At 36.5% G+C, this 283,789-nt stretch overlaps 1 protein-coding gene across 1 annotated transcript; it reads left to right on the top strand.

Annotated features, from left to right (window-relative positions):
- The first annotated feature begins 139,206 nt into the window (after positions 1 to 139,206).
- Positions 139,207 to 268,661, top strand: LOC126807891 (innexin unc-9). Its single transcript, XM_050532762.2, has 2 exons — positions 139,207 to 139,356; positions 265,267 to 268,661. The coding sequence occupies exons 1-2, from the start codon at positions 139,286 to 139,288 to the stop codon at positions 266,468 to 266,470; spliced, it is 1,275 nt and encodes a 424-aa protein (XP_050388719.1). The 5' UTR covers positions 139,207 to 139,285; the 3' UTR covers positions 266,471 to 268,661.
- Positions 268,662 to 283,789: the final 15,128 nt, after the last annotated feature.

Below are 283,789 nucleotides of genomic sequence, written 5' to 3'. Positions count from 1 at the left end.
AGGTTGGACAGGCGACTCTACTCCTTGCATTACTGTAGGACGACCCGCGGCTCCCAGTACATGTTAGCGTGTACGTAAAGGAACCCTTGATCGTTGAAATTAGAAGAAGAGTCAGTGCATCATTCTCATAGCACACTACCACACCAAACTTAGGTTGTCTGTCTACAGTTAGTTCCACTTGAGAACAGACACTAAGCTAATTGACCGACATTTTAAGTCCTAAATCGACGATTTTAGTTGAAAACACGAAGTATGCCTCAAGAATTTTGTTAAGTACTAATTATTATGCTTCGATTTAATAAAATTGAAAAAGTTTATTTAGTTTTTGTGTGTAAGACTGATGTGAAACGGCGTAGAACCTTATTAAAAAAATAGTATACTAATTTTTGGATATGGCGTCCATTTAGGGCAGAGATCTATTCTCGAAGTATCAAGTAGGTGAAGTCTCTGTGCCGAATGGGCACACCTCATAGCAAATACCCGCCTTAAAAAGCCCGATGGGTACATGAAAGTAGAGGAGGGTGGGATGGCCTAGTGGTCTAGAGTGTCGCGCTTCGACCTCTAGCTGGCCGGTCACCTCTGGCTTGCGGTCGTGGTTACGATTCCTGGGTTGGAGATAAGGGCACCTTCTCAATCTGTTGGGTTTACTCCGGGTACTCCGATTTCCTCCCACAAGAAAGACCCCTGCGCGTGCGCTAAGATAATACAAATGAAAATAAGACAACTTGTCTGCGATATCACCCTCGGTGGAACGGACGTTAAACACTAATAGCAACAACATGAACGAGAGAGAGAAATGGGGTTTAACGTCCACTCGACACAAACTAGGTCATTTCGGGACTAACATATGGTTTAATTTTATTTACATAATTCGCTTGCGCGTAGGGGTTTTTAGCAGTGGGAGGAAACCAGAGGACCTGGAGAAAACCCACGAGGTTGGACAGGCAACCCTACTCCTTGTCACGTACAACCGGGGATTCAACAAGACCATGAAAGTAAAACCTTAAACTCCATTTCATTTCATCACTTTTAACTTTATTTCAAAAGTTCAAATAGTTAAGAAATTAAGTTGTCCATTTGGATTTTATTCTGTAATTTAGTTTTAATCAAACTCTGCCTTTGTTTTATTTATTGCAGATATTTATTGGACACCCGGATTGGCTGCGGCTTTAACAACCACCTAAAATAACATCCACATATTGGATTGAGAAGAAAAGACTGTCTCAGATGTAGCAATACGTGGCGTTTATTAACAATGGCTCTGGTCACATCTTATTGGAATGTCTTGTAATGTTTTATCAAATTATGTCTGATACCTGGACTCCTTCAATCTGACCGGGCACTGTGTCACGGGAAGATTATTCTTTAGATTTTCTTTTTGTTGTTTTATTTTATATAATCGCGCTCCTAACCGACAGAATCTGGAATTAACTATTTCTAGTCAACGTATAGAATCGTCGTCCAAAAACGTCGGCAGGTTTCTACTTGTTGTTTGTCCTTGTCACCAAGTCTTGGAATTCCTTCTTTCACTTGATAGCCATCTCTAGATACATTTCTGAATTTATTAAACAGTTCTCATCGGCAAATATTTTTTCCGATTCTCAAAGTTTCGTGTAACTGGATCTTTGTGGCATCAAAATTTAGCTACTTTTGCCCACAAATTGACTGTGTTGCTGATTTCAATAATTTGGTTGTTCTCGGAATCAAATATTGTATTTCTGTAAAAATATCACCGAGATTCGACAGCTTGGATGCCAGGACATTTTCCATTTTCTACACATGTTTTTGTTGAATCATCTTTGCAATGATGTTTATAGTTGTATTAACAACGAAGCATTGGGCATTTCGAAATCGCATTTTCTAACATATCATATCATAACATCGATAAACAATAGATCAGTCTAGACGGGGTGAAGTTATATGTTTGATGTTGTTTACTTGCAGTGCATGTTAATTGGTTATAATTGTTTATGAATAAATATTGCGTGTCAATATTGTGAGATCAGTGCATAATAATACATTTAATTTCCGAATATAGCAAGTGAATTAAAACTAAAGTGTACTTAAATGTGAAATATTCCGGTTGAACAATTCCCAGAGTATCAAGTGAAACGTTTTTACCCTAAATTGTTGATTTCGGTACAGGAATGTTTAAATTGGAAAATCTAAAGTAATTACTTAAATCATACAATTGTGAGATCCAGGAATGTATAGCGTGAACAACTCGTGTTAAAAGTTAAAGTGATTTTGTTCACTGGCCAATATCGAGTGTGAATTACTAAAAGTGTGTAATTCCGTGAGCGACATTTCGTGTGAACTATTGGAGTTACAGGCTATATTGTGCTGTTAGCAGTTTGAAGTGTTAATTAGTTCTGTACCCAAGTAATACATATCGAATAGAAACAAAGATCAGAGAATACACCATACCTCAATACGTTAAAGTTAAGTAAACGAATTCCAAGTGAACTGTAAACGAATTCCAAGTGAAGTGTAAACGAATTACAAGTGAAGTGTAAACGAATTACAAGTGTAAAGAAAAGCCAAGTTAATTCTACACAAAATTCAAGCAACGTGTACACACAATCAACTGAAGTGTAAACAAACCCCAAGTGAGGTGTACACAAAGTTCATGTGAATTGTAAACGAAATCCAAGCGAAGTGTGCCTAAGGTTCAAGTGAATTATACACAAGATTGAAGTGAATTGTAAACAAAATCCAAGTGAAATCTACACAAAGTTCATCAAGTGCAGTTTACACAGAGTATAGTTTAAACAAAATACAAGTGAATTGTAAAAAAAAATCCAAGAGAAAAGTCAACAAAATACAGCTGAGGTGGGGTGTAATTGACATTTATAAAAATATCATAGCTTATGCTTCGAGCAAAATTAAACCGTTAAATTATATGTTACTGGCAAAAGCAAATAACATATTTCGGTGAAAAGAGAAAACGAGATATTTGTTTTTTGATTAAAGGGTCACGGTTGAGATTAAATTCTGTTCACATATCTGATCATTACTTAATATATCAACTAGTTTAGTGGTGGAATTTGCATTGAATTGACTAGCTAATGGTGTGTACCTGCATATTACTTAAGGGCAATTGAATGAACCCAATGTGTTATATGGTCGCACGTTGCATTGACCGTAAAACCCCCGCTTGATCGATAAAGACCTCTAAAAATAGAAAGATCAATTCCAAGTAGCCTATAAAAAGCTAATCGGCAAATATTTGGAAGACAATACGAAAACATTATCAATACTGACATAATATTATTTGGCATAATAGAAATGCAAATACGTCAATTTTTACAAGGAATTCACGTAAATTAATGTTTCTCTCAGAAGATTTTGCTCTAGCATCTAGAAATCGTTTCGTCTACAAATAAACAGATTGGTCGACCACTTGAGACTTCATGTCAAGGTGTTCCATCTCCTCCTACAGTGAAAAGATCGTTCGTTTCAGACAATAGTACTTGAAAACTTTGATTTGTCAATAATACAATTTGAGGATTGTCGATGTTAAGTCTTGTTGGCCAAGTGTAAAATAATACTCCTAAAAGTTAAATTCAAGTGTCGTCCCTTGGATATCTTTCGTAGATTTATTTTATTTAAAACAATCTTCTTGGATGGGTAACTTATGAGTGTCTTCGAACCATTCTTGCAGTATTTTGAGAAAAACAACTTAACGAATTATAACCTTAAAACCCTTTTCGTAAGGAGCCCCTCCTTACACTCTTACTCGTCGATACATATACTGCGCATTAATTGTAAACAAATTTGAGGAAATAATCGATCATCTGTGCTTCTACATTGTGAAACGCAATTCGATAATTAAGGACCAAAAACAAATGGTTGTATTTTTTGTCCTTGACAAAACGAAAGTTTTATAAGCAATTTCATTACCGCACCTACGGTGTATTATTGTATTTGGAACAAACACTGCGTGGCCTATTTGTTCCACCGTGTGACGTGTTTGTTCCACATTTTTGTTTCGCAGTGTGACCTGTTTGTTCCATAGTGTGACCTGTTTTTTTGGCAACAGCGTGACCGGTTGACCACTTCTTTGTTCCACAGTGAAAGTACGCCTTTGTTTTGTGTACAATTTATGACTAGCGTATAATAGTGATTCACTTAGAGCCCAAACTATTTCAACGTCAGGGTAATGAATTTTGAGAATTGAAACAATACTACAGACATTTGAAACAACTATATTCTTTTGGGAGACTACCATTTTGTTTAACCTGGATGAAATAAAGTCAACAGCATCTGTTACTTGTATCCTGTACATTGATTCATTTGGAAGTGTCGTTTTACGCACGTTTGATTGATGTTTAACTATTCAAACTGTTGTTGAAATATTGAAGTTGGTATCATTTGAAATATTACAGCCCCAAAAATATTTTGAAAAAAAACCCCAACGGTTATTACATAACTGTGGTTTGTGCTATAGTGAAAATACATTAATATCTAGGACAGCCATTTTGTTTTCTATTGAGTAAACTACTATGAACTTTTTCTTATGGTCACTATGACAAGTGAGATGGGAGAACGCCGGGTGAATATCAATCGGAGACCCCCGGAGAAATGCGCATCCAGTGGTATGGGCGGGGAAGAGGACATCACCATCTTAGACGAGAACCCGATCCTGGTAGTTCCGGTTCCAGATCAAGTGACCAAGAAAAAGGTCCAGGTCCAAATCCCTTCCACGAGTAAATCAAGAGGAACTTCTCAAAGGTAGGCACCGTGGATTATTCACAATACAGCTCATGTAATAGTCTGCAATGTCTGGTGCTTTCCCATTTAAATGTCTGAGGATTACATGGTGGTGATATTCGGCCGCATGTACACCCAAAGAGACAGACATTTTGGACTCAAAAAACACTATCCCGAAGCGTTTCACTGTATCCCTGTACCCCTTGGTGGCTAGCGGTGTTGGATGACCGAATGGTTAGCGCATGCGCGTTGTATCATAAGGTCTGTCATTGAGTCAACTGGCGTGATTTCGATTACCCGGTTGTACGTGAGTAGGGTCGTCTATCAAACCACGTGGGTTTTCTTCTGGTCAAGCGAATTATTGAAATGAAATTGAACCATATGTTAGTCCTGAAATGACATATGTAGTTTGTGTCGAGTGGACGTTAAACCCCATCCCCCCCACACCTGGCTATGGTGATAACTGACAGAGGGTTAGAGCGATTGGTCCAACCTTTTGTCAGTTCTGACCTGACATACCTTATATTATGAACTAATCGAACGTTTGTATTCATTTACATTTTAAAAAATGTATCGGGGACTATTGAACGAGTTACACAAAGGCAGTGGAATGGTGAGACGTTTCGGACTAACATATTGCATGCATTCAAACAATGAAAACACGATTGATGAAGTTAAGGCCTTAAACCATAGAGAAGAACACCCAACAACTATATAATGTAACATTGTTCTCCCAAGAGGACTATGTTAGATGTATGTTTGTTGGTTATCTGTGGTGTGTGTTCATTGATGATGTAATGTTATACACTATGTAATAACACCACACAGCAAAACCACATTGTATATGGAACACTCTATTTTCAAGTCGGTTGTTGAGATTTGAAAATCCTACAGGCCGAGTTACACAACACAAGAGTTAGGATAGGGTTAGATAACTCTAACTTAGATAACCCTTACCCTAACTTAGAATGAATTTAGATGAATTTGACTTATATGAATGACCTATATGTATTACACATTCTGTACATACTATATGTATTACATATCCAGGACTTACTATATGTATTACATATTCTGTACATACAGTATGTATTACATATCCAATATCGAGGATGTACTTTATGTACATACTGTATGTATTACATATCCAGTACTATGTATTACATATTCCGTACATACTATATGTATTACATATCCAGTACTATATGTATTGCATATCCAGTACTATATGTATTACATATCCAGTACTGTATGTATTCATATCCAGTACTGAATGTATTACATATCCAGTACTATATGTATTCATATCCAGTACTGTATGTATTCATATCCAGTACTGTATGTATTGCATATCCAGTACTGTATGTATTCATATCCAGTACTATATATATTCATATCCAGACTGTATGTATTCATATCCAGTACTATATGTATTAATATCCAGTACATAATTTATGTATTACATATCCAGTACATAATTTATGTATTAATGTCCAGTACATAATTTATGTATTGATCATAATATTATGGTCATCCCAAAACTATATTTTTTTTAACACAAACAAACATATAATTGTACAATAAATCAGTATTCGGGATCAAATGCCATCACATTTGGGGATACACCTTTGTTAAAGTATATACATATCACTATGGTTGACAATGGGTACATACGTCCAACATCACATTCTGGTGTAAGCAATCACATATAAACATCAACGGTTGTAATCGGCATGTTGTATACAGGTTATACCCTTTCTCACACCAACTCTTAAATATCAGCCTTACAAATTGTTGTTAGTTTTATCAGTTTGCCAGATGATAGTTTCCACTGATGTATATTAAATTGGGCTTTTTGTGTTAAAAAGTTGTATTTAACGTACGCTTCCAACGGGGTCATATCGCAGACTAATACAGCCAGCCAGTTTATTGTTTTGTTTTCTAATTCGCTGCCAGAACAAAACGCTTCCTAAGACAACTACACATTTCTGTCCAAATTCGCAGTGAAATTGTCGATCAGCAAAACCTCCCGGTTGAAACAATTTGTCCGTGAGACAAAGAGGAGGACCCAGTTAGTGTTTATTACAACTTGGAATCCATTCATTAGATCATTGTCGTTTTAGAGAAGAAATATTTGATTTTCATTAACTGTTATTATTTAACAGACTATGAAATATATTCCCTAACGCTGTGCGTCGTAGCGTAAAACATGGTTTAGTGATGCGAAACCTCCCTATTAAAACAATTTCTCCGTGGGACAAAGAAGAGGACCTAGTTAGAGTTTATTACAAATTGGAATCCGTTCAGTAGATCATTGTCGTTTCAGAGAAGCAGTATTTAATTTTCATTAACTGGAATTATTCAACAGACGATGAAAAATATTCCCTAACGCTGTGCATCGTGGCGTAAAATATGTGTTAGTGATGCCAATACCAACTGTTGTTTAATGGAGAAAATGAAAAAAGTAATATTATGTTTACACAGATTATAAAACATGTCACCTTTGAACATGATTATGTTATGGGAATTAGGTCATGTTTACTCGGTCTATTATTCTCATTAACACTGCAATCACTTATTGCTTATAAAATCCTATCACACTCAACAAGATATGTAAACAAAACAGCGTTAGGCGTTTTTGTCAGTTATAATTTTTGTTAAAATCCTATCCTACTCAGCTCGAGCGATGTGTCATTGTTAATTTAGTTATTGGTTATTAAATTGTATACCACACAAAAGGATGTATTTAACAACACTGTTTGTAAATTATTTGTTTAATTTCATTTTCTATCCAGACATGGCCACCAATTTTATGTAAGTGATATGATATATGTGTATAGATTCAAATACTTGAAATTATCTTTAATACATACGATATAATTAAATAGACGACATCTTTTATTTATCCAGATGAAAGCTGTCATGCCATTTTAAGAAGAAATTCCCTTTGGTCATTATTCTACCGTATAAGACGGTGAAATATTTTATTTCCATTTCTGACATCAATACCGATTCGGCATGGTATTCTGTGCCTACTTGTGAGTACGACACCTTTACCCCTAGTTATAGTGTACGGTATAAAGACGTTTCGTCATATTCGATCCCCACTTGTGATATGGTCTTCTGGTCCTACTTCTAACATTTCGTCTCATTCTTTTCTGATATTAAGTCGTTTCGTCGCAGTATTCCGTTTCCAATTCTGACATCATTGTCTCTCGTTATGGTATAATATTCAGACGTCTGACACCAATTATATTTCTACTATCAATAAAGTACCACCTAGAATAAAGTTAACAAGAACTATATACGGCTGGTCAATAAGAGTCTTCACCAACATCTTGTCCCCCTTCAACAACTCATTAACTGCCAGATTAGCCTCGTTTCTCCGATTTCAAATTGCCATATTTGTACAGTTTGCCTTCAAATGACCAGACACGATATGAGTAACGCGGTGTCTGATAGTCATCGTATCTTTACGTCGCATAACGATAAGCATAATGTTATCTTGCAGTGGTAGGGGATGATTTACGGTGGAGAATTTATAATTTTGGAACGAGAAGAATTTGTTGATTTGGTATTTATTCCGCCGGCACACATGTCACCCTCCCAAAAGGGCTTCCAGTCTCAGATCATCCAGAAACAATGGTCAAGACACTATGTAGTTGTGATTAACCAGCCTTGACTAGATGTATAAGAGATATTAATATAAAATACATAACAATATTATTGATATGGTCCTTGCCATACCTTATTTACATTACTATTGGTGATTTTCGGGAAATTTAAAAAATATTTTTTGCCATTATTTTTACTGCGTCCATCGGCTGTGAGATAGGATAATATCTTGTAGTAAAGTCACACTGTTTACTCTTTCATGAACATTTTATACGTTGTTATGTTCTAAACACCCACGACAGCAGAAGGCCACGAAACCATTAACTACTTTAAATTTAAAGTACGTTTGATGCCATTTTGGCTTCAATGTTCGTGGTGAGAAATGACTTATCGTTTAGACTCTGAGAGACGGTTATGAGAATGAATGAATACAATAGGGTTTAATATCCTACTTTTCTGCTCCAACCGAGATAAAAAAAAAGACAGACAGCAATTGAAATACATACAACTGTCATGTGTTCTCTTACGTGTATCATAAGGCCTGTCATTGAGTCAACTGACATGGTTTCGAATCCTCGGTTGTACGTGACAAGGAGTAGGGTCACCTGTCCAACCTCGTGGGTTTTATCCGGGTCCTCCGGTTTCCTCTCACTGCTAAACTGCTAAAGACCCTACGCGCAAGCGAATTATTGAAGTAAAATTAATGCATGTGTTAGTCCCGAAATGACATAGTTAAACCCCATCTCTCTCTCTCTCTCTCTCTCTCTCTCTATCTATCTCTTTCTCTCTCTCTCTCTCTCTCTTTCTCTCTCGTTCCAGCCAACACTTAATACACCGTGACAGCAGATGGTCACGAAACAAATTTTCAATTCATCATATCTTTGTAAAATACTGAACCATGGTTGAACTGATGATACTCTTTTAGAGATGCAAACTTTCACAATATTGTAGTTTTCAAGAGATTAAAAAACTCTCAAATGACGTTTAAAAACGTTAATTTACCATCGTTGAACATATATAGTTAACGCATTGAACAATCGTTTATTTGCTGATATTGGCAGATAACATCACTTAGCTTTTAAAGTCATCCCTGGGGAAACTTTATCCTAATTCTTTCTCTTCCAGTTTTCTTTTACTGTTTTATCAATCAAGGGTAATGTCCTTTCAACCATTGCAGGTCACGTCCCGAAATGCATTTGAAACAACCTGTGGCTAAAAATAATATGGTTTTGTATGGGTTTATTTGACATACTCAGGCGAATCGTTGTCGATAACCTTTAAAAGGGCATTAAGGGGTTTTGGGTGGCTAAATGTTCTAGGGCGCGCGCTTTAGATCATAAGGTCTGTCATGTAACCAAGTGGCGTTTTTTCGATTCCCAGCATGTATGTAACCAGGGATAGTGTCACCTGTCGAACCTCGTTGTTTGTTTCCGGTTTATTCCCGCTGCTATAAATCCCTACGCGTAGGTGAATTATTGAAATAGAAATGAACCATTTGTTAGTCCCCAAAATGTGGGCGTATAAAAATTGAATGATATTAGTCCCGAAATTTGCCCAAGTGCCAGGATAGAATTAACTTACATCGGTTGTTGAATCCACGGCAGGGAGTCGGGGTGATCCAGTGAAGAAGCCACTGGCTCGCTAAGCCAGAGGTCTCGGGAGTGGTTTCCCCTCTTCTGTGGCGCCGGATGAAACGGCTAACAAAGGACAGTGTCTAGTCATTTGGATGACGATTTCCTGTGAAATTCGAAATAAGAGGAGGAGAAGGCCACAGCGCCACTGCCTGGGCCAAATTTCCCTTAAAGCACACTGCTTTTTTTTACCAATTTGTTACGTGGTACATGGTAGGTTATTAAGGCGCACGTTAACAAATATTAATTTGACCAGCCCTACAAGGCTTGTGGCAACGATTCAATGAAAAGGGAATCCACTCAAAACTCACCAAAGAAGATGATAAGTATATAACATCGAGAGCCCCAGTGTCAAATTAAATGAATCCAGTCCGGGATTATCTTTAGTTCCCCCTCCCCCCGCCCACCATAATTTTAGTCAACCAGTGTCTTTCATGTCAAAGATGTAGAATGGTTCCTGGAAGTTCTAAAACATTTTGAGCTAATTTAACGCTTGTCGTGTTGTAAAGGATTATGTACTTTCAGATGTAATTAAGATTTCATGTAGTCTGAATAACGATCTCTAATTTCACTAATAAATGGCCTAATATGATTGCCTTTATATTTTCTACCCTTCACGTATTTCTATTCAACGTTATCGCAATAAACACACGACTATGTGACTATCTAATTGTTTTAACGCATGGCGACGATCTTTGACGCGAAAAAACCCCACACCAGTATTTGCATTAGGAATACAAACAGATATTTCATTCTGCCTTCATATTCCCTAGGGTATTGACAAAACTGTCGTCTGCCATTCATTATTCATCGATTAACGCGCGTGTTGGAATTAGTGACGTCATTGCCATATCATGGACAAAAGCATGTCTTAATACTGGTCCATCCACACCGACGAAATGCTTTTGATAATATTCTAACCGCTTCTTCCTTTTTATCTGATAGAATCGTTTAATCTTTTCTTGGCAGCGTCCACTATGGCGTTTGTCTGGTTCGTCTGATGTTTGTTGTATTCTAGAATGATCCCTAAAGACCCCTTGATATATCTCTCGTCTATATCATACCTAAACGTGTTAATTACAAAAGATATGAATATTTTAAAGGTAATTTGTTGATATGAATTATTGGCGTGGGTGGGTATTCTGCTTCAAAGATTCTACTAACAGGGCTATCACTATTTTAAATAGTTGAAAGGGCATTATGGAAGATTAGATAAAGAGCTGGCAGTTCGCACTATAATAGTTAAAAACTAGAAAATGTAAAGGGAATATGCTTAAAATTTCAGTCAAATTGCTCCACTCTGAACCGAGATATTAGCGTTTGAATTTTAGGCCCAGCCTCGTTCCCAATATAGGTGTTCCGGTGGTATTAATTTTATTTAAACAGAAGTTGCCCAACTGGGTATCCTATATGATTGTTCTGATGGTAATAAAAGTTGTGTTCTGAAACTTTTTCTTATACACGTTGTCGGGCATTTATCATATGTGCGTGTTCTGGTGATATTAAGGGTTGTTTAGATGTCACCTATATGGGTGTTCTGATGGTATGAATATGTTCTTTACAAGTTGCCATATATGGGTGTTTTGATGGTAAGAAAATGTCTAGAAGTTGCCATGTATGGGTGTTCTGATGGTAGGAAAATGTCTAGAAGTTGCCATATATGGGTGTTCTGATGGTATGAAAATATCTAGAAGTTGCCATATATGGGTGTTCTGATGGTATGAAAACGTTGTTTAGAAATTGCCATATATGGGTGTTCTGATGGTAGTAAAGTCATGTTGAGCTGTTGTCATACGGTCGTATATAATGCTTCGGTTGCAGAACAGAAGTTACTAAGAACTTCCACAAAATGAGTGATCTAATGCTAATAAATGGAATTTTCTGAGATGGCAATAAATGGTTTTGAGGTTTTAAGACCTGCTATATTTACCAAAGAAAATATTTCATTGTGCCTTCATATTGCCTAGGGTATTGATAAAACTGTCATCTGCCAAACTTGGTAGATAAAAGATATATGAATTGATTATAGATTAATCGCTGACTTCAAGTGAAAAACTTGACTTCTAGTTTTTAGTTTAAATCGATTTCGTAGAAGAGGATATTAATTTTCACGCATTTCATATTGTACACCTATTAAAATTCCCCTTGCCACAGAGAGTGTCAGAAAGAGATATTAAATATTCAAGTACAATAACAAGTGTGTGAACTTCTCGATATCCTGCTCTCAATCAATAACGTTAATTTTAGATCCATTACATATCCACGCCAGAACAGAACAATTATTTAAATAATTTTTTTTGTTGAATGGATGTTACCCCTCTCTCACTCTCTCTCTCCCTCTCTCTCTGTCTCTCTCTCTCCACTCCAGAACAGAATATCCGATAAATATAGCACCGCCTTCCAAATTTTAAGATTGAGTTGACTGAATGGTCTGATGTCTGTCATAGAGACAAGTGACGTGGTTTCGATCCCACGAGGTGTAAGATCGAATGTCTTACCTCTGTGGGTAAAGACCTTGTGCACAATTATTTAAATAAAATTGTACTATAAGTTAGTCCCAAAATGATAGTTTGGATTGAGTGGATATTTGGATATTAAACTCATTCCCGCCCCCCCTCTCTCTCTCTTTAAAAGTTCAGAAAATGAATGTTAACAACATTTGCAAAGGGCCTTGTTTTCTTTACAATTTTTTATGAATTTACAAATGTCGAATGCAAACAGTTATGGTTCGTTGGTTATTATTTTAAAAAAATCTGAAAAGGTCGAATTAACCGTCCAATACTCAAATATTTACACTTCAGAATCGCGAAAGCCATTCTAGTCCAATGCATTTTTGTGTCCATTTAAGCATCAGTAATGATTGGAAGTAATTTAGTGCTTGAACGAACCATGTAGACTTAACACTATTATTTTATTGTACTCTATAAATGTCGATACACAGACATTTTATGTTTCCATTTATAGAAACTCGCTAATGCTTAGACAGATTATGTACTTTGGCTATTTCGTCGACCTCTTTGAACGATTCTGCAAAACTAATTCGTCAATTTGACATGCCCGGAGCTAAAATCTATTCTTTATGGCTGGTTAATACTATCTAGTGTAGACCAGTTCAACTGGTACTTAATTAAATAATAAATAAATGGACGCAACTAGATCTGATATGTTTGAATTGAATTTAGAATACTTAGAGGTATTTTCTCTCGGAAATCTTAGATACTCTTTATTTTTCTGCACTCGGCGTCATAGCGACTATGCGAAATGTTTTCACTCTCTGTTTAGATTTATTTAACGCCCGCTTTCAAGGGTGTGATATCGCCAATATGTCCCGATTGGGCTGGTAACGGGACCTTTTTACAGACTAAATCCGTAAATGACCCTGATCTATCATTTAATGTAGTCGGTGGATCGTGCACGAGACAGGGCAATTTATGTTGTATTATTGTATAAAATGATAATCTGATGTTATTCAATTCGTTTTTCGTTGACTATTATTTCTATATTCCGTATTGTTTTTACACTGGCCTGCGTGTAAAATGTTCTTCTTGCTATACTGTAAAGCGCATGCCCGTCTTCATTATCCGGTCGGTGCGTTAAACCACATTTCATTTCACTGCATTTCTCTGATATTATGTTAATGTTACTATGCAAGTTCAATTAACACAGCCCCCCCCCCCTTAAAAAAAGACCAAACCAATAAAACAACCCCTTTGAATACCCACGCTTTCAATAAAACTAATTAAGGGAGTTTCCAGTCTAGATGAGGTCTCCGTATAAAATTTGGCCTACAGCTCTACACATAAAAAACCCATGACAACACCGCTATCCATGCAGAATTCCCTCAATGGCGTATACCATTAGCCCGGTTGGTACAGAGAAGTTGGACTTTGAACCCCATTTCATTTCTGTAGCTGGATTGAGACGGATTTAACAAATGCTACAGGTATAAACAATGGAGTCAACAGTCTTTCTTCTCAATTTATTTCAGCAGTAAAATATACGATGTGTTAGTCTATAAATGACCTTCTAAACCCCCATTCCTCCATTGCCAATAACTTACTTATTTTTTTACTGGAGTTATTTCCCTTAGTACGTTGTATAGAAAATAAATTATTTTGCAAATCAAATGAAATGTAGTCGGTCTAACGGAACACTCTTCTGCACAAGGCGACCATACCAAAACAGTGTACTACATGGGAAATATTGCCGGGACATTGAATATTGCAAATAAATTGTTTTATAAGTGCTAAACAAAAAAGTCAACGAGTCGGCGGGAGAATTGATTAATAGTACTCGGATATTAATGGTTGCTATTTTAAAATTGTTTTACAGGTTTTCTTGGTGTATTCTATTATTTTTTATTCTTAATGATGGTGATAATTTTATGAATAACTGTTCTAGTTGTCAGATGGACCAGGAGTGTAATAATTGTTCATTCGTTCCTGGGGTTTCACGTCCTCTTCCACCTAGGGTGATATCGCAGACAAGTCTTGCCAGAGAAGTCACATAGTAGGCTTGGACCAGCTTGGATTGAAGACGTCAGATTGATTTGTAGGCCTATTCGATCCCGTTTCCTAAATAAAGATACATTGCCTTTTGTAGGAAAGCGTCCAAGGTAAGCAATCATCTAAAGGGTACTAAAAATGAAATGGCGTGTGTGCGCAGTCTGGTCCGCGTTGCCATCGATGGTGTAATAATTGTTATCATAGTTTACTTAAACAAATCTTAGGAGAGAAACAGATGTAATAGATAGTTGCCTAGCTTGTACGACAATTGAGTTATTATCAGGTATAAACACACAATTAAACACGATACAGTAGAAACCCTGTATTTGCCATACTGAATTTGGATAAGTTTTGTACGAATGGATAGTATTACATTTTAAAATGTATCAGAACTGTCCGTCGATTTAATATGATCAAATACTACGTCTTTTATTATGTTACTATATCCTCTTTCTTGAAGGGTCAACATTTCCGACTATACAATCATCCAATATAGAGCAATAAACCGTACACAATAGACCACATCGAGGCCAGGATGGTGGTTGTTTTGATTTTATGCTCATCTAAACGATTATCTAAAGTGTGTGTGAAATAGCTTTATTTATCGCCCGCTTCCACCGAGGTGATATCGCAGACAATTACATGTTATATTTACATAGTGAGATTATTTACAAGGTATCTAAAGTCAGAACATCTACTATTTGTTATATTTTGCGAATCCCTTGTGGCGCTTTCAATGACAAATTAGATAAGAGAACTAGGCTATTGACTATATTTCTTGTGTACGTAGCCTTAATAACCGTCTGAATTTTTCAAGAGCTGTTAGCGATTGCCAGGAATAGCAACTTTGGAGCAACAAAATGCAACCTAAAATACATACAGGCGGGCAACCTCTCCATTATATATGTGACAGTCAATGTCTACAATCAGGCAATGTGTACAATGCCTGAAATATACCAGTCAATGTGTACATTGCCGGGTTAGGTTTAGGTTTAGGGTTATGTTTAGAGGTAGCGTTACAAAGGCATTGTACACATTGCCTGATTGTAGACATTGACTGTAACATATAAAGGTCACAATTCTATGGAATACAATTACTGCTTATTACTGAGCGACGTTTCGACGAGGCTTCTATTGTCTTTATCATGATGACTAGAGAAGCCTAGTCGAAACGTCGCTCAGTAATAAGCAGTAATTGTATCCATAGAATTGTGACCTGTATATTCCAGTGCAATTACTAAATGCCACTGAAACAATTTCTCCTATGTAGCGTTGCAGATTGACCACAGTTTCAGCAGTGCGATACTGGATTATTATGCCGAGGCGGTAAGCTCCATAGGTTTCCTTTCTTTTCTTAAGTACTCTTACGTACAGTATTTAGAGTCACATTTATCACCATCGTTATGATTTCCAACGAGGGATTTTCTTAGCTTCGTATGATACTCCTAAAGCTACTAATGCAAGCAAATAAATACCTTAGTGAATAACATATGGACAGTCGACCGAATAGTCTCGCTCAACCATAAACAAATCAAATAACATCGACTTCAGTACTGGAAGAACGCTACCAATTTGATGGAGTGGAATATTGTGCAATATGGAACAGTAAAGGGCGCCATGATGGATGTGATGAGGCTAAGATATCCTTCCACGATTTGTTTCTAGCGACGCCTTCTGTCATATTAGTAGACATGCATCCTGTTAAGACAATCACTCTAAGACAATTCAATTCCTGTTAATGCCAATAACGAGGACTATTGTCTAATCCAAGCAGGCAGACTTCAAATCCAGATTTGAAGGTCGACATTCAAGATATATTTCAGAATTAATTTCCTGCACCCAAATGTTAATAAAGTTAGCTGTAAACATCGAGACCATCTCCACCCAACCAACCACAAACGACGACTGGCTAGACTAAATATTTTTGAAGCGTCCTACCATTGTTGATTTTATTTAGACATGACTATTGAGTTCAATTCCAGTTCTTTGCAAAACCTCAAAATCTGTGAAACTTCCAAAGATTGTAGATTTTATTTAGACATACTGAGTTCACTTCCTATGTAACACGTGCCATACGTCTCAATCGCGGCTAAATCTTTACTTTAGACTATTGACGTACAATTTTCTTCGTAGCCACCACCCCCCACCCCGCAACCCACACACTCAAATAAACATATACAGCCCAGTATTGACCCAAATATATAATGGTTCTGGATCGTTTTAATAATGTTTTCTATCAGATTGAAAAATGTTGTTTTAAAATTATACAATATTGTTTTTCAGATTAATGTCTGTTTAAAAGAGCTTTTACAATGATGTTTTTACAATATCATTTTACATGTTAATAAGATTTTATCCTTGCCAGAGTTTGTAGAGACCTATTCTCTCATTCAACTTATAGAATTGCTTTCTTTTAACCTTAAAGTATGATTCGTATGTAGAAAGAAAAACAAAATCACAAAAATTATTTTCTAGGTTTTATCTTGTTTGCTTAAATAAAAGTAATTACTCTTTGGCATTTTATAATTTAAAACAGTTTTCTCCAGAAAAACACAAAATTTTCGAAATTATCACGAGTTTTTAGTTTTATGTTCGATAGTTCGTCGGGTTATTAAATTTGGGGTTGAATCAACATTTCTAAAATCAATAATTTTGTAATTTTTTTTTTAAAAAAGTGTTTCAATTTGGTAATTCCTGTGTTTGTCTAGGTGGTGAATCTATAAAAAATCTATTAATTTTGATAAAAAACAACTGCTTTGACAGCAAGATTTACAACTTCCTCGCGATATTCAACTATCTACATATCTACAGTTTATTTCATTTCAGCGTCAAAAAACTTTAATAAAATAAAAATCAGAAAAAAAATGAGAAAGTTCTATACAAGCCCGGAGGGAAGGAATACAAATAAAATAATTTTTAAGTCGATTTCTCGCTTTTGAGTGGGAGTTGCGTTCAAATCAATCATAGTGCAAAACTGTTGAAGACATTTTGATTTTCAATAATCTCTCCGTCTGAATTCTGAAGATTCCCATCACTTAATCTTAATGTAGATGTGTTGAAAGAAAAAAACAATAATAAATAAATCGATATTTCTTACAATTAGCCGTATTTTTGAATATCGATTCTCTGTTAACTAGCTTCTTGTTGAATTTGGTTTATTATGGGTTTTCAAACCAACTGTGAAATGATAGCTCCCTTACATGACGCCTCTTTGAAAAAACAAAATTCTGTTCTTGCAAAATTTGAAGCATTGATTGCTATTTGCATTGAATTGCCAGCATGTTGAGAAACTAAAGTTTGAATACCTGACAATCACTGTGGAAATATATGTTCTATAAACCCCACATAGATCAATTATAACTCTTATTGGGGCCATTTTCTGTGCATAATTCATACCTTTGATATTTGTATAAAACATTAATCACAATTGCTAACCGCATAAACTTCACAACAATTGTAGCGAACAAGTCTAGACCGTCAGGGTCTGTATACTTCATGTAGATTACAGTTTCCCCGGAATAATTAAAGCCCCATTATGTCAGATTTAAGATAAAAACGGAGTTTAAATCCATACACTATCGGAAGTGCTGTTATTAAAGGAGCTAAGCCTCTAACTCAATGTTTTCCATAATATTCGAAATTAAAAATACGAATTAGAATTCAGTATAGGTAGATTTCGATCAATATTGATGTTGTAATTTTGCCGTTAAAATATGCGATCTTAATATTCAATATTTAAGATACCATGAACATTTTATAATCAGTACACGAGTCGTGTATTCTATGATTTCGGGCGCCATTTGTAATGAACAAAGATAAACATATCCTACATGACAATGCGAAAGTAATTAGTAATGGCTGATTAACAAATGACATAATCATAATTTAAAAAACCCCCAAGAAAACCTTGCCTTATGGACTGTTCACGTATTTCACTAACATAATTGATAAGAAAGTAAAATAGTTGTTTTAAAAGTTTAATATAAATCACTTTATATACATTCATATTATATTAATATGTAATTTTAAGGTTCAGAAGATTAGAGCCATATGCCCTTTAAAGTACACTGTGGTCCACAAGTTATTCATGTCACCCAATTCTGACTTAACATGCACCAATATTTACATTTTAAAACTATGGAACATAATTTTTGCTCTTATGGATATACGCGAACAATCAGGCGTGTTGTGCCTTTACGACGTGGTTGATACTGGAAAATACAAATGATAATGATAATGAATAAAGTAAATGATTGATAACTGATAGTTAATAATGATAATAATAGATAACTGATGATTAATAATTGATAAGGTCACCATCGAAATCCCATGTCTACGTATTTAAATACGTGTACAAATAATAAAAAAACATTGGATTATGCCCATTGTCGAAGTAATTTTATATTTCCCCGATGTTGTCCCTTTAAGATGAATAAGGCGACATTTGTCTGTCTATTTCACTATAAATGTTTGAGACAAAGATTCACAAGGTGGATTAAATTGAACACCTTCTGTAACATCTGATACCACTTCCCATTATACCGGAAGTTCATATAACTGCTGTATTTAATTGATAATCGCGGGACCACCTTTATTCACAGAAAGTAGGTCTTTGTTTTTGTTTTTTTAGATCATTGAACGCGGAAATCTTAACCAATAATGTAATTCGATACACGTACCGTTATGTTCTGATTACGATGACGTGGATCACATGATACATTAAAATCTATAATCCAGCATGTTGATCATTCTGAACCGGAAATTAGTTGAGGGATCTTCTTTCCTGTATCCGCTCCACAGCAACTAAAAAAAAGCCCCAACCCATTTCTGATGAAATATTAAAACGTTTCAACCGGTCATGTATGCTGAGAAAACATTTGTCGATACAAAATTAAAATCAATAGTTCACATGGCGTAGAGAGATTGGGTGTTAAACGCCCATTCATCACAAGGACAACCCAGAACAAAATATGATGTATTCTATATTTCATTACTTCGCCTGTTGGCAGGACAAAACACTTGAGGTTCAGGAGGCAACACCACTCCGTGAGAACTTACGAGTGTAACCAGGCCACCCTACTCCTTTAGAACACGAGCTATCAACGGGGTGAAGCAAAGGACTCTTCTCTGTGTCCGTGATAACACGAGGAACATCCCGGGACAAGCATGCAACCCTATTACTTAAGAACGCATGAAAGAAGGTAAACAGACAACCGTACTTTGTATAAACCCGAGGGACTTACTAGGAACACAAGAAACATGCGGAGCTTAAACCAGCCACCCTGTACCCTGAGAACACGAGCAAACACCCCCTACATCATGAAAACACGAGCTACTTAAGACGGTGAACAAACACCCCCTACGTCCTGAGAACACGAGCTACTTACGACGGTAAGCCAGCAACCCTACGCCCTGAGAACACGAGTTACTTACGACGGTAAGCCAGCAACCCTACATCCTGAGAACACGAGCTACTTACGAAGGTGACCCAGCAACCCTACACCCTGAGAACACGAGCTACTCAAGACGGTAAGCCAGCAACCCTACATCCTCGGTGGAAGCGGACGTAAAATACAACTAACCCATCACCCTACATCCTGAGAACACGAGCTACTTAAGACGGTAAGCCAGTAACCCTACACCATGAGAACACATCGAAAGCAAGCAACGATACACAATATCATTATCATTATCAATTACTGTAGACTTGGCACTGCACTACGCAGTGGATACTTACGACAGACACTAATGTTTTTATTGTTCATGTGTGTGATGTGTCTTGTCCGCGGGTTTGTCCTCTGGGTATCGCTTTATGCGTGCTGTGGTCAATTTCCTGCACTAACTATTGACGGTCTTCTGCTTTCCATTGCAATGCAACACCCCATACACTTCTAATATAAAAGTCAACAATTTCGGAAGGGGTCATGTACAATACAGGGTATATATGCCCCATTCATTTTTTGTGGAATTACAAGTAGTAGTACGTTTTGTATGAACAAATAAAGACATTTTACATTCTTTTGAGTATAGAGGATATCAGTTCTAGAGTATTGTAAGACGTTTCTTAATGGAGACATCCCGGGGCGATAATCCACTGAATGAAATTGGTTGATTGAACGGTAAACATTAAATTCATCTTGTATCATTGGTCTGACTATAAAGCGAAGTACGGAGGCAATTGTCGATACAGAATTTTATTAGATGAAAGAAAAACGCCACAAGTTTCACTTCAAAGACCTAGTGGGCTAATTATTGTTGACGACCCAATAGCAATTGACCAATATTCGTCGACATTGATACTCTTGTTCCATTTCATAGCGGGTCACGTTTCCCTCCTTATATCCTAGGGGGCGTTGTAGATAGACAAACAATGGCGTGGTAAGTGACGTCATGAGTGGTTCTTATCACCGGTGGAATATTTACCAGTAATACAAATTCCATCTCATCAAATTTCGGTTAAACATTGACTCGTAGTCTAGATCATATTATACACCATGCTTCATAGGATAGCCATCTGTATGACCTGGTTGATCCAGTCTTTAAGATGCCACCGATATAGACCCGATCATCGGATGTCAATATTAATAGCAATTTTAAGCTTCATTAATTAAAGGTTGCTGGAGAGTGGAAATTGAAATGAAGAGGCGACCTGCTTATGTATATTTTGTTTCCCTGTGAGTGGAACTGGTTATTTATATATTAGTTACCGATTATGGTACAATAATAAATATAATGTTTATATTGAAATATTGCAATAGTCATTGAGTAATACCACAAGACACTACCCTTGACAATCTAACCAATTCATCAAAAAACGCCGCATATTCAAGACTAGAAAGGACCCCCAAACAAAAAAGGGCCACATACTACGCGAGAACATTAAATTCTTTTTGGACCATACTGACAGACCCCATCTTACTCTGCCCTGATGTGCCAAACGGCCAATAGTATCGACAGAGCATCTTAATTAATATCTGTTCGAAATGAACACAGATGTAACGGAACCAGGATGTTTTCAGAAACAACGTTTGCTTGTATCATCTGGGTTAGCCTAGTTTCTCCCCTTCACACCGAGTTAATTAAAATAATATCGCTTATCGTAAATAATTGATTGGTTATTGGGTGAAAGCAAATTTCTAGAATATGTCAGTTGAACTTACTAGAAGATTAAAGTTCGTTTAGCTAAGAATTACGACAGGTTTGAAGCGTCGATCCTAAATTACAATTGAAAAAACTCGCCATAAAATCATCAAGACCCTAACCGAGGTGATAAAAAATAGCGAAATTTGGATGATTAGTTTCCCTCATTATCGATTCGACGAGTGCGTATAGTGTTTAGGATTTTTTTCAACAAATGCCTAGGACGTAAGAAATCTTTTTCGTAAACAGTTAAAAAAAATCCTGGCAGTTGAAAAAGAGCATTCGATATTTAAAAAAATTCCCAGTGTTTGTTAGTTTAGAAGTAAACATCTAGATAAACGCTACCACGGGTATAATCAGCTAAAGAAACGCACGCTTTCAAACAATCTAATACTACATACGTGTATGAGTGACAGAAACACATTCAAACAATCTAATACTACACGTCTATGAGTTAAAGAAGCGCATTGCAAATAATAAACAATAAAAGTACTATCAAATCATGTTAAATTATCTGGGCCGTGAATTGAAAGGTCGTGCTGCTCGATTGGCAAGCCCCCCCCCCCCCCCCACCACCACCAAGAAAGAAGAGAATTTATAAATTTCGAACTTGGCGCATATTTAAAATCCATCTATCCATTGAAAAAACTCTGATGACAGGACAATAGTGGCATACGCTTAGATGTTTTGTTGGTTGTTGTTGATTCACTCGTACCAATTCAACCAAACTCGATTCAATTGATCTAGTTTCTTACAATATCGGGTGATTTCAATAGAAATACGGTCATAATTAAAAATCGCCTTAAGGGCTTTATTTCGTTTATCGTACGATATTTTAATATTATATTTTAAAGAGGTACGGCCAGATTTAGATATTTTAAAGGGGTGTTGCCAGATTTTGGCGACCTGGGGGTATTTCAGTTGTGGATTTATGCAGCACAGTGATAATACCAATGATGTCCATAGGCCCCGAATCTGTAAATGGTTGTCAAAACTTTAATTCTTTTTAAAGGCTAAAGTTTACATACGAGTTTAGAGATTATCCAGATGATTGGACCATATTCATTGTAAAAAATGTTTAATGTCTGGATAATCGAGACTATAAAATACACGTTACAAGGAAACAATGTTAAAATAAACATCTAGATGGATAGTAAATTTCGGATAGTAAAGTCAGATGTTCGGATCATATGCGTTGTAAAAGGACTTATAAATAAACTAAAAAAAATGTTGAGGACCCCCCCCACCCCCCACCCTCCAAAAAAAAACGAAAAAAGAAACAACAAAACAAACCCCAAAAAACGTAGATGCAGTGTTTCGACATGTGACCTGATTGCCTTTTAGACTGGAAAGTAACGTCTTCTATTCAACGAGGTTATTATTTTGGCAGTAGCATCTCACAACGTCAGCTATTGTATACATGGTAAATCCAGCTGTACTATCTGGCGATGCTCCCCTTTAATCAAACAGATTTAATTCCGAGTAGAATTGTGGCGTCATAACTTGTTAAAACCAGAGCCTTTAAAACTGGGTTGATAGTTCTTTTAAGTTCAAAGAAATTATCAAACCTGTTTCATTGGTAATATAGTATTAAGAATCATCGATTCTCTATTGAACGCAGTGGAATTAAAATACGAAACTATGTATATTTGAATGGTAATTAAAATACGAAACTATGTATATTTGAATACTATGTAGTCAGTAGGGGATCTATTGTCGTTGTCTCAATAGAATATAACAGTTGACAGTGTACGTTAAAGATACATAAACGATGTTATAAGAAAATGAACAAAATATATCCCATAGAAAAGTTTTAAATAATTGCTATAATGCATTATTTTCCTTGCGCTTCAGGGAGGTTCTTTACCCGTTCGTTCGTTCTTGGTGTTTAACGTCTGCTTCCACATAAGTGATATCGCAGACAAGACATAGGAGAGCCGAAGCTGATTCCTGTTTTTTAGAATATGATTTTGCAATCTTTCCATTTGGCCTTAGGCCATGGATTTGGTTTAGTGGGAAGTTCTTCCCTTTATTTAATATAAAACATATCGTTTGGTAGATGATCTCGTCTGCTTCTGGATTGGTAGATGTCATCGTTTTAGTGTTTAGGTGCCAGGCCCGTCTTATCGTGGCCTCCCCTTACTCCACTATCCCACTCTCTGGGTTTGGTATCAGTAGGGGTCGAATTATTTCTAGGTACGCCATTGATTAAAGTGTTGTTTTGTGGCTTGTCATATTTCGGATGGGTTCGTTGGCGCCTTTTGGGGTCAACAATGAGATGGTTTCCAACACAAGGCACCCACTTCTGTGTACATCATTGATTAAAATGTTTTTTCTATGACTTGCTATGTTTCAGACCGGTTCGTTGGCCATTTTGGGGTAAAATATACGAGGGTTTCCAGTGCCTAGCGCCTATTTCTGCGTACACCACTGAATAAAGTGTTTTTGTATGGGTTGTTAGTTTTTGATTGATTAGCTTATCGGTTTGATAATTAATTTACACATTGCAATTGAAGGACGTTTATAATGTGTATTGTTATTTTCGATTCGCTGAACTACAATTCTCACTGGGGGTCTCAATCGAATCAGGACAATGTTATCCTTACATGATTTCTAATAAACATAATCACACTAGGTGGGGTTGTTTATTATCTCTGATTGAAGGGCGGGTAACTCTGTACGGCTTCAGAAATTGGTTTATGAGATACAAATTATGAAGAGCAGTTGACGCCAGTTGATGATAAAAAGCTTCACGTGGGGTAGTTTCTAACAGATAATGCGACCATTTGTCAATGATCAACGTAAACCATAATTCAAGATTATCAGCAATTATGTCGGCAACAACCTAACATGCCATTCTATGGCTGCACAATGTTTGTAGGAGACCGATGTACAAATCTGTCTAGATATATTTCTTCGACAGCCGAGGGCGTAAAATACATAAACCCTAGGTACGAAACTAACGCTGCCTGTCAACAGTTAGCTTTACTTGAGAACATACACGAAGCTGATTGACCGACAGTTTAATTCCTTCTATGTATACTTAGAGTATTTTGAGAAGTAGTTATTTTGCCTCTATTTAGTCAAATTGAACATTATTTTTAGTATGTGTGTGTATGAAAAGTATAACATGGATTGAAACCACAATGCAAATTAGTATACTAATATTACGGTTACGATTCAAACGGAAAACGATCAAAGCAAGCCATGTTATCTATGCTGTACTTGCGTACTGTTTGTGATGTCTGTCCTTTGCTTTGCAGTTTTCCGGCGTTGTCTAGCAGATGTTAAACCAGTTAAGATCATGTAAAAGATGAGGCTAACATGACCACGTGCAATATTAGCGGTCTTAATTAAAATAAGATTGGTAATTTCAAGTCTGAATCAGGCAAATCTTTCTTACCACGATCAACAACAATAGAATTGCGTGACGCGCCATTCAACCAAGTGTAGACGATATTGTTTCTTTGGAAGACCAACTTCTTTTTCAAATTCCCCGAGAGAATTAAAGTTCCGAAGAATAAATGAGCTCAATCGAATAACAACATAATGCCAATCAATCATGGCGGCTGATATGACGTATGTACTTCCTATCTGATTCTGTCTCTTCTTACAGAAAACCTGCAATTTAAGTTCAACTTTCGATTTTCTTTACAATCCAAGTTTTTGGGCAATTAGATAAAACGTGTATTAAGTCACGCCATAAATTCTGTAGTTTTTCATAAATTGTATTGAAATGAATTCAGACAGAACTTTTATCATACATCTTTAAGATATGTTGATTGTCATTTTGATTTGAAGTGCTGCTTTAGAGTTATTTCCCCTATTACACTATTTTGTACGTCGAGATTAGAAATGGCATAAAAGGAACTCGTGTGTTTCCAGATATTTAGTAAATTTAAATTGAAGTTTAATAGTTGTAGAGTTAGTCCCTATAATGATTGGGCATTCGAGGGTAAATGTTCTATTTTGGTTTTCTACAAGAATTCGAGACATAGGACATAATTCTGTACACAAAGATCCATTTACTTCATTCCTCGAGAATAGACCTCTGCCCTAAATGCTGCCATATCCAAAAATTAGTATATTGTTTATGTAATGCGTTTCTACTCTGTTGCACTTCTGTCAAACACACAAAGACTAAATAAACATTTTCAAGTTTATTAAACGGAAGCAGAATAAATACTCCACAAAATTCTCGAAGTATACTTAGTGTTTTCGACCAAAATCGTCGATTTAGGACTTAAAATGTCGGTCAACTAGCTTAGTGTCTGTTCTCAAGCGGAACTAACTGTTTACATACAGCCTAAGTTTAGTATGGACTTTGGAGACTCTTAAGTTTATTTTTATCTTGGCATTAAGTTAGGAACTCTTCCTACGCGTGAATCAGTCTGTTGGGAAATATTAGGTTTTAGTTTTATTTGGCAGTGAACCACCCTGGTGAGTGAATAACGGTTTGAATTTTAGTTAGTTATCAATAGTGACTATTTTTTGTTAATTTATAATCATCTAGTAACATTATGGTACTAAGATTTTTAATTAACGTTTAATGTTATTCCACTAGGAAATCACATGGGATTCAGTTTTACGATGATCAAATTAGTGATTTTATGATACTAGCTTGGCTCCTAAACAAGGTAGCCTACTCTCCGCAGTTAAGTTACGGGGAGCTGGGTTGTCGAGTAGTCTAACGCTTGTGTTTTAGATCATAAGGTCTTCCATTGAGTCAAGTAGCCCGGTTTCAATTTCCTAGCTTGTACGTGACAAGGAGTAAGATTACCTGTCCAACTTTGTGGATTTTCTCTGGGTGCTCCGGTTTCCCCCCACTGCTAAAGACCCTTAAGCACCAGCGAATTATTGAAATACAACTGAACCATGTTAGTCCCGAAATGACCTAGATTGTGCCGAGTAGACATTAAACCCCATTTCTCTCTCACACTGGTAAAAAATATGAATTACGTTTTTCAAATGTGTTTGCATGACTGAGAGATGTGCGTTATACAACAACAGTTCTAAGTAAGAAAGCATAATTAAACACCGTACAATACATTACCCAGAAACGAACAGAACTATCCCCACGTGAACATAATCGAAGGGTGTCGTTGGCGGATTGGAATGCCACGGAGATGAATTAGGTCTGGACAGTGGCGTTTCCGACATCTATCCATCAAATTCCAACTTTCAAGTTTTCTATTCGATACTCTTTCTAGAACACTGAATACCACATCTGCTGAGGAATTTGTGTGAAGTCGGTAATACTAACAATTGCTGTGCTTTCATATTGAAACAGTCGATGCAGCTGCAAATTAAGAAGAACAGACTAATAAAAATCCACATATTTTGAACATGGTTTATGTTGAATTTACCCATTGTCTTTTATTTTATAATGAGTTTATTCACTCACTTTGGCCATGTGCTCGTGCAATATATGTTGGTTCACCACCAGAGTAACTCATGTTTCTGCCTGAATTGGCAACATCATGCAAAAAACACATTTTGAGGGGAAACAGGGTTGATGAAAGCATGCCTGGGAGGTATCTAAGTAGTGTTTAAATTATCTTACAAATGTTCGACAGATACAGACTGTACATTATCCTTCTCAGACATGCATTTATGTTGTTAATATATGAATAATGTTTGGGTTATGTTATTGTTAACTAGGTTCTGCTGACCACAGACTGGTTTCCTTGTTATCAATTCACCACGTTCAAGACGTATTATCAATTCGAGTTTCATGAAGTAATGTGAATAACGAAATAAAATATAACGACAACGAAGAACATTAACATACTAGTAACGAAATGAAATATAACGAAACCTTGTTGTCAAGGATACTTAAACTAAAAGCACATTAACATACTCGTTCTGTTAATACAAATTAAGAAATGGGCGAGATCCGAGCAAGTAAAAGGTTTGATACCTATGGTAGTAGTGTCTGGTTTTCTAGAAACTGTAACTATACTCTTCATGTCTTCATTTTCCCGGTTGGTGCTAAAAGGTAGAACGTTAAACCTCATTTCAGGTTGGTTGGATGGCCGAATGGTTAGCACGTGCGCGCTGTATCGTTAGGCCTGTCATTGAGTCAACTGGCATGATTTCGAATCCCCGGTTGTACGTGACAAGGAGTAGGGTTGCCTGTCCAACCTCGTATGTTTTCTTCAGGTCCTCCGGTTTCCTCCCACTGCTAAAGACCCTTACGCGCAAGCGAATTATTGAAATAAAATTAAACCATGTTAGTCCCGAAATGACTTAGTTTGTGTCGAGTGGACGTTAGACCCCATTTCTCTCCCTTTTTGTACACGACATCTATCGCTTATAGCTAATGATAGTGTGGATAGAAGGTAATCGCGGACCAATGAAATTGGGTTTGACGTCCTACTGTTCTGCACCGACTGGGATAATGAAGACGGGTATAGGCCATGCAGTGTGCGACGAGCGAAATTTTACGTGCACTCCAATGTATACATGGGATCTCGGTTTTTTCGTTGCACCACTGATAAAGGGAAACCACACCAAATCTCGAACCAAAGACCACGAGTATATTTACCAAATAAAATGAAATGAAATGGAGTTTAACGTCCTACTGTTCTACTCCTAAACTGGGCTAATGAAGACGGGCATACGCCATACAGTGTGCTATGAGGGAAATGTTGCCCGGGCAGCGCTACGGCCTACTCTTATATCGAATTCCAAATGCCAAGGGATCTTTTTCGTGCACGCCAATATGTACACGGGACCTCGGTTTATCGTCCCATCCGAACGACTAGACAACTGTCCTTGTCAGGCCCTCCGTCCTGCATCACTGACAAGGGGAAACCACGCCGGAAAATCTGATGAACTTTCTCGGCCAATGCAGGGATCGAACACCCGACCTCCAGGCTAGCGAGCCAGCGTCTTACCCACTTAGCCACGTGATCCCCCGTATATTTACCAGACTTGTTGTATAAATACAAAAAGTACAATGGAACCCAAATTGAAAGTGTTACCAGGTGTTCTAGACAGAGTACGACCCCCCTGCCTCGTGCACGATACTCGTCACTACTTATCACTAACCTCTCTTGGTGACTTTAACCTAATTTGGAATACTACACAACAAGTTATTTCGATACGCGTCAGATAATCCACTAACTAGTTCAAGGAGATCAAATCACGTGGTTTATTTCATGTGATTCTTTTATAATAATATTCTCCATTAGAGAGTCTTCCGTTTGTTTGCCACGGTCTCATGCGTTGGCAATTTCCGAACAATTAGGTGATATTTCCTCGCGTGGAACCCACTGTTCGAATGAAAAGTCTGCAAACATTCCTTTTTCTCGTCCCATTAGATGTTCAAATATGTTTATCAGTAGAATAAAAAGGCACCCGCCGAAGGTGCGCTGCCATCTTGTTAATGATGATGGGAATTACTGTGTCACTATAGATACCTGCTGGTATGTAGTGTCATTGACCATATTTTGTAAGAAACTAAAGGAACGGCGGATTATGGTGAGGGAGGGTTGGGGGACGCAAGTGCTCTTTTCTCCAGGTTATTACACGCAAGTAATTATGCCGTTAGATACAACGAGGTCTAGATACAACGACTTCTAGAACGTATACTGATCCTTGCGTAAAGAGACTCCCAAATTTGAGGGTCAGGATTAATTAACTAAACAGTCGAGCTAGTGATAATCGGATAAAAAATATGACCTCTAGAATGTCCACAACCTTGGCATTACATGCTTTGATACTATTTGCGTAAAGGGGAGTGGCCATTTGACTGAAAGTTTCGGTCCGATTTTCAGGAAGTTCGTGAATATTGTTTGTGAATATTGAAACAGTTCAGAATTTGTATAAGTAACGCCATTTGTAATTTCAGTCGGACAGAGAATTCTCACTCTTGGATTTGAAACTCTTGAGTTAGAAAAGTAAACAAACTAGTAGACTTATCGATTTGATCTAATGATTTTCCAGCATTTGAAAACATTACAAAAGCTTAATTAATACAAGTCTGTTAAAATGTCAATTAAGATTTATTACCATGGCTTGTGAGATACATGTATATACCACGGTAAATAAATACACTGTGAAGATAATAGAGTTAAATTCAACAGTTGCACGGTAGAGAGAGAAATAAAGTTGGCCATTTCCACACCAATGTATGGTTTAATTTTTATTATCTTGCGCGTTATCTTTGATCCAGAAGCACAAAACTTTGCACATAGTTTCTTATTAATGTATTTGATACATTAAAACAACAATAGTGTTATAAAGGACTATATTTTAGTTAAAATAAAGCGAACAATTTTGAGTAAATTCTTAAATTAATCTGAGAATGTTTTGTGAACACGGGGTCAGGTGTCAAGGCCTTGATATATCCCGTTTCAAATGTATATGTTGAAGCTATTGTATTGGATTACTTCCGCTGATTAGGGTTTGGCTTTTGTGGATTGCCCTATTTATATACGTTTCATTGTCTGTGGTTGAATTCTAATTATTGGCAGTGTCCATAGATGAGACATTAGCTCAGGGCTAGTGGAACCGTGTCAATAACAGGCAACAAATTATTGTTTTTGTTTGTTTGTTTTGTTTTTAAAAAAGGGTCCCTGTTCCCTTGAAATCTAACTCAAACACGACAGATTTTCGTTGGATTAAGACAAACCGAACCGAATTTGATCTTTGTACGACAAAACCCAGAACCATATTACGATACAGTCCAAACACAGTGGTGGAATCGGGTAGTCCCTTGTAGACGTTGGCGTACACGTAAAAGAACCCTTGACAGTTGTAATTCAAAGAAGGGTAGGCGGAAACTCCACTGTCCCGGCAAAATGTCTCTCACAATGCATGACACATGTACTTCTTCATTACACCGGTTAATATAGAAAAAAGTAGGCCTAGAGCCTAGCCCGAACGCCAACAACTATCATTTTAAGTTTTTAGCAGTGTTGTGACATACATGTCCACAAAGTGCAAAATCAATATGTAATGTAAACAAAGGGCAAATTTTTATTAGCAAAATAAATCTCCATGTTTGAGGTTATTGCTTTTGTGCAAGAGAAACAATAGAATTGTGTTTAATAGAGTTTGAATGAATCAATACCGAGGTGTTTATTTTATTGATGAACTATTAGATAATAAATATCAATAATGAGGACAAATCAATTTTGTGACATCAAAACCTCCTTTGAAACTTTAAAGGAAGAGTTCCGAATTTAGTTTAAAAAGTAAAAAGAGAGAGAGAAAAATTGGGTTTAACGTCCATTCGACATAAACTAGGTTATTTCGGGTCTATTATATAATTTTATTTCAATAATTCGCTTGCTCGTAGGGGTCTTTAGCAGCGGGAGGAAACCCTACCTCTTGTCACATACAAGCGGGGAATCAAAACCATGCCACTTGACTCAATAACAGACCTTATGATTTCACGCGCACGCGTTAAGCCACTACACATATCTCTCCCACCGCACCCCCCCCCTCCAGAAACTAGGCCATATCAGGACTAACATACGGTGTATTATATTTTAATATGTCCGCTTGCGCTCAGTGTTCTTTAGAGGTGGGCGAAAATCATTTGTCTACGATGTCACCTTAACTGTTCCATTCCGAGATTGGTCTAAAGCGTGCGCTTTGGGTCATAAAGCCTGTCATTGAGTCAAGTAACCTGGTTTCGGTGCCAGCCTTGTATTTGACAAGGTGTGGGATCGCCTGCCCATCCTCGTGGGTTTTCTCTGGGTCCTCCGGTTCCATCACCACTGCTAAAGACTCTTACACGCAAGTGAATTATTACAATAAAATTTATTATATATTACTCCCGAAATGACCTAGTTTGAGTCAAGTTACTGTTACATCCAATTTCACTCTCTTTTGTCTCCATTCCGTTTATCTTTGTTCGGTCTTATGACTTTAATTATAAAGTAGAATATTTAGTCGGGTATCTGACGGTCGTCATGGACTACTGGGCTCCAGTAAATGTCTATTATATAAATCTGGGATTCTGCCATTAGGAGGTGTATTGTAACAAGGAACTCAATGAAGCGGTGATTGACATTTCCTTATAAAAAGTACAACATAATTCTTTATCAAGGAGAAGGTGGCGTATCCAAGATTATTCTATTCTAAACAGGGTGCTCAAATTCACGTTTCTGGCTTTGTAGGTTTCTGGAAGTTGTAGATCCTTTTTAGGTGTTAAAGGGTTGCTCAAGTCCTCTAACAGTACGACCACATCTCAGAGTGGAGAATCGGTTCATATCTACTTGATGTAGTTGGTTTTGATACACCAGTTTCAATGAGAGATATATGTGTAATTTAATGGTCGAGTCCGAGACATCAAGTAATATATTGATACTGCACGAGTACGATAGTACAAGGACAATATCTGTATATTACACAATGTCTTGCACAAGATCATTAAAGTAGCGAAGTCTCTAACTCAATATCATCCAAAATCATCAACATTGAAAACACAAATTATTTGTCAATTTAAATCAACATTGATGCTGTGATCTTACCGGAAAAAGATGGGCTTCTGATATCCAATATTTAAGACAAAATAAACATTTTGCCATTGGTACACGAATCGTGTACCATAATGCGTTTCAGCCCCAGTTCTAGCAAGAGACTCGAGGAACGAGGCTAGACATATTGCACCAAACCAAACGGCGTATGTAGACTGGAATAACCAGGCGCTAGAAATTTGCATTCGATTGAGACTGCGCGCTTATTTCGCGGAACATAACTGATTTGAAATTAGAGTAAAAACGGAAACCATTGAATGTATATCAGTATATATACATTCATATTACAGTATTATATGAGTTGCGACCCACTTGTGTCAATTTCTAGGTCCCAAATGTTAGCGATTTAGCTCCTTTAAACAACTTAAAATACAGACACTATCCTGCACGTGCATTTCAATGAAATACGTCACTAGTATAAATAATGTACGTTTGGCACATTGCCTGTACATCTGAATTTTAAAGGAGCAAAGGTACTGTAGCTTTAATGGAGCTAAGCCCCGTTTGCAATTCGTGTTCCCACACAAGCACATTGTTGCCACCCGTTCTCTTCTGCCATAGTTATAACATTTTAAACAGAATATATCCAGCTATACTTCGTTTTGTTTTACTATTCCCATCTTTTAATTATATTTGTTAATGGTTGTACCTTATCCGTCGTGTTCAAATTCGTGTTCGAAATAAGAATATTATCAAATTAATTCCAATTTCACGACCCGATATTTTCTTCAAAGTGAGGTTACCTTACAGATAAAAATAACTATCATTTTAGATTATCTAAAATGCAATCTGATTAAAATACAGATCTATATTTCGTTTCGTTTTTTATACGTTCAATGGTCTCTACCACCCGTAGATCTGAGTAATTGTAGAGAAAGTCGCGTCAAGGGTCATACAAGCGACTTTTGATCCTATGACGCCAGACATTTGATTAAACGATCAGCGTTGATGTTTCTAGTAGGATACTCAGAGTTCCGTGCATCGCACGCCAAAAACTCGCTGCAACAGACCGTTTCATTGACTAATCCCTCACATCAACTAGAACGCGGGTTATATAACAACTCTTCTAGATCCTACTGTAGTAAAGACAAGTAAAACGAAATTTTGAACTATAAAAAACGAAACGAAATAGGATCTGTGTTTTAACCAGATTGTCTAAAATGTGAATTGATTAGCTTTTTTTTTAAAAAAGAATTAGCCCTGTTATCCATATTCACGTGCGGAGTTAAGGCATGCCCAGATAAAAGTTATAGATTTATCATTTAAAACTATTTAAAATTTGAATTTGTCCTCTTTGTCATGTTCGATCGTATATTTTTTCTTGTTTTGTACTTGCCATGTTTTAAAGAGATGCAAATATTTTTTTCATTTAAAATGATCTTAACTTTGATCTTATTCCATGTTCAAATATTCGACCCAATATTTTGTAGTACAAGTTGATTAACGACAGGCACAGTTCTACAATAAATCCCTGTTTTATCTATCGAACTTGTCACTAGTACAGGAAAAAAACCCGACTTTTAAATTAGAACCCAGAAAAAAAAATACCACTTCGATTTTCTAGTCTATAACGCTATCTTCAACCATTTACAAATTCTTGCAGTATTCCTGGACACGCATTACAACTGTCTAATTTCTGATGAAGAGAAAATGCCAAAGAAAACCCGAGAGAAGTTTTATGTTTCTCTTTGAGAAGAAAAACTTGACCCATTTGTTTCCGGAAGAGAAATTGTTGGTCCCTCGTGGCTGAGATTAGCTAATTTGAGAAGAAGTTTGTATGAAAAGACAAAACATAAATTTAGGTTTACATTCTGTAAAATTGATCCTGCGTTCCAGTTTCTTCTCGGGATGAATGGCCTTTTTTATATAATCGTATTGATTGATGGCTCCAGGGTTTCGTATATAATCGTCTATTTCATAAAATATGGAGCAGAATTTTTTTATATGCAATATATAAAACAAATTCGTAAGTCGATTTATTTTTGTGCACAGTTTTCTGACTGTTATTTATGGATTTAATAAACTGGTTCGTTGTCTGCATCCATGCGGTCAACTTTTGACTAACAATTATTTGTTTCCTCTCAAATTTTAGAGTAAACCTTTCGCTTAAAGAAGCCATGTTGTTATTAATTTATTAAAAACCAACGACCCCAACCTTTGCACGCAGTTAAATCATGATATATTATGGTCATCTATAAACTTATTGAATTGTACAAACCTCCACATGTCTCAAGTATAGGGTTTGAAAACTCTAATTTTCAAATTGGTAGGATTCCAAAATCAGCTTTGTTTACTGTGGTACTATGGAAGCCTGTTGAAACCATTTTATAATTCCGAAAGCCAGAAGGCGAGGATTTCAAATACGAGAAAGAGTGAGAGAGAAATGGGGTTTAACGTCCACTCGACACAAACCAGGTCATTTCGGGACTAACACATGGTTTAATTTTATTTCAATAATTCGCTTGCGCGTAGGGGTATTTAGCAGTGGGAGGAAACCGGAGGACCCGGAGAAAACCCACGAGGTTGGACAGGCGACCCTACTCCTTGTCACGTACAACCGGGGATTCGAAACCACGCCAGTTGACTCAATGACAGGCTTTATGATACAGCGCACACGTGCTAACCATTCAGCCATCCAACCCCGCCAATACGAGAAAGCAAGAAGAAGTCGAGGATGTAGGAGCGAGAAGTTGAGATTACAAACAGGCCGCAATAGGTTTACATAATTTACAGTGAGCGACATTATATAGATAATAAAGAATGGACTTTATTCAAGAAGAACGCAGGTTGAAGTTTATAAATTTATATGCATATTCAATAAATGGTATGATTAAAAGTTGATTTATGACGAAAAAATTTCCTGGCTTGACATCTTGTCCCGCTTGGTAGGGAGGCATTTTGCACACAGATAACTATCTACTCTGTTCTCAAGGTGAGCTATTTGTTGACAGACAGAATAAGTTTGGTATGGATCGGAAGGTTGTACGGTAGCGGATTCAGATGGGACCGCCTCCCGGAATAACAATATTAAAATATTCTTTTATTATTAGGTTTAACAGGCAGCCGTACTCCTCGTCACGTACAAGCGGGGAATCGAAACCAAGCCACTTGACTCAATGACGGACCTTATGATCTAACGCGCTCGCATTAAAGCAATCCCCCACACCCCCTTTAATACAAATATGGAAATCCGTGGATGTAGTGCTCAAAAACAAGGGAAGTAACCGATGGTATTAAAGACACAATACGTACGTGAACAATATATAACACTGTACGTAGAGATGAATATATGCACTAAGACGTAACATTATTGATTTAAAAAACGTGGTACATGTGAACTCACTTGTTGGGATTGAGGGCCTTTACCTTTTCCTTCGAGGCATCTTTCACGAATGTACAGACTATTGAAAAAAATGGATTCATAAATGGGCATTTTGCTGGGGTGGATCCAGACAGGGATTACTGCAAGACTCGAAGTTGGCCAGCTACCAATAACGTTAACATACATATAGTCCTCCCTTCTTCATTCACAAGAACACGTCAATCCTTAATACCAAATTTCCGTCATCCCAATAACGATTGGTATTAATATGCCATGTTTCTGACAACAACACTGCGATTTGCCGTCAACTTTTCTGATTAACTCTGTCAATTGTGCCGGAGACGAATTTAGAATTTACACTCGATGAAATTATACTGCCTAATGACTTAAGGACATTGTGGCATCACTCACAATTAACGCTGTGTAGTTCACTAATATCAGTAGGCGACAACTTCATATTTTGACGATAATTAACGGCGATTAGTTCCTTGATTTTTGTCCGCAGGGCGATCTTGACCATTATGTGGACATCTAGTGAGTCTGGTTTATTTTGGGGTACTAATTAGCGCCCGTCCCACATCTCTCGATATACAGATTTAACTATATATTGTCGAGGAGGTTCCGACATACAATCAGTTTCATTGATTTAATTGCTATATTTATCTCGGGGCATTTGTATTTATGAGTTGATTACCAGGTAGACTCACAAATTCCGCTTTATCTTATCAAAATTAATTCTATTAATAATTAATGAATGATTTATAAGCTGTTGAGGACTTTCAAATTATTATCTAAATGACAGTATCCATTGACATATCATTTCCGGCAATGGATTATTGTGAGTTTATATGGATTTTGAGTGCGTGTGAAATTAAACTGACGCTTTGGCATTAAAGGTGGTAACCCCCTTTAATTTAATTTGTCGTCAAAATCAAGTATTCCGTAAGGTTTTCCTGTTATGTTATTTGGATTATTTATGAGACAACCCTTTTTGCAATTATCAATGATATTATGATATTAATAAAATATTTTCCGTCGACAAATGACTGCTTGATCACAGCCTTGATACAAGCCCCTTATTTCCGCGACCCCCGAAACCGGAAATAATATTGGGTCGTTAATCATGCCGTGGTATCAAATATTTGGTCGAACACGTGAACGTGAAAAAAGTTCAAGTTTTAGAGAATTCTAAATGAGACAAATGTTCTCAATTCTTCTCTGACAGAATCTTTGTGAAAATTAAAAATCTGACCAGTACACAATTATAGAAAACGTTATTAATCTATAATGTCATGTTATCAAGAAAGGGGTTTAATATTTTCTTGTCTGGGTTATCCAGACAACAAATGAACACAGACCCAGAGCCTCAACACAGCGCCCTTATTTGCAACCTCAAGAATACAAGTTTCTTTCAGACAGTTATGATTTTAAAAGTTTTTTATTTTGTCCTGTCTGAGTTATCCAGTCGACTAACGGTCACATAAATACAGAATTAAACGACGAAAAATTTAATACCCGAGTAATAACGTCGTAATTGTGTAATATTATGTAATTTGTATAGGGAATATTTTGTCACTTAATTAAAAAGCATGATACATGTGCGTCATATAAGACTTCGCACTTTATTAATAAATCCCCCGATATTATTAAATATATCATAAGACATCCGGAGTCCGTAGTCAATCCGTCATAATATATCATCCCAACTCTTCTCCTTATCCTTTGTAGAAAGTCACAATTTCGCCATTTCCAATATCTCTAGTAGCGGGTCTGGTGTATAATATGATTAGAAGCTTGAAGAAATTGTCTCAGAAATTTACACCACACGCAAGTTTATTATCGCCATTTGTTAATTACGAATATACTGGTTTGTCTGACGATCTAGACGTGGGGATATATAGATTGATTGATTTGGTTCACAAATATCTCATCTCTTCATCAACATCAACATTCACCTACTTTCACATACAATACAACAACCAATGATCATCAAATGTTTCGTGTAATCCATAGACTTTCCTTTGTCTTAACGCTGCTTAACCTGATCTGATGGTTCCAGGGTGGTTTCCCCTTATTACTGTTTCATAACGGTGGACCTGGTAAGGCTATGCAAGCGTCCAGCCGTTCGTATTAGACAGAAGAAACCCGAAGTTCCGTGTACACGTTGGCATGCAAGCAAAAGAACCCTTGACAGTTGGAATTCGATGTCGAACAGGCGGAAACGCAATTATCCCACCTGTTGCTTAACAGTAGGAGGTTAAACCCATTTCATTTCATTTATCTGATATATTTGTTAAAGACACCAATATCAATTAAGATAGAAGAAAACAAACCCCTTGATTAAATACCCACACTTTCGAAAATGTCTGATACTCTTTATGAATATGTTTATATGGTTAGGGAACCAGACAGGAAAATCCACGGTACCCATCCTCAAACCCAGGAACCCGGGTTAGAACACGCCGAGTCACCGTGACTCTAAAGTTTCAATGAGATTGACCTTGGGTATCCGTATACATAGTCGACGACCTTTGTTGTCCTTTAGTTTAGCTGTCAGGTTTTGTCAATAAGGATATTTTGCCCCTACTGTGTCTGAAACGTGCTTTGCCTACCCTGTCCAGACTTCAGAGACGTTGTTGATAGATCGTGGAATAAGCCCCAGTGTGTGTCGCAATTTACATAAAGAATGGACAAAAAATACCGGCTAGACCCAGACAATCAGTTTTAACTTTATAAAAACATTTTGATGAGATGATCCTTTCTTTGCCGACTAAAACCAAACCCAACCCTAGCCAACTCTCCCTTTCAGATAATTCGTGATGGTTTGGTAATAAGACTGAAATAGAATATCAGTATATCTAAGAGGATAAATAGAACGTTTTCATCACCTTCAAACAGTTTTTGTTATGGAGATAAATTAGATGATATTTTAGCTTTAGAGTATGATAAGTTAATGTTGCCACGTCTTCCCATCCTGGCTTCAGTAACACGTTTACTCTGAGAGATAAGGCGATGATCAATACGTCATATCTATGGACAATGGCGGGGTTGGTTGGAGATCAGACAAACAGCAAACATGTCCATCTGTTAGTAGCATCATGCGTTGTTGACACACAACCATTCAATATTATATTTGTTGGTAGAAAAGAGTAAAGACCTTTTGTCCCTATTCATACTACTTCGGAGCTAAGCACATACACGTGTGTATTGTATGGAGAGTCATACTCGCCATAATGAATGCAGCAATATTTGTCTTCATATTAGTTTTGATTTGATCGTTCGTTCGTGGGAGTTAATGGCCGCTTTCATCTAATGTGATATCACAGGGAACTGTTTCCTAAGAAACCTGTCAGGGTGAGGAAGGGTGAGAGAAAAAAAAAAACCATCACCCCACCCCTATTCCTATAGTATAACTTGCCGTGTACGTTAACAATTCCCGGTTGTTGCAGTTTAAGGAAAAGTAGACGGTACCCCCATTCGCAAGGCAAAATTCAAACCGTTATTATATACACAGTCAATCTATTTTATTGGTAAATCCCACCCCGTTTTTTCACGAATCTCTGCGTAAAACAATGAACGAAGTAATGAAATATACGATATTTTAGCTCGATTCCCGATAACAATATAAGGAACAAACATACGACATTTTGAGTTGAACTTTGTCAGATATCTTGAATATCCCATAATTTTTCAGAAACCGTTTGTTTAATTCATTGTATGTGTTTACTGGCTTGATATTACGTTACGACATATTTTCAAATAATTTTCAATTATTACTGCAGAGAAATCTCAGACATACTCGGAATCTATAGCTTTTAAACTGATGGTGTTCATCATAACGATATAATTTAGTTTGTGGACAAAAACGTCAGTAGAAGCCACTACAGAAATATGAATACCGGATTGATTGGCTGAAGAATGTATGAATGTATGCTTGTTGTTCATCACTGGAAATAAGAGTGTTTACTTCATGAATTGGTCCCCATTATCCAGCATGCTACAGTATCATCTTATGTGACCCCCTCTTATCTCTTTTCTATGAGATTGTCAAAGACTGGGTCAATAATGTATCAACAACGTCTTGTATTCGTCAATTATCCTTATTTCATCTCCTCTGATTTTAATAGACAACCATCGTCCTAAATACGGGGATCAATCCGGCTTTATCCCACACTTTCTAAAGATTCTAAACACACGATATCATTTGGCTCATCACCAGACAGACACACTAACCCTCGATTTTAAGAATTTGGATGGAAACATTTCCGATTGCTATTACAAACGGCTGACCAGGTTCTTTCTCTGACTAAACGTACAGTGCTGTTTGCTTCGGGTTGGGGGGGGGGGGGGAGAGGGTGGGGCTATTTACTCTTGTTGAAATGTAGATTGAAATAAAAACAAAAACCCGCGCCAAAACAATGAAATGGGGTTTAGCGATCCAGTCGACAGAGGTCGCTTTACTGGCGGGATTTGAGCCTTTACCCACCCTTTACCCCTCTGTCCTGTACCATTTGAGCCTTTACCCACCCTTTACCCCTCTATCCCTGTACCATTTTAGCCTTTACCGACCCTTTACCCCTCTATCTTGTACCATTTGAGCCTTTACCCACCCTTTACCCTCTATCCTGTACCATTTTAGCCTTTACTCTTTTATTTGTGAGCTTCTTTCTCGAATCTGTTAAACATTGAGCGAGACGAAAATGGACTCACGACAACTTGGGATGGGCGTCTTCGTGGGGGCTGAATTAAATCATGCAAATGTTTTCGACGTTTGCAACACGTTCACATGAATTGATCGTGGAATGAAAGGGGGGGGGGGGATAACTCAGTGACGTATTGTTGCTTGTTGCCATTACCCCTTTGTTCACAGTGTCTTCAGGATATTTTTATACACTTCATATTTGTGGAGAGTAAAAGGGTGGGGCGGTGTGTGATGGGGGGAGAGATGGAAACTTCATGGTGTTCATTTGCATCAACTTATGCCTGTATCAAACATGGAAAGGGGGGGGGGGATAATCTGCTGATGTGACGAAAGTCAGCCATTTGTTCTCTTCTTTTAAATATATTAGATTGAATATGACTTCCCTAAACCTATTGCAGCATGCCGGGTTATCGAAGAAACCTAGTGGGATTTAAACTCGTTTATAAAACACAATTACTCCATTTGATCGAGGATTGATTTTTCTTATTTCTCGTCTGGCATAATACATAAAATCCCTTTCTTAATCTAATTAAGGGAAACGGTTATGTTGTCTCGGCATCCAATTTCCATTCTCTTAAGTGTTGAATTTTGCTCGATGTTACACGCTGTAAGAGCACTTAAGATGATGGTCAAGCGGGCTTTGATTCGTGTATTACGGTAATGGATATTAAGTTGGACTAATAAATCGTAATACGCCATGTTTTCATGTGCTTTTACGGTTTTTTGATTTCATTACTTTGTCGATTAGCAGCGAAGCCAAAGAGCTGATTACACGAGATTTAATTTGTTAAGTTGCTGAAGCGAGAACTTGTCAATCTTAGATTTAGTCGGAGTGCCGGGTATTATTGAAATCTTTTGAAACACTTTGGGTGGAATTCCGGAAATTCTTGGGAAGTAATCTAAAATAAATAGCCTTATGTTTACATATATATCCTTGGCCAAGAACGTTCAGTATTGGTAATAAGTTTTGCATTATTTTTCGGGGAGGGCTGGGAGGGGACGGGCGTATTGTCTGTTTGTGTGTAAATCGAGGGGTGGGGGAGTCACATAGCTATCTCTTCATTTTGTACTTTTGTATTCAGACTGCCAGATTTTGCCGAGGGTGTGTGTGTGGGGGGGGGGGCATATCTATCTCTTCAATTTGTACTTTTGTATTCAGACTTGACGAGACGAGGTTTTATAATAATCTTGGTGTCAAGTCAAGCCCAAACGATATCTCCACGTAGTGATAGGTGCCTGAACAGGTCAATGCTTACTTTTCCCTACAACTACCTGACACCACTTGCTGTTCATTTGGAGCCACGGTGGCTAAGTGAATAAGACGCTGGCTTGCTAGCCGGAAGATCGCTGGTTCGATCCCGTTGTTGGCCGACAAGTTCATCGGGATTTCCGGCGTGGTTTCCTCTGACAAGAACAGCTGTCTAGTCGTTAGGATGGTGCGAAAAACCGAGGTCCCGTGGACACATTGGCATGCACGTGAAAGATCCCTTGGCAGTTGGAATTCGATGTAAGAGTAGGCCCTAGCGCCGCTGTTCAGGAAAAATTTCCCTCATAGCACACTGTATGACGTACCTGTCTTCATTAGGCCAATCGGAGCAAAACAGCAGGACGTTAAACCCCATATCATTTCATTTCATTTTATTGTTTATTTGGGAAGTTCACACGGCTTAAAATCAGTTTTGTACATCCATGTATCCATATATATTTTGGTTCTATATGTCCAATAAGATTAAGTAGTTTATTTATTACATAAATCTAATTAGGTCTCTATATCTTTATAAATCTAATAAAATTATCATTTGTTTTCAGCTTAATTATGTATTACAAATCCCCCGGGCTCTCCACACCAGTGATTATAGCCTATTTTCTTGTCTGGTGAGCCGGATGGTCTCGGGCCATTACTCCTTGTGGGTCTAAAATACAGACGAGGTCGAACTTATGTCAATAAACAAGTTAGAAAATAAGTTGAGTTATGTTATTCGCGACATTGGAAGTGGGTTGTCAGATAAGTTACACACGACGATGAATTATCTGACTCGCACAACACAAAGTTAAATGGCAAAGAAATATAACCTGCCCGTCACTTTAAACTCCAATACTCCAGACATAGAGAGTGGCATGGGTACTATTTTTTGACTGGTGACACAGACAGTCTAGTTATCTGACTCATAACACTGTAAGTCGAATTATCTGACTCGTGACACAATAATTCGACCGATTATATGATTTGCGATATGAGATATCGAGTCGTCTTATACAGGAATGGAATGAAATAGGTTTTAACGTCCTACTGTTCGGCTCCGACTGGGTTAATGAAGACGGGAATACGCCATACAGTGTGTTATGAGGGGAATTTTGCTCGGACAGCGGTGCTACGGCCTACTCTTATATCAAATTCCAACTAACAAGGGATATTTTACGTGCACTCCAATGTGTACACGGGACCTCGGTTTTTCGTCCCCTCCGAACGACTAGACAGCTATCCTTGCCAGGTCCCTCGTCCGGCACCACTAACAAGGGGAAACCACGCCGGAAAGACCGGATTGAAATATAGGTTTAACGTCATACTTTTTTTCAGCAACAGTATCAACATGTGTTGACCAGACTTTAAAACACATTCAAGTTCAATTATAGATAGAACAAACAAACACCATTGTAGATAACACACACACAAACACCATTGTAGATAACACACACACAAACACCATTGTAGATAACACACACACAAACACCATTGTAGATAACACACACAAACACAAACACCATTGTAGATAACACACACACAAACACCAATTGTAGATAACACACACACAAACACCATTGTAGATAACACACACACAAACACCAATTGTAGATAGCACATTTGTTGATAACATACACAGACATCAATATTAGATAGCACACACAAACACCAATTGTAGATAGCACACACAAACACCCATATTAAAGCCTTGATTATGACAAAATGTAACTTTAATGACATTTTAACCAAACAGTAATAAATAAAGACATACAATCTCTCGTACATTATTATTATAATAAATTCTTCCCTGTAACCAATCTAGTACTAGCCGTCTCAATCAGGAAAGTCTGGGTTAACCTGTGATATAATATAAAGAATAACTCGTTAACATGATGTATCGATAGGAAAACCAGTCTGGATAGAAATCAATCGTTAATTGTGAACCCAAAAATTATCAAATGAAAATATAACAATGGACATATCATAGCATTAAAAAAATAATCAATAAACCCATGTCCTATTTTCTTAACTACTCGCTAAACATTAGCTTGGAATATTTTAATTTTTTATTTGAAATAAAGCATGAACAATGATATAACTATGATAAAGCTTAATAAAATCGATCTATCAAAACATTGTAATAAAAGAATTGAGCGCTTTTAGCTTTTGTAAGGGTACAATGACATCGTTTAGTGAATGTTCAGTTTTGTGTAAACTACAATTAGGGAAGTGTGGTTGGATGGTATTGTGGCGTTAGATCGCGCACCAATTCGGTTGTTATTTCCACATCGCGGTGGTATTCCAGCGTGTAATTTCTACGGTTCGACTGCAACGAATTCAGTCCCCTGTTTAACCCAGGGTTCTTTAAGATAGTTTCCTCACTATACTATGCGTTGTTGATAAGAAAGTCATCGTTTAAAGGCACAACCATCTAGGTTCTTAACATATATTTAAAAACGGGGAGTTGGATGGCCGAATGGTTAGCGCGTGCGCGTTGCATCATAAGGTCTGTCATTGAGTCATCTGGCGTGGTTTCGATTCCCCGATTTTACGGTTTCCTTTCACTGCTAGAGAACCCTGTGCGCAAGCGAATTATTGAAATAAAATAGAACCATATGTTAGTCCCGAAATGAATTAGTTTGTGTCGAGTGGACGTTAAACCCCATTTCTACCTCTCTCTCCATATCTATATGATGACTGTTATTAGGGTGCCCCATGTGCCGAAAATTTTCCCTATTGAAAGTGGTACTCGACACGGTGAATATGCACGCTTGACTGACTTGTCTCGAAGTGATTTCTGTCTAGTCACGCACCCTCTTTGAGTCTACAGATAGCCATCGCACGTGAAATTCTCAACACATCTATCAACTATTACAACCGTAAAAAATCTATTGTTAACGATTCTGAATATCAGTAATATTTAGCTTTTTGGTTATTACAGCAGCTGTAGAAATTTCGTTCGTTTTATTTTTTAAATTGTTTTATCGTTAACTATACCGTTAGGAGCGGCATCTTTTGGTTTAGTACAAATAATATCTCTGAAAAACTCGGGTTAGACAAGAACATGATACTAGCAGTAGTTTTATTTACCTTTTATAATGTCCTTAAAACCTTTGTTGGGTTTCCTACCGTGCGTGTTTCTAAATTCAATTTCTTGTTCCAGCTTTCTGTAATGTTTCGTAAAAAAGTAGTCTTGACTACCCCGGCCTGTCAATCAGACAGAGAATCGTCGGTGGACTGGTTAAGCCAGACTGATTTCAAAACAAGGGCACGTAACCTATTTTTTGCTCAAAAGTGACTGGATATTATGGACGACAGTCGGAACCATTTTTCAGTCTATTATTTATCGATGGTTAAATGGTCATAGCTTATTAAGTACAACTTGGCCGTTTATTTAGTGACTATAAAATGTGCCAAACAGATTTAAGGATTGGTTTATTTATAAATATTGTGGTGTAATTGTCGAGCTATTTGGAGATATTCGTGGAGGGGCACCCTACTGTTATTACAAAATAATTGCCGCATCGGAGTATACAAAAACTACCTCGTCAAGAGACAGAATACGTGTCCAAGTCAAATAAAGATGGCGTTGTTGAATCAGTAGAAACCAATTTAAGATTTGATTGTGTTAAACATGCTATTTAACTTTTATTCTGGAACGTCCGGTATTTTAATAATAAGAATATAATTATGTTAAATTAAGGGAGACAGTATCAATTAATATTAAAAATTGATTAAATTTCGATAAGTTCAATATCAAATGCCATTAAAAATTAATTAAAATTCGATACCTATGTATCTGTTGCACAAGGTTCTTGGAAGCAGCAGTTCAGTGGAATGTGAAGCGGTTCTGAAAATTAATTTGATTTACGAAACTGATAATGCTGTAGAGTCGCACGTGATTACCGAAAGAGTGGTAAACTAACATACATGGGTTCATAGGTATGGCCTGAAAAAAATGGGATATAACAGACTGAACGAACGCATGTTTCTAATTTTTCATATACAAATTCAAAGTAATCTTCTGTTCTTCTTCTGTTGAAAAATCTGAAAAGAAAATATAGAAATTATATCAGAGAAAAAATTTAATGATTGAGCTTTACCTACAAAAAATACAACAAAATGTTTTTAACTGTGAAATTCTGAAATATACCGGAAATGGTACCTGGTGTTCAGAACAGAAACACTGAGACCCGGTGTACACATTAGCGCAGACGTAAAAGAAGCCCTGGCAGTTGGAATTCGATACATAACAGCCCACATAGCGCCGCTGTCCGGGCAAGACTGTCCGCCGTAACACACTTCATGGCGTCTCCATTAGCCCAGTCGGTGAAGAACAGTAGGACGTTAAACGCAAAACATTTCGCATTTCATTTCGTTTAATAAGGGTTGGGAAGACAGGTGTGTGGGGGCAGGGTGAGAGGTGACATTTTATTCTTTTAAAGTTATCCATGAGTTGAGTTAAAGTAGGCGTCAATCATATTCTCTACGTGACCCCCAATAACCAAGTTGTTTGTTCGCAGACTGACCATTGACTAAAGAAAGTCTTGATGATATGTCTAGACGGCTATAGATTTATAGTCTCGATTTCCCCGCAGAGCATTTTTCAAATTACATGTGTTAAACCATAACGTTATGATTTATTGATACGGTTATCGGTGCTGTGAGTTTACCATAAATAAAACTGGACAATGTCTTCGTCTTATTGGCTCTGTGCTATTCCCTACCGCACACTATAAAAATAGAGGTGTTAAATTGTAGCTCAAATCGAGCATTCGCTTATCAGGGGTGACACCTGTGAGACGTTTGCCAAACCGCGAACCAATCATTAGCCTGTGCGCAAAAACCTTGACTGCCCTGATAAAATTCTCTCACCCGGCATTACACCACTAAGCATAGAAATAACAATTACCACCCTAGCTAACCAAATTGTATTATAGTTTTGTATTATTGATGTGGTACGAGCACCATCTTGTTTTAATGTAAAACCTGTATTCCGAGTAATGGAGCTTTATGTGCTCTTGTTCATCCATCTGACACTTGGAGTAATCCCTAGTGAATATCATGTTAAATTTAAACAAAGTATATTGTGCGAATTAGTTGTTGAAAACGAGTTTAGTCTTCTAGTAGAAATTGCCTTATATTAAGAGTTTCTGGTAATTTTTACGAGGATTTCAATTTCGTTAATTTACAGAATCAAACGAGGTCCCATGTTTCTCCACCAACCGGGCTATAATGAAGACAGATGGGCGTATACAATACAGGGTGGTTTGAGGGAATGTTTGTTTGAGGGAACCTCATTTTTTCGTACCTTTCGAAGGACTAGACGCTTTACCTTACCATACCTACATCCCGCACCACTGAAACCAGGCGGGTAAATATCGGTGAACTATCTGGGCCAACACCGGTTGGAAAAACCTGGGATCTTCTGGTGCCATACTTATCTAGTCACTGTGGCGCCGAGATGGACCAAGAACTGGACTTCAAATTAACCAATTAACCCCTCCACCCTCACCCACTTTACATCATCAGATTATAATGCCCCCCCCCCTTCCTCCCAATCTTCAAATAGTATAATCGATTATTACCAGATAGAGAAATTATTTGTGGAGTAGGAAAGGTATGACATCACCAAAATGTTAATTTCGAACATATCGTATTTAATGAAACATTGAACTTTCTTAGGTCGTTATTTTTAATCCCTACACTATTATGAAACAGTAGCGGGTGGCCCGGCGCTGTACTGGTTGTGCCAAAAACTCAGAAACCGGAAGTAGTAGTAGGCCAACGCCACCTAACCCCTATATACACCAAATATCAGCCTCGGGACAGTCCTAGTCACCAACGCTGAACGGACAGACAAACAACCAGACAGTCACAAATAGATGTACCAGTAAAAGTAATATTAGTCCACAAATTGTTCAATTCCGCTAAATATTTTCAAACATAGGAGGAATCGAATATTAGTTAACAGACGACATAAACGAGATATGGCCAGCGCTGCGTATAATCTTCGATCTTTCCATGGGTCTCTTAAAATAGATTAAGCCGTGAGAAATATTGTCCAGAAAATATAAATAACGAACAGCGAGGTTTTAAAGTTTTGATACCTAATTTAAGGTCAAATTGCACACTTTATTTTTGTATTATGTTTTGTAGTATGTAATAATGAACAACAACCAACTGTCAATTTACAACTGTTAATTTTATCAGTGTCCGTTTATTTATTCGCGTGTAGACCTTTGACAGATGTAGTAATCCCCAATGACATAGTCCACGGCTGTCATTGGCGCGTTATTTATGCCATTCAGCAGGTTTCAATTACATTTTAGCTTCCTAGAGAGACATCAAGAAATGTTGAAACGACACATAGACAATGGTCCTAAGTCAGTTCTAACTATATTTATTATTTCATTCGATCACACAATGAACAGTAAATGGTCACCAAACATGTGATTCCGTAATATAAGCCGGGGTGCTTACTTCGGTGTGGCGACAGGAAAGGAAGCAGAAATAATACTTGTATTATATTGATTGTTCTGGTCTTATACACCCAGAGAGAGAGAGAGAGAGAGGGAGAAAGCGAGGGGGTGGAGGGGACGGGGTGGAGGGGTAACGTCCTATCAACACAAACTGTGCCGTTTTAGGAATAACATGATATATCTTTATTTGCACCTACAGGTCACATGCCCGACCATTCGGTTGATCAAATGATACCGAAATGAAATGGGGAGTCGCGGTCAGATAGTCTTTCCGTCCTACAGACAGTTTCATTTATTCAAGACTCTGGATTGAAGGCACTGCACGACTTCATTCCATAACATAAAACATTAGTTCAAGGATAAATCATAAATAATAAAGGCTATTGTTCTCTGCGCACACTCCATAAAACCCATTATTACTCATTGAATAATTTATCTCTGTAGTGAAAACATAGCGGCAAATTCATTTCTCGCTTATTAAGCGCAAAATGACGATGTAAATGGCTTTTATAGAACATACCGTTATTAAATTTTAAAGAGACGTAAAGAAGTTGACAAAGGAGTACCGTTATACTCCAGTTCCGGAAACAGAAAAATTCAAACGCTACTTTGTCGCCTTCGGCTTTAATGTAGTTACATTTAATGATGATACGAATGTTTACGGCACATCTTACACCGCTTGCGTTCATGATTTTAAGGATGACAAGTATTACCTATATCTTTCCTTTAAATTCAGATGCACATAAAAATTCAATTTTATTTTAATCGCAAACTTAATTTCAATACAAACATTATTAAAGGGCACTGACGACAATACTATATCTCTTTATCATATTTCAAGACGTTTATAGATATTTCGACATCGCCGGAAGGTTAAAATTACATTAAAACTATGAATATGACAAATCTGTAATTGTGTTCCATATTATGTTTCATATTAAGTGTAATTGTGTTACATATTATGGTTTTGTGTTCATATATTATGCTTTGTAACATAGATTTTCCTCAATATATTTCAGTAAATATTATACTGTTAATATCTCAATATATAAAAACAAACAGTATTCGACGGTTCCAATCAAATTTTGCCATCTTAATATAATTTCTATGGAGTTCTAATCTCGCGAATTAATCTTCTGTGCATATACTGTTTATTTTAAAGCATACCACGAATTCAATTAATATTTTAAAAAATAAGCTAACATCTCATAAATGACCCTTTTGAATTCGCAATTTTTTAAATTAGATCTAAAAAATGAGTTACATTAAAAATAATAAACCCTTTGTATTAACTGTTCAGGAGTCAATTAAGAAGTCCATTAGACCGCCTAGTTCCGCGAGCTTCGATAAATATATAAATGAAATGTATATTAACTCGCGATCTATTATCAAGAACAGAAACAAGAAAAAAATCGTTAACACATTCTTTCTACCATCCCGATATAAAAACAAACATGGCGAACTCTTAGTATTATGTTTTAATAACAATTCTACTTACTGCGAAATCGCGGACCTAAAAATAACAATCGGAAGTCGTTAGTGGCGGGGTTAAGTGCGCGCCAATCGTTCCGTTCTTCACGTGAGTTTCTTCCATGCTCGATCCATACACTCTCTCCGATTCCATCAATGGCTGCCGTTTAAACGATCTCATCATCCCAATCTTCCATCTATACATATATATGTATTAATAGTTTCTAATATTGACTGTCATTACTTCGTTAAGAGGTAATTTTCTGTGTCCACGCCCTATTGTGACTGTTTATTACATAGTAACTTCTAGGGCTTTCCCCGGATCGATCAGTATTGATCAACGTTCAGAACCATTGAAAAATTCATATTTCACAAGACTAGTTTATAGATTCTATGCTATCGGGTATAGGGTCGCCGTGGTTACTGCTTTAAGCGTCTGAACAAAACCTGGGATTTTCCTGAGTTATGTTTTTAAAAACCAAACTAGAAATGTTTACTACTCAACTGGCTTAACCACGTTTATTTCTCTGTAATGGCGGTTAATGCGAGCCTGGTGTATCTGTGTTCTACAATCGTTATGTGCCTGTCCGTCCAGAGTTAAAGCCTGGTAGAAATCGAGTCAGAAGTTTGGTTAATAGTGTCTGATTTTCGGTTGTCAATTGTTTAAAATACCATGTTATGTGGTTTGTGGGTTGAACACGCTGTGTGTGTATCGTCAGGTGCTTATTGAAGACATTCCGTGCCATTGTAAGAACTAAGCGTAACGGTGATATGTGTCCAATGCTAGAATTATCGATATTCACATAATTCCCATTGACAACGACTAAGGTACTGCTGGTCACAAGCAGCGAATTTTATTGATGGCCTCAGCGACCTTCAACCGGGAATTCTAGATGTTTTGTTTAACCTCTCGGTTTCAACTCGTCTGAAACCCAGGAAGAAGACGGGGGAGGTTATTGGAAGGGTTGTTGTGTCGTGTTTTGTGTGTTTACATAAAATAACATGGATGCCACTACTAGTGCCGTGGTGAGTCGCTAGTTTTGTTTTCGTAAAAACATCAGATATTGGATTTTAATGTTCTATATATAAGTATGGAATCTAGCGTGTTACTGTTGTAAAAGACGACGTTTTATCGCCTGGTGATAATCAGGTGCAATATAAAGATATCTGTGGTCAGTGTCCGGCGACAAGAGTAACATGAGCAGAGAGCGACATCGCATGCGACATGCAGCAAGTGCCAGTCATGCCCATGCACACCACTCCCATAGTCATGGTGGACACGGGGGCCATTTTGGCAGTTTATGGTAGGTCTTTCTTTCATGTTGACATTGTCGTAAATAGTTATGTATGTCGTAAATTTATTTTGAAACGTGATTACGGTAATGGTCATTAATCCGCCATTAGAAATCTGTATAATTAATAATGAATTAGCTCCTCTATTTGTGTGTAAACCCTTTTCAATTTACTTTATAAATAGTTCTATAGGGGTATTATTCCATTAATTGGATATTGAACACGATGCCGTGTATTTTTATGCAATACAGTTAAAGCATTCACAGTAGAACACAATATTTCAATTATTACAATAATATTGTCAGACGGCTCTCAAATAATTAACCAATTCATTTACCATCATCCAATACTTGATTAATTTTAATACAGTTACACACTACCGCCATTTTATCGATCCAATAACAACTTTACCTTAAACCATCAGCTACTAAGGGTTATTTAAGGCCACGGGGGCTCAGAAAATAGCCTGTGTTACCATTGGTTACGGATTTGAGTTTGTCTACTTTTAGTTTAGCATGCCATGATGTAGAATGTGACGCACGTGGTATAATGGCTGGTTATTTTTTAAAAATAAGTTATATGCGTGGGTTTTAGGATTAAAACCAACAGATAAGAAATTTATGCCCAAGCTTTCTCTGATTTAATACAGATATGGATGACGCAGGCCTTTTGGGACTTATTCTGTTTTCAAGATAAATCTCTGCTAGTGTCTAGATTTTGAAACGGGAACACGACGCATGTTCGTCTTCTTGTTCTCGGGGCGACCCTCTAGATGGCATTGAAACATGACATTTTTGATTTTTGGACGGTCGACGAACGTCGACTTTTGATGACATCATAATTCCAAGATGGCTGCGATGACTTCATACTCTATCCCTGGTTCATATAGTACGGTACGGTCATACAAGTTATTAAATGGTAGGTCGGGATGGCCTAGCTGGTCGGTCACCTCTGGCATGTGGTGGTGGTTTTGATCCCTGGTGTGAGTGTATGTGGCTTAGAGTTAGGTGCATTCTCAACCTCGTGGGTTTGCTCCGGGTACCCCGGTTTCCTCATGTGTAAGATAAAAAATGAAAATAAGACAACTTGTCTGCAATATCACCCTCGGTGGAAGCGGACGTTAAACACTAAGAAAAAGAACAACAACACCATTGTTATTAAACATAAACACATTGTTTTAGACTGAAGTCCAGGACCCACAATCTAATGTGGACAAGTGTGCGTGTTTGTGATGGTGTGCAGGGGTGGGAGAGGGGCGGTTTTAACCCATTAAATCTGATAAATGTCAAACATATGCCGGTATTTTGTAACCATTCGGAATGTTTTGCGTCTCACTCCGCCATGCCAAAGACCGACCGGACGTTATCTACTAATTCAAGACACGCAGTGTCAGATAAGCACATGTCACAGCCAAATCTTAATCTTATCTTGAATCGGATTCATATATTTGGTGTGATTCTAAAATGAATGAAATGGGGTTTAGCGTCCTACTTTTCTGCCCCAATCGTTACTGAAGACATTGGGTGCGATTTTGAGAAATGTCACTATCTCAAACCCACAACACAATACCAACCACTACTTCATGGATCGGTTATTTGCAATGAAGTGCTCAACCATCTCATACATTCACCACTTTTTTATTCCCAATATTTAATATTTAAATCTACTTATTCTGATTTGTTTGTTTGGCGATATAATTTGATCATATATCAGATTAATTTGTGATAAAATATCATTTCTAACCAACAGACGATGCAATTAGTAAACCATTGAATTGAGGCCACTGAGGCCAGTTAATCTATCGACAGTGAGACGCCCCCCACTACCGTTAAATGTATTTACATACCCGGGCGTCTTCTTTGATTTTGATGTTTTTTTGTTCGAAAATAAAAAGAATAATGTGTACTTTTGACCAGTGCCGGATTTAATGAAGAGGGGCCTAGGGTTTTCCACTTATGCCGCCCCTCCCATCCCCCCCCCACCACGACTAGAGAAAGATACAAATGTGTTTGAAACACGATTATTGAGTACGGCGAAGATGATGAAGGATAACCAAGACTACAGTGACAGTGCGTGAAATGGGGTTTAACGTCCTTCTAATCTGCTCCGACTGGGCTAATAAAGATTACAGTGCGTGTATGAAAGACTTATTACCTTGTCAGCCATATAATACACCTTGGCGTGATGTCTCTATGATGATAAGGCCCAAGTCTTAAGATAAACCAGGCAGTGGTTTTGACTTCGGTTTTCGTGATGGGGTTAAAAGAGTTGGATCGTTCACATATATTTGAAACGTATAATATGCAGTATTGTAATGTGAATACTGTGGTTATTATGTAACACCTGAGTACAATAAGGTGAGATGAAAACATATCTTATTATATGATTAAACACATTCAGGCATTATTTTAATTAAACTTCAGTTGAGACCATGATTTAAACTTGCCTTACTGTAAGTCATCATTTTAAAGCCACACCGGGTGACAATCTAAATTTCGTTTCGTTTTTTATAGTTTCGATGACCTCTTCATTCAAGTTGTAATGGACCGACTTATGAACTATAGAAAGGGAAATATCATCACCTTTATTTTCTAGAAAGATTAGGGATATTCACCAAACTGGACCGTTTTAGTACATGTATATTTTAAACTTATAATATAAGTAATATTTCATATTATAAGATCTCATTTAGTTTACATTGATGGGTGACGTGTATGACACAGACTATTTCTAGAAAAAAGGTGTTGTCATTTCTATAGTTGATATATAGGTCCATTACAAATGATTGAGTTACAAAATAAGCAGCGAGACGTTCCAAAACAAAACCCTGGCTTAAAACCAAATCCTATTAAAAACTTTGACTAATGGGGTGTCGCGTCTACTCAACACTTTTAGACATGTCAGCTAAAACACTCTTTTATTTGAAGTTGGCTGGCTATCCATGAGGTTCCGTCTGGGCCATGAAAGTTCGTCGGGATTTTCTAGAGGGGTAACCCTTGTCAGTTGGTGGAGAACATAGGGACTTGCAAGAAAACCGAGGTTTACCCATGTACTCATTGGCGTGCACGTAAAAGACCCCTTAATAGGGATTCGATGTCACCCCATGGTACACTGCATGACGTTGTCCCGTGTATACATTGGAATGCACGTAAAAGATCTCTTGGCAGTTGGAATTCGATATAAGAGTAGGCGATAGTGCCGCTGCCCAGGCAACATTTCCCTCATAACTGTATGGCGTATGCCCGTCTTCATTAGCCCAGTATAGGAGCAGAACAGTAGGACGTTAAACCCCATTTAATTTTATTCCATTTCATGTCCGTCTTCATTAACCCGGTTGGTGCAGAAAAGTAGGACGTTCAACCCCATTTCATTTGGGGACATACGGCATGAAGCTTCGAGAGTTACTTCACGAGATTAAACAGGCGAATCTTCTCCTTGCCACGACTGCAGTGATGACACCACGAAGCAAGGTATCAGACCACTCTATCATGTAACCAACACCGCAGGAATTTGTTCATAATAAACTACGCAGTCTAATAGTCGTTAAACTTCTATGTTTAGAAACCCTTCAGTCATTATCGAATTTCAATTCCGATAATTTAGTGTCACTGATTTTAGATTTCTACTTGTAAAATTTAAATATCTTCTCACTAACTAGACGCGAACGAGTACAGCGTAGACATAAGATATATTATTTACTCATTGCATCCATCACGGCACTTATTTTTTACATTTAACTTCAACTCGTTCTTCGCTGATAGCGGGATTACACTCACAGAGTTAATAATTCGTGGACCTATCGCTTTCTGAATCGGTTTTTGCTGTCGGCCATTAAACCGTTTATTTTAAAAAAAACTTCAGTTTTATTAGAAATTCGTCTCTCCAATTAACCCTTGCATATATTTTAAACAGAAAGTAGATACTGAAAAGAATCGATTTCCTCCCCGAGCACGAAACTGAACCAGGGGATATGAAAATTTCTATTACCTGAAGTTGACCTATTTAAAGAACAGTTCAGGGCATGGTGAAAGCGCACGTTAACCCCGTACTAACGAACAGAATCACACATAATAATATCTTACATAAGGTAAAATCAGCTTACATTGATTTTCTTCGCAGAAAGGACCTCTTTTCGTACGCGGACTGGTAAGCCGAAAATATATTAGATTTTCTTCCTGTTATAAGAGTAACACACCAAATAAACATTAATACATGATTGGAGATTCGATAACGAGTTGGCAGTTCTCACTATAATAGTTAAAAACTACATAATGTAAAGGCAATTTGCTGAAATTTTCATTCAAATTGATCCACTATGAACCGAGAACTAAGCAGTTGAAATTACTAAAGTCAGTACGATATACAGCATAGTCTCGATTATCAATTTAATCGTTAAATCGTGAAGGAAAGTTATGCAGTAAATCGGCTCATAATCCTCTAAAGATCGCAGGCTAGCATAACCATCTAGAGTTGATTATGGTCTGGGTAGGTTAATTAATGTCTAATTAATAATTTAGATAACATTTCAGGCCTAAAGAAAGACCTGCAAATAGACAGATTTAGCTCTTGCATAATGTATGTTTAAGATACAAAATATACATAAATTTAACACACTAAAAGAAACCAATCTCTGATACCGGAAGTAATCATGCTTAAAAATCATTAATATTTACAATAATGTCGAACATGTTGGGGTTGATTTTGCTTGTTTTAGGGTAATGATGAAAATACGGTAAATTCCTGATTGTAGTTTACTTTTGGTTTGCTGTTTCAACAAATAATGGATTGTACCTCGAACTTAGCGTTATCTGTGGAGGTAAAATTTTGAACGAAGATATATTGTTATCCAACAAAACAAATAAACATAGAATCCAATGAGGTTATTGTTGATCCCTATCCAGTCGGTTACGTTAATTTTGATCTCTTCGACGCGGTTAAGTGACAGAAAATCTGACATTAGGTAAAACAAATGTGACCCTCTCCTTCCACCTGTATCGGGATACAATCTTTGTTGTTCATCTGGCAGCTTATATAACAAAAAACAAAAATAAGTCCTGTACCATATGATTTATAAAGATGTGATTAATTCCGAGTAGATAAGACTTGTTATGACCTTTATATCTGCGATAATTATAGATTATATAAAACCTAATAAACTATATATATTTAAAATAATGATATTGATATTCTCATAAATGATACTGATTTTCTCATAAATAGCTTTCAAATAGATAAGTCCCGTTATGACCTTTCAGTCGAAAATAATTAAATATATATACATTTCATATATGATATTCTCATACCGATATTCTTGTTATAATTATATTTTGTAATAAGTTATTAATTTTGTATTAGCAATTAAATGAAATCATGGAACAATCTTAATTTAGTGTTGATCAAACTGTTTGTCCGTCGACATTTCTTCCTTATCTGTTTGACATTCTGTTTATGCGATTTTGATTGGTCGAAACTAAGAAGAAACACCCCTTGTGCGGCTAGATGAGAGGTTATAGGTCAGTTGAACACATTGACAAACTTATTAAAAATATTGTTAAATAGCATAATAAAATATTTCTGGGGTGGTCTGAGAAATATCTCGGAATGCTTAAACGTGTCAGGGGTAGCGCCTATTGCTTAATCGTTCGGAAGGTCTGACAAACCGAGGTCAACTCATCTACACGTTAGGGCGCACGTAAAGACCCTTGATAGTTGGGATTCGATGAGAGAGAGAGAGAGAGAGAGAGAGAGAGAGAGAGAGAGAGAGAGAGAGAGAAATGGGGTTTAACGTCCACTTGACAAAACTAGGTCATTTCGGGACCAACACATGGTTCAATTTTATTTCAATAATTCGCATGCGCGCAGGGGTCTTTAGCAGTGGGAGAACCGGAGGACCCGGAGAAAACCCACGAGATTGGACAGGCGACCCTACCCCCTGTCACGTACAACCGGGGAATCGAAACCCCGCCAGTTGACTCAATGACAGACCGTATGATACAGCGCGCGCGTGCTAACCATTCGGCCATCCAACCCCCCGGAATTCGATGAAAGTAGGCTGAAATGCAACTGCCTGGGCAAAACTCTCCTCTCTAGTATTGTGCACGTGAACATAGAAAACATAACCGTATGCTAGTCTTAAATCGATATTTGACGAGAGGTTAAATTCCCTCGCCCCGGTTTAAATTTAAAATGTGCTTATTTTACTGTCCGTACTAACAGGAAACAAATTAAGTTCAAATTCACGAACATTGAAAGTTCAAAGTGTTAATTAAAATCTTTAAATTGACAGAATTTATGCCTGAAGTGTTAACATTGTAATAATTAAAAGTAGATTACAATTTCCTGTCGTTTATAATTTCTGCACTAAAATTTGAAACTGATCAGCTGTCTGTCACAACCATGTTCTGCCAGGAAGATTAACATGTACTCATGTACAACATTAATATATGAACGATTTTACCAAGTTTATACAAATGAATGTTACAGAGTCGATACAGAATTTCCAATTTGAACAGAGTCAGTGTTTATTAATCTAAAACACTTTTAGTTTGAGATTAAATAACTTTTAAGAAATTAATATGTTTTATCCAATGACTTATGTTTTCAAAACACTTCAGTGGGAGATGTAATTGCGCATCGTCAGCATAACATGTCTTGTGCTAAATAGAGTTGTATACACCGTAAACAAAAAAGGACCCAACACGGATCCTTGAGGTACCTCGAAGTTGAGAGAGAGAATTTCATGCACAATTGCTTTCAGCGAACGATTTGTCAAACATGATCCAAACCAATTTAAAGCACTTTCGGATATATGAAATCAGTGTTATAAATAGTTTACTGAAACTTAGATATCTTTGGTATCAAATGTCATGCTGGGGAGCAGATGAAAATACCGTGTAATATAATGTTATGGACAGGTGTATCTGCTAGTTCTTTAGTCTATAATTAGTGTTATAATTCTTCAGATGTCACACTTGCTCTAATTAAGTTAGTTAATTTGTCACAATCTCCCCATATTGTTATAATAGACTGCTATAGGATTGGGTGTCTGCATATCAAATCTTGTTAAATATGCTCGTTAAATATTAATAAGGCTGCTGCTAACACCTTGACCTTAATCTTAGAAATGACCTGTAACTGAGTTCAGAACCCACAAAGCCCGGGGAAAATGGAAGCGGACGTTAATTAACACGCTAGTCATTATGATTAATGTAGAATAGATGTTATGTTTCTTTGTGTATATATAGTTCTTAGAGTAATAGATGTATTAGTTATAATATTTGTGCCGGTGCTGGTGTATTAGCATACATAAAGACCATGCAACTAACACTAGGGCCACCTAATGAGAATGTTTGGTACTATATCACCACGATGTTTGTCGCCAATGTTCGTATCAGTATAAGCATGATGATGTAGTGCAGTCACTGTACTTTATCTCCTCTTCTTTGTCGATTGAATAAGGTAACTTTGGCCTGATCAGTGTGTTTGTAATGAGAAGGATCAGCTACTACGTAATGCTGAAGGACACCTTACGTTCACTCAGGATGAAATTTGATAGGGACACTGTTTGGAGCATTCCAAAGCATGAACGGAGGCGAATGTATATTTAGACTCTCAAGCGCCATTTCTCGGCCGTTCATGACCGGAATTGTTTTAGACGGAAGCAAAGTATTCCAATCAGTTTGGAGATAAAAGATAAATTTGAAACTGAAAGTTATGTGGGTATATATTTACCGTTTTCATCATAGGCTTTACCAAGCTTTTCTCCAAAGATTCACAAACATGACCATCATTTAAAGAGATTTTAACAATGTGGGTCACAGAAACACAGCCTTAAATTACCGGAATTATTATAATTTAATTTTTTCATCGCTTGCTGGTTGAATATTTGAAAGATATTCGTTATCAAAGGCATCCACAGTTTTGATCATTCAGAAGCCATCTCTAAGTTTGACAACGTTAGAAATCGTATAAACATGTTTCTCGGTTCTATTTTCCTACATTGATAGGTATCTCCCCGCTTATTGTGTCAGTGGTTTATCCAGCTGCTGCATTTACTTAAATTGATAGGTATCTTGCCGTTTACTGTGTTTTGTCATTCGGTCAATTTACTTAAATTGATGAGTATCTAATGACGACTTACTGTGTCCATGTTTTGGCTATTTGGTGAATCTGTATTTTGAATCAAGTGCAACAAAACTCGGTATTACATTGGGTCACCAAAAGTTGTTCTTAAACACGGAAGTCTAATTGGACATTGCGCAACCTACGTACTTCCTCGTGTCGACATGCGTCATGTACGTCAGTAAAAACATACAGGCCTGCCAGAAAGTCAATGGTAATCAAGGGTAATTATAGTTATTTAGTGCACAGTGTTGCGTCAAATGAAAACAACTGACAGACAAACACAAGGCTTTTAAAGACAAGAGTTCCTTTGCAGATTTTAAACAAATAGGTCTTTGAATACTTCCTTCTTGAACACTGCGAAACGCTGATTTAGTTGTAATATGTATGGTGATGCTAGAACGCCATTAACACAACATAACGGTTATATCTCCCCTTCTCCCGAAACGTAAACTTTAAATAAAACCACTTTTATTAGCGATTCCATGAAACATAATTTTTAAATTTACTTGATTTTGCTTATTTCTGTGCAGTTATATTGTGCAGTTATTATTGTGCAGTTATATACGGGTAAACCTGCTGTTAAGGGACAGGGTACAACATTTAGTCGGACGGAGGGGCAGCTTGTAAACGCTTCCCACAGCTCACTGTATGGCGTATGCACGTTTAAGAGGTTAAATCCGATATCATTTTATTTATACGTTTAAGAGTTTTTTCCGTGACCGCTAATGTGACACTCGATTAGATTTTATTACATACTTCGAGAAGGTATTTGTTGAGTAATAAAACCTTCTAGTAGTTTATCGAGAGCTGGCCGTCCTAGGTCAGTGCTTATGTGGAGACTTAACCTCTCCCCCAAATTCTTAAACCTAACCCTTTTTAAAAGACTGAACTTGGGTCTAATTTAGTTTTTACTTCTCTTAAAAGGGTATGGGTTAGGGTTCGGGTTAGTATTCCCCTAAATACTCATTTGTATAAAGCGGCCATTTTTGTATGAGTTCTGGCTTGTTCTGGAATTTGTTGCTTCTAGTGGTGATACTATTTGTACCGTGCGGTAAGGACGGCCAGCCCTCGATAAACTACTAGAAGGTTTTATTACTCAACAAATACCTTCTCGAAGTATGTAATAAAATCTAATCGGGTGAATGTGAACATGAGTGGACGACCCCCCCCCCCACACACACACACACCACACATTTCTCAGACCCATCTGACCAATAGAAGAACCAACAAGCAGTTGACTTATTATCATCCATTTTCGAATCGCAATTTTCTACCGAGTGTGAAATCTATACGGCCATTATTTCCAACAAGACGATCAGCCTATTGTTTGACAGAAGAATAATTAGGACCATTACTAGCTTTTCTGCTATTCATGCCCTGTCTATCGGTCCAATTTACTTCAATCTATTCAGTATTACCAAGATAAATAAAGACGGATCCTCTTTGGGATATCTTCAGGCAACTGTGCTTTCGTCCATCTTGGCGGCCATCTTCCTGAATTCCCTTGATAAATATGTCTGGACAGTAGCGACTTTAAATTCCGACAATCGATGCCTTTAATGCGCCATTCCTCAAATTGGGCGGAAAGCGTTTCTGTCCGTTCGTTGGTTTGCATTTGTACTAAGCCGACGTTTTAGCAGTATACACTGATTGAATTTACGAATGTGAATACAAGTCGTGGTGAATGGACTAACTCGATAAATTGAATTATCCCATGGCTTTCATCTTTTTCCAACGTTTTGCGAAAGAATGGACCTATGTATGGACATGGATTGTTCTGTATATAAAGAAATACATTATCGTCTTTATCATCGATCATGGAGTAACATGAAATAGGGTGTGTGTTGCTGTCCAGACAGTATTGCCTTCGTCTCGCGTCCTGAACCCCCCAAAAAACCAATAGTACCATATGATGTTGGTTTTCAAATTAAATGTATTCAAACCCGAATCATACGTGGACATTAATCTCCATTTCAAAACTTAAATCAGAGATATCTGGGCGTTAAACACCATTTCAAAATACGGTGATACCTGTGCGTTAAACTCCATTTCAAAACTTAATTCAGAGATACGTGGACGTTAAACACCATTTCAAAACTCAAACCGGAGATACGTGGACGTTAAACACCATTTCAAAACTCAAATCAGAGATACCGGGACGTTAAGCTCCATTTCAAAACTCAAATTAGAGATACATGGAAGTTAAACACCATTTCAAAACTGAAATCAGAGATACCTGGACGTTATGCCCAATTTCAAAACTCAAATCAGTGATACCCAGACGTTAAACACCATTTCAAAACTCAAACCGGAGATATCTGGAGGTTAAACCCCATTTCAAAACTCAAATCAGAGATACCGGGACGGTAAGCTCCATTTCAAAACTCAAATTAGAGATACATGGAAGTTAAACACCATTTCAAAACTCAAATCAGTGATACCCAGACGTTAAACACCATTTCAAAACTCAAACCGGAGATACCTCGAGGTTAAACCCCATTTCAAAAGAGAGAGAGAGAGAAATGGGGTTTAACGTCCACTCGACACAAACTAGGTCATTTCGGGACTAACATATGGTTTTTAATTTTATTTCAATAATTCGCTTGCGCATAGGGGTCTTTTTAGCAGTGGGAGGAAACCAGAGGACCCGGAGAAAACCCACGAGGTTGGACAGGCGACCCTACTCCTTGTCAGGTACAACCGGGGATTCGAAACCACGCCAGTCGACTCAATGACAGACTTTATGATACAGCGCGAGCACGCTAACCATTCAGCCATCCACCCCCCCCCCCCATTTCAAAACTGAAATCATTGGTACGTGGACTTTTCTATTAAGAGTCTGTATAAAGTATGTCAAGTTAGAATGGTTAACTTTATAATAGGCATATGCTTGGAGGTTCTCTTGTAGTCCAAAAGTAAATAGATCTAAGTTTGATTTGATACAGGCTAGGCTAAGTAATTCATTCTGAATCCTTGAGTAACTATAGCGGAATATCCTATCCGTGACTATACACAAATTATCTGGTTTGAGGTTTGGTGACATCACACATAAACAAAGCCCAGATTGAGAAACGAGGGCAGCTAAAAGAATCCTCTTAGTGGACGATACTCGTCACTGTGCAATGAAAGAATGGTTTAGAGGTAACCTAAATGCAATTGTTTCTGGATTAAATAATTCATATTGAAAATTCTAGGAAAATTATGAAGGATTGGCCAGGTTAAAACCAATTGTTATTGGACAATACCCGTCACTGCTGTAAGGAAGGGCGGTTTAGACTGTGTGTTTCAAATGCGCAAGGGTTTTAGTCCAAGGTTAATTTAACGAACTGGTTACTGGGAAATATAGACTAAATGATTCATATTGAATGCCCTACTAACGTCATAGTAGCTATGACTAATTCAGACTTAGTAAAATAATGTTTTGGGGGAATATAGCAGAGTTTTTGAAAAAAAAACTTCAAAAACTCATATGAAATACAAATTGTACATCTAAAAGGTTTAGCAAAAAGAAAATTATTCTAATCAAATTTTATCTGAAAAGAAATATTGTAGAGAGCAAAATTATTCCTTGCAAAAAGGAAATTATCCCAAGTCTTTTGTAGATTGAAGGGAAGATGGAAATATCGCTTGGGTCAAAGGTCGAAGTTCAAAGTGATATCGATCAATAAGGATGGGGAGTTCTGTGCGATCATGCTGGAACTATATTGACTCTTGGGATGTTGACACAACTTTCCAATGTTTACATTAGAAACGGAAATGTATTAGTCTAAATTGTGTTTACTTATGGAAATATAGGTCTTTATTACTTACTACTTCCACAAGATACTTTATTCGCTGACTGGTTAGTTGTCATGATTGAATTGAGTCAAGAAACGTCTTGGTAATTTATGTGTAGTCCCTATCAAAATGCCAGATTCGTTTATATATTCACTGTTTAAAGAATGTACTCTTCTTGACTCTGATATGATTGAACTGTCTACCGATTCTTAGACTGAAATGAACTAAATATTGGTCTAGATGTTTAATAAAAAGAAACGATCCATCTGAATGTATATTCCAGATCAAATGGAATAAGTGTATGTTTATTGGTAACTAGTTTCTTAGCTTTCGTAGTTTTCATGATTAAATTGTGTCTGGAACCATGTTATATTTACTGTCAAGCCTCGAACTTTGACAAAAGACTAGTGTATTCAATTGGTATTGATGAACATACAGAATTCCCATTCCCATGGGTCATGGAAATCGAAGAAGTTCTGGTAAAGTGTCTTCTTGGATGAAAAAGCAAACTAAACCAGTAGAACAAAGGCGTATGTTAGTCACAAAATGACGCAATTGCTTGAACTTCCATTCCAAAGTATCACATTATGAAATTAGGTATAAGCTTATTTCATAAGGTAATTAATGTTACGGATCTGTTGTGACAAAAGGCTGCGATTTGGACAAATATACAATGTTTATTGTCTTTGTAACCAAGGCTGCATCGAAACCTCATAAAAACCTTGACTTAGGCAACTGACCTTTAACCTCATATGCTCCTTTATACATTTTCTTCCAGAAATTAAAACCTGCGTTTTATATTCTTATCATGCCGTAAATTCAGGAAGTTATAGTATCTAAGAACTCATTGTTGACACTTTGTTTCTAAGTGACCAGAAAGGTTCCGTATCTCACGTGATAGGTGATCGATATCTACCGGAAGTAGCAGTGAGACGAAACGGGGTCGACTGTCAACCATGTTTGGCACATGGCGTGGCTGTGGTGACAGTTTACATGTAAAAACCGTTTGGCTTTCTCTTGTTGATCAATAAACCGTCATGTTCCATAGAATTACACACATTTCTCATTCTAAATAAGATTAACTTTAATACAGTTTACGAGACGTCCATATCTGATTCATCTTCAATGCCTTAAGCGTTGTTGATCATCATTATCATCATCATCATCATCATTTGGCAAATGTCGCTTGATTAGCTGCGATAATCCAATCCACATGTTGAGAATGATCGAGGGGTGGGGGGCGACCGGGAGGCTTTCGGAACACCTGATACCACCTGTTACTGGACTAATGTTTTCTACTGCATTTCCATAGCTACCAACTTGATTCACTATATTTTGGGATGTATCGTCAACACTTATGGGGTTTAGCGTAAGCACTTTTGGGGGTGTAGCGTCAACAATTTGTGTGTTTAAAGTTTATTGTTGCATGGATTACATTGCGCACAGGCTAGACCACTCAGTAATACAATCAAGCATGACAAGTGTAATATTATTACATTGGATACAGGCTATCCACACGGTAATACAACCAAGCATGACACGTGTAATATTATTACATTGGATACAGGCTAGACCACACGGTAATACAACCAAGCATGAAACATGTTATAGTATTATATTAAACACAGGCTAGACCACACGGTTATACAACAAACCATGACACGTGTAATATTATTACATTAAACACAGGCTAGACCACACTGTAATACAACCAAGCATGACACATGTTATAGTATTACATTAAACACAGGCTAGACCACACGGTAATACAACCAAACAATACAACTGGGGAATATTATAGGGTACAAAATGTAATTAAATACAGCATGTAGAGAAAATGCGTTTATATGGTGCAAAATGGTTGTGATCAAAAGAGGCAGTCGCTTGATTGGTGTAATTAGACTAGCATCCCAAGGGAGATAATATTTATAATTGATGTAATATGTGTACTCGCTCTTTACGCCAACCGATATAATATATTATTCTAGAGGCGTTACGCCTTAACAGAGGACTACACCCAGAGGGTGACAAATTGTTAATTTTGCAAAGACGATCGCGTTGCGGGATATGTCAGCAATATACGGTCTGTCTTTCCGTTTGTGGCAAGAAAAGGAGCCCTATGTCTAGTCTCAGAGGTGCCCCGCCCTTCTCTGTTTACGAGCCCATCACGCAAAAGCATGAAATGGAAATGGGGTTATCGTCTTGTTGATTCAAGACTGCTCGGACAGTGGTATCCCCGTCTGCTCTACTGCGATTTCCAACTACCTGTTAGTTTCGCAGGCGCCAGCCGATGACAAGTTTGAGAAGTCCCCGATGGTTCTCAGCCCACGTCGGGGTTCGACCACGGTACATTCTATTCGAGAGTCTAGTGACCGGTCGACTGTCCTGGGCCTACTCATTTACGTGAAAGAATGAAATTAAAAATTTGCTATATAAAAAAACTGAGGAAAAACAGTGCAGGTGTCCCTGCTAGCTCGTACCAGGTATCCCTGCTAGCTCGTAGGACTTTAAGCATTCTCTATTGAAAGAATACCGGTGAGATTGGACAACTGTGTATTATGCATCTACATTGCTAATGACAGGTTAAAAAGATAAGGAATAAACAAGTGGACAGAACAAGACATGACAGGACATGGCGCGACACGACACGACACGAAAGAAAACAATTCATTAATTTGAATTACCCACGCGGAAATGCATCATAAAAACGAAACAAACCTGTTTCGGAATAGTGTGGAATCCATTGTATCGAACGAACAGTAATCGGCTATTTTGGTACGTGTTATAGCGTCACTGGAATTTATGCATGTTTCGAACGTCTAACAGGACCGTATAAGATCCGGTTGCCAGCAAGAGCACCTGGTAACACTTTTACTGGGTTCATCTTTTAGAGGAATGATGTGATGTGAGGGGTTCTGATTATCTTTGCTGCATCCATGTACTGTTGGTTCTATATTATGTTGAGATTGTCTGACCCGTGTTCATGTTTATTCTATGTGTGCTATATTCATGTACTGTATGTTCTATCTGGTGTTGGGATTGTGTGCTGTAGCCATGTACTGTCTGTTCTATCTGGTGTTGGGATTGTGTGCTGTAGCCATGTACTGTCTGTTCTATATTATGTTGAGATTGTATGGACTGTATTCATCATACTGTTTGTTCTATGGAGGATTGGATGGCCGAATGGTTAGCGCGTGCGCGTTGTATCATAAGGTCTGTCATTGAGTCAGCTGGCGTGGTTTCGATTCCCCGGTTGTACGTGACCAGGAGTAGGGTCGCCTGCCCATCCTCGTATGTTTTCATCGGGCCCTCCGGTTTCCCTCCACTGCTAAAACAAGGAGTAGGGTCGCCTGTCCATCCTCGTGTGTTTTCATCGGGTCCTCCGCCCCCCCCCCCACACACTGCTAAAGACACCTACGCGCAATTGAATTATTGAAATAAAATTGAATCATGTATTAGTCTCGAAATGGGCTGGTTTGTGTCTAGTGGACGTTAAACCCCATTTCTCTCCCTCTCTCTGTTCTATATAGAGTTTATGTGATGTATTCATGTACTGTTTCTTCTACTCTTTGATCAATGATTGGGCTCAACTCACAAAACCAGGAAACTTACCCATTCCATGAGCCATATCATGAAATTATTCTATAAGCGATGGATATTTATACAAATCGACTATTTGATGTTGTTTTATGATTGTCTATAAATTGCTCATGTATGAAGTAAACGAACAGCAGTATCATCCATTATTCATGAATTATCACTTCAATATTCTTCTGTGGTTAAAATCATATACAATGATAAATAATGATAATACCCAGTAGAGAGAGAAAGAAATAAAATGAAATGGGGTTTTACGTCCTATTGTTCTCCTCCGAACTGGGCTAATGAAGACGGGCATACGGCATACAGTGTGCTATGAGGGAAATTCTGCCAGGACTGTCAAATTCCAACTGTCAATGGATCTTCTACGTTCACGCCAATGTGTACACGGGGCATTAGCTTTTCGTCCCATCCGAACGACTTGCATCACTGACAAGGGTGAACCACGCCGGAAAATCTGGATGAACTTTCTGGGCCAATGCAGGGATTGAACACCCAACCGCCAGGCTAGCGAGCCAGCGTCTTACCCACCGTGACCGCCAGAGAAAGGGGCGGGTGGGAGAGAGAGAGAGGGAGAGAGGGGGAGAGAGAGAGAGTATATTTTCTATTGGCCACTATATTTACCTATGTCACTTATATTTTATTTAACTACCTCCAATTTACATTCTGAAACGGAAGTCCGATCTATTGCTCCCGTTTCTGAAATTCAAGTCAAATCTAACGGCCCATTTAGTCATACAAGTATTTGCTAATGTCGTACACGAGGCAGAATAAACTGACTAGTCCAACAACTGGGCCCTGTTTTAGATAGATGTCTCCACAATCATATAGATGTAACCTTATTTGACAACATTTGATGATCACAATTGTATTAATTATTTGGTATTTCCCCATTGCAATATGTGACCGTTTCTCATCCAACAGAAGAACCATCACATCACTTGCAAAACAACGGGTGTGTGTGTATATGTGTTTTATTATTACATAAACGGATCAATTTAGACACCTTGCTTTCTTCAAAGTTGTCTACATCGTAAATATACAAACACATGTTCTGATTTTGTCTTTAATTTGTCTTTAAACACGTCAGTTATTCTCGAGATGCTATCAATAAAACATGGCGTGTTGTCTTTATTCTGTCTGTCAGTAAAACAATTAGTTTAATTTGACAAGCTACTTACGCATATCAACATTTGACAACTTAACAATATTCTGTTTTACATCAGATCAGTGAGAAGGTTTAATACTGCTGTAGAAATATCTCGTATGTACGATGATTACAAACTTGAAAAAAGTGAAAGCCATGCAATACCGGATTTACCTATAGGCTTAGTAGGTTGAAGCCTAGGGCCTCGAGATCTAGGGTACTTCCGGTCAAGGTGTATAAGCCTTTCTTACACGCACTTTTGCCTTAAACTTCCGTCATAAACATTGGCATTGCTCAACTGCGTTTAAACCATACTTTCATCCTTCTCAAGACGCAAGGATGTGGGAATACGGGGCTGGGGGGGGGGGGTCTCCTAAGTGAAATAGGCACTGTATCCGGCATTGTAACCACAGTGACTCAGTAAGTGGGACAATGGTTCACAGACCATGCGGTCAAGGGTTTGATCAATTTTCCCCATGATTTTCCAGCGTGGTTTGCCCTTGTCAATGGTGTGGGAAATAAAGTCGTTCTTATAGTGTAGGACCAAAAACCGAGATCCCGCGTTTCCTTGCACGTAAACGAAGAACCCTTGGAAGTTTTAATTTGAAGAAGAGTAGGCGGAAATGCCGCTGTCCGGGCAAAATTTCACATACGAATCCTGTTTGTCAATAAAAGTATGACGTTTTAAAAACCACATTCCTCGTAAATAATCATCGCAAATCATACCGTATGTTTTAAAACTGCAGCGATTACGAGTCACCTTCTGTAAAATAGTATTTCGATTTATTCAAGTGATCACGGGGCTTCCTTTTTCTAAACCGTAGCTATGATTGTCGTGTACGAAGTAAACTATGCTTATTCTTTCTAGAATAGGGTGTGACTTTATAATCTTTGGACGACCTTTAGCGATTGGGCATATTAAAAACACGAAGGCCGTTTATATTGAATACAATTTCATCTGTACCACAAATATAGTGCGATGTTTCGATAAATTGTCTTCTATTGTTTTAAGGGCAAGTTATAGTAAACTATCAGTTAATATAGTTATGCCATATAATAATATGACTTCTTTTTCTGATAGATTCATTTTGAATTGATATGAACAACATCGTGTTTGTGGTTCGTTACAGTTTTTATTACTCTAAAATAAAGTGTTATTTTCTGTTTCAAGTCCTTTCTCATATTTTGAAAGACAGAAAACAAGACAAATGGAGTTTTTATTTAAAGCAAATGGCCATGTTGATAGATGGCTGTCCCACAAACAAATCTAGATAAAATCCATTCAGTGTCTTTAACACTTATAAAATTAATGTTTATTTTCTTTAAAAACTCTTCTGATTAAATTATATATCGATATACAAAAACTCTACTTTTTATTATGCAGTTATTTTGAATTCTAGATATTTATAGACTGGTAATTTACCGATCAGACTTCATTCTCTGTTTATCTGTATAACATCCTGTAATGGTGGGTTGGATGGCCGAATGGTTAACGCGTGCGCGTTTGGTCATTGAGTCAAGTGACGTGGTTTCGTTTTCCCGCTTGTACGTGGCAAGGAATAGGGTCGGCTGCCCAACCTCGTGGGTTTTCTCCGGGTCCCCCGATTTCCTCCCACTGCTAAAGACCCCTACGTGTAAGCGAATTATTGAAATAATTAGACACAAAATGAACTAGTTTGTGTCGAGTGCACGTTCCCCCCCCCCCTCTCTCTCTCTCTCTTACACATACACATCCTGTAATAGTCCTTAATCGTTATAAATTTAGAGTTGTTTGTTACTTGCTTTTTTTAGTTCCAATAACCAAATCGATATATAAACCCAATTAAAATGTTTATTGATAATTTATCATCTCGTCAGACTTTATTCTACATCCGCATGTATTCCATAATACTTACAAATTTCGAGTTTATAAAAAAAAAACAGAAAAAAATTAATCTAATACTTACATCGATGTATAAACTGAAATTGTCTATTGATAATTTAATTTTCGAACGTTGACAGATTTTAAGAGAAAAATGAAGATCTCGCCAACAACAATCAATGTCAAACAATAATTTTTAGACGAATACCATTTGACTACTTCAAAACTTACAAAATGAATATTTGTTTAGAGTAAAGTTGATTGAGTTATAGATTGATAAACAAAAATCAATCATGTAATAAACGTGTAATAACTATCTCATTTAACACTAATTTTTGTAGAGTTCTGGATAACATCCAATCGTTTACAAAATTGCAGGGAGCCAGGGTGGTCCCCCTTGTCCTGTGATAATGATGCCGACTCTTAAACCAGGGGGTCACGTGTTCGATCCAGATCTTGGCCGAGAAAGTTTACCTGGATTTACCTGTCTGCTTCCCTCGTGGCAATGGGTGCAAGGCGTGGGTGGGGGGGGGGGGGTATATTTATTATTTCCTAGTAATATTCACCATTTGGTATTAGATTTTCATTTTGAAATGTGATAATAGTACGTATTGTTTTCTGTCGGTGGGTTGTAATTATACCCCACATTTATTTGCACCGTTCATATACACTTAGCTATTATTTTAACTTAACGTTGTAAGCCACACTGCTGGTGGTCATTGCACGGAATATCAATCAGTCAGGAACCTTATGCACTAAAACATATTTTATGGAATCAAGCTTTTCATTCGTCAAGTGTTAAAATGCGAATTTAAAATCTCGGCTAATGAAAAAGCAGAATATTTTAGTTTAAGTTTTTTTTTGTGAACAAGTCCCCTGAATAAAATCAGATGTCAATTTCGTTTCGTTTTATTGAAAATCAAAAAATATAAACGACACGAAATTGTAGTCTAATTTTAAGTAGGGTTCCCTAAATATATGTATAGGCTCCGATACCGACGCCCTGTTCTAAATTATGTAATTATAAACGTAGGCCTATTAGTAATAATGACTGATATGCACTAGGCAGACTATTATTAACCTTACAGGATAACTGCTACAACCTTTCGTTTGTATCTGTGCATGTTACTTAATGGTGATACTACAGTGGAGGATGACCGATTGTTAAAGAATCACGAATTCTACCTCATTTCCTGAAGATGGACTTGATCTGCTCTCAAATTTCCTTCTCAAGATTTCCAAGATGGTAATTGATTGGTTGAAACAGAGAAACACACTAATTACTATTTTTATTCCTTGGTTTTCTCGTTGTCATGGTATTATTCTCAATTACCTTCATTGCTATTGCTTATATTGACAATTTGTTCGAGTCACGACGGCGGTCAAATTCGGACATCGATAATCAGCCTACGTCTCTTAGAATCTGATGATTCAGCTTATGAGAAAGGGGAAAACAAATCGTTATTTACACACACAAAAAAATATTGACTGTTTATAAAGATTTGGTTAATGGAGGCTCGGTTCAATAAAACACGATCACAAAACATATTTTTTTTTTGTTTTTAAATTTAAAATTGTAAATAAAAAGAAAGTGAAATTGGCTTTTACGTCCTACTTTTCTGCACCAACCGTCGAATTCCAATTGTCAGTGTTCTTTTTCATGCACGGCAAAGTCTACACCGGACCTCGGGTTTAAGCACCTTCTGAACGACTAGACGCTTTTCCTTGCCAAGCCCCCACACCACACCGCTGAAAAGGGAAATCACACTGAAAAATCCCAAGAAAGTTTCTCGGACAGAACCGGAATTTAGCCCTTGCCCACAAGGTTAATGGACCAGCGCTCTACTAACTGACCCTCTTAATTAATTGAAGCCTATCAAACGAAAAGTGACACCAGGTGCTCTAATCATACACACTGCTTGTTTAGTTAAAACCTGGAGAGCTGAAGAAACGCTTGGTGTTAGAGGGCACCACACAGAGTCCCTAGAGTATTCTAATTACTGGAAACCCAATCACTGACATACTTTGAATATGGTACTTGGTGCCAGCCTTCGGTAAACTCCATGAAAACCACTAAAAAAAAACCCGTATATCTTAGTGCTGGCTTGCTAGATTCGCCTCAAATTTTGCCTTCAATTTTATTATAAAGTCAAAGCACTGCCTATTTGTTTTTAAGACGTCCGGAAGGCTAACTTTTGTATCAAACAAAATGCATCAATAAAAAGATGGAATTAATGAATCTTTACAAATACATTTATAGATAGTACTGTTTCATCTTTATTTGGTTGCATACGTCAAATATAAATATATATAATATATATATAGATATTATAGGAGATATATATAAGTTTGATATACGTACATATTAATCTATAATGATTATTTAGTATCTTTATTTGGTCGTATACGTCAAATATAAATATATAATAAATATATAAAATCGGTTAGATATTATGGTAGATATATATAACGTTTGATATACGTACATATTAATCTTTAATCTTTAATTAATATATTGAATATTGCTCTGGGTATGGTTGTTGAAACTAAAGCCTAGTTCAGCGCACATATAGGATTAACGATTATGTTCCCTCGAGGCCAATCGGGCCATTTGTTGATGTGAACGTATGATAATTGTAATAAATAATCAGAATAAATCGTATTATAAACGCTTAAGAAGAGAGAGAAAAAGAGAGACAGAGAGAAAAAGAGAGACAGAGAGAGGGGAAATGGGGTTTAACGTCCACCCGACACAAACTAGGCCATTTTGGGACTAACACATGTTTCAATTTTATTTCAATATTTCTTTGCGCGTAGGGGTCTTTAGCAGTGGGAGGAAACCGGTGGACCCAGAGGACACGGAGAAAAACCCACGAGGTTGAACAGGCGACGACCCTACTCCTTGGCAATCGAAACCACGCCAGTTGACTCAAAGACAGACCTTATGGTAAGGCTCGCACGTGCTAACCATTCGGCCACTTAAGAAGTTCACAAGGTTTAAACCAAGTTTAAAGAAAGTGTCAACCAGTGAGCTTGACATTATGTAAGATTTAGATAAAGAGCTGGCCGTTCTCGCTATAGTATTTCAAAAATTGATAATGCGAAATTAATATATTGAAAATTTATTTTGATTGAAGTTATCAATGGTTTTAGTTTTGACAAGGTGTGTGCATTGATCGTAACCACCTTACTGGGCATTCGAGTCTTAGCCTCGCTTCTCCACTTTTAAAGTAAATCAGTAAATGGCCGAACCGTTCTAATCTACTTAAAATCGGGGCCATTCAATGGGATTAAGGGTTGATTATGGTTTTGTCTTGTTAATAAATGTCTAATTAATAATTTAGATAATATTTCAGGCCCAAAGAAAGAAAGACCAGCAATAGGCAGATTTAGCTCTTGCATAATGCTTGTTTAACGTGCGCGTTACTCACAACTTACAAGGTAAAGCCAGTGCCCTTTTATTGCAAAATGTCAAAAAGAAAGATCTGAATGAAGAATTGCCCCCCTCCCCCATTCCAAATGAAGAATTTGGCCCTCTTCCCTCCACGTGCTGATGAAAGTATGAAATACTATTAATGCGGTAGTTTGAAACATGTTCTCGTATTGCTAGATGGTTGGAGTTTAGCGTCTACTTCCACAGTGCTGACAATTACTTGTGTGTTCCGCGTGACTTTTATTCCAACAAATAAGTCAGTTAACCAATGCAATATAGTTTTACATAAGGAAAGGACGATTTGTTATCCAACTCGAATTTATCTTTATATGTATAATATAATTATCAATTTGAAAAACAAACGTTAACTGATAAACTTTGTAATTCTAGACTCTCCCAGTGGCCCGGATGCAATTTAGAGCATATTAGGACAAGCTTATTACTTAATAAGATAACGAAACACAATAGATGTGACACGTGAAATGCCGTGCCAGACATTGTTGGGACATGTCCTCATTACAACAAAGGTTAAATATTCATCCAGTAATTAGGTCAATAGGTCTCTATTAGGGAGGCTCGGTGGCCGAATGGTTAACGCCTGCGCGTTGCATCATGAGGTCTGTGGCGTAGTTTCGATGATTCCCAGCTTGTATGTGACAAGGAGTAGGGTTGCCTGTCCAACTTGGTGGGTTTTCTCCGGGTCCTCCGAGGTTTCCTCCCACTGCTACAGAACTCTATTTGCAAGCGAATTATTGAAATATAAATTGAACCATATGATAGTCCCAAAAACGACCTAGTCTGTGTCGAGTGGACGTTAAATCCCCCCTCTCTCTCTCTCTTTCCTGAGTATGATGTCCTGTCCGTGTATTTGTTTTTGTGTAAATATTGTGAGGTGCAGTCCCCCTGCACTTACTATTAGTATTGTGACACCAAACCATATAAAGATATTGTTTGCCCATAATTGTCTTTTTGTCCAACCATAGTGCTTTGCATCTACAGATTCTTACACCGTTCCCGCTTCTGAGCCACCAAATCATTTCACTCGTAATGTTGATCTTACAGATTGGGTGACAAAATAGCGAACATATCACTACTGACCAGCCTCTCTCTATATATCGCCCTGCTGTGACACCATAATGTACTGTTATAAATGTGTCCCTGCAACCTTGACACTGTCCTCTGTAATTCTCCGGTTTTATTGTGTTTTTTTAAACTTGCAGACGTTATAAGGAGATTTTTTTTATGGTGAAATTTGTGAAAGTACGCATTTAGATTAAAAAAAAAACTAGATTAAAAAAAACCCCAACTACTACATAGGATTTGTTTTAGAATGCGATAAAAAAGCTTGTCTTTATTTACGTTTGACATTTTAACTCAATGTACAGCGGAAGGTTTTTAAATGCATTTGTTCTGAAAGTGCTTTGTTGCACGCCTACATCCTACATGAAGCATGCTGTTAAAACAGGTCACAAATGAACGTTGACTGGGGTTTGTTCACATTGTTAAAACAATGAGCAAGATGGACGATTGTGAGAAAGACAGCCCAATCATTGATCAAAGAGTAGAAGAAACAGTACATGAATACATCACATAAACTCTATATAGAACAGAGAGAGAGGGGGTTTAACATCCACTCAACACAAACTAGGTCATTTCGGGACTAACATGGTTTAATTTTATTTCAATAATTCACTTGCGCGTAGGGGGTCTTTAATAGTGGGAGGAAACCAGAGGACTCGAAGAAAACCCACGAGGTTGGACTGGCGATCCTATTCCTTGTCACGTACAACCGGGAAATCGAAACCACGCCAATTGACTCAGCGACAGACCTTATGATACAACGCGCACGCCCTAACCATTAGGCTATCAACCTCCCTTGACGAAACAAGCTTTTCGCGATTGAGGGTTTCACGTGGGTTTTCATTTGGGCTTGTTTGTTTCAGTTGGGTCAGTTTTTGCTTAAATACCCTATTTCTTAAAAAATATTCATTTAAAACGGAACAATGGCGTAATCTACGGGGAATGTTTTTGTTTAGATGCAATAATGGTTAAAATCAACACATGATATTCGTAAGTTTTCTTGAATAAGCACCTAAAAATAATTCAGATTTCATATTTGATAAATTTATTTATTAATACAATTTGTAGTTCTGCACGTTGATTTTGTTTCATCTTTATCGTATTTTTGGGGTCTCTGGGGATCAGTTCAAGTACTAAAGAGATGAAGCATAATCTTAACGTTCAACCATTCCCAAGCTTCTTATATAAACATATATATTAGTTAAATCGAATATGTTTTATTTAGCTATAAAATTCTAAAAATGCTCTCTAGAAGTGGCTGACATAAAAAATCAACACCCGGCATTCCTTAATCATCTGCAAGCAACGTCTGACGGAAGCTTAGTTTAATTCTAAACCTGGAAATCGAATTGTGTTTAATTTTGCTATAAAATTATTGAGTAGCGTAACATGTGAACAAAACGAGCTGGATTTAATTTCAAAATTTTATTATGCTATAAATTGCGAATTTCTTTCAGAATATGGTAAACAAGGTAATCCATAGCGGCAATACTTTTGTTAGGATTGGGATATCTGTTATAGAACGTGTATTGTGGGGTTTTGTTTATAAGTAATAACGGTAAATCGACTCCTCAAACACGACTGGTCAAACAGGTAATCTAAACACACCTGAGCATTACACACACCGAACGATATATCAGTTAAACACAGTATTTATACAAGACACCCCTCCAGTATTTCCTGTTTCAAGTGATCACCGGTGTTTTAATTGTTCTTAAAGCATGAGTTGCCCTTCGCTCAATTCAGATTATGATATTATTAGCTTCGTTTTAGAGCAAAACCCTCACATCATTTGTTTGTATTTCAGAATGTAGTATATTGTTTTTAGTACGTTGAAATAATATGATTTTCTGTCTAAAATTGGAATTTTGTAAACGAGAAGTTAACCTTTGAATTGGAATGTATAAATTCTGGTAAGAACTTGAACATTAATAGGATCTGAAACGCGATAAAACACATAAGATTATGTTAGCTTTTATTTCGTACATTGAATAGTTAGAAAGAAAGCAAAACAGTGGTACATTGCACTTCTAAATCTATGTATGTTTTATTTATCTTAACCAATAATCAATTTCTGTATTAAAATGTATCTAGAATTAAGGTATCACACCTTTCCTTTGATAGTAATTTAGACAAGATACCATCTTGACCTCTATATTTATAGGTATACGTTATCCTTAAGTTGTCAACTATAACAATTTGAAATACAGATGTGACGTCATCCTTTGATGTTGGCGTACCATTATTTCCAATAATGTACTGGCAGCTTGCCAATTGTACATTATCTATATTAGATGAAATATTGGACTCACTTCACGTATTGAAAAGCACGTGCGGGATAGTGTCTGTATTTTAAGTTGTTTAATGGTCTCAAGCTAAAGGCATTGCGTAATATTTTGAAACAACACTCGGCTAACGCCTCGTACAGTACCAATATATTACTTAATGTCTCGCTCTCGGCCATTAAACAATACTTAATGGTGGCAATAAAAAATGAAATGAGGTTTAACCTACTACTGTTCTCTGACTGGGCTAATGAAGACGGGCAGTGTATTATGGGGGATATTTTGACCGGACAGCGGCCCTACCGCCTACTCTTATATCGAATTCCAACCTCCAAGTGTTTTTTACGAACACGAACCATGTGTACACGAGGCCGCTGCTTTCCGTCCAATCCGAACGACTATACTTTGTTCCTTGCCGCTGTCCTGTACCGCTGACAAGGAGGAACGATGTCGAAAATCGCAATGCAATTTCTCGGCCAACACCCGGGATCGAACACAGCGGCTCCCGACTGCAATAAGATGGCGACGTGAAATCGGTAGAAAGTAATGTAAACTTCAGGTGTCGATGACTAACGTTTCTACTGTGAGAGTTTAACAATTATAAATAAATTGAAAATTTGGCTACAATTGTTTTAGTTCTTTAACAAAATCCCAGCAATATATGGTTCTTTCGCAAAATATGGGGCTAATTAATAAAAAATACTAATCTTTTAGATATTCTTCAAAGGAAACTTACAAAGAGTATGAGTTGATTTTAAAATTGAAAATTCTGTTTTGTTTCTTTTAAGAATATGACCAACTCAAAATATAACAAAATATATCATTCCAATGTACAAAATACTGAAAATACAATACCGGTTTACTGTTGTAGCAGATGTATGCATTCCCTGCGTCATGTACGATGCATGTCCCTACTAATAGCTAGTTTAGGCATATATTTTAGTAGCCGAAGCTATTGTGTAGAAAATTCGCTCGGGGAAACTGCATTCGGCACACAGAGAATTATCTACGATACTTCGAGAATAGACCTCTGTCCAAAATGACCACCATATCCATCAATAAGTATACTGTTTTGTAATGCGGTCTTACCCCGGGTCACTTCTGCCATACACAAAAATACTAATTATAGATAAACCCTTTAAATTTTATAGATAAACCCTTTAAATTTTATAGATAAACCCTTTAAATTTTATAGATAAACCCTTTAAATTTTATTAAATGAAAGCAGAATATATAATTCTCAAAATTCTCGAAATATACTCAGTGTTTTCGACAAAATTCGTCGATTTGAGACTTAATATGTCGGTCAACTAGCTTAGTGTCCGTTCCCAAACGGGACTAATACTAGACAAACAGTGTAAGTTTAGTATTGGGTTGGGACTAACAAAACCTGGACACTAAATAGCTTAAATGCGATAGTACAATTGAAGTAACCAATTGGTATGCGATATCAGATTTTCTAGAAAGAGTAAGTATACCTTTATCTTGTGCAGGACATCCGTCATTACTTAGTTTAAATTTGGATATCAGAAGACAATCATGGTTACTTCGGGGCAATGGCCGGATTCATTAAAATTTGTTCTGATATACTACAAAGGCGACCGCGTCAACTGTTTGAATATTAATGCAGTTGACACGAATTTCTGTATGTATTTCTGATAAATATTTAGTGAAATAATTAAAATGGTAAACACGTTTCCATTAGGTGTATGTTGTGCTCCTGCTACTTTTTATGCAATAATGGAAGAGAGAAATACCCTTCATGTTAAACTGTTTAATGATGGTAATGAAGATATGTTAGTGCTAAGGTAGCAATAATCTTCATTTTCTTTATAAAATCTCCCACCATATTGACTGGTATTTAGAGCACGTTGAAAGGTTTTATAAACACCGTGTATTAAACACGATTTCTGGGTTAACAATATCCGTTAGTAAGACAAAAGCATGATGATGCATTCAGAACTACTTAAGTAATTTTGATTTTACACTTCTGGGGACGGAGGTCGGTCTATTCAGGAAAGTGAATTTACTAGTCGTTCACTGATAAAGCCTCGGTAACAATATAGATACGCTTTATTTAGTCTTTAAATAAATGAATTCCCATGGGGAAAACATAAACCAAATTAAATATAAGACCAAATTAAATATAAAAACCCTTTCTAAAATGGTACAATACTGGACAATTATCCAAAATCTTTATGATTAAATACGTATTTATTGGGATTGGTCCAGACTGCATTGATCATCATCTTTATGATGCTAGTATGTATTGTGGTTGGTGATCAGGACTGTGTTGGCCATGATTATTATGATGCTAGGCTGTATTGCAAGATGTGATTGATCAAGACTGTGTTAGCCATGACCATTATGATGCTAGCTTGTATCATGTGGGGTGATTGATCAAGACTGTACAATCATTATGATTATATACTATTCAAAAAAAGTAGGGGATATTTGATTTTGGGGGCATAATACTAAAATATGCAAATGACTACGAAAAAAGTCACTATAGAACCTAACAGAAGAAACATTTCCAGTTACATGTGACGCCCAAACGCACCAATAGCTACCGCATGGAATGCAGGTGATGCTTGGGACCATCATAGGGGTCCAACCCAAGATTTGCACGACTCTGACTTTGAATGTTACAGTCATTGTGGCATTGAATTCCAGGGTGGAAACATCAGTTTAATTGTTTTAGTGACCAGAAAACAAATTTTGATATGCGTCGGCTTACCCAAAATGAAAGGTTACGTGCCCTTGGCATGCTACAGATCGGCACAACACAGGCGGTTGTGGCGCGGACGATGAATGTTTCTCAGTCTGTCATAAGCAGGCTATGGTCCAGATACCGTGATACACGCTCAGGTCGACCAAGGGCGACAACTCAAGCCCAGGATCGATTTATCCGTACCTTGGCCTTGAGAAATCGTGTCATCACAGCAAATCAGATCAGCGCTCGTCTTCAAACAGACACTGGTGTGAGAGTGAGTGGCCAGACGATTCGGAATCGACTGCATAGGGGTCACCTTCGCGCCCGACGTCCTCGCGTGATCCCTTGTTTGAGAGATCATCACATTCAGGCAAGACGTCGTTGGTGTAGGGATCGTCAACACTGGGATAATCGACGCTGGAGCAATGTGATGTTTTCAGATGAGTCAAGGTTCACTGTTGATTTTTTGGACAGACGTAGGAGGGTGTGGCGTCGTCGAAACGAGCGCTTCCAAGACGTTAACGTCATCAGACATGATCGATTTGGGGGTGGTTCTGTTATGGTGTGGGGAGGCATCACTGTTGCTGGAAGAACGGCTTTACATGTTGTTGCAGGGCGTGTTACAGGCCAGTACTACCGGGACAACATCTTGGCAGTCCATGTTGTGCCGTTCGCACGACATCATGGCCGCCGTTTCATCTTCCAGGATGACAACGCAAGATGTCACAGGGCCAGGATCGTTACAGGTTACCTCCAACAACAGAACATCACCACATTACCTTGGCCAGCACTGAGTCTCGACCTCTCCCCCATCGAGAATGTCTGGGACATGCTTGGACAGAGGTTACGTCAACGTCAACAACGTCCTGCCAATGTCCAAGAACTTGCTGCTGCGTTGCAACAGGAATGGGACAATCTGGACCAAAATGACCTTAGACGTCTCATTAGGAGTATGCCACGTCGGATCAATGCTTGTTTGGCAAACAGAGGAGGATTTACCCGTTACTGACTTGGTTGTGATGCTGTGGTAACTTTGCTGTTTGACCCCGGGTATCATTTTACCCTTATAATGGTCAGTCTGTGCCTTACTTAGTCTAACGATCATTTGGAATAAATCGATGAATGTGAACTTCATTTCATTTTGTCATTTGTTTCTTCGTCAGTTTCATTAGGTGACTTTAATAACACTTAAAAATCAAATATCCCCTACTTTTTTTGAATAGTATAGTATGAATTGTGGGTGGTGATTGATTATGACCATTATGATGCTAGAATTTTAATTGTCTAGCCAGGACATGAATAACCAGAAAAGTGTCTTAGAAGTTTTGGTATTCAATGCAACCATTACGCAGTCGGGTCATTGAGTCTTTTAAGTGACCATACGTTTGGTTGTTTGATAGCCTGGACTATAATTTTATTTTTATCAGCATTTATAGCTTAGGGGAATAATGTGAGACTTACTTATTGTCATAATCATGTATTTTTGTATATATGTAATTTATTACTACCCAACCTTATGGCTTCTGAACTCCTTCGATGGTTTCTAATTCATTATCTCTTGTGGTATAAGGGGTCACGGTTTCTAAGTGGGTAAGACGCTGGCTCGCTAGCCTGGAGGTCGGGTGTTCGATCCCTGCATTGACCGAGAAAGTTCATTCAGATTTTCCGGCGTGGTTCCCCCTTGTCAGTGATGCAGGACGGGGGGGCCTGACAAGGACAGTTGTCTAGGCATTCGGATGAGACGAAAAACCGAGGTCCCGTGTACACATTGGCGTGCACGTAAAATATCCCTTGACAGTTGGAATTCGATATAAGAGTAGGCATAGTGCCGCTGTCCGAGTAAAAAATCCCTCATAGCAAACTGTATGGCGTATGCCTGTCTTCATTAGCCCAGTTCGGAGCAAAACAGTAGGACGTTATAATGCTTCAATTGACCTATACTGTATATCTTCACTGAACTATGGTTGTCACCCTTTGCTTGATAAAGAAGACAGAATCCTCGTCGAAACGTCGCCAGAAATAAATCTTATTCCAAAATTGTATTCCATATAATTATGGCACGTGTTAGTGTTTATGTCGTTGCGTGTATTGCGCAGTAGAAAGGAAATGACGTAAGGACGAGTCTGACGTATGAGAGCTGGTTATCCAGGCTAAACAGTTACTATCCCGACCAATGCTCACTCCAGGTGTAGCCCTGTAATTAAATCGAAAATTATTATTTTATCGACTGGCAAAAATCGCCTAAAGCTGACAAGGGTGTAGATGTTGATGTGACAATATAATAAAACAGTTACCAAGAAACTTGTTTAATTAATTAATGAATCGAACTGAAGTCAAAGGGTTTACGTAAGTAATTGACAATTCAACACTCTCGATTGTGTGATGGTTTAAAAGGTTAAGTAATTTTACAAAATGGGTAATTTATTATTCAAATATAGGCCAAATCGTAAATCTACCATTTCAATGAAATACTTCAGTGTTAAAAAAAACATGGGTAGGGTAGTAACATGTTCCTGCAACACGTTTCCTGCTCGTCGAAACGTCGCTAATTAATAAGCAATAATTGCATTCCATAGAATTAACTTATCCTTCCTCGACATGACAAGAACCCCCCCCCCCCCTTTAAAATGGTTATTTAATCAATGATTTTTAATCTAACCAATCAACGTGTAACACACATTCTTATCGGAATATAACACCTTTAATGATTGGTCAAAAATAACTTTCCACCATTCATATTATTACCACGCTTAATGTAGATCCAATTATCTGAAACGTGTATTTGAAGGGATTCATCATATAAGGCAGAGTTTTCTATTTTGGTCAATTTACTGACCGATTTGGAAACTAGTGATTTTCTTGTTTGGGAACATTGTCTGCGTACGAGAGTTCAAAGTCCATTCGGTGCTATCGCATGATACAATATAATACAATTTGATTTCAGTTCCTCGAATGCACACAGGCGTAGAAATGGTCTACGCGTAGAACACACATGTTAAGGCACTCGATTCGTCTCATCGTAACATACCTACCCGGAATCTAATCCATGACTTGCATAGACCGTTCATTAAAATATGCAGTCTTTCTATAAAAAATATTTCTGGATAACGAAAACCTAAAAATATTATTATCAGCACTGTCACCCTTGTGCACGAAATAGTTGCTTCTACAATAAAAATTGATATCGATTTCAATTGGAGAAAATGAATCAGCGAGATAAATTAAGAAAGGTAACGTATGAAAACATAACGACTCGAGTCCCCATGCGCAAGGAGCTGAGCCAACCTGGTAATCGTGCCACCACCCCAGGCCAACTCTACTTTTTACATCGTAATTCAGGTATAATTTATGTATCATCTAAACCCAGTTGATCCTCTTTACTTTATGAATAATGGCATGATTAGATAAAAAAAACATGAAGCTTGTTCTTATCATGGTCCCGCGAGGACCGATCTCTGAAACTAACAATGCACTGATCAAATAAATCCTATAACTGCATATCATTAAAAATAGATGACCCCTGAGACTGGATAATAAGATCGACTGGTACTCTAGAGACTTGATATACTAGTCTAATCGAGATTAATACAATAAAAAATATGATATTTTTGCTGAATTTGGTTAGCAAATTTGAATAAGAAGTAAATAAAATATCCGAAACCAGATTCAATTTGAAACCTGAAGACGAGTTAACTCCCTTTGATATTGAAAATTAATAGAAGTAATAGATCCATAAAGACCTTTAGTTCATTTCTAGCTTGTAAACGTCTTTGATCAGGCGTTCTTTGTGAACAAGAATTGTTAGTGTAGGACATAAGGGGAGATAATTTACGTCTTAAAGATTATATTCATTCGATAAAAGTTTAATTATTGAAGTTCATAAGTAGTTGTATATTTTGGTGCACGTGTCGTGTATTTAATACCCCCTCCCCCTTTCTTTGCCCCTGTTCAATATAACATTTATACATTAAAATGTGAGAATACTGTTGTGCACCAACCGGGATATTAAAGACGAATTCCAACTGCCAAAGTTGTTTTTTTAGTGCATGTCAATTTGTACACGAGCCTAGACCTTTCTTCCTGCACCTCGATCAGTTTGAAACTGGCTGGAAAATTTCGAGGAGCTTTCTCGGCCAACAGGGTTAAACATCCATCACTACTGAGAAGTCCTCCATTTGATTCTTAATAAATCTGGTTCCGGAAAGAGTTAACATACGTTGACTCGGACCGACACTCGACACTACTGTGATATCTTTCTTTTGGCCTTTCATAAATAGACTATTTAAAACTATCGCCTCTGATTCATTTATTGAATAAACTTAACGCCACATTCAACATGGTACAAAATAAACACGCCGATCCTTAAAGATATTTTATTTATTCATTAAATGAAACCTAATTTGATTTTTCAATATTGAACTAAGATCGCGGAGGAATAAACGTCGACTCGCTTTGAAGTAAAAAGATAACGGGCTTATAGCAAATAACCAAATATTGTTTTTAATATCCGTCTTTGATATTATTTTTTATAATGGAGACGGAAAAGCTAGACGATAGACTCGTTCAACAGGTCTCTACGTGGTGTCTCATCGTATGGAACGAACTTAGCAATGGGCGCACTTCAGTACCTTAATCAGAAACTTGTGCTGCAGTCTTCGTTGGGTTTGAATTCAATTATTCACGTCGAGTTTAATTAATCAGACACCTTAGTTAAAAAGGGTTGGAGGAGAAAATGGTGTATTTATACTCGAACCCAGGCTTTGATTACGTTAAACACCATAAGTTCGTGCACCCAGCACCCTTGTCTATTTCTGAATTTATGATCAGCGCAATCGTAACCAGATTTCAGGAATATCATTTGTACACAGCTCAACAATTTTACGCTATCACCCACGAAACAAGGGTTAAAGCTATTTTAGTCTTTCTCCCCCTTTCTCTTTCTCCCTCTTTTGCATGGCGATCTTTGTTGCCTTTTTGGTGTAGAATTGAAGGAAAGGGTTTGGATATACATTTTCTGCCAGGTTTTGGTAAATATTCATTATTTTGAGCCGCAAGGATGCAAGAGTTAAGAGGTTGGATAGGTTGAAATGTAGGGCGAAAATCGCACGTTTACTTGTCTCTACTTCCAAGTTTTTCATGATGAACCTCATACGTGCTTTTGGGCAAGAGGTTACCACATGTTGCTCCATCTTTGGTAAAAAGCGTTCTACCCAACGAAAATATGGGGAAAAGTTAGAGCCGGTCTAAGAGACGAGAATTAACATTAAAGTCAATGGGGAAATCATTGGTGATCTGTGGCCATTTATGGTCGCTCGAATGATACACATCCGATTCTTAATTCAGACGAATGCCCATATTTTAGGTTTCCTTTTTTGAATTGGTCGGCCACCACAGAAAAGTAATATGGCGTCTGACATATTCAATCGCTAGTACTAATACTATAAAGACGTTTAGGCCAAGAATTATTCAAATACCCCCTTTTAAAATCAACTGGAGGACATTTTGAATTGGTATTCTCCACTTTTGTTTTGAATAAAATAATAATATAAAAGAAGACATATCAAAGAACTAGATTGTAATTGGGCAAGACAGACTTAACATACATTTCGTCCAGAACCAGTAACGAGGAAAGTGTCATGCTCCATTGGATGATTAAGCGTCTGGATAATGAAGAGTATATAGACGAGTGATTGAGAAGGGTTTATGTTTTGATGAAGTAGAAGAAATCGATGTGTTTTATCTCTCTGAATTGCCTCCAGGCTAATCTACTGCACAGATATAAACTACATTAAAAAAAAAAACAATCTCTGAAAGCACGTTAAGATGATTGGGATTCTAATGATTGACATTACTGCTATTTATTCATCTCATTGACCTATATGCTGCTAGTTTAATAATTAGTTCATCGGTTCAGATATATCGAATCGGATCAACCAAGCTCTCCCGTACCCGTTGGCGCGCACGTTAAAGAACCATTGGCAATTTCCCACATAGTATGACGTAAGCACATCTACATTAACCCGGTTGGTTTAGAAAGGCAGGGCGTGAGACTCCATTTATTAATTCATTCATTCTTACGACACGGATTTGATTGAAAAAGATAATCGATTAGATAGTTTCTATTTTAAAGTTTTTTTTCTCTTGTAAACAATAGTAGCTATATATACTTCTTGGTTTTGATTGTTAAATGTCACGTGAATCTCTTCCGTGCCGGTCTGTGACGATGAATATCTAGTCTTGGAGAGATCCATGTCCTTTAATTAGATCTTTTCGGGCACTGGAATAAAACAAAATGGTTCATTGTAGTCATGCATTCCATTCTCTACCAAATACTCCAACACTGTAAATCTATATTGTGGATTTTCTTTACCTCTTAAACACCATTATTGAGATTGATTACTGTTATTTAAAAAAAGGGACCTAACGCCCCCCACCCCCACCCCATACTACGTCACCACCTACATCATGTATGAAACCCGGAGCCACAGTGGCTAAGTGAGTAAGACGCTGGCTCTCTAGCCTGGAGGTCGCGTTTTCGATCCCAGCATTGGCTAAGAAAGTTCATCGGAATTTTCCGGCGTGAATTCCCCTTGTCAGTGGTGCTGGACAGGGGGGGGGGGCTGTCAGATCCCTTGGCAGTTTGAATTGGACATAAGAGTAGGTCATAGTGCCGCTGCCCGGGCAAAAATTCCCTCATAGCACCCCACTGTATGGCGTATGCATGTCTTCACTAGCCCAGTCGGAGCAGAACAGTAGGACGTTAAACTCTTATTTCATTCCATTTCGTTTCACGTATGAAACCATCCAGGTTTTATATTGCTTTTAGCTTAATGGCGTTTTAAGGAGTTATATAAATAAAATGCTATTTAAAGTTAAAACTGTGACGTATTGTCTTACTGATTGGACATTTAAATTGATCGATTTGTATAATGGAGTTAAACAAACACGGTTAAAACCTGATATGTAAATAGAAATATGATATATTTTAATTACTAATAACTCATCCATTTGGTAAGTGAATTCTCAGACCATAGTACTGGATGATCGTATTACATTTTAACGGACATTAATGGTTACGCAAGAGCTAAATCTGCCTATTGCAGGTCTTTCGTTAGGCCTGAAATGTTATCTAAATTATTAGACTTTACTTAACTTATCCAGACCATAATCAACTCTCGATGTCAACGTTAGCCTTCGATATTTTGTGGATTATGGTCCGATTTGCTGATCAACTTTCATTCATGATTTAATCATGAATTGGATAATCGAAACTATGTTTTTTATCGTACCGACTTTAGTAATGATAATCGAGGCCAGGCCGAAATTTCAATCGCTTAATTCTCGGTTCATAATGGATTAATTTGACTGAAATTTTCAGCAAATTGCCATTACATTATCTAGTTTTTAACTATTATAGTGAGAACTGCCAGCTCTTTATCTAATCTCCCATAATGTATCCGAATATTCCCTATGTATTTTTTTTATTATAATGTGTCTTAATGTACGTAACGATTATAAAGTGGAACATATTATTTTAATTGTGTCTATAATTATGGGTAGCCACGGAGGCTAAGTAGGTAAGACGCTGGCTCGCTAGCCTGATGGTCCTGGGTTCGATCCGGGTGTTGGCCGAGAAAGGTCATCGGGATTTTCCTACGTGGTTTCCCCTTGTCAGTGGTGCAGGGCGAAGGGCCTGGCAAGGACAGTTGTCAAATCGATCGGGTGGGGCGTGCACGTAAATGATCCCTTGGCAGTTGGAATTCGATATAAGAGTCGTCCATAGCGCCGTTGCCGGGCACAATTTTTCTCATAGCACACTGTATGGCGTAAGCCCGTCTTCATTAGTCCTGTTGGAGTAGAACAGTAGGGCATTAAGCCCCATTTCATTTCGATACTTATTGGTATTCTCGTTATATGGAGAGAAAAAGAACTTAGATTTAGCCTCCATTCGACAGTAACCAGGTCATCTCGGGACTAACGTATTATATATTTTATATTTCAATAACAGTCATGCACACGTGTGCCTGTAGAAGATGAAGGACAGGAGAAAACCTTGATTTTGAACCCATGACCATAATAATAATAATAATAATAATATCGTCATTTATAAAGGGCGTTAATAAAAACAGTTCGTTGCCTGAAAACCATATTGGTCTATCTCCCGTTTTGAGAAAAATGAAATCAAATGTTTGACAGTGTATATTTGTTAATGATATCGACTATCAACTGTTTGTTTGTTTATATCATATGCATATGAACTATATCTGAGTTTGGAGTATCATTCATAGATGACATACTGATAAATAAAGCCTAAAAAACGACTTTTTGGTCTTTAGATAGAACAATTATCTAAATCTGAAATCATTCAAACTGAAATCCAAAATGTTCCATGTAGATTATATGCATACAGTTTCTAAGACGTTGTTGGTTGTCTACAGATTAGTAGTCCCGAAATGACCTAGTCTGTGTCGAGTAGACGTTAAATCCCATTTCTCTCTCTCTGTTTACAGATTAGAAATTTGATTTGAAATTTAAAACTTCCCACTGACGTTAATTGTTTCATTGTTTATGGTAGTTTATTGGTTACATGACATCGTGTTCTACAGCCATTCGGTCACTCAACCTCACCTTCTCGGTAATATTATAGATTTGAGGATGCATTAACATTGGTTTAAAGAAAACCAAGACAATCTAAATTATTGAAATATGTTTAAATGAACGTAAATTGCAATGGAAACCATAATTCTTTCTTGGGTGAAAACGTAATAAATTTTTTTTTTTTTTAAAAAAAACCTAGATGTTGATAAAAATAGGCGTGGTCAAAATATATTGTTTAAGAGAATAATAAATCTATATTCAACATCTATTTGAATGTTTCTTAATGGATGCGGCTATTGTAAAGGGGAACAACTCCGTTATCGATTTGTATCCAATACCGTTAGTGAAGTATGACGAGTGTGTTTATTGTCTTGGTTTTAAAACATGTAGTTATCTAACCTCCCAGGGTTATTTTTATAGCTAATAAATTACCAAGAGTGATAGATTCTACTACATGTTTAATACCTTATAACCATTAGCTCTGATAATATTTCACCATAAACGTCAAATTCAAGAAAGCATCAGATTTAAATCAAAATTTTCATTTTTTTTCTATAATTGGAATTTAGGACATCTATTTAACACCCCAAAATTGTTTTTATTTATATGACACTAAGCCAAAGGGTATTTATTTAGCTTGTTAATTAAGGAGGCACAACAAGCGACAACGTTCACATTATATCTCAAACGTCAAAAATACTCACCATTTGAATTTAAAGACTGTTTATTTTATGTAATTGAACACACCGGAAATTGATTTTATGAGGAATGGCGTGGCTTGCATGGGAAATGTAGAAGAATTATTACTTAGTTATTTTCATCTAGAACACAAAATAATGGTGGATGAAATCTATAGAAACTAATGCAAACTGTAAATGGCCATGGCATGAATATGAGATCACAGCAGGAATTCGATATACGGGTAGGCTATAGTGCCGCTGCCCGGGCACAATTTCCTTCATAGCACAATGTATGGCGTATGCCCGTCTTCATTAGCCCAGTGGGAGCAGCACAGTGTGGTGTTAAATCCCATTTCATTTCATTTCATTTACTACTACACAGACAAAACCATATGGTCAAATAAGTACACTAACAGTAAAATTATATGATGGCAGTGAAGCGGGTTTCTATTGATTTACGTCTCTTACTTACTTCATGAACTAATTTATAACATTACGTATTAACATGGTGTGGGTTGTTGTTGTTTATTATAAATTTAACGTCCAGTACATAACATATAGGTTCTTCTTAACTCTATTATATAGGAGCCACATTGGTGGGGGGGGGGGGGTAGTCACAAACTCACAGAACAGTATTCAGAAACTCTCATGTTATAGGTGGTTGTTGTTGTTTATTATAAATTTAACGTCCAATACGTGCTATAGGTTGTTGTTGTTTATTATAAATTTAACGTCCAATACGTGCTACAGGTTGTTGCTGTTTATTATAAATTAAACGTCCAATACGTGCTATAGGTTGTTGTTGTTTATTATAAATTTAACGTCCAATACATAACATATATATAGGGGCCAAGGTAGCTGAGTAATTTATAACAACACTATCTATAAAACATAATCTATTGCTGTAGGTTATTGTTATTGTTTATGCTAGAGGTTCTTCTTAACTCTATTTATGTAAGGGGCCACGGTAGCTCAGTGGTGGGGGGGGGGCTTGGGGCTTTGGTCCCAAACCTACAGAACACTATTCAGAAACTCTCATTTATAATCGAAGAGCAAATCTTATTTTAAAGTGGTCATCATGGTATTGGTTTGGTGTTTAGAAATCTGTCGAAACCAAACATTTGTCTTGCACTATGTAAAGTTGAATTATAGTACAGTATCAGGTGTTTGAGGTCACTACAAAGTGATTTAAGTATGTTTTTTTTACTGGTCAGGATGTATGTCGTTTGGGGTTTATTTTCTAAAACCTCTCATTGAAAATTACACGGATTGTTCTTTTTTAAAGATTATTTTTAATAAGACGTATTGGACATTTTAAAGATTATTTTTAATTCATATAGTTTAACAAATATTGATTAGCTCCTTCCGGTTTGTACAATATTTCATTTTTCGTGTTCTTTTAACCTTTTTCCTGTCGTTTTAGTAATTGTTATTTTGAAAAATCGTGTTTTGAAATTCAAGTACCCGTGCTAATGACCTTGATTAGAATATATGACTTGAAACAAGTACCCGATCTGTTCCTGTTTTACATCATTCATTACACTATGAACAACTCGATTCTCTTCCCTGATCCTAATAACAGGGTTAATATTGAACGCAGATGTCAATTACCCAAAATCAACCCAAGTAATCCAAATTTAGAAATGCACTTTGAGGCGAAACGAAACATTAAGGTGTCTATTTATAGTCGGTTTATTAGGTTGTATGTTTAAATCGGATTGGACCAGAACAGCCAGACACCATAACCTATGTAAGAACAAGGTCAACATACGTACCCGCGGACAGCGTTAGTACGTTCTGGCTCAGAGTCTGGTTGTTAGGCCATACAACCCCCACAGTTTCAACTGGCCCCAGTTTTACAAAGCATTCCCAGACTTAAGAATTTACTCAACTTTCAATCACTGTTTTTGAGAAATTTCTCTGATCCAGAAACACACAAATTTTCACATAGTTTCATATCGATGTATCTGATCAAATAAAACACGCGATTTATGAAAGCTTTATATTAATTAAAATAAGGCGAACAATTAAGTCTGAGAATGTTTTGTGAAACCGGGGCTTGGTTTGCTTCCAGGTCCCTTTGACTAGGAGGTGTTCATCTTTCTGTAACACCAGGGATGACATTCCTTTGATTCCATTGTATGACCACTGTCTAATTGGAAAGGATTCATTAAGTCTATGTAGACAATAATCTGCATGCAAGTATTTACTGGCATGTTGGATTTAGTAAAACGGACTGGAATGTAAATGAAATGAAATGTTTTTTAATGACCATGTCAGCACCAATCGGGATATATTGAACCAAACATATGGTGAATTTAAACATCATCACATAAATATATTTAAATACACAAATAAAATCAGGTATCACAGGTAATATATATAACTAGAAGAATGCCCGGCTTCGCTCGGGGGTCATAACCCCGAAACCGGAAGTGGTAGACTAACGCCACCTGGCCTATGTTACTCCCCGGTCCGAGCTACCCCTATACCCCAAATTTCAGACTCGGGGCAGACCTAGTGTAGCCGCTAACCCCGAACAGACAGACAAATAAACAGACAAACGACAGTCACAAATATTAGTATAGATAGATTTAATGACTGGAATGTACAATCTGATTAGCCTAATACGATACACATTACAATTATAACATTTTAAAATTGAGCATGTTCAGATTCACTGGTCCTGGTACAATGTGTGTAGTAAAATCCGAACCCTTCTAATAACATATGCAACAAACAACATGACAAACGAAGACAGTTTTCTTGATCACCGGGTTCAAATGCGCTGCTTGTAAAGTTAAAATAATTAGTTTAAACACACCATGGTCCGGATCATCTGTCAATCACTTACATTAAAATTATACAAAAAACAATAGTTATCATTACCTTACCTCTAGACCAGATTACTGTAACACCAGCCGGAACACAAGACAAAATGTCGTCTACGGCTTTTGAACCAGAAGAGAACGGGGTCCATAATATCTCGTCTACACAATACTTCCGTCATTTGATACGTGCTCAGATTTTCACAGTGTGACATTTTTAAAAGACTTAATATATCTACGTCTTGTGGTGACTCTTTAGGTATTGAATCTAAATGGAATCAGAATGACGTCTCTAACAATTTTCACAATTTATTCACAAGAGTGCTTCTATAGAAAACAAGAGATTACGGTTAGAATAAATGTGTTCGAACTTTCCGTTTGGTGGCTCTTTAAATAACTGTGTTTATTATTGTGTAGTGGGAAATGTGGAGCACGCGGTTAATCAACCAGGCATTTGAAACCTAATAATCAAAATCACATCAATTCCAATAACTACCTCACGACAGTTGTTTAATCTGTGTATTTAAATTATCACTTGCTCTAAATGCATCAATTTGTATTTTAAACTGTAAATGACATTTGCGAGTTATCTTTCCCTTTCGTCGTTCGTCCCTTTCGTCGTAGCCAATGCTTCCAGTGAGCAATAAAAGTACAGAGTGCAATACTAAGGACTTAAAGATTTATGAAAAGCCATTATGCTCAATTTATGAGGGGTATTGGATACATCAGAGACTAAATATGAAATCAAAGCCATAATGTCGCTTCGATTATTCCATCCATCAAGTACTTTAGGAACTTTTGTGATCACAAGAGATTTCGTAGATTAAAGACAATTTATCAAAGACAGTAATTTACAATAGCATTTTTGTGGGCTTCAAATTTAAAGTTAGTTAATGGGAGCTCCCATATTTTGCTTTTAATAAATTGAAGATCTCTGAAAATGTAATTATATACTAGTTAACTAATGTTGTATTTACTGTGGAAATCCCTACCAATTGCAATTAAATGGGAAATCCCTGCAAATTATATTTACTTATTAAATAATTACTTATTAGTTAATTCTAATTAAAATACACTGAGAATTGTAGTCAGTTAATGGAAGTATATTGTATTTGCCTACGAGTTTATTAATCAATAGTAAACATCCATCAATTGTAGTTAACTAATGGTAAATTCTCAGCAAATTGTATTTACTTGTTAATTCATAAATTAGTGGAAAATGACGAAATAATGACTTATTTAGTTAAGTAACTGTGAATCCTCACCAATGGAAATAGGTTGTATTTACTGATTAGGAATTAATTAATAGGAAATCTCTACCAATTATATTTAACTCATGGTAAATCTCAGTCAATTGTATTTACTAGTTAATAATTAATGACAAATCAATAAATAAAGCACATTAAATATAACTGTCAAAAATCTGTTTAGTACGTTTAACGTAGCTATCAAAAGTGTTGTGTATTTAACTCATGGTAACCGAGAAAGTTCATCCGTGTACATATTGGAATGCACGAAAAAGATCCCCTGGCAGTTGGAATTCGATATAAGAGTATGCGATAGTGCCGCTGCCCGGGCAAAATTTCCCTCATAGCACACTGTATGGCGTATGCCCGTCTTCATTAGCCCAGTATAGGAGCAAAACAGTAGGACGTTAAACCCCATTTCATTTCATTTCAACTCATGGTAAATCTCAGTCAATTGTGTTTACAGTTAATTAATGACAAATCAATACATAATGTTTTTAATTAAATCATAAATCATCTATAAAATTGTTTTTATTAATTGATTATTAAATGCATATCATTAAATTTAAACTTCGACGAGATCTCAAAATGTAAGGTTATGTCAGGCCGGTGTCTGCATTGGAAGCAAAAGCACCAAGGATGGAAATTCCTTAATTACTCAAAAATCTCGATTAAAAGAAACTCGATACCAGTCTTTAATTGTTTTGATTTGTGTGTTATTAACAAGGTGTCTAATATAGAAGGACCCCCCCCCCTCCCCAACTTGATTATTAATAAAAATTATGAACATAATAATATAACACAACACAGCTCTATGGATAACAATCGCTATATTATATACACACGATGTTTCAACAAGATTTCACTGGTCGTTATTCGTATGTTTGATAACAACCAGTGAAATCACTATAATTTAGTGATTGTTATCCCCAGAACTGTTTGATTGAACACTTTCTTACGATATTAGGGAAATATCCAGAACAGAAAGTTTTAACTACATGTATTTACATTGCTCTAAACATGCTTGTTTTATTTTCTTCCTTCGTGGAATGTAATAGGTTTTTTTATTACTGTTAGTGATACATGCTGGAATTATCTAATTTTATATTTTTGTGCATTGATGAGAAGTTCGTGTTAGGAATAATGATAAGAATCGCCACCATGCAACGGTCACGTTCCCAGTTTATCTGTTCCACAAATAGTTGATGGTAGGATGAAAGTGGGCGTAGTTCTACTGAACGAAGATTACTACAAGCTAACGAATAAAAATACCAAGATTAAAGTTAGAGGCTCTTTAGTGGACATGAAAATACTTCAGAGACGCTTGGGGCTCCCTCTTTGCCTAATGAAGTGGGGAGTTTCGCACCATGTATGGTTAGCAAGTTTGAAATGTCAACGTATTCTAAGAGATTTTAAGTTGATATCCCAGGAATCCTGCTCTCGCTTAGAATTAAGATCTAACCGACTTCCTGGCACTTCTGACAGTTATGTTTGATATACTAATCATATGTTTAACAGTTATGTTTGATATACTAATCATATGTTTAACAGTTATGGATGATATACTAAACAGACTTAGAACAGTTATGTTTGAATATACTAAACAGACTTAGAACAGTTATGTTTGAATATACTAAACAGACTTAGAACAGTTATGGTTGATATACTAAACAGACTTAGAACAGTTATGTTTGATATGCGAGCAAACAAAGCAGACTTGACAGCTATGTGTCATACACAAAACTCTTGATAGTTACGTTAAAAGTACTAAACAGATTTTTGACAGTTATATTTAATGTGCTAAACATTTTATAGTTATGTTTAATATGATAAACATTTCACAGTTATGTTTAATATGCTAAACGTTGGATAGTTATGTTTAAAATGCTAAACGTTTGGTAGTTATGTTTAAAATGCTAAACGTTTTGACATTTATGTTTAATATGCTAATCATTTGACAGTTATGTTTAATATGTTAAACATTTCACAGTTATGTTTAATAATTATGCTAAACATTTAATAGTTATGTTTAATGTGCTAAACGTTTGATAGTTATGTTTAAAATGCTAAACATTTGATAGTTACGCTTAATATACTAAACGTTTGATAATTATGTTTAAAATGCTAAACGTTTGACAGTTATGTTTAATATGCTAATCATTTGATAGTTATGTTTAAATGCTAAACGTTTGATAGTTATGTTTAAATGCTAAACGTTTGATAGTTATGTTTAATATACTAAACGTTTGATAGTTATGTTTAAAATGCTAAACGTTTGATAGTTATGATGAATATACTAAACGTTTGATAGCTATATTAATAACTTTTGGGTGCCTTTGTAAACGCGATAATGCCACTTTAAAACGACACGTGGGTAGACCTACTTAATGGACATCAATAGCTTGTTCTTCACGGCTTTTCATCTTAAATTATGTATTACGGTCGAAGATAAGATTAACGTCAACAAGAGACCAAAATGGCCGCCAACCAACTCTAAATCTGTTTGCACACTGGCGGATAAAATCGCAAGTAAATATGATTTATTCTGACTCAAACGAAGACCAAAGAAATCTTGCATCTGTCGTATTAACGGAACTCAGTGCTGGACTCCTAAATATTTGATAAAGACCCGGAAACCGATCTCCTTCTACGAAACAAGACGGCGGAAATGTAAATAATGACCCGAGAATAGTGGAGGTAACGGTTTGTTTAAAACAAGAAACACTTGTTCGATTCGAGTAGAACTGTCTTCTTATTTAAACCCGTTACCTTTTTTTTTAATTTAATTGTGGTGATGCAACCTTTTTGTTGGGGGGTTGGATGGCCGAATTGTTAGCACGCGTGCGCTGTGTCATACGGTCTGTCATTGAGTCAACTGGCGGGGTTTCGATTCCCCGGTTGTACGTGACAAGGAGTAGGGTCGCCTGTCCAACCTTGTGGGTTTTCTCCAGGTCCTCCGGTTTCCTCCCACTGCTAAAGACTCCTACGCGCAAGCGAATTATTGAAATAAAATTAAACCATATGTTAGTCCCGAAATGACCTAGTTTGTGTCGAGTGGACGTTAAACCCCATTTCTCTCTCTCACACCTTTTTGTTATTTAACCGATTTTGTATTTATTCTTGGTGGGTGTGGGTAAATTTAGTATCACAAATAAACAAATCTAAAAAAAAAAAAACACCACATGCAGCCATTTGAATCAATGGGTTAACAACATAGAATACCTTCACTATCATATATTTTATTATGATTAATTACTTTCTGTCTATAATTTCATTTTCCCGTTCATAAGAAAATCATTTCAAAAGATGAATGTTACTGTAATATTATCTGCATTTCTCGCGAAGAGATTTAAAAAAAGTTAATTTGATTGCGTTTTATTCTTGTAATTAAACGTAACGAAGAAGCCAGACAAGAGAGTCATATTCCTGTCTGTGGTTGGCTATACATCGCTATAATGGCGTGTAATTGCGATCTTTTCAAAATTGATAACCAAATCGCTTTTAATCATTGACCTCAAACAGCTTTATAAAGTTCAAAATACCGATATCATATTGGACGAGTTGAATAAAAGTTGGTTAAAGGAGTAAAAAGATAAAAGTTTTTATTTGTTGAAACTAATCAATACGTCCATATTTTAATATCAGTAACCCACTGTCAATGGCGCCTGACAATATATTGATGTAAGTTTGATTGGACGCACAGCTCTTTATATCCCATGATTCCCGCACTAAAAAAGAACATTAGCTTAAGATCTCGTGATTAAAATCAGGAACGATTTTAGATTCACTTGGCTGGGTCTATGTAAACAACAAAAGTCATTGCTAGCAGAGTATCTAAATATTGAAATACTAAATAACCGCACCGGACATTGTGTTACACGATTTGCTTTTAAACACCAAAACATTACGCAATATCATCTACCGAACTTTTATTTTAAAATTTCGTTTCGTGTCTTTAACCGCGAATTGATTTTTATTAATTCAGCAAGTCAACAAGCAAACTCTCTCATCGATCAGCGCCATTTTCTAAATCATTCAAGAACTAGCATGCTTCTCGATGTATATTGTTGTGCGATCATTGTAAAGTTAGAAGAGACGACGATCGATTTTTATTTTTAAAATACAGAATCCCAGAAGCTAAAAAGACATTCAATGGCAGCAGTAGCTGATACTCATTGAACTTTGATTACGTCTTGTGTGTAGACTGGAGCTTTTTTTTATGTCTGTGCAGACATAAAATATATACGTAAGGAACATCTAGTTTACTCAATTATAGCTGATTTTCGGCTGTTAATTAGCGACTGGTATATGACGTGGCCACAAGATCCCATACTACATGGGCTGCCGTCGGTTTGTTATAAATTCGATCCTGAATTTGATTGTGGGATTTTTGACATTGGACATCTTAAAAATTACAAGAACATAAATATATCCTACCCAACTTGGGTGGCCGAGTTTTCAAACACATACTCTTCGGTCACTTATAAATTCGTTCCTGGATTCGATTTTGGGATAACGGCGGTAAGATCTTTTGCCTAAACTGTTGGAAACCTTTCCCTGGATTATCCAGTTTCCATCTCCTGCTTAAAGCTAGAACACGCAAGCAAAATGTTGCAATAAAATATTTAAAGTATGTTAGTTAGACGTTGGCCAGCTTAAAGATATCAACAACATAACTATATGTGAATTTAGATGAAGAGTATGGCTTAGGAGGTCCAGGATTTTCCAGCGTAGTTTTCCACCATCAGTGATGCCGTAACAATAACATGGCATAAAACAGTGCCTGGTCTTGCGGATGAGACGAAAAACCGAGGACCCCTGAACATACCTGTGCGTACGTAAAAGAAACATTGACATTTAGAGTAGGTCGTAGCGTCGATGTCCGGGCAACAGTTTCTTAATATCCCGGTTGGTGGAAAAAAGTAGGACGTTAAACCTCATATAATATTGTTAGAATACAGAAATCAGTGGACCACTCCCTTTAAACCTCATGTCATGTTGTTAGAATACAGAAATTAGTGGACCGCCCCTTTAAAACTACCTGGTTTTTTATGGCATTAAAAATATGACGTAGATTTACATAGAATAAGATCCCGGGTCAAAGAAAAATTACTTTATATCAGTTACAGGTATTATAAAAATATTTATTTTAGGAAATTGTAATTTATTATTAATTAGTGTTATTAGGGATATTATTTTAATTCCATGAGCCGGTCTGGAACGTATAGATAATCAGGTTGTAAAATAAAATAATATGATACGTTATTATTACAAGCTTCATACATATTGACGGATCCTGATACATGATTCAAGCGAGAGAGAGAGAGAGAGAGAGAGAGAGAGAGAGAGAGTATAATTTCATGCGCTGTGGTGGTCGTGGGGGTAACCACGAGGTACGGATAGGCGAAACAAATCTTGTCCCTAATACGTTTGTTTTATAAGATAGTCAACTCATACTTTGGATCACTCGATTATTCAATAAACCTCGCTTTCTAGAATCCTTATTACTACTCCCCTCTCATTTGGGAGTTTCACTGAAATAAAAGCCTCCCCTTTTGTACCAAAAGGCAGTTTGATTTGTAATTAACGATCCCATCTTTATCTACGCCAATTTGAGATTGATATACGGTTATTTGTAGGTTACAATTACGTGTTTAATGTCTACCCATCTCCGAATAAGAACCGCAGTGGCATCTTTAAAATGCGCTTTCAGTGTATACATCGGACCTCGGTTTCCCATATTATCCGAAGGACGAGACACGCTTGCCTTATCAGATACGTAGACACCACCCGTTATAAGTGAGAACTGTGATCCAGGTTTGATAATTTCAAAAGTTCATGTTGGCCTATGCCTGGAATCAAACAGAGATAAATGGTTTAATTCGTCCATTGTATACAAGAGTTGCGATATGTCGTATCAGCTTCAAGAATAATAGTTTATGTGATAAAGTATCAACGGATATAATAAAAAAAACTGGTTGTGGTTTCAGCTTGTTTATTATAAAAATGTAATTCTGGCAGACACACCTGTCCATAGCATTGTTTTACATCCATCCCCTCTCTCCTATATCTGAGGAACAAAAAAAAATAATCATAAATTTATCATCATTTTTCCGTTGTTTTCTAATTCACAGTTCATTAGAGTTTTTCATCTGTATTCGGGTACTGACAAATATGTATCAGGTAATCACATAATATTATATGCACGTGTGACATATTATGAACAATTATTGAAATAACTGTACTGACTGACACACTTGTCCATTGTTTTAAATTTATCGATGCTAATGTATATTTCATAAGGAATTCAAAATAGGGTTATGCTTTTATTCTAGTCCATATTTAGACAGAATTAACAATGTATATCCATGAATATTTCTCAAATACCATTAATATTGAAACAGCGTGGTACCATTTATTCCTGACAATAATAAATAGGTCTGGTTACCTCCGAGATTGTCTCCAGGTGGCGCTATCATCGATTTGTCTAAGTGGTGCCGATTCCTATATTAGTCGAGTGTAATGTACAAACCTGCTACGTCATTAGTGTGAAATATAAGATTTATTAATTGAATGTATCGCATTGGCGCAAATATGTCTCTGTGTTCTAAGTGAACACAGTCAGACAATAACCTAGTCATGTACGCAATGATATATCTCACATAATGTGTACACATAGGGGTGCCGCCTTCCGGATACCTGTCTTCGATATACCCGGATTAGTCCAGAAAAGTAAGGTGTTAATCCTCCATTTTATTTCTACTATCTGTTGAATATAATATATACATGAGGGTGTAGTATCTCCATACTGCCTTGTGTACCACACCCATTCCAATTAATAAATTGATTAACCCGTGAAACAACTCATCGGTAATAAATCTTCTCCTATATATATCCCATGTCGTCTAAAACATTATCTTGCGTAATTACTGTGTTATAGCTGTGACGAAGTAATTTACAGGTTTCTTGCGATTAATCAGAGTTCCAATCAAATTAAATAATTGGAAACTAGTCGTGTTAGCGCACTTATGCCACACTTACAGCGAATGATTTTTTCAATAACATGCATACGATCTGCGGCTGAATTAACATGGCTTTACCCCATTTAATTTGGATAAACAGTTAAATTATCTTGTGTCCCATGAAATCTGCATTTTCTTATTTTAAATGCAAAATAAAGATGGCGGTGTTTTATAAACATGACCGAAAACAGTATTATTTGAAATTGGGTATGAGAAAAAAAGAAGATTTTATTGTTTATTATTATGTTGATGTTAAAAGACCTTTTGTATACGGTGAGTTCAGTAATGCGCATATTGTGATTGATAGATTCCAGATTAATCTAACAATCAAATCCCATGATGCAGAAAATACCTCCAATACTAGGTTATCTGCATCTTTGATTGGCTATCTAATCACTTATTATTATGCTTTCTGCAATATTGCCCTCTATGGAAGCGGATGCCAAGCCCAACGAATGACCGAACGAGTCCAGGGTAAGCTTTTACTAAACATTTTTTTTAAGTTAATTCGGGTGACGGCGCCAAAGTAACTTTATTTGGTTTTCAGTATATTCATTGTTTCGTTCTGTATGGAATTCTCGAAAAGAAAAACTTAAACTCAGATAATATATTTAGTTCAAACTAGTTCTAGGTCATAAGGACAAAAACATTTTTTCAACTCATAAAGTAGACCAACCTTTAGACATCGAAGATATGAAAACACCTCCAATTGTCAGAAAATAGATAAAAAGGGACCGAAATAGAGTTTACATATTTGATACATGTACTCGCGATACTGTGTCTGGATCAGACAATTCTGGGGAAAATTGTCAAAGGCCTGAAATCAATTCGCGGATTGGCCATCTCCCTTTGATCATCGTCGGAATTAATGACGGGAGCGTTTATTTATTTTGTTGAACTCTGTAAAAAAAAATGTCCGTTGAGGTATCTTGATTGAAATCTACCATTTTATCTGCGATTTATTTGTCGTGTGAAAATAAAAAAAGTGAAATTTAATGCGGTTGTTTTATTTGTTTCTCACCCATTTTGAAGGTCCACGTACTAAAAACTGGATAACCTGGGCTTGTATACGTCATACGTGCTCATACGTTACTCCTGTTCTGGCGTTCGTTAGAGCTAGCTGGCCAGTCTACACATAATTTTGTCTGTGGATGTTATTGAATGTCAGATAGAACCTGGAGAAGAATCCACGAGGTTTGACAGGCGAATCTACTCCTTGTCACGTACAATCAAGGAATCGAAAGCATGCAACCTGATTCAATGACAGACCATATCATCCACCGCGCACGCGTTAAACCATTCGACCACGCTCTCAGATAGGACAGACCGTGTTTATTATATCGAAAAAAATCGAGAGTTATGATAAGATTTGCAATTCAGTCCAGCTGCTCAGCACAGCACATACCAAACACTACAGCACAGATAGACTCCACATAACATATCAACACCAACGATTCATAGCACAACGCTTAGACCTACGAGCACCGAGACACCTTTTATCTTACTCAAAGCAAAACATTTATCGTAATAATACCTCGCCACATTAATCGATATTTGAAAGTTTTTTGTATAGAGGTAGATTAAGAAATAACAAATCTAGATATACATTAATTTTAACTAGCGAGCATTTTATATCAAATTATCGTTGTGATCTGGTTCATGATTGTGTTAGATGGTTGTTTTATTAAAGAGAGAGAAGGGGGAGGGGAGAGAAATGGGGTTAAACGTCCACTCGACACAAACTATGTCATTTCCGGACTAAAATATATGCTTTAATTTTATTTCAATAGTTCGCTTGCGCGTAGGGATCTTTAGCAGTGGGAGGAAACCGGAGGACCCGGAGAAAACCCAGGAGGTTGGGCAGGCGACCCTACCACTCCTTGTCACGTACAACCGGGGAATCGAAACCACGTCAGTTGACTCAGTGACATACTTTATGATACAGCGCGCACGCGCTAACCATTCGGCCATTTACCCCACCCCACCCCTGTTTTATTAAAACATCAGATTAATTCCTGGTTATTAGTATAATTTAAAGAAATGTTAGATATTGTAACATTATACTTACAAATTGTTTGTTATTTTGTTCTTATACTTTAAAGCAGGATTTTAATTTATGGGCCAGAATACAGTGTTGGATGGATTGGGTCGATTAGGTACATTTTCATTTCGATAGCGGAAGCGGAAGTTGACTTGGTTACTTTGTTTCGTTTTTCATCAGTCGTAGATCCCACATCCCAGTTGGCCTTGGCTTCTGTTAATTTGTTATAAAAAAATACCACGATTTTCTACTATTTTCATTTCACACCGAGGACATTTTTGGATGTCCGTCGTAGACAAGTTTTACTGTATTTTATCTATTACATCAGAAGGGGTGGTGTTAATTTAACCTAGCACGTTATCCTGTTACCAAGTCTATCGTGTTACCTTATTGGATCGTGTCACGTTATTTTGTTCTGATTGTCTCGTGAGACAGTCTATTCAACGTACAGCTTATAGTCAAGAGATTTGCTTTAAAGGGATAAATTGCCAATCCTAAGATTGAGTTAAAAGGAATGTTAACAAACTGGATAACTTAAAAAAAAAAGAAACGAATCGAAATGAAATGGGTTCAACGCGCATGTGGGCATGCGCTTTGCAGTGGGCTATGGGGAAACTTTTGCCAGGATTCTTTTATCAGTGAGTTAGCGGCCTAACCATGCCAAAGGGGTCGTTGCTGGTTTTAATACTACAGACAAGAAACGGGTACCCGTCTATATGCAGATGAGTATCCGATCGACTGAAAACCACGTAGCAATAATTATTATTATATCAGCTCGGGAACCTTTGCCTGAAATCGGGCGGCACTGTATACTCTTCTGTGTGGTATTACAGCTGTCTACACACAGAGATACTTCATACTTCGAGAATAAATCTCTGCCCTGAAATGGCCGCCATATCCGAAAATTAATTTATTATTTTGTAATGCGATTCTACTCCGTTTCACATTCAATTCTATTAACCAGAAGCAGAATAAATACTTCTCAAAATTCTCGAAGTATACTTAGAGTTTCCGACTAAAATCGGCGATTTAGGAGTTAAAATTTCGGTGAACTAGCTTAGTGTCTGCTCTCAAGCTGGCGTGCAGCCTTAGTTTAGTATGATATTACAGCTGATAACTACCCTTTCAATCTTTCTCCAAAAAGAAAAGTGAGTGATAAAGAAATATGTGTTATGGTAAAAGTCCTAGTTCACAGATGATCTACTGTAAACTTATCGGAAGTGATGCTCTTGAAAGGGCCGTGTAGCCCCATTGCTTTGAATAAAACCCGAATAAAAATATTAAAAAAAAAATGTTGGATTTGAACAGAAGTATTTAGCAAACTAGCATCTTGGTGAGTAGGCCAATGAACGTTATTTGTTGATTTTTACAAGTAGTAAAGAATCGAACAGTTGGATTAAGAGTTGGTTTCTTTAAGTCATATGGCTTTTTAGTAGTGAAAAAAACATAAAAACAGTGTTAGAAACATCACCCAGTTAAGCTTTATTTTATGGTTTAGAGAACAGTAAATACTGGGGAACATGTTTTAATATCGATTTACATGGGCAAAGGAAATAATTACCACAGTGTTTAAACCTTTCTTTACAATTCTCAGCTCATCACATCCAAATACAACAACTAGACGTATTGCGAAACATCAACGTTAAATACCATAAAATAAACCTATTTCTCTTGCTCGCCAAATAAGTCATGTTATGTCTTCTGTCCATGTTATTGGGTTGTCTGAGGAAAGGAGACACTGCTTGGAAACTGGTCGATTTTATTTTTTGGTAGCATCAACTGTCCAGGCATAGCTTCTGTCAGAGCAGACTGTATGGCGTCTGGCTATCTTCATTAGCCTGGTTGGTGCACAAAAGTATGACGTTACACCCCAGAGAGAGAGAGAGAGAGAGAGAGAGAGGGGGGGTGTAGTTGTAGACGTAGTAATCATTCTGAAACGAGCATCTTCAAATTTCCACCATCAAGGAACTTTCATTGGGATATCTACCCAGATTAGACGGGACTCGGACCACCCTGGCGACTTCCCCTCCCTCAGATAGGCCACCCAACACCCTATTGAAACAAAAATATTGTTATTATTGTTATAGTGTATCATAGTAAGACATCAGGAATTTATTGGAGCAATTACATTAATATTTTTGTAGTAGTATTTTAGTATCTTACCTCATCAGACATGTTATCACACTGTATGTATTGCTATTTTTATAATTGCTGTGGAGTGGGGTTGGGTGGATGTCCGAATGGTTAGCACGTGCGCGCTGTATCATAAAATAAAGTCTGTCATTGAGTCAACTGGCGTGGTTTCGATTACCCGAGTGTACTTGATAAGGAGTAGGGTCGGCTGTCCAACCTTGTGGATTTTCTCCGGGTCCTCCGGTTTCCTCCCACTGCTAAAAACACCTACGCGCAAGCGAGTCATTAAATTGAAATTGAACCATCTGTTAGTCCTAAGCGAACTTTAAACCCCATCTCTCTCTCTCTCTCGCTCTCTCTCTCTCTCTCATTGTTGTTCTAATACATCCCTGGTAGGGTCGTATTTGGGTGGAAAATACTAACAAAAAGTATTTTTATTGCTAAAATATTGATTTTTGTTTACACGCAATTTACTCTAGATGATAACAAACACGTCCTTTTAAAGCCAAACTCAAAAGGCCACACCTTGTAATTAATGATACATAATAAAGACTTATAATTCTCATTGTAAAGTTATTAAATATCCTCATATTCCATTATTACTATCACATATTTCATAAATTATTTCATGATATATTGAATTTTACCGATCCAAAATGTCCGGCTTCAATTTAAAAGTTTTGCTTTGTTGCCATAGCCACGCGAATGAGAGCTTTGTTCAATGTTAGGAATGGGTTAGTTTGGTTCAAGGAGTACAGTGTGGGATTAGATGTGTGTGTTAAGAACTTTGTTTTTGTGAAATTTTAATTGAATCACTAATGAATGTGCGCTGGTCATAGAGTACAATAAATCAGATATATATATATTTATTATAAATCTATCCTAGCGGATCGAGCGTATATTTTCACGGGGATGGGATCGGGGACGATCTATGGACAGCGCGGATCCAGGCTATTATGATGTATTACTGGGGGTTTGAAAAAAAAAAAAACAAAAAAAAAAAAATAAAACAACACTCTTTCACTTGTCCATGAAATTTTCCTAAAAACAATAACAGGTTTAAGATTTACCTGTCGAACGAGACCAATATCGTATCCATGCCATCATCATTAGCTCGAGGATCTTAGGAGAACGCTAAATCGGAGACTTTCCTGCACATATGACGTCAAATTAGGATTGTGCGTTAGGGTTAGGGTCAGTGTTAGGCTTGGTCAAGGATTAGGGAGAGATATTAGAGCTAGCCCAGTTTACATCTCGAGACTTTGACCCTAACCCTAACCCACAATCCACGTATGACATCATATGTGCTAAAATGTGCAGGACCGTCTCCTGATACGATCTAGCAATCACCTGCTTGTCATTCATCCATTAATAATCATTCGTGACTTTCTTTAGTTGGTCATTTAGTTCTACTCAAGTTGACAGAATGAAAAAATTGTCCCTTTTGATCTTCCGAGAGTCTCGACAATTAATGAAATTGTTTCTTCTCGATTGCTTGGAAGTACTGATGAACAGACATGCGCTGAAGTGAAAAATTTCAATTTTTATTGAAGACGGGACTTGTTAGCATTGTCACCTTGATCAAGCAGCTTGGCACGGAAGCCTGTCTCGAAGTAATCAATCTGTGAACTCAACTAGATGAATGTCTTCAGTTAAAAAAACAAATGTCCTCGGTACAAAAGTAATTACGAATATTTATCATAAATGGGAATCATTAAATTGGAAGTGATATAAGGTTTTCCAGACAGTAAAGGCTTAATGTCATCACTGTGACAACTTCAGTTCAGATTGACAGTTTATTACGTGATTTTCCGGCGTGAGGATAGGGGTCTGGTAGGGAAAAGTGACTAGTTGTTCGGGTTGGACGAAAAACAGATGACATACATGTGAAAGACCCCTTGACAGTTGGAATTGGAAATAAAAGCAGACTGTAGCGACGCTGTCCGGGTAAAAATTTCCTCCTCACTGCTATTCGTTAGCAATAAACTATGGGACTGCTCATTTGAAAGGCAATTATAAGTTGTCTATAGTATCAACTTGAGGAATTTGTTTGACCTACATTGTTAGTTATTGATGGTGCATAACAGGGCAACCAATCACAAACAATTCCTAGGAGGAAATACATTCAGACGAATGAGATAAAAATGCAGTGTGGTAATGAGTGTATTGCTGGTGTAATCAAATTATAAAATTGATAGCTGCATTCGAGAACACTCGTTTTTTTTTACCAAATGAATAATTATCTATACGGTATTTGTTTCCAGACTCTTTCTAAACTCGCTACTAAAATTTGAATTTTAATATTTTCACCTTCGGCTGACATAAGAGTTGTTGTTAAGGGCATAAACCATTCTATTTTAGGGATGTCAGTTAGTTTAAATTGTTGCCGCCTCGCCACCATCGCTTTACTAAAAAAAAATTATTCAAATCTCAAATTAAAGGTTAAAAAATATCCTCTAAATATTTTATGTTTAAATTTTAAATTAACTATTTTTTTATGCATATAAGGCAATTAATAATAATAATAAGAAAAAATACACGACGGAGGATTAGTGCGAAATAATCTAGAACATCCGCCCTTAATCGCTGTTCCGTAGAATTATCCACGGCCCTTATTAGCTCGATTGGATTTTATTAGAAATATTTCGATGTTTTCCCCGTTGCCATTTCGGAAGTTTTCCCCGTTGCCATTTGTTCCTTTTTTTATATCCCATAGACGCACATAAATTTTTATGAGCATTTTGAAATATTCAATTAAAGAAGCACACAAGAGATATTAATTCTGTCTTATATTGAAATTAAGGAAGTAACTTCCCCTTGGATGATAACTAATGTGTCTAGGGGGCGTTGTGATATATGTACATGCTGGCCAGTAATTACACAAATGAATAAATGGCTAATTGAGCGTCCACGCTTCATGGATCTAACCGGGAATAAATCGGCTAATATTACCACAAACGGAATATAAACATTAATAAAAAGGACATGTTTTATCACTTTAGCCAATACCCCATAATTGATGTAAGATAAACTTGACATATTCGGTACGAAATGTCTCGTAACATTCGCACTTCACTGAGTAACGTATCGGTCTGTGAATCACCATCTCTCGGGTTCGCTTTGTCAATCGGCGATATTCGTCTTGTTATATAGAGATAATCGACCTTAGTCAAGTGTCCATATCAATGAAATGAAATGGGGTTTAACGTCCCACCCTTCTGCACCAACCGGGATAATGAAGACGGATATACGCCATGCAGTGTGCTATGAAAGACATTTTAACCTGATATCCTCTTTCTTTTACGTGCACACCAACGTGTACATGGGAACTCGACTTTCGTCCCACCCGAAGGACTAGGCACTGTATTTTGTGAGAATCTCCTTCCTGCACCACCGACAAGGGAAAATCATGCTGGGAAATCCCAAGGAACTTTCTCGGTCAACACCTGGACCGAACCTTGGACCCCCTGATTAGTAAGCCAACGTATTAACCATTAAAGTAGCTAAGTCTTTAACTCAATATCATCAAAAATATTCGACATTGAAAACACGAATTATTTGTCAGTTGAAATCAACATTGGTCCAGTTATCTTACAGGGAAAAGATGGGCTTCTGATATCCAAATTTCAAGACAAAATAAACATTTTACCATTGGTACACGAATCGTGTACCACAATGCGTTTCAACGCCATTTGGAACAAGGGACTCAAAGAACGCGACTAGACATATTCCACAAGTCATGTAAAATGGTGACGCTATATTCTTATCTAGAAAAGCATGTGCAATAACTACCATCGGTGTAGACTGGAATAACTAGACGCTAATGATTGTCATTCAGTTGAGACTTCTGGCGTATTTCGCCGAACATAACTGATTAGAAATTACAGTAAAAACAGAAACGATTGAATGTAAATCAGTTTATATACATTCATATTACATTATTATATGTGTTGCGACCCATTTGTGTCAATTTCTAGGTCCCAAATATTAGCGATTTAGCTCCTTTAAAGTCAACGTACGCACAACTGTAATTTGTTAGCCATGTGAACTGCTCATATGAGTTTAATAGCTCGTCAACACAACACTACGACAATTGACTAACACACGGTTATACCCCCACCTCTTTGGTCACACGGGCAATGCTACAGATATGACTTTTGCCTAGACAACTGCGTTACCACTTACTCTTCAACGACTTCTTGTACATACTAGTCAATGCATCGACCCAAATACCATAGAAATATTTATACTTTCAACACAATATACGAGAGATGAAATAATATGGGATACAATGTCCAACTGCCCGTCTTCATTAGCCCCGTTGGTGCAGAAAATAGATGTGTATGAAATACCTCTATTTAACGTCCGCTTCCACCGAAGTGATATCGTAGACATAAAAAAGTAGGACGTTCAATCCAATTTTATTTTATGTATACATAAAGCGATGGCGTTGCTTTAATCGTGACCACCGTGGCCTAGTTTCATAACGAAAGATCTGTTAGCGAGCTTCTCCAAGTTGTTTTGAATGGTTATCAGTTTAATATGAGTTAATCACCAAGGCAGATATTAAATTTTATTGAAATTATTGTAATTTATCGTCTGGGGGTATAATACCACCAACAGTGGCTTCCTATCTCGACATTAATAAAGTTATACGAGCACACGTGATCAATTTTAGCCTCACTTGGGAGACTTTGTTCCACAGTCTTGTCACTACCAGACATCAGACGCCATATTTCTTTTTTCAAGGATCGATTCCTCTTTCTTTATGTCATTCCGCTGAATAATATCTATTCAAATATACATTTTTCTGTTAAGAGATGAATTTTTAAATTTTATTTTTATCAATTTTGAAATATTAGTTTGATAAATGGCGGTCATTTATATTGAATCAGCCAATCGCGAAATGATTTCAGTTACCATGGAAACGACATAGAATTTGTTTTGGTGCAGAAAGGGGTGCATTCCCATAAAGCCAAGAGTGAGATGGTTATTAAGATTGTAATGTTGGGGGTTAAATGAACTAGTCTGTGTGTCAATATAATGTTACGTACTCACATGCGGGGGGGGGGGGGCTGAATGGTTAGCATGTGCGCGCTTATCACAAGGCCTGTCATTGAGTCAACTGGCGTGGTTTCGAATCCCCGGTTGTACGTGACAAGGAGTAGGATCGCCTGTCCAACCTCGTGGTTTTTCTCTGGGTCCTCCGGTTTCCTCCTACTGCCAAAGACCCCTACACGCAAGCTAATTATTGAAATAAAATTAAAACTTATGTTAGTCCCGAAATGACCTAGTTTGTGTCGAGTGGACGTTAAACCCCATTTCTCTCTCTCTCTCTCTTCTCCCATGCGGTCGATGTAAACGAAAATGAAATGAGGTTTAACGTCCTACTGTTCTGCTCCGACCGGGATAATGAAGATGGGCACACGCCATACAGTGTGCTATGAGGAACAATTTGCACAGGCAGTGGCACTATGGCCTATCGAATTCCAACTGCCAAGGAATCATTTACGTGCACGCCAATGTATACACGGGACCTCCGTTTTTCGTACCTTCCGAATGACTAGACAGCTGTCCTTGCCAGGCCCTTCTGTCGATGTAAACAGAGTGAATTCAGATAATATGAGATATAAACCAATTTCATTTTCAGAGAGTGTGAGAGAAATGGGGTTTTACGTCCACCCATTTCGGGACTTACATAGACGGGGCCTTTGGCAGTGGGAGGAAAGTTATGTCTTTATGTTAGAAAACATTTTGAAATAATACTCCACTCTTTTATTTTGTATCGCTTTAATTTATTCAAATACAAAATTTAGGTGCACGGAGCAAAATCTCTATCTGGTTACATTAGTTAATAACAGGCTTACCGCTGAAACCATGTTATTTAAGAGTTTGTTTTAATTATGTTCTCCAAAGTAATTTAACCGCACTTGTGATTATTGAATGTTTATATTTAATATGTTAGAGATAGAAAATTCTCAAACCATTCGTGTCTTTTAAATATCATTCACGGGTTATACAAATATTTACAATAATTTAGTAATTCTAACATTTATTTACCGGCTTATAATTTGATTATATTTACGGGAAATAAAAATACAAATTTTAGAATGTAGAATATTTATAAACGTGAACATGCAAATATTTTAAGTTGCATCGAGTCTTTTCAAACCAGGATAATATTTTGTCAATAAATCCGTCTTTAATCATAGTAAATCTTAAATAGGTATATTAAAGATACATTATGTAAGATTTAGATAAAGAGCTGACCGTTCTTGCTATAATAGTTAAAAATAGATAATGTAAAATGAAAATATTGAAATTTTCAATTAAATTACTTCATTCTGAGCCAAGTTATCGCTGTTTGTAGTTTTGACAAGATGTATGCATTGTGGTAACCCGGGCACTGGTATATTCGAGACTTAGGCTCGCTTTCCCATTTTTAAATTAAATTTGTAAATGGCTAACCGTTCTAATCTAGTTAAAATCTCGCGTATCCGATGCCATCGAGAGTTGATTTTGTTCTTTTTTTTTTTAAATAAATGCCTAATTAATTATTTATATAACATTTAAGGCCCAAAGAAAGACCTGCAATAGACAGATTTAGCTCTTACATAATGTATGTTTAATTTAGAAACTAATATTTGTTTGGTTATCAACTAATTTATAAATTAAACTAACACAGTTATATGGGACAACAAATCACTGTTTCGAAAAGTAGAGTTTCTAAACGTTTTATTTGAAAAACTGAGGAGGATTTTAAGTTTTGTAGATTGAATGTTATAAAGTTGGTGGGATGTGGTTGAATTTTATAAATTAATATTGTTACATTAATACACGTACGGTGGCTGGATGGGGTTGAATGTTATAAATTAATATTAAATGGAGTATGTACATTAATGAAATGTTAAAGTGAACGTTAGATATATGGTTTAAAAATAATTTGAAGATAAATGCCCGGTAGATACATGTTGAATGTCAAATAATGTATATTAACAAGCAAATATACAGTCTTAAAAGTGAGAAATTCTAAAATCTTTAGAGTGCGACTTTACAAACATCCATGTAGTCTTGTCAGTTATAAAACAAAAACCTTTCTGATAATGTACACACTTGTATTTATATTCGTAATGGATACTGAAATTTCGAATATTTAAAAAAAAAAATTTGATCTGTACTCAAAATATATCGAACGCACACCCGTCGTTCATCGGATTACGGAAAAAGTCGGAGAATCCCGATCGATGATTTTATTGACAAAGGTCTTCTTTCATCAAAGAACTGCTCTCGTAATGCTCTAGTACATAGTTACGTTGACCCGAGTGACTTAGGATCGTGATTCAGTCATCTGAAACTCACTAGAACATATGATCTCTTCATGATCGGACGGGGGATAAGATATTCCGCACCCTAATCCGCTCTCCCAACAGACTTCCAGATTTACATCATAAACCAAACCTTATTCATCAGCACGTTCTTCATTTATCGTCCGGATAACTCGTGCTACAAAAACACGATATTCCAATTTTCATCGTTGATATTGAAAGCACTAAGATGGAATCTTGGCAAGCTATTGTCCATCCCAAGTTTCTCCTTTCATAACGTATGTCCATTGATTACTGCAGTTCGTTCCCGTTTCTAAGGTTCTTAAGAAGGCGTTGACCCGCAATCTTCGATTTACCGGAAGTTCGAGTTCTAGTAAGGGTATATGGAAGTTATCGGCCTTGTTGATAAATTAACCATCAATTCTAGATTCCTCTCACATATGTTTAGGCTGTTGAGGAGATGAAGGCTCGTATTTAAGTAATTGACCGGATGTCCAGTAGTGGTATGAGTTGGTTAAGAGTGGTCACCCTTGTTGTCAAGATAATTCAACCCGTCTGGAGTTGTACATTGCGTAAGTGTGGTAGTTAGTACTCTGTATTTGACGGTGTAGCGTTTACATTACTCATAATGCTACAAGATCATGGAGCATGCCTCTGTGCATGGAGTACTAGCGCTATATAAATGTACATAATATTATTATTATTATCAAAATCTTAACCAAATATTTCGCCCACAAACAACCCTTTCATCCGATTACAAAAAATTGGTCCAAGTTTGAATTTCCATATATATAGGGTTTAACGTCTACTCGACACAAACTAGGTCCTTTCGGGGGGGTTAACTCGCTACGTTCTTCGTCAACTGGGCTAATGAAAACGGGCATACTCCATGCAATGCACTATGAGTGAAATTCTGCCCGAACAGCTGCGTCCTCGCCCACTTTTCATAGAATTCCATGTCAAGAATTGATTTACGTGGGACCCGGCTGTATAAACATTATCTTATATGAACATTGATCGTTTGAATGTAGGAAATGAAAATATCGGACGTTACGGTTAGAGAGGTTTTTTAACCCTAATTTCCCCTAACCGGTTAGCACCCCTCTGTCTACCGGTAGTCCTCAGTCGCCATCTATTTTATCGTAAATATTTTTATAAGATTAATTAACCAAGTTCAGTCAAGAAAGGAAATTGATGTGTCAATGCCATGTGGTAGAATTGTCATCAGCCTAGTATTTAAACTAGCAGAACGGTGCAATGTGATATGATCCGTAATAGAAAAAAGTCTCGCGAATACAATATTTTGGTCCTTTCAAGACTAGCATGTGGGAGAGAGGATTTTGCTCGGACAACAGCATGTGTGCCTACTCTTCTGTAACAAATTCTTGTACGAGCATCCCAATGTGTACAAGGTTGGAAATCACACTTTTAGTCCCATCCGAGCGACTAGGCACACTTCATATATTTAAAATCACCATTAAAATTAAATTATATTCTAATGTGTAGATTGGTTTTGCAAATGTAGTAAACTCCCTTCAAATAAAGATTGATTGGTCTGGAGTAATAACTTGACAAGATGACTGACACCCACTTGTACACAATTATAACAAAAAAAGGTCTTATACGCATGGCTGTGTTGAAACTTATCGATAGCTGGCTTTCAGAGGGTATTATCTATAATCATAAATATCGCCTGTCCAGCCTCGTGGGTTTTCACCCACAGTTTCTTGCCTCTGTTAATGACATAAGCGCGCAAGCGAATTCTTGAAATGGAATTGTACAATACATTAGTCCCGAACTGACCCAGTGTGTGGTGTCCAACGGACATTTATCATATTCCGCATGATTATAAATAAACTATGCACAATCTTACTTCCCACCGCCCTTCTACCTCTTTTATCAGATAGGGACCGCTTTACGGCTGGCTGGTTCCCTAAAAGTCTAAAGGTAATACACTTTAGACGTTATATAGTCACCACAAGTCAGAGCCACCCATGATTGTTTCCGAAATATTCTCGTGGGCCTACAGATAATATTTTGAGTTTGGTTTCTTTATATGTTAATCATTTTAAATACATTTAGCTTGGATTACGCCATCACATATTACATATAATTAGAGAAATACAAAGGATGAGTGAGAGAGAGAAATGGGGTTTAACGTCCACTCGACACATACAAGGTCATTTCGGGACTAACATATGGTTTAATTTTATTTCAATAATTCGCTTGCGCGTAGGGGTCTTTAGCAGTGGGAGGAGACCGGAGGACCCGGAGGAATCACGAGGTTGGACAGGCGACCCTACTCCTTGTCACGTACAACAGGGGATTCGAAACCACGCCAATTGGCTCAATGACAGGCCTTATGATACAGCGCGGACATGCTAACCATTCGGCCATCCAACCCCCTTGAAAAGGATGAACAACGACTTTAAAATACAAAGGATGAAGGATGAACAACCACTTTCACATAAAAGTTAGGATGTTTTAGTTAGATATTAGTTAGATTTAGAATAGTGTAATATTTCCTTTGTTAGGTATTAGCAACAGGCGTATTTAATGTTATTGGATTCAGGCAGGTCGAATTGTAATGGGCGTATCCCTTTTCAAGGTTTTATAAAGATTGAATAAACCCAGTCATCACACATAGTATTTTAATATCTCTCGGATTGCGCCTAATTATCCGAATATATTACGACCTAGTTTATTGCCTTTCGCAATAAATATCCATGAGTAACTAAGGATTTTCAATTCAAAATTAATATCGAAATGTCAGAAGTCAGGCTAACAGCATTAATTCTACACTGCATATTTTTAAATCTAATATTACACATATCACGTTCATGACGCACAAATAAACAAGGCTGAATCAGCCAATACACGGAGCCTTTACAGAGGACGTTGGGTTTGTGTGTCGCAACTGTAATCCACACGCAGTTATTGGTTTCTGTTTTTAATATTCTTTAATATGCTTTGACTTTCCGTCATAACAAGCAAAATACATAAGATTTCACAAAATTAACAATTTCAGCGGCTGTAAACTACACGGTCATGGCCTATAGTTTTATAACTTTCTTTGACTTTAAGTCATAAAATGTCGGACACTTCATCAAACTTCCTAAAATTAACTATTTCAGTAATTGGATAGACGTACAAATAACGGACGACATTGGGGCTTTTATAATCTTCACGCTCATTGGCTAAAATCTTTAATTTTCTTTGACTTAACGTTATAACAAGCCACACACTTAATATAGTTTCTAAAATTAACCATGCCAACAAATAAAGAAGTTTACAAATAATAAAGCCTTTCGACAAAATGTCTGCTGTTAGCAATAAATATTTTTATACGAAAACATATGAAGTACACAAATGTCCAGATTTTTTTTTACAGTTATTGCAAATATAACCTCACAAATAACATAGAGTCATAATAAAAATAAAATCAAGATAAAACAAGACCATTAACCTCAACCAAAGAGATCATGCTCTTTTTCAAATCCAGTTATTGTAAATATAATCCGTAAAAGAAAATACAATTCTTAATGTTAAAATCTGCATCAACGTATTTTGCAAATAGAAATTTAACGAGTGCTCTAGAATTACTAATGTGCCTGACTTTATGGCTCAAGGAAAAACTCACATTAGCTACGTGTTATAGAAATAAAGTAAAGGTAATGTTCCCCGAGCAACGAACTTGACAAGACTGTAGAGAAGAAGTGGATTAGTTTTAATTTTCCACCCATCGACAGTACTTCCAGTAAGGAGTTAATTCGTCACAGTTCCCTTGGATTGTATTATGGAAATAGTTACCATACCCTGCCTCATAGAAAAAAAATCTTATATTTTACTTGATATAAGCATTAACAAAGACTAAGAAGTCACTCTTATTAAAGGGCCAATCATGACAATTCTCTTGAATGGCTGCTGAATACAGATCAGATTCTACTGTATATTCACACCAAAATATACATCTTTAAAGACGCTATTATGACAAGAGATATATAATTCAAACCGCCGTTGTATTTAAACGATCAGTTAATACTAGGTGTAAGATATTAGCATAACTATAATACAATTTTCTAAGTCGTATAGATACGCAATTTCAATGTTATAAGTGGTAAACACAAATCCGCCTAGGACTTGTAAATCTAGATAAAACAACAAATTCAACTTAAAAGTCAGTGTTTATTTTAGTCCAATTTCAATATATATTCTAGATACATAATCCCAGGTGAATTTCATAATTACCGATTCTAAAATGAGCTATTAAAACTTAAATGTACTACCAATGTTTCACCAACGGAGTCGCGGCCCATGGGAATACATGGATTTCACATGGTAAATACATTACTTATGTTGCAACACCAGAGACGCTCTTGAAAGGAATACTTACAGTTCAAAATCGTCAAAGAAACAAAGCATAGGCATGATACGAATCTTGTTATTTCAAATCGGATTTCGGCAAATCGGCCAGCAATCCAAGTAACACCAACTAAATACAATCCACGCTCACGGATTCTAAACGATTATGGCCGGTTCCTTATTTAACGTTCACAGATTGCAAACGAACACCATCGCTTCCTTATTTAACGTTCACAGATTGAAAATGATTATCTAACATCGTCATTTCCTCAATTCACGCTCGCAGATTGTACACTTTTATCTAACATCGTCGTTTTCTCAATTCACGCTCACAGATTGCAAACGATTATCTAACATCGTCGTTTCCTCAATTCACGCTCACAGATTGCAAACGATCGTTTTTTTCTGAATTGTTTTAGTTGGTATTACTTTGAATGCTGATCTATTGAGAATAATCGACGCTAGATTAATCCTAAATTAACGACCACGTGCCCGATGTTTTCTCGGCAACTGCTTTATCTGCTATGATGCTAATGTCAAGACCGATTCTCGAACTTGGATTACATGTTAACGTGACTTAAGGTAGAATGATAATAACTGTCTATCTTTTAACATAATTCATCACCAAACCTCTTGTCATAGGAAGAGTTTAACTAGTTGCTAGAATGTGATTAATGTCCCCGATCTTAATGGCAATAATTGGGCCACTGCCCGAAACAAATCTAGAAGCAATCTTCGTTCCTTTGGTTGTTTAGTATATCAATAATAAAAAAACCCAGAAGAAAACAATTTAAGTTATTTATAGATGTTTCGAATGTTGTTAATAAACAATTTCAGTAATACTTTCTTGTATTTCTAGATTCCAAACTAGAAATGTTATTTACACGCTTAAATATACCATACACAATTCTATAAGAGCTTTCCCGGGTTTTAAATCTCCATAATAGCTTTAAAAATATACAATCACAATTTCTAAATCGTGAACTTAACTCTTCGAACCCCCCCGACTGACGTTGTTACATAAACGAGGATGATGTTGTCAGATCCCACGGGTGATATTCAGGCAAGGTCGCGGCACTAAAATAAAGCCTGTATTGGTTTATATTGGATGCGTTCTGGTGTTTCTTACTCGCACCTCTATTAATTTGATATGCAAGTAAGTCTCTGGTGACCGCTGGCACTAGTGTTGTGGAAGACCGTCTGGATAACCCAACTAACGAGGGGTCTAATATCATTTATCATCCAGTGAATATAATTAGGCGTATTGTATACTTCCTTTCTTTTCATATTATCTCAAATATTGTCGCAATTCCTTTCTAAATCGTGGGCAGACTGACATGACGTGAGACGGGAGATCTGCTTCACCGAAAACGTGTCCCAAGAAACGATGAAGTTTGCGAAGGCGAGTCGGTCTTGTGGAGTGGTTCAAATGATTGAATGAATTTATGTTGATCTAAAGATGTTTATCAAGGATATAGTTTCACTGATAATTCCTGATAATATTTGATAAAGTTCTGAAAAACAAGCCAAGGAAATAGATGATTAAATTCTTTCAAGATCTGGATGTTTCGTCATATTGTATGTTCATGATGGGTGTTTTGAAGACATCTGTATCAGGGGTATTTTGTCCTAATAATTGATCCGACAAGTTTCTGAAATAAACCAAAGAAGAAAACATTTGTATGTGTATTATGAACGGAATTTTGTTCTGTGGTGTGCGATAAACCAGTTTCCATTTAACAGTCTTGGATATATTACAGAAAAGGTTTAATTTTGCTTTTGTTGAAGACGTCCTTGTCCCAGAGACAATCTTCAATATATCAGTAATCTGTAAAGTGTTATTTATTCGAATTCTATATCTTTCCAATGAAAAGACGATCTGGATTGCCTTCTTCGATGCATGATTTTCCTTTTATTAGTATTAAAAGACAGTTATCAGAATTACCCCTATGACACTGTGGGTATGTTTGTTTTGTGGTGAATTTATTAATCTTTCTAAAAAAGACTAAATTAAAAATTTTGAGCTTATGTTATTCGAAGAAAGGGCGTGCAATAGTAGAGCATGTTTCTTTAAATGTATTAAACGGAAATAATGCCAAAATACCAGGAATGAAATATTGGGATCTTCATTGAGTTCAGCTTTTGGTAATTGTTCTTAGCGTGATTATAATTTTTCGCTTTGGTTTTTTAAAGGGCTGGATGAATACGAGCCTAGTCTAGAAACATTTCGAACAACTAACGTCATGATATAAGAGCTTCCGAAATCTAGAGTCCTATCACTAATCTTTCGGATTATCATTATTAATACTTTGTCTTACTCATGTTTAGCTTTTTCGATTGGATAACATCGCATCTGACATGTATGATTTCATTGGGATACTTCAGTTACAGTGGCTGCGATAAGATATAATTATTATCTGTGCTTGTTATTAAATGGCAACTGGTTGTTTGTTCGGGCTCAACTCAATAGTTGAAATACACGTAAACTTAAGGAATAAAAACGAAAGTAGTGTGACCAGAGTAACATTTAGTGACCGAAACGAGTTTTACGACCAGCTTAAAGGTTGTGTTTGACATCAATAGATAGTAAACAACAGTGGTTTTAAAACAAATTTAAATAATGCCGAAAGGAAAAAAATCGAAAGTAGCGGAACAGATATGAATGTATTACCTGTTGGATACCATGGTCGGCCATTTTAAAGAATTGCACTCTGTTGTTGGTCACCACCATGAAGGGTTAGTAGTAATACAAATTATTTCTTAAATAACAACGATTCCCAACTTTACAATGCCCATATTAAATAATTTCTCTGATTTAAAGGTATACAATTGTTGATTTACGGTCTAATTGTACCCAATATGTGACGTTATGTGGTTTGAGACCCATGTCGACGTTAACTACGAACGTTCCCAATCTGTGACGTACCTCGACGTTATATGATATGAACATACACAATTTGTGACGTATCTCGACGTTATATACGAGATCCCCAATATGTGAAGTACCTCGACGTTATATGATATGGACAATTTGTGGCATACCTCGACGTTATACTTACCGTATTTGTGACATACGCCAACGTTATATGATTTGAATGTACCCAATTTGTGACGTGCCTCGACGTTGTTTAATAGAAATGTACCCAATTTGTGACGTACCTCGACATATCATCTAAACGCAGCCAATTGTTGGCGTACATGTACCACGACGTTATGATCTGTAGGCGCCAAAATTATGACCTACCACGACGTTATGTGATATAAACGTACCCAATGTATGACGTTACTGCAACCGTTAGTCATTATATAACCAAAATATCCGAGAAGCAATTTTTAAATTTGGTCAGAGGAACTCGTAAATCATCGTTTCAGTACTCTTGGATTGTCGTAACGATCTTAGATTAGGTTGTTATAAATTGAATGCTTTGTATAATCGATATTATTATAATCAACAAATGTAAAAACAACAATATATCAGTTGTCAGAGGTGAAGGAACAACGTATAGTTGTCCGGATGGGACAAAAAACGAGGCCCCTTGTACACGTTGCCATGCACGTAAAAGATATAAGAGTAGGCTGTAGCGCCTCTGTCCGAGCAAAATGATCCTTATAGCGCACTGCGTGGCCTATACCCGTCTTCTTTAGCCCAGTTGGAGCAGTAGGACGTTAAACCCCATTTCATTTGTTATCTTGGTAAGAGTGATAATGCATCTTTAACATACACCATTGATAAGGTGTCCACAAGATATCATTTCTAGGCGCTTGAAAATATAAATGCTTTTAATTAGTTTTTGTTTCGGGTAGCGGTGCCCTTTATATACATTGTTTCGTGCCGCATAGTTAAAAGTTTGTCTGGGATTGCGTTATTAGTTCTTTTCGAAACCCTGTGCCATGTTGCAGAGAAGTATTTGTGTTCCAGACAGCCGTCTTAGGTCTTTCTGTAGCCCCGTTCGATATTGTAGAAATGTTATTTCTGTCTCCAGAAGTTAGGTTGTGGTCTTGTGACATCTACTTGATATTAGTTCATGTCTTATCTACCCGGTGCTCGTCCTTTATCACCAGTACTCCATCATCTATAATAGCGATAGGGCGTGGTCGGATGCTTTAATCACAACACTTGTAGGGTTATGATAAAACGCTTTCATCAAAAGGCCAATAAAGTTGATAGTAATTTTCTAACAAGTAAAAAAAATATGTTGAAAAATTAAGACAAACAGTTTGTAGAATACGTTACAGTTGCATATGCGCGGATTGTATAGACGGCTTTAATAAAGAACAATTTGTCAGCGGCAAATCAATTTTGAATACTTTATACGTGTATAACAATTGATTAGTATTAAACCACAGTAAATCGAATACTTAAAGATACATTATGGGAGATTAAATAAAGAGCTGGCAGCTTTCACTATAATAATTAAAAACTAGTTAACGTAAAGCGAATTAGCGGAAAATTTCAGTCACATTGATCCACCCTGAACCGAGATTTTAGCGATTGAATTTTCGGCCTAGCCTCGATCATCATAATAATGATGGCACGATAAAAAAAAACCATAGTCTCGATTATCCATTCCATGATAAATCGGAACCTAATCCAACCAACATCGCAGGCTAGCGATGACATCGAGGGTTGATTATGGTCTGGATAAGTTAATTAATGTCTAATTAATAATTTAGATAACATTTCAGGCCTAGAGAAAGAACTGCAATAGGCAGATTTAGCTCTTGCATAATGTATGTTTAAATAAACAGTAACGGGCTTACCAATTACTATAATCCGATAAGTATCCATCTTATCAAGATTTAGGCAGATTTCAAGGAAGGCGTTCTGTTGAAAGAAACTGTAAAGACTTTCATAAAACACACGTCTAAGATCCAGAAGGTGCATTCGTTAAGCCAAATGGGAAAAAATAAGTTACTCGGCGAATAGAACTAATATGTATTAAAATAGCATGCGATGTTTATTAAATATGTATAAATATCAATAACAGTAGAATTGTTTGCCATTGCAGACTAATTGACAGACTCGTGAATAATTGGTGACTTCAATTAATGACAATTAAAATCCGATAATCGTTTCCATGGTGGACCAAAGAGTCGTGTTTACATTGGATGACTCAAAAACATTTTACTGAAATGGACAGTCATCTGAAACGTTTGTGCTGACTAATCTCAGCGATGACAAACGGTTTTATACTACGTACTATTCTCTGTAGATTACAATGAACATTGTTATAATTTTACTGTGTGGGAATCTACAGCAAAATCTTGTCATCTTGTCGAGTTGGGTTACCCTCACATTTCTATGTAATCGTGGCTATTAGTGTAGAAGAGTTTGGCCGGATTACTTTTTGCTTTTGTCCAAATACGAAATTATCACTTATACATTAGGAATGTCAGGTATATTTAGGTTCTATTAGGCTAGCAATCGATTCCATTCCTTTTGTACTGAAAGTTAAGCGTAAGCCGTCGTGCTTAATTATTTTGTATATACCGATGACCCAATTGCATTCTACTTATCATGTGGCAGAAGGATAAACCACATTTATCCTTAAACCCGATTAGTAACAAGTAATTGATAAAAATGCCATTCAATGCTCTTATATCTAGATAATCTTCCCATTTCACCGACATATATTTCTGTTCTGAAGTAGACGTGGTCTAATACACAACGATATGTTTAAACATTAGATACTAAGTTTTGGGAATACAGATTTAAAAGAAGAGGTTAGGTTTTTCTGAGTTTCCCAGCCTCGTTTGCTCTTGTCATTCATTCAGAAACCGCCATCTAGTCGTTCGGATGGGACGAAAATCCGAGGTCCTGTGCACTTAAAAGGTCTGTGATAAATGTAACGTTCAATATCATTTAAATCAGATAAGAGTTCCAAGAAAACAATATTTTATTCAAAGGAAACAGATACCAAGAGAACCTGGCATTTGTTATGAGAGAGAGAGAGAGAGAGAGAGAGAGAGAAATGGAGTTTAACGTCCACTCGACACAAACTATGGTTTTTAATTTTATTTCAATAATTCGCTTGCGCGTAGGGGGTCTTTAGCAGTGGGAGGAAACCGGAGGACCCGGAGAAAACCCCCGAGGTTGGACAGGCGACCCTACTCCTTGTCACTTACAACCGGGGATTCGAAACCACGCCAGTTGACTCAATGACAGGTCGTATGATACAGCACGCACGTGCTAACCATTCGGCCATCCACTCCCCCCGCATTTGTTATGACTCTTCTAATAGACTCTAATAAATCATATTTAGAGTATAAATTGTATCTTAACATTTAATGTATACCGCCATTTGATTATTGGAATTAATCATTCTGGTCTTGTTGGTGATAAATTACAGACTTATCTCAATAAAACGACGATAAATACACGACTAGTACTATTTAACGATGCCGACAATAATAGGAGATAGTTTGTTGATGCCAAAAACCCAATTCCACTTGTCTACAGTTATCTTCATACGCCGCATCTTTACTTTAGATGAACAAACCAATTAATTATGAAGTCGTTTGTTTCATATATAGCACAACATTTGTCAAATTTGGGATTTCAATTTTTCTGACTTTAAAGCAGACATTTTGTTATTGAACTGATCAGACAAGGGTTTTTTTAGGATACATTGGTCTGTGATATCACTGTAGGTGAAAACGGACGCACATATCTAAAAGGGAAAGAAGATTATAAATGTATAAAGTATAATAACTTGAAACAGATATGGTATTGTTGCAATCCACCGCTTGAAGTATTCTTATAGATACAGTGATTGAAAACACAAGTTCGTAAATTAGTGGGCAACCCTTATTGCGTTTGTGTATATGACATCATCAAACAAAGAAACGGAAAAATTGTTCGGGAAGTATTTTTTTTTTTTTTTTTTTTTTTAGACGGCAAATTAAACATTTTACTAATTTGAACCCAATTCGTTTTTCAAAAGCTATGTATCAATATATATATATATAATCTATAGAAGCTACACGAAAATATTTCCCCGTCTTGAGATAAATGTTCTTTATATTAACTGTTGTAATATACGGTGAGAGCGGTCATTTCGACGATATTTTTGAATAGTTGATTTCACTTAAGAGCGCGAGACAGCAATGATCAATCAAATATTGGAATATATGAAAAATAGTTCCCTTGTGTACGATTCCGATCTGGTCTTTTTTCATATTATATTGGCGAATATCTCACAAAGACATACGTTATCATTTCAGATCATAACATAACCAAATTTGAATTAAATTGTACAAGGCAAACTGAAGTTATTGGCGAGGAAACGTTTAGGTGAAGTCCACATACTAGTATTAGTTGGCAGTTCTTTAAGATCGTTGATGTCATATTTAATTTTTGTTTATTTTTTCAAAATCGGCGAATTAGTAATATGGATTCGATTGACAAACGCATAACTCTCCGGTCTCCATTAGCTACAAAACGGCTAACATTTGATTTGGTGCGGTCCTTCCATGAAACGAGCGTTAATTACGTCATTTGGAATGGGTGTGTGTTGATATTTAACAGTCTGACGAATAGATAACCGAATGATACGTTTCATTCCCCACTGGTGACCTCGCCTTATGTTCAATGTAATTGTACTCTCTTTTTTTCTCCCGTGCTTAAATCTTTGAACGATTCGTGTTGAATCAACGGAAATTAATTACAAAAACAAGCACGATATTGGGAACGCTTTACAAACGCCTCTAGATATGACGTACTCGTGGTTTTCTCATTGTTCAAAAAACGTTCCCCTTAGATTCGATTACGACATCGAATAACCGGTCCCTTTCATCAACAGTCTTCTGAGATTTTGCTCAATTTGCTATCCCTGTGACCTAGTGGGCGACATAAAGAGGTCTTAATAAAATCAATGCCACCGAGTCAGTGATAGATATTTTTACAAATTCAGTTGGGTTTCAAGTGATCCTAAATAAGATAGCCAACTTCTGAAGAGATCTTCTCGTGTATTTATACTCATAGTGTTGATTTTATTGTCATTGACTTTTATACCGAGGCACTGAATTGACATAGATTTCTTCTGTTACAAAGTCACTAATGTCTGTAAAAGTTCAATAGATGTCTAGCTCAAATATTAAGCCACAAACGGGTTTTCTTGTAGAAGGTCTAGTTATATTGTTTCGTTTAAAATAGAAACTTTGGTCATTTTGAGTTAATTGTAAGTTCCATGTTTATGTGTGCATCGTAATGCCAGATGGCGATTTTGTATACGGGACATCCTCAGTTTGCCTTCCTAACCTAACGACTACAAACACGTTGCTTATAATTGAAAAATCCCAAATTTTCGTCACGTTCCACACGGGATTCGCATCCAACAGCTAGGACCGGATTAAAACCTAGAAGATTTTGGTGCCCGTATATAGTATACAGTTCAAAATGTAAACAATAATGAACTACAAACAATCCGTGATATCACGTGGTTAGAGTTTTTCTGGGGTTTTATACACGTTATTATATATTGAGACAAAGAAGGTAACAGTAAGAAAAAACAAAAACAATTAGACAATAATTATTTTTAAATTAAATATTTTGAATTCTTCATCTAGCAAAACAGAAATGATGTGGTGCCCCCCCCCCCACCAATGACGCACTAAGCACGTGTTCATTTTATTTAGTGGTTAATCCAGTCCTACCAACAATGTCTTACTAATGTATATATTATTTTTATCGCGCGAGTAAGAATATTTAAACCAGTTTCTGTTTGGTATACAGTACTTATCCTTACCACTGAATAGGTAGTTTCTAACTTTGGTTAACTCTCGGATTGGTGATCCTCTTTCGGGAACGCGATAGTGTCGAATTCTTTAATTCAATTTGGCTGCTGGATAGGATCGATCATTTTTCTTAGCATTTTGTCACGTACAATCGTGAGATCTATACTACGTCACTAAATGGCCAAGCGTTAGACCACGATCGGTTCTCCTAGCTTTGTGTTATGATTAAGTTACGTATTTTTCGAATTCTAAGAAAACAAACCAAAAATTAAGTACATGTATGTTCCAGGATGCATTGCCAGCTAGCCAATTAGTTAAAATATATTTAAGAATACGACTTATAGCAATTAATCTTACATGTTCGTTATATAAATATTATTACCAAATATACATCCGTCTTTGAAAAATATATATTTTTTAAATATAAATTAAGGACATGTTTGTCTTAAGCCAAACAATTGATTAGACTTAATTTAAGCATTGACCTATTTTGATACCGCTGAGATCTCTATTGAGATTGAAGTCAAAACCCCGGGCTCTTGGGCTTTGCTGGGCATTCTAAGGTCCCCGGAACGAACGCTTTAAAATATTGTAATCATATTTAAACTTAAAGAAGATGGTTATTTATCTATATTATCATTGGCATGGAAATCTTTTCCAGGAAACACGGTAGTAATGATCCAAATAAAACCAAAACGAAAGTAGAAGGATCGCATATGGGGTATGTTAGTTTAAATTGAGATTGGCATTTGCTTTCAATATTAGTCCACGAATGTTTTACCCTTGTTGAAGTTTCTTATCTGTGCTTTATTTGTTTGTATGGTAACTAGGAGCGAAACGCATCCAGTTAGGGTGGGGTAGGCCAAAAATTTGGGCCGAATACTGGTTTATATATTCTTGACATCACGAATTCTAAATATTTAATATTATCGAACCGTGTTTCTAGAACACAGATCGAATCCCAATCCTTGTATACTGTCCACGGATTTTTAGAACTAATACAGCATTATTCCTCGCATTACACATTCAATTACTGTATTAAAATTACATTATTATATTACTTTCATTTTTCTGATACGGTCATATACCATATATGTTATACGATCGTATTGTAACTTAAAGATGCATTAGTTAAGAGTTTAATAACGAGTTGGCCATTGTTGCTATGATAATTCAAAAATAGATGATAAAAAAAGAAAATATTGAAAATTACTTTATTCTAAACGGAGTTGTCACTGTTTGAACTTTGGACTAGAAATATGCATCAACTGTGTCCGCACCGTAAACGAGAATTGCCGATCGTTTGATTGACAGATGATAACCCCACCCACATATTCTCGATTACCAAGTAACTTTCTCAATGGCTATGGTACCCTCGCTTTGCAGGCCTTTCATCACCAGTCTCCGGTTGTGACGTCAGTGACTAACGGTAAACGTTAGCTTGGTCCTCTGGGGCTAAGTGGGTAAGACGCTGGCTCGCTAGCCTGGAGGTCGAGTGTTCGATCCCTGCATTGGCCGAGAAAGTTCATCCAGATTTTCCGGCGTGGTTTCCCCTTGAGAAGGACAGCTGTCAAGTCGTTCGGATGGGACAAAAAACCAAGGTCCCGTGTACATATTGGCGTGCACGGAAAAGATCCATTGGCAGTTGCAATTCAATATAAGAGTAGGCCGTAGCGCCGTTGCCCGGGCAAAATTTTCCTCACGGCACACTGTATGGCGTATGCCCGTCTTCAAAAGCCCAGTTTAGGAGCAGAACAGTAGGACGTTAAACCCCATTTTATTTCATTTCAGCTTGGTCCGCCATTTATTGATTTAATTTTAAATGGACGACTGTTTAAATCCAAGCTGTACCCAAACCATCCGAAGGTATACGGAGTTGATTTTGAGCTTGCCATGTAAATTAAGGTCTAATTAATAATTTCTATAACTTCTGAAGCTTAAATAAAGACTTCCAATAGACAGATTTAGCTCTTGCATAATGTATGTTTAACTAAGATACCTTTGGCGTGTAGAAATTTATGCCATGAAAGCGACCTTTGACTTAAACCGTGTTCAGCAAAGTGACAAGTACCTTTATAGTTTCTACTTACAAACTGTAAATGTATATAATTTCAAGTAAAAAAAACCCAAAAAAAACCAAAAACAAAAATTTGTTTTTTTAAAGTGATTGGGCGCTAATCGCAAGCCGTAAATTCTTCATTAACATAAGTACAAGGCAAGTCAAACGCAACAATAGTGTCTTACACATATCATGCTATCATGTGACTATTTTGCCGGTTCCTTGCTCTTTAATTAGCAGTTAGAACTGCCCTTATCTATATTCATAAGGTAAATAAAATAATATAATTAGTTGAAACCTTGGGGATATTATAAACGTGTATCAGAAGTCGAAGATGGCAATTTATATATTTGAACTGTCGAAATATGTAGAAATCAGACTTTCAGATAGACAATAAAATCACTTTCTAAAGGTTCCATAGATACCAATTAAATGGTGTCATTTTCAGAAGATTTGGGTTGTCTTGGGAAAAGGTTTCATTATCGTTGTTTGATTAAGGCATATTGTAGACTATTCGGATATGACAAGGAAAGCAGTTGGGCAGCAGAGATGAATCCATGTTGGCATTTCATACAACCTTTTTATACTCGCTGGCCCCTTGAGACACTTGACAAAAATACGAGGATCCCCGGATTTGTATTTACTCTTAATCAACAGCATGGTACATCAACCCATAGGAAGGTGGTCGTCATGCTAATCAATGTGACTCGTCTACTCAAATTCATTGCCCGAATACCAATGATTTCATACTGAATATTGGTTGGCTGTTTTATAGTCAAAGCTCCCCCACCCCAACACTTTCCTCCGTGGAAACATTTGATTAAGGAGTGGGTATGAAAGGAGCCCGAATCCAGATCATGGACTGACAGGACTCTCGGGATGATGCATGCCCAGTTCACTCTTGTCATCGACTGACAAATAAAATGTTGCATTCATTGTGGTTTTGTTGTAGGAAATACCCAGGCCCACGCGTATACACATTAGTGTGCACTTAAAAAAAACACAATACAAGGGGGCGAAAACGCCGCTGATCGGGCCAAAAATCCTCCTCCCTAGCATTGTACACCATCCCAATAATTATATTCAACCTTCTTACCCTACAAATAATTGTACTTGATAATCGAAATAAAAACCCAACCATATCCAAATCCTGAAATAACCTACTAGAAGTTTACCACACGGTTAACCACGTCACACACTCACCTTCCATTATATTCATCAATAAACATTATTTAATACGACTGGCATGATATGTCTTCATTTGTTCATTCCGGTCCTCGCAGTCTGTTTTCTAAATCAAATATATCAATAGCAATTCTCTCTATTTGGGCAATGGCAAGTGTTTTTGTTTACGCTCACCCTCTGGGAGACCGAGTCAGTGGTCAATATAAGGTTTATGAATGTCGCTAATTTACTGGATAAATCCTTTAGGATGACTAGAAAAATAGATTTCTACCCTGGACTCGTATCGTCATGAATGGAACCACGTCTGAACGTATCGATGTTCCCAACAGACTATTAATAACTTCTGATGAACACTTCATGCCCAATTCTTCAAATCGACATTTTGGTTATAAGCGATAAAACCTGTAAGCCCCAGTTTTCATTCCACTCCTCTTGTGGAACGTATACAAGTTTGAAGTCACTTGAGATAGATGGTCGTTTCGTCTGGTTAGAACTTGATTAGCTGTACTCAAAGACTGAATTATCGTTACAGACGGCCATATTATTCTAAGTAAACGACGAATGACGTAAGGTTAACATGCAGTTGACACGTTAGGTCATTCAACATGAACTACTAATATCGTAACATGTTAAAATGAGAAATTTATAAATTCATGTCGAATTTTAGCTTAGAATCAGAATTGATTTAAATTATTTGTAACGTTCTACATCTTTAAATTAGATTATAGCCTTGTTCGCATATTTCAGAAAAAAATAACTATTTTTAGATAAAATTCAGAAATTAATATATTTTTTTTTTAAATGTCAAATCGTTTGTGAGCATCTCAACATGATGTAGCCAATACCGTAATCGAATAAACACGAACAAAGGTATATATAGATTTGCAAAAATTATTTTTTACATTCCTTCAAAAAAAAAAAAAGAAAAGTAGTAGTAGTAGTTCTTGGTGTTTAACGTCTGCTTCCACATAAGTGATATCGCAGACAAGACATAGGAGAGCCGAAGCTGATTCCTGTTTTTAGAATATGATTTTGCAATCTTTCCATTTGGCATTAGGCCATGGATTTGGTAAAAAGAAAAGAGAAAAGAAAAACTTTTCCTTTATGCTTTGACTTTCTGTTTAGAAATTCCAACTTTTGTGTTCGTTATGGTTTGATATTGGGGTAAAATAAGAGATGCGTTATGTCAGATTTAGATAAAGAGCTAGTATAGTTCAAATATAGATTATGAAAATTAAATTTATTGAAAGTCTGAGTCGAATTAATTTATTCTACTCTATGTGTATATAATTATTGTTTGGTGGCGCTTTGAACATACGTTTGGATGGTTTGAACGTTCTACAAATTTACATGAATATAATTATAATGGTAAAGAACCAAAATGAATTTAATTAAAAAAGGATATCAAACGCATACATAAACTAAACATCGTTTACGTTTTACTTTACCCAAAGCCGTTTTCAGTGTACTTTAATTGCGACGATTACATTTTTGAGATAAATACATAATTAACTTACTCTTAATCATTCTTGGACGAAAAACTCTTTGCTTTGTACCTTTAATACTTTTACTTTGTAATTATCTTTAAATCCCCGTCGAAATCATCTATTAAAAGCATCGCTATTTATATATATTCTAGATCTAAGATGCATTCATCAAAATAAACATATGAATGATTGTGAGTCGTTTCATTTGGCTGGCGTTCTTCTCAAATAAAACTGGGAGTAGTTTCGTGAACCTCAAAAGACAACATCAGAAATTGTATTGGCTTCTGCAGTGAGCAGAACTTAAATTTTTTGAATATAAACAAAATTTTAATGTACGAGTATCATAAAACTAAATTACTATGTCCGTTTAATTTATCGTGTATTTTAAGGCCATTAGAACCGATTTATGCAAATATTTGTCGTTTAAATGATATTTTCCTTCTAGCATAAATAAACCTTCTGTTCGACCCAATTCTATCTGAACTTATACAGGCGCACACTAAATTAAACAATTTAATTACTACAGAACGTCAACCATTGAGTTTACCGCCGTTCGTTTAGTGCGTTAGCTATAATGACATGAAATGGGATTGAACATCCCACTTTTCTGCACAGACTGGGCTAATGGAGACTGAAAGGTAATTTGAATAGATTTTTGAATATTTGGGATCGTGGCTATCGAGGCAATTTATCTTTAAATTATATTTGAAAAATAGAAATGCCATGTGGACTTTGTGTCTATTCCCATTAAAACCACGATGCATCATATTTGGGCAAGATTTATTTAAAAAGTCTTTAGGGTAAGATAGATTATGGCATAATATTTCTTGACGATAAAATCGATATAACGATATTTTATCAATATACGATATCGTAGAATGATTGACAGATTGCCCAGTTAATACCTATGTAAACGATATTTAAACCTAGACCCGTCATATCTGATGACAAATGAGGTAGACGAGTAAATTGGTCTGTCTCGTGCTTCCGGTAAGGGAATACGACGAGTTAGTGAACATGTAATTATTGGGTTAAAGTTTTGTCAGTGGATATAATTTGTGTGTTTTTTTTCCTGTTGTAATCAACGAACTATTGACATCGCAACTTCTCTGGCAGGGAATCCTATGATATGATACGAATGGAATGGGGTTTCGTGTCTCATCAAAATAATACTTCGGTCATTTTGAAACTAACATATGATAACTATTATTTATATGGTTACGTGTGCAATGTGAGATAGGATAATTTTGCCCAGACAGCGCCTACTATTCTTTGATTTCCGGGAAAAAATAATAATAAAAACGCGTATGCGTTGCATGATAAGGTTTGTCATTGAGTCAAGTGACGTGGTTTCGATTCCCCGCCTGTACGTGACAAGGAGTAGGGTAACCTGTCCGACCTCCGGTTTCCTCCCACATCTAAAGACCTCTACGCGAAAGAGAATTAAATAAAATTGAACAATATGTTAGTCCCGAAATAACCTAGTTTGTGTCGAGTTGATGTTACACCCTCCCTCCCTCTGTCTCTCTCTCTCTCTCTCTTGGCATGGATACCAATGAGTACACGGATGAAGCTTAGTTTTTCGATCCATGTGAACCACTAGACCATGCTTGAAGAATCCCAATGTTTCCCCTAAGTATGAAATGGAACCTCCTTGCTGCGATTACTTTTCTGGTTATAACTATAAATTACAACGTTCCGCGAACATTTCTTATTTTGTATATGATATTGTGAAAAGTTATGGCTGGCTAGTGACATATTGTAACATGCTCTCCGAAAGGCCTACTTGGTTAAAATGGCGCAGTAGAACTATTTAAATTTTAAGATGGTTGTCGATGTTCTGTATAAATATAATGTAAATAAATAAATGTATCTAAGTGTAACATCCTGTCGGAACAATGGGTATCGCTAGTTATTAAGAGATCTGTTTATTGCAATTGTTATGGGCGGATGCCGATCTCTCCACTATATTTGGATATTGAGGTTTTTTATTCTGCAAGTTATTTTGGAGTGGAGGTTAATGTAGTAAGAGTGGAGAGTATTTTAAGCTGTATCTATATTCGTCTTTGTGATATTAGGTAAAACAATGAGAAACACGACAATGAATATATAAGACAGAATTGAATTTGTCGACATAAGTAAAATAATTGGTTAAAGGAATTAAATCATTCATATTTGGGACCTAGAAATTGACACAAATTGGTCGCAACGCATATAATAATGTAATATGAATGTATATAAACTGATTTACATTCAATCGTTTCCGTTTCAAATCAGTTATGTTCGGCGAAAACGCGAGATGTCTCAATCGAATGACAATCTCTAGCGGCTGGTTATTCCAGTCTACAGTGGTAATATTTATTGCGCATGCTCTTCAGATAAGAATATTTAAAGCTTCGTTCTTCAAGACTCTTGTTACAAATGTCAATAAACGCTTTCTGGTACACGATTCGTGTACCAATGGTAAAATGATTATTTTGTCTTAAATATTGGATATCAAAAGTCCATCTTTTCCCGTTAAGACCACAACATCCATGTTGATTTAAATTGACAAATAATTCATGTTTTCAATGTCAAAGACTGTGGATGGTACTGAGTTCAAGACTAAAGCAGTGGACACATTAGCCGAATCGTTCGGCCGAATCAATCGGCGCCAAATTTTATTCGGCCGAATGGGTGGACACACTAGCCGAATGCTTCGCCCGATTCAACCTGCCGATTGCATCACCTTTCACGTCACATGATTAAACATGGCCGAGTCTATGTCTTCAATCTATCACGTGACTTCTCGATATGAGAGGTGATTGGCTAATGAATTCTATATTCGGCCGAATGCTTCGGCGAAGCGGACACACCAGGCGAATATAATTCGGCCGAATATATCAAACCTGTTTGATTCGGGCGAATCATTCGGCCGAATAGAAATTCGGCCGAATGACAGTGGACACACTAGGCGAATTTCGACGCCGATTGATTCGGCTAGTGTGTCCACCGCTTTAGCTAATTTAAATTTAACTGCACCACGAAATAGTTAAAGTTTCAGTTGACACCCCATCTTCATTAGCCCAGTCGGAGCAGATCAGTAGGACGTTAAACCCCACTTAATTTCATTTCATTTCAGCTAACAACTGAAAGCAATCGGTAATTCTAGTCGGTCGCCAAATTAAGATACCAGAAGGTGTGAACTGGTAGTTACCTAAGTCAAAATACAGAAGTCAAATATATACAAGGAAATGGGGTTAAATGCCAAGGGTTCTATGACGTGCGTATCGAGGAGAACGCGAATGTCTCTTGTTTTAGGTACCCTCCGAACGACTATACTCTTTATCATTGCTTCCGTCCTGCATTACTGACAAGGAGAACCAGACTTAAAAATCTCGAGGAACTTTTCTGGTAAAACACCGAGCCACTGATAACCCTCTAGTGTAATTACTAGCACCTACGTATACCCTTTAATCACGTGGTAAGGCATAAACTTACTTTTAAATATACACAGATATATGTCTCACTTACCTGTAAATATATACATATAACTTACCTGTATATATATATATGCACACATGTATAGCTTACCTACAAATATATACACATACATGTACAGCTTACCTGTAAATATACACAACTTACCTGTGAATCAGGTTTCTTTTTCATATAAATATCGCGATTCTGTCACCTTCCCATACAATTCTAAAATGTCAAAGTTAGCGTATAACAATGGCTTTGTAAGTAACATTCACAGTTCGGGAATATTTTGTAGGCGAACGAAAATTAAAAAAAAACAGTTCTAACAATAGTTCTCCGGTTTTACTATAAATACATGAAAATATCGCTGTCGATTTATCGATTGGCGTTTCGATTTATTTCTAACACGGAGAAATTATAAGAATTGAGTGACGTTAATTACTGCTTGGAACTAATTAAAGTTATCGTGTTGACTAAAGATAATCAGATAGAAATTGACTCTCTTAGAGCTTTGGTATTATCACAAAACACGTTTTGTTCCTTTCTGTAATACTTGGTGTTGGTTGTGTGAAATTGTGTAACTAATAAGCTAGAATTAAGTTAGAATGGACAGACCGAGGTGTGATTCATAATTACCCGCAATTCAATAAAAAGATAATATTGTCAATATGCAAGCCTCCTACTCATTCCACAGTCTAAATCAAACATACTACGCTACTGACATTAAGGGATCGTTGTGGTGGCTGTTGTTGTTAATGCTAGGTTCCCACTATCACGATTCGTGCTACGATTGAAATCGTGGTTTTAATCGTCCAGTAATCGTGGTGATCCTATCATAATACATTGAGGTCAGTCGTAGCAGTCGTGTTTGCCTATCGCAACGTGTCCGAAATCTGAACGTAGCAGATCGTGGACTCAATAGGGACAGTCCCATCATAAGGCATAGCACGACAGTGGGGACCTGGCATAGATGGGGATTTAACGTCCGCTACCAGTGTACGTTATATCGCAGACAAATCTTTATATTAGTAAATCTAGCGCATGCTCGGGGCTCTTTTAGCCAGGATGTTCAGGAGGGCACCCCTATCTCCAAGTCTCATACCAGGGATCGTACCCACGATTGTAAGTCAGGTAGAGCTCGAATCGCGACATTTGGCCATCTAAACCCGCTTATAAGTACTCGGCTGGCATAGACGGCCTCGCGATCACGACCCTACAATAACATACAACATCGTATTAGACTTTAAGAACATCCAAGGTTCTCTACTGGTCAATGACAATAAAAGAATAGCGATTGATTGTGTGTATTTTTCACGACGAGAAATAATTGTTATCGACAGATAAAAGAATGGACATGGAACTTTATTGAGATCCTATATAAGGCTAATTAATCTCTGACAAGGTTTCTTAGAAAATGAAAGTAGCATTGCTGGGCAACCGCATGGCACTGTTATCTTAACTGTATCTTAACTTAACTGTTATCGGTCTGGTTATATGGTCAATGTAAATGTGTACAGACACTAAAAGTGAAGTATGGGTGAATAAAAGGATTACTGGATGTTTGGCGCAATATAGCCCAATTGGAGCTGACGCGCCATTAAGTCACATTTTATTCATTGTTGGTGTGTGTATTTATTTTTCAACCTGCAGACAAGTAGAACGTTAAACCCCATTTCATTTCATTCCTTGCTGTTATTCAGCCCAGTTGAGAGCAGAACAGTAGGGCGTTAAACCCCATTTCATTTCATTCCATTGTTATTCTTGGTTGGTCGCGCTTCAAAATACACTATGGCCAGTTCCAGTACGATCAGCATGAAATTCCACGTGCTTGTTCTTTGGACAATTGCGCATGGATTTGTGATATGATGTCATAATTTAAAGATGAGATCAGAGGTTCCAGATCCATAGTCGATCAACCCATATCCTCTTTAAGGGACACGAGTATGTGCTAGAATAAACCGTCTTCTAATTGATAGTCAACTGGCGGAGTTTCGATTCCCCGGTTGTACGTGACAAGGAGTAGGGTCCTCCGGTTTCCTCCCGCTGCTAAAGACCCCTACGCGCAAGCGAATTATTGAAATAAAATTGAACCATGTGTTAGTCCCGAAATGACCTAGTTTGTGTCGAGTGGACGTTAAACCCCATTCTCTCTCTCTCTCTCTCTCTCTCTCTCTCTCTCTCTCTTCTAATTGATATTTAATGGAGAGAACTTACCCCACCTGCTAAAATACTAAGATGGCTGCATTCCGTTTTCGTTTTAATTATTTTGGGCGTAAATTACTTTATTATTGAATAACATACAGGAAAGGTGAATATTGTAGAGTTATGTTACTTTTTAATGTGTTATCTCCTCATGAATATTAAGTAATAATTGATGATCATTCTAAAACCGCCCTGATACAAATGAATACATGTGTTGAGTAGGGGTTATATCGGGTTATTTTCAAACACCTATAAATGATCCAACATTTACAGGTTATCATTTGAAAGGTGTGATTTGAAATAAAAATAGCCGACTATAGCAGAATCGAGTTCTTCTCTCCACTCAAACCCCTTTTAGTTTTGGCCTATTATAGGGTGTTTATCTTGTTTGGGATGTTTATATATGTGGGAATTTGATGGTATTATATTTTATGTAAACACAGTGTGTTAAAATCACGATTCCTACGCATTTTCAAAATGTGCCAGAAAAGGTTACCCAATAACCTTTTAAAAGTGCGGATTAAAAATGGGTATGCAAATCCAGTTATCGATATTTTAGCGCTGACGAATACTAAATAACTAATCTTCGTTTAACTAATGATACACAATCGATAGCTTGCTGAAGTTGGCGCTTAATCATCTAAATGTACCTCATTTATTATATAACGTTTATATTGGACGAATAAACTGACTTAAACAAGACAGAAGGCTAGAGGCATTAGCCGTATTCATTAAATAATGAAATATTTTTTTCTGGCATTATGTAACGAAGTGTTTATAATGCAAACAATCTCTGATAGTTATCTTCCCCTGTCAATAACGACCGATTAAATAGTGACATAATTATACTAATGATCCCATTAAGCAGTACCATCATGTAGTTTAAAGCAGTGATTCTATACCTTGAAGCAAAAGTGCCGAGTGCTTATCAATGTCATTTTAATTCATAAGACAGAAATCGTGAAAAAGCCCAGTTTTGATGGCTGTAGTGGGCTAACACTCAAGACAGTATTTAATATCAGAATGTAGGACTAAGACATTGTGATACACAGTCTGTCCTGTTTGAAATAGACATTTGACAATTCAGTGGCTACTAGAGTTCATTTTTGCATTGAATTATTACAAAATATATCACCCCTTACTGCATTAGTTAATTTTTATAGATACCTTGCAAACACTTTGAATTATACCAACCGGAACCGGAACTCCGTCTCGGATTACACTAATTGCTCATTGTTTGGTTTATATATTATAACCCTTTGTCAGCCATATTACAGAGGGTACCAAATATAGATATACGATCTGATGGGAGCTAGCCAGGATATCAATTCCAAGTAGGTGATATTTAAATAATAATTTAAGCTTTCACACAATTTTATATCAATGTATATTTATATTTTACTGTGACAATTCAATCTATTTACGGTCCAGGCGTGACACAATGGCCATCTGGCACATGGTTTGAATGTGATTAACAATAAAACCACGTGTACCGCAAAAGATAATTCTCTGTAGTAAAGGAGAGACTAAGACATGTAGTTTTATTTTTTAAAAAAGGTGTCGAGCAGGTCATGGTCAAGTCTGATGATCTTATTCGAAATTAGGTACTGAGTATAACGGTTTATAATATACCCCATATTTATTAATTAGATGGGAACAACTTCAACCACATCCAGGTACTTTTATATGTTTTTAAATGTAGTGAGTATTAGAGTTTGAAGTTTCTTGAACACTCTTACTCCACTTGTTATTTATTTAAGAAGTTCAATTGGTTAACAGAATATGCTATACTTATAACTATGAAACTGCTGACCAAGGCCAAGCGGTTAAAGCATATATTGTAAGTCTGATAGGTGAAGAAAGGGCGTATATTTTTGCAATATCTCTTTAAAAGATGGGAGAAGTTACAATTCTGGACTCCCCATTTATCACGTTATAAAAATATATGTTGCATTGTTATATATCATATATGTTGAAGAACCCAAGGACGCCTTATCTGAAAGCAAGGTACTTAAAAGTACTTTTGAAACGCCTATTGATTATTTTGGCGTTTGGAGTATCCATTCAGGCCCCTTCTGTTATCTTCGTAACATCAATGGATGCATTCAATAGTTATTTGTGGCATCTGTAGTTCCATTGAATGGCTATTTGGGGATCCTTTCGTTTGTAATTTTTCTTAAACGAGAAAACATTCTCATAAATGGTATGAAGACGTTTATTTTAGAATTCATATTTTGTTTATTTTAAGAATTATGCTATATATGTATATTTTTCAAATTTGCAATTTCACTTTTAAAGTCCTTTGATAAATTTGAGATTTTAGGCTTTAGGACTTTGGCCAATTATAGATATTGTTTCCCCAAGTGTATACTCATTTTAAATGAACATGGTTTATTAATTGTTACTATTGGTTATTATAGGATCAAAGGATTTGCTTACCCAATAATACTCGGCTGTAATTATTAAGTATCGTTATTGCACTTAAAAGACATGAGTTAGAGGTCGAATCAGGACGTTTAGGGGACCCATTGACTGAAATTAAAAATGGAATTCTAAATAGAAAAGATCGCAAACTCTGGATAACGTCATTTATTTTGTATTCTGGTCCAGGTGCACCATCTGCAAATTGTAAATCATCAGTGGATAAAAGACAAATCCTATTTGGACCCCACCCCCATCCTTTAACTATTCTGCTCCGTGGGAATAACTTTGATCAGTTGGTATGAGTGAACGTTAAATCCTATCCCAATATCGCTTTCTCATTCCGTGTAATTTGTCCTCCAATTTGGTTCAATGGCTTGAAGATAACTGTATAAAAATAAATACAATCTCTTCAATGATAGTTAGCCAGCACCATTGTTTCTATCGTATGGTATTGATTAGAATATAGGTAGACGAACCATCACCCCTTTCATCAAAGCCTAATTACTATTTATCGCTACTAGAGGTGATTATTTCACACAATCAGATCAAGATGAACATCTTAGTTCCAGAGTTATCTTTAGAACGGATTAAATCTCCCAGACGTATTCCATACCTCCGGTCAATGTGGACACATCCAGTCATTCATTTTCATCGCGACGTATCTGAGTAAAATGACACAGAAATGTTGACTATGTAATGTCAGACTGTAGGATATCCTGTGTAAAGTTTTCCGAGAGTTTTTGATTAGGAAATCGACTTGGGAGATCACTTACCAAGTGTTCTCAAAGAACGATTTTTTTCTCCTCGCGTTTAAATCAATTTTGGCTAATATAACTTAGTAGGTTGTCTTTTTGTCAGGTTAAACCATATGGACGAACCGTCACAAACATTCTATAGCTAGTTAACTGAACTGTAATGGGAAGTGACATCGTGTGGTCTAGAAAAGTAAGCATACAACTACCCGTGCATGATGCTGGTCAATAATTCAATAATTTTTGACGATGTGCCGGTCAAACTTCATCTTTTTCAACCATTTGAGTTGTGGTTAGAGACGTGTCCGAACTACTGTTGGTCAACATGAAAGAAAAAAGAATTAGAGTGATTCAGATTCTGTTATAATTTTTTTTTGTAATGTTAGTCGTTGTAGTATGAAATAAAAAGAACAATTTATTAAGAAATGGAGTATAGCATAGCGTACTACTGCACCAACTTGGCTAATGAAGACGGCATTAAGTTAAGAATTGATCAATTGTTAATTGAAAACGCCGAGGGGTTTCCGACAACCAAAATGGGAAATTGTAGCAGGTATTTAGAGCAGTAAATAAACCATGCTCCGTGGATCTCACTTTGCCAAACAAAACTGACTTTATAATACACGAGAAACGAAAAACAAATACCCCACCAAACAATAACCAACAAAACAAAAATACCCAAAACAACAAAACAAAACCAAATAGAAACTAAACAACAAACAAACAAAACAAAAATACCAAAAACAAAACAAAACCAAATAGAAACTACACAACAAACAAACATAAAACTAAAAAACCCAACCCACCAAACAACCAACTAAAAAAGTCACAAAAATCATCAAAAACAAACAGCAACTGAAGAACAAATAAAGAGTTATACTGCCTGTCCGTTGCCCGTCTTCTACACGTATTTTATTTTAGTTATGATTTCATTTCTATCAACTTTATAACTAATAATTCTGATTAATAAACAATACTCTTAAATAAAATCCTTTGGGTTCGTTTCACAGTTCATTTAATTGAACTTAAATAAAAAAAACCTTATGAAATCAGTCAAACGTACTAGTGAATGAATGGGAAGCAAGATTGGAAGTTGTAATTTTACTATACACAGAGACTTGTTAGTCCAGTATTCTAAACTAAATAATTAATAACGCGAATGAAGAAATAAGTCCCAACACGATCTCGGCTAATCTATAGTCACTGTTTGCCTTTGTTTAATGTTTAGAATACCGACTATGATATTGGCACACAATCATGCAAAGCGCTCTTTTCACACCGGGCTAGAAATTGTATGAAAATCAATGCGGACTTGGGATTAAACAAACGAAAAGAATTATGCAAAATTATTTAGCTTTGGTATGTCTCTGATTCGCGCTGAACTTGCGCAATCAATAGATCCATTCAATAACCTGTAATACTTCGCAGGACAGTTTACAGTAATAGCGCATTCATCCATTTTACAGAAAATTAAGGCAATCAAGTTGAAATAACGGATCGGGGACACATCAGAGGTGTGCGTGTCGCCCTGTTCCGAGTTACGTAAAGCACTCGAGTACATTTCCATATCGGTTTGGAAAACACGGATCAAACGTCGGCACACATCCAAATGAAACACCTCTACATCAGCTTCTAATTTGAGTGTACGGTCGATTTGAGCAGTTAGGCAAAGAACCTGCAGTTGTTATGTGATATGGAACCGTGTGCATGTCCCTGGAGTGTGTCGCGATTATAATACAAATATTTCATGAGCAGGCAGTAGTAGTGACGTAATCACTCTAGGAGTGAATCGGTCTTGTTTTTATTGGTTAAATGCTATCAAAGATAACACATGTAAACGAGAAGAAATAGTACAGTATTCTATTAAAACTCACTCTCTAATGACCAGCATTGGATTGGAATATACCACATGATAGAACTTCTTGCACGCGTCTCGTGCTGCCCTACACGCAGAAGCGGAAACAGCTAGCAGACGACATCTTTTGGAAACACAACGGGACATATACTCTGAGAGTTACTTGGCGCGGTATTTATTGTGCCTCCGTATTAAGTGTTTTGGGTGTTAAATTCGTTAAAACTATATGTGTGCTGGGATTATCTTCAATGGCTTTGGATGAAAATTGCTCCAAAATTAAGCAGAATCAAAAAGGGCGAGTGCGGGACAGAAATGCACCACTTATCCGAGTAAGTAAATACAAATATCAAACAAAACTCTCAAATTTATCTGTACATTTTTATAAACAACTTTTAGAATTCTTATTAGTAATGTTTGTTTATATTCCCCGCACGTGCTTGGACGTCTGCTCGAGTTGTATGTTTATCATTGAGTAATGAACGAAGTAGAGTTTGTTGTGTTTATAGTTTTGGAGAAGTTTGTTTCTAAATGACTAAATGTCAAACTCCTTGTAGTATTTGGACTTTTAGAAGCTTCGCGGATATGCAGGATCACATATCATAATAGGGGCGAAATTTCCGCGAACGTGCAAGTTATATTGAACCATGGGATTGGATATGGCGGGCAAAAAGTAGGAATGTAACCACTTATTGATTGGGCATATAGAATTTCTACTCCCGTAATTTACTATTATTAATCAGAGTTGGGCAGACATGGCGGCCATATTGTGTTCTCCAAGCTTGGAGACTCTGCGCTGTTGCTAGGCAGCCAATGGCATAAAGCATATATAGGTGTTAATTGTAAAGGAAGACCATAATAACGAGGTTAAGGTGTTAATATATACATATATCTTATGTACATATATGGTATTATTGACATTCATTGGGACTATTTTTATGTATTTAAATATATTAGGGAATATCCGATGTTATTTATGGCCGACTCTTGGCATATCCATATAGATATATTTTCATTAGCTTTATTACCGTGTCTGACTTGAAGATGTTTCGATTGAATTTGGTTTGCAATCTGGCGCGACATAACCACAGAAAGCAAAGATGTCAATGTTTTATGATATTATAAGGCACAAGTTCAACTAAGTTACCATTAAAGGAATTTAGCTAAATTTAAATTGAACTTGCAAGTTTTGATTTACTTGTCTTATGGATTCAGAAACTTATAGTTGAAGGCGGTGGGCCGAATTTATATTTTAAAATTTCGGATTTCTTAGTTCAGTTGCTCTTATGTCACATACGTTACATGAAACAGAAACTTAGTTATAGTTGAAGGCGGTGGGCCGAATATATACATTTTAAAATATCGGATTTTTTTAGTTCAGTTGCCGTTATATGACTTACGTTACATGTTGACTATTGAGAAATGTTTGAATAAATATGTTCTCAGGGACATGAGTTAGATTTTGAGTTTTAACGTTACAAGTTGCTTTATATAGCTTTTACAACAAAGTGAACATTTGAGGTTTGAAATACTTAGTTTGACTTACGTTACGTTATTTACCTTACATATTAACATATTTGGTCATCGAATTAGTTGTATAGCGTTTATAAAATACTGAACGTTTGAGCTGCATATTAACATATTTGGTCATCGAATTATTTGTATAACGTTTATGAAAAATGGAACATTTGAGTTATATATTTGATAAAAAAGTTCGTACATTGTTCTGTTATATATCATAATATATTTGTTCATCGAATTATCTGAGTTATACTAGTATTACGTTACATAAGCTACAGATTGATACGGCAGTATATTTATCGAAATGGAACATTTGAGTTACAAATTGTAGGTTTGAGTTTTGTTAGACTTACGTTATATATAAAGAGAAATGGGGTTTAACGTCCACTCGACACAAACTAGGTCATTTCGAGACTAACATATGGGTCTTTAGTAGTGGGAGGAAACCGGAGGACCCGGAGAAAACCCACGAGGTTGGACGGAGGACCCGGAGAAAACCCACGAGGTTGGACGGGCGACCCTACTCCTTGTCACGTAAAACCGGGCAATCAAAACCACGCCAGTTGACTCAATGACAGACCTTATGATACAACGCGCACGCGCTAACCATTCGGCCAACCAACGCCCCTGATTTACGTTATATATTAGCAGTACGGTAAATACCGGCACATATTAACTGTGTAGTATTTGTTATCGAAAGGGAGACGATTGTTATGTATTTTGATTGAGCGATTCAGGGAGAAACAGTTTCTTAATTACATTGATTAGCAAATACGTGTACATGCAAATGGAAGTTTGGAAGTAAACATTGTATTGATTTGGCTGAATTTCTGTGACAAATACCAGCCTAATGTTGGGAATAGTATCCCTATCTTAAACTGTTAACTATATTTATAAATGTATGTGTAGCTAGCTATATGTTAGGGTGGCTTTAGTTTGTGACACATGAAGTGCACAGATGACCCATGTAACCGCCATTATTGTAACGGTGTCCTCAAATCTTATGGAGTTATGCACAAACAGAGCATGCTTAAAGTGAAATTTTTATATCAAAGAACTTTTAGTTTATGTTATAACCCTATTTTATGCCTACTTTATAATTTATGTAAGCAATTTTAATTAAATCCAGGTGCCCATATAATATGATAATTATACACTGTATTGGAATAAAAATTATAACAAACAACAACTCTTAACAGATTTGATAACAGTTCTCATTCAGAGGGTTTCGTATTTTTTATGGTTCGGACAATTTTAATTTTATATTGGTGTGTGTGACTTGTATGTCATAATGTTTCTTTCTAAAGAATAGAGCGTCCCAATACTTGTCATGGAGGTTTTCGATCTATTACAAATGTCAATTGTGGCGGGTGGGGTCTCGACCTTGAAAATTTATGTTTTGGTTTGAATATGGAAGTGGAAGTGACATCGGGTTGACCTATAGATAGTAAGATGAATCCGTCTCGTGCATAATACGTGTCACAATTTACAGCCCAATACAGCAATATTATAGAGAGGATAAACGCGAGTTACCAAATCTAATAATGACGTCAACTATCCTGTAACGTCACAAATTCCCATAAACGAGATTTAAACATTTAAACGTGTTAATATTAATCGCCATCTTACTCTTACTGACGTAAATTTGGGACTGTAGAGATGATCGTATTGCACTGGGTCGTTTCAAGAAACATTCAAAATATATATATTTTTTGTAATGTTGATTATTTGGATGCTTTAGGAATATGAAATGGGTATTCTAAATGGGCATGTGCCTTGTAATCTATAACATTCTGTTTAATCTAAGTTAAACGGGCATTATGGAAGATTAGACAGTTCTCACTATAATAGTTAAAAACTGGATAATGTAAAAGGAATATGCAGAAACTTTCAGTCAAATTGCTCTACTCTAAACCGAGATATTAGCCTTTGAATTTTAGACCTAGTCTCGAACATCATTACAAAAGTCAGTACGATAAAAACATAGTCTTGATAATCCATTTTTGGATTAAATCATCAATGAATGTTGAGCAGCAAATCCAGTGAAAATCCGACACATAAGATCACATCGAGAGTTGATTAAGTTCTTTTCATGTTAATAAATGTCTATTTAATAGTTTATATAACCTTTCAGACCCAAAGAAAGACCTGCAATAGGCAGATTTAGCTCTTGCATAATGTATGTTTAAACATCCACATTTTATTCAACATCCAAATCTGGGTCATGAACAATACAAATATAGCTTGATTGACGTCCGGGATAAATAATGCATAATCAGACGAAACGAGATTACACCCCTACGACGTTCTTTATGTTTTAACATTAAAGAAATGAGTTTGAAATGCCTGAGGGCCGTGGTAGTCGAGTGATTGGGTAGCTGAGCACTAGACGAGAATGGTCTGGTTCAGATACTTAGTGGGATGAAACAACGTACACATTAACATGCACTTGAAGCAACAATAGGACCTGGAATTCGTAAGACTGCGGCACCTATGCTGTTTATAAAATTTATTTCCTTTGGCACTGCGCACTTGACTTCAGTAATTAGTATGATTCTTGGTGCCCCGCCCCCCACTCCCCTCCCCCGTTATGATAACATTTTCGAAAAACTGACTGTAAATGGTGCTTTCTATATTATATCTTGAGTACCAGACCCCCAGAGACTACAAACCATTGAATGTAATTTACTATTTCAAAGTACGACCTTACTAATTCACCAAGAAAACTGCGTAAATTCAGGACTAAATAGGGTCCCCAAACTACGTGAGAATATTAACTTCTTTAGGGATCCAACCCTGCCTAATCATGTTGACAATAGCCCCCGCTCCCCCTCCTCCCCATTCCCTTCCAACCGTCTGTAAACCCTTATTTCTAGCAGTTGGTATGTTACACTCTTCTGGACACAACTTCAAAGCTTTGTACAAATTCGATTACCTATAACTTGGCCCACTTATTATACTGAACTATCATGATTGAAAACATTGTTACAGTCTCTAGTAAAATTAGCCAATTTTTCCAACGATTTATTGGAGATAGAATAGTAATAGTATTGGCATATGGTCAACAGTCAACACTAGAATGAGAACTGATGTGTATTTTGAAATCTCTGAATATGGTCATTGTGTCGGAGCTCTACATTATCCAGACAATGTCCTGCGAAGCAAAGTGTCAATGTTTGATTATAAATCTCTGAAAAGAGACGGTACTTCAACTTAGCCAGATCACACAGCTGGAGACCTTATACCACTTGGTAGTTACTGTCGTGGATAGTTATATTATTATAACACCCAGAGTTATCGGACATTGGGGGTATATGTTGGACATGACTAGATATATTACGTTATTAGGGGTATATGTTGGACATGACTAGATATATATTTACGTTATTGGGGGTATATGTTGCACATCACTAGATATATACGTTATTGGGGATATATGTTGGAAATCACTAGATATATTACGTCATTGGGGGTATATGTTGGACATCACTAAATATATTACGTCGTTGTGTATATATGTTGGACATCACTACTCACTAGAGGTATTACTTATATATTTTGGTCATCACTAGAGATATTACGTCATTGGGTATATATGTGGAACATCACTATAGATATTACGTCATTGTGTATATGTGTGGGACATTACGTTACGATAGATAATGATAGAGACATTACAACAATAATCCCATCAATTAGAGATAACGCATATTTACTGTCAAGAAAGGTTGCTAGACACATTACATCATAGGGAAGTTGGATGGTTTAGTGGTTTAACACGTGCGCGTGAAATCATAAGGTCTGTCATTGAGTCAAGTGGTGCGGTTTCGATTCCCCATTAGCACGTGACAAGGAGAAGGGTCGCCTGTCCTACTTCGTGGGTTCCCTGCGGGTCCTGCGGTTTCCGCCCACTGCTAAAGACCCCTACGCGCAAGCGAATTGTTGGAATGAATCTCTCTCTCCCTCTCTCCCTCTCTCTCTCTCTCTCTCTCTCTCTCTCTCATTATATCATACTATTGCACTGGGAAATTGGGCTCTAAAGAAATTATATATTAAAGTTTTCATTACTTTTGTGACCTTTGATACGACAGTAGGTATGTTTAAATTGATTTGCTGAAACTTGCATTGATATGTACAAGACATAAATGCGCTATTTGTGTAGACTTGGGCCTTGATCGTAGAGGGGAATTAATTGAAGAACTTGTTTTACTTCTGTTTGCGATACTCTGGGGAAATCACCCGACATCTCAAAAACCCATTTGTATTTTATTTATCTGCATGTTGCGTTACATAATGCGTCATTAAAATTTGTCGAGCCGCCATTATGAAGTTGGCAACGCTCCGAAAGCATGTGGTAAGTGCACAAGGGAGGCAATCGGCCTTAATGAATTCGATAATAAAGACAATTGACTAGGATATTTCTTTCTTGGTCATTGTTAGTGAAATGGACAGGTTGATATCGAGTATCTGTTAAATTCATGATCATCCATCAAAGTCGGGGTTCAGTTAGAACAATCGGATGTGTGTACAACTGAAGTTATCGTCTCTTTATCGTTAAATGAGATTCAATTAAATCCACAGAAACTTTTGAACAAAATAGTAATTTTAATGCAAATTCTTTACTAGTCAGTCAAGGCAGTGGCATTGCGATTGCATTCAATTTATTTGAATGGCCAATTTAATCTTATTAACGACATATGACTTTTCGACAGATTGCTTTTGTTATGTCAACAAACGTTGGAAAATATTTGAAAATCGCCAGACATTTTTATTACCGGCATGTGACTTTTCGAGATTGTGCTGTAATTCTGTCACTGACTAGTGAATAATATCTGAAAATCCTAGAAAGTACATTTTAAACTTCTATAACAATAACGTTGTTTCTATTAAAAAGTTCTATAGCAGTGACTTTATTTCCATTTGAAATGTCTATAGCAATGTCGTTATTTCTATTAGAAAGTTCTATAACAATGACGTTATTTCCATGATAAAATTCTATAACAATGCCGTTATTTCCCTAAGAAAGTTCTATAACAATGCCGTTATTTCCATTTGAAATGTCTATAGCAGTGGTTCTCAACTTTTTTTGCACACGGCACACATTGGAACACGCATGAAAAAATAGCGGCACAGATGGCAAAATATATATGAAAAATATTTGAATTTTGCGAAATAAAATCATGATAAATCAGACGGCATACAACCGTAGACAGAGACACGTCATAGACACATAGAATTACTCAAACTAAATAAAGAAAAACACAGCTATGAACTTATCAGTAGACACCAGTGAATACTCAATTAGGATCACGTGGTTTTTACATTTTCTTATTGTGCTGTTCAAAATTTCGCGGCACACTTAGCAAGATTAAATCACTGGGGTATAGCAATTTCGTTATTTTCATTTGAAAGTTCTATAGCAATGTCGTTATTTTCATTTGAAAGTTCTATAGCAATGTCGTTATTTTCATTTGAAAGTTCTATTGCTATGACGTTTTGGGGAAAAAAGAAATGGAACTAAAAACTACTTTGGTACTTTCTATATTTGTATTCTTGATTTCCCTAATTATATTACATGCTTTTACACAACAGAGAATATATATTGATATTGTTTTTTTTAGACATGAGCTCAGTCGATTCATTTAAATTCCCAATCAAATCTATTTTATACATAAACAAATTGTGAACTGATTATTTTTTTTTTATTATTATAATATACATCAATTTAATTGTCTGTGAGAGATAAGAAACCATATTCTTTGCTCGTTATTTTTAATTGTCTGTGTATTTTTGTTGTTTTCTATAAATAACCATTGCATTCATGAATAACTAACGCCCCCAGAGAACTACAGTATACATTTATTTACATACATATCTTCTATTGTAGCTTGTAATCACAAAGTGGCCGTATACCGGCATCTCTATTTATATCCACGGTCGCCCTTTCATGATACATAACCTTATTAACTTTAAATATACAATACAGGACAACTGCTGAACACAACATAGACCGAACAAAGATGGAATGAAATGTGGCTTCGATTTTTGCCTACTCTTCGTCAAATTTGAACTGACCTTTATTGGTCGCACGGCCGGCATTACTTGCAAGGGGACACTACTCGTGCTCGCAAGGGGACACTACTCGTACTCGCAAGGGGACACTACTCTCAAGCGGTCACCCGACTGATAAATACCGAGGATCTTTCTCGGTCAACGCCAGGGCCTTACAACCCCCCTCCCCCCCCCCCCAAAAAAAAACAAACCAAATTGAAATGTATTACAGTTTCCTAAATTACTTTAATACATATGCCCTTATGGCAAATAATTTTTCCTTAACTGTAAATTTTGGAGTTAAACCGAAGACTGTGATTGTTCCCGTAATCATAGTTATTTGATTTAACAAAATATCACTATTATTACTCTAGAATAAACCAGCTTGTTAGTACCATTTTGATGAACCGGCTCCTGTTTGTATTACAGCCAGGTGCTCAATGATACCTTATAATCTGTTTTGGAAAAAAAGTTGAAATTTCGGGCCTTCGCACAAATATCTGTCACAAAGGATTGATTTTGCAGTCTTTATCAAAAGAATTCTTTCAACGTTTTTTTTTTATTATTTCAAGGTAGTGTAAAGTTAGTATAACCGTTATTTAAAGGAATTCTTTCACTAGGTTTATTTTTTCTAAATTTAAATATAGGTTTGTTTTGTTTAAAATGAAAATGTAATGCAGCACAACATTTATTAAGATAATTATTTTACTGTTTGTTTTAAAGTCATCTTATGTAGTATATCGCGGATTAAAAGAATTCGGTCACAGGGTTTTTGTATACATTAATGTAATGTGGTGTAACCTTTATTAAAAAAATTCTTCTTTTATTAATTCCTTTTATTGTGATATAGCACAGTTCTCTCGTGTAAAAAAAACTAAACTACAAATGTACTTCATTTGAAAATGGCCATATGATGGTGTTTAACCTCATTCATTTAATTTCTTGAATAAAGACCATAAATCAATTCCATCAATTAGGAATAAATCTATGTCAGATCTAAATTTAATTGTATCGATCGATATTCTCTGCTTAATCCTCTCGAACCATGAATATTTCAAGGTAGGGTTTCCCCAGAAGGAAACTTTACAGAGTTGAATGATTTTGTTTTTTAGTCCACAAGGAGAAAATCGTCAAGATGTGTTTTTTCTCATCTAATATCTGAAGTAAAGAATGGGAATTATGATTGATTGAATATCTGTTTAAGTCGAATCAGAGAAAAAAAAACAAGGACAAACAAGCTCAACACTTGAATGTGAAAACAGTATCTTTTGTTGGTCGGCTTATAATGTGTGTGTATGTTGTAAACGGCGTTGTTTTAACGAGTAAATTATTTATAAGCCTGCCCGTGTTATAATGATAATTAAATATTATGAAATCAATGTTGTTTATAAGCTGGGGTGACACGTGGTGCAAGTCGCGTGGCTTCTATGACAACCAGGAACAATGGAACAGGTCGTCGAATCGATTTCAACCGCATCAAAATAGAAATAAAAATGTATAAAAATGTAATAATGATTTACAAATGCTTTTGGCGGTAAATATATAGTAAAGCACGTCTTTGATTTTACAAGGCCGTATAATTCAAAATACACTTAGAATTGTACAACTGGAGACATTGGTGCAAGTCGCGGGATGTTGTTTTTACAGCTTCAACAAAATATCAACATGGTCAAAACGTATATACAGATATGTAAATACACTGCGATTCCGTTCAAATAATTCTTGATTACATGGAATAATATCAGAATTAAATCGTCTATAATGACATTTTCAGACTTTGTCTGGCTTAAAAGGTTTTCAATGCAAGGGGTGCTACTTTTGCCAGGACAGCGGTGCTTCTGACTGCATTTTGTCTAAGTAAATCCGTAGATGATCGTTTCAAGTCCATACCCCACTTGTCATGTAAAGGGTGACATGGAATGGGGTAAAAAAAAAAATCTAAACAGGTCTTCATTTTCTCTTGAAATAGCTATAGTTTGGCTATTAATAGTTCTAGCTAATCTATTATCGAATAAAATATTTATGAACATTGTGAAGTTGAAACCAATGAATAAAATGGGATTCAAAGTCCTGCTTAATGGGCATGTCACATGCAGGGCGTTCCCACCTTCTCGTCATCGACTTTTGTCAATGGATCCTTTACGTCAACGAGTACAGGAACACGCCTGCATCTTCTGACAAGGGAAACCTCTGCTAAACAATCTGATTGGTCCGTATAGTTTGTGACCCAGCGCTTCATACTCACTGGGACATTGAGGGCGCGGTTCAGCGTCGGAAGCGAAGCAACTCGTTGATTCTGTATAGCTGTCGTTTTATTGAAACGGTTGGAATATTAAAAATAGCCAGGGGATAGGTCACCAAAGAGGAAGGAAACCCACTAACACATTCGATTACGTCTTGAACAAACTCGTGATTTGCAACGACATTCATCAAGCTGTTGATTCGGAACACAAACGGTCGATTCAGGTCTTAACCGAACTATTCACGAGAAAGAGATAGGGTTTAACGTCCACTCAATGATATTTCAATGATTCGCTTTCGCGTAGGAGTCTTTGGCTTCTGGGGTGGGGGCGGAGAAAACCCACGAGGTTGGACATGCGACCCTACTCCTTGTCACGTACAAACGAGGAATCGAAACGTGCACATGTTACCCCCCCCCCCCTTCCCAACAAACAAAACAAAACAATAAGAAAAAAAAAACGATTAGACCAAGCAAGGTTATAGCACCACGGGGTCAAAAATAGGTTTAACTGCAATAGATTACAGGAAATTGAAAACTTTTAGAACTTCAGTCAGATAACTATAAATAGCAACAGGTGTCGTGCACGAATCAAATATACACGCCAATAAGATTTTATTGGCTTTAACCGTTTTGACATAGTTTTGTTTTTTTTTAAATTGTTTTATATGTCTGTAGAAGTTTTACAAAAGTTTTACTTATCCTCACAAATTTTACCACTTTTCATTGAAAGGTTTACTTGTTTATAAACGTTGTACAAAAGTTTACAGCATTTTACAAAGTTTTACAGAGTTTTATAAAAGTTTTACAAAATTTTTGCTTATTTTCCAAACGTTTGACCAAAGTTTTTACCAATCTGAAGAGTTTCACTTTGGTTTTTCTTATCTGTGAAAGATTGATCAATATTTCAGCTATCTTTAAAAGATAAACCTTATTGTAACTATGGATTACTGAATATTCCAGAACTATTAATATTCTCTATTGATTGTATTTTAAAGTGATTCAATTGTAAATGATACAATAGTTTGTAACCGATTAGTAAACTTATAAATTTTTGATTCTTGTTGGGGTACCACGGTCTTAATGTTTCATCAAATGTTATAACACTGTCTCTTAGCTCATTCTAATGTGCAACTATATATTAATAAATGGCACGGAGGGAGATTATGAACATGTACAGTTTGACATATGCACGTAAAAGATCTCTTGGCAGTGTATTCGATATAAGAGTAGGCCATAGTGTCGCTGCCCGTGTATGCCCGTCTTTATTAGCCAAGTCTGAGCAGAACAGTAGGACGTTAAACCCCATTTCATTTCATTACATGTTGACGTTTTGACGAGGATAGTTAAATCATCAGCTACTCATACGTCATAACCCACAAATACTTACAAACATATAATTGATATATTTGATGAAATTAAAGTAGCTAACTCTCGATGGAGTGTCACTTTAAAGTAGCTAAGTCTCGAACTCAATATCATCAAAAATCTTCTACATTGAAAACACGAATTATTTGTCAGTTCAAATCAACATTGGTCTTGTGATCTTACAGGGATAAGATGGGCTTCTGATATCCAATATTCAAGACAAAATAAACATTTTACTATTGGTACACGAATCGTGTACCATAATGCGTTTCAGCGCCATTTGGAACAAGGGACTCAAAGAACGCGGCTAGACATATTCCATAAGTCATGTCAAATGGTGACACTATATATTCTTATCTGGAGAGCATGTACAATAAATATCATCGGTGTAGACTGGAATAACCAGACGCTAAGTATTGCTATTAATTGAAACTTCTGGCGTATTTCGCCGAACATAACTGATTAGATATTACAGTAAAAACAGAAACGGTTGAATATAAATCAGTTTATATACATTCACATTATATTATTATATGCGTTGCGACCCATTTGTGTCAATTTCTTGGTCCCAAATATTAGCGATTTAGCTCCTTTAAACATATTTTAAAACGTAGTAATGATAAAGAAGAGCAGTAGTATATTAACGGAGCTAAACCTCTGACTTAAAATTTTCCATAAAATTCGCAATTAAAAACACGGATTAATGATCAATATCGATCCATTTCAATCAATATTGAAATTGTTATCTTGTCGTGAAAATAAGGGAACTCTAATATCCAATATTTAAGGCATAATAAACATTTTAACATCAGTACACGAGTCGTGATTTTAGGTGTCATTTGTAATTTATACCAGGTTCCCACTACGTTGCGATATTGTTACCACTGCGTTGCTATATCGTTACCACTGCGTTGCGATATTGGTACCACTGCGTTGCGATATTGTTACCACTGCGTTGCGATATTGTTACCACTGCGTTGCGATATTGTTACCACTGCGTTACGATTTTAATTACATAAACGCAACAGTCTCTGTATCAAAATAATATATTATTGTTTTTGGATATGTTTTTCTTTGTTGTTTATTCACCTATTTCTTTTATATAGCCATATTAATTTGTGTATTTCTGAGAAAGCTCATGTACGCTTTGCCTGTTTCTGGATCACTTTCAATTTCTAAATAAAATATTGTTTTTAAAAAAAGAAATTAAAGAAATTTTGTTTCGTAACGCATCTGTTTACTTTTCATTGTTATTTTCAAATTATATGGTCTATAAACAAATAGTATATTGTTTTTAGAAATATATATATGTATACGATCTGTTATGTCGTGTTTGTAATTAATGGAGGTTTTTATCTCATTTGTCAAAACCAAGGATAAAACATTTGTTTACATAAAGTAATCGATTTTTATTATGCGTTTTATGAATTATTGTGTTTTGTTTTTTAACAAAAGAAAAAATCGCCCAAAAGAAGTCCTAATGCGTACGTCATTTGAGAAAGTTGCCTGTTTTGCTTGATGAGACAATGAACGATGTATGTGGTTATTATTGTGTGGTTTCTAGTCAAGCATACAGTTATCTTTATGAATATTTAATAGGTATGCAGCAATATATAGCTATTTTACTGATATTCTCTATATACACAACGTTAGATATTATAGTTTTTAATGTAATTGGGTATTTATAGAAACAACAAAAACAGCAATGATTAGCTACATGAAATACAAAATGAAGTTTTAACTATTCCTTTGTTTGGTGCAATGAAATGGAATGAAATGAAATGGGGTTTAGCGTCCTACTGTTCTGCTCCTATACGGGCCAATAAAGACGTGCGTACAATATACAGAGTGCTATGAGGGAAATTTTGCCCAGGCAGCGGCACTATGGCCTACTCTTATATTGAATTCCAACTTCCAAGAGATTGTTTACGTGCATGTCAATGTATACACGCGGTCACAGTTTTTCGTCCCATCCGAACGACTAGACAGCTGTCCTTGTCAGGCCCTGCGTCCTGCACCACTGACATGAGGCCAATGCAGAGATCGATCACGCGACCTCAGGATAACGGGCCAGTTTATACACGAGACAGAGTGTGTATAGGACAAGGTATGGGCGAGACAGGAAGTGTACTTTACTGGATATGCACGAGTCAGGCTATGTACGTGAACATCCCATACCACTTATGAATTTATTTTCTGCCATCTGGCAAATCCGTCAGTAAAGCAGGGCGTTAAACCCCATTTCCTTCCCTTTGTCTGGCCGATATTTAGTTTTATTTGAAAGCATTACAAAAAATAGAGGTTATTATAACAGTTTCACCAGATTTTTGTTATAAAAAAAGGACCAATGAAGGCATACATTTAAATATATTTTTCTGTTTTTGTGTAACCTAATTTAAATTTGACCTATATTATGTTGGTCTACTCTACATAAGATTTAACTATTTCTTTATGGACTGTCTGTTCTCTTTACAATCTGTTTTGAACCATTGTCATTGGTTAAAACCGTGATTGCCAGTGTTTCATTGGCTGAATGAAGGGTGTAAGTAGGTCTTACAGATTCAGTTCGAATTCGACGAGCAACTCCTTGAATGAAATTTAAGGTCGGACGTTTCCCTGCAAAAGGCAATGGGCCTTTATTTAGGAAACGAGATCGAATAGACCTACCAATCAATCTCACGTCTTCAATCCAAGCTGGAATAATAAGCCTACTATGTGACTTCTCTGGCAAATTTCTTCGGAAACACTTGTCTGCGATACCACCCGAGGTGAAAACGGACGTAAAACCTCCGAAGGAACGAAAGATTCGACGAAGAATGGATGGATCTTCGTTAGCCTGAGGGGTACAGATAAGAAGGGCGTTAAACCCAATTTCATTCTCATAAGGTAACCGCTTACGGAGTGTTAACCCATTTCCGTTATGTAAAAAGACAGCGTGCAATAGGTCGTTAATCTTAGCTTATCGGCCAATGATATATTTCCGTGTGTAATATAGTCTTTTCCCATGACAAATCTGTACGTCTACTATATTTTACTAGATGTCACTTCTAGTGTTTGTCATTTTCTTGTGAAATTGGATTATGAAAAATGAAAAGTGTTTGTGGCAACACGTTCACAAAATTAGCAGACACAAATTCGTTAAATAAAAAGATTTAGAATTAGACATTTTAAAAAAGGCTGCGTGACATGAACGTTCTTGGTTTAAATTTACCCAAATTGGTAAATCGTTTTGACAGTTGAAATTCAACGATGGTATGGGGGGGGGGGGCGAACTCTTAACTTTAGTTAACACTGCTAGGGGGAAAACTATTCTTAATCATGAACGTACCCTAACTTTAGCTAACATGGCTAATTTTGAATCTATGCTAACTTTATCTAACACGACTAGGGGAAATGCTATTCTTGAACGTAACCTGACTTTAGCTAACACGGCTAGGGGAAATGTTATTCTTGAACGACCTGACTTTATCTAACACGACTAGGGGAAATGCTATTCTTGAACGTAACCTGACTTTAGCTAACACGGCTAGGGGAAATGTTATTCTTGAACGACCTGACTTTATCTAACACGACTAGGGTAAATGCTATTCTTGAACGTAACCTGACTTTAGCTAACACTGCTAAGGGAAATGCTATTATTAACCTTGAACGTATTCTACTACTAGAAAGGTCATGGTTAATGGTCTTTTACCGTTAGTGTATGCTCTATCTGTTGGCCTGTCTGGAAGTATTTCGAAATATAAGTTTTTATTACGAATGATGTAAAAATAATTGAAATTACAAATATATAAATAGGGAGATGTGACGAAGGTTTCAATGCATCCCTCGGCGTGTGAGCTCTTAGAAAACTGGGTAGTTTTATCGTCACTAGAGGAACCACAGAAGGAGCTTGCTCAGTAAGTAGAACATCCCGAGATAGGTCTTAGTGGTGGCCGGTACAGCTCGTGCAGATTTTCCAGCCTGATTTCCCAAAGTCAGTGATGTAAGATGGAGAGTCTGGACGAAAATCTAAGGTCCTATGTACGCATTAGCGTGTACGTAAATGACCCTTAGGTAGTTGCAAATCAACGAAGAGTGGACTTAAACTCAAAATGTCTCTCATAGGTTATACTCGTCTTCATGAGCTCAGATGGTTGAGAAAAGTAGGACTTTAAACCCCATTCCATTTCTTGTCGGAATTGCACAACACCCTCGTGCATGTTACCAAACAACACAATGGCTATGGTACAGAAGTGACCATATAAAAGTCGATAGGGACATCACAGTGTATTTCTGAGACCTGAGTAATGAAATGTGGTTAAGCCTCTCGAATAAAAATAACATTTATTTCGTCGACGTTGACAAACGGCTAAATGGTGGTCAAGCAATATCGAAATGGCCGATTTCAAATTATAACGGACCGTGACTTAATACGATTAGCCCCCACAATAGTTCAATTTGAGTGTAAAATGGACAAGAAGGGTATTGGAAAATGTCATATATATTTGGCGGTTTTATTGAGCTCGGCTTGGTCAATGTTGACGTTATTGACCAACGTACTTGAAGCTTGTATTGGACACGGCAATGGTTAAGTAAATGAAGAGGGTATTTGGTCCTACACAGAAATCACTATGTAAAACAAATGAAGAATGTAACATAGGCAAATTCTAGGTAGACCAAGTAATTGAAACCGTCTGGGTTAACTTGTACATTTATGTTGTTAGTCATTCAAATGAAAAGGTTAAAGGTTAGAGGTAAAAGGGGAAGTAGCGTGTGACGTACCCGGATCTTGTTCGTTTAGGATGGTCACATCAATACTTTACTTCGGTCATTTTGAGACTAACATACTTGTACAATTATATTATTGGTCTTTCGCGTGGAAAGGTTAAAGGTGAGAGGTTAAAAGTTGTAGGTTAAAGTGAATGTGACACCAACGGTTGCTCTGTTGGACCCGTGTCTTCGTCGCTTTAGTTTAACCATTCTGAAACTAGTGTAAATTAATTTTATTTCTATAGTTCGATCATAGGAGTCTGACATTCTATCCGTATATATATGCATACACCATGTCTAACCAGACAATATATAATAAAAAAAAAACCAGGAATGCAATGCCTGTTGAAGACTCGATTTTACCTGCCGCCATGCGCTGACGTCACACAAAATCAATCCGCAGTGACTAAACCATTGAAACAAATGTCAAAGATATTTTTAGCCTTTCTCTCCCTTTCCATTTTCCCCCTTTTGCATGGCTGTTTTTGTTGACTTTTGGGTATAGAATCGAAGAAGAGGGTTTGCATATACATTTTCTGCCAGGTTTTGGTGAATATTCATCATTTTGAGGCGGAAGTATACAAGACTTCAGAGGTTGGTTAGGTTTTTGTGTGACGTCAGCGCATGGCGGCAGTGACAAAATGGAAATGGACGAAAGTAATGTAAATATTGGAAACAAGTGGCTATGATATCGTTTTGTGTGAGTATTTATGCAAATCAAAACGACTAGATTGAAGAAAAAACATATCTGAGTGAATCGACAGAGGTTTGATTGCCTGACATTACGAATTGTTGAAAAAAAAACGGGGGGCGAGGTGTCTGGTCAATGTGTCGTTTATGTTCCCTACTATTTATTACACGTGACCTCGTTTTTAGTCCATTATCGCCGCAATCGTGTTCAAGAAGTGTAGCGAAGCATGCACAAAATACCATGGTAATATATTCGATACTTAAGTCCACTCTACCGACATAATTTACCCACGGCATTTATAAAGCATACATTTGTAGTGTCACTAAGTTCAAGGGTGGGGAACACCGAAAAGAAAAACATCAATGAAATAATAAATATATGAAATGAGGTTTAACGTCCTACATTACCGTACCGAACGCACTAATAAAGACGAGCATGCACCATACATTGTGCTATGAGGGAACGCCCACTCTTTATCAAAATTCAAAGGTTAACCATGTTTTACGTGTACCTGTACGCTAATAAGTACACGGATGGGCACCGCTTTTGTCGTCCCATCCGAACGACTGGATGCTTGGCTGGGAAAACCCTAATACCATTCTCGTTCAACACCTGGATCTACCACGAGACTATCTGGCTAGTGAGAGAGCGCCACCGTTTCAACCCGAGTTACAGATCCCCCTTGGTCCTCTCTAAAATCTATAAAACTGCAGATGCAACAAAGGGCAATTCCTGTAACGGTAAAAAAATAAATTACTCTTACTTTTCTGCACGCAAAGTAATTTTACGTTAGACAATATCGGCCATCTTTAATTTGCTCTAGGCTGGAGGTTTTTATTCAAGCAAATAGCGTCCCGCTAATTGCTATTAATTAAAAATGTGTCTTTATTGAGGAAAGAGTTAATTTCCCCCTTTATTGTATCAATTATCATACTTAAGGCCAATATGACAGACATCCTTGTACTGGAGAGTACACGATGGATGAATAAAAACTACAAAACAACATTATCTTCTTGTATTAGAGATAAATGAATGAGTGGAATGGGGGTTTACTCTGCCCCCCCCCCACACACACACTGCCAAAGACCCGTAAGAGCAAGCGAATTTTTTTAAATATAATTGAACCATGTGTTAGTCCCGAAATGACCTAGTTTGTGTGGAGTGGACGTTAAACACCCTTTCTTTCTCTCTTATTAGTGAGCAGAAATTCGCTCGTGTGTCACTCGCCACTTCAGTCAGTTATATAGAAGTATAACTCATGTTTTCCTTTTGCTTTCGTCACTTCCGTTTATTGAAATCTTCTTTACGCAACTATCGTAGCAATGATCTCTGTTAAAATTATATTTAGAACGTGTTTAACCAGTTCTATTACGTGATAATGACTGACATCAATTTTGTCCTTTAAGGAACATGAAATGAAATGATATATATAGAGAGAGAAATGGGGTTTAACGTCCACTCGACACAAACTAGGTCATTTCGGGACTAACATATGGTTTAATTTTATTTACATAATTCGCTTGCGCGTAGGGGTCTTTAGCAGTGGGAGGAAACCGGGGGAAACCCACAAGGTTGGACGGGCGACCCTACTCCTTGCCACGTACAACCGGGGATTCGAAACCACGCCAGTCGACTCAATGACAGACTTTATGATACAGCGCGCGCACGCTAACCATTCAGCCATCCAACCCCCCGAAATGATATAGAGTTTAACGTCCGGACTATTGAAGACGGGTATAATCCATGCAGTGTGCAATGAGGGACTCTTTACACTGACAACAGCGCACTCTTGTATCGAATTATAACATCAAGTGTTATTTTATGTACATGCCAACCTCGGTCTTTCGTCTCACCCGAACGACTAGTCGCTGTCATCTGTCCTGCATCACTAACAATACGAACTCCAGGTTAGCGAACCAGCATTTGACTCATTGATGCATTGCGGCTCCCGTTTAGAGGCCCTCCGTCCTGCATCACTGACAAGGGGAAACCACGCCGGAAAATCCGGATGAACTTTCTTGGCCAATGATGGGATGGAACACCGACCTCCAGGGTAGCGAGCCAGCGTCTTACCCACTTAGCCACGTGACCCCCTCAAAATGGCCTCTATAGCACATTGCATGGCGTGTTGGGTTCTTCATTATCCCAGTTGGTGCAGAAAGTTGGGAAGTCAAACCATGTATCGTGTCTGCAGATTTCGAACGTGTTCCTAAAAATTAAACAACGTCGACTGATAGAACACATGAATACTAACATTAGAATACTGTGGAATAAATTCTTCTCGTGTTCTGTATATTTATGTTGTACCAGACGAAGTGTTGGAACTTAAATATATACACTGGCGAATAATTATAAATAAATTCTCAAGAGACGATAAAACATCAGAATGGCAAAAGAAAAACAACAACAATTCTGTCGAATTTGTTTTTAGGTTTTGAGGTAGAATGGTTTTGGTCGCCTGAAATGAGCACAGAAAACAAACAACTCGCTCTTCATTCTATTCGAAGGGTACCACGGTGGGTCAGTGAGTATGGTTAGGGCTCATTAACTAGGAGGTCTCGAGTTCGATCCCGGTGTTGGCCGATAATGTTCTTCAGGATTATAGTCTGGTTTCTCATTAACAGTAGTGTAAGATGTAGAAAAGCGTCGAGTCATTCGAATAGAACGAAAAACAGAGACACACCCGTGTAGTCGTTGGCGTGCACGTAAAGGAAACCCTAAAAGTTGAAATTTGAAGAAGAGTTGGCGGAATATCAAATAGTACACTGAATGGCGTTTGTCAGTCTTAAATAGATCAGCCTTTCTTCCCTTTGCCCCTGCAATTGAAGAAAGGGGTTTGAATTTAGTTACACTATTAGAGTAGAGCAAAGTCAGTGGGGCAGATAGTGGCGGTCTGTGTCCAGTAAAGTGAAACATAGACGACTGTTTTTGTAGTTATCTCCCTTCCACTGTGTATGGGGAATTTCAACCAAGCGATTGATTTCAGTTCTCTGCTATTTTCCTGGAGAGAGAAACTCGAGGGAAGTAAATTGGCGAACAGAATTCGCTTGGCCTCGTGCATTCTAAACTTTACAATCAAGTTGTAATTAACGGGTACCAGAAAGTCCTCGCCTAACGTTATGCTGACCTCGCGCATTTTTTCCTTCGGGTGTCCTTCTTCAATACGGCAGCTGGCGTTGTCGGGCGAATAAGACGCTGGCTCGCTAGCCTGGATGTTCATTGTTCGAGCCCGGTGTGGACCGGAAACGTTCATTCGTATTTTCCGGCTTGGTTCGTCCTTGTCAATGGAGCAGGGCGGGGGGTCAGACCAGGAACAGCGTATAGTCGAGGCCCCGTGTACACATTGGCGTGCAAAACCCTTGACATTTGGAATTCAAAATAACAGTAGTTGTAGTTCGTGGAGCCGCTGTCCATACAAAATTTCCACTGTATGCTGTATGCCCGTCTTCATTAGCCCATTTCATTTCATTTCATTTCTCCCCGGAGTTCATCTTTCCCCAGTATATACCTTGACTTATACCGGTCATTATTTGAATAAGATAATTGTTCATTTGCTCAGAGTCTATTCCAATACTAATATCCACACCCAGTCCTAAAATTACCTGGGGACGATAGATTGAAAATCAATATAATTGTAGACCTTGTCTCAAGTTTATCACAGTAACAATTTCAATGTTTATTAACAACGAACGCTCATTCATTGTTCATGTTGACTGTCTCTCACTTGGTTTTCATGTTTAAGTAGTATGTATTTGGAAAGGCAAGCTTTTAAAATCTCTTATTTGTTATAAGTTCAGAATGCCAGAAAGGTTATTCACCATGTTAACATCTCATGTATATAGGACGCGATATCTGGTGTTCTGTTATAAGCAAGCATACATTGACCACTACCTAAAGTTACGTGGAGCAGTAGTGTGGACTCGGGAGTTCAGAATCTGTAAAATATACCAATATTTTCGTGTTTTCAACACAGTTCATGATGGTTGATGGCTATTATTAGCTGTTTGTCATATTAAACACAGATAGAGAGAGAGAAAGAGAGAGAGAGATAGAGAGAGAGAGAAAGAGAGAGAGAGGGGGTGGTAACGCCCACTCGACACAAACTAGGACAATTCGGGACTAACATATGGTTCAATTTTATTTTATTTATTTGCTTGCGCGCAGGGGTCTTTAGCAGTGGGAGGAAACTGTAGGTCCCGGAGAAAACCCACGAGGTTAGACAGGCGACCCTACTCCTTGTCACGCCTTGTCACGTACAAGCGGAGAATCGAAACCACACCAGTTGACTCAATGACAGACCTTATGATCCAATGCGCACCTTATGATGCAATGCGCAGGCGTTAACCATTCGGACTCCTCTGCCTATTACACACAGAATGCCAGTTTAATAGAAAATAGTATAACACCGACTTCCCGGGTTCTCAAATCCAAGACAAATCTAAATCTAATTCTCAAGAAGTGACAGGATTTATTTACGATGGTGACACTGAATTTTGAAGCTAATAGGTTTCGTGTAGGCAGCTGCACGCCCACCATCTATGATGCTAAATCAAATATTTGATAATCTTAGAGACTAATTAAAGCCTTCATAGGTCTTCTTAACTCTTTCCTTAAGGGCCTTCTTAACTTTTCCTACAATCGATGTCGTTATCATTGTAGTCTAATGTAACGATGTCTTAAATCACCGTGAGCATATTAATTGAAAACAGATTATCTACAAATAAAAGATATCGTGTTCACTCCATCTTACGCCCACCTATCACCAAATATCTTCTACTGATACCTTAGCCCCACTGACATATAAATGCTAGGGCAAATCAAGAGGCGGGGAACTAGGGGGTCCGGTACCCCCGCCCCCATTACTTTCACCCGTTTTAAAACTAAACGAATCTCCCAAAAAATAATTTAAAAACTGTTCTATAATTTGACAATAAGAAGAGCATAATATGGTCTATTCAGGTGAGTCCACAACAACAACCAACTGCGCTATTTTTGACTTGCCCCTTTCTCCCACCCACCTGGAAAATCCCTAATTTTTGATGTAGGGACATTTGGTCCATACGGCCTACAAACATATGCTGGTGTGACCCGTTGCAGTGACTGTAGTATTCAACGGGAGCGACAAGACCAACTATTGCAGTGGTTGTCTTTAGCCACAGGAACAACCCCTGCAGTGGTCGACTGCAGCAAAAAGGAAAACTACTGCAGTAATCGATAACGGCAACAAGACCAACTACTACATCGGTCAACTGCCGCAAGAAAAACAACTACTGCTGCCATCCCTGTCGAATGTGTTCAGAAAAAAAATGGAAATGTTCTAAAATGGATTCATTTTTCAACAAATCAATATTGTCTGGAATTATTTAGTAATTATCATTTATTCTAGTTCAGGTAAACATGTAGTCAACAGTCATCTTATTTTTATACCTGACTGACATTCCAACTCTTTTGATGTCCACTAGCTCCAGGTCTGATACGAAACTACAGTACTTGTTCATTGATTTAGCTCTGCATTACTGCTAAGTTACCTTGGTAACTCAACTAACTTCACAGGAAAAAATTCATCAAGTATGCTTTTGTTTTGATTGCGAATTATGATTGTAAATATTCTAAACGACAAAAGAAATGCCACAGACATCAATTGCCACAAACTGTTGATTAAATTATAATTATACCTCATGGGCAGAAAATCTTTAAAGTTACCAACTTTTGTAAATGAAATGGGATTTAACGTCCTACTTTTCTACACCGATTAGGCTAATGCAGTGTGACATATGCAGTGTGACCTCAGGTTTGCGTACCACCCGAACGACTAGATACTCACCACGCCAGGCTCTCCGTCCTGCACCACTGACAAGGGGCAACCGTACTAGAAATTCGCGGAGAATATTGTCGACCAGCATCGGGACCGAACCACGAATCTCTTGGTTGAATAGCCAGCGCCTCACACACTGCGCCACCGCGATCCCTTCGAAGAATTGCTTAAATCTAAATGCCACCCGTGGGTTACATGCATGAAACAGTATATGCTTTTCGGAACAGCTAGTATGCCTTTCGGTAGAGCTAGTACTCTTTCTATAATTAATGTTCCATTCTTTTAAAATTCAGAATCATCACTTTAGTGTGTTATTTTACATCCAGAAGCATGGACTTCGATTAACTTAAAGCTCATACCACTTGGCGTTACCCTTGTATCTTGTTGCTATATTATATCGAAACACAGATCTTACTTGAGTTTAACCAAGTGTCATGCGGCCTTTCTTTTGTCGCTCAATATGTATACTCCAACACCAAGGGATTAATGTGACTGTAATAATTCACCTTCTTGTTGTTTGTAAATGATATATTGATAAAATAATAGCTTTATAAATATATCAACCATCTCCAGTCTGTATATATAGGCCTAGATGCTAACACTATATTTAATTGGACAACAGAACTCATGATAGTTTTCCAACATTTAACTCTACGTGCCTCATAGAGACATTTTCAGGACAACTCTGCGGAAACGAACACACTAGAAAATTTAATTTAGAATTGAAACATTTGCCGAGTTTGAATAGGTCATTATGGTGAACGCAGTGATGCTTTGATTTACAATTGGTTTTCTTTTCCTTGGTTTTTCAACGGGGAAAAGTCGTGGCATACGGAAACATTTTAAGGACATAATTATAATTATAAATCCTTTCTTATGTTTAGAAGAAAGAACACGTGGAGGTGAAAATACCAGACATTGAAAGAATAAATCATCTTCGTTAATTATGGTTGTCATTTTGTTAAAAAAAAGCAGCAAACAGATGATGTGATTTCTTACATGAGAAAATCACATAGCTAACAGACTTGTTGTGTAATATTAGAATGCTGTATATTTGATAGACTTGGACTCGTGTAATTGCGTGTTACATACTGCATCTCTATACAGGCCATTTCTTTAATCATATCACCATTCAGAAACAAAATATCACTTTATCAATGTGTGTAGATTTCAATGGTGACATTTTGGAGCAACGTTAATGTTGGTTTCCAATTACTGATTACCACATCTTTGTGTGTTTCTTTTTACTGTTATATAATGAGATAAAGAAAGATTAAAACACTTTGATGTTTTTTAAATAATGAGATTTTCCAGGTAAGAGGCCAAGAGCTGTTTCTTTCGATAAATTTATTAAAAAAAAATGGTTGTTTATAGCTGCTTTAAACTTTTTTTTTATTGCAAATAATTTATAAAGGGATTAGGACAATGTATATAAATTATGAACCTTCTCGCAGTCAGGGCTAAGTGAGAGGGGTGCAATAACAAGCCTTGCGTCATGGTTTTGGGTTTTGCGCCCCCTTGCGTTTTTGTTCCCTTCTCGCAAATGGCTAAAAATAACGCGGTTTCAATGCGGTTTTAAACATTATAATCATATTCAGAATGCTCAACCAGTGTCAAACATATACCATGGGTCAGATATGCTATATGCTACACAGCCCATTATTACCAGGGGACCCCCCCCCCCCACACACACACACACGCAAACGCATATAAATATTATTTTTTAGAGGCCCGGACGAGATCTTGTTCCTCATGCTAAATCATTGGTCACCACACCCTTGCTCCTAGTGAATAAAATAATATAATATGTTGATGGAAAAACAAACACTATATACACTAGATACAGCTATATACAATACGCATATACACAAATATATAATTATCTATCATCTATTTATTGCTTTAGTTTGATATACAATATGGAAGATTAGATAAAAAGCTGACAGTTCTCGCTATAATAATTAAAAAATAGATAATGTAAAGGGGATATGCTGAAACTTTCAGTCAAATTACTTCCCTTTAAGCCGAGAAATCCCCATTTTAATAACACTGTAGCCTCGATTGTCATTGTTAAAGTTACGATAATAAACATGGTCTCGATTAACGACAGCTCGGATTCAAATCTGTGGAAAGTCGGACCCATCAGATTATGGTCTGGATAAGTCAATCAATGTATGTTTAATAGTTTATATAACATTTCAGGTCAAAACAAAGACTTGCAATAGGCAGATTTAGCTCTTGAATAAGGCAGGTTGCGTACATTATCGAAACGGCAGTGCAAGCACGGTATAATTAAGGTAGCAGAAAAATTATATGGTACAAAATGGTATCGGAAGTTCTAAGAGGGAAAGTTTTTCTGGACAGCGGCGTTTCCGTCCAATCTTTATCGAATTCCATCTGTCAAGGATTCTTTCGCGTGCACAAAAATGTGTCCACCGAACCTTGGTTTTTCGTCCCATCCGGACATCTAGATAATACTGTATCTTCACAGACAATCTGTCTTGCACCATTGACAAATGGAATGTGTTGAATAAAGTGCTGATTATGAAAATAAACCTTTATTCTAACGCATTTGAAGTTGCAAACCATTAACTGCACTCATTGGCAGCCATTAATATTTAATCTTTTAATATGCTACATCGCGTGCAAACCACATGAAGAAACCATTGAACACAAGAAATAAAAAATTGTGCCTGATTTTTTGGAATGATTTTTCTGCATAGAAATTAGTTTTTAACGTACCCAGGTGATTAGTGTCAATCGGAAACGACATCAAAATGATCACGATATTCTGAATACTAGTTCTGTGACATAAAAATAACCAAATTAATTGTTTTTGGGTTCAGCAAGTACACGGTTTCTTAGCTATTCCGTTCAATTCTATAACAGAGTGGTTGTCAGAGCCAATATTCATGGCGTATACCTGCCTTCTTTAGTCCCATTTAATTTCATAGCAAAAAATTGTTTCAGTGACATTTATTAATTAACTGGAAATGGACCATTCTGTATAATACAGTTACTGTTATATACTGAACTACGTTTCCACTAGGATTCAAGCGATGATAAAATACAAGAAAGGAGAGCGGGTTTAACGTCCACTCGACACATACTAGATCATTTCGGGACTAACATAGGGTTAAATTTTATTTCAATAGTTCACTTGCACGCTAGGGTCTTTAGCTGTGCGAGGAAATCGGATGACCCAGAGAAAACCAACGAGGTTCGACCGTAAAACCCTACTCCCGGTCACGTACAGGTGTAAAACCACACCACTTGACTCGATGACCTATCTTATGGTCTAATCGGGATGCGTTCAACTATTTGCCCCTCACCCCTCCCCCTCCCCTCTCTACAAACAGGAAGGGTGGGTTTGCGTTTTCTTACTGTTCAATTGTGGAGTTTTGTGTACTTAAATCACTAAGCTACTGGATCCAAACCCTCTTGTTAATTACAAGTAGATGTGGTACGAGGCAGTGTATGCTTACCTTTTCCCGAACATGTGATACACTTCTCTCGTTTATTTCACACAGTGACCCATGATTTTACATGAGGAACAAGATCCAGTCCGGGCTCCCCAAAAACAATATTTATGTGTGTATGCGGGGAAGGGGGAGGGTCCCTTCCAGTGTCGCCGAGTTATATTGGGCTGTGTGGAACATGCTAGAGTCAATTTGTAGTATATCTGACGAACGGTATATGTTTGATACTGGTTATAAGCATTATTATTATGATTATTTTGTTGAAAACGCGTGATTTTTGCCATTTGCGACGGGGTGCAAAAACTCAAGGCGGCGCAAAAACTAAAAACCATGACGCAAAGGCTATGTTTTTGTGAACCGGGCCACTGATACTATCCAACATTCGTTTGTTCTTGAATTAGATTTGTTCTTTCCGTTTGAATCGTTCATGTCGTATTTTTAAGTAATGGAGAGGCTGATTAATCGAGAGTGGCCGTAGTCTTTGTCCCTTGGCTAAAATTTATCTTAATACGTCACCCAGTGGAATTCAATTGATGATATCGGGTTAATTCGCCACAATGTTCGGTTTGGCCGCCTAATTGGAGTTAATTCGTGACCAAGAGCTGGAGTACTTTATTATGTATTAGAACGCATCTGGTTCAGTCCTTGGGGTAAATAAATTTAGTCTGGATTTCTAAATAACAAAGACTGTTTTATTTATCCTAATGCTTTCGATTTCTATATGGCTCGTTTTAAATTGAGATGTGAACAGTAATGGCGGGTTCCATACACGAGGCAGGGTATATTGGGTGGCCTGGTTTGGGTGTCTGTAAATAGAATTTTGATCCGATGAATAGATAAAATCATGGACGCAAACAAATATACCTGTATTTATATGATTGGAGCCACATTCAAGGTTCTGGAATGAATTGCCCCCCCCCCCCAAATCACCCCCCTCTCCCTTCACACCACCCCAATAAAAGAAATCCATAAGAAACAAATAATTAAACCTTGAAACAAATTACAATTTTAAGCTTAGTCTTTAAGATACCTCCATATTGTGGGTACTAATTCTCAATAATTATATTTTATTATAGCAATATTTGCTGAATATAGAATAACAGCTGCCCGATTGGTATATATTATAACTATACCAGATCAGAGAAATATAATTCTTATTTCGTTTCGGAAATATCGGTTTTATTGATTTTATATAAAAGCATGCTATTTGTAAAGCCTATATATGTACATCTGAATTAATTGTTTCATACGCTTGTACGCAGATGAAATCTATAAATTAGTTTACTTATGTTGTTTCGTTTTATGGTCTTTCGCTAAATTCGTGAAAAGTTCAATTTTTACCGATTTTCACACCGTCTGCCATGATGTCACTTACGGTTTAGCGTTACCATAGTAACAAGACAATTAACTCTACAAGATATAGTAATGAAATATAACATATCTTATTATGGAATATCAATATGGTTGAAACATCTCACACTGTACTTTATTTCTTTGGGGGGGGGGGGGGAATTGCCGAATGGTTAGCGCGTGCGCGTTGCATCCTAAGGTCTTTCATTGAGTCAATTGGCGTTGTTTCGATTCCCCGGTTGTAGGGTCGCCTGTCCAACCTCGTGGGGTTTCTCCGGGTGCGCAATAGCGAATTGTTGAAATTAAATTGAACCATATGTTAGTGCCGAAATGACCTAGTTTGTGTCGAGTGGACGCGCGCTCACTCGCCCCCCCCCCCCTCTCTCTCTCTCTCTCTCTCTTATTTCTTATTAAGAAAAACAAATAACGATTTTGTTTTTATGGTTTGGCCTACACGTGAAGTGCCGGTGAGGACAATTTAGCCGGATGACGGCGTCTTCGAATTTCAACAAAAGGCCCGATAGATGTATTCTTGATTTTGAATCCTACCAAACTCTTCCTAATCAAATCCAATCAATATTTGGAAATTCGACATTTATTATAAGCAACTAATGGAACGAAATGAAACTGAAATCTGATAAGAGGCGTAAAGAATCACGAATCCAGAATGCAATTTGTGATCTCGATTTTGGCGGAAATAGATCCTCGCTTAACGCCAACCGTTTGCGCTGTGATCATGATCCAGCCACTGCGTGTTATACGATATGTTCATTGGTTAGTATGCTATCAATATCTGAACTTATAATTCACTTATAATAACTAGTTTACTCCATGACAGATCACCGTTCCCAGTTAATTATATTTCCAATGTGTTATTGAAAAACTTGTCAATATTCCTTATATCGATATCGAAACGGTGGCTCGTACAAGATGGAAAATACATTCTTACTGGCCACTAATATTAACTGAGATATCCAATTACAAAATATTACTCCGCGAATCGCAGTATAAATTTCTGTTTCTGAAATCAAAGTTCTAACCACTGCTAAAATGCGTTATTGGTACCACTAGATGTCCTTGTATGTATGATGTCTCGTTCTAGAACACGTGATACCACACTGCATACAATTACAAAATATCACTCCGCGAATGGCAGATTAGTTATTGGTTTCTGAAATCTAGGCTCAAACAATTGGTACTACTGGATGTCTCTTTCTAAAACTCGTTACATCCTTTTGTTTTAAATTACAATCTATCACTCCGCGAATCCCGGATTAGTTTTCAATTTTTTAAAACAATTGCTGCGTTTCGCTTGTGATATTACGGGATGTCGCTCTTACCGTCTCTTTCTAGAACACATGATACGTGTACCCAATTATAAACCGTTATTCCGCGAATCGCAGATTAGTTTTCTGTTTCTGAAAGCTAATTTCAAACTATTGCTAAACGTCGCTGTTGTTACTACTGGAAGTTGCTGTTCGAAGCGGCGGCGTATGATGTTTCGTTCTAGAAACCATGGCTCCTCTGCATTTATTTTTTTATTTAAATGCAAGAAAATAAATGATTGGTCTGTTTTAAAACGCTATCGGCGCCATCTCTGTTTTAGTTTTTTGTTCGAAGTGGCGGCGTATGATGTTTCGTTCTAGAAACCATGGCTCCTCTGCATTTATTATTTTATTTAAATGCAAGAAAATAAATGATTGGTCTGTTTTAAAACGCTATCGGCGCCATCTCTGTTTTAGTTTTTTGTTTTTTGTTTAATCTAAGAGGACGCCACGGTGACACAGTGATCAAGACGCTATCTCGCTAGTCTGGGGATCGCGGGTTCAATCTCGGTGTTGGCCAAGGAATTTCATCGGGTGTTTCGGCGTGGTTTCCCCTTGTCAGTGGTGCAGGACCGATGGGACCAAAAACCAAGGTCCCGAGTACACATTGGCGTGCACGTTAAAGATCCATTGGCAATTGAAATTCGATATAAGAGTAGGTCGTAGCGCCGCTCTCCGAGCAAAACTTCCCCTCAGTCATAGCACACTGTATGGCGTATACCCGTCTTCATTATCCCGGTCGGAGCAGAACAATTTTCTAAGGTCAAATTAGCCATGTTATATTTGCAGTCCAATTAAAAGAGACATGGATTGCATGTCATGAAGATTTAATTTCATAAAATTTCCATTCTGGATGCAAACACAAAATTAACCACTTCCAAGTTTACAAGTCCTACATTTGAAAAATCGATGTCAAAACACATTTCCATCAACCTTTCCTGACATTACCAATTAGCATAGAATAACTAGCACAGGAATGAAAGTGTGGGGGTTGTGGATGACTGGGAATTGGAGGTTGTTTGAAGGAAGATGTAGAGGCTTTGAGTAATATGCCCTGTGTTTATTCCCCTAATGATTGAGCCGGTCTAATTCCGTATTGATTTTGTTATCTTGGACTGACGGGAAAGCTTGATCCTGACAGAATACTGGATCTAGATGTATCCTCATGTTCTAGCCGACAAACAACATATAAATAGCATTTAAACTGAATAATTATTTTATGTTTCATTAAAGGACCCCTTTGGTCTGTTTCGTTGTTGTTATACTTTGTCTGGCTACTGGATTACCTAATAGCCTGCCCAGCTTTACACACAGCTTCTCAAAACACATCAACTATAATGTCGTGCTGAAAACAGAGAGAGAGAGAGAAAGAGAGAGAGAGAGAGAGAGAGAGAGATGGGGTTTAACGTCCACTCGACACAAAATAGGTCATTTCGGGACCAACATGTGGTTCAAGTTTTGTTTCAGAATCGAAGCCACGCCATTTGACTCAATGACAGACCTCATGATATAGCACGCACGCGCTAACCATTCAGCCATCCAACCCGCCGTGCAGAAAATCAGAAACATGAAGACGAAACCCAATTAAATATGAATTTTTTTTGTGTAATTTAAATGCCATCTATTGCATCCAGTCAAATTGTGAACATTTGAGCTTTTGAAATTGCATAATTTTCGAAAATAAAATCAATCAATCAATTGCATAATTTTCGAAAATAAAATCAATCAATAAAACAAGAAGAAACCATTCCTTTGTCATAAGAAAACTAATTCATGTATAGGGTTAGAAAATATTCCGTGGGCGAGAGACAAAGAAAAAATTGTTTAGCATTGACTTAGAAAATTAATTAGAGAATAATTAAACCACGGGGGGCGCCTTTGACTCGAATTTCAAAAACAGGGGACCGCTAACGGACTAATCTGATCAAAATTATTATTTACTAAAATATGATGTAAAGTCTCGCTCAGTGATATCTTTATGTCTGTAATTACTAATTAGTTATATAATCGGGTTCGTGTCCACACATATTACTTCACACCCGCTAATATACATTGTAGTTATTATATGAATTAAATTCAGAAAGAATATGTAATTATATCTAATTATACGAGAATCTATCATCCTTTTATACTGAATCATTAAATAATAAAGTTTACATAACAAATATGGTGTGGTTGATTCTCTAGCTTGATATAGATATTGGTAGTGACGGACACGAGGGAGGACGAACACCTGCTACCACCTCTCCTTTATAGTGAAAGCTTGCCCAGCTTACAGTTGTCGTTATTTGTTGTATTTCAGCACTAATGAGCTATAACCTTAGCGGGACAAATTTTCACGCCCACACATTCCCTTAGCAATGTTGTTGACCTCTTTCCGGGCACAATTATCCGCCCACTCATTCCCTTAACATGCTTGTTGGGTGTGATTGGCCACTTTCTAGGCAAAATTTATCCACCCACCCACAGCTGGTGGCCGTGGATCGCTTTCCGGTTGAAATTCCCCGTCCACGGTTTCCTATAACAAGGTTGTTTGCTGTTGATCGCTTTGCGGCCAAAATACTCCCAACCACTTAAACCTTTTACATGCTAGTTGGTTGTGGTCCATATCTTTCCGGGCGAAATTCCCCACCAATGCATTTCCTTGGCATGGTTGTTTGTTGTGGTTGAGCACTTTCCGGGCAACATTCCCCGCCCACGCTTTCCCTGGGTATTTAACACGAGACCGTTGTAACTACTTAAAAGTTAGCATCTCCTAGACAAAAACTGACCGCAGTATTTTGTTGACTAGACGTGATATTCTATTCTGTTCTATAAAGTGGTCGATAAACTGGACTTGACCATGTTGTTTTTATAAGTGTGACAAGATTTGAAAAAGTTTTCAGTAAACTTGTAGAATCCAATAAATGGTCTGGTGAATTAAAGAATTCAATTATTGGGGTGACCAGAACAAACAGTGAAGTGTTTGACCTTCTACAAGTCAAGGGGGAATTTCGTCCCGGAATTACAAGACCACTATATTTGTTGAAGTCTAAGTTTGGTTCCATGATCGATGTAAGAAGCTGATGGTTTCCAATTGTCCAATAGTCTTTACAAAACAGTTTTAGCCGTTCCCTGTAAGCCGATCAGCGTGGTAAACCTACCAAACGGTTTCTGTATTTGCGACCTCTTAAATGTCGTTGTCTGCTAATAGCCTTATCTCCCCACCGTCTTAGTGTTAATCCGCCTGCTGCCAGATATACATTTGACGTCATCAGCGTATCGGTTTCCACTTACTCACGGGATTTCTAATGTTATTTCCGTTATATGAACACAGGAGTGATATTGTAAGCATTATTTAATATCCTACTCAGCCGAAAATAAAAAAGTTGGTACATTTTTTTCAAAGAAAACTTAGTTCATTATTTAGGACAAAAGATTATAAACGCTAAGAAAAATGTAAAACGTGAAAACAACAGAGTGAGATCTGTGTCCGCTAACATTTGACAATTCCTATGACAATATCTGTGCGTAACTTGTATCATTACTTGTATCTGAAATGTCAAATTTCGACGGGAATTTGTTAGCTATGTGAACTCCCGAAACGGGAAGTGGTATCAGATGTTCTAGAAAAATAGAAACACCCTGCCTCATGCACGATACCACCACTACTAATACCCAGGTGAACGAGTGATGGTATCGGGTGTTCTATAAAGCGGTTTCTGTTAAATCGTTGCATGAGAACAAATAATATCAGTTTTGCATCATTGATGCTATCCATAAACTATCAGGCTGCGAATGATTTTGGGAATATTCCTCGGATGATCTGAGAAAACAGGAGCTTCATCTGATCAAAGGTTCAAAAGGTTGATTGTCCAAGGCAGAAGCTGAAGTAAAGCCGCGACGACAAACTGTAAACACTGTAATTATTTGAAATACTCGACCAAACCCCTAGACGTCTGGTGACACAAACCGAGTATATTGACCGGTATAGGATTTAATGCCCATGTCTCTTAATGGTTCAATTTTTAACTATGGAAACTCGACTGAGTGGGGTAGGATTTAACAGGTTTTATTGTAAGACCTGACCAATGGTTTCAGACGTCTGGTTGCTAAGAGTTTTAAGAGAGAAAGACAGATAGAATCCAAAACAGATTAAACTGTTTATATTCGCTAAATATATTATTCTATAGACTGGATTCTACCTTCTCCTGATAACAGCCTAACACAAAGAGTTTTTTTAAAAATTGTCAACTGGACTATTAAAACCACGAGGTCGTCCGGCAAGTGCACCTTCGTGAAGACACCACGCTACTAAACCACGGGGTCGTCGGGCTAGTGAGCCTACATGGAGAAACCACGCTACAAAACCACTAGGTCGTCGGGCCAGTAAGCCTTCGTGGAGAAACCACACTACAAAACCACGAGGTCGCCGGGCAAGTGAGCCTCCGTGCAGAAACAACGCTACAGAATCACGAGGTCGCCGGGCTAGTGAGCCTCCGTGAAGACACCACGCTACAAAACCACGGGGTTGTCGGGCAAGTGAGCTTCCGCGGAGACACCACGCTACTAAACCACGAGGTCGTTTTTCAAGTGAACCTTCGTGAAAAACCACGCTACAACACAACTAGATCGTTTTACGAGTTAGCCTTCGTGCAGAAACCACGCTACAAAACCACGAGGTCGTAAGGCAAATGAGCTTCCGTGGAGACACCACGTTACAAAATCACGAGGTCGTCGGGCTAGCGAGCCACCGTGGCTCCAAAATGCAGAATAGATGATGGATAATTATGGACTATTTAGAAAACGGCATTGAAGTACTAAAGTCTATGAATTTAATGCGGCCCAAGTGCAAATTACAATGGTACCACCTCTTTAATCAGAGTCAAAATTAAAATTGACGATTTCATTGGATTTTACATGCTGATTATTTTTTGTGCTAGGATAATCTGTCTTCATTCCAAATTTTATGTCGAATGTTGAGATATAAATTAATTGTATGTTGCTTTGTTGATATGTCGAGGCGAACATGAAACTAAAATTAGCAAACAAACCTATTTCTATTTAATCTGTTCATACACAGATACCTTAATCACCAATCAAAAAACACAGGAACAGCACTATTCAGTACAGTTGTAGAACTAAATCTAAGCTTCAACTGTCATTGAGTCAACTCTTGTGGTTTCGATTCCCCCGGTTGTACGTGGCAAGGAGTAGGCTCGCCTGTCCAACCTCGTGGGTTTTCTTGGGGTCCTCTGTTTCCTCCCACTGATAAAGACCCCACGCGCAAGCGAATTATTTAAATAAAATTGAGCCATGTGTTGGTCCCAGAATGACCTAGTTTGTGCCGAGTGGACGTCACCCCCCTCTCTCTCTATCTCTCTCTCTCTCTCTCTCTCTCTCAGGTTCAGCTCCTTTAAATTGAAACGATGCATATTCGACCCTAAACATACGAAAGACACCAAAGATTCATTTGCTGTATACCCGGATTTTATCAACATCAATATTTCTGGCCATTATATAGAAATATAATCGATTTTAATGAATGCCAAACTAGAATAATTTTGATTTGATAACTAAAAATCTACAGACTCCGTCGACCAATCAGGGCTGAATATCCTTGAATGCTTCATGACCGATTTTCAGGCCAATAATTTTCTGGACTCATCATTATAATGATTTGAAGAGAAATATTTCGGGTGCCCGAGGCTAGTTCCATCCTTTCATGGGTTCGTTAATCGTCTTTCACTAACTAGACGTGACTCTTAGACAAATTGAACCGAGACAGCGACAGCATTCTGCAGAAAAATCGACCCCGATCTCCCAATATGAATACCCTTGTCCCCTAATATGAATATCAATGTAAAAATAATTAATATTTATGAGAATTAAATTTGTTATTGTGTTAGTATTTCCGCTTTGTAAAATAACGGTAATTCTTTGACAAAATAAAATATATTCCCCTCTTTTATAGTGATGTTTATCAAAGCGATATATGCATAAACATGAGATAGATATAAATATGCATGACATATAGTTTGCTAGGAGATCCAAGAAAATTTAGCTTCTACGGATTGAAGTAGAAAATAAAACCCAACTCAAAAATAATTCACAAGAGTTTGTTAGAAGAATCTGTCACATATCGTCAATCTGTCACCAGCATGGTCGAGGGGTTATTCTCATTTCTCTGTCGAGGCTATTGTATTGCATATTCCCAGTCGGTACAGAACAGTAAGACGTTATACCACGTTTTATTCAATTCTATTTCTCATTTTAGAAATTACCATCTGATATTATTGTACCATTCAGTAAGCTGGTAACATGTTATTATGCAAGTTCGAATCCGCTGTGGTGATTCTCGTTTATGATGACAAATGAACCTTGCTAGGGTGTTCACAAGAATCTATAAATCCTTGATAATATTTTTTAAATTATTGTACCGTTCTGTAAACAATTCATCTCCGCTGGGATTACAAATCATTAGTTTTGAAACTGAACCATCTGAATTTATCGTACCCTCAAAAAGCTGATAACTAGTCGAATTCGAATCCGCTGTGGTGATTCTCGTTTATCATGACAAATTAACCTTGTTACTCTCGTATTGGCCCAAGTACAATGTTGACAAGAAATTATAAATTTGCTTCATTCCATAAACACTTTTGTCCGTGATGTATATATGTGCGATTCGTATAGATAATTCCACTCTATCAAACGTCGCAATATGTCACTTTCCCTCCTACAGAATGTCATTCCACCGTTTTATAGCTATCTGTCGAGTCAAACAAATTTGGTTTTAGACGACTCGAGATGGACATCAACCATGGATATTGTAATGTGATGGTTTTCTTCATTTGATTGTTGATTGAACATCAGCGAATTGTATTGACATTGTTTACGTTTTGTGTTGCTACGAATTGAACGACTGGTTTTCTGTATGCATGCATCGCTACCTCTTCTCTTCTCATTTACTTTCGTCTCATCATGATTGAGTTTCTGCTCACGTTCTTGGAGACGGCCATTATTTTTACCTAATATGGTCGAATGTTATATACATGTATGTCTCGTCGCCACGTCTCCGCCTCTTTCAATCTCTTTAAAAGAAATCGCTATAGGCCTAGGATTATAAAATCATAAGAGATTGTGGATGCATTTCGCTATTTCTGCCGACTAAGTTTAAATTTATATCCAACTTAAAAAAGGATCCTTTTTTCAAGGATGGATTTTAGAGATTATTGTTATTTTAATTTTTAAGCGAGGTGTTGTTTTGCTGTTCACCGAGATAACCGGGCGATATAAAACGAGTGTCTAAACAGACGAGGACAGTATATAAATATAAGATGGACTAGAACAACTAGCAATACTGTTAATATTTGTCATCAAATTTGTGTTATTGGTTGATGAAAAGACGATGTTATATTCATGGGATGTTATGGTGGCCTCTAACACCGAGATTTATTATTGACAGCCAACAGTAATAGGACTGTCGCTCATCACATCTTAACATGAATGGAGTTGACGTAAAAAGGACCTTCATTAGACCACAAGTTACTTGGTTTTCTCGCGGGTTATTCCATACTACTCTCATCCACTCAAGACACGCTTTTTTATTTACAATTTTTTTTATTCTCCTCGTAAAGGCTGTATCTGTATAATGGCGGCGATACCACATGGCCGATAATGTCAGAACGGACCAATTACAATGTAAATTTTTATTTGATTGGTCAATTTTGGATTAAGGAAAATGTTTAGATTTGACGAAATCTGAGCCATCCACTTTTCTTATCATCATAGTATTTGTGCTTTTGACCCTGGCGACCTAAGCGCGTGCTCCTCGCGCGCCTGAAGATCTCGGCTATTTCCCGAGAGAGTGGTCAATACTGTATTATTGTGTGTCCCAGGCAAGCAATGGTTTGAAATGATTCACCGATATCACCATTCTTTGTGAGTATATGAAAAATATATAAATATATAAGTAGTATAATAGTAGTGTTGTTGCGAAAGGTCAGTGTCTAGTAGGTTATACAGTGTCATTGTCTAGTGTGTATTTTTTTAAAAATATCTATGGCTTATGACAATTGTTTTATTTTTATGACGTAAATTTCTCTACTTCTGCTTTCTTCTCGTGGTGTCCTTCTCAATATCCCAAACACCCATTCACCGGAAATGGCAATTTAATCTAATGCAACTTTGATTTGTTTTTATTGTTATGGCATTTCTTATACCCAGAGCGAATTATACAAATTATTAGAGAAAAAAAAGGTCGCTTATTTAATTTGATTTTTAATTTACCCGTCTGTTTATTTTTAGAACTTGATTTAATGTTTACACAAGTTTGAACAATTCCACAAGAAAAAACTATTTTGGAGAACCGGGGACAAAATTTTTTTGGTGAATTTTTGAGTTGTTGGTTTTATATCTAAAGTTGAAGATTTTACACATGGTTTTAATCTCTGTCTTCTTCCGGTTTACACCCTATACTCAATCGTGTTTTACAGATTTAAAGATATCTGTTCATCAGGATAAATATTCATATTGTTATTGATGTTTAAACAACATCCCATGGAAATAACAGATTTAAAATCTTGTTTTAGAATGGATGTTTAGATCATTTTTATGAACAACTTATCTTGTCTTAGAATTGATGTTTTAATCTTTTTATGAACAACATCACATAGAAATAGCAGATTTAAATTCTAGTCTTGGAACGTAGAGCTATTTTGTTGATCATAAAGAAACACAGCAAGACAAGTTACTACACAAACGGGAGATTAACTCTACTTTCACTTTAATTCCAATTCAGTCGTAAAATAATAGATTAAAATAATATATACTTTTTAAAAAAAACAAAGATTGTGTTTTTGTAAAAACGACTTCCCCTTTAAAGTTTGAACTGTAGAAAGGTGTATAAAAGTTAATTGAAACAAGCCCCCGTGGATTATAAAGGTGGAGAAGATCTATGTTTTAATATGTTTTAAATTACTGACACTTTGTACTCAATTTTATAATTAAATCAGTATTACTCATTATACAAAAACTGGATATAGAATAACTATTTCTGATTATAAAAACATAATATGACCGAATTATGATGTGGGTTTAAATGAGAAACAATATTTGTATTATATATTTAAAGTCTAATGGCGATAAGTCATTGGGTGCTTTTATTCAGTTTATTCATAATAAACCCCAGAATTTAATATTTTACATGGTTTAATATAGATAATACACAATTCAGGATAACTATACAATATAAGGACAACAAACTAGAGCGAGAATCGATCGCGTATTGTAGGGGATATAATTTGAAGGAGGGTAAAATCAAAATATATTTAACGTAGAAAGTTGAAAAAAACTGTACAAGATAAGGACAACAAACTAGATAATCGACCACGTAATGTAGAGGGTATAATTTGAAGGAGGGTCAAAACAAAATATATTTAACGTAGGAAGTTGGAAAAATATATATCTTTTATATGCCACCATTTAGAACACCTTTTCTACAATATCCAAAATATAATGGTGTATGGTGTTTATAAATCGTTATCTGTTGAGGTCGTTTTCTCAACCATTGATTTGCTATATAATTTTGATGTTTCGACTCTTAAAAAGCATAAAAAAATTGCTATAATATAAGACATTTGGAAACAGAACCATTTTTCAATGTTGGATGGTCTAATATGTATTCACGCAGCTAACAATGTTTTAAAATTTTAATTTGATGAAGAAACTTGTACATAAATAAAAACAGTATATATGCGTAAACATTTAAGCTATTATTATTATTATATACAGTTTGAAACATCTAGTCAACAAATAGTTTATACTTAATAAAGATACCGGTGTGCACACGTGGGTTTTTGAACGTAACAGATAATATATATCCCCCCCGTGTACACGATTTTGTGCACGTAAGAGAACCCTTAACAGTTGAAAAGTATGCTAAAACGCCGCCGTTTGGGCAAAATTTCGCATATAGTACATAGTATGGCACATGTCCATCGTCACTAAACTAGTCTGCGTAGAATAACAGGATGTTAAACTCCATTTCAGTGTAGGCAATATAGACAAGACAGTGTATCGATATAGATTGTATTGATTTAATATTCTTATCTATGAAATACTAACTAGGTATCAATAAAAATAGAAAAATAATCTAAGTTCTCATCCAGACTAAATGTCATAAAACATAAACGTTGAAGAACCAAAATGAATTTGTCGTTTACATTAGTGTTTCCATTTATAGGCTTTTATTACAGATTTACAAATAAAGTGAACTAATCGGGAAACGCCGTGGGCTTTAGACTTTAAGTGACATCATTGCATTTGATGTTATTTTATTCACGCCATCGTGATCTAAGCTGATAACAACAAGAACTAAAATATGATTAGCATCAGGATCATAGTTTAAACCGTATAACGCAGTGGTTTTCTACGTTTTGTAGCATCAGGATCATAGTTTAAGCCGTATAACGCGGTGGTTCTCAACCTTTTTTTTGCCAACGGCACGCCTTGGAACACGTGAAAGAATAGCGACACACTTTGGTGTGCACGTAAAAGAACACTTTTCTGTAGACGTTATCGACTCTGTACGGCAAAGCTTTTCTCGTAGCCCACATGTCCCTCTTCGTTCAGAATAGTAAGACGTTAAAGCCCATTTAATTTCTTGCACCACATTTGTCAATGACGTCAATGAGTAGTTGTTATCATTGACTACAGATTCCATAACCTATTTCCCAATACTGTACAACTCACAAACATTTCAAAAAATAAACCTTTTGAATAATTAACATTTTAGATAATTAACATTGTAAATAAGTAAAGCCTATGGCGGTTCTGTTGTCAGCCAGAATTGATTTTTTTCTTGTCATCGACTCTTTGTTTGCTGTAATGACCCCCGTGTTTACATGCGTCTTATGGTCTCTATTTATGTTGACATTAAACAATATTCGCTTTCCCAATTTCCGGAATAATTATATTCAACACAAACCCACGTTTCGTGCTACAAAATTAGAAACAAAAATAACCTCGACGGAAGCGGACGTTAAATAAATCTATTTACAACCATAGCACGTTAATAGCAATAATTATATAACCTATATCCAAGATTTTAAAACAATGTCAATTCTAGTACTAACCGCGATTTTAAAACAATGACAATAAAATTCTACTATTTACCAAGATTTTAAAACAATGTCAATTCTAGTGTTAACCAAGATTTTAAAACAATGACAATTATAAAGGCTATCCAAGATATTAAAACAGTGTCAATATCAATTCTATAGCCTACCCAAGATATTAAACTAATGTCAATATGAATTATATACTCTATCCAATAATTGTGGTCTATGTATATGATAGGGGGTTGGATAGCCGAATGCTTAGCACGTGCGCGCGCTGTATATGATTATGGTTAGTCTCAGATTCGATCCCTACGTTGGTCGAAAAGGTTCCTTGGGATCTTCTAGCCACAGAAAAGGGACAACTAGCTTCTAGATCTTGCCGATTTCATATTACAGAATTTAAAAATCTGTATGAAGAGTGATATATTTTGTAAATAGAAAATGGCGTTGCTTCTGGGCATTTTTAGATCATATCCGACGAAAAATCTATTTCTAAACATGTAGTTCAGTTTGTTAAATTGGTAACTTTATTTACGAAAGGCCATAAGTGGTTCCTCCATGGTATTCCATTTATCACAAAAAACTGGTCAATGTCAGTATTTATATATAAAATCACACTATGTTCTGACATCTATTACATCATGAAGGCACGTGCATGTTGGAAAAGGTCAAAGTATATTAGGTGCTAGACTTAGAACAAGAGAAAATCAGTGTTTGTTTTATGTTGTTTAATTTTTTATCTGTAGATAGTATATTTTTTGATGTACATTAAGTGGTACACTGCAATCAGAAGAGTGCAAAATCAACATTATTTGGTTCAGTAGCGGATTTGGACCTAATACCGGTCTGTATCCGTCACCAACTTATTCAGTAATTGGTTGGTTGGTAGGTATATAGAGTTTAATATCAGCTTAGATCAAGGGTGATATCGCAGACAAATTTATTCATTCTTTTCAGTAATATTTAAATCCATCCCAGCGGCCAATCTTTTACATAGAGGTCGCAGCTCATCGGGCATTATTCAAAAGTTTTCAGGCGCGCCTCTGATTCGGTGTTTATTGGGTTGTAGTAAATATTTAAATACCATATCTTATGTGATTTAGTATTTATTAATATGTGTTTTTTTTTCATGGCAGTTTATGCCCGCGATGATTATAAATATCAATAGGTAATGTTTATTAGCCTTTGACCTTGTGATGATCAGCTGACTAAGTTAAAGGAAGGCATTTCGCCATCTCACCAACTCCAAGGCGTGGACGAATTGATGAAAATGGTAGTCCGATGGTGACCTGTGGTTATTAGTGTTAAATGAACTCTCTCTCTCTCTCTCTCTCTCTCTCTCTCTCTCGTCTTTACAGTGTACGACTACCTATCTAGTTGGCGGTATCAAGATCTCTCTTGTTTTATGTGTCTGTTATCGGAATCTTACAATATAAACACTTAATGTAAAAACATCAGATCTGTTTCATGTCTTACATCAATAAAAACTCTATGGGTGATCTCAAACAAAATACCTTTAATACCAAAATAGGCCTACGCCCGGCAGTATATTCATTCACAAGATTCCCGTGCAACTCAACGCCCCCTTCTGTGTGGGACCATTAAAGCCATTAGAATCCATGATCTAATTAATAATTAAAATTATTACCACGTATTTCCAGAAAAGAAGTTTCTTCTCTTCCCATATATCAAACTGATTTGATTACATTTAATAATAAAACAAATAGTGTTTTTTTTTCTATCCGAGAACTCCGTGGACTCAAAACCTCTTAGTCGAAACAAATTTCGTCCACACACTAACCTTGTTAAGGAAAACGGCACGCAATATTTTCTCTTTTCTCATCAATCTTTTAAAGAAAACCTATTGGTTTTATGTATTTTATGTTATATGTCACTGGGTTAATGTGAATACAGAAGATATCAAGAATAAAGCGATTGACTGATTGTGTGTTAAACCCTAATTGTAAAGCGTACAATTCGTACAAGTAGACATATTTTACGACTCAGATATGTAAATTGGTTTGTTCTTGTCACTTTGTATGATTAGTCAACACTGTAAAATTTTAAGTGTTAAAAGAATGTTTGTAACTGTTGTTCAAATATATCAACTCAAAACATTTCAGCTTTAACATCTACTTGCACTCCCAAACGTAAAGAAATGGGGCGGTGGATGAGTGATAGGCATTGACTTTTCAATCAGAATCAAGGCTTTCTTAATGGTAATCGATTATACTCATTACCTGTTTTGAAATACTGTTCTGGTAATAAGTAAGGTAATAAGTAAGGTAATGGAAGATTTTAAAAGTTATGAGTAATAGATATACCTGATCTTAAGCGTTAATTTTTTATTGAATCAGAAGAACTTTAACATTAAAAATAAGTTAGCTTGCTGAATTCTCAAAATTGGAAACGAAAGCCATGAATAGTGTACAATATTGAAATCGATTTATGTGTGTGAAAATAGGTAGATATATTCTTTCCCCGATTGCAATAAAACAGAAATATTGGGTTATTGCCATGGTTTAATCTATAAGTTGGTTAATATATACGGCTACTAGAGATACTTTATTTGTAAACGTTTTCCTAAATGTGTCGTATAATTTCCTGGTCAGTTTTATTATTTCAATGTTTAAAAACCGAATAACAGAAATGTAGCCTATGATCACCATTCTCCATGTATTAGTTGTTCAATAAAAGAATGGTATATTTTCCTTTCTCCGTGGTGTATTTATAAGTTGGTTAATAAATACAGTGGTCTGTGTCCCTGATGGATGAATCTTGTGCCAGAATGTAATAGAATGATAAACACGTTGTTAACGACATGTTAATGATGAGTAATAGAGAGCGGTTTATCAGACAGATGGGGTATTTGTTTATACCTAACATTAAAACACAACCCGTTCTTCTATCTGATATTAACTCTCTTCTGTCCAGTGCTCTAATAAAACACTAAGTAGCTTTAAAAATACAGCACTGTACCTCTTAGAATTCTCTATTCCAATGTTTATAGATGGGTGTGTCTGGAACGAAATATTTTAATCACGCCCCTGATGTTAGCTTTGTTCTGTTCGATTGTCGCGTTTCGACTCGGTACCCACTTTGACACGGATACATATTTTCATTAATGGTAAGAATACTTGTAGGAATAGATAATATAAAATACAATACACTATAATGAGGAGGTTCAAAACGAAAATTATATAAATAGTTGCAGAGTGTTTCAAATATATAAGAAGAATGGCACTAAACCCACATGACAAAAGAACCTATTTGACTCGCAGCCGTTTCCTGCGCACCGGGAGCGGAGACACCCTCACTGTTCTGAGACATTTGAACAGCAGAATTATCATGTATCCGAGGAACCAACGGCAAAAGTACCCAAGTATTCCTTGAAAATTATGAAACACGACAAACGCATTATTTAATTGAATTATGGAATAAGGGAAACGTATTATTTAATTGAGTTATGTAATAAGGGAAACGCATTATTGAATTGAATTATATAAAACGGGAAACGCATTATTTAATTGAATTATATGAAACGGGAAACGCATTATTTAATTGAGCTATATAAAACGCATTATTTATTTGAATTATATAATACAGGAAACGCATTATCCATTATCGATTGTATTATTTGTGATGGGACGAACACTTGGCGTTTGGCGAGAATAAAACGCATACTTCACTTAATGTTTTCTAGAATAATATTTCAACACAAAACGGGGGGTTGGATGGCTGAATGGTTAACGTGCGCGCGCTGTATCATAAAGTCTGTCATTGAGTCGACTAGCGTGGTTTCGAATCCCCGGTTGTACGTGACAAGGAGTAGGGTCGCCTGTCCAACCTCGTGCGTTTTCTCCGGGTCCTCCGGTTTCCTCCCACTGCTAAAGACCCCTACGCGCAAGCGAAATATTGAAATAAAATTAAACCATATGTTAGTCCCGAAATGACCTAGTTTGTGTCGAGTGGACGTTAAACCCCATCTCTCTCTCTCTCTCTCAACACAAAACTTCGACCAATTGAAGGTTAACATATTATAATTTGTATTTCTGTGCTTATGTTCACAATGCCTTGAGGTGGGGTGAGGGGTGGGGGAAAGATGGCCGGAAAGATGCGTTTCAGTCTTCTTTTCTTTGTTTTCGAACTTTCAAAAAAAAAAGTATCCCAAACAAAATCATCATCGCCAAAAATAAATCACCACTAGGGAAATGGAGATCGACCGCATCAGCGCTGCATCCGAAAGACTGGTAACATTGCTTGATCAAGACTAGAGAAACCTAGTAGAAACATCACCAAGTAATATTAGTAATTGCATTCCATAGAATTGTGACCTCTCGTTAAAGTGACACGATCTTACAACCATAAGTCTTCTTCGCAAGGCAAAGTATTGAACTCCACAAATATCAACAAATGTTCGCCATAAAATTATCACCCGAGGTTGCGAACTTCTTATTAACATTGTGTGACTTGAAATGCTTTTTCTTTCTTAAAATTTGATTAACATTAAATTATCCAAAACACGACAAACTGTGATAAAATTTTAACGGCTGGTTAAACGATATTCATTAATCTGTGAATTTAATATTCCGGGAGAAGGGTGCTTGATATTAATATTGCATTTAAACACGACGCCAGACACGGTACCTTGTGTTTGGAAACTAATCAGATAAGTTTTACTTCTAATGAGGCGCAGGACGGCTTCTACTCAGCCGCCATATTGATCTGTGTTATTATCTGATAGGATTTTAATACGGTTCTTGCAACCTTTTACAGACTAAACTTTCCACTAATCTCTGTACTTCGACTCAAATGGCTGAAAGTAACCCGAGATGAATCCTTGGTCAAGCTAGTGAGTGTCCAGATTTTAATCTTGGACTATCATTTGCCCGACTGACATGTCTTCGATCGTGACAAACTAATGGTGTACAATATTAGGACGATTTCTCTATTAGCTTTCTGTCTTAATTCAATAGCGTTCGTCCATCAATCTCGGCGTTATTATTGTGGGTGCCTTGGTCGGTGTTCAATACCCCCTATCATAGGCTCATACATCATCCATTCATACGGTCGTACTCCTATAGAAATACGTATTAATATAGCTGGACCCTGATGCCAGTTTAAACTAATAATATAAAGATATGGACGGTGCTTAGTCATCGACAAAGACATACTTTATTAGTTTGTCCTTCAACCAGGCGTTTCTTTGAAATTAATGGAGCTTCCTGGAGTTTGAACTTCTAATCGGTTGGGGCCTGAGGTTCAAGCTCGGCTCTCTCCGCTAAAGTCCTACTATTACAGATTTTAGTAATGTATTAAATATACATTTATATTGCGCAAATGTAACGTAACGTACACAAATAATCAGAAACAAAGACGTAGAATTAAACGCGACCCAATATAACTCGGACAATATGACGTAAAATTAAACGACGACACAATTTAAGACGGACAATATGACGTGAAATTAACGCGACAACACGTAAAATTAAATGCAACACTTTGTAAGACGGGTATCATTACGTTAATTTAAACGCGACAAAATATTTCTTGGATAGTATTACGTAAAAATAAGTTTGATAACATATGACATAGATAATAATAATATTTTAAAATACTGTGATGTAAAAACAACCGTACTACAATATGACGTAACACAATATGCTGTTAATATTAATTATGTGCAATATATCCGTCACGACTATACTGTTTCCACGCCAGTATTAAAGAACGTAAGACTACTACAAGCACGAAAATACTGCAATACATTAGAGATTACTACATAGCAACGGAACTGTGTTTCGTGTCAAATTATGACCAATATTCTTAATCAATGATAACATTTCCTAAAGCTCTTAAAATAGATTGATTTTGATTGAAAAAAAAAATTGGGCCTGAGAACAGCGTAGGTTCTTGCAAATGTAAAAGGAATTCCTGTGAGATTTTCTGCCACTTACAAAAGCGACAAATTGATAAGTGATCTACCAAGCGAAAACCTTTTAGAGCTAATTAAATCTCAGTATTACTATTTATGCACGCGATAGTATTGGACCAACGCGAGGAAGAAAGTTATGTCATAGCACCATATCTTTAATGGAAGATGTAAAAGTGACGCCATCTGAAATAAATCGGAACTTTGGTTATTAATAGGTCCATGTAACAGTGAATGGATGATTTTTTTATGGATATACCAACGAATATAGTTCTTTCTATTTATAGCCCTTTTTTCCCATTTCCCTTATTTTCCACGGAGATTATTTTTAGTTTTTGGTCTAAGAAAAGGCTTTGAATTTACATTTTCTGTCGGGTTTTGGTGATTATTCGTGATTTGTAGGCTGATGGATAACCGAGGTTTACTTGTGTGCTGCTTTCGGTTTTGTGTATCTCAAGATTTCCATGCCTTTGAGCAAGACGTCGCCAAATGTTGCTCCATCTGTGGTAGAACATTATGGAAAAAGTTACATAGTCGATCAAAGAGACAAGGAATTAACATTAAAGTCAATGTGGAAAAATATGGGGCTACTTGATAATGAATATTTTGGTTGGAGAGTACAAGGATAGATACCCATTTTGATTTTGAGAGTAGGTCGGTCGACCCATATGCACAAGAATTAGTTGGGTAGAGAGAGAGAGAAATGGGGTTTAACATCCACTCGACACAAACTAGGTCATTTCGGGACTAACATATGGTTTAATTTTATTTCAATAATTCGCTTGCGCGTAGAGGTCTTTAGCAGTGGAAGGAAACCGGAGGACCCAGAGAAAATCCACGAGGTTGGACAGGCGATCCCTACTCCTTGTCACGTACAACCGGGGATTCGAAACCTTGTTGGGTAGAAGATTGTGCAAATGTGTGACGATAACAAATTTGTAAAACATAATTGTGATACGTTTGTTGTTTTTGATTCTCTTATCTCTGTTGGGAATTGCTTTTGTTTAAAGCCATTATAATTCCGATATATTCTATGGCCAAAGCAATGAAAATATTCATATTATATTAGATTTACAACGTGATTCTTATGATCATTATGTCTGGGTCGCTAGATGAAACAGTCCTCTCTCTCTCTATATATATATATATATATAAACATTGTTGTATATTACAAGATACATCACACAGACGATTTCCATCATTGCTGACGTCATATATTATAGTCCAGGTAGAGACCAATATATTACATGAGTTTTTGTTAGGGATGTGCACTAACTGCCGTTTTTAAATTTTAACTTATAACCTTACACAACAATAGAGTCTGGTCAATAGAGGCATAATTTTTCAGATTAGGTAATCTTGTCGTTGGTTATTTCCAGCTGTATTGTCAGCCATCAACAACTATAATAAGTCAGTGATTTACATGGTGATCAGAAATTTCATAATAACCCAGACGGTCGTAATTCTCGACTGTAGTCTCTTCGCTGACAAGCAAGCATGGCTGCAAATAATCGCTCATGTACGATATATTCGATAAATCTGAGAAACTGTTATCTGTATATTGGAAAACATTATTGATTTCATTAATGCACAAATTCTCCATCTATCGACATTTAACCCCAAGAATGTCAAAATTATTTGATCGCCGAAAACATTTTGCAAAGAAACCAAGCGGGCTGTACTGTTCTAACGATTTTAACGTAGATTTCCGATAAGACTACATCCGTAAATATTCTTTAAATCAAATTGATCTGAATTCACGTCATAGACTTGCATCCATTAACCATTCCCAATCTCGTTCAGCTATCGAAATGGTCCATGCAGCAATTTGTTTCAAAGTCTCGATTATCCAATTTTTTTTTATCAATAAATAGGCTGTTTAGTGCTGTAGAATTAAGTCTTGGTGATCTAGATTAATCCCCTCATCCATAGAAGATTTTTGAGCGAGTGGTCAGAAATGGCGCGTATCGACATGCCGCATTGATCAAATTGGAAACAATTTGGTAGCAAAATGGCTTATGGAAAATTATTACGATGGAGCGAGACAGGCAAATCGAGCTTAATCGCCTGGCCAATAGTTTCAAATCTTTTTGATCCTCTTGTTTTGTAGACAGTCGAGGATCTTAATGTTTCCCCATGGGAAAGATTAAACCCCAGCCACGTCATATCGTGTGAAAGATTTGCGTGAACTAGAAACATGGAGACAATGAACCGTGTTTGATATTATTTCTAGTCTATAAAGCGGCGTACAGAGAAAGAAGAGGGGGGCAATGGCCCCGTGCATCCATTTCAGTGGGTCAGACAATCAAAGGGTGAAACTAAAGCTTAAACATACATTCCCACAAAAGTATTTATCGGGTGGTTATTTCCAATAAAAGTATAGCAAATTTGGTATATGTGGAAAGTATAGAAGCCCAATCTTACTAGAAAAATACTGGATTACCCGATAAACACTCATCGGACAAGCACTGGGCAAAAATGTCAGCGTAACACTAACTGGCAACCTGACGTATTGTCTGCCAGTTTATTGTCTGCCAGTTTCACTTAGGGATCGTTTGTTATTTCTTGATCGAATGGTTAGGCGGTTTTGTGAAAATTGAGGGGTGTAAACGTATATCAGACTCTGCAATTAAACAGCAGAAAAAGAAGTTAGCAGAAAAAAATTCAAGAATTTACTTAGGCCTCAATATGTAATGGACAGTAAGTAATGACAAATACATTCTTAAAAATGGACCCTCCCTCAAACAAGTTAGGTGACAAACGTGGCTTCTAAATAAAACACTTTTTATAGCTTGGGGTATATCCTTGTGAATACAAAGTTTTGAAAGGGTTTTGAAGCAAATTTGCGATAGATTAATTAGTATGAATATCTTTTTAGTCCAAATATATCATCACATCACACAGTTGGGAAGATATCTTTAAGGTTTTTGAAATTTATAATTATCGCTGTTAACTTTATCATATTTAAAGGCTTACCTACTTAATTTGGATAGAAAGACAATTTCGCCTGTTCTTACATTTTGTCTTCCGTTCTCATACCACTCAATATTTTGCTCTATACTTAAGTCTTGGCGGTGTTGGGTGGGGATGTAAATCAAGAAGTTGGCGCCGGGCATCACCAAACCTCTGCATGCCACTAAGATTATGAAGGTCTTGGTCTGTCAAGTCTCTTATGGTCAGGGGGGTTGGATGGCTGAATGGTTAGCGTGCGCGCGCTGTATCATAAAGTCTGTCATTGAGTCGACTGGCGTGGTTTCGAATCCCCGGTTGTACGTGGCAAGGAGTAGGGCCGCCTGTCCAACCTCGTGGGTTTCCTCCGGGTCCTCCGGTTTCCTCCCACTGCTAAAGAGCCCTACGCGCAAGCGAACTATGTAAATAAAATCAAACCATATGTTAGTCCCGAAATGACATAGTTTGTGTCGAGTGGACGTTAAACCCCATTTCTCTCTCTCTCTCTCTCTCTCTCTCTCTCTCTCTTATGGTCAATTATACATTATTAGTTCATAGTTTAATAAAATTGTTTACCTGGTTGACTCGTGTTGTCAGATGACAATCTGACCTCGTTCAAAATACCACACGACTGGTTCGACACGACCGCCGCATAAAATAGAAATATTTTGAAACATATGCATAGCAAAGAAATGTTTCGAAACAGCCACATAGAATAGAAATGTTTCGATACAGCCGCATACCCATTTTACAGCATCTACCCTATTACTAATCAAAATAACACACCATACCAACAAATTTCAATATTTTATTTTGACTTAAAACAAAAGAGTTTAGCTCGTTTAAAAGGTGGTGTATTGATTAGGTTTGAATACCAGTACTGAAAATCACTATTCTTTAAAAATATTCCATCGAAAAAATATAAAAAATCAATTTGTAATAGACAAGATCGCTGGATTTGTACTTTAAGCATACACGTACGATTAGGTCGTTCGTTCAATCGTGTGAAACCTGTCGTTAAAACTCCAAGACGTATAAGTTTTATAGTAAAGTTGTTAGGGGTTTTTTTGTACAGGTGTGTGGAGGTGGCAAGTGGAGGTGTCTTTATCAGATCTATAATAAGCTTAGTTTCTCTGATCATTAGAAATAGATATCTGTCACTAAGGCGACAACACTTGTCAATAGTGTCCATGTGGCAGTTTGTCAGGAGTTATGTCCCTTGTCACCGTATAGGTAAAGGATACGACAGGTTTGAAGATAAGCAAGTTTTGTACAAGTAATTATTTTAGAAAGCATTTATCACTGTTTGGAAACTCGCCCACTATATCTCGAAGATTTGTAGGGGATGTGCGATCGATTGGCAAATTTCTAAGTTAGCTAAATAATCGTTCATGCGTCCTTTTGAAAGATTTTAGATATTAAAATGACTTTTTTTCATCACGACAGTATCCGTGGCTTTTCATATCTTATTTGCTGATCTCCCATAAGACGATATTCACGCGATTGCAAGGCTTCGGAGCAGAATAATTTAAGTAACTGACAGATCCACAATGGGCCATAAAGCTAATAGTCATTTACTTATTTAAATTTAGCAATAATACCTCGAGCAAAATGTGTTCTTCGGGTAGTTACATCATTGAACAAAAATTCGCTGGGTTGGATGCCATCTTGGTTAGATGACATCGATGTACATGGACAGTAATGAATTATATAATTCAGGTATTTAAATTTAGCAACAGTAAAGAGAAAAATGTGTTCTTTGGGTAGTTAACTATAGACAAGTTTAATAAAACATGGTTTACATACCATCTTGACGTCGATGTTTATAAAAAATCCACATAGTTTTAGAAAGGAAAATATGACGTCCTGATTTCAATAGAAAGGGATGGAAACTTCAGATGACCACAACGTACGTTAGAATTGGCCAATTTTAATCGTTTTTGGCCAACATGCTTTATGATAATTATGTTTTTTACGTGGATGGTCTGAATGTCTATATTTGCCTTTTATTCTGGAATAATATTCGTTTAATATACGCTTTTATGTAGAAGATATTGCAGACAATATTTAGTTTCAAATAAAAACGAACATAAATACGTGGGCGATTTTGATAACGGATTATATTGCTTTGGGCAATGGCTATTGACGACTTCTTCCTCGATTGTCTCAGGCCATCTTGAATTAATACATTGTTCGACTTAGCTAATTTTCAGGCAACGTGCAGCTGTTCAGAAACGAGGAAAGTATTAGATCTATAGTTAATTGTCACATATTGTAGGCTGGTCTACAGGGGAGTTTGCTTTTAATTAATCAGATGTAACACTCCCCCTGGAGGGGGGATTACTCCGTGACCTGGCCTTGATGTAGGATTACAACATTCATCCTTTCCATAAATGTTCAGGAAATACTGCCCCTCTGTGTTTAATTGCCGTTTTATAAAATTTAGTACAATTTAAATAGCAACATGCAAAAGTAGCATAAAAGATGTTAGCTATGTAAACTTCTCATATGAGATGTGACAAAAAGGTGTTCGAGAGAGCCGTGTAGTTTTCTGGCGCATGTGGAGCCACAGTGAGAAAAGTAAGGCCACGGATTCGATCGCCGCCTTGGTCGTGAAAATTCCCCGGGATTTTCCAAGCAGGTTTCCCTTTGTTAGTTGGGGGAGGGGGTATCATAAGGCCTGACATTGGCTCAACTGGCGTGGTTTCTATTCCCCGGTTGTACGTAACAATCTCGCGGGTTGTCTCGGGGTCCTCCGGTTTCCTCCCAATGCTAAGACCGCTACTCGCAACAGAATTATTGAAATAAAATTGAACCATAGGTTCATCCTGATTTGACCTAGTTTGTGTCCAGCGGGCGTTAATCTCTCTCTCTTTCAGCCGAGTTAAGGTGTATAATTATTCTTGGTATTTGGATTTTGATAAACAGTAAGCGAAAACTCCGCTGTCCTGGCAAAATTTCACCCAAACCACACATACTGCATTATGTACTCCCGTCTTCATTAACCCAGTAGGTATAGAAAACCTTAAATAACACTTATTTCACATAGAACTAATTAATAGATGTGTTGTCGAAACTAGGGATTCATACAAAATGATTATCAATCCCATCTCTTAGGACCGTTAAAATTACACTAAATGATATCTTATCAAGCGTTATAAATAATATACCCTGTAACCACAGGGATGAGATATTCGATCTACTAGAATGTATATTTAATGACATGCAACCATAGCGGGATAATATTACCAAATTAACTAATCCCCTATGGTCACCACAACACATGGCAAACTATTGCAACAACATTTAAATTTTAATATAAATGACAATTATTTCATTAATCTTTAGGTTACGGGTTTGTGTTTCAAACTCTGTTGTGTTGTGTGACAAATTATTGACAATTGTTTTATTCTTTTGAATAATTAAATCACCATTTCACCAAGGATATAACAAAGAAAAGGGACAATATTTTAGAGAAAAGGTAAGATTAGATGCGCTTTGTGATTCACTATAGCTACCGGTCGGTAATTAGACACTAGAGAAAGATCTACGGTCCAGATATTACGCACTTTTAATCTAATATTTAACTATATGATCTAGATTTTTACATTAAATGAAAACTGAAGAATGTCAGCGATATTTAAACGGGATGCGACCATTTTGATTTTAATCATTATACATCAATTATCAATTGTGTTGTTTATTTTTGAAAAGCGATTGAGAAATTAAACACTTGTAAATTGGTAGCTCATTAATGTTGACAAATAACAGATTGCGTGTTCAGTAATTGACAGATTAAGCTAATGAAATAAAACAGAAAAAAAACTACAGACCCACAGACCGCACAAAAAACAAAAAAGCACTTTCGTTTAATCTTTCAAAACGAAAATTTAATCGTATAATCGATTATTTTGTCTTATATTCTGGTGGCCTGCATGTTCAGGATTTTAGAATTTTATATTTTTGCGGTTTCCAGTAATACTAATCCCCCTGGAACTCTATATTGATGCTCATTCGACACCTGTTCGTCCTCCTGCATTAAGGTTTATATTACTAGTAGTTAATTATTCATCAAGGCATCAAATATACTCAGCTTACCTTGTCTATATTGTGGTAATTTAATAGCACTTGAAAACACCACACAATGAACATGATAATGGCTACTCTCAGCCCTTTTATAACAGTTTCTAGTCAATTCGAGCTTATCGTCATTTGCCATTTTTCGGACAATATCCAATTTTGCAACTGTTAAATCGTTCCCAAATTGATTATTTAACATTTAATTATAAATAATAATCAGCATACCAATGGTGAGTAAGGTGCTGCCTTGGTTAAACCCTGCCCTTTTTTAGTCGCCCCCTTGTCAGCTTGGCAAGGACCAGTGTCTAGTCGTTCGGATTCGATAAAAAAAAAACGAATTCCCATGTACACGTAGACAGCAGCAAGGACGTGGAATGAAATGAGGTTAAACTTCCTACTTTTCTGCACCAACCGAGATAATGAAGACAGACCAACTCAATGCAGTGTGCTATTCTTCGTCGAATTCATACTGCCATGTGTTCCTTAACGCGCAGGTCAATGTGTACAGGGTAACTCGGTTTGCCGTTTTATCCGAATAACTAGACGTGTTATTCTTGCCCGGCCCTCCGACAAGGACATAAAAACAGAACGAAGTTGCGCCTTACAGCAATAAACACAACTGCAGCCTAGCAAAAGCATAGATTAATGACATCCGATGAATTGATGACGGCATAAAGTATGTTTATTGTTACCGAGGGACAATAGTACCTTAGTTACTTTTAGTACTCTCCACCACTTATTACCATAATCTAATCTAACTATTAGACGCGTCAATCACTTCACCTTATCACCCCACCACTGGGGAATTTATAAACGACTTTCACTTGGCTGCAATAAAACAGTATCTCCTGGGTTTTTTTTAAATCTAATTTACCCCTATATTTAATAACTGTACACACCGACTGTTACGGAGCCGGGCGATTTATTGGAACGGATAGGAGTTTCGTCAACATTTTACCGTGTTCCAACATTGCCAGGACGGGGGATTTGACCGCGACACCATCGTTTATAGCATAGTTTAGAGTTTGGGTATGTATATCATTAGTTACTATGCTTCAATGCAAGATATGAATGTATTGTACATTATGACAACTAGATATTAAACATACATTATGCAAGAGCTAAATATGCCTATTGCAGGTCTTTCTGTAGGCGTGAAATGTTATCTAAATTATTAATTAGACATTAATTAACTTATCCAGACCATAATCAACTCTCGATGCCATCGCTAGCCTACAATATTTAACGGATTGGAATACATTTTTAAAAAAAATTAATTAAACGTAAAAGTGGATAATTGAGACTTTGTTTTCTATCGTACCGACTTCAGTAATGATGATCGAGGCTAGCCTAAAATTCAAAAGCTAATATCTCGGTTCAGAGTGGACCAATTTGACTAAAATTTTCAGCATAATCTATTTTTTTTAACTATAATAACTATTAATTCCCCTTTAAGATGTAACATGAGAACAGATTTATATGTCACGTAGATGATAATTAGATATATGTCTAACTAATGATTACATACATCATTGTTGGCTAATATTCCTTGATGATTAAATATATAACAGATTTGTATTTTCTTATAAGATAAATTTGTGGACATCAAACATATACTTTCCAGGCGTTGTTATTCTAGCTATAGGTGGTTATGTCGACTGGAATTACTATCCGCTGAAGATTCGGTACCACTTATAACCAGGTTCATCCGTGACGCTAGCCACGCCGCCTTAACTCATCCGTGAAAACTACACACGGGTAACATCTAGCGGAATGTTTTAACATTTCTGCCATAATTCTTTTCTAAAAAATTTTTATACCTTTCTTTTTAATACTATACCTTTTTTATTAATAAACTTGAACTTCAAATTTGACATTTTTTGTAATTTTTGGATTTTCATTGAAAATGGCGCTACTTTAACGACGTCGACATAATCTGATTGGTTAACGTTGTATATATATATATATATATATATATATATATATACGTCATACTGATTGGTTACATTAATAATAAATGAATGAAATAAATAAGTTACTTAAATTTAGTTTTCTTCGCGATAACCTATTAATGAACTTGTAATCTGTCAAAACCCGATGGCTGCATTTAACGGATTGTCAATTATTTTTACGTTTCAGTACCTTATCGAGTATCCATCATTCTACCTAGTGCTTCCTAGATTTTCTTAAATTATGTTGACTTTTGTTAATCGGCAATTTGCTTAGAGTTTATGGTTTCGGTTTAAAAGACATTCATTTTTTGACTCTTTTGGATGTGTTGATAAAATTTGGGGTTGTTCTCTAGATTTTGTTCAAATGATTTCGCTGTGTTAATCGACAGTTTCTAAATACAAATTATTTAAACTACAAAGCTAGAACGGTGACTGAGTAAGACAGAATTGAAATTAAATGAAATGGAGTTTAACGGTCTACTTTTCTGCACCGACTGGGTAATAAAGACGGGCATACGCCTTTGTTTGATATGAGGGAAAAGGCTTTAACGACCAGTCATCACAAACTAGGTCATTTGGAGACTAACGTCTCAAAACAAAATTATTGGTTGTATTTTGATTGACATTTTTGACCTTGAGAGTTAGTAGCGAGCAATTTCAACATGGTCAATGAAACAAACACCCCCAACATTAACAGGATTCCTTCCTTGATGTACTATTTTAATTATAAAATAAATATTTAAAGATCCAATACTCTGTGTTTTCATATGCGCTTCAACGTGTCATTGACAAGCTATTTGTCCGATAGATGTTCGTGGGGCGCTCGTCGGGTTATTGGAAGGGTCGTTGAACTTTAAATAGACATAATAAAACTCCAATTTACAAAATAGGGTATTGTTTTTTTGCGTCTGGCTAAGACATTTATTAAATTAACATTGATTTTTGTTACTTATAAATTAAGTGAAGTATTATGCTATTATCGGCGACCGAAAGGCACTTGTTAGCATTTTAGGTTAACTTTGTACAAAACATTGAGCGGATGGCCTCTTTAATCGTATTGTATTTACATCTATTTAAAAACAGAATAAAATAGATTTTCTCTATTTAACTTTTCTCAAGTAAAGAACAAAGACTCAAGTGGCAAAGAATATGATTGTTAATAATATTTATCTGCGAGTCTTGAATCAAAATTGATTGAGCTCTCTATCTTATTCTGATACGCCATTGTTTCGTGGTATATATCTTAATCTTTGATCTTGTGTTGATTTAAACCTATTGAGGTCGTGACTGAAAAACACCAGAAGGTTATTCAGGGGATCACGGGGTTAATATTGATATCATGGCTTCTGGAATCCAAGTATAAACTACAAGGTGCCACTGGTTTGAAACCAACAACTTATACGCTTTGGCGGTGTGAAATTGATACCAATTGTACAGACAGCTTCGGCTTCTGAATTCCAAGTTCAAACTATAAATTAAAAAAAGCAAAAGGTGTCACTGATCTGACCCCAATATGGAAAGGCAAGTCCCATTTGGAATATGAAAAGTAAAGTGGGTTTTTTTTGTAAAAATAAATACTGCATATTAATTACTGCAAATTAAATGTATTTAGTAATCTGTGTCGTGTACCAGACAGGGTGTGATACCCCTTTTAAAACAACCGATACCACTTCAAATTTATTTGGAAAGTTTATATATGTATCAAGGATTTAATTAAAAGGGTTCTTGCCAATATGTTACATGATGTCTATGACAGAGACATATTCCAAGGTCCCCTTTCTGAGGCGTACGTTAAGTTCTATACGCGAACGTTCAATAACAATTGTATTATAGTATATTGCAAGGCCTACGTGTACTTTGTGGTACGGGAACCAAGTCGATATCTTGTATAGGCTAAAAATGTAAGAAGTCATTTGTTTTGAGTCGGGTTGTGATCAATATACTAAGAGAATGGAGAGGAATAGATACTATATAAACACTCTATGTAGACCACTTTCAAAAATTGTAAACTATTTTTTTGAAAATAACTGTTTCGTATTTGACGATTCATAATGGTTTTAATATCAACATTTTGAGACAGTTGTATGACATTGTTATTTGCAAAGGACGTGCATTCCAATGTTTTCGGGCAGTTTATATTGAAAAAATGTCTAGTCGTTTGGATTGGACGAAAATCCGAGGTGCTGTTTACACGTTGGCATGGGCATAAAAGATTCCTTGATAGAGTGTGAAGAAAAGTAGATTAACACACCGCTGTAAGGACAAACGTTCCCTACTAGCACGATGCATGTCAATGTCCGGGTTGATGTAACAAATTAGGCAGTTAAACCCCGTTTCATTTCTCGTTTTTGTTGAATGAAATTTTATAAACGGTACCACGAGTTTGCTTATTCCTGGTTAATGGACTTGAATTAATTAATTCGTTGAAAAGGAGCATTTAGATACTGGGTAAAGTCTTGAAATCTTTATTTTAACTTTCAACATTTGGTTAATAACCAAACCGTATCATTGATTTTCGTGTGTGTGCAATTTTCATCAATAAAATCGTGGACTAGTAAAAGGTCTAAAAGTTTAGTAATGTGGAGAAATATCGCAACGAAAACTGACACGAGGCGTGCATGAAGCAAATTCAATTATTGCAATTTCAAAACCATGTCGCGGAAACCGATAGTTGACATTCGGGATATGGAAAACGATATAGCTTGTAGGTTTGGTTGTGTTCGTTTGTTTTGAAAGGTTTCCAGAAAGAAAGCAACCTTCCCACCAACAGACCACGCTAATCAATAGCCGCAGAGTGATACTCTCTCGCTAATATCTTAATATACTTAAAGCATTGTCTGAAAATATGAAAGCACTTGTCGAATGTAATATATTACAAGGAGTTAAGACACAGTGAGATGGAAGTTCGTCCGCTTTTTAAACTAACGACGTTACAGATGGAAAATTAGACACAAAAAAAAACTTAATCCTGGCAGAGAAGCTTCAGAAACATATTAGTTCCGAAGGCGATCGACCATAAAAATCGAATTTGGAAAAGTAAGGAAACGTATCTGGTCTCATGTAGAGTTATTAGCCGAGTCGGGCTTACCGTAGTATTTATTGCTCGTTCACAGAATACCAGGTTCGAATCGATACTTATGACTGGTACGTATCGTGTAGCGGTCTATCTATGTCTGTTGTGCAATGGTTGAGTGTATTGGTTTCATACTAACATGGAGACAACTACATGGGGATGCCTTTATTGCTTATTGCAGAAACGGGAGCATAAGTCGAGTTGATTGATCAGAACGCTATAGTTAGTATCGATAAACGTGTTGTAACAAGTTTGCTTATTGACTTCCATACCTAGTTCCGTTGTTCATACTCGCGTGTCTTTCTCTTGCTCGTTTGCTAATTGTCTTTAAATTATGTTCGCTGTTAGTTTCCATGTTCAGACATTAAAATGCTTTACACTGACTCGAGGACTACCCGTGGCTTAGCCAACGCTTACTGATAACACTTACTAAAAGACGGTGAATCGCCTGTGGAAATTCCTTTTCTTGAAATCTTTAATTGGATCATGGAGTCTCGTATCTAAACCGGATTAACCAACAATTTGTGGACGATACAGTGAATAAGTTGCTATATTAAGTGGATTACTTCGTTTCTTAAAGGGTATTCTGCATTCTAGTGTTTTTGAAATTGACCTTTTCAGTACAGACTGACGGAAATCTTTTCGCTTATTGTACTTGTGTTAAATTGACCTTCAAGATTTAATACCGAGGCTTAATTGTGGTCTGAAAATAAAGACAAATGCCCCGAAAGAAATAGTATTTTATGCCTAACATACGGATTTGCTGTGGGTTAATGAAGGTTGTTAAAGATTCGTGGCGATGTTTTCTTTACTAGGAGGAAATATAGATTTTTAATCAAAACCAAATGCATAATCAATAAATGAAACCAATTGGAAGGATTTCTTTTTTTAAACTATAACATGTGTAGAACGAGGTAAATAATTTATAGACATTTTCTAGAAGATAGTTTAATGAGTTGTAGCCGATCGTTAAAATTTAGGATTCTGTATTTTTAAGTGTAGCGAAATTTGGACTCGTCTTAGATGATGTGCCTTGCATTGATGTTTGTTGAATGAAAACTGGTTTCGTTATGACACATTACTGACTAAGACCGACTAGAGAGGTTTAATATTTAATGTTGAGATTATTAACTAGAGTTTCAATCAAGGACTCAGTGAGAACCGTAGACGGGGAATACAGAAGAATCTAATCAGCTCTAGGAAACGGGCTTCTATTATTAAATTCCGTTATTTCATTACCTGACATATTAATTATGCTACTGATCTTGTTGGTTGGTACCACACTACGACGTCTCTGAACTCTGACCTCCGTTGTTTGCGTCTTTTTAACTGTCGGTATCTGTGGATTTGGGGAATTTACGTAAAATAAGAAACAAACAATCGAAATAGACACTTATCTGTGATTAAGCCGTGCAGATGCACCTCGTCAGGAGAATGGTTTAACTCCCGTGGTTTAGTTTCTAACACACCTGGTATCTGGCGAAAATAAACCAAGGTTTGGTTGTTCAAGTTACGTTGCATGCTGTGTGTTCTTTAGGGGGATTATTTCTGAAAGGTTTATATCACTTGAAGTATAATTGTTTAGAATTCCTCCTCATTGTTTCACCATAGTTTTATCGATAAAAAACATATAAGATTGTGTTATATCTAATGCTGTTCTGAGAGCTAACTTCCTCTATACGTGGTGCAGATTAGTGAGCATTTTGGATAAACGTTGTTTGCAACTTCACTGAAATATTTATCAGAAATTGTCTTCAAATTAATATTTCGCAACGCCGTTAATCTCTGTGGATTTATCTCCCGTCTTTACATGGATTAATCAAAAGTTGGTTTGCCGAAACAAGCCATTTTTAATTTCAATTCTTCAGACATCAGCGGATGTTATAAATTCGCTGTCGTCAAGACTAAGCTTCCTCGAGGAAATAAACTTCAGAAACGATGGCGAATCTGACCTAGTGAAAGAAAGAAGTTGTCCTAGGAAACAGTCTTGGCAATATTGTGATATATTTCGTCTACATCAGCAAGTCCAGTCGTGTTTGTATTACCACGAACTACCGCTTGTTGGAGGGCAAGCTATCTAAATCTGTCACCAATTAGCGGGAATCGATAGAGGAAGCCGTCTGTATTTAATTAGTCTAATTGTGACCCGAGGCTTTCGGTAGATGTCGGAAATAACTTCGTATATTTCCGTTCTAATTGTCGCTTCGCGAATTACATTTTTTATTTTGCGACAAAAAGCCGGATTTAATTGAATAAAAACGAAACATCTTTTGTAACAAATTCCAAGGTCATCAAATTAAGGAGTTGTTGTTGTCCTGGGACAAGAACATTGGAAACTATAAGTACAGATTTTGTAACAAGGATTTTTTTCTCTGGGAACAAGAACATTAAATTTCAAACTAGTTAGGACGTTCTGTATGTAATTCGAACCTGGACTGGACTACCTGGATCAGGGGATATATTTCAAACATAAATCCACATAATATTCAGGATTGGTTTCCCGAATTTGGACCTCCCACCAACAAACTCTTGCGAGAAGTTAAACTCTTGCAAACTTAGAGACCCACACATGAACGGGTCGAGTAATTTTTTACGACCAATCAAAGCGTGTGTTAAATATGCCCCACCTGTAACTGACCAATCCGAAGCACTGATACAGAAAGATGAGAGAATGCCTCCACGTCAAGTTGTCATAGAAGTCAAAGAGAAATCTTACAATGAGGTAAACCAGTGAGTATTGAACACGAATGCTGAAGCATCTTAATAATTTTTATACCTTATCTTTCATTGTTTATTGAAACCCGATTGGTCCTCTGTCGAAACTTAAAACACATGGGATATTAAAAAATAGAGATAAGGCACGCCATTATTAATAAACAGAAGAAAACTTCGATCAAACGATTCTCCTTTCAAACAAACAAAATATTAAACCCCAAATCCCATTGAATATTTCTTATAAAAAGATGATTATAGGTAAAACTAATCTATTAAGACCAGATGTATGGCTGATATTTACAACTCCCGAGAGTTAAAATCCTGCCTTATTTTGAAGTAAAACATCGTTAAGAAGGATCAAACAAGGGATTATTTTATAAAGATTATATTTATATGCGTTCATTGACGACGATGCTCGATTTATTGATAAAGGCTTTTGTATTGTCTTAGTATTTGGTGTTAATATAGGGTTTTATTGTCATAGCACTTAGTGTTAGTTGTTTTAGAGTCTTATTATCATAGTACTAGGTGTTAAAATGGAGCTGTTTTAGAGTCTTTTTATCGCAGTACTCGGTGTTAATATAGAGCTGTTTTAGTGTTTTATTATCATAGTACTCGGTGTTAATATAGAACTGTTTTAGAGTTTTATTATCATAGTACTCGGTGTTAAAATAGGGCTGTTTTAGAGTTTTATTATCATAGTACTTGGTGTTAATACAGATTTGTTTTAAAGAGTCTAGATTCGTGTTAATAAAATGAAATGTTAATATAAAGGTTTATCAACAACATACTTAGTGCTAACATATAGTTTATGTTAATGGCGGTTTCGTATGCAGTTTTTTTTTTGTATCCCCTGCCCCCCTACAAACAAAAACAGTAAAAAAAACAAACAAACAACAACCAACCAAGGATCAAAACATAAAATTAAATAAAATAAATAACGCACATTTATTTAATGAAGATAAAAAAAAGAAATTAAATTTAGAGATATTTAGAAAGTTTACATTTATCATTACACTATAGTACATACTTATAGGGAAACAATTACTAATTTAAAAGTAGGACGGTTACTTGATGTCGTATTGCTGTACCCAGTTACTAAATGCATCTAAAGGGTTATAATATACATTATCGGTGAATAAAACCGTTCAGGTTTAAAATACAGTATGCCTTTACCACTGGAACACTACATTTGTACGACCGAAAAATGGGGATAAAAACAGACGTATTGTTTCGAAATCTAAATGATTTATTTTGTTTCAAAAAACCATTAACGAAGTTTAAACAAAAAATTTCATCTATATCAGAAAGACAATGTTTATCACTGGTCTTCTATATTGTTAATTTGAATCTGATATTTATCCGCTAAACTCGTGTCCCGGAAGTCAGACAATTGGTCTTGCTTGTCTACTGTAATGTCGTTTTGAAACTTGATATTATGTATTTTTGTTTTATACTGAATAGTAAAATATCTTTCAATTCTATCGACATTTTGATTTTTTTTTATCTTGAAAACCTTTTAGTAAGAAATATTGGCGTTTTTCCAGTTATTTGTTTTACCTCTTGTGACATTAAAACTGATTTCCTTTTCTTTGAAACTTTTTAACAGTGGCTAATGATGAAGAAGTTTTAAGATAGTAGCCAATGAAATGAATTTCTAATTTAGTAGTTCGATGTTTGATCACTTTTGGTGATACTATCATATATGTGGCAATGTGTAGTCTTGATTAACTAGAATCTTTACGTCCATCTATTCAGATGGTGCCATGTTTAAACCAAGTCACAAATATTGATATTTTGCGCAATAAGGAACCCCACTGACATAGTGATTCACAAGGAAATAAGTGTTTTTGATATCATCGCGATTAACTAGTTAATAAATGTACTATTATACACGTATACCCGTTGCTATTCACAATAAACATTCGTGAGTCTGGATGTGAGAGATGGGGCAATGAGTTTCTGTCCACATAGAACTTGTCGCTTTGATCCATTTGAAGACAAGAAACATTCTTAATGAAAACCGTTAAAAATTCCTTTTGATGCTTTTTGTAATATTGTCTAGATCAACATAAAGCCCAGGATGCTTTTAATAGTTCTGATGAAACTTCAATTGCAGTTTGATCTTCTCAGAAATTTTATTTCGGGAAAATTAACGATTTTATGTTTTATCCCGAGCTCTTCATTTCCATTGATATAAAAATGACCAATGATTAATCACAAATTTGGATTAGTTGATCGTTGGTTTGATTTAGTTGTTGGGTTGAGTTTACTCTTACTGTGTTATTATTTGTTGTCAGCTAACGCCCCCACCCCCACCTGTTATATTCGTCAATATAAAGTTTACATTATTAACTGACTGAAAATGTAGGATATGAAATAAAAGATGTTAAGTGCCTCGGCAACGCTTTAAGTTCGTTTTTGTAAGTATTTGTTGGCTATGAAAGGTTGTTTCAAGTCTTACAGCTCTGTATTATGCCGAGTGCTATGAGGGAAATTGTGGCCTGACATCGGCGCTACGGCCTGCTCTTCTGTCGCTTTCTAATATTCGGAGGGCGGGGAGACTTTATCGTGTTGGCAATGCTATACTCACACGGGCGTATGCCTATCCGGTTTGTGAAAATATTAGCTCTTAAACCCCATTTACTTTTATTTGCATTTCTATCGAATTCGTTCGTTGAACTTCTGTAATTCGTCTTTAATAATCTTATGCTTAATTTTATGAATAAGGTTTTGTGTGCATAATGAACTCGGCATTATCGTGTTAATAAACGAAACTTGAATATAAATTTCTTTGAGGTTATTCTTGTTTGTATAAATAGAGTGAGGTAATTCGTCATCGGGCTATTCAAAGAATAATTTACGACTGAGCAGCAATTTGAATTTGCTAACTGATATTTAAACAAACAGATTGATAGAAAGGATAAAAACAAAATAATTGTTTGGCTTGAAATGAAAGATACATTTATTAATCGTTAGCTGGTTGTTTAGATGTCTCGCGTCGATCATTATTCGGCCATCTTGTTGCCTGCCAACGACAGCCTGTTACTGAGTCTTATGACAGACAGCCTTCGGGGAATTGCTCTTATTTGATTGCACTTTATTATTCTCCAAAACTAATTATATGTTCGTCTGGGACAAACATTTATTACGACACAGAATCCATGCAGCGATCGTATCTGGCTCGCGGTTCATTTTGAATGCTTTTCTTGCTAGTTATCTCCCCCTCCCAAAATGACGTTTAAGGGCATATTTCGACATTATGACTCATTTATCTGGAATTAGTTACAACGTAAATAATATTGATTCTGATACATTGTAATTTCACTCCTACTATATTTGTATCATCATGTCAAAATTAGATTCGATTTTATTGTCTGTCGACCCCCCCCCCACCTCCGCCTGAAAAACATATCATGACACTCGTCAAAGGATAAACAGTTGGGATCAAGGTGTGTGTAATTGTAAGGGAAGGAGTGTTTAGAGCTTTTACGCCCCCTTTTTTTCATTACATCATCTCTCAAATGGAAAAAAAATACGTGGTTTCAATACGGTTTTCTAATTTCTTGTTGAGATTCTGATCTTCAATACGTCATAATTATTGGTCAGCCGCTGCCAAACATATACATTGGATCAGTTATGCCACAAAACGACTCTAGCATGTTCCACACCGCCCTAAATTTGTCGGCGTGGGTGTAACCCGTCTCGCCTGAACTCATGGGATCTCGTTTCTCATGCATAATCAGCAGTCAATACACCCCATTTAGAATTCAAATGTATTTCGAGTAACAATTCTAGATCCCATTTTGCATATATTGGATTAAAATTTGGCAAACAAACATTGAGTGGAAATAAAATGGAGTTTAACGTCCTACTGTTCTTCTACGACTCACATTGAGTGGAAATCGAGAACCCATCTTCAACCATGTTGTAATAATAGACACGTTTCATTAGCACAATAAAGTTAATTATGGACAACAATGCGTACAACACCATAATTACAATATAAAGATTTACATTTCATCAATTCGTGCACGTCTTTTTGTCCTGGGTTCATTTTCTTGTCCTAACCCACACTCGAGTACCAACCCACTTGTATCGACACTTCGTGATGATTAACTAGATACAGATATATCTAATCTGGTAGGTGTGTCAATCATTGTTATGTTATATTAAATAACCTAACTATATTCAAGTATTCCTGAGACTTGACATTTAATTTAGAATTACCAATCGTCACAATAATAGCTAATCAGTAGATAAAAAAAGATCGACCGCGGAGCCACTGTTTGAATCGGTCGTGAATCATTGTATAAATTGACACAGCGGTTATTTATAAAGCTAGAAAATACATGTTGTCTAATTGAAGCCAGCGTATCTTTAATATCCGATGGCATTGTGCTTATTTATTATGGTTTTTATTGCGTTGCGCACCAGAACGAACCGCGGGTGTCAGAAGTGGGCTGCAAGAATGGCGACTCGGTGAGGGAAATCGATGACTGTTTAATTGCTTATTGATTGGACAAGTGATTCAGGCCGATTCTGTCTTATTGACGTGGTGTGCCCTGCAATCAGTTGCGCTTGATTGTACAGTGGTTTGCTTTTAAATCACACAAATAATAAGCGAGGTTAGCTGCTGTAAAGTTGTTGTCGATCGACACTTTCAAGTGAGCAATTTACACCCCGAACCAATTACCACCGTTCATTGTGGTCTATTGTCTCTTTCAACATATAACCAATTCTATAACCCAGGGTTTCCGATTGAATGAGGGGTTTTTCTATATATATGGCCCATCGGTATTGATTATACATGAACTAGAAAAAAAAACCAACATAATTTTCATTTGTATATTTGTATACCCGATGCGTGAATTAAATTGATTGATCTCGTGCATGGTGAATGGCATATGTATTCTTTCTGGAACACCGGATACCACTTTTTGCGACCCATTCATGAAATCAGGTTTAACGTCTTACTTTTCTGCATCAACCGGGGTAAAGAAATCGATGTGCTGCGAGGTAAATCTCGTCTTTTCTTATATTATAAATGTTGTTCCTTTGTTGTTTGTAGTGTGAGTATTGTTTGCTTGTATCCATTAGACGGTCAGTAAGTAACTGTCTAATTGTGGGGTTAACGTGGCTTCCACACAGGGTGATTTTGGAGACACATTGAAATCTTGCAAGAACCATTTGGGAACGGCTGTGCAAGTGGGAAACCCTACTAAGGAAAAAGTAAACCCCAACAAGATTACAGAAAGCGATACTTTAATTTATAATGTGTTCGCGTATTTCCTTGAACACAAGCTTAGCTTAATGCTCGAATTCTATAAAGCACAGGGGTTGGATGCCCGAATAGTTAGTGCGTGCGCGTTGTATCATAAGGTCTGTCATTGAGTCACCTGGTGTGGTTTCGATTCCCCGGTTGTACGCAACAAGAAGTAGGGTCGCCTTCCGGGTCCTTACGCGCAAACGAATTATTAAAATAAAATTGAACCACATGTTAGTCCGGAAATTACCTAGTTTGTGTCGAGTGGACGTTAAACCCATCACTCTCTCTCTCTCTCTCGGAAGCATACGGAGAAACGCCCCTATGCGGGCAAAGTTACCCTGATATCAGACGGCATGAAGTATGCCCGTCTTCGTTTTCGCGGTTGGTACAGAAAAGTAAACCGATAAACCCCATTTCATCTCAATTCATTTTCCCAAAACAACAAAATACCCCTACACGCGTACGATTGAAATGTGGAGGTGAGAATTACGAAACTACGGTAATATTATCAGTATAATAATCAGATTATATTTTCTTTTTAGTGGCGCTATTGTATCAGCTGCTTCAAGTATCTAGTTTTCCAACTTCTCAAAAGCTTTACAAACATTACCCGTCTGACCACACGGCAGACTTATGGCTTCTTCCAGTCGATACGCTGATATCTCATCCAGCATATCGCACATTTATAGAGGTTTAATATCAATAAGACAATAAATTAACACATCATTTAATTACCACGTGTCATTTGCGTCACCCGCGGCGTCAATAAAAGGAAACAGACGATATAGTTGCTGCGGGATTGATTCCGGTATTCAACATGGCGACAGGAAGTTCGTGGTTAACTCCAATCTCACGCTAAATGGCCAACCATTAATCAGAAATGCCAAGCCAAGTCCTGAAGATTCTGGACGTCTAATTCCAATCCCCACCCTCTAACATGTTCTTTCCTTCGCACGTCTTGTTTGATATGTCCGAGACGAATGATGTCGAATGACCAGTCATTATTTCTATCTGATTTTGCTGTTGTTCAAAATGTCCATAGAAATTATCCTGTCAGTCAATCGGGTTTACCTCGAACTTTTCTTTATATCTATTGTAAGGCGCTTTCATCCAGGCTGACACCCAAAACCATCTCATTAGTATTAAAACAATGCGATTTAATTCGATGATGGAAGAGGGGTTTTCGTTAATTGGGTTTTTGTACTTTGATTAAATATGTTAAACCTCCACCATGTCTCTTGCGTTGGACTTGATATTATTTCCAGATTTGTTTACGAACCAGAATCACCCTTTGTTCTCGATTAATTTGGACAATTATTAAATAAATCTCAAAATGACCTTAAAGATCATTTCTGTTTAATTGAATAAAATTAATAGAGTTTTTTTTCCTGCACATTATAAAACACGGACTAACACATTTACTTTCGGGCCAATGTCCTGCTTGCTTTTTAGAACCCTTAAGTTCACCAAACATTTCTTATGTGTGTACTCCGAAGTCCTTTGAGGACTCTTTTGATAAATTGGCGAAATAAACGTCAATAACGGTATCATATTTAATTCATATTCCCCAGTAGAAACGCCAGATAATTTGACAACTGGTCTTCTTAATACAAGTTTTCCACAGAACCAAGAATGGCATCCATTCACCTTTCATCCTCCTTCTTGCTCGTGTTATAAGATTAATAAAGGTCTTATATTTAATTTTGTGGAACACAAGGTTAGTCAAGATTGGCATTAGATTACTTCACCGTCTTGGCTATGGCAATGTAATTTGCTGACCGTGTTTGTGGTCACTGGCTTCTGACACTTTATAAATGGCTGCCCACTCACCTACTGGTAAACTCACTCCATTAATATTCGCAGATGCCTAATAATAGTGGTAGTCAATGGTGATGAGGACGGTGAAAATATATTTACTCCCCAGACTGACAGTTCCGACTTGTCGATCTCGGGGATTTAATCACAAGAGAAAAAGTAAATTTGCGTGAAATGTTGTAGTGTTTGGTCACAGCGTACACGCAGATTTAGTTCTCAATTTCATTAAGAAAATTAACTTTCGTCTTTTTGGGTTTGTTTTTGAAGGCTAATCCGCCATTGATTGTCGGTGGGGAAATCAGACAAGTTGACGCGAGATCTGATAAAAACAATCTTCCGTCTGTGATTTTTTGCTTTCTAAGTAAAATAAATAAATAAGTTTTTTTTTCGTAACTTAGATCGCTGGTTGTTTTTGTGATTTTGTTTTCAGACAAATACAATATTCTCTCTCTACGTATATACATAATATGATTAATATGAACATAGCTTTGGTATACAAACAATATGATTAATATGGAAATGGCTGTGGGGTGGTGGTAGTCGTGAGCGGGGGCGGGGGGGGGGGCTTAAAAGTACATACGGACAAAGCAGTAAAATACATTTAGATACAAGTGGACTATATATAATTATAAATCATAATTTTATAGTAAAATTTTAAAGAATGATAAGATTTAATTTGATATAAAATATTCTATATCGACGTCAATTCATATATTTCAAGCGTTCAAAGAGTTTTTAATCAATATATGAATGCATTCATCAGTTAGTAGTCTGTGAAACAATATAGATTTAATTGCAAGAGACGGACTCGCCGTCATTTGTTATAAATCCACGTTAGTTTGTTTATTTGTAATGTCTGGTAATAATTGTCGCAATCATTTGACATTCTAGTTTATGACTGTGATTCATTACCTAGTAACAAATAAAACAAGATGGACAGCCCAATAAAACTTTAAAGTTTAGTTTTCTTTTACAGCTTGTCGAATTTCCGCGCGCATTTTCAGGGGATCACGAAATCGATTTTAGATTTATATATGTGATGGAGAAGTAGGTACTAGGGACCAGGGCTCGAGACGCATCGATTATGTAAATTATTAAATACAATCAAATTAAAAGGTGTTGTTTAGTGCAGGAAAACTGAAAAGCAAAATTAAACAAAAATAAAAAAAAAGTCCCCTAAAAGAGCCCCCCCCCCCCCCACACACACACACAGACACAAATAAAATTAAATACTGAATATTCTCAAATAAAATATTTAATAAAATATTAAATTTTAAAAAGCTAAAGAAGCAACCCACACACATGTTTATAATGTTTCTTAAATGATATCCCCACTTTCTTCCAGACTTACATTTCATATAGTTAACCCCTTTTAACCGCTGTTTAAGAACCGTCTTTACGCTAAGCGTCGTGTCTTAAAACACTTCCATTAAACGAGCAAGAGTCGATGGCTATATGAGGAAACATAATGATGGTATAACTAGACATTTGGAAGCATTATTTTACAGACTTCCCATTCTATTGATTCCAACACTCACAGGATCAAGTGTCTACCATTTCCTTCATCATGGTCGTTACGGTTTCCTTTTTCTTGAAGGTCATCAAAAGTTAAAATGTCGGCGTGGCGATGGCTTTCTGGCATAAGGGAATCTAACCACCAGAAACCCTCGGTCTTCATAAAATATTTAAGTGACACACAAGATAGTTAAAGGAGCTCATCAAAGTCCAAAGGACTTTTTTGTTATCGCGTTAGCCTGATGGTTATTGGACAACAGACATCGTTTATGGCTTGTTGCCCTTCGACCGCCTGGTCGTTGTCACGGTTATGATAATAATCGTTATTTCCCAAGTAGTTTTTTCCCATGACTGTGCTGATAATCTGATAATTATTAGACCGACAAATATCATCGGCCATTAGATGTTACACTTTGAACGCTGCCTAAGGGTTTTCTGTGATGGTAATCTGAAATAACCAAAGGTCGTGGTTATTGGGTGTTTATGTCCTCCTATACAAGCCCGATCTGGTAATTTGAATAATCTTTTGCTCCGAATCGAAATATGGAATTTGACTCCGTGTTGTAGGTCAGCTATGATAGGAATCTAAAATGGACAGCACTCGTGTTTATGGGCAGTTTATGAGTTCTGATACAAGCATGATATAAAGATATGACAATTTGTATAGCCATTTGCTTTGGATGAGATACCGGATCTGGTTGTGCGTTATAGATGGTGAAGATGACAATCTGAAATTGGCCAATGTAGTTAGTCTAATAACAGTTCACGGCATAATATTTATGCCATAATAATGACCATACCCTTCTGTATCGATAGAAAAAGAAAATATACAAGGAACCTGTTTATTCTGTAAGAATTATATCTTTTTAATAGTAAAACGAAATGTTTCTGATTTTGGATTTCCCCGAAATAAAAACAATGAGAAAACTTAATATAAAACGTTCATTTGATACCGGTATTGTATTTATAAAAACAAATTGTAGAACTTAAAGTTTCTTAAACTACATTAAAACCTTGTCATCTACAATATCACCACAGATATTTAAGAAACAATTTCAGCAACCTGCTTACTGTGTTAGTAAACAAGCCTAGCACTCTGTCTACTATACTGTATTTGTAATAACTCTAACATCCTGTTTATGTTGGTAACAATTCTAGCAATCTGTCTACTGTGTTTGTAATTTTTGTAACTCTAGCAACCTGCCTACTATGTTGGTAACAATTTCAGCAACCTGCCTACTATATTGGTAATAACTATAGTAACCCGCCTACTATGTTGGTAATAACTCTAGCAACCTGCCTACTATGTTGGTGACAATTTCAGCATACTGCATGTTGGTAACAAGGCTAGCAACCTGACTACTATGTTGGTAACAAGGCTAGCAACTTGCCTACTATGTTGATAACGATTCTAGCGTATTGTACCGTATTTGTAATAACTCTAGCAACCTGTCTGCAATGTTGTTAACAATTTCAGTAACCCTGTCTACTATGTCGGTAACTGCAGCATCCTGTCCACTGTGTTCGTAACAATTCCAGCAACCTCCCCACTGTGTTTGTAACGAATCAATATATATTGCAGATTGAAATTGATTATAGTGGTATTATACTCTACACCAGTGTTCTTCAGTAATTAATCCACATTGCCACTGGTTGTCGGTCATACTAGGAGTGCATTGGTTATCGGTAAAAATATGATTATTACTGAAACCAGAAACCAGTTGTCTGTGAACTCTTGATCTCAATGTCATCATTTGTTCTGCCTTACATATACCTTGCTCCCTGAAGGGGCCTTGTTCTGAAAGTAGTTCATAAGTTTTTCCCCGCGTGCCTCTTTCTCTGAACTGTTCTGTTTCAAAAAAAAAAGCCGGGACAGTCTGGAGTTAGCTAACTGGCATAATTAAACACGTCGTAATTGATGACGGTTTCTCTCGAGTTCCACTGCATGGCCATACTCTGCTACCCCCCCCCCCTTTTTTTACATTAACACTTTTTTGATTCGTCTATCATCTGTTCTCTGTGTCTGACGACTTACATTGCCCATGTGTCGTTGGCGTCCCTTGTGTTTTTTCTGCTTAATCTCGACTTCCTTTTGTTGTACGACTCAGTTTTTGCATTTGGAAAAGGTAGTCTAAGAGCACATGGCATCCCCTAAAACGGCTTCTGATCAGTCCTAATGTGTTTTTGAAATCAAGTTTTAATTTCGACTTTTAGAAAGTACCGTAACGTGTTCTCTGCGTCATATCCTGAGTGCATCTTCATTGTTTAAAAGCGTACTGCATCATTTCTATTCTCTACGCCACACCCCGCTTAAATTTTCATTTTTTGAAATCAAAAAATTCTGGGCCACTTTTTAGCCCAAGGTTACACATGTTGTCCTCGAGACAATGTATACATAATCTTCCTGATAACTACTACCAATTCAATTTTGAGGAGTCCGCATATAATTGTTGCACTTTTAAATTTAGTTAGTTTATCTTTAAAGGAGCAATAAAATAAAATGAGCCTTATCGTCCCTATTTCTGCACTAAAACTTTATCTTTATTGGACAATAAGTCAGAGCAAAAAAGTAGGACGTTAAACCCTATTTCATTTCATAAAAAAATAACCAGAGGAAAGTTGTCTTTTCTTTAAGTTATTGATTGTACTGTTAGTAATTTGCTACTCGAAGTCTGTTTGTAGTTCATGTTAGAACGAATCACGTTATTATTGCTGTTCATGGTTTCTCTTGTTAGAACCAGCGCGTGATATTCAGCCAAGCGTTATTAACTTTGAATGATATAAAAAGCTCTCGACTTCACATACATGATTCAAGGATTATTAAGAAGTACAAGCTGTTTTAATAAGTTGCTTGTTAAAATCATGTGATAGAGTATGAACATTTGATTGTTTTAAGTATTCGTGCAATTAGAAAAAACATTTAACTTTAACATTTTCAGTACACAAACTTTATTTCTATTGGCCAAACAAACTATGCTTTCGCTCGCACATTCCTTCGAAGGTGAGAAAATTGGGGATACAATTCTCATGATTTTTAACTATTATTGATCGTTTTGAAGGTCTTGAAGTTAGCAATGGGTTGTTGTACCATTGGTTATTTGTTAAATATCTTGTTATTTGTATATTCTTTGCAATGTCTATACTTGGTCTTGTCCGTAGGTTTATCTTTTAGATTTTGTTTTGCGTGTAGTGCGGTCCTCTCGCACTCGCTCACCCCCCCCCCCCCATTTCCTCCCATTATTGACTTCAGTCAGGGCGATGAGTGACCCAAAAGTCTAAGGCAGCTGATTAGGTCTGTCATCGACGCAAGTGTCGTTGTCATAGTCAAACATTGTACAAGGAGTGGCATCGCATTCATGGCCTTTCCCAGTATCCGCATACAAACGCTCTCTATCAAAAATAACAACTTAGTTGTTTTGATAAAGTTCATATACAAGAATCATTCGCGTAGCATAAACTAATCAAAACTGTTCCCATTTCGACATGCAAACGAATTTGGTTAAAATGTAAAATAAAACAATTATAATTTGATAGTGCGTATAATATTCACATATAAGATTACAATTATTCAGAAAAACAACAATTTCAGCTATTTTTCGGTTAAGCTAAATAGCCAATTTCCTTACAAAATCATGCACGTATCAAATGCAGCAGTAAAACTTAAGTGATTAGGGGGCAGTTTGTTTTTTTCAACCCACTTTTTCTTATTAATTTCCTAATGGTATTTTTAGAGTGATTCGTCGGTGGTGTTTTCTTCTGCTTGGTTTGTGAAAGTCACGTATCCGTGTATACATTCTGTTCTATGATAGCGAACTTGGTGAGGAAAACGAAGAAAATAATTGATTGAAAAGTGTTCCCAGAGTGGTCGGCCATTAACTCGCATATGATCTGAACCAGTTGTTGGTCACGTGCCGTTGGACATAAATGTAAACATTTTCCCTCCAATTTACTGATTACAGAACAAAACTCGAGACAGCTGATTTCCGCTTCTTAATCGGCGCATGCTCATGGTCGTTATTGACAGTGGTGAAACAGAATGGTAGCTCTTCCGGTCAGTAATGACACAGCGATATAAGACATTATTTACCATTTCTGTTTCTGTGGTATCCATTTCTGTGATCGGTTGAAAAATGAGTGGACTTCTGTAACATACTTACGTTCCAGTAAAATGAAAGGTGACTTAAATGGCAACTTAAGCTAATGTCATTTGAGAGAGAGATGGGGTTTAACGCCCACTCGACACAAACTAGGTCATTTCGGGACAAACATATGGTTCAATTTTATTTTAATAATTCGTTTGCGCGTAAGGACCCGGAGAAAATTCGCTTGCGCGTAGGGGTCTTTAGCCGTGGGAAGGAAATCGGAGAAGAAACACGAGTTTGGGCAGGCAACCAGGGAATCGAAACCACGCTAGTTGACTCAATGACAGAACTTACGATACAACGCGCACGCGCTACCCCCCCCCCCCCCTTAGTTGACTCAATGACAGAACTTACGATACAACGCGCACGCGCTCCCCCCCCCCCTTGGGGGTGGGGATGTCACTCTGGAAAAATCATGAGGAACTCTTATCACTAGAAAGTGGTATCATATGTTTCGTGTGTGGCATCTGTATTGTGTGTGGTATCTGGCACCGCCGTGGTAGTAAATCAAAAGTCCTGTATCCTGGCAATGGACGCGCTGCTTGAGGGACCAAATCAATTTCTGACTGATAAAGTTATTTAAGCCACTTCGTATACATGTAAATGCCGAATCCTCTGTTGTCAATTTGCAATGCAAAAGTCTGTCTTGGTTATATTTAAATAAACATTTTCTAGTTCCTATTAACAAATTACCGTCTCCTGGACAACCGGCACTCTTCGTCTGCACCTGTTTCGTCGTTAACAAGTTTGAAAAGCCAATTGTACTGTTGGCTATTATCGGCTCATTCGCTATTCGTCGACCGGTAGATAATTATAATGGTGAAACGAGTGTTTCATTTTGAAATACGGGAGAAGATACCGCTCGCTTTTCTTGATTGTCTTAATACAGAATTATTGATCCGATATATTGTGGTTACATCATAACGGTTATTGCTAGTGCTTCGATCGCCACTTTCGCAGCTGCTGGCGCCAAAGCAATTTTCCAGTTTATTGCATAACGACGATAATATTTGGATACATAGTGATATACAAGATTATCAAGTCAATCATAAAATAGAGTAAAGACCCAGAATGAAATGAAAGACGAAGTGAGTGACATCAGAAGATCCATTGCAGACTTGATCTCGAATGTCCAGAAGTATAGACTCGATCTATTTGGGACGATAATACGCTGGTGTATTTGTAACGATAACGTATAGTCTACCATCCTCCGCCGACCAAATACCGCATATGAAAGCGCCTTCCAAAACATCATTATAATTACTACCTAGTGAAGCAGTATTTGCCTCATACCACCTGTCATTTAAGGAGTTCACAAAACTAAGAGCACGGTTAGACTTACTCGATCCGTTGTCTTTTGTATTACGTTTGTATCTAGAACATCAGATGTCTAATTGTGTTAATCTCTGTTGCATATCCAATAATTTCCAGCTTTCAAGGCATTGATGTGTGCATCAAAACATGATATCTATTAGGGTTATGAATTATATATATCATTTATGACGTTCGTAGCGCTCTTCCATTGTTTTTATATCTTTTGTTTCAAATGTTAATTATCTTATAAGAAAGATAAATGGCGAAAGAAAACAAAGGTTGAATATGCGATTACTTTTTTTTTACATGAAGCGGCATAATCACCTCTACCAGTAGAAAATAAAATCAGTTAATAAGGACCTAATTAGATGAGCGTATACGTGGTAACTCACCGGAAACCACTATATAATCGAGCGGCCAGTATGTATATAAATTATAAACACGTAATTGTATTTGGGCGACGTTTCGAAGATTACTCTCTCAAAGTACAGTTATTGTTTGTCTATGTATTTGCCATACAAAAATAATATCAGAAGTTATACCAGAAAATCACACCGAACCGTATTAGCGATGTGAACCGAGCAAATAAATCAGAATGCACACCGGCTACAACACCTCTTTAAATTCATCCCCATTGTTAAATCGCTGACGTAAATCATATTTCTTTTAAATGCATACAAAGGCATGAATAAATAATACGCCAGCGACTTCTATTGTTTTGTTCGTTTCAGTTGTCTGCCCCTGGTTGCGATTTCAGAAAAATAATAATCGCTGAAGTGATCAGTTTTGTGTTCTGGAAGAAGTTTAAGAAAGAAATGAATACTGGTTGTCTTATTTATGGATGTATGGGTTAAGCCTACGTTTCAGTTATAGGTGTGTTAGTTGACACTAAGTCTCATTTATGTCTGCGTTAGTTGATACTACGTTGCATTTATGAGTGGGTTAGTTGATAATAATTGACACCAAGCCTCATCTACCTGTGTTAGTTGATACTAAGCCTCATCTATGTATGTGTTAGTTGATACTAAGCCTCATCTATGTATGTGTTAGTTGACACCAAGTCTCATTTATGTGTGTTAGTTGATACTAAGCCTCATTTATGTGTGTGTTAGTTGATACTAAGTCTCATTTATGAGTGGGTTAGTTGATACTAAGTCTCATTTATGAGTGGGGTAGTTGATACTAAGTCTCATTTATTGGTGTGTAAGTTGAAACTAAGTCTCATTTATGGACGTGCTAGTTGATACTACGCTGCATTTATGGGTGGGATAATTGATACTGTCTCATATATAGATAGAGAGGGAGGGTGGGTTGTGACTGGGTGTATTGATTCAGTAAGCTGGGTGCGAGCTGAGTTTGAGTAAGGCGAGAGACGGGTAGGGTTGGATATCAGATTTATTTCTCCATCTGGAATACATAATAACAATTCTCTTGATATCTTCCCTAAACTTCTTAAATAATTTCACAGACCCATCAAAAGGCGAGTATAGTATAATGACCCACCAGAAATTAATTCGAAATGGTCATAGATCCATCAAAAGGCGAGTGTGGTACAATGACCCACCAGAAATTAATTCGAAATAGTCATTCAAACTCAGAAGTATCTACATTTACAATATCCTGGTTGTATTCTTGTCTGGGCGATTGATCGGTAGACGAAACAAATTACAATTGTTTAATTTACAATAATCAAGTCTTGGTTGGATTCGTCTTTTCCACTCAGCAGGGTATCATTGAATATCTTTAATTCTGGTTAGCCGTGTGTCTGAAAAAGACTCTGTGATTTACTGTCAAGTCGAGTTGTCAATAATTGACACGGGACATTGTTTCATTCTGTTGGTCCATCTTGTATTTTTATCGAGGAATCACACAATATTACCGAAAGAGACAATACCAAGAAAGAAGTCGTCTGTTTAGGTAATTAAGAACGTCCACAGCGATATATCCATAGAAATACTATTTCAGTGTATATTTGACCGTTTAGTCCATTGTTTATAGTCGTATGTCCCCTTGTCAGTAGTGCAGGTCGGAGGTTCAGGCTAAGAAAATGCGTAAAGTCGTTTGGATAGGACGAAAAATCCAGGTCCACCCTTCTAATAAACTTCGAGGGCTTGGAGAGAGAGAAGGGGGGGGGGCGTCTATTCGACACAAACTAGGTCATTTTGGGATTAACATTATGGTTCAATTTTAGTATTTCATTAATTCGCTTGAGCGTATGGGTCCTCAGCAGTGGGAGGAAACCGGAGAACCCAGGGAAAACCCACGATGTTGGATAGGCGACTCTACACCTTGTCGCGTACAAGCGGGGAATCGAAACCACGCCACCTGACTAAATGACAGCCCTTATGATGCAATGCGTACGGGTTAACCATTCGGCCACCCACCACCTACCCTCTTACCCTTCGACAGTTTGGAAGAATTCGGGGCAAAATTACTTTCATAGCAAACTGCATGGCCTAGGCCTATAGTCATCGTTATTAACCGTACTGCTTCAGGAAAAAAAACTGGGACGTTAAACCGCTTTTGAGTGATGCATTCAAGGAAAGGAAAGATAAATGAACGATAGTAAAGTCTTAATTGGTATTAGTCTAAAGACTCTCCCCCACACCCTTCCCAAGTAGTATATTAATAAACTAATATACTCACCCAACAATGCGGTCAGTATTATGTTTTATCATTCATAATTTATAAGTGATGCTAACAGTAATTGCCAAATGTTACTAACCAAATTAAAACTAACGTAATTAGATTTGTTAAATATAAGAAATGACGCTTCACTTCAGTAGGCGAAATTTGAAAGACTTCTAGTAAGCACACTAAACGTAAACAACACAAGCATGATTTCCCGGAAGACACAACTTAAGTTAAATTGAAACGAGAAGTTTTCAAACGCGATTTATTACTCCTTTGGGGTATATTCGGTCGTTGATATACATTTTGAAATATCCGTTATTAGATTATTAATATTGTATTTAAGGATCTTAAAAGGAAAAATATAATGGGACATGACACCCAGCAAACACAATATCTGGACCTTTTGAGACTAATATGGGAGCCAAAGTGGCCCCAGTGGTGCGGGTTCGATATCGGTATGGGTCGAGAAAGTAGGGTGTTAAACCTCATTTCGTTTTATTTCAACTGACAGAAGGTGAATGTATGTCTTTTGTTACTTTCATGCGATTGTTCGTGTCAGCACCGTTGTTTTTGTGGATTTGATTCCGAAATTAAACGCGGGTTAACTAATGTAATAATGGATTAGAGAACGGGTTCGATGTGTGACTGACACGGTGGACTGTGTAGCTCGATACGTATATCTGTTAGTGTAGGGTGGTTTTGGTATGTATATCTGATAAGAGTAGGATGGTTTTGGTTTGTATATCTGTTAGTGTAGGGTGGTTTTGGTTTGTATATACATGTATGTTAGTGTAGGGTGGTTTTGGTAGGTATATCTGATGGAGTAGGGTGGTTGTGGTTTGTATAACTGCTAGAGTAGGGTGGTCGTGGTTTGTATATCTGCTAGAGTAGGGTGGTTGTGGTTTGTATATCTGCTAGAGTAGGGTGGTTGTGGTTTGTATATCTGCTAGAATAGGGTGGTTGTGGTTTGTATATCTGCTAGTGTAGTGTGGTTTTGTTTTGTCTATCTGTTAGTGTAGCGTGGTTTGGTTTGTATATCTGCTAGTGTAGGGTGGTTTTGGTTTGTGTATCTGCTGGCGTAAGGTTGTTTTGGTATGTATATCCGCTAGAGTAGGGTTGTTTTGCACTGCTCGAGTAGGGTGGTTCTGGTTTGTATATCTGTTAGAGTAGGGTGGTTTTCGTTTGTATATCTGCTGGGGTAGAGTTGTTTTGGTATGGGTATGTGTATCTGCTGGAGTATTGTTATGTTGTCTACTGGGTATCGTATTCTGTGTTTGTCTTTCACTTTACCTGCAAGACTGTCAACTATAAAAGGGACGATTCCTAACGAAAAGAAATAAAATGGAGTTTAACGTCCTACTATTCTGTTGTGACTGAAGATGCGTAATGAGCCGGGGCACTACGTCAAACCCGAATACCTGTTTTTTTCCTCGCAATTTCCACCTGTAACTGTAAGCCCCTTTGTTCTCAAATTCCGTTTTAATTTGCGCACATGCTTTAATCATTGTGATATGACGTATCCTATCATGTTGTCCCCTAGATCATTGCCAATATTAATTAGCAAATGTAGTGCATTTGACCGATTCATTAGACTTGAATGTCAGGACTATAGACTCGAATGTTGATTATTGAATAAATGTAAAATGGATATGACTATTTTGAGATTTGGGAATACTCGTGGGAAATAAAGATGGTTGATCGGTCAGGTTGTTGGTTACTGGCTGTCAGATGATTGACGGACGTTAGTTGTAACTGGAAGATATTGACCGGTGTGTATGGCAAACCTGACCAAACACTGTAGAAATCCATGTGATAGATTTTATTCGTGGAAGGTGGCACACGCAAGACAGGGTATGCTTACTCTTTCTGGAACGCAGGATGCCACTTCTTATTTATTTCCATTAAATGCATTGATATCCCCTACATACAGGTAATCGTCATCTATTTGAAAGTATATACATCATACTTGATCTTTATAGTTTTGATTTTCTAAGGGATCGCGGCAGTACAGTGGTAAAGGCACTGGATTCTCGACTTGAATATTCAAGTTTCGAGTCCCGGCGTGGTCCGAGTAAAACATCGGGATTTTTCAGGCCAGATGTCCACTTGTCAAGAGTTGCACCTGGTAAGAAAACCCGAGGTTTACCCCTGTTCAGGTTGTGTTTTGATAACCTTTTAGAATCGATGGCCCCGACTTTCCTAAATCTGTTGAGAATATAAAATATCATATGATTTTAAAAATGGTTTTATACTAAAAAAACTTGAAGAGTCATTTTAAGCATGTTTATGTAATATTGCTGTGTTTATGTAAGGTGTAACGTATATCAATATACAAATGATATGGTTACATACGTAATACAATAACCACGTGGGCTAATATTAATTACCAATATCAAGTATCTAATGAATAAAACGCGATAACATTGTTCGATAAATACTGTTCTCTAATTTATAAATATCTCAGATATTATGTATCATTGCGCTGCGGAAAGTCTGAATAAAAAAACCTCAAACACTTATTTTTGTTATTTCCCATTTTACAAGTTAAAAATAATCGGTGGACTGTTTCAAAAAATTTAATTGGAAACCAGATATTCTAGTAATGACTCGATAAATATATTTTTCTTTCAGGCGCCTTTTGAAATTCAAATTAGCCCGCCAATCAAAGTTAGCTGTGATTTAGTAATTTTATGTTTTTGTGCTTTTGTTGTTACAATATTTGTTTTTTTGTTTTTTTTGTAATTTCATTAGTCTGAAGGACATTATTTTTGTGAAGTTAAGCACTCTAGTAACGATCATGATGATGATGATAATAATGAACTAAGTTAAGCACTCTAGTAACGATCATGATGATGATGATAATAATGAACTAAGTTAAGCACTCTAGTAACGATCATGATGATGATGATAATAATGAACTAAGTTAAGCACTCTAATGACGATGATAATGATGATTATGATGATGATAATAATGAACTAAGTTAAGCACTCTAATGACAATGATAATGATGATTATGATGATGATAATAATGAACTAAGTTAAGCACTCTAATGACGATGATAATGATGATTATGATGATGATAATAATGAACTAAGTTAAGCACTCTAATGACGATGATAATGATGATTATGATGATAATAATAACGAATTAAGTTAAGCACTCTAATAACGATGATGATGATGAACTAAGTTCAGCACTCAAATAACGATGATGATGATTATAATAATAATATTGAACTAAATTATGCAGTAGTTGATTGGTTAATCATGTTAAGTTAGAAACAATAACATATAGGTTATTGAATCGAATATTGTCGATTAATTCAATAAATAAATCGTCATGCTAGGTTAGGAAATAGACCATATTATTGAAAATAGTATAATAGACGAGGAATGCCGATTGACCAAATATAATAAGTAAAAGGCGTTTAATTTATATATTATGATAAAAGGAGGCAAAATTAAGTAGTATTCCTGAATGGATCAAGCTTTTAGTGGCGGCCATTTTGTTTCAATCCAGGGGATTATACCGGCTTAGTGTGTCAGCGGAGATAGCGCCAAATTCCGGAACATATAAACCATATATACTACTTTATATAGATTAAAGTCAGTAATTATCTCCCTGTAACTAGCTTATACTATTAATATCCCGCCATTGATCACCGGCTTTCTTCAGGGATAAATTGAACAATGTATACTAAGCTCCAATAGTTATTCCTGTGCTCAGGTCCCAGTAATTAGAATTATCTTATAATGCTTAATTCAAGTAACAAGGCAGTAATTTCAGGTGGAAACAATTAGACCGCGGAGGGTACCACTAGTCCAAGGGCCCAATAACGTGAGTTCTTGTATTGTAACAGGGTCACTTAGCTAACGGTTTCTAGTTATCGTGACCCGTAGTTTACATCTGTGCACTAATTTTATTGGGATTTCATATTCTGAAATAGACACACTGTTGAGACAACTTAATACATAAAACAATGAAATGAAATGAAATGGGGTTTAACGTCCTACTAAAATAAAACAAAATAAGTAAACAAACCGACTTCCGTTTAATATTTCGAAAGGAAATTTAATCAAAATAACAGATCAGATCAAAGGGAAAGAGTTTTATTTCCTTTAAGTATTTCTGTTTATAATTTAAAACAAGTTTTAAGTATGGTTTATGACCAATACGCACGCGTTGATCAGTAGGTAAAACGCTCCCGATGTTGGTCGAGAGTTTCCTCGGTTTCCCCATGTCAATGGCGCAGGACGGAAGGCCAAGCAGGGGTAATGTCTAGTCATTCTCATGGAATGAAAACCCGAGGTCCCGTGTACACCTTGGCGTGCATGTAAAAGAGCCAATGACAATTGGAATTCGAGTAGGCAGTGTCGCTGCATCCCGGGCAAAATGCCCCTCGTGACATACTGCATTACGTATTAGAAAACGCTTGCGCGTAAAGGACTGAAGGCAGTGGGAGAACACCGGAAGAACCGGAGAAAAACCACGACCCTTCTCCTTGTCACGTACAACCGGGGAATCGAACTACACCAGTTGACTAAATGACAGACCTTATGATACAGCGCCCACGTGCTAACCATTCGCCCCCCCCCCCCGCCACTGGATAATAAACTCCATTCCATTTAATTTCCATCAGATATTTTTAGCCTGTAAAGATTTGTTAGTATCTTTAGATCTCTAGTTAAACTCCAGATTGTGTTTTTCAAATTAAGAATTCTTTAACCTGTAACGATTTGTTAGCATCTTTAGATCTCTCGTTAAGTTAGAAATCCTGTCCATAATTCAACTCAAACAGGAAGTTACAGATAATCAATAACTATTTTTTTATTGATTGTAAAGAATAACGAATCATTAATCAGACAAATAAATGTGTAAAACAGGTTTCATTAATCAAAACGGTACAGCATCGTAATTATGCGAAAGAAAATAGGCCAGTTTAGGCGTCTAAAATTAATGTAGTGTTGGTTGTAGCTCGAGAATGTGGGGGTAAATTTAAAGATACATTATGGGAGATTCGATAACGAGTTGGCCGTTATCACTATCAGAGTTAGAAACTAGATAATGTAAAGGCAATTTGCTGAAAAATTTCATTCAAATTGGTCGACTATGAACTGAGAACAAAGCGATTGAATTTCCGCCGCCTAGCCTTGATCATCATTACTAAAGTCAGTACGATAAACAGCATAGTCTCGATTATCTATTTAATCGTTAAATCGTCAAGGAAAGTTATGTAGTAAAGCTATCGTCGTTATTTTGCTGTTCCTGTGGCCCAGATAGCTCATGTCCCTGAAGACAATGGTGGCCGGATTTATCAGTCTATTGACTTGATTGAAGTCTGGACTGGAAGGAAGGCAAAACTACTGAGAAATCCGTTAAAAGAAAGGGAAGTAATTTGGGATGATGGTCTGTTTAAATATTCATGTTTTAATTTACACCATGGTGAGATCTTGTGGTCAAGAATATATGGTGACAGTATTCCAGATTGCGTAACGTTCTAATTCATCTATGTAGTAAAATTGAGATTAGGTCTTCGGATGTTGTCGCTACGTAGACGAAACCTTTATTGGAACAACATATCAACAATGGAACGATCGTTACAATACTTCACAAGGTTAGAAAATGCTTAATACTGTGGAATTCAGACTGTAAACAAATACACCATTAATGTTAATCAACTACTTCTGGTTAAAGATACATTATGTAAGATTTAGATAAAGATCTGGCCGTTCTTGCTATAATAGTTAAAAAAAATAGATAATGGAAAATGAATATATTGAAAAGTTCATTGAAATTACTTTATTTTGACCCAAAATATTAATGTTTGTAGTTTTGCGAAGATATGGGCATTGATTGTTTATTGTCGCAACCGCGGAGCTGGTCTTTCGAGGTTTAGCCTAGCTTCTCAATTTTTAAATTAAATCATAAAATGGCCCAGCCTTTGTAATCTACGTAAAATTGGAGCCATCCGATGGCATCGAGGAAAGCTGATTATGGCCCTGTCATGTTAAGAAATGTCTAATTAATAATTTATATAACATTTAAGACCTAAAGAAAGACCCTTAATAGGCAGATTTGGCTCTTGACTAATACTCCTTAACAAAAAAAAAAAAAAAAAACAAAAAACAAAAAAAATCCCTCACTCTTTATTAAACCGAAATACAGTCATATTGGATCATTAAGAGATTAATAACATTGATTAATCTTATTGTTTTGCACCAAGCGATATATTGCTGTTCTTACTGGGTTAGTGAATATTTGTAATGAATGTTACTAACGTTGAATGCATCATATCAGTTAAAGTATGATTTTACAGTTCGAGTGAATTATCGCAATATCTAACATTTGCCCCCTGACCGAAATAAATCAGAAATATGTTTCACCAAATTATGTTTACATCAGCGATTTAAAGATGAATCTCAGAATTAAATTACTGAAAACTACAATCTACTCTTGACCGAAATAAAACCCCCGTCACTGGAAGAGATTGATAGGAAGGCTTTATCAATTCTTTTGCCCAGTTACCATCATGAACTACCGTCTGGTCAGGGTAAGCATTGTCGAGTCCGTAATGAATCTCAGTTATGAAGTAACACGTCCATAGACTTGTTTTCGCCTCAACAACTCTCACCGACGAACAAAAGCTAATCAAGTCATATCTTTGATTGAATCGGCCATATTTTCTCTCACAAAAGCAAAAAGCTAATTAATTAACTTGTAGATGATATGTGGATGGATTTTATTGACTCCTGATCTAAAAATATCACCCTTTTTTACTTACACGACTTTCGTCATCCCACCCTGAGTTTTGTGAACGATTGGTTATAATGGTATCTGGTGTCGGCTCGTTGAGATTAAAAGTTTTTATTCCTGATCTGGGCGTGAAAGAACAATGTTCTCGTTCCCCTTTAATTAAATGCTTAACCAGATTGAAGTGTTTCTTTTTAAACAAAAATTGAAAAGAAATTCTGAATCGCGGAATCAATGAGTCGTTTCGTTACAAATCTAATTGAAATAAAAAATGGATGTGTGCCCAGTTGGAGGATAAATCTGAGTTCTTTATCGTAGACCTTGTACCTAACGACTAACGAACCACTTCTGGATCCTGGTGTATCTCGGGGAAACCTTAAAGTGACATTAAATTACTTTGAATGCAAAATTATCTTAAAATCACCTATGTGTACTGTTTTCTATATGCCAGATGCCACTTTATCATGAATGTAAACAACAAACAAGTTGGTATGCCCCTCCCCACCCAATAGTTTTTGACTGATTCATCCACGGCATTCCAATCAACACAAACGGAGTTATTCCAAGACAAACTTACGGTACCATTTTATTTCAACAAATCGCCCTGAAAAGAAACTGGAAGACCCAGAAGAGACTCACGATGTTAGGCACGCTTCCCTACTTCTTGTTACGTACATGTCTGGGATCGAACCTACGTCACTTGACTCAATGTCAGATCTTACGCTCTACAGCGTTAGACCACTTGACTACCCCCAGAAATAGGTTATACATGTATATAATATTTGAAATTAGTTATTTCCCTTCTGCTCTACGAATATATCGGTAAGGAAATAAGGTACAGTAGACAAAATTGGGGGTCCCATTAATAACACGTTAATAGTGACTTTTTCTTACTTACGCGGACGTCTGAAGTTAATTACATGATGTAGAAACTTTTTTTTTAATATCTTAATCTTGGGGAACTAAGACATTATTTAGATTTGTCTTCTTTGCCTAGGTTGCATTAAAGTAAATGTGATTATATACCTTCCCATGGAAACGTCGAGTCTATTAACAGATCTTTTTTTCCCTGACCTTTCACAATTATTGGCTTTAACAAGATGGAAGCCGAACGAACTGGAAATAAACATGTTTCTTGGTCAATAAAAAGGCTGACTCAGCTTATTGAAGAACGGTAATACTGATTAAAAACCTCGGTGAGCATAATGCTGCTGAGGCAAAATCCCTTTCTCCTTATTATGGTAGTATTACAACACTATATAGGATACATGTAATAAAAGTGTATTGCTCCAGTTATCTATAATACGTAAGGGCCCGTGCATGGGACGGGGCATGCTTGTTACTTTTTGAACACAAGGTACCACTTCTCGTTTGTCTAACAAATATGTGTTGTGCTTTTAATTATATTGGATTCTTATATTTTTGGTAAATATGGGAATGAGTAATCAACATTTTGTAAGCATGCCATACTGTGTACACGGCACCCATATGGCTAATATGGACTTTGATTGTAGAAGTAGTCGTTTGATCAGTTCAAAAATAATGTAAACCAGTATTCGTCAGCATTTTTTATAATGTCAGTAAATTATATAGATTTTGATAACTGGATTAACTGTCCATGTGCGGATCATCTCCATAAAGTCTGCCATTGAGTCGACTGGCGTGGTTTCGAATCCCCGGTTGTACGTGGCAAGGAGAAGGGTCGCCTGTCCAACCTCGTGGGTTTTCTCCGGGTCCTCCGGTTTCCTGCCACTGCTAAAGAACCCTACGCGCAAGCGAATTATTGAAATAAAATTAAAACCATATGTTGGTCCCGAAATGACCTAGTTTGTGTCGAGTGGACGTTAAACCCCATTTCTCTCTCTCTCTCCATTAGCTGGGCTGCATATGAAACTTACGCCGTCTGTCCACAATTAGCTCCACTGGAGAACAGCGACGAAACTTGTTGATCTACATTTTAATCCTTAAATCAACGATTTTAGTCGAAGACACAAAGTATACATCGAGAATTCTGAGAAGTATTTAATACACTTCCGTTTAATAGAGTTCAAAATGTTTATTTAGTCTATGTGTGTATAAAAGATATAAAACGGATCAGAATCGCATTTCAAAATAGTGTACTAATTTGTAAATATGGCGGTCATTCAGGTCAAAGATCTATCCTCACAGAAGATAGTTCTCTGTGTTGGTGATGAAAACTATTATGGGGGAGGGGGTGTACAGTGTGCTGGAACGTGAAGCGTCTTATTTCACCTTATCTTACAAGTATTAACCAACTGTATTAATCAAACGGTTTTGAGGTCAGGTTATTTTCGTTTCACTGAACATCAAATGAAAGTAGAGCACCCACTAGATAAACTAATTCATTGAGGGAAGAAGCAAAGGACATAATGCTGACAATTTGCTGAGTTTACCCCCGGGACACCGTAAGTGATTAGGCTAGACGAAGAAGCTGCTATCTTCTATTACATTAGCTCAAGTCTAATTTCTCTGGAATTCGAGGTTTAACATGCATTTCCATTCGAGGTAATATCGCATACTTCTAAAAATAATTAACTTGGAAAACAATGCAGCCATGAATGCTGCCATTGATAGGCCCGTGTCCGGGAACTTGAACTAATCTCTTTTCTTGTTACTTAACATATAACCCATATTATAAAAACATATAACCCATATTATAAAAACATATAACCCATATTATAAAAACATATAACCCGTTTTCCATATTATAAAAACATATAACCCATATTATAAAAACATATAACCCATATTATAAAAACATATAACCCATATTATAAAAACATATAACCCATATTATAAAAACATATAACCCATATTATAAAAACATATAACCCATATTATAAAAACATATAACCCATATTATAAAAACATATAACCCATATTATAAAAACATATAACCCATATTATAAAAACCATTTGCGATTCTCCGGGTAAGTTTTGAAGACAATGCAGCCATGAATGCGGCCTTTGACAGGCCAATGATAGTGAATTATAACAAATCCCTTTTCTTTTTTGTTGACATATAGCCCACTTTAATTTAAAATCGGAATGTGAGTTCCTGGATTTTTTTTTATATCTTTAAAGAAAAAGCAAATAGCTCATTTTAATACATGTAAAAGGAAAAAAAAACGTAAAGCGTATTAATTAAGCGTAATATATGACACGTGATAACAATTTATTGATTATAAATTAACCTAGCATACGATAATACCCTCTAACGTTTCCTGATGAAAAAAATGATTACAAACGGATTATATATAAAAACTTGATAATAAGACATTATGAAACTCCACACAGCCCCGAAGCCATTAATTATTATGTATTATGTATGATTTTGCAAGGAATTCGTGGTTTTCCTGGAAATAACATTCATAACGTGCCGTCTATTAAAAAGGGGGATATTTTCGAAGACTGCAATTTAACAACGGCCCATATCCAAAGGCTAGAACAAAAGAAATGGGCAAAACTGCACTAGAATTTTTACCAGGGTAACATTTTTTACAGGAAGGGAAATCATGCTCCACGTTCATGCGCAGAATTTAAATGTAACATTGTTTCTTGTAATACATACAATGTTCGGTATTTAATCAGTGTGTCCTGACAATCCCTGCCAATTCACCAAAACTTCAGTACGGTCAAAATGTTTACTACTTGGAGTCAGTATTTTAAAAAAAAATTGTATTCAGTATGGATCTTGTTCCTCCGAAACCATAAACAGTCTATCAGTAATATTTAGTTAGTAATATCCTGCAATAAAGTCCTTCCCAATACACCAAACATTCAGTAAGGTCATAAATTTAATATTTAGTCATTAATATCCTGCAATACAGCCCCTCTCCTCAATACAGTCGCTCCCAATACACCAAATTTGTATTCAGTATTGATATTGTTCCCCCAAACTATAAATAGTCAGTCAGTAATATTTAGTCAGTAATATCCTTCAATACAGTCCCTCCCAATACACCAAACATTCAGTAAGGTCATAAATTTAATATTTAGTCAGTAATATCCTGCAATACAGTCCCTCTCCCCAATATAGTCACTCCCAATACACCAAATTTGTATTCAGCATTGATATTGTTCCCCCAAACTATAAATAGTCAGTCAGTAATATTTAGTCAGTAATATCCTTCAATACAGTCCTTCCCAATACACCAAACATTCAGTAAGGTCATAAATTTAATATTTAGTCAGCAATATCCTGCAATACAGTCCCTCCCAATACACCAAACATTCAGTAAGGTCATAAATTTACATAGTAGTGTCCTTAACTATTCTGAAAACTGTCTTTCCCAAAACATCATAATTTAAGTCATTAATGCCCAGAAGAAATCTATATAATTCATGTCCACTTGCACATCAATAATTCACAAGTTGTAGTAATTAGTCAGGAGTCAAACCTTCCATACTTTTCCACAGGCAGCAATACTTCTCACTTGATAGTTAACTCATTTCAAGTCAACCGTCTTTCTCCAATTAAAATGCCACATAATATGAGGCTATCACAAACTTTATTCACTGTTTATTGCTACTACAAATCTTCCGGGGACAATTACAATTTTAATGTTATCTAGTTTTGAGAAGATGTTATTGTTCGCATTACGCGATATGAATTATGACATTCTAGAAGTTGACTATTTTAAAGCGGCAATGCGTAGATCCAGGCCATAATAAACGTTTCTCGGCAATCAACCTTTATTCTTGCTAATTATTGAATATTAAGATTTAATTAGAACTTAACAAAAGTTTGAGCACTGGAACTCGAATAATGTCCAACGTGTATCGCTCTATAACGTAACTTAGTGTTGGTTTTCATCAAAATTTTAAAAATCAGTTTTCAAAGGGTTTTTTTATTTGAGAAAAGTGGAGGCTTGAAAGATTTCACGCAAAGACTGGGCGTGGTGTTTATTTTATATAAATTAACCACAATATTACCACTTAATGGAGCAATGACCTTGTCGACGACACTTTTTCAACACTTACAGCCAATTAGAGCAATAATTTGGATTAATTGAGTTTGAAACGTTACACGCCCATCTCATTGTGAAACAAATATTCGTCGATATAAGAAATATAGCTTTAATCGAATTAAAACTTCAATTAAGAACTCGCTTGACTTGTGAATCGAATCGTGTTCGTAAATACCGAGTGTCACTGTGTAACCCACAATGGATTCTCGATCGAATTTCCGTATATACTATGTTGATCATAACAATACAGATTTTGAAAAAACAAATGAGTTTTGAAATTAAGTCTATAGCCACCTACGGTTTGGTTTCAAACTAAACGGACTTTTAACTTTAAATGTTTAGTCGAATAAAACTATTTAATGTTGATGCTATTAAATATTTCCTGGCGACGGATGCTTTAAAACTTTGAATATATATCCAACAGAGGTTCCACACTAAACGGTCATTCAACTTACAGAAAACAATATTAGCCGACGTTTCGTGATTCTAGATTGCGTGTCAGTGGTGGCTTGAAAACTTTGAAACGGTGTTTAAAATGGGAATATAATGGTCCCGAACGATACAGCATTTATCTTTCTAAACCGAGGAGATCTATTTCAAGTTTTTCATAACAATACACGACATATTACTTATCACTTTGTCTCGTGTATAGTTTCCTACCAAACTCGGTCACTTGTCTAGTCTTTTGGGTGGGACGAAAAAAACGAGGTCCCGTATACATATGGGCGTCCATGTAAAAGAACCTTTGGCAATTGGAATTCGATCTAAAAGTAGGCCGTAGCGCCGCTGTCATGGACAAATTTCCCTCACAATACACTGCATGGCGTATGTCCGTCTTATTTAGCCCAAACAACATTTCATTTCATGTCCAAAATGGGGGGTTGGATGGCTGAATGGTTAGCACGTGCGCGCTGTATCATAAAGTCTGTCATTGAGTCAACTGGCGTGGTTTCGATTCCACGGTTGTACGTGACAATGAGTAGGGTCGCCTGTCCAACCTCGTGGGTTTTCTCCGGGTCCTCCGGTTTCCTCCCACTGCTAAAGACCCCTATGGAAATAAAATTGAACCATATGTTAGTTCCGAGATGACCTAGTTTGTGTCGAGTGGACGTTAAACCCCATTTCTCTCTCTCTCCTACGAAAATATATCCAACTATCTTGGAACTTTTCACAAACCCAAACTCATTCAACTTTTCTGATGAGCAAGACCTTGAAAAACATCTTGTGTTTCCATTCACGAACTTACCGCCAACCACTTGATTTAGTCTTCAATTTAGTTGGGCGCCGACTTTTAATACAAATACTTGTTCAGGAATCTCAGCATTCATGTTCCCACTTCAAAATAGATAGCGTGCGTCCACTGGGTAACGTCAATGGATTGTGTTGTGCTCCGCTATGTTTCTACTTTTAAAAATACATTGGAGGATGTTTGCTTTTTTTTCTCTCGCTAAAAATTGAATATTGTCCACGAGATTTGATTTTTGTTAAATGTATCTCTATTTTTAAATACCCAATCAATTCAATTAATTCTAAATTGTAGACAACCCACGCTTTTCCCACTTCAGTCGCTCTCGTCCATAGCAACGCGTCTACCTTCAGGGTAGATTACGGAAAGCAAAAAAAAATATGCCATGAGCTAATTAATTCAGAAAAGCTAAAAATTAGTTTGTTCATGCCTTAAGTCGACTGAAGCATCAATTCTGGAAATTGGTCGATAAAAGCGAAGCCAAGCCGTTAGAGCTATTTGCCGTATCGAACGGCGTCCAACTCGGTTTATTGACGTATTCACGACAACATTGAAGGATTCCTGCTTGGGGAGTTAGCCTTGTGTTTCTTCAGCCATAATGGCCGACCTGGCATCGTCTGCTATATTGAAAGAAATGTGTAGTAGTTGACGATAGTGATTTGTTGAAATGAGTTTCCGTCTGAAAATGTGTTATATATGGACTTTGAAGTGCTGTTTTGTGCGGGACTGAAAATTATGTAATGAAAGAATTATGTGACACTACTTTCCTTAACGACCGATTTCCAGAATGATGCACTCGTTGACTAGGTAAGAATTTATATCGGCCATTCGTCTTTATTTTATTCTACCTTATATGGTGTTATGTACGATACTCCACGATCATCCCCACGAGAGGACATTCATCTCTTTATACTGGAGAGTTCTATCCCTTTAAATTCAAATTAATTTCATTCATTTTAGTATCCTCCTTTAGCGTCCATCAATATTTAATTAGGTCATGCGGTTATTTAAGGTGGGTTATAAATGGGATAATATTACGTCGATTTCAACGCAGTGGAATTGCCGCGAAAATTTAATCTTTAGATTATTTTGCTGTCGATTTATTTTCTTTCTTTTTTTCTCAATCGATCCCCCCTTAGTAAACTGTACTACCAAGCTAATAAAATGGCTATAAATACATCCATTCATGAAATATTAAGATATTTTCCCATTCATCTGTGACGTATGGAATTTGTAATGGTCCCGGGGGTGCGTTTACAAGTTTACAACCAGTTGGCTCTGTTAGGGATAATGGTTCATTGTCGATGACTTTCAATATCGGGGATCGCGTCTCACTATTTTCTTATTTCAGTATTCTAAAACCTGTGATTTTTCTGATATATCGCATCTCTAGTATCGCATGACAACGGCGTTCCGTATACTCCCCGGGGCTTCAATTAGGTATCACTAATTTTCTTCATTATCCCTACTCCCAGGGGTGCCCGTTGGTTATTAGGTGGGATGGTGTGTGAACAATAAGTTAAACTTTACTAAAGTGATATAGTTGTTTTGACTTAATACAAAAAATGTCTCCACAACACCCGAACTCTAATCAGAAACACACAGTAGGGCATCGTATGCTTAAGCACACGCATCCCAAGAATGATTTGAAGTGTCTTTAGATTTGTTGTAGTTTTGTGTTTATTGCGACAACGATGAGGATGGGGTTTAACGTCTCCTCCATACAATGCTTTGGTCATTATGAGACTAACATAGTAACTTTTATTTCTATGTGTGTTATGCGTGTCCCGTATATTATCATAAAACAGATTGTCAGAAATTCATCATCACCCGTTAACACCAATGAAGATGTGTTAATATATTGAGGTTGACATCTTCGTTTTTCACTGTTTCCATGGATATTAAACGGAAATGGTTTTATTTTGGATAATGAACGGAAACTTGGAACAGAAAAAAATGACAAAGGAAGAAAAGGCTTGTTAATATAATTATTAGCTAATAAATTATTATCACCAAAATCAAAATGAAATTTATATAAGTAGCCTAATAATGTTTTTACTCCGTAATATTCTTTTAATTACTCATTTCCTGTCTGTTCCGGATCGATTCATCAGGTTAGGAAAAGTTAACATTATAGACTGGCAATGGTTTTTAATTTGTAGGGAAAGAAAAATGTATTTGATAAAAGCTGATATAATTATCCTGATGTCTTAAGAAATCAGCTGTTGAGTTTTAAAAATAAAAAAAATAAAACACATCTGGCAAATACACCAATTAATACAGTACCCCCATGAAAACTTAGAAAGATGAACCTATGCTGAATCTATTCCTTGTTTTTCGCAGTTCTATGCTGGGTGGGATTTGCCTGGTGTACGTAATCTCACGGCATTCAATCGAACATGTTTTATCGTATTTAAACGAATTCATTTATTGCAATTGAATTGTAAATGCGTGGTGCCTTCAAATAAGGGGTTATGGGCCATCCTCCTAAGGTAGGTTTGAATGTACATATCAAAAAATGTTCCACGTGTTCTTTAAAAATATGTCATCCATGTTAAATATGGTATAAATAGTTCACGTGTTTGTCACGTCATTCGACACACCTTTATGTCTTAAGCCGTGTCGCCCTACATTACTCATATTGACATCACCCCATGGCAACCAGATATGAATGGATGGAACTGTCGGTGGCACTATGTTTTGTTCGTATTCAAAGTCCTACATGTACGGTCATTTGCCCAACCCAAAGACGGCCAAACGCGTCATATTGTTTTAGTACCACCCGAAGCTACCCATTGGCGTCCCTATTTAATAAGTCACATGGCAGTGTCTATCATTAAACTGACCCACTCTCCCTACTTTTGTCCCATATTAATCATTGGACCCATTCTATTTCAACCGGACTACCGAAGCCCTATGATTCTGTCTGTATTGCATTAGTCACTGTATCTATCCGATGGCAGCCAGACTCTTTCCCCTCGTGTCTGGGTTCTATATTAGTCGATCTATTTAAAATAGAAGTGACAAGTCGATTGATACTTGATTTGTAAAAACCGTTTTAAATGATGGATTTATTCTGTAAACGACCGCCTTGTAAATCAATACTAAACTCAATCTCACTGTCTTTTGTTTCTAACTAATAGTGATTGCCGCCCTGCATCATGTAAAACATAATTCGCCTTACTCCGATCAAATACAATCATTAGACCCCAACAATGCAATTTTGGATACTATATATATACTAGTATATTATAGAATGTCTATTAATATACATGGTTAATCATCACTTTTTGTCTCTAATAAAAACACTCAATTAGGGTCCAAGCAAGAAAAGTACATCTTTACATATAAATCAAAGGGCCAAAGAACCCTTGGAACTTGAACATTGTTTTAAGGTGTGTGCAATATCGCTATAGATGCATTGAATATATATATATATATATATATATATATATATATATATATATATACGAAGCTAATTTGAAACATCTACAATTGTACTGTTTTACTCAAACGTAATTCCAGACATTCTGGAATTACGTTTGAGTAAAACAGTACAATTATTGGTCATTGTTACATTTGAGATTTTTGCAATTTTTGATCTTTAGTCATTGTTATTGGTCATTCTGGAATTACGTTTGAGTAAAACAGTACAATTGCAGATGTTTCAAATTAGCTTCGTTTTTAAGATTTGATTTCTAGCTCATGAGACAAAAAATCGAGGTCCCGTGTACACAATGGCGTACAGTCGTACACGTGAATGATCTCGAAGAAGATTGTACGGAAACACCGCCGTTCGGGATAGCACATTGCATAGCATATACCTGTCTTCATTAGCCCGGTGCAGTAAAGTAGGACGTTAAACCCCATTTCATTTCATTTCCCCTTAAAAGATAATGATCGCTATTGCATTCGTTGAAATCTTAATACGTTGCACTAGTTTTTACAGTGAGCACTATAACAACCATTAAGCTAGCTGTCTTTTCGTAAGAAGCTTATTGTGTTTAGTCCTATCTGACCTACAACTGAAAAGGGGTTTAAATATATCACATTAGTCCTACTTGACCAAGAATTCTGGGCGTATAAATAGGTTACACGTCATAGTTTCCCGAAAACAGACGAAAAGACCCCAGAATTCAGAGAGACCAACTCGATACTCATACCCAGGGGACATACAAAGTTACAGAAATGAACTAAATGAATATTAGTTATGACCCTGGGAATAATGGGAGGGGCGGAACTTCTATGTTTGAACTCCATATATTTCATTTTTTTTGGCCTACCTTTTATGTGATCAATTCTAAGACACCATTGGGAGGAGAGCGCCACGTCTCTGTTAAAAAGCTCATTTGGCCTACCTGTATGTGATCGATGCTAAAAGACCATTAGGATGAGAGCGCCACGTCTCTTGTCGAACTCAAAAACCTCATTTGGCCTACCTTTCATGTAAGGGAGGTTGGATGGCCGAATGATTAGCACTTGCGTGCTGTATCATAAGGCCTGTCATTGAGTCAACTGGCGTGGTTTCGAATCCCCGGTTGTACGTGACAAGGAGTAGGGTCGCCTGTCTAACCTCGTGGGTTTTCTCCTGGTCCTCCGGTTTCCTCCCACTGCTAAAGACCCCAACGCGCAAGCGAATTATTGAAATAAAATTAAACCATACGTTAGTCCCGAAATGACCTAGTTTGTGTCGAGTGAACGATTGTAAAATATCGTGTTTTGGTAAGGCTGTGTTACCCCTGCACTACTGCTTCATAACACATTGTTTGATCTAAAGTAACACTCATTGACATTGATACTTGAAAGAACAAAACCTGCAATCGGCTTTTCCTCGTATTGGCCCTTTCATGCTATGGTTATTCCGGTTTCCTTGCTACTTTGCGTTAAAACCTGGTCGTATAATATCGTAAGCACATTACGGATTGGTTGTTAGGAGAGACTAATCAAATACCCTCTTAAGTTGATGGTCACAAATTATTGTCGACAGTTGTCCAACCCGGTTATGTCAACACTCGAAACACAGCTTATGTTATTATCAAAGACAACTTAATGAAGCTGTGAAAATATGAGGTTTATTTTGATAATTCAACATGGAGGCAATTACAATTAGCAAACGTAGCATATCATATACTATACAAAGTACATTTCTGCATTCCAAGATCCGTAAATGTACAACGTTGGGGCCTAGTTACTAAACCAACTGTTGTTCGAATTCCAACCAATTTCTGGACGGGGGGGGGGGGGGTGTCGAATGGGTAACGGATGCGCGGGTTGGATCAGAAGATCGGTCGTAATTGAGTCAATTCCCCGCTTGTACATGACCAAGGAGTAGGGTTGCTTGTCCATCCTGGAGCGTTTTCTCCGGGTTCACCGGTTTACTCCCACTGCTAAAGACTCTCTCCCTCTCTCTCTCTCTCTTTTTCTGGAAAACAAAATCAACCTACTTGTATAAAATCCGATATTAACGTTGACATTAAGTTTGAAATATTGATTACGGAGTTTTCTTATTTATTAATTAAGTGCACTGAACAGAAGGGGGGAAGTAATGTAATTAATGGCTGTTTTTTTTTCTCTATGGGTCATAATTTCTCATTTCTGTGAAATCAAGGGCATGTTTTGGAAAAGGTTTGTTTGGCGGTCTTCTATTTTTCTGTATATGAATTATCTGTTTATATTTAAACGTACTTGCGAACGCTTCTTTCTCTATTTGTCAAATATATATATATAAACATTTTCTTTTTGCATTTAAATCTGCGCCGATCTAACCTTTAAGACAAAGAGACGCATGTAGAAATTAATGAATTGTCGCCCTTTTATAGAGTGAAACTTTAACCTTAAGTCAAATTTAGCTGTATATAGAAGCGATGTCTACCTTTAGATTCTAAATAAAACGACTTTAATAATAGCGCGATAAAATATCACTCGATATCGTATATAAGAACAAAGCATTAGTATTGCACAAGCGTTATCCTATTGAAGCATCTTAACCACTGTTTGTTTGTCTAAGTGGGAGAAGTCGAAATGAACTTAAAATCTAGAGCTCAATCAATAGATTATCGATTTTTTTTGCAAATGTGAAAATCAATTAAAATAAGAATCTCGCGGTAAAAATCTTTTTAAGAATAACACGAGACAGAAAGGCTTTAACTTGAATGACCTACAGGAAAAACACGGCAAATGTAGTCTTTTTCGTCAATATTATTGTTTTTATGAAGGAATGGCTTCGATTTGAATAAGCCGCCTTCATTTTGTCTTTTTCATCAATATTAGAATAGATGTATTTAATATAGAATTCCCAAACGTGAACTAATGAAAGGGGATTACTGGATAAGCAAACAGTCCTAGGCTAGTATAAATTTTACAGGTATTTAGAATTACGTCTATGTCTACTGGATACGCAAAACAAATGTAGCCTTTTCGCTTTTCCGTCAATAAGAATGCAGATTTAAGACTATACAAAATCCCTTAGGGTCAATTTGCAAAATGACATACCGGATAAGCAAATCATCTGTAGCCTCGTTCGTCAATATGAGATTGTTTTATAAAAGTTCGATATTTGTGGCTTACTGGAAAAGCAAATCAACTGTCGTCGTTTTAAGTGCATTGGCTAAATGCTACCAAAGATGATCAGACATTAATGTTTATAAACGTGGACCTGTTTTAATTAAACACGTCACGTGGGGAATACCTGGCATTGATTGAAACATTTGTGGTTGTCTTGACAATCAACTAAACCTAGACTGATTCTTAAATTTCTTTAAAGTGACAGTGGCGGTTCATTTTCTCACTGTTTAAAGTGACAGGGATGGTTCACTTTCTCACTTGGATTAAAGTGACAGTGACGGTTCACTTTCTCGCATACTTTTAAGTGACAGAGGCTGCTCATTTTCTCACATACTTTAACTGTATATCGGATCGCCAGCTTCATCTTTTGGTCACCCGATGAAAGGATTTGAAGGACGTTGGGCGCAGAATAGCCTGGTTGGTTGGTGCTGACAGGTCATTGAACACCATTCATTCATTCAATCAAGATTTCCATGAAGTGGCAAACATTTAATCCGTAAATAAACTGAATATGAATCGATTAAAGATACTTTGGGCAACTCTTTAATTTTTAAAGGGTGCCATGATCGACGTTAAACATATGTTAGTCTCAAAATGATAAGACTACCATGGTCCCTGCCAGAAAATGCACGTGTAAAATATTTATCGGGTACAGTCCAATGTATTAAACGAACTAAAAAATGGACATACTCAAGATACCTTTTTATTTATTATCTAATAAAACATACACAAGACCCCTTCGGATTAGCTAATATGAAATATTATCTGATAAAGCATACCCGGGATCCCTTTTTATTAACCAATTAGAACTACACAAGATACCTTTTTATAATGTTACTCAATATCTTGTTTATTACCTTATAAGAAATACCCAAGATGCCTTTTTATCATCTTATAAGAAATACACAAGATTCTCTTTTATTATCTATTGAAATATACTCAAGATCCCTTTTTATTATCTTGTAAGAAGTGCCCAAGATATACCTTTAAATTTAATTCCTCCGTAAAACGATGCTACATTATGTATATGTCATAAGCTTTCTATTTATTCATAATATGATTACTACTCCGGATATTTTTAGAATCTGAATAGTCTATGAATAATGCTTATCGAATCTGAAAAGGAGGATATCTCTTTTATTACGGTTGTCAATGTTGTATGATTGTTTCTAAAACTGACAACTTATTTGTTACTTCCAGACGTTACATATTTGCTAAGAATTATCTTTTCTTTCAGTGTTCTAAACATTTGATTAAAGTATATATTTTTATTATGCATGCGCTAATGTGTTAAATATATATATCCCCCGGTACACCAGAACTAAAAATAATTTAATCTTTTTATTCTTGTTTTTTAAAAATAAACACCAAAAAAACCCCCGAAAAATAACCGATAAACGTAAGGTTAACGGATGTAGTTTTTGATTTTTAAATGGAAAAAAAAATGAAGGGCCTTTTTTACAAACAATGATTACATCTTTCAATATCTGTCGATCAAAAAAAATTGTTTAATATATAAAAACTTTATCCCAAAATTCCAAATAAAGATTAATGTATCTATAAATTTGATAAATCAAAAATGACCTGGTGATATTTCAAAGATTAAGAAAAAAATATTCGTCAAATCCAGAAGGCGAAGCTGTGGATAAAACAGATTCTAATTAATTTATCTAGAAATTTAATAAATAAAAAAATAGCTTTGCGATATTACGAGAATGAAGAAAAAATACACACGTCAAATCTTGAAGGCGAATCGCTGGCTCTAACATCTTCAGAATTAAAAACATTCTTAATCGGTATGAAATCTTGATCGTTTTCTTGTCGGGAATTGTGAGCCGCAGATGTTCGATAGCATCTTAAGAAGACAGAGACATCGGCTTCCCGCAAGGTTTTCAAACATTCGATATTAAATCGCTTTTGTGACGTAAATAGTAATTATTCTAGAAGCTGGGAAATATTGAAATAAAAGAATGGCGGTTAACGACGTTGAGGATATTATGAAGAATTTGTGATGGATGGTCGATTAAAAGACTCAACTGATTGAATATGTAAAGAGCCTTTGATATAAATGAAGAGATATTATACGGAGTTTAGTATAAACGGTATCTCGCATTGACCAAATAGTAAGTGAATCGATATTCAGAATGTATCTCAACCCCGTTGTCGCTAGTGATGATATACTGGTCAAACCATTCCTCTGCCATATATATCTTTTGGTATTCACAAGCCAATCTTGGTTATTTGATTGAAACGGTTGTCCAATCTAGATATATAGTATCGGGCGTCCTTAGATTGTGTCTGCATCAAGTCTATTTACATGGATAGATCGCATGACCTTTAAAGTACCACAGAAGTCAATCCTAAAGATAGCTTTATGGTCTTAAACAAACCCTTCTGGCTTTATATAGTAGGTGGAAAATCATCCAGTTTATAATTCGTTATTGACCAAAATGTTCTGTTCTCGCTCTATCTGAAAATAAAAATTAAGTTAATTCGAAAAAGAAAAGAAAACCACTATCTGTTAAATATTGTGTGGGGAAAAAGAAGTTTCTTATGGAATCTTTGTCCATTTGGCGTAGACGGTTGTAGTTGGTTTAAGTGTTGATTTGAAGTGTTATCGTCTCTGGATATATTTGTTGTTATGTCTGGAATACTATAAACCATTGTACACAAAAATGTAATGAAATGGAATGGAGTTTAACGTCCTTCTGTTCTGCCCCGTACTAGGCTAATGAAGACGGGCATACGCCATACAGTGTGTTATGAGGGAAATATTGCCCAGACAGCGGCACTACGGCCTACTTTTATATCGAATTCCAACTTCAAGGGATCCTTTTACGTGCACGCCAATGTGTACACCGGACCTCGGTTTTTCGTTCCATCCGAACGACTAGACAGCTGTCCTTGTCAGGTCCCCCGTCATTGAAAAGGGGGAACCATGCCAGAAAATATGGATGAACTTTCTCGGCCAATGTAGGGATCGAACATCCGACCTCCAGGCTAGCGAGCCAGCGTCTTGCCCACTTAGCCACCGTGACCCGCTCTTGTACACAAAAACTGTTATATTGTTTATATTTAAGTTAAACCATAATCTGTAAGTAATTGAATAAATTGATTTCCAGCTCTTGCACCCCGAATCTAAAATGTTTAGTTTACAAATACCATTTCTTGATTTCGTAATCTACAGTAGACGTGGACTATACCCTGTCGTCAGCTCTTTAAATTCAGCATTGTCACTCCAAGTAGAATATATAATCAAATACAATGAAGAATATTTGCAATCATTACGACACAAATGTCAAATATGACATGTATATAGGTGTAACGCCATATTCTATATTATAATTAAAACTATGTTGGCTTCAGACAAATATATTGTCCTAAGTAAATGCTTGTCATAAAAAATCTGCTTTAGTTCATAAAATCTGTGCTAATTCTTTTCACAAAATTTATGAGGATATTTAGAAGCATACATTGTCTCTGTTATGACATAAGACTGGTTCGTGACCGGCTAGAAACTTTAAATGCCAATCTCAGACCACACGAGAGACCCATTGATACTTGCTAAGTCGGGGATTGTTGTTCGTGCATATAAATTCTTTGTGAAAAGTCTTGCCCACTACGGTAAGTTAAGATAGGCCTACTCTTCTACGATATTCTCATACCTTTTACCACTCTTTTGATTTTCGCGTATATTATGTTATAACCGTCAGTCCGTTCGGTACAGAAAGGTCCATGTCAGTAAAACCGGAAAAAATAATAATCAGCATTAAAACTTTTGCCAAATCCAGGAAAACAACATGGCGTCGTACACTGCGTCCATGTTTGTTGTACTGATAGCCTGTACTGTACCGGAAGTGTAAGATATTTCGTTTTTGTTTTTTTGTTTTTTTTGTAATATATTTATTCAATTTAAAACTCTTATAACAATTGTAGTACTTTGCACCCTGTACTCTACCGGAAGTTTAAGGCATCTTATTCATGTTGTACTGTACCGGAAGTGTAGAACATCTCGTTCATGTACATGTAGTACTGAGCACCGTGTACTGTACCGGAAGTGTAAGACATCTCGTTCATGTTGTACTGGTATCCTGTACTGGCCTATAAGTGTACTTGAAATCTCTGTTGGATTTCGGATACCAGAACTACAATGGATCATAACCGGAAATCAAGACAGACAAAGTTAAGCAATAATAATTGAAACAACTGTTAATTGTAAATGTATTTTACAAACCAAACAGCAGCCACGGAGTTAACTAAAGGCAAATACATAAAAAGGGAATGTCTACTGAATGCACTGAAAGGTCTAATTAACCCTTTCAACAATCTTTTAGATAAAATGGAAGTTCTACACTCATAGCTTAAGTAATGCAATATGGAACGCATGTCAACGTACGCAACACGGAAAAGCATTAAATGTTCTTACTTGTCCTCTAATTAGAGCCTTTTGACTGAAAATCCAGACACTTAGAGTGAAAATCTAGACCTAACCTAAAATATAGATTACGAACGAAGAACGTGGTCTTACTTCTAATTAAGGTTCTTTTAACAAAAAATCCTAGACGTATATGGTGGAAATCTCCACGCGGAATTTAAACATTGCCTTAAAGTATATAAGGCTTGTAGAGTTCATTACTAGGGTGTGGTGACTAGATCTGATACGAAATCCAATCGATAGAAGAAGAGGGTTATTTCAGTTACAGTAATTGCACTCATGTATTTAATGTGCTAACCATCAGTTTAAAGAGATAGCGGGAGAAATGGGGTTTAGCATCCACTCAACACAAATTCGGTTATTTCGGGACAAACATGCGATTCAATGTTATTTCAATAATTAGCTTGCACGTAGGGGTCTTTATCAGTCGTAGGACCTAGGGAAAACTCACGAGTTTGGACAACCGACCCTACTCCTTGTCACGTACAACCGGGGAATCGAAACCATGCCACCTGATGATCTAAAGCGTATGCGTTACACCACCCGGTCGCCTACCCCAACCAGAAGTTTAAAGCAACAACATGGCAGAATACAGGTGAGGCCCAAATATGGTATTTAATCAAATTACCTTGATTAAAGGCGCCTTGGTCCAAATTTTATTCAAATTCAAGTCAAGCGATTTCAAGGTTGTATTGGTTTCTATTTATTTCACATCGTCATGCTCTTTAGATCAGTTGGCGTAGACAACTGGGATACACATTAAATCCCATTTCATACTCGGGTGTGGTTGATATAAGCAGAACTTCCATATTATTTCAATGGATCATTCAAAGCCTTCTGTGCGATAGCCTTTGATATTATTTGCATTCAAATGAATATATAGTAAAAGCTAATTGATTGAATAATAAAATTTAAAGTTATTTCAGTCCACGTAAGATGTTTTAATGAAGGAATTGCGTTTCCTATTATTTATTTTCTACCAAGGGTTAATATAAAGAAATTAGGATACTTTACAAATTTGTGTCCTAATCCTTTGTCAAAAGTCTGAACTTCCAGGACAAAAATAGCCATGTTTACATGTTCACCCAGACATCTCTAACATTGAATTATGAAATTGATTATGGCGTATATTAGCAGTGCTAATTGGTCTTGATAACCGTGAATCCTTATATAGCAAGTCGTGATCAACAAGATCATTACTTAAATGCATGTTAAAGATAATATTCCTCAGTTTACAAACATTATTTAAATTACGCGTAAATCACGAGTTATCGAACTTGATTATTATCGTTTATTATTACTGGGTACATACTCCTTATTACGGCTATTTTTCTCCTTTTTTTGTCATTCACCTGCTTGTTATAACGACGCTTTCATCTGTAGTTATGGCAACACGTGATATCCTGGATACGAAACTATTATTAGTAACCTGATATCGTTTGATGTGATCCTATAGTAAATGTTTATCGGACGATCTTTAAAACCTAAACATTGAATAAATAAAAACTACATAACAGTGACATGGAGTTTTTATTCTCAATGCATGTTTAAACAATTCTTAAACGTTAAACAGATCGATAGAAATAATAGACCAGGAACGGAAACGAGAAAAAAAAATATCTCGCCAAATAAGAAGATAAACAAAACAAGCACATTCTTGTTAACTATCGATTTTAATTTATATAAAATTATACACAGAGAGTTCACTGTGGATTCATAATGTTTATATATATTTCTAAAAGTATGGATGTTTTGGTTTGATTTTGACAGAATCGATCTTTGAAACCACATTTCCATTGATTGATCAGTTAAAAGGCAATGGACAATGTCTCAAATTCAACTTTTCAATTGACACGAGAAAATGCACATGTTTCAACATATTCCCAACACGCGATATGTAACCATCCGCTGAATATGTCTTTTCATTGAGTAGATTGGGTCAACATCCCAACCAATGTTGCAAATAATATGTATGCTGATTCTGGTTCAACGTATCACCATTTTTTTTAGGGGGATTGGATGGCCGAATGGTTAGCACGTGCGTGCTGTATCATAAGGCCTGTCATTGAGTCAACTGGCGTTGTTTCGAATCCCCGGTTGTACGTGACAAAGAGTAGGGTGGCCTGTCCAACTTCATGGGTTTTCTCCGGTTTCCTCCCACTGCCAAAGACCCCTACGCGCAAGAGAACTACTGAAATAAAATTAAACCATATGTTAGTCCCGAAATGACCTAGTTTGTGTCGAGTGGACGTTAAACCCATTTCTCTCTCTCTCTCTCTCTCTCTCTCTCTCTCTGTCACCATTCTTTGGTCATAAGTATTATACGATCATCGCGAGATCAACGCGTTACATTATTTCATCGGGATAACGAAAACAAGATGGCTAGCCACTTAATAATTTGTCACGCGGTAACCAACAAACCCCAAAAAATCAGCCTGGTTAAAATCAGATTCCAATTTCGTATAATTTGTTTGTAAATATATACAAAACGAAATTATCATATAAGTTTAACTAGATGCATGACAAGTGTGCTGCATCCGCACGAGAACCGACGAACATGTACATGACTGTACGTAGCAATTATCTGTAAAATCTTTGATTAATTTATGCTCCAAGTCCTGAACATGATAGAAGACACGGTTAATTTGATTAGACAATCGATTGACAAGTAAACACTGCTGCAACTCAAAATGTTGATGTCGGAAAAACATGTTTGTTAAATCTCACAATCATTTATAACCCATGATTAAAGGGAGGCGAGCAAAACAGATCATTCCGTTTTCGCCTGTATGCCGTTGTTTCAAGTCGTATTCGTATTCCATCAAGTCAAACTGTGAAAATGTGGGCTTTTACTAAGCAACTGTGACTTCGCAGTTTAAATAAGAATGACAGGGCTCTTTTTAAACGCTTCAATTATTCGGTTTAAATCATATCATATGTTACCTTTAGCAAGGTTAACAAAAGTACTTTCTTTAATTCAACTATGACGTGAAACATAAGCCCTAGCGGGTCTTCACACCACTGCAGTAAATAGGTTAGAGCAATCATTTTTGAAACATTTTTGAATAACAACCCAAAGTCTTTCAGAATCCATTTGACCCATTTAATTACCGCGATCAATTCACGATCCCAATTATTCCATTTCTAACTTCGTCCCGAGTACTAGAAAGTGTAAACTCTACAAATAAGCTATTAAGTTCCCCTCTGGTATAATTTAGATTTGCATAGCATATCCCATTCACGATTTTAACAAAAGCTGTCATTTTGGTTTCAATGGCCGTAAACCGAGTAATTGGTGATGATTTCGGTCTAGTTGGTTTGCAGTCTTAAATCTTCTTCTCACGACAACAAACACAAACCCAACGTTCTATTGACTCCAGCTTTTTACAAATATAGCCCCCCGTTAAATGTTTTATCTGGATCCATTAAATGCTTGAACCATAAAAAGAAAATTGGGTTATGGGTTTGGGAAATCGTTAAAGCTGTGGCAATTTCAGCCACTCACGACAAAGTACAAGAAGTTTGTGCAGAACCTCCTCCGGGCTAAATGACTTGATTTTATTCGATTGGCTACGAAGTTTTGCCTCCTTCTCAAATAGAAGTGTTCCGCTGAGAAGCAGGCACTGTATTATTTGTTGGGTAAACATGGCTATCTTAGAAGGAGTCGTATCAGACACGTTGTCGTCCAGTCCTTTGATAGTTTTTGGGATGTGAAACTTAGTTCGATCCATTGAGTAAATATGCGTTAATGAAGGCTGAATGAAAGAAACCGGCCTCTGTTGAGAAAACGTCTTCAGGCGTCTCGTGTTGCATGTTTACGTTGATCTCCCTTAATGACGTCAAACGTAAAAGCAAGAGGAGAACCCTGAGAGGCCCCCCAATTATGGAAAGCTGTCAATATTTGCAGATAAGGAAACATTTAAATCAAGCTTAAATAAATATCAATCCGTTTTGCAGAATACGAGGAACATTAAGGACAGGTAGATTGGCATGAGACCCATCTTAATAAACATACATGAATGAAGCTACCCTACTGTATCAACTAGACATTTATAGTCTTTAAAGGATAAAGAAATAGCATGGATGTGTCTTCCTAATACTGCATCAACTGCTGAATTATTTAACATCTCCAAAATAAATAAACTAATTTTGTAAAATTTAATTTGACATTTGCGATTGACAAGATAAGACCGCAATCGATCTTTCCAACAGAAAATTACTACCATTTCCATATACGTGAATATAAACATGAATTGCGTTTGAAGTGTCTGATATCTGGGGAACTATCTGGGGAAAATCTGCTTTACTTTTCTGTAAATTTAGACCAGATTTGGCTTTTGCCCGAAACAGATCGGCATGATATGTAAGGCGGTATAGGATCCGCTGTGGTTCTCGTGCATGCTGGTTAGCGTGTCATATTGTAGGTGAGAGGAGACAACTCGTAAAGTACCTCGTAAGAAAAAGAAAAATAACTATACATTTGTTAGGATCGACTGATGACTAAAAGTTAATACGCCATAAACTCTATTAATATGACGAGAGAAGATATTTAGTTTATTATGTTATGTGCTTTAACGATTGCTAATTGTAATATAAATATTAGTTGGCCAGACTGATATATTTCTAAAACAAATAACCACCATTGGCACTTTCATGACATCTCAATTCTCGTATCTATCGAGGACAAACAATTCCATTTTTATCAAAACAGACTGGAGCTAATATCAGAAAATTATGTTTATTAAAAACCACCATAACTTAATGTTAAAGCAAATACAAGAAATGAAAGGGCAGACAATGGCGGATGATTGGTCTGCTTTCCTCGCTTTAATACGATTTTATTTGAACGGGTTTGTTTATTCCCATCACGTATTAATTGATGAGATTGTCCTTAATGAAATGCACCATTAGGACTGTTATATGATTGAATGCGCTAGGAGGATAATATAATCCAAATTAAGGTCTTTGGCAGCAAATACCACCGACCATGGATGATACACATACGTGGGCTTATTCGTTTGTTCCTCCTTTTTTATTAGTTTCATTTGATGAAATAATCTCCGTTATTAATATTGTTGATTGGTCATGAACTATCGAGGACCAGAGTGCAAACTGTACACCCGTATCTCTTTCAAGTTGCTGTATAGATATGTTTATTTATTGTCACATCACTCCCACCATGGGCATGTGGATTTTCTCTGTATTAAAGTAGCGAATTATACAAGTCATTAAACACATTGTTTAAGTTAGTCCCAAAATGGCATAGCACAAATTTTCAGTTTGGGTTTTTATATTTGCGCAAAAATGCTTTTGAACTAAGAAAACCGTGTTTCTAATAATAACCACCAAGTCCCCGGAGGCCTTCAGTAATTCTAAATTGACGCTATTCATTGTATTTTTCTATACGGTGCATTAAACTTTATCATGGTTGTCAAACGATGCTTGAAGAGAACCGACATTTACTGTACGATAAGAGATGGGTTTCACGTATTATTACATAAAAAAACTAAACTAGCTATAATTCACAACAGAATCATCCAGTAAATCATAAAGTGAACCTCGTAAACCTTCTTGAGTAATGGATTTTACTTAAAAGATATTTAGTGATACAAACAAGCTGAGTTACAATTTTTAAAAAAAATCCTAACCATTTTTGGATACTAATAATTAGATGATATACATCTATAACATCCACAATATCGTAACCATATTTCGATAGTAATTATCAGATGATATACTACAACATCCACAATATCGTAACCATTTTTCGGTATTAATTATTACATGATATACATCTATAACATTCACAATATCGTAACCATATTTCGGTATTAATTATAAGATGATATACATCTATAACATCCACAATATCGTAACCATATTTCGGTATTAATTATAAGATGATATACATCTATAACATCCACAATATCGTAATTATAAGATGATATACAACTACAACATCCACAATATCGTAACCATATTTCGGTATTAATTTTATTACATGATATACATCTATAACATTCACAATATCGTAACCATATTTCGGTATTAATTATAAGATGATATACAACTATAACATCCACAATATCGTAACCATTTTTCGATAGTAATTATTAGATGATATACAACTATAAGATCCACAATATCGTAACCATATTTCGGTACTAATTATTAGATGATATACATCTATAAGATCCACAATATCGTAACCATATTTCGGTACTAATTATTAGATGATATACATCTATAAGATCCACAATATCGTAACCATATTTCGGTACTAATTATTAGATGATATACATCTATAAGATCCACAATATCGTAACCATATTTCGGTACTAATTATTAGATGATATACACCTATAACATCCACAATATCGTTCGCCTAGAAAATTAAGTAGACAACATCACATACTGGGCTTATGAAGACCGGCATACGCCATATTGATATAGTGTGCTATGATGACAACTGTGCTACGACTTACCTTAATTTCGAATTCGAACTGTCAAGGTTTCGTTTATGTGCATGCCAATGTGTATACGAGAGTGTGTTTTTTCTTCCCATCCGAACTACTAGGCATCAGGTCCCACGTTCTGCATCATTGGCTGATGATATACAACTATAACGTCAACAATAACGTAAACCTAAAAATATGAAATAGGTAGCCGCACATACTGCTCAGGTGAATCAAACTATCGCTCCAGTAAAACAAATTAAACAATCCCCAACCCCTAGAAATTCGTTTTAAATTATTATCGCATCCACATTTGCCAGGTCACATTTCCATCATAGCACACAGCATAGCACACGTCCGTCTTCATTCGCCTTTTGGTGCAGAAAAGTAGGACGTTAAACCCCATTCCCTTTTATTCATTCAATTACTGATAATTTAAAGAACCGTATATTCAGTCGCGAACTTGTAGTAGTTTTAAAATTTGTACGGGTGTTGTACACCATGCATGGTTTGAATTCTCCATGCTAAACATCAAAAATATCACTTCCAATTTATTTGGGAAGTGTGGTGTAGAAAATTGCTATTGTACTTTTGTATCTAAAACAATCTTATGAAAATTCAATGGACCTGTTGCAATTTACACCAGAACAAAAATATATCAATTTCCGGCATTAATACAAATGTCTAGCTATAGTAGCCGTAAAGATAGAAGCTAAAACAAAAAGTGTAAGCAGAAAATAATGGATTTATTGTCTACCATAACATGATGAAACCCGATTAATACAATCTGCGGTAATTGCTGGAAACCATGTCTTTCTATTATATTGCTCGTTGTCTTGAACGGTGCCTGCAGAAGATTGACAATTTCCTTGTGTATAACAGTCAATTGGTTTCCACTCTGACGTCATGGCTTGTCTCGCACACCCGAAAACTATTTCTGTTGCCGACCAAGTCTGTTTCTGATTTTCTAAGATTAATGCGCTTTAGTGCTTCAATATATTTCGGTTTATGTGTTGACCATCTTAATATTTGGGTTTGTTTTACATCCATAAACAAGGCTAACGTTAAAATGTAATCAATTGTGTGGTCGAGTGTTAACGCCGTACGTAAAAAATGAAATTAAAATCTTATATGAAATTTATAATTATTGTGATAGTTTGGTTTAGTAAGAAGAAAGGGGCTATTTTACATGGGAAGAATTATTACCGGCATGCAATTATATCCATTACAAAAAAAGCCTTCACACAGAGATCCATCTACTTGGAGAATAGATCTCTGCCCGGAATGGCCGCCATATCCAAAAATTAATATACTATTTTGTAATGCACTTCTTTTCCTTTTAACATCTATCATACACTCGATTAACATCTATCATACACTCGATTAACATCTATCATACACTCGATTAACATCTATCATACACTCGATTAACATCTATCATACACTCCCTCTATCATACACTCCCTCTATCATACACTCGATTAAAAAAACGTTTTCCTTTTAACATCTATCATACACTCGATTAAAAAAACGTTTTCCTTTTAACATCTATCATACACTCGATTAAAAAAACGTTTTCCTTTTAACATCTATCATACACTCGATTAAAAAAACGTTTTCCTTTTAACATCTATCATACACTCGATTAAAAAAACGTTTTCCTTTTAACATCTATCATACACTCGATTAAAAAAACGTTTTCCTTTTAACATCTATCATACACTCGATTAAAAAAACGTTTTCCTTTTAACATCTATCATACACTTGATTAAAAAAACGTTTTCCATTTTACTTATTAGAAGTGGAATGAATGCATATAAAAATTCTCGAAATATATTTAATGTTTTCGACTAAAATCGTCGACTTAGAACTCAAAATGTCGTAAACTAGCTTAGTGTCTGTTCTCAACCAGAGCTAACTGTAGACATGCAGCCTAGGTTTAGTATGGACAAAAAAGGTGATAATAACAATGAAGTTAAGCAATGTGTGACAAACATTTTAATTTGGTCTTTCATGCACATTAAAGATGTACTGTGGACCTTGTACGTTTGTTGGAACGTACTTAAAACTACACGCTATGTTATTTTTGGGTGTTTTTTTTTTTTTAGTAAATATGCGGATAATTTAATGTGACAATATCAATAATAGTAAGGTTAATAACTACTTGAAAAGTAAATAAATATGTCAGGAAATGAAAATTTATCTAATATTACCAATCATCAGAATACTGCTAAAAGTATGTGATTTGAAACGGTGAGAAAGACCGATATTAGATTGCTTCTTCTATCGGGAAATTGTTATTCGTGGATTATCACGCCTGTTTAAACATAGTGCATAGTCAATTAAACAATGGTCTTCTTAATGGAATCACACTGTGGGTCGATGCCCGTGTCATGTGACATATCCCCTACAGCGCCATGTTCTACACAACACGTACGCACGTGCTGCCATTGGATACAGTACCCATGATGCATTTTCTTAGATTCTGCTTTTAATGAAAACGAGAATGTTTAGAGATATCTATGATTGGGTAGCTTGGAACAATAGGTGTTTACGATTTGCTAAAATAAATTGAAGAATTCCTTGTTTGCGTCATGTCATCCGTGACTAGCCCTGGCGGACTTAACAAGGCCATTGTTTACAAACGGATACACACGGGGTAAAACTATAGATCAGTCGTGGAGGAACAATGGCGGATATTATCACGTTTGTGTCTATTGAATTCGATAGCATTCCAATAGAAATCGGTAAAATCATATAGAAGCAGATCACGTGGAATTGACTGCCATTGTCATACTGGGTGCCGTTTGCTTAACAGAGAAGTCCAATTCTAACGGATGGCGCTCGTGGACATTTCTTTTAAAAAGAATTCCCATTATAGTCGGGGATGTATGTCGTTGGCTTTTATGCCAACATCGGTCTGGGTTGTAGAGTAAATACCAAGTTGGTGAACGGATACTCGATTAATCGATACTATAGTATATGCTGGTTTTTATTGACCTTTAATCAGGTCCAACACTTATATCCCTCCGCCTATTTGTCTTTTAGATTAAATGTAACGATTCTTACTTACTTGAAAAGGTTTATTCGGCGGAGGTATATTATTCTCCTGTGTCAGGTGATATTAAAATGCGCACACAAATAGATTAAATGATTAATAGCATCATTCAAAAGTCTTTGGTATTTTTAAACGGAACGAAAACTCACAATCTATACAGTATCGTGAGTCATAAATAAAACATTAAACCTAATATAGAAATGACAAGCAAGAATAGTTTTAATTGATTGAAATTATTATTCAAAATAGAAAAGCTAGTCACAAAATGATTTAATTCATAAAATACAGTTTTATAGTGAGGATTGAATTTATATATTTATTTGTACCATAACTAAAAGGGGTTTGTTTATTATATATAACTTGAAATTGTAAATATTTTTAAAGGGGCATTATGTGAGATTTAGATAAAGCGTTGACAGTTCTCGCTAGAATAGTTAAGACATAGATAATGTAAATAGAACATGCTAAAAATTTCAAATTGCTCCACTCTGAACCGAGATATTAGCTTTTGAATTTTAGGCCAGCCTCAATCATCAATACTAAAGTCGGTACGATAAGTCTCGATTATCCATTTTTACGTTCAATTATTTTTCAAAAAATATATTGCAATCCGCTAAATTTCGCAGGCTAGCGATGGCATCGCGGGTTGATTGTGGCTTGGATAAGTTAATTAATGTCTAATTGATAATTTTGATAACATTTCAGGCCTAACGAAAGACCTGCAATAGTCAGATTTAGCTCTTGTATAATGTATGTTTAAGCACACTACCAAAAAGGATACAAAAATTAATATCAGATTCTCTGGCTAGTTTTTGTATCCTATTCTTAAACCAGTCACCAGACGTTGGAAGAATAATGAACAAAACGATAGTTCAACTGTCCTAAGAGTATATTCTAGTTATTATTCTTTTAAAGGGAAAAAATATGTTTCATTAAAGCATTGTTTTGTCGAAAAAAAGGGGGAAACCAAATATAGACGTTAAAATGACAAAAAATATACCTATTCCTTGAATCCAGTAATTGTTACACGCACTTCCAAATTTAGAAAACACTCAGTTAATTGCATTAAATGTAAAATTGTTAACCTATATGAACTATAATTTGCTGTACAATTAAATTATCTACAAATGTCACCCCGCGACCTTTACATTAGACTTTCATTTCACTCATTTTTTTTTTTATTTTAATATTTAGTGGAGGTTAATGATGTTGCATTTATTCTCGATAGAAGTTGCTGTTCTTTTACATGAACTTGCATCCAAGTTGAAAGGCCTAATCCAGACACCAACTGACCATTTTCTGAATTATCAAAAACGACGGACAGCTGGTCACGGTTAAGGAAAGTGGCCCGCCGTTTGTCAAACTATTACGGGTGTTTGTTTGTAGGTAATTACTTACACATAATAAAATCGGTAATTATTTATTATCTATATTGATGTTCGACGCACTAACCTCAGATACATTATTTCACGAGAGCTTTAAAGATGAGTTGTGTCCCTTTAATCATTACATTGGCTTTTATATATGGCGTCGATAATGCACGACCGTTAGAATTGAAATAGGCCAATGGCTACTTTTCAACTCTGTTACAACCCACAAAGAAAACTTTAAATTTTCTATATTTAGAACGCGCTAACAAGAAAACGAAGGAATTTAAAGTGTTACTATCTATTGGCAGCCAATGTGCAAATGGCCGCCTTTAGGATACCATAGTAACATTAATCAAAATATAAAGTCTTGATGAGATTAATTAGCGGCGGAGATAATATGGCGTTTGACAAGCATACTATATGATTAGAAAGAAAAGTGAATTGATTTAATAAAATCGATACGATCGTAGAGTTCTACTGACAACTCGTAAGCTTATCGTAGTCCTCTCTTCGGAGACGTGTGACAGTCCATGACAACCTATGAGATACGATGAAAGAAATAAAACTCGTCTGTTGTGTTACACTGACATAAACAAAAACCTGGTTTATCTTCTCAGAACAAATTCAAGACTATATACTGTAGACGTAATGCTATTAATAGATAAAACAAACCATTTTCAATTTGTCCATGATGCAAAAACTTACTATATTATAGTTATCTAGAGCTATATGGCATCACCCCTCACCCACCCACCTGCAATATTTATTAGAAAAGTTGTTGGTAACCAAGGCGTTTGTTTACATGATGCGACATAGTGGGGAGATGTGCAATGGCTAGTACTCGTGACAGTTGCGTGCAATGGAGTTTAAACCTTCAAAATGTCTAACTTACAATGATAAATATATATATCTATAACAGTTCGAGCGATAAAATATATATATATATCTATAACAGTACGAGCCTAATAATTCGAAACAAAATGTTAGTGCATATATATTGTCTATCACCATTATGTGAAATAACACATTAAATTAACTCAGATCAACACTTTGACTTCTTTGAAATCAAAAAGGGGTGGCTCCATTACGGCAAGGGATCTTTGGCAGGAGAGTCGCATTTTTAACTATACGACAGGATCTGGTCCCGCATCACATCTTGGGCTACTGGCCGTGTCTCTTTCTCAAACAATTTTCTTGAAATCAAATCCGCTGTGGTCGCCCACCGAAGAGGTATTGTCCTTATTAATATGTCATTTCAATAGGAAACTATAAATATTGTTATTGTTACTTACTAATGACGTTAATGAACGCTTTCAAAGGGAGGTAATTAGAGTACAATTAAACGGACGTTCACATGGTTATTATCATCTAATGAATGGATGTTGACTAATTGGCATTCACGAGCATACTGGACAGCTGACTCCCGATCAATGTAGCGGAGTCGAACAAAATGGCCCCCTTTACACTATTTTTGAATCATGGTATACATGAGTCACGCAACGACATTTAGAAACTAAATGTAATCGAATGGTTTGTGATTTGATTAACAGTTGTCTAAAATATCGGTGTTATTGACTGGTTATTTAAAAGATAAATATAGGAACACCAATCTGTCGAAATTATGGTGGGATATAAAGAACCCAAGGATGCGATTTGCAGTATGCAAACAAACATGGGAGAAATCGCTAGAATAAATAGCTTTCTGAGAGAGAGGGGGGGGGGTACGTCGACTTGACACAAACTAGGTCATTTCGGTACTAACACATGGTTCAATTTTATTCCAATAATTCGCTTGCGCGTAGGGGTAATTAGCAGTGGGGGGAAACCGGAAAAAACCCATGAGGTTGGACAGGCGACCCTACTTATTGTCACGTACAACCGGGGAATCGAAACCACGCCAGTTGACTCAATGACAGGCTTTATGATACAGTGCGCACGCTCTAACCTATCTACAATAAATAACTTTCTTAGTATTGTTGTGTAAAACACAAGGGTTATTAGATCAGATGTATTTGCATGTAACACTGTTTCAAAAATAAACACTTTGTTTTAACGATTATATACTATCACTTCTGATTGTTGACTTTAAAATCAGTTTTTTTGTTATAGATTATAGCAATTTAAGGGGGACACCAAACCACACAACTACAAGCAGAACCAGGCTAGACAAATATAAGAACACTATAACTAAACACGGACATTGTAATCTACCAAATTAAGTTAAATAATAGCATGTGTCTCAATAATTTCTTTATAAAATGCAAAAAAAAAAAAAAATATATATATATAAAAAATATGTATTGTTATCTTACCGTGGATCTTTCATCGTCCCGCTTAGAACACCGGATACGAGTTCCCATTTGAGTTCACATAACTGTTGCATTTAAACTGAAAAACGTACTTTGATTAACGAATTCATCGATTGTTTACCAATATCGTTTAAATTCAAGAACTAAATCGTTTATTTAACTAGTAATAACAGTTAGTACCCACTATAAACACTACAGATGTACCTTGTTGTATTTGATTGAGTTCACAGTTGTTACTCACTATAAACACTACAGATGTACCTTGTTGTATTTGAAAAATGCTCTAATCTGTATTATTTCCACGGGAAGACTCCGAATACCTGGCCGACCGCCGATTCAGATTCAATGGCTCATTAAGAAACATTTACATCCATTCATTTATTTAATGCGGATATTCTAATGACATAACTTTAAAGTGACGGTTCCATCATATAAAATACAGGGGAACTATACAGACAAACCAGATGGTACATGAACACGTATAGATAAAAGAGAAGATTGACATCGTATAACGCCATATAACCCAACTGGAGCTGACGTGCTCTGAAACTCCAACACTGGAGAATATACACAGCAGGAATACTGAACAGACGGTACAAGAAAATTAGACACATATACCAAATTAATATATACAATTTAAGCAGCCCCCCCAAGAAAACTACTTTCTTGAAACATCTCTAATCTATATGTTATTCATTTTTCATCGACCAGCGGCTAAATTCACGAAAAACTTAAAACTAAAAAATTCTAAGGATGCACCCTTTTGATTTGTTGAGGGTTAAAACAATGTACAAATATTAGCTTTGAAAAAAAAATCTTAATTTTGTGAATAAATCCCCAGTGATAAATAATAAATTAGCCCTTTTCACAAGTTTGAGAAATCAAATTCTGAGGATGTGTTACTGTAAACCATTAGCAGCTAATACCATTTTATGGATTGTACTCCAAGGTTAGAATAACTATCCATTTCAATCAAACAGAAACATCGTTACCTCCCCTTTAAGTTTACCATTCAAGGTTTTAGTCACGTTCATCATTAGTTACCTTCAGATTTCATAATATTGAATCTCGTCAAGTCGGGGTCGATGTCAAACGTTCAGCTTTTAGTTGATTCATTATAATACAGTATTTCCATATTGAGGCATTAACGATAAGGCTCTATCTGTAAGTGAATTCATCAACGTTCCGCGAAATCCCGTATCATTGAAGATCTTGGATATCTATTTAAGGGAAGGAATTCAGTATGGAACATGTGGTGCATGGACTACAAATTGTGTAGGACGAGATATTTTGCCAAACAATATTCTCAGTGTGAAATGAACGACAGTGTTATTATGTTCGGTATTTGCATGGTTAAATGCTGTTTAATATTCTTAATGTGAAATGACAAACGGATGATTTGAAGTACATCGCTCATTCGTGCGATAAAATATTTGATAAAAGATATTATACCATGTGTTAAGACAGGTTGTTTATCTTACTTCCGGTGCTATGATGAATCGTGTGATAAAATATATCCCTGTGTTTGATGTGAGGGATTATCTATGTTAACGTGTGATCGACGGATTATTTTTATCTGAAGGAAAAGGATGGATTACTTTTAGCTTAAATGAGAAAAGTGGCGGGCGTCAATATGACTAGTAATAATGATACATGTTGTTCTCGAATATCTGTACGTAGAATTATTATGGCACTTCTTATACATTAGCTTGTGTCATGGTTGACGGGAAACTGTTTTTATTGTCTTTATGCTAGGGGTGGATTTGAAATTGTTAATATTTTGTTTCTTATTCGAATATTTACCAAATTTTGAAATTTCAGGATAAGAATTCATTGATTTTTTGTGTCGATTAGTTGTTGTACATAGGTACATAGTGGATCATGCGTCTCATGTTTTTAGCTTTTAAACTTAGGGTAATTTATTTACGGTTGAACCTATTTCCAGATGATCTGGTGTTTAGTTGTTCAGAGTCTGGGGTACTTTTTGAAGTTGGGAAAGAGAATGTGATCTGGATCGCATACACGCAGGGTCGGATAGTGTAGGCCTCTAGGCCAAACTCACCAGTGAGTCCACAAGTTGAAGACCACGGTTGGCTAATACTTATTGCACACTGGGTCCCCCCTCCTTGATCTGATAGCATACATAACACTATAAAATGAATATTAGTCCGGTCCCATTATTGTTCAAATGTAGATTTGAAGAGCGACTGTTAATACCTGTTATCATTCTATTTGTTTCATATATTCTGAGTAAAGAATGCATATCTTCCGTTTGCGCATAGGCATCAAAAACATAGTAATAATCAAATTGGCTACACGATGTCCAGTTGTCAAATTAAGTGGAAAGCTGTAGATTGAAATGAACGAATATTACACATCTCTTAAATAGACTTTCCGCCATTGTGATCAAAGATTGGGATGCATTCTGTTAATGACTAAATGTATCATTGGATATTACAGCTAATTCATCAAAAATTCATAAGTTTGTAAATGTCCATCGTCTTGGGTATTCAGTATTCCCCGTTCCCTTGAAGGTGTTTAGTATATTCAACTAATGCGCTTTAGTGGCTATCTGCAGTACATCAAACAATGGTCCAAACTGAACATCATTAGATTATAGAGTGAGCATTGGGTATCAGTTACATCATGGCTTTCGCTGTTTACTATTAGCAAGCTGCTGGTTCTATCAGTCGAGATAAGGATGCACTTAGCCACAGATGAAGTCTTGAGGAACTCCTTATGCCGTATGTTTTTATCGTCTTTTACTTTACTAGTTTATATATCTATAAGTTTGTGGATTTACTTTTGGTCAAAGGTTCTGCCCGTTTCGAATATCCCTTTGTTAAGGAATGTGGTTTATTTGTGAATTCTACTTATATGTCTATTCATATAAACCTGGTGAACACCTCATACCACTAGATGTCTGGTTCACTTGAGGGGACTCGGATATATGTTATTGCATGTTCTTGTCGCCCAACAGCTTTTGGTGTAGTGTTCGGACAATAGGTATTGTGACCTTGTTTTAAAATATATAAGATGTTTTGTAGCATTGTGCGGACTATTGATATTGTTACCTTATTTTGTCCTGTTATGTAGTGACCATTTCCTAACTTAATATTGGAATATCTATAGTATTATATGGATAGGTTTGTAGGACTATGTGGATAGGTTTATAAGATTTCTATGGATAGGCGTCTGTATTCTATAGGCTTATGTGGATAGGTTTGTAGGATTCTGTGGATAAGTTTGTAGGATTCTGTAGATAGGTGTGTGTATTCTATAGGATTGTGTGGATATGTTTGTGTACTCTACAGGATTCTGTGGATAGGTTTGTAGATTCTGTGGATGGGATTGTAGGATTCTGTGGGTATGTTTGTGTATTCTATAGGATTATGTCGATAGGCGTGTGTATTCTATATGATTATGTGGATAGGTTTGTAGGATTCTGTAGGTAGGTCTGTCTGTAGAACTATGTGGACAGTTATGGGGGATTCCAGATTAGTTTTGGATGACCTCTTTGGTAACTCCACTGGCACACCGTGTTCGTTATTTATTTCCTTTATAGGATTTCTTCATTGGTATGTTTTAAATAATACATTTGCAAATGACATGTAGTAAGACAATATTAAAACTCAATATGAAATTTTGGCTGCGATAAGACGTTTCCTAAATTAATTGTCGCTTTAGACAATCTGGCTTTAAGGTCCCACAAGGGAATACAAAGTAGTGTTGGTTTTTATAAAAAAAAAAACCCAAAGTATACGTAATTACTGAATGTCAAATATTTTAATTATTCATATTTATCCTTAGTCGCGAATCTTTACATTCAAAATCGCATAAGTTAGAGATGAGTATTAGCAAATCAGGAGACTTTCGATTTATCCAGTCTACCAGCTCGCCTTAAATTAATTATGTGTGTACATTCTGGGATAAATTAAGTCATCAATTTATGAATGTTTCCAACTGATCCTGTCGGTTTCCGACTGACCTTGTCCGCGACGCGTCATGTTTTATTTCTATTTCTGAATTATGTGATTCAATTTGTCCGGTCTTGAAAACCTTTCATTTGATTTGTCTTGTTTCATCAACCGAGTTGCCGTCATATTTGTCTGTAACCCAGACAACTAGAGGGGTGTTATTCGTTACTAAGTAACCAGGTGTCAGTACAAATTAGCTAATGGCTGCTATTGTTTGGCATTTTGCTTTAATATTGATTTTCAATGCACCATACCTCCGCCGAGTTCCGGTTGTATTGATACAAATATAAATATTATGTCAACCATTAATTAATACAGTCGGATGTGTTTGAATATTTTGTAACGGATTTTAAAATATGTAGCTGGTGACACCTCAGTAACATTTCCAAATTTGCTGATTTTTGTAAAAACTCTGCCGAACATTGTTATAACTCTGCTTAAATTTGTGACGCAATAAAACGTTAGCGATATTGCATCGTTTTAGCTTTCAACTCTTTAATTCAGTGAATTTGCATGTGATTTATGATTTGGCTTACGACTAGGCTAAATGTAAATGGTGATGTTGTCGATAAAATAGTTCGTTTGTTTTTTTCGTTTTAATGTTGTCATTTCCTCTTCGGAAACGTGCACCGTCGTGTGCGCTATGTTTCAGAGTTACTTTGGGCGTTGCACAATGCCGTGCTGTAAGATAGAGAATCGCCTACGAGTTCTTTTTGCTATCAAAAAATATCAACACATGTCGATAAAGTAAAACAAAAAACAAGGTTTTGCCGAGTTTTCTTTTTACTTTATCGATGAGTGTTGATATATGTTCATGCCAAAAAAGACGAGTAGGGAGATTTTACTTATCACCCAATCCTTTCTTACGCGCACAAATAAATAAGTATAATTCTTTGGTATAGATTTAATTTTACTAAACCTGATTACATTGAGGTGTAGTAATACATCATTTTTGACAGCAAGTTGCCCATTGCAAAGTCCTATATATTGACCCGGTGTTTCCTTTAATGTTATGGGGAATATTGTAATTGTTTATGGTAATTAATTGAGAACCTTTCTCCAACGAAATTACTGGATCCAAAAAGCAGTTCCTTTTTAATAAAAAAAAGTAGTTCCCTTTTAATTGGCCAATCAAATTCATGTAACGGCAATTTCTAACACACGCGATATCGACTGTAGGATGTGCTATTGGGTGGTAAAGGTCTATATACACATTACAGAGAATAAATTCAGCAACCGAGGCATTATAATCCAGGAGCTATTTGAAGTCGCTGTCTAATCACCTAGAAAATATTCACGATGTGAAACCAGAGCCCATGATGTTAAATTAGGGTGTTCTGCCTCTAAATGTCGCAATCAGGGGGCTTTTACAATGATGTTCATTTACACGATTCGGTTCGTTATCTACCTCCAGGGACAAGAGCTGCACCAGGAAAAGATAATCAGAATGCATGCCAGTCTCTTTTGTCCGACTTTATTACATTTAATGGCTGGTAACAAGTCGGGTCTACGTAATATATATTCCCCGTAGATTTCCAATACATTTACATCGATAAAGGTTTTATTCAAACTTCTCGGGCCATTAGCATGTGGAACAAAAGAACGGTGGCAAAAGAATTTTGTAACTGACTCTACGACAAACAGATGGGATGGAGGCGAGGTGGAATTAGTCGTCATCTAGTATTGATGATAATTATCGCTTGAGTTCGAATTATATGCGATATTCTTCTGCATCTTTTATTATACTACATAGTGTCACGCTCTTAACGGAACATCATCACGAATGTAAAAGTTTAGCTCTGTGTCTTTCAGGTTACTGTAGTATCTAAAGGATATCGTCGATGATTCTTGAGGTATGCTTGGATATGCGTAAGTGTTCAGGTCTTTGTTTCTCGGGTTTTTATTTTATTTTTTGGTTTCTTTTAAAAGGGGCAATAAATCTATGCAAACCATGATAATTTACCGCCATTCATTAGACTTTAATTATACCAATTGTTGACTGTGTAGAATGTAGAAATTCTAACAATTATAATATTCTTGAATGGGGCCCCTGTGTATCTCTTTATAACGCCACTTACAATAAACAAACGTTACTTTGGTATCCATCTAATTTAAGAATTGGAGTGTTCAAACGCTGTATTTGAGAAATATGGAATTTTGTAGGAATCGGAAATTGGGGATATAGCCAAAATATAGTATGGTTTAACTACACACAAAGACTGGCCGTAGTTTGTTTTTAAAAAGTATTGATAATCATATTTCTAATTTTAAGAAATTTACTCCCAAGCACATTTTGTATTATCCTTTAGATTATATTTAGTTGTTTTTGTCTTATTTTTTTCTAATTTTTGGTACATGTCAGTTTTTTAATAGAACGTTTGTTTAATTCCTCCTCAATGCTCGAGACTAACACTTTGTAGTTCTATATGTCTATGGTTACTTTATGTCTATGGTTACTTGTACAAACGAATTAGCTTGCGCTACATCCGACCCCACAGGCACATGTACACAATTGTGAGAACCGGGACTGAAATATCCCAAAGGGTTCTTCATAGTCAGCACTGGGATTCGAGTATCTGTAATGTTTGAATCAACATACTTTGCCAATGAAAATAACAATTACATTAAGAGGGGTTTTTTTAAAATGAAATTTCATAGATTTCAGCGATTGCGGCACTTGAATATCTCTCGGCACATTGAATTCATTCACCTGCTGGCATATTTTTACTCACTGTATTGCACATGTAACCAAATTCAGTAAATTGCCACTTGTTAGCTTCGGATGCTCGAAGTGTTGTGTTAATGAGACACGAAAAACTCAGTTCTTGTTACTTTTAGATCAAAGACACATTTTAATTATTTTTTTGTAAATAAATACAGTTTTTCTTTAAATTAATCTCTCGTGTGCATCCTTTGTCAACATTGCGTAAAAAAATGACAAGTGATTGCGTTGTTAAATTTTAAATACATGTCGGTGGATGTCAAGAAGACATTTTGCTTTCACTATTGATGAAAAATTTGCATAAAGAATGAGAGCTATTTGTGTTCACGACCAAGGATTAGAGGTTGTGGGAAAGGGGTCGTGACGCGGCATTTAGGGTTTCAAATCTTGCAACGAGGTCGCTGTGCTAATCAATTGCTGGAATTGTATTGCAGTCGGTGTTCAATTTGTAGATGCAACGAAATATCTTGAGCGACGGTGCAAAAATCAATTATTTGCTGTTAGTCATTTTTATTGAATTTTTTCGCAGCTCTTAATCATTTTAAGAAGTTTTTACCCAAACGAATCGAGCTAAATGTCGAATGGAAAGATTGAAACCTACAACGTGACACATTCCGTCCCACGAAATTGAACAATTAGATATTTTTGTCGCTGATAAAGAGAACGTTGAGTGATTGGGAGTTTTTTTACACAACATGTCGAAAGGAAGTGGAGTGTTGATGGAATTTATACTATTAACGTCAATATGTGGTGAAATTGAAAGCGCAGATTGCCTTGAAGTATTTGAACTTCCACTTTGAAACCCTTTGGCTTGATAGGTTATTGGTTTTAACAATGCACCTTTGATGATTTCTAATCCACGATGTCATTGATCAGTTGTAGGGGGTATACAATATGTAAACGAATGTGACCAGAGTAGTCTGCTCTTTGTTTAACCTGTCTTGTACGTCCATCGGGAATACCTGCAGATTGAGGCCGGTTTATCGTTCACGGTTTAAGTGGCGTTATTTGTGGGAATATTTTCTAATTATATGAACTGTTAACATCAACCAGATGCCCAGACATTGAAGAATCCTATGCTAGGGTTTTTCAAGTTACCAGAAAAGCGTGTCTGACAGTTCAGCTGGTGCAAGAACGTCCCAGTAGCACTTCTCATGCCAGGATTGAACCAAGTTCCATTCTACTTCAGTATTTAAACCAGTGGGTTGGTGACAATTTGCCCCAAGCCCATCTTCTTCCCAGTAGCTAAGAGCTTCTGAAGAGATGGTTAAAACAAATGTTCCGGTTTGCTATAAGTAGTGTGATGGGTAGGCTCAGTCTTTCTAGAACATCTGATGACACTTTCCTTTTAGGAGTTCAAATAGCTAAAGTAGTTTTGATTCAAACTGTAGCACCGTGAATGTTGTCTACCCAGTAGCCTCCATATGACGTGTATGTGGAGGGATGTGCCTACTCTTTCAAGATCCTTTGGCAGTTGGAATTCGATATAAGAGTATACCCTAGTGCCGCTGCCCGTCTTCATTAGCCCAGTCGGGGCAGAACAGTCGGACGTTAAACCCCATTTCATTTCATTTGTTTCAAGATCACCACCTACTATTTGTGGGTTGGATAGCTGAATGGTTAGCGTGCGCGCGCTGTATCATAAAGTCTGTCATTAAGTCGACTGGCGTGGTTTCGAATCCCCGGTTGTACACCTACGCGCAAGCGAATTATATAAATAAAATTAAACCATATGTTAGTCCCGAAATGACCTAGTTTGTGTCGAGTGGACGTTAAACCCCATTTTTCTCTCTCTCTCTCTTTTTGTAAACGAGTGACACGACGCTGAAACAGATAGATAACCTAAACTATACAGAACTGTACCACAACCATGGTCTAAACTAAATATAATATTGATAGCCTTGGTAAATTGGAAAACCATTTTGTACTAAAGACACGGGGTCTTGTTTTGACAATTACACAAAGTGTCACCTTAACGTTTGGTGTTTTAATTTGGTTCTAAGGTTGTAATGTACATAATTATATTTTCATAGATTTTTGTAGTTCATTATTTATGTAATTATCAGTGGCATGTCTACGATGGTCTTGCTTATTGATAATTACACAGTCCTTACGAAATACTCCGTTCATCTTGTCTAGAAAAAATTGTTTCCTCACTAGAATTCACGACACTTCAGCCTCACAGATAAAGGTCAAATAGATAACAATAATTAAGAAAAGTCCACAGAATAAAACACTGTATTTTTTCACCTTCCAAATTGTTTGATTAAATCTTCTGATAACGTATGAACACAGATATCGCTGCTTAAAGCAAATGACAAATTGTCCTAATTCCATATCGACCTAATACAACCTCGGTCATGGTTACTCAACCTTTTAGGCCTCGTTGATGGCCGGTGATGTAACCGTTTGATAAATAGCTTCGTTTTTAATCGTTTGTTTCTGTCCGCAATCAACATGTGGCTTCCATTGATTTGAACTAATAGTACAGTACATGTATAGGTTTATTATGTGCCCTGGTACTGAGTGGCAGTTTTCGAGAATTAAATCTGTTGGGTTTTGGGAACGCGCGTTCTATTTAATTTGAGATAATAATACTGTATAGAAATATTGTGTGTCTAAGTATAGAGTAGAAATTGTTGTGGATTGTATTTATTGGGTTTTGGTAATGTGGGTTCGATTTCTTTGCCTATAGTGTACCCTATTGGTGGATTGAACTAGTGAGCTTTGGAGCATCATACACACAGCTCTAACCCCAGTTTAGAGCGGCATTTTGTTTGCAAGGTTTTGGATTACTTAGTGAGCAGTGTGGGCTTACGGTGTGTCTTGTTTGTCGATTGAACTGGTGAGCTTTGGAGCATCATACAATATAGCTCCTTCTCTAGCTTCTTGTTGTCAATAATTGTATCTATTGGTATTTTGGTTTGGATCTCTTTGAGAATAGTGAGAAGTTCTGTTGTGCCATGTTTGTGTATGGAACTGGGAATCATAACTACACTCCCTACTCTAATAAATTCGGCAGTGCTTTAGTAGTATTTGGGATTGTTTAGTTGAATTGTTCTTATGGTGATAGATATAGCCACCAATCTAATGTTTCAGGTGTCACATCTAACATAAAAATGGTTATATATTCTAGCGAGGACTGTGAATTCTTAGATTTGGAAAGTGCGACCATGGTAACGATTTGATGAGAATGATTGTGGAAGTATGATGATTAGAATTTGAAATCGAAACATTATTATACAGTGAATATATACAGTAATTGAACGTTTGCTGCAAGTTATTGTGGTCAGCCATTATTCTTAAATTGCCAAAATTGCGAGACCTGGAATGATACACAGCCGCCATGCCCACCACGCAAAAAATGCCAACCATACCCGTTCTAAACAGCATCACGTGCGTGCTCATAAAGGTCATATCTCAAATCACGTGAGCCATAATCATGTTGGTCATCATGGTGGTGCGCATGCTCATGGCCACGGAGAGGAAGTAACTGATTTAGCAGTTCCGGCTCTCATCGGTGACGGGTAAGCGCTAACATTTTCTTTGTGAGACTAGAAAATGACAGTTTATAAGCATTATTTCAATGTTACGGGCGAATTCCCGGCACTTAAAATCAGTTTTTCTTTAGATTCATTAGATCGCTAGTTATTGCAACATAATTCAGGGAAACATTTCAGAATCACTCATAACCCTTTCGTTGACAGGTGATTTTTAATTTTAGTTCAAGTCAAGATAAAACCATGGATAAGGTCCATGATAAAACTAAATGAAAGATGAGTACCGGTGGTTGTATGGTTGAAACCATAGACTCACTAACAGAATTTTCCGGGTTCAAATCTCGGGGTGATAAACATAGGAATAAAAACTAAATTAAATTAAGTTCTTGAAATTAAAAAAGTCTGAAGCATAAAGCGTATATTAGACAAATTCCATGTTTTAAATGACATTCAAGCTAGATCTATTTCCATATCTGTATGATATGCAATTTTTTACCCAGGGTTTTTTGTGGGTTGAACATTGTTTGCCGTCTGGTTTTGTCATATTATTGTGTGTAGATGATGTCTGATTATATAATTCCACTTTTATCTGGTTAAAGCTTAACAATAATTTTATCTTGCCAAAAGCAATCGTGGCCATTTCTATTCTGTATCCCGAGTTCATTCCATTGGGACTATTTTCTCGGCAAGCCACAGCTTCTTTTGTCAGTAACAGTAATTAGTTTGGCAGTCAGGATTTAGAGTTAACAGTAAAAATGGCATTTGTTTGTTTTGATCTTGGTTCCTACATTGTATTAATTTGGCTATCTTGTAGAAATTGCATGTCCTGTGTCTGTATGGACAACACACATGCTGTGTCAGGCATATGGTAGGAAAGCGCTTTTGCTGTCGGACAACAATATTTCAGTTCAAACCACCTTTCTTAAATATTTTACCCCCTTAAAAAGGTTCACTTTTAGGGAATCATAAAATCCTAACAATTTAACTTGAAATGCACACCGCTAGAGTCACACGATAAAACCTTTATTGTGGGTTCACAATTTGCAAGATGTTTTAGTTTTTATGATCAAAATATTGTGATTTGAAATCCATGTGGTGGATACATCAGCGTTTAAGTATGGCCTCATGTTGGCGTTTGTCGTTAATCATTAAACCCCAAGTGGTCAGTGGTATCGGACATATTGTGAATAGATTCTGTACATTGTCTAGACAGGTCAGAGAAACAATTTTGTTAAACCACCAAACTAACCTCAAATTATAGCAGAGAAGTTGACGGGCACCTGTTTCACAATCTGGCGACACAACTCCCTCAATTAGAAATGCGTGTAGTGAGATTTAAAGTAACTAGACTTGACACGGCTACTGCTTCTATAAAGTTGTGGGTCAGTTTAGCCATCCATATATCACATGGCGGGCTCGTTATTAAGAATAATTAACACATTTCATATCATTTTAACTCGTTTGGGGTAGTTGTAGTAACACTGGCTTCAACCACTGACTTCAAAGTATTTAGTGAAATTATAAGCTGTGTGTATGATAATATAGCCAACAACATGACGTAAATAAAACGCCATGGCATATGTAACGCCGTGTGTATGATAACCTAAACAAACACATGACGTTAATATAACGTTATCTGTATGTTCACCTCGACGTAAAGCATGGACGTTTTCTTTTATCCTAACAATGCACCGCTGATTCATGGCGTTCGTTCTTTCGGACGTTATCAATTAATTTATTTTCAGTCGGTTATGTTTTTAACCATTTTCATTTTTCTCTTTTCAGGCTTGACAGTGTGTTGGGTAGTTTTGCCACGTACGCTAGGTTGAAAGGACGATATGACGATGACTGGATTGATCGACTAAACCATCTTTACACCACAATCATCCTCATCATCTTCACTATCGTCGTCAGTACAAAACAATATGTGGGCGAACCCATCCATTGTTGGTGCCCAGCACAGTTCGAGGATAGCCATGTCGATTATACCAATAACGTGTGCTGGATATCAAACACGTATTACATACCGTTCGAGCACACAATACCACAGCACGACGGCCAGAAAAAAGAGAAAGAAATCGGCTATTATCAGTGGGTTCCCATGATCCTCCTATTTCAAGCCTTACTGTTTAAAGTTCCTTGTATCTTGTGGAGGATTCTCACGGCGTCAGCTGGTGTGAATTTGGATAAAATTGTTACGCTTGCGGCGGAAACGGCATATATATCAGCGGAAGATCGTGAAAGGACGATCAAACATATAGTACGCTACATGGACCGTTGGTTGGAGAACGCACGTGAATACAGATCCGGATGTTTTATCCGACTCCGACAACAGATATCTAAATACTGCTGTATTGTATGGGGTAAACGCTATGGCAATTATTTAGTTACCATGTATATGTTCATAAAACTCTTGTATCTCACCAACGCCGTGGGTCAACTCTTTATATTAAATGAATTTCTTGGGACCAATTATAATGTTTATGGTTTCGAAGTTATGGACCATTTAGCACGCGGTATAGACTGGGCAGATTCGCCTCGCTTTCCCAGAGTGACGCTCTGCGACTTCGAAATCCGACAAATGCAAAATGTCCACGATTACACTGTGCAATGTGTGTTGCCTATAAACCTCTTCAATGAAAAGATATTTATGTTTATTTGGTTTTGGTTGGTGTTCGTCTCAACCTTAAGTGCCGGTAACTTTTTGATCTGGACCTATACCATGATATTTCGTCAACATAGGCTACGTTATCTGAAAAAATTCCTACGCGTAAACGACTGTTACAAATCGGAATTGGATAAAAAGATGGCCATTAAATTCGGGGAACAATATTTGCGTCAGGACGGTATATTTGTGTTGCGGCTGGTTGGCAAGAACGCCAATGACGTCATGGTCTCAGAGCTCGTGCTTCAGCTATGGAACTATTATCGTAATAAACCTCTGTTCCGTCATGCTAACCAGATTAGTGACGATAACAGTAATGTATGACTAGCCGTGAAAAAATTTAAAACTGTCCAATCCTTGTTAAAAATGTTAAAGATTGAATATGTGGCCCTGGGGCAAAAACCTCCGGAGTTAGAGCACCAAGTCATACCAGATATGGGTATAGAATTGGTCGATTTAGCCGAAATGACCCGCCAAAACGGGTACGAAAGTGAGGAAGATTCAAGTCCTGAAACAGATACGGAAGTGGTACCCGATACGGAATTAGATAGTGAAAACAAAGAAACGTTTGTCTAAAAAAAAATAAAAACATGTTTATCATTGTTGTACGATATTAGCACAGACTTTAAACTTTTCAGGTGTATATAAATTAATATCTGTATAATATTTAAAACCAACAGTTTCCTCACTTCTAATCTTCACCACCAGCACTCATCAAACAAGCTCCAGAAAGATACAAATATTGCAAATCTAGCTCTAATAACTCAAAAATAAAAACTAAGATCTAAAAGAAATTCGAGGTTACCAAATTGCTCGCCAGACCATAGTGCCCTTGCAGAGCCCCTAAAGTAATCGGGTCGTGTTAGCACTGAAATGAAATGAAAAGGATCCCGACCATGATAATGTTCAAGTCAATGGGGTAACGGAGGGGATATTCCAATCTTTAAACAAAAAAAAAAGTAAAAAAAAAAATGAAAGGAAAGATATAAATTGAAGACAAACCAAATTACCTTGTTAAATCATCGTAGTTTCTGGTCGTAATTAACTTACAAATAAATCTCTTAATTAATAATTAATTGAGTGAATATATTAGTATCATTATCGCCATATACACACTTTCTTATACATCATTATCACGCGAAATATACCGACCAATCGGTGAACATGAACAAGACTCATATGTTAATTATGATCATCAACCAATGGAATAATGTACAAACATCAAATGTACCAGAAGCAAACACGTGACCAAAAACATCTCACGTGACGTCATGTCCTCCAGCAATAAGTTTGTTTGTAAAACGAAACCGAAATGGTCGAAGATTTATTTCCATGACAACACATGAGTAAATAACGAGCATGAACGAGCGATGTGATATGCATATAAAAATCTTCATCATTTAATTGTTGTCATTAAAGTACTATTATTATCATTATAATATTTTTTAGAATATATTAACATTTTCATGAATTCTGTAGAAAACGTAGAAATTTTTAGGGAATGAGCACGTGAATCATATGCCGCCATGTTTATAGCACGTGGGGTATCATACATTATGCCAAAAAATAAAACAAGTTAGCTGATATGGGGGTATGTATGACGTGTGTAGCGCGTGCTGTTAAAATAAAACGTGGTTTATTTAAATCGCTAACGTGTGATAATAATAATCAAGTGTGTGTGATATGATATTACATGAATCGAGAATTTATACCATGTTGTAAATCCTTATAAAAACAAGAAAAATGTAAAAATTCCATTACATTTCATAAATTAAATTTCTCGAGATTTTGTTCTTTTAACTTTGAGTAACCAAGGAGCTTCTGACAACTGTGTTTTTATTCATAACCTCTTTACTAAACGAACACTTTACTCTGTACTTACGAATTGGTCAGCAAAATGTTTTGGAAAATGAGGAATAGGTGAGAAAGTCCATATGAGACCAACTTTAAATAGTCAAATGGTCGCAAATCGTTGTTTTAATTTGCGTAAAATTCCCGATGTTCAAAACTGAATTTTTTACTATTTTTTAATTCCTCCTTCTGTTGACAGATGCATCTAAAATTGAACAAAACTCGAGTTAGGCAAAAAAAAAAGTTTGTTATTTCCCTGGGCTTCGGCTTCTTGAAATGTTAACCAAACACTGCCTTGTTTCTTGCGGTGCTGTGATACGTACATTTGTTGTATTTGTTATTAACCGTGGCTGTGAGAAATGGGTATGGTATACATTGAGAGGTTATGAGTGTTCCACAGAAATCAGAAGTATCTAGGCAAATCAAAATGTTTATTTTTTTAGCCAAGGTGTGAAAACCAAATATTAGTTTTAGATTAGATCAAACATTTTGATCTTGTTTTTAATTAATTTTAATATATTGAACCAAACTAATTAACTATATGTTTATTCGCATCAATGATCCTAGTACAAATATTGTATTTATTTTTTGTTTGTTACGTTTATTGTTTATTTAAAATGAGTTATGCTATTTATATCTTGCTAGGTAATTTATGTGCATAATTATCAGCCCAATCAATCAAATTACTTATTTAATTGTTGAGAGTTTTTTTTATATATATTTAAAATTCATGTAGTGTTTTTATTAACTGTTTATGTTTTATTTTATATTAATTATTACTATTATTATTATTACGATGTAGTTTGTTTTTTTAACAATTATTGAATAACAGTATTGTACTTAAATAACTCACTCATTTTTCGAAAAGAACATCGGAGCGTTATTTATGGATTATGCCAATACAAATGAAAATAATTGATCGAATTGAATCCATGGATGTCGCTTATTCAGACTAGTATCCGTTTTGAAATTCCACATACGATTTCTTTATTGTGATGGCCGCGATTGCAACTGAAAAAAAACCAGATTTGTTTGACATTCTTACTAAAAACATGGTCATATATTTCGTTTGGCTAACGTTATGGTAATAGTAGTAACCTTGTTCGTCAACGTTTGACGATACAAAATATACATAAAAGTCTCAAATAAACAGAAATTGACTTCAGGTATACTAGAAGGGTTCTAAAATAATAAACTCCAATATGCAGGGCATAATGACACATATAAATATTCAATCTGATAAAAACACAGACCCTATTTCGTTTCGTTTTTATAAATCAAAATTTCGTTTTACTTGTCTTTACTACACTATGATCCGAAGAGTTGTTATATAACCCGCGTTCTGGATGGTGTGAGGAATTAGTCAATGAAACGGTTTGTTACGACGAGTTTTTGGTGTGAGGTGCACGGAACTGTGGGTAACCCACTAGAAACAGCAACGCTGAATTTTTAATCAAATGCCTGACGTCATTGAGTCAAAAGCCGCTCGTATGACCTCTGGCGCGATCTTCCACTACAACCGGTCAGATCTGTATTTTAATCAGATTGATAAATAGTCAAGATACCTCTGCGTTTAATTCAAAGAACTGCACACTATCGCGCCTAATGTCATTCAAACGTAAAACATGTCATAATGCATAAACATAACCCGATGTTCTTTTCATAGATCTATCAATCTTAAAACGCCTTAACGGCACTTAGTGCAATTATTACCAATTGGCATCGTCCTTATTCAAATATTATGGCGGCCATGTTGTTTTTATTTTAAGTTTTGTGCAATAGAGAGTTGAACTTTTTAGATAAAAGTATGAAAAAACGTGCAGAGCAAATTTTGTATCTAAGCAAATGTAAATAGTATATTTCACATCCAATGTACAAAGTTATAAAATGTGCAGAATTTATTCTTAGTTACATAAAAAGATTTTAACATTTTTAATCTAAATATTGTTAAAGTTTTTTTTTCAAAGAAAAAAAAATCTTTTTAATGACATCGTAGAGTAGTTTTATACTATTGTCAAAAGTTACCTTTTTTCATATAGTTCTGTTTGATTGTATTTTTAACTTCATATATATATGGTCACATTCAACTCCCATTGTTTTTGATAGTTCGGAACCTTTTTGTAAATTTATTAGAATATTTAGTTTTTACCCGCACTACGCTTTGTCTACATCGGTATAATATATTTATTTTTAATTTCTGAAGGGAAGAAATTCTGAGAATAAAGTAAAAAAAAAAAAAAATTATGTTTTGAAAACATGATTGTTTCACATGAAACAATTATTTCATTTTGAATTCTTTGAGAATGTTTTTAATAAAGCCCAAAATTAGATGGAATCTGTTATTTGAAAATTAACTGCTGGACTAATCTAGAAAAAAAAGAAGAGAAAAAAACATACAATTTTTGATTGCTATTGAAGATCAAAGTGAATGGAACGAGTGTAGCATGTGTAAAAACTACTATTTCTAATGTAGCCATACCGTTTTTTTGTTGTTTTTTTTATCATTATGCAACACTTAAATGTGATAACGTGTAAAAAAGAGGCCATTTTCTATAGCTACAAATGGTTTATCATCTCCTTATATCTTATAACCCCTATTTCACCTTTACCCTTTTCAAATTAATCTTTTCAATTAATTCATCATTATTATTTCAAGTTTTTTCGTACACATTAATATTACAGGACATTAAATTCTAAAAAATAGTACATGAATATGATTAATATAAATTGTAACCATTTTTAATAGTTTGAATAATAATCGATGTTCTTTAGCGTAATTTAAGTTCATTGCATAAAAAGAGAGTCGTCTTTATTAAATAACCCAATTATGTTTCGGTTTAGAAAACGTACCAGTAATGTCAACACAACGTAGAAAATCCCATTCGTGTTTTTAGTTTCAAATTAAGTCATCTGTTGGTGCATATCGCTTTACAACATGGAAGCGTCAATTTAGAATATTTCCCAGAATTTCAACACAGTAAATTTAAATTCTGTCATTGTAATGAATTTAAGGGTGTCTTTGTGTTGCCTGTCAATGTACAATATGAGCCAGTCGTCGTTACGTTTGAATATATACTATCTTCTCGTGGACTATTAATTAGCAGTAACGTGTTTGTTATGAAACTTTTAAGTCCCTTTAACCCTTGCGCAATCTCACTGCAAATTTAAATAAATACATTGGAACTTTATTGCGAGTTGCTAACCAAAAAATATATCATTTGAAACGAATAATGAAGGTGGTAAAAACGTCTTATTTCATTTGGAAAAAAAACGACTGAGCAGCTGTAAACATAGAAAAGGTGGTATTTTTAATTTAAATGCACACGTTAACCGTGTGGAAGCGCGTCGGAATTAGCTGCTGTACGATGACTTCTTTTAGCGACCTTAAATGTCACTGGTATTTTATTCATTAAAATTGTGAGTTCTCTTAACACCTTTTGTTACTTGCTGACTAAGGAAATGAATTAAACATGCCGTTATTTGACAGTAGTAATATCTGAAATAGATTCGACGTTAATCAACCACGATATTAACACACCTTTTTGCTTCCCAGGTTTTACAAATAACAACAAAAAAAAACTCATCTATTTTTTTTGGACGCGACTCTGTATTTCACGACTTTTCTGTTATGGGTGTAACTTCAGGGTTCAGAAATCTATCCAAGTTAATGGGTATAATATCTCTTCTGGGCAATATCTTGCCACTCGTGACTTAGTGAATGACGGCATTTCGCATCCCAAAGGGTCTTCGCCGCCACGCCGGAGTGTATACTTTTGGACACACCTCAATAAATAGAAGAGGTTTATTTCTGGTTAATTACAAAGCATCTCAGAAAACCAACAGCCAGTGATTGAAACAGTATTTCTATCACATCCATGTGCGAGTCTACTTAACGCAGCCCAACATACCTATACAAGCAATGGGATGGGACAGCAATTTCCAGTGACCTTAACACTGACTTTAAAGAAAATGTGTCAAGAGTTTATGTAGTATCAAAAGGGAAATGGACTAAATGACTAATTAATTCGTTTGTCTTCAACTGGGTTCCATGGACCTGTATTCTAATCGATCTGTCATTGTTCAACTGACTTATATATGTAGATATATACTTGAAAGACACACTTCGTATTCTTTTCGCACGTTTTCGGAGACTTATAGGTGAAATGCGCCCTACAACTTCATATTCTTTTCGCACATATTCAGAGACTTGTATTTGATATACGCGCTACAACTTCATGGTTACAATATACCGAAACGAAATGTTACCTCTAAACAATCATTTTGTAAATCCAACCTTTCAAACCGCCATTTCTATTGAAAAGAATTTAAAACATTCAATCTATCATCTAATTTCTAAAAAAATATTATGGTAATCTAGGTCATGTCTACTTTAAATTTTATCATTCGTTCGTTATCATTTAATAATTTAGCACTGTAGTATTTTTGTACAAAGAGTGTAGATCAACTCAAGAGCATATCGAAATAAACTTGTTCAGTTTTAATTTATTCCGAGAATAATATAGTTAGAGCATTCCGACCAAAAGTTTCATATTTTAAGATAGTTAAATATTAAAACGTGGTATTTATCAACTATAGGATATCGCCCATCGAGTATATATTATAGATATATCAAATCCCCTTTGATTACAACAAAATATCGATTATTTATGAAGACGGTTTGATTTGATTGTGTACTATGTATCATTTTTAATAGAAATATCCATACATTCCTTCTACACCAGTCATACTATTTGTTCATTTGTTTTCGTTTTTGAAAATAAATCTATTTTAAAAGGACATTTCGCTTAGTTGAATAGTGAAGATCTCGTGAAATCAGTCTGAAAACTATTTGAAAAGTATTTTCAGGTTAAATTGTGTTTAGAAAGTAAATATCATAGAGAGACGAAAACCAGAGTGTTACAAAATTAATGTATTTGACATATTGATTGTACCAATACTATCGGACATTTTCATTATTTTAACCGAGTTATGTCCCTTTAATTTTAGAGGCGTTATTGTATAATAAGATGTGTTATCATTATCTATAATGACTGAGTTATCTACTCTTGTACCTAGATTTAATTGATATAGTCCTTGTATTGTTCCCCATTACGAATAAACTATGCACCCAAATTCATCTTATTTATTTTATTCTAAGATACCGTCCACGATAGCTTTATCCCAAATGTTGTTCGATTCCTGCATTGGCCGAGAAAGTTATCCAGATTTTCCGGCGTGGTTCCCCCTTGTCAGTGATGCAGGACGGAGGGCCTGACAAGGACAGCTGTCTAGTCATTCGGATGAGACGAAAAACCGAGGTCCCGTGTATACATTGGAATGCACGTAAAAGATCCCTTGGCAGTTGGAATTCGATATAAGAGTATGTGATAGTGCCGCTGCCCGGGCAAAATTTCCCTCATAGCACACTGTATGGCGTATGTTCGTCTTCATTAGCCCAGTATAGGAGCAGAACAGTAGGACGTTAAACCCCATTTCATTTCATTTCATTTCATTTATCCCAAATGTATTTCCGGTATACTGTATCAACGGTCATATGGATATTTCCGTCTATCTCCGGACACCTTGAAAGGAAAAATGGCCTTAACCCTACTTGGGAAGTACATGTTAAACGTACTGTAAAATGATGAATTAAGACTAGATTTACATAGACCAGGGGTTCCCAACCTTTTGTTGGTCGCAACCCCATTACAGAAGCCATCATATAGTCGCGATCCCTCGAAGAATAAAGTCACCTTTTACTATGAAACATCATCGTTATTTATAGATCAAAATGTTGTACGCGTAATGAGAGTCTGGAGAAACAAATCGTGAGCGTAAGAGAGGAAAGGCGATTGGCAATGTGGCAAGATGTGTGTGTATAGATCAGAGATTTATATGCCTTTTATGAAAACATAGCATTTTATCAAAAGGTTTTACAGTAGTTCGCCACGACCCCACGGAAAGGGCTCCGCAACCCCGCGGTTGGGAACCAAGGGTGTAAAGTGTATACGTGGCCAGTTATGCGGCCAGTCTGTCAGTTAACCATACACTTGGCGTTTTGATCTATATAGTGACCAATGACTTTGTCAGGGAAATGGTTAAGCTATTTCCTGGCAGAGACTTGACATATCTTTCCCGAGGTTTCGTCTGAGATACCCTTTAAAACTATGTATCAGCCAGATGCGTAACTCGGGTTAATCAAGTTGATTTTGACACACCCAATTAGGCCTTAATAATTGATTAATATTATCAAAACGAAATAGAAGATCCCGTGCTTCTTAATGAACTTTGACTTTTGGTTCAAAATTTGTCTGTAAAAACGAAAAGTTAATTACAGATGTAGTGTGATGTTTATATTTTAAAGGCACTGTCTATCTTTCTTTTTGGTCAAAATGAAGTTGTGAATTAGGAAGTTAGTCCGATTAGCGAACTATATAATATTATTGTTAAAGTAGCTAAGTCTCTAACTCAGTAGCATCCAAAGTCTTCGACAATGAAAACACGAATTATTTCTCAATTTGAATCAACATTGATCTTGTGATGGGTTTCTGATATCCAATATATATATATAAGACAAAATAAACATTTTGCCACTGGTACACGAATCGTAACAAGGGACTCGGAGAACGAGGCTAGACATATTCCACAAGTCATGTCAAACGGTGACGTCATATTCTTATCTGGAGAGCATGTACAATAAATACTATTGGTGTAGACTGGAATAACCAGACGATAGATGTTGTCATTCGATTGAGACATCTAGCGTATTTCGCCGAACATAACTGATTTGAAATTAGATTAAAAACGGAAACGACTGAATGATAAACATGGCATTGATCACCATTCCTATGCTTACGATATTCAGCTTGTCTCATCATCTTTCAAGCTCGAGGAGTTTACCAAGGCTCTAATTTGTGGGACTGTTCCCAGGATATTAAGAACTGGATGTCCTTAAATAAACTCAAATTGAATGATGACAAAACTGAAGCTATGTTATTTGGAACAAATAGACTCCCTCAAAACATATCTCAAATAAAATGTTAAAATTGGAGACTCAGTTATTCAGTTGGCTAGTACTGTGAAGGATCTTGGTGTTTATCTTGATCCTTGTTTGTCGTCTGGAACACTGGTTGATAAGCTGCGTCAGCCCTGTTACTTTCATTTGCGACGCATCAGTGATATTCGATATGTCATCACGATTGACGCTACCAAATCTTTAGAACAGTCACTAGGGCTGTCCAGAATAGACTATATGTAACAGTTTGTTGTCTTGGATTAATCAAACAAGTCTCTACAATCATATCACGAACTAAAATATCATCTCACATAACACCTATTCTAAAATCGTTACATTGACTCCCAATTCCAGCTCGGATCAACTTTAAGGTCATTATACTAACACTATTTATCACACAATAATACATTCTACAGTAGATATCGCTTGTGTGTTTATTTCATAATCTACTGCGATATCTCCTAGGAGATATCGTTTTACATGAATTTGATTGGTCAGTTGAAAAGGAACTACTTTTTTTTATTTTCAAAGAACAATTCATTTCTTATTAAAAGTAACTTTTTTTTAATTAAAAATGAACTATTGTTATTCAATTGACCTTGATGGAAACACTGGGTCAATAAAAAGGACTTTGCAATGGTAGAATTGCTGTCACAAAATGATGTATCACTACGCCGTAATGTTCAGTAAAAGTGAAATCTACAGCTTAGAATTATATTTATCTATTTGTGCATGTAAGAAGGGATTGGGTGATAAATAAAATCTCCTACTCGTCTTTTTTGATATCCAAAAATATCAACACTCATTGATAAATTAAAAATAAAACTCGGCAGAGCCTCGTTTTTTCTTACTATATCAACTTGTGTTGATATTTTTTGATATCAAAAAAGACTGGTAGGAGATTCTCTATATCTACAAAATCGGTCCTTAAGATCTTATAACCAGAACGCTCTTGTCGTTCCACAGTCAAAACTGAAACATTTTGGTGACGGAAGTTTTGGTGTAGTTGCTTCTAAATTCTGGAATGATTTACCTCTGAAAATCCGGAACAGTGACACTTTGAATACTTTCAAATGACAGCTGAAGACTCACTTATTTTGAGAATGCTATGAGAATTAGACGTTCTGTTCGCTGTGTATATAACTGTTGTCTCATTGCGCTTTGAGCAGCATGCTTCTGGGGGGATTTGGCGATCTAAAAATGTACATTATTACTATATTATAATTATTAACTGGCGTGGTTTCGATTCCCCGGTTGTACATGACAAGGAGTAGGGTCGCCTGTCCAACCTCGTGGGTTTTCTCGGGGTCCTCTGGCTTTCTCCCACTGCTAAAGACCCCTACGCGCAAGCGAATTATTGAAATAAAATTGGACCCTGTGTTAGTCCCGAAATGACCTGGCCTGTTTCGAGTGAACGTTACCCCCCTCTCTCTCTTGTAAATTGAAAGTGAGGTAAATTTACAACTGAGTTCCAGGAAATATTGGATATATAAAGAATCTTCTTTTTTATATCATCGACAATTGTTGATATTTTTTGATATCAAGAAAGACAGTAGAAGATTTTATTTATCACCCAACCCTTTCTTGCACGCACCAATAAATATATATAACTCTTTGGGTATAAATCAAATTCATGTAAAGCGATATCTCCTAGTAGAATATAAAATTTATCACACAAGCGATATTTACTGTAGAATTTGTCATTGGGTGATAAAATAAAAATAATCTTTTAATTTTTATGAATACAAAAACATTTTTCAATAGTAATGATACTCCTCTAAAGAGGGGGGGGGGTGGATGGCTGAATGGCTGAATGGTTAGCGTGCGCGCGCTGTATCATAAAGTCTGTCATTGAGTCGACTGGCGTGGTTTCGAATCTCCGGTTGTACGTGGCAAAGAGTAGGGTCGCCTGTCCAACCTCGTGGGTTTTCTCCGGGTCATCCGGTTTCCTCCCACTGCTAAAGACCCCTACGCGCAAGCGAATTATGTAAATAAAATTAAACCATATGTTAGTCCCGAAATGACCTAGTTTGTGTCGAGTGGACGTTAACCCCCCCCCCCCTCTCTCTCTCTCTCTCTCCTCTAAAGAGACCAGAGCTTGAAATTCATCAAAATACGACGTTAGTTCGAAGAGGTCTTTTCAAATACATGAAAAGGGTTTCTTTTTTTTCTTCTTTTTTTTGCAATAGAGATAATACTCCTTTAACAAACTTTGAGCTTGTTAACTGTTACTGGTCAGACGTTATTGTGGGTATAATATTTATTCTCAAAATGAGTGCAAATGAAGTGATAATACTCTTCTAGTGGTGTCAGAGCTGAAAAACGATTTTTTTTCCACAAGCCATAATACTCCTGTAACGACAAATAAGACGATATAGGTGGCGTATAGGAACAGCCGATATGTTACTATCTAGATTCACATATCTCCCCGAACTTCATGAAAACAAAAAGATAACAAACTCAGTCAAGCACGCTTCATCGCATCCCCGCCAGAAATACGATTTGGAGTATCCACTTCAATGCACATCTTGTGTATAAGAAGGGAGTTTTCGTCCGTAGACCAATTTGTAAAAAGGTGTCGACTGAGATATTGAACAGACTCGCAATGCTTGTTTCATTTGCATGGCGTTATCTACCTTTTATTCAATCTGACAACTTGGAAGATATTGGAATGCTTGGTTGAGGAAGTTAGATTGTCAAATTTAACAGCTTTCTTATTTTGACCTCTCTTCATAGAAGTAATAACAAACAGATTTACAGGAGATGTGAAGCCGTTGTACATCCGCTATGACCAATGGTATTCGAAATATTAGTGGATCATAGCGCTGTTGTCAGGGCAAAGTTGTCCTCGTGTGCACGTCGTCATAATCCCGGTTGGTGCTTAAAGGTAGAACCTTAAACCGCATTTCATTTCATTCCATGTTATTTTGTGGTTAATTACTCCACTTCATCTTGTGCCAAAGGCGTGTATTTATAGGGCGTTTCCAATAATACGCAGAGATATAAATGTCCACTAAGCGCAAAATAAGTACTTTTGAGACTAGCATGGTAAATTATTACTTCAATTTTAATAATTCGCTTGTGCGTAGGGGTCTTTAGCAGTGGTAGGATACCACAGGACCTGGGGAATACCCACAAGGTTAGTGCAGTAGTAAAATCACGCAACTGGACTCAATGATGTACACGATGATCAAAAGCCCACTCGGAGACCCCATATCTCCTTACAATTGAATTTACGAATATTAAATCATTATTAGAACTGTCCCATTTTTCTGCTACTCTTTAAACGACTGTTCAATTGGTCATCTTGCAATATATATCGAACACAACGCGTGGTATTTTAAATGAAATGGATTATGTAACAGTTGTTATTTCTACAAAAAATAAACCGTTCTTTCCTTTGTCACCGATCATGTACCCCGAGAGTTCAACGAATATTATATTCCACTTCTGATAGCTGTTATTGAACATTTCTCCTGGCGACTTTTTTCCTCCCGAATTTATTAGATTTTAACAGATTTCAGAACTCTTTGAACTCCTGGGCATGCATTATTCTTTCTTTAATGTAGAATTCGTTGGGCAAATTTTGGTTTTTCGATATCTGAATGTGTTCTACAATTCTATTTTCCTCCGATAAATCATAAAAAAGGAACCGCATTTGATCTAATATAAATGTTTTGTTTGAGCACGTTCTAGGTTATTATTTTGTGATAGTGGATATTACATGATCGCTATGTTTGTTCTCTACAATCTTTTAACTATAATGTCATTGATTTTTTTGGAACCTTTTTCTGCTTTTAGTTTGGTTTTTTTTTTGTGTTCACCTCTTCGGGCGAACTGACACTTAACATGGATTAAATGCTGAAACGATGCCACTGCTGATAAAAACATTATAGAAACTTTCACGATTGATTTAAAAACGATTCCACCTTTTCTTTGATTTTTTTATTCGGTTTTGCTCCGAGATACAATAGCGAGAACAAAAATCTCATGAAAAAAAAAAATAAATAAAATAACAGGAAAATACATACAAAAATGTAATTATATTATTAATAATTTCTAAACAATGTCACCGGCGCTGACAAATAAACTTTAGCAACGACGTTATCTTTAAACCAGTTATTAGTTTAGTTTAAGATATGGGGACGGAGAGAGGACAACCTAACAGTGGAATATGCAAAACAGAAAAAAAAAGAAACAAAAAAGGTCATATATAGTATTACTAATTTCGAAAATATATTATTTAATAGTGTATCAAGAAGCCTGGCAGTTGATAAACTGTGTGCCAAGAGCCAACAGTTAAAGAGCCATCTGGTACAAAGCCCAGTAATTACAGCCACTCCGTACCAAGAGCCCAATAGTTAAAGAGACAGTTAAATGTGTGTGCAATAGCTTTATTTATCGCCCTCCAATAAATACCCCGGGTAGTTAAAGAGACGTATTTCAATAAGCGCCCGGATAGTTAAAAAGACGCCATCCAATAAGCGCCCGGCTAGTTAAAGAGACGTCCTTCAATAAGCGCCCCGGCTAGTTGAAAGGCATCCTATATTAAAAGTCCGGTAGCTGAAGAGACATCCTCTGATACCCCCCCTCCCCCCGCTACCCGGTAGTTAAAAGAGTCATCCTATATTAAAAGCCCGGTAGTTAAAGAGGCATGCTCTAATGAGCCCCCACCCCCTCCCTCCCGCTAGTTTAAGAGTCACCCTAAATTTAAAACCCGGTAGTTAAAGAGCCATCCTCTGATAAGCACTTTCCACCCCTCGCGCTAGTTAAAGGGTCAACCTATATTTAAAGCCCTTTAGTTAAAAAGATATCCTCTGATAAGCACGGGTGGTTGGATGGCTGAGTGGTTAGCACGTGCGCGCTGTATCATAAAGTCTGTCATTGAGTCAACTGGCGTGGTTTCGATTCCCAGATTGTACGTGACAAGGAGTAGGGTCGCCTGTCCAACCTCGTGGGTTTTCTCCGGGTCCTCCGGTTTCCACCCACTGCTAAAGACCCCTACGCGCAAGCGAATTATGGAACTAAAATTGAACCATATGTTAGTCCCGAAATGACCTAGTTTGTGTCGAGTGGACGTTAAACCCCATTTTTCTCTCTCTCTCTCTGATAAGCAGCCCACCCCTCCTCCTCCGGCTAGTTAAAGAGTCATCCTATATTAAAAGCCTGCTAGTTAAAGAGTCATCCACTAATGAGCACCCCTCCCGCCAGTTAAAGAGTTTTCCACTAATGAGCACCCCTCCCGCCAGATGAAGAGTCATTCTCTAATAAGCGCCCCTTCCCCCGGTATTTAAAAGACATCCTCTACTAAGAGCCCAAAGCATGCGGTTACTTTACTTATCCAAGGCTAGTTCACGTGCATAATAAATATTTTATACAATAATGAATTATAAATAATTATTCATAATATACAGTGTAACCCAATAAGATATCGCAGTGACGACATTCTACAAAGTTCCAATGTATTGTAAACCACCGAAGTGATTATATCCATCCGGTTGTAAATTATCCATATGCCTGTATGGCCGTGTTCCAAACATTTCCTTATTAGTCTTGTTTACTGCTCCATTGCACGAGACAATCTCCCAGTGGGCTCCTTTGTTAATTAGCCCCACCTCAACTGGATGACTGTTGCGATACCCTTTACCACTTGCAGTTGGATTGTTATAATTAATTTAGCATTGCTGGGGTATCGGGGGATATTTTATGACACGGAGACCGCGTAGCGATATAAACCACAGTACTTAACAGACCAAGGGAAAATGCCGCGTGCTAAATATAGCCTTATATTAAACATTGATCATAATAGAGATAATGGTTTCATTCACCGTACTCCACCATCACGTAATGAAATAATAGCCTATATATTGTACAAGGTAATAGCAACACAGGAGTGCTGACAGAAATAAGAACGGCGCCAAGACAAACCTTTTTGGGGTGGAAGAGGTAGGGTGGTAAAATGTTCCTTCATTGGCCAAAAAATAAAACGTCGGCCGTAAAAGGAAATGAAATGGGGTTTAACGTCATACCGTTCTGCTCCGACTGGGCTAATGAAGACGGACATACGGGTATAGTGCTATGGGGGAAATTTTGCCGCTACCGCCTACTCTTATATTCCAACTGCCGGGGGATCATTTTCGTCCATGGATCTCGGTTTTTTGTCCCACCCGAACGACTAGACAACTTTCCTAGTCAGAATCCCGCCCTGCATCACTGGCAAGGGGAAACCAAGCCGGAAAATCCCGATGAACTTTCTCGGCTAACACCGGGATCGCACCCGCGACCTCCAGGCTAGCAAGCTAGCGAGCTAGCGTCTTATCCACGTAGCCACCGTGACTCCAAGGCTCAAAAGGAATATGTTGCCTACTGTTTTGGCAGGGATAAAAACTCGAGGTCCACCAATGAACACATTTTGCCTGTACGTAAAAGACAGCTGGGGAGTAGGCAGACACACCTTTGTCCGAGTAAAATTATCCCCCTTAACACAGATTAAATTAACCATGTGTCTCAAAGACTCCAAGAAAACAGAGTACCATGTTGAACAAAGTCGCCATATCTTTACTTACACAGTGCACGTGGTCATACAATCTTGCTACAATGCACACAGTTACCCAATCATTTATATAATGTTGTACACAGTCACCCATTCTTGTCCAAAAGGTATACAATCGTCCAGTCTTTTATACAATACACACAATCTTGTATTCACAACGCACAACGTCACTCATTCTTGTATTCACAATGCACAGCGTCACCTATTCTTGTATTCACAACGTACAACGTCACCCATTCTTGTATTCACAGCGCACAACGTCACTCATTCTTGTATTCACAATGCACAGCGTCACTCATTCACCAAAGTTAATTTTTGTACATCCAGGACGACCAAATGTTGGGGGTTTTTTTCACATCTAGATGGGTTTTTTTTTTGATACCAAGGAAGATCAAATATTTGTTTTACATCCTCGAAGACCAAATGCTGTTTTGTTTGCTGTTTTTTTTTTCATGTGCACGAAGACCCAAAGTTTTTTTAGTTTTACAAGAAGGCGAGATTATTGGTTATATCAGTTTATATTTTGAAGATTGTTCCTAGATTTGATTTGTGACACGAAGTCACGCGATAAGTCTCGAGATTTGGCATTTACGTGCCTGACTACCCGTCATACATCACATCTAACGGAAATAGGTTCTATGGGATATGTGTACGATAAGCTACGTTTATTCCCAGTTTGCTCTTAAACGTCTAATAGTCGTGAAAGAATGGCTTCATCGCTCATTAAATGGTATTTCTTCGTATAATTTCTTGCGTTCAGAAGGCTGATAAAATCGTTTTTATCAAGACAGGCGTCGCTGGTGACGCAAACAATCCTATTGTAAAGACACTGGTTGAAGAAACTCTACCAAGGTTTAAAGAGAGTTCCACTGCAGTTAATTTTATCATTTTTAATGCTGTGTGTTCAGTTAATATGCATTTAAAGTAAATAATGTTACTTTTATTTATTTATTCGCAAATAGTTTTACTTATATTTCTATAGTAGTGTTATAGTTCATATATGACCAATCAGCATTGTGTTTATTGGGCGTACTGTCTGGAAGAAAAGAGAACAACCCTTAAGATGGCAGCCTACAGCCCAGAGGGGTGGCGAGTGCTGACATGACCGCGTACCTGTTCAACTTCCTTCAGACACTGATGAAATTTGTGTTTATCATTTTTATTGAGGGCTCGATGGGCTGTAATTGTGATGTCAGAGGTATTTTGGCAAAACGAACTCACAACATTTAAAGTACATCACACGGTCTTTGCCCAAATCAATTCTTCGGGAAAAGGCGCCACGGTGGCTAAGTGGGTAAAGCCCTGGCTTGTTAACCTCCAGTTTCCCTTTGTCAGTAGTGCAGGGCATAGCGTCTTGTCGAGTTCCCCTGTAAACATTAGCGTTATATTTGGAATCAGATAAAGAGTAGGCGGAAACGCCATTGTCTGGGCAAACACTGCCTAGCCCGGTTGGTGCAGACAAGTAGGACGCTAAAATCCCTTTTCATGCCATGTCTTTTGGACATATGGAAGAATCCCTAACTCTTTCACAAACGACAAACACAAAAACCTATCTCAGTCGGATTTACGTAAGAGAATGATGTCGTGTTCAAAATGCTAAACCACTTGAGATAAATCAAAACAGATTTAGATAATTGGTTACCCTACCCTGGGATGTCCTTGAAAAAATATAATGTGTCTTCTGATCAAATGACTGGTATTTAATCTAAGAAAGAGAGATAGATAGAGCGAGAGAGAGGTGTAATGTTCGCTCGTCACAAACTAAAAAAATAAGTCATTTCGGGACTGACATATGTTTCAAATACTAATCTAGAAATGAAATGGGGTTTAACGTCCTACTGTTCTGCTCCGAATTGGCTAATGAAGACGGGCATACACCATACAGTGTGCTATGAGGGAAATTTTGCCCGGGCAGCGGCACTACGGCCTACTCTTATATCGAATTCCAACTGTCAAGGGATATTTTACGTGCACGCCAATGTGTACACGGGACCTCGGTTTTTCGTCTCATCCGAATGCCTAGACAACTGTCCTTGTCAGGCTCTCCGTCCTGCATCACTGACAAGGGGGAACCACGCCGGAAAATCTGAATGAACTTTCTCGGTCAATGCAGGGATCGAACACCGGATCTCCAGGCTATATAGCGAGCCAGCGTCTTACCCACTTACCCAAAGTACCCCCCCCCCCCCTCCACACACACACACACACTAACCTAGAAGTCTAA

The sequence above is a fragment of the Patella vulgata genome, chromosome 9 (assembly GCF_932274485.2).
Source record: "Patella vulgata chromosome 9, xgPatVulg1.2, whole genome shotgun sequence".
Classification (NCBI taxonomy): domain Eukaryota; kingdom Metazoa; phylum Mollusca; class Gastropoda; family Patellidae; genus Patella; species Patella vulgata.
The sequence above is the reverse complement of the archived record's forward strand: the minus strand, read 5'-3'. Positions and strand labels throughout refer to the sequence as shown.

Excerpts from the sequence above, each read along its gene's own strand:
- LOC126807891 (XM_050532762.2), top strand. The coding sequence starts at position 139,286 with ATGAAAATTGCTCCAAAATTAAGCAGAATCAAAAAGGGCGAGTGCGGG. Across the intron at positions 139,357-265,266 it reads GAAATGCACCACTTATCCGA|GCTTGACAGTGTGTTGGGTA; the intron begins GTAAGTAAATAC and ends TTCTCTTTTCAG.